The 276697-nt window shown below is 49.3% G+C and overlaps 13 protein-coding genes, 1 long non-coding RNA gene, 4 other non-coding genes and 3 pseudogenes across 42 annotated transcripts; 14 read left to right on the forward strand and 7 right to left on the reverse strand.

Moving 5' to 3' along the window:
* The first annotated feature begins 14202 nt into the window (after positions 1-14202).
* LRRC23 (leucine rich repeat containing 23) lies at positions 14203-23909 on the forward strand. Of its 7 annotated transcripts, none has more exons than XM_055358558.1 (8): positions 14203-14224; positions 15453-15627; positions 15713-15822; positions 16269-16522; positions 17175-17305; positions 18019-18108; positions 19551-19687; positions 22409-22706. In XM_055358558.1, exons 2-8 carry the CDS (start codon positions 15502-15504, stop codon positions 22680-22682), a joined length of 1122 nt encoding a protein of 373 aa, XP_055214533.1. In that variant the 5' UTR covers positions 14203-14224; positions 15453-15501; the 3' UTR covers positions 22683-22706. The 7 variants fall into 7 exon arrangements, with proteins under 7 accessions (XP_055214533.1, XP_063550645.1, XP_055214536.1 ...); XM_063694575.1 differs by lacking the exons at positions 14203-14224; positions 22409-22706 and adding exons at positions 14653-14769; positions 23572-23909; XM_055358555.2 differs by lacking the exon at positions 14203-14224 and adding an exon at positions 14654-14769.
* On the forward strand, positions 23899-33386 carry ENO2 (enolase 2). 3 transcript variants are annotated; one of them, XM_063694574.1, is made up of 12 exons: positions 23899-24340; positions 25117-25598; positions 26098-26193; positions 26352-26410; positions 26719-26788; positions 27262-27395; positions 27622-27844; positions 29253-29450; positions 31274-31475; positions 31749-31857; positions 32037-32095; positions 32424-33386. In XM_063694574.1, the coding sequence occupies exons 2-12, from the start codon at positions 25514-25516 to the stop codon at positions 32491-32493; spliced, it is 1305 nt and encodes a 434-aa protein (XP_063550644.1). In that variant the 5' UTR covers positions 23899-24340; positions 25117-25513; the 3' UTR covers positions 32494-33386. The 3 variants fall into 3 exon arrangements, with proteins under 3 accessions (XP_063550644.1, XP_018893518.2, XP_063550643.1); XM_019037973.4 differs by having other exon boundaries at positions 24005-24340; positions 25502-25598; XM_063694573.1 differs by having other exon boundaries at positions 24195-24340; positions 25499-25598.
* Positions 33387-37672: 4286 nt separating this feature from the next.
* On the forward strand, positions 37673-51989 carry ATN1 (atrophin 1). 3 transcript variants are annotated; one of them, XM_031007256.3, is made up of 10 exons: positions 37673-38082; positions 43527-43715; positions 43863-44000; positions 44153-44266; positions 45231-47215; positions 47499-47721; positions 48150-48846; positions 50551-50694; positions 51045-51225; positions 51418-51989. In XM_031007256.3, the coding sequence occupies exons 2-10, from the start codon at positions 43689-43691 to the stop codon at positions 51449-51451; spliced, it is 3543 nt and encodes a 1180-aa protein (XP_030863116.2). In that variant the 5' UTR covers positions 37673-38082; positions 43527-43688; the 3' UTR covers positions 51452-51989. The 3 variants fall into 3 exon arrangements, with proteins under 3 accessions (XP_030863116.2, XP_030863118.2, XP_030863117.2); XM_031007258.3 differs by having other exon boundaries at positions 37933-38082; positions 45234-47215; XM_031007257.3 differs by having other exon boundaries at positions 37946-38082; positions 43543-43715.
* Positions 51990-53459: 1470 nt separating this feature from the next.
* Positions 53460-55626, forward strand: C10H12orf57 (chromosome 10 C12orf57 homolog). Of its 2 annotated transcripts, none has more exons than XM_019037976.4 (3): positions 53460-53847; positions 54121-54210; positions 55395-55626. In XM_019037976.4, the coding sequence occupies exons 1-3, from the start codon at positions 53796-53798 to the stop codon at positions 55544-55546; spliced, it is 294 nt and encodes a 97-aa protein (XP_018893521.1). In that variant the 5' UTR covers positions 53460-53795; the 3' UTR covers positions 55547-55626. The 2 variants fall into 2 exon arrangements, with proteins under 2 accessions (XP_018893521.1, XP_004052661.1); XM_004052613.5 differs by having other exon boundaries at positions 53464-53847; positions 54121-54297.
* On the forward strand, positions 53483-53548 carry LOC115933384 (uncharacterized; annotated as a pseudogene).
* Positions 55627-55995: 369 nt separating the features above from the next.
* Positions 55996-73235, forward strand: PTPN6 (protein tyrosine phosphatase non-receptor type 6). 3 transcript variants are annotated; one of them, XM_004052606.3, is made up of 16 exons: positions 55996-56363; positions 63540-63662; positions 63914-64108; positions 66731-66920; positions 67076-67192; positions 67297-67410; positions 67585-67681; positions 68065-68144; positions 68342-68491; positions 69577-69708; positions 69842-69996; positions 71851-71918; positions 72012-72163; positions 72262-72353; positions 72725-72864; positions 73045-73235. In XM_004052606.3, exons 1-15 carry the CDS (start codon positions 56350-56352, stop codon positions 72837-72839), a joined length of 1794 nt encoding a protein of 597 aa, XP_004052654.1. In that variant the 5' UTR covers positions 55996-56349; the 3' UTR covers positions 72840-72864; positions 73045-73235. The 3 variants fall into 3 exon arrangements, with proteins under 3 accessions (XP_004052654.1, XP_063550641.1, XP_004052653.1); XM_063694571.1 differs by having other exon boundaries at positions 56012-56363; positions 72725-72855; XM_004052605.5 differs by lacking the exon at positions 55996-56363 and adding an exon at positions 60167-63451.
* A 1868-nt stretch (positions 73236-75103) lies between these two features.
* On the forward strand, positions 75104-76367 carry LOC109029060 (uncharacterized). The gene is made up of 2 exons (XR_002008056.2): positions 75104-75269; positions 76121-76367. It is a non-coding gene; the product is annotated as an uncharacterized lncRNA (long non-coding RNA).
* MIR200C (microRNA mir-200c) lies at positions 75621-75687 on the forward strand. The gene has a single exon (NR_106203.1). It is a non-coding gene; the product is annotated as a microRNA mir-200c (primary transcript).
* MIR141 (microRNA mir-141) lies at positions 76017-76111 on the forward strand. The gene has a single exon (NR_106204.1). It is a non-coding gene; the product is annotated as a microRNA mir-141 (primary transcript).
* Positions 76368-77272: 905 nt separating the features above from the next.
* Positions 77273-82631, reverse strand: PHB2 (prohibitin 2). The gene is made up of 8 exons (XM_055358566.2): positions 82343-82631; positions 82122-82206; positions 81411-81490; positions 80323-80507; positions 79804-79933; positions 79588-79691; positions 79083-79160; positions 77273-78412 (listed from the first exon to the last, which is right to left on the reverse strand). Exons 1-8 carry the CDS (start codon positions 82467-82469, stop codon positions 78332-78334), a joined length of 870 nt encoding a protein of 289 aa, XP_055214541.1. The 5' UTR covers positions 82470-82631; the 3' UTR covers positions 77273-78331.
* Positions 79249-79518, reverse strand: LOC115933386 (small nucleolar RNA U89). The gene has a single exon (XR_004069235.1). It is a non-coding gene; the product is annotated as a small nucleolar RNA U89 (small nucleolar RNA).
* A 48-nt stretch (positions 82632-82679) lies between the features above and the next one.
* EMG1 (EMG1 N1-specific pseudouridine methyltransferase) lies at positions 82680-121453 on the forward strand. 6 transcript variants are annotated; one of them, XR_010129479.1, is made up of 11 exons: positions 82680-83016; positions 86283-86384; positions 86497-86638; positions 87035-87093; positions 87172-87321; positions 94935-95139; positions 99722-99778; positions 100107-100308; positions 107083-109218; positions 111104-111235; positions 115787-116962. XR_010129479.1 is itself a non-coding variant. In XM_004052611.5 (6 exons), the coding sequence occupies exons 1-6, from the start codon at positions 82849-82851 to the stop codon at positions 87750-87752; spliced, it is 735 nt and encodes a 244-aa protein (XP_004052659.2). In that variant the 5' UTR covers positions 82680-82848; the 3' UTR covers positions 87753-91881. The 6 variants fall into 6 exon arrangements, 2 of the variants coding, with proteins under 2 accessions (XP_004052659.2, XP_018893522.2); XR_010129478.1 differs by lacking the exons at positions 107083-109218; positions 111104-111235; positions 115787-116962 and adding exons at positions 117815-117912; positions 120633-121453; XR_010129477.1 differs by having other exon boundaries at positions 107083-111235.
* Positions 88128-130489, reverse strand: LPCAT3 (lysophosphatidylcholine acyltransferase 3). The gene is made up of 13 exons (XM_004052608.5): positions 129800-130489; positions 95365-95472; positions 94608-94714; positions 93742-93835; positions 93529-93566; positions 92938-93116; positions 91412-91520; positions 90544-90630; positions 90282-90448; positions 89541-89688; positions 89310-89468; positions 89077-89205; positions 88128-88834 (listed from the first exon to the last, which is right to left on the reverse strand). The coding sequence occupies exons 1-12, from the start codon at positions 129948-129950 to the stop codon at positions 89089-89091; spliced, it is 1464 nt and encodes a 487-aa protein (XP_004052656.1). The 5' UTR covers positions 129951-130489; the 3' UTR covers positions 88128-88834; positions 89077-89088.
* Positions 130490-140231: 9742 nt separating this feature from the next.
* On the forward strand, positions 140232-140537 carry LOC109029026 (large ribosomal subunit protein eL37-like; annotated as a pseudogene).
* Positions 140538-145301: 4764 nt separating this feature from the next.
* Positions 145302-149826, reverse strand: LOC101146121 (uncharacterized; annotated as a pseudogene).
* Positions 149827-171464: 21638 nt separating this feature from the next.
* Positions 171465-181968, forward strand: C1S (complement C1s). Of its 2 annotated transcripts, none has more exons than XM_004052620.2 (12): positions 171465-171810; positions 172680-172845; positions 173403-173610; positions 173818-173995; positions 175197-175322; positions 176031-176230; positions 176755-176908; positions 177456-177571; positions 177976-178054; positions 178580-178708; positions 179398-179472; positions 180791-181968. In XM_004052620.2, exons 2-12 carry the CDS (start codon positions 172841-172843, stop codon positions 181585-181587), a joined length of 2067 nt encoding a protein of 688 aa, XP_004052668.1. In that variant the 5' UTR covers positions 171465-171810; positions 172680-172840; the 3' UTR covers positions 181588-181968. The 2 variants fall into 2 exon arrangements, with proteins under 2 accessions (XP_004052668.1, XP_004052669.1); XM_004052621.4 differs by having other exon boundaries at positions 171485-171810; positions 172767-172845.
* Positions 181969-191135: 9167 nt separating this feature from the next.
* C1R (complement C1r) lies at positions 191136-202576 on the reverse strand. The gene is made up of 11 exons (XM_019038133.3): positions 202190-202576; positions 201255-201483; positions 199859-200051; positions 199391-199537; positions 199096-199292; positions 198640-198787; positions 198411-198532; positions 196217-196295; positions 195699-195854; positions 192955-193029; positions 191136-192227 (listed from the first exon to the last, which is right to left on the reverse strand). Coding segments are annotated over exons 1-11 (2118 nt in total). The 5' UTR covers positions 202192-202576; the 3' UTR covers positions 191136-191457.
* A 1800-nt stretch (positions 202577-204376) lies between these two features.
* On the reverse strand, positions 204377-219963 carry C1RL (complement C1r subcomponent like). Of its 4 annotated transcripts, none has more exons than XM_055358569.2 (6): positions 219806-219963; positions 218860-219088; positions 212502-212691; positions 209727-209852; positions 209512-209586; positions 204377-206989 (listed from the first exon to the last, which is right to left on the reverse strand). In XM_055358569.2, exons 1-6 carry the CDS (start codon positions 219874-219876, stop codon positions 206217-206219), a joined length of 1464 nt encoding a protein of 487 aa, XP_055214544.1. In that variant the 5' UTR covers positions 219877-219963; the 3' UTR covers positions 204377-206216. The 4 variants fall into 4 exon arrangements, with proteins under 4 accessions (XP_055214544.1, XP_018893682.1, XP_055214545.1 ...); XM_019038137.4 differs by having other exon boundaries at positions 218860-219139; XM_055358571.2 differs by having other exon boundaries at positions 206783-206989; positions 209512-209633; positions 219806-219908.
* Positions 219964-229475: 9512 nt separating this feature from the next.
* On the forward strand, positions 229476-229582 carry LOC115933383 (U6 spliceosomal RNA). Its single transcript, XR_004069233.1, has one exon. It is a non-coding gene; the product is annotated as a U6 spliceosomal RNA (small nuclear RNA).
* Positions 229583-234423: 4841 nt separating this feature from the next.
* Positions 234424-239674, reverse strand: RBP5 (retinol binding protein 5). The gene is made up of 4 exons (XM_055358577.2): positions 239464-239674; positions 239001-239179; positions 235361-235462; positions 234424-234906 (listed from the first exon to the last, which is right to left on the reverse strand). Exons 1-4 carry the CDS (start codon positions 239534-239536, stop codon positions 234853-234855), a joined length of 408 nt encoding a protein of 135 aa, XP_055214552.1. The 5' UTR covers positions 239537-239674; the 3' UTR covers positions 234424-234852.
* A 125-nt stretch (positions 239675-239799) lies between these two features.
* On the forward strand, positions 239800-269613 carry CLSTN3 (calsyntenin 3). 3 transcript variants are annotated; one of them, XM_055358574.1, is made up of 19 exons: positions 239800-239877; positions 240912-241438; positions 243749-243871; positions 244298-244493; positions 246051-246259; positions 246526-246675; positions 246928-247113; positions 247551-247832; positions 248679-248791; positions 251961-252123; positions 252803-252856; positions 253585-253742; positions 253879-254027; positions 259658-259884; positions 260209-260379; positions 261230-261375; positions 261614-261749; positions 268153-268355; positions 268605-269613. In XM_055358574.1, the coding sequence occupies exons 2-19, from the start codon at positions 241375-241377 to the stop codon at positions 268743-268745; spliced, it is 2871 nt and encodes a 956-aa protein (XP_055214549.1). In that variant the 5' UTR covers positions 239800-239877; positions 240912-241374; the 3' UTR covers positions 268746-269613. The 3 variants fall into 3 exon arrangements, with proteins under 3 accessions (XP_055214549.1, XP_055214550.1, XP_055214547.1); XM_055358575.1 differs by lacking the exon at positions 239800-239877 and having other exon boundaries at positions 240742-241438; XM_055358572.1 differs by lacking the exons at positions 239800-239877; positions 240912-241438 and having other exon boundaries at positions 241978-243871.
* Positions 269614-276697: the final 7084 nt, after the last annotated feature.

A 276697-nucleotide genomic window follows, 5' to 3' on the forward strand; every position in this document is an offset into this window, starting at 1 on the left:
CCAGGGCGGAAACTGGGGCCCGAGGCTGAAAGTCCGTGCTTGGCGGCGAGGGCCGCCGCTAAACTGGCTGCTGAGGGCGTCTCTAGCTCGGGTTCCAGAAGAGAGTGGAATGGACTGAGTGCTTGTGAGAAATTTCCTAATTGAGGCTTACCTACTAAAGTTCTTTACGTTTTAAAGGGTTCCATTGCATCAGCCCTCAAAATGTTTCCTTCCCCATCCCTCTTTCTTCTATCATGGTGGTTATGTCTAGGGACTCTCCACTGGGAGACAATCATTTTGTTCTCCCCGAGGAGGGAGGTCAGAAGTGGGAGACACCCAGGTTGTGTTAGAAACTATGGTAGCTGGGGCGATGGCTCATGCCTGTGGTGCCAGCTACTCAGGAGGCTAGGGCAGGAGGATTGCTTGAGCCCTGGAGGTCGAGGCTGCAGTGAGCTATGATCGCGCCTGTGAATACTCTAGGAGGATGGGTGACATAGCAAGACCGTTTCAAAAAGAGGAGAAAGAAACTGCAGCGTAAAGTAGCACACCTGTTACAAAGGTAAATGCTCTTTTGTCTATCCTTGCTATTTTTAAAAATACTCAATTTTTCCTAGTTTTCCTTTTTTTTTTTTTTTTTGAGACAGTCTCATTCGGACGCCCAGGCTGGAGTGCAGTGGCTTGAACTTGGCTCACTGCAACTTCCACCTCCCAGGTTCAAGCGATTCTGTTGCCTCAGCCTCTCGAGTAGCTGGGCTTACAGGCATGCGCCACCACGCCCAGCTCATTTTGTATTTTTGGTAGAGACGGGATTTCACCATGTTGGTCAGGTTGTTCTCGAACTCCTGACCTCAGGTGATCCGCCCGCCTCCGCCTCCCAAAGCGCTGGGATTACATGCGTGAGCCACCGCGCCTGGCCCTAGTTTTCCTTTTGACATCCTTCCGAGCCTCTGTTTCTTGCTAGTTAATCCTAACAGGGTATCTTGGAGGCTTGTCACTTGTTCACGACTTAGCAGTGATTCTCAAAGTGGAGGGAGGTAAGGGGATTTTATCTGTAAGGGCAAATCCAAATTGAGGGGAGGGTGCTCTTGATTACTTTTTTTAAAAAAGCACATTTAGGCCAGGCATAGTGGCTCACTCCTGTAATACCAGCTACCCTGGAGGTTGAGGTGGGAGGATTGCTTGAGCCTGAGAGGTCTAGGCTGCAGTGAGCTGTGATCTCGCTATTACAGTTGAGCCTGGGTGACAGAGGGAGACCCTGTCTCAAAAAGAAAAAAAGTATCTATCGAACATTTACTGTGTGCTAGACACTGTGCCAGGCAGTAGGGTGCAGAGTGAAACTGAAGAACTCAAGATCTTTTGGAGGCCAAGTGCAAATTGCTCATGCCTGTAATCCTAGCACTTTGGGAGGCCAAGGCAGTCGGATCCCTTGAGGACAGGAGATTGAGACCAGCCTGGGCAACATAGGGAGACCCCCACCGCTACAAAAAAACTAGCCAGGCGTGTTGGTGCATGCCTGTAGTCCTAGCTACTTGGGAGGCTCAGGCAGGAGGATCACTTGAGTCTAGGAGGTCAAGGCTGCAGTGAGCCATGATTGTGCCACTGCACTCCAGCCTGAGTAACAGAGTGAGACCCTGTTGCAAAAAAAAAAAAAAAAAGAAAGAAAAAGAAAAAGAAAACAAGAAAAAGTTCTGTTTGGCAGTTCTGCAAGGATGACCCAAAGATTTTGATTTGAGCATCCGAAAGTGATATAGGTAACACTAAAGAAAAGCAGGCTGGGCACAGTGGCTCATGCCTGTAATCCCAGCACTTTGGGAGGCCGAGGTGGGCAGATCACCTGAGGTCAGGAGTTCAAGACCAGCCTGGCCAACATAGTGAAACCCGGTCTCTACTAAAAATACAAAAATTAGCCAGGTGTGGTGGCATGTGCCTGTAGTCCCAGCTACTTGGGAGGCTGACACAGGAGAATTGCTTGAACCCGGGAGGTGGAGGTTGCAGTAAGCCGAGATCAGGCCACTGCACTCCAGCCTGGGTGACCAGAGCGAGACTCCATCTCAGAAAATAAATAAATAAATAAAAAATAAATAAAAGCAGAGGAAAAGATTGAGAGTTTGGTTTTGGACATGTTGAGTTTGAGATGTCTGTGCCTCATGTAAATGGAGAAATGAAGCGGGAGGTTAGATGTATGAGCCTGGGGCTCAGAAAAAAGTTCTCGGTTGGAGATAGAAATTTGGGATTCATGGCTGGGTGTGGTGGCTTACGCCTGTAATCCCAGCACTTTGGGAGGCCAAGGCGGGCAGATCACCTGAGGATAGGAGTTCAAGATCAGCCTGGCCAACATGGCAAAACCCTATCTCTGCCAAAAATACAAAAACAACCCGGGTGTGGTGGCAGGTGCATGTAATCCCAGCTACTCAGGAGGCTGAGGGAGGAGAACTGCTTGAACCTGGAAGGCGGAGGTTGTAGTGAACTGAGATCGTGCCACTGCACTCCAGCCTGGGTGACAAAGAAACTCCGTCTCAAAAAAAAAAAAAAAAAGGCTGGATGCGGTGGCTCACGTTTGTAATTCCAGCACTTTGGGAGGCCAAGGCAGGCGGATCACAAGGTCAGGAGATCAAGACCATCCTGGCTAACACGGTGAAACCCCATCTCTACTAAAAATACAAAAAATTACCCCAGCATGGTGGTGGGCGCCTGTAGTCCCAGCTACTCGGGAGGCTGAGGCAAGAGAATGACATGTTTTTTTGTTGTTGTTTTGTTTTGTTTTTGTTTTTGTTTTTTTTGAGACAGATTCTTGCTCTGTTGCCCAGGCTGGAGTTCAGTGGTGCAATCTCAGCTCATTGGAAACTGTGCCTCCTGGGTTCAAGCTATTCTTCTGCCTCAGCCTCCCTAGTAGCTGGGATTATAGGCACGCGCCACCACACCCCACTAATTTTTGTATTTTTAGTAGAGATGGGGGTTTCTCCATGTTGGCTAGTCTGGTCTCGAACTCCTGACCTCTGGTGATCCACCTGCCTCGGCAGCCCAAAGTGCTGGGATTACAGGCATGAGCCACCGCACCCGACCAGAATCTTGAGAGTATAATTTGAATGTGGCCGCGTGGTGGCTCACACCTGTAATCCCAACACTTTGGGAGGCCGAGGCAGGCAGATCACTTGAAATCAGGAGTTCGAGACCAGTCTGGCCAACCTGGTGAAACCCCATCTCTACTAAAAATACAAAAATTAGCTGGGTATGGTGGCGGTCACCTGTATAATCTCAGCTACTTGGGAGGCTGAGGCACGAGAATCGCTGGAACTGGGAGGCAGAGGTTGCAGTGAGCCAAGATCATGCCACTGCACTCTAGCCTGGGCATCAAAGTGAGACTACATCTCAATAATAATAATTTGAATGTGAAAAATGGGACACACACACATGCACACACAAACAAACATACATCTGGTTTTGCAAACTCTATGGCTAGTAAATATACAAAGAAAGCCTTTTGAGTATCCGTGATTTGCAAGGAGCAGTGTATCAAGATACTTTGCATTGGCCAGGCATGGTGGCTCACGCCTGTAATCCCAGCACTTTGGGAGGCCAAAGCAGGCAGATCACCTGAGGCCAGGGGTTCAAGACCAGCCTGACCAACATGGTGAAACCCTGTCTCTACAAAAAATACAAAAAATTAGCTGGGTGTGGTGGTGAACGCCTGTAATCCCAGCTACTTGGAAGGTTGAGGCAGAAAAATCGCTTGAACCCAGGAGGCAGTGGTTTGCAGTAGGCCGAGATTGCTCCACTGTACTCTAGCCTAGGTGACAGAGCAAGATTCCCTCTCAAAAAAAAAAACACAAAAAACAAAAAACAAAAAAACTTTCTACTGAGTCATAAAAATTCTGAGGAAATGGTATTAAAGGGTATTTCATATGGACATTTATTATCTCACATAAAAATAAATCAGGAGGCTTCTGGAAAGTGGATGGTTCCTTGCTCTTATGAGACAGCAGTAAGAAAGGACTGTCAGTGGTCCCACTTGAGTCTCTGATAGCTATGTGCAGCCATCACATGACACTGGGAAGACTCAGTTACAGGAGAAGTCATCACTGTGGATTGCAGTCCTGGAAGACATGGTAGAGCTGAAGGATCAGCCAACTTTGAGACTCAGCTCTAGCTGCCTGTCTCCAGTGGCCTAATGGACATCTCTATGAGGATGTTTGATAGGGTTTGGCTCTGTGTCCCTACCCAAATTTGATCTCGAATTGTAGTCCCCGTAATCCTCACATCCAGGGAGGGACTGGATGGGAGGTGACTGGATCTTGGGGGCGGTTTCCCCCATGTTGTTGTTGTGATAGTGAGTGAGTTCTCACGAGAGCTGATGGTTTTCTACGTGTTTGACAGTTCCTCCTTCACACTCTCTCTCGCCTGCCACCATGGAAGACATGCCTGCTTCTCCTTTTGCCATGATTGCAAAGTTCCTGAGGCCTCCCCAGCCATACAGAACTGTGACTCAATTAAACCTCTTTTCTTTATAAATTACCCAGTCTTGGGCAGTTCTTTATAGGAGTGTGAAAACAGAGTGATACAGTGTTCCATTACCACTAACTAGTTGGATATATTCATCTTCTCCATGTCCTATGTCCTTTCAGTTGCTGAGTCTTGTTGAGTCTTCCTCTCCATCCCTACCTCCTTACTCCATACACTTATCATCTTCAGCTTCCTAAACTTTCAAGATTCTTCTACCTTCACTGAATCATATGCTAGATATATACCATATATATGCATTTGCTATCTATTTTAAGAATTTAAAGTAACATTTTAGAATGTATTGAGTTTTTCTACTTCTTTCTATCCAATAGTCTATTCTATTATTAGAAACAGTAAGGTGGGCTGGGTGCGGTGGCTCATGCCTGTAGTCCCAGCACTTTAGGAGGCTGAAGCAGACAGACATCTTGAGCCCAGGAACTCAAGACCAGCCTGGGCAACATGGCAAAACCTCGTCTCTACAAAACACACACAGACACACACACACACAAATTACCCAGGCATGGTGGTGTGTGCTTGTAGTCCCAGCTGCTTGGGAGGCTGAGGTAGGAGGATTGGTTGAGCTTGGGTTGTTGAGGCTGCAGTGAGCTGTGATCACACCACTGCACTCCAGCTTGAGTGACAGACCAAGACCCTGTTTCTAAAGGAAAAGAAGGCCTGGGTCGGGCACGGTGGCTCACGGCTGTAATCCCAGCACTTTGGGAGGCTGAGGTGGGCGAATCACCTGAGGTCAGGAGTTCGAGACCAGCCTGGCCAACATGGTGAAACCCTGTTTCTACTAAAAATACAAAAATTAGCTGGGTATGGTGGGAGCACCTGTAATCCCAGCTACTTGGGAGGCTGAGGCAGGAGAATCACTTGAACCCGGGAGGCGGAGGTTGCAGTGAGCCGAGATCGTGCCATTGCACTCCAGCCTGGGGGACAAAAGCAAGACTTCATCTCAAAAAAAAAAAAAAAGGAAGAAGAAGGCCGGGCATGGTGGTTCATGCCTGTAATCCCAGCATTTTGGAAGGCTGAGGCAGGAGGATCTCTTGAGCCCAGGAATTGGGGAGTAGCCCAGGGAACACAGACCCTATCTCTACAAAACAATTTTAAAAATTAATTATCCGGGCATGGTGGCATGCCCGGTAACTAGGTGATTCTAGTTACTTGGGAGGCCAAGGCATTACTTGAGCCCAGGAGTTTGAGGCTGCAATGAGCCATGTTCCCAAACTGCACTCCAGTTTGAGTGACAAAGCAAGACCCCGTCTCAGGCCAGGGGTGGTGGCTAACGCCTGTAATCCCAACATTTTGAGAGGCTGAGGCAGGTGGATTGCTTGAGCCCAGGAGTTTGAGATTAGCCTGGCCAACATGGCAAAACCCCAAATCTACTACTACTAATAATAATAATTATAATAAAAAACTGGCCAAGGTGGTGCGCGCCTGTAATCCCAACTACTCAGGAGGCTGAGGCACGAGAATCGCTTGACGGGAGCAGAGGTTGCAGTGAGCCGAGACTGCACCACTGCACTCCAGCCTGGGTGACAGAGTGAGGCTCTGTCTTAAAACAAAAAACAAAAAAGACCCTGTCTCAAAAAAAAAAAAAAAAGAAAAAAGAAATAATAAGGTGGCAGGATATATGATATATAGAGAAAAATCAATACTAAAATCAATAGTTATGACAGTATGATATTGGAGCAGCAATAGACATAGAGATCAATGGAAGATAATAGAGTCCAGGAATAAAACCCATATATATGATAAAGATGGCATTTCAAGTCAGTAGAGAAGGATGGGATTAATCAATAAATGATGTAGAAAAATATTGGCTCCCCTTTTGGCTCCCCTACCTCACACTATATACCAACCTATTCTAGATGTAATAAAGACCGAAAAATATTTAAATACCATCAAAATAGTCAAGAGAATATTTTCATAAACTTAGGGGTGAAAAAGGCTTTTCTGAACCGGACCCACAGTTCAGAAGCCTTATGCAAGAGACTGGCAGTTTGGACTACACACAAATGTCAAATTTCTGTAAGGTGACAGTCTATAAGCAAAGTGAAATGACAAAGTAGGAAAATATTTTCAACATGTATAAGAGACAAGAAGTTAATGTGTCTGTGTGGTGGTTTAAAAATATGTCCATGAATTCTGTGATACTCTTCCTTTCAAGAGGTGAGCCTTATTCCCCTCCACTTGAGTGTGGGCTGGACTTAGTGACTGGCGTCTAAAGAATAGCATAAAGTGGAAGTGATGGTGTGTGACTTTGGAGACTCAGTTAAAGGCAGAGTGGCTTTCATCTTGGTCTCTTTCTCTCTTGGATCACTTGCTCTGGGGGAAGCCAGCTGCCATGTTATGAGGGCACTCAGGCCCTGTGGAGAAGTCCAGATGGTAAGGAACTGTCTTGCCAACAACCATGTGAGTAAGCCATCTTGGAAGCAAATCCTTCAGCCCCAGCCAAGCCTTCAGATAATGGCAGCTCCAGCCAGCCGTTTGACTGGAACCCACCTGGGCCACTCTTGGATTCCTGAGAAACTGAGATAATACATTTTGCTGTTTTAAGCTGCTACGTTTTGAGATGATTTGTTATACAGCTATAATCAGTTAACAGTTGCACTTGGCTGGCTGGGCATGGTGGCTTATGCCTGTAACCGCAGCACTTTGGGAGGCCAAGGCAGGAGAATCGCTTGAGCCCAGGAGTTCCAGACCAGTCTCTGCAGCATAGTGAGACTCCATCTTTACAAAAAAAAAGTTAAAAATTAGCTGGGCATGGTGGGGTGCACCTGCAGTCCCAGCTACTTAGGAGGCTGAAGTGGGAGGGTGGCACATGCTTGTAATTCCAGCTACTCGGGAGGCTAAGGCACTAGAATCGCTTGAACCCAGGAAGCAGAGGTTGCAGTGAGCTGAGATCTTGCCATTTCACTCCAGCCTGGGTGACAGAGCAAGACTCCATCTCAAAAAAAAAAAGAAAAAAAAATCACCCTGTTAAGTATAAGCTCTGAGAAATGCATAGTCCTATCATAATCAAGACATAGAACAATCGTAGAATCACTCTAACAGTTCCCTCAAGATCAAGATCAAGAAGTCAACACCTTCTTGATCCCAAGGAACTCATTGACCTGTTTTTCTGTCAAAAGGGTCAAATTTAATCACTAAAATGATCTACAGTACTATGGAAAAATTTGTAAGCATAGAAAACACACAAACCAACTCTTTTTAAAAAGTGAGATATTTAAAAAGTTTACCATACCAACAGAATGAAGATAGCTTCACATTTTACTACAGATGTGCAGATATTCATCAAAGTCCACCGTTGTCATATATATGGCTCAACAGTAATATTTAAGAATATACTGGCCAGGGCCGGGAGTGGTGGCTCACGCCTGTAATCCCAGCACTTTGGGAGGCCGAGGCGGGCGGATCATGAGGTCAGGAGATTGAGACCATCCTGGCCAACATGGTGAAATCCCATCTCTACTAAAAATAGAAAAATTAGCAGGGTGTGGTGGTGCGTGCCTGTAATCCCAGCTACTCAGGAGGCGGAGGCAGGAGAATCACTTGAACCAGGGAGTCGGAGGTTGTGGTGAGCCGAGATCACTCCACTGCACTCCAGCCTGGTGACAGAGCGAGACTCTGTCTCAAAAAGAAAAAGAAAAAATACTGGCCAGGCGCGGTGGCTCATGCCTGTAATCCCAGCACTTTGGGAGGCCGAGGCGGGTGGATCACCTGAGGTCAGGAGTGCGAGACCAGCCTGGCCAACATGGTGAAACTCCATCTCTACTAAAAATACAAAAATTAGCCAGGTGTGGTGTCACACACCTGTAATCCCAACTACTCGGGAGGCTGAGGCAGGAGAATCATTTGAACCCAGGAGGTGGAGGTTGCAGTGAGCTGAGATTGTGCCATTGCACTCCAGCCTGGGTGACAAGAGAGAAACTCTGTCTCAAAAAAAAAAAAATAAAATAAAAAATAAAATATATATATATATATATATATATATATATACTGTAAAATAACAATCTTTAGAAGAGTTAGAATAATGTGATTTTTGTTTGTTTTTTTTCGAGACAGGGTCTTGCTCTGTCATCCAGGCTGGAGTGCAGTGACGTAATCTTGGCTCACTGCAATCCCTGTCTCTCAGGTTCAAGAGATTCTTGTACATTAGCCACCTGAGTAGCTGGGATTACAGGTGTGTGCCACCATGCCAGCTAATTTATTTGTATTTATTTATTTATTTATTGAGACAGAGTCTTACTCTGTCACCCAGGCTGGAGTGCGGTGGCGCGATCTCAGCTCACTGCAATCTCTGCCTCCTGGGTTCAAGCGATTCTCCTGCCTCAGCCTCCCCAGTAGCTGGAATTACAGGCATGTGCCACCACCACACCCGGCTTTTTTTTTTTTTTTTTTTTAGGTTGATACGGGGTTTTGCCATGTTGGCCAGGCTGGTCTCGAACTCCTGACCTCGTGATCTGCCCGCCTCAGCCTCCCCAAGTGCTGGGATTACCGTGTGAGTCACTGCGCCTGGCCAATTTTTGTATTTTAGTAGAGAAGGGGCTTCACCATTTTGGCCAGGCTGGTCTCAAACTCCTAAACTCAAATGATCAGCCCGCCTCAGCCTTACAGTGCTGGGATTACAGGCGTGAGCCACTGTACCCAGCCCTCAAAAGCTATTTTTTAACATATTAAGATTGGCAAAGTATGTACCATTTGACCCAGAAATTCTACCTTCTTAGAATGTACGCCGGGCACGGTGGCTCCTGCCTGTCTGTAATCCCAGCACTTTGGGAAGCTGAGGCGGGCAGATGGCTTCAGTCCAGGAGTTCAAGACTAGCCTGGGCAATATAGAGAAATACCCGTGTCTACAAAAATTGCAAAAAATTAGCTAGGCATGGTGACATGCGCCTGTAGTCCCAGCTACCTGGGAGACTGAGTTAGGAGAATCACCTGAGTTTAGGAGGTTGGGGCTGCAGTGAGCCATGATGATTGCGCCACTGCACTCCAGCCTGGGAAAGAAAAAAAAAGTTTCCCACATAGTCATATTACTCAATGCGTCGTCCGTGAATCAAGAGCATCAGCATCACTTGAGAGGTCTACATTTCAATGAGATCCTCAAGCAATTTCTATTCACGTTAACATTTGAGGAATACTGCTACAGAGTACTCATGCAGAAGAGCAAAGATATATCTATGGGGATTTAAACAGCGTTATTTGTAATATGGACAATTTTTTAAAAAAAGTTAATATCCATCAATAGGGAACAGTTAAAAGTCTAGCCAGGCTTGGTGGCACACAGCTGTAGTCCCAGCTACTTGAGATGCTGAGGCAGGTCGATGGCTTGAGCCCAGGAGTTTGAGGCTGTAGTGCACAATGATTGTGGGCTGGAAACAGGACCTCGACTTTGGACCAGATTCAAGACTGGCTGAAACAGGGAAGAGGCACAGAAAGAACTTCTCCGTAACACACGCCCACCAGCACGACAGTTTACCATTGCCATGGCGACACCCAGAAGTTACTGCCTTTTTCCATAACAACCTGGAAGTTACCACCCCTTTTCTGGAAATTTCTGAATAACCCACTCTTTAATTTGCATGTAATTAAAAGTCAATATAAATGTGACTGCAGAAGTTTCCCTGAGTTGCTGCTCTCCACACACTGCCTAGAGGGTGGCCTTGCTCCGTAGGAGCAGTCATGGGGCTGTAAAACTGCATCCTCAATAAAGCTGTATCTTCTACCACATGCTCAGGAAAGAACCATGAGCCTTATTGGGCTAATCGCCAATTTGGGTGTTCACCTGCCCTGCATCAATTGTGCCTGTGAAAAACTACTGCACTCCAGCTGTTACCGGTTGAGGGTAATTGTCCAGGTTCTTGGTGTTTTGCACAAAGAATTCGACAAAACACACAAAGCAAGGCAATGAAAACAGGGACTTTTTTTTTTTTTTTTAATTACCGTGCCCGCGAGACGGAGTCTTGCTGTGTCGCCCAGGCTGGAGTGCAGTGGCACGATCTCGGCTCCTGGGTTCAAGCAATTCTCCTGCCTCAGCCTCCTGAGTAGCTGGGATTACAGGCTTGCGCCACCACGCCCGGCTAATTTTTGTATTCTTAGTGGAGATGGGGTTTCACCATGTTGGCCAGGCTGATCTCCAACTCTTGACCTCTTGATCCACCAAAAGCAGAGATTTATTTTAAAGGAAAGTACAATCCACAGAGTGGGAGCAAGCTCCAGCAAGTGGCTCAAGAGCATTGGTGACAGAATTTTCTGGGGTTTAAATACAATCTAGAGGTTTCCCATTGGTTCACCCTATGCAAATGAAGTAGTGGCCCACTGCCAGTCTAATTGGTTGTGGGAGGGGACCAATCAAAATGAAGAGAGTAGGCCTGCTATCAGTCTGACTGGTTGTGAGAGGGGACCAATCAGACGTACTTTCATTTTTCAAATGCCATACAGAGAAAGGAGGGTTTGAAAAGGGAGTACTCTCTGATATTCAGTCAGCATGATTCGGCCTTAGGTTCCCTGCCTCCGGACCCTATTCTCCTGCCTCTCAGCCTGGACAATGTAGTGAGACTCTGTCTCTAGAAAAACACAAGAAAGTTCCGGGCGCGGTGGCTCACGCCTGTAATCCCAGCACTTTGGGAGGCCGAGGAGGGCACATCACGAGGTCAGGAGATCGAGACGATCCTGGCTAACACAGTGAAACCCCGTCTCTACTAAAAATACAAAAAATTAGCCAGGTGTGGTGGTGAGCGCCTGTAGTCCCAGCTACTCTGGAGGCTGAGGCAGGAGAATGGCGTGAACCCGGGAGGCAGAGCTTGCAGTGAGCCGAGATCACGCCACTTCACTCCAGCCTGGGAAACAGAGCGAGACTCCATCTAAAAAAAAAAAACACCAAAAAAAAAAAAAAAAAAGGAAAAACGCAAGAAAGGAAGGAAAGTGGTAGTATATCCACATAATGGAAGACTAGACAACTATCAGAAAAAGAGGTAGATTTATGCTTAGTGACATGAAAGAAGCCCAAGACATATTAGAATTGAATAATTAGAAGAAAAAAACTCTAAACTAATCTAAAAATCTTTTTTTCTTTTTTTTTGAGACCGAGTCTCACTCTGTTGCCCAGGCTGGAGTGCAGTGGTACGATGTCAGCACACTGCAATCTCCGCCTCCAAGGTTCAAGCGATTCTCCTGCCTCCGCCTCCGGAGTAGCTGGGATTACAAACGCCCGCCACCACGCCGGGCGAATTTTTGTATTTTCAGTAGAGACAGGGTTTCACCATGTTGGCCAGGCTGGTGTTAAACTCCTGACCTCAGGTGATCCGCCCACCTTGGCCTCCCAGAGTGCTGAGATTATAGGCGTGAGCCAAAGCGCCTGGTTTTTTTTTTTTTAGACAGAGTCTCGATCTGTTGCCCAGGCTGGAGTGCAGTAGCGTGATCTCGGTTCACTGCAACCTCTGCCTCCCGGGTTCAAGTGATTCTCATGTCTCAGCCTCCCAAGTAGCTGAAATTACAGGCACAAGCCACAACGCCTGGCTAATTTTTTTTTTTTTTTTTTTTTTTGAGACGGAGTTTCACTCTTGTTGCCCAGGCTGGAGTGCAGTGGCGCGATCTCAGCTCACTGCAACCTAGGCCTCCTGTATTAAAGCGATTCTGCTGTCTCAGCCTCCCGAGTAGCTGGGATTACAGGTGCGAGCCACCACCCCAGCTAATTTTTTGTATGTAGAGACGGAGTTTCACCATATTGGCCAGACTGGTCTCAAACTCCTGACCTCAGGTGATCCACCCGCCTAGGCCTCCCAAAATGCTGGGATTACAGGCGTGAGCCACCACGCCCAGCCTAAATATTACTTTTATAATTGAAAGAGACTCTATCTAGACCAGCCAATGGGGGAAAAATATCAAGGATGTTGTGGAGTATCTAGCTCTCACTACACAGTGTAACTTCAGTCCTTGCCAACTAAACACGAAATAAAACCTTCAACAGCTCCCCACAGCTTTCAGGATAAAGTCCAGATCCTTCAGTGTGATCCAAGTCTGTTTACTGCTTCTACCATATTCCAACCCCCCACTGCACCTACTGTTCCAGCCAGCAGAACCACCTGCTTTCTTTGCACAGGCATTGAGCTCTTTCTTCTCCAAGCATTACCACAGGTGATTCCTGCCTCTGAAATCTCTGCCCCGAATATATGATATCATGTATATGCATATACTATACAATGATCCCTAGCACTTAGTAAAAGCTCTATAAATGTTGGGTATGATTATTATAACATGTCTCATTATATTGAATTACTTGTGTACTTAATCTTGTCACTGAACTGTACACCTCTTGAAAAGATAAGGACTTCTGTGCTTTACTGTCCCGGAGCACAGGGACAGATTAAGTGCTTAACAAAAGCATGGCAGGGCGCAGTGGCTCATGCCTGTAATCCCAGCACTTTGGAAGGCCGAGGCGGGCGGATTGCTTGAGCCCAGGAGTTTGAGACTAGCCTGGGCAACATAGCAAAACCTTGTCTCTACAAAAAATACAAAAAAATTAACTGGGCATGGTGGCACACACCTGTAGTCCCAGGTACCCAGGAGGCTGAGACGAAAGGATTGCTTGAGCCCAGGAGGCGGAAGTTGCAGTGAGCTATGATTGCTCCACCGCACTCCATCCTGGGCGACAGAGGGAAACTCTATTTCAAAACAAAAATAAAAACAAAATAAAAAAGTGTATGTTCAAGGACACCTTCCTAACCCTTACATCACACCTTTTCTTCCCATCTAATGTGTCTTCCTCTTTCTTCTTGGCCAAGGAAACTCATATCCATTTCTTTTGACTACATCAAACCGCATGGATTTTTCCCTTCTCCACACTCCAACAATACAATAACTTTCATTTGTATAGCACATCTCACTCTTCAGAGTGTTCATATTTATTATTTCTTTTTCCTCACAGCAACCCCAGTACCGACGACACAGGCCAGGGGTGGGGAGGAGCAGGAAAATGTTTACTAAGGGTCAACTAAGTGCAAGGCGATTTACCCACATTATCTCTTTTAATCCCTTAACAATCCTTACAGGTGGACGTTTTAATAATCCCCATTTCACGACTGTGGAAATTAGACCTCAGTAAGATTTCATAACCTGCTGAAGGACACACAGGTATTAAGTAGTAGAGATGGGTTTTGAAGCTGGTGTCTCTGACTTTAAAGTCCCTACTGGTTCCATGACACCAAGTAAACAGATTTGCCTATTAACCACATTCCTCCAAGCTGCCCTGGGCAGGAGGTAATATAATGCTTCCTGATTTCTTGCCCACCACATCTTCCACCAGACCACTTTGCCGTTATATAAAGTCTGTGGGCACAATTTAACAATGAATCACATGCCATCTTACCTGGTTACCTCATTGTTTCATTTACATTAGATTCCACAACAAGATTGGTAACATCCCCCTTTCCCCAGGCAGGAATTGTGTCATCTTAACCTCCCTGAGCCTCAGTATCCTCTTCTTTCAAATGTCTATCTTACAGGACTGTTGCAGAGATTAAATATCAGTTGTAAAGATGTTTGACATAATGTCTCGCACAAACTCTCCAGAAATATTTATTGCATCTCAACATCTTTTTCATCTCCTTCAACACGTCAGACAGGCCTGAGTGCCTGGGTTTGGCTATGCCAGTTCCTGTTGATTACTGATATAACAACGTTGGATCAGGAGTATTTTAGTGGGCAGATGTTGAATTTTCTGCCTTCCACCCACTAAAAGGTTTGCATCAAACCAGTCCAGGATAACTCATACTGGATCCCTGTCAGTTGATATAGTTAAGCTAATTCTACAGATAACAAAGAGTCTTGGGTACGTTTAGCTAGCAAATGCAGATCTGCCAAGACTCCAACCCAGTTCTTAAGGTATCTGGGTCTGGACTTCCGCTCCACCAAGCCACCTTCCAAAGGTCTACCTGAAAATAACTAATGAGCGGAAACTATAGGGGGAAGGGGAAAAGACCCCTTATCTTGGTGTTTCTTGCTTTTCCTCGCAGCCCCGCCCTTTTTGCTTCGAAGGACGAGTTTTTCCTGAATTCACGATACTTTTGCATTGAAGATGTCCGGTCCCTTTAAGGTCTTGGGTGACGTAATGACTAGCCCCGCCCCCTCTCTTCTCGCTTCTCAGCCCTGCCCACTTTTTTTTCCTCAGCCAATTAGCGGCCCGACGCCCTTTCCGCGCCTCATCCGGGTTCCCGGGACAGGGAAATTGGCCTGGTAACCAGGCAACTACTGATCAATCCCCTCCCCGGCTGATTTGCGCATCAGGTAGTCGCCGCTCTGCTCTCTCAACGGTGGCGAGCTGCAGTAGCCAAGTGCCCCGCCCCCGTTGCCATAACAGCAGTACACAACCCCTCCTTCCCCTCGCCCGCTTGCTAAACAGTCCTTCCCTCTCGGGACCAAGGGCCTCTCCAGAACTGCTTCTGATTGAGCAGAAACAGGGTCTGAGCCCCTTTGCTAAGGGGAATTGAGTGGGAGGGTTGGAGACTGCGCTTTAGGCTGGTGTACCAGAGGGCCCAAGGAAATTGGCCCAGTGGGGAGGGAAAAGTAGAAGAAATGAATGGAGCAGGGATTAGGGATGGCGCAATGGGAGCTGAGAGGAGAGGAGGAGGAATTGGTAGGGAAGATTGGAGAGCATGGCTTAAGGGGGAGGTGGGAAGAATGGGGGAGAGGGAAGCCCAGGAAATAGGGACACCCGGCTGCTGGAGGAGAGCTGGAGCCACTGTGAAGGACAGGAAAGGCCTGGGGGTGTGGGTGACATCCTGAAGGGAGGGGGATCTCAGTGGAAAGTGTGAAGTGGGAGTTGAGAGTCAAAATGAGATGTTCACAGGGATAAGGAAAAAAGCCTAGAGTTGGTGGGTCAGAAGTCATGGGGGTGATGGGAGTGGCACGTGTCAATGACGATGAAGGAGCTGAAGGCTGGCAGAATCTGATGAGACCTTCTTTTTCAGGAGGAGGACTGAGCTTATCTGACTCCAGAGCTTTCAGGAGGGAAGAAAGATGTCAGATGAAGATGATCTAGAAGACTCTGAGCCAGACCAGGATGATTCTGAGAAAGAAGAGGACGAGAAGGAGACAGAGGAGGGGGAGGACTACAGAAAAGAGGGGGAAGAGTTCCCTGAGGAAGTGGGAGCCTGGACAAGGAGGGGTCCTAGGGCTGAGGGGTGGGGTTGGGCAGGGGAGAGACACCTTACTCCACTTCTACCTGCAGTGGCTGCCCACCCCCCTCACGGAGGACATGATGAAGGAAGGGCTTTCTCTGCTCTGTAAGACAGGCAATGGGCTGGCTCATGCTTATGTCAAGCTGGAGGTTAAAGAGAGGTGCGTTTTGGGGGGACCAGATGAGGACTGTGAGACTGTAGGGCCCCTATCTCCTTTCCCACTGTCATTCCTGGGTGTTCTGGCTGAGAGTTTGACTCTTCTCATGCCTAGTGGAAAGGGAAGGACAGAATTTACTTTCAGGAGCTCTGAGACTTCTCCTATCAAAGCTGACCTGGGGAATTGGAGATTGAGAGTATATGGGGGGATTCCTGCTGGATTCCCTTGTCTTTCAGAGTATGGGTTCTCTGTCCTTCACAGACACAAGTCTCTCTGCCCACTGTTAAGAACCCACCTACCTTCTCTTACTCTTCTCCCCTACCATCTATTGCCCATTCTTCTCCCCATTATAAGCCATCTCCATATTGCCTTCTGCTTTAGCAACTCTGCCAGTCCTCACTGGGTGCTTAACCCTAAACCTGGTTCCTTCTCCCTCTTCCATCTCCTAGGGACCTGACAGACATCTACTTGCTGCGCTCCTACATCCATCTGCGCTATGTGGATATTTCTGAGAACCACCTGACAGACCTGTCTCCACTCAACTACCTCACCCACCTGCTCTGGCTCAAGGCTGATGGCAATCGGCTGCGAAGTGCCCAGCTGAATGAACTGCCCTACCTGCAGATTGCTAGTTTTGCTTATAACCAGATTACTGACACTGAAGGCATCTCTCATCCTCGTCTTGAAACCCTGAATCTCAAAGGTGGGTCTTTAGGATGGGCTACACAAGATTCTTTCCTTCCTAGCCTGAGGCCAACAGAAGTGGGCAGTATGGTCCTTGGCTAGGGCACATGGCAGTCTGCATTCATTCATTCATTCAGATACGCAATATGATTCATTATGACAGTTCTACATGCTAACCATATAGGAGCCAATAAGACAAGGAACGTCCCTATTCTCATAGAGCTTATATTCTAATTGGGAGAGACAAACAAGTAACAACAAACACAGTAAGTACATTCATGTAGCATGTTAAAAGGAGACAAGTGCCTTGGAAAAAATAGATCAGAGTAAGAGGAATGGGGGACACAGGTGGCAATGTCAAATTGATTGGTTAGGACAACCATCACTGAGAAGATGACATTTGAGCAAAGAATTGAAGAAGGAGAGGGAATTAGACATGTCAGCTGCTTCATTCACTCTTCAAAGGCTTAGGTGGATATGTTCATCAGGACCTTGGACTACCTACCACACCACTTGCCTCAGGGCTCCAGAGGTATTAAGTCTGGAGCTGGCCTTCCTCAGTATCTACCCTGCTTTGCGAATGGTAGGATGATTTAGAGGCTCCCCAAATTCAGGCTCTAATGCTGAGCATTTGGAGTGGCCCTTTGAGCTCTTGAAACCCTCCTCCCCAGGGAACAGCATCCACACGGTGACAGGTCTGGACCCCGAGAAGTTGATCAGCCTGCACACAGTGGAGCTTCGGGGGAACCAGCTGGAAAGCACCCTGGGAATCAATCTTCCTAAGCTGAAGAACCTCTACCTGGTAGCTCACTGGGTCAGAGGGTGGTGCAGGGAAGAGGGCACTGTCCTGGGGTTCAGGATGCCTGCTTTCTAGTAGGCTCAGCTACTAACTTCATCATTATGATAATAACTGGTATTATTATCAAGCCCATAGTTGGTTCCAGATGCTGTGGAGATACACAGCCACCTAGCAGGGCTGATAATATATAATGTGTGGATAACACAGAGATAATTTACCTTGATACAGGTAGTAGCAAAATGGACGATAATTGAGGTATAAACATCAGTCTGTGGAAATGTTTTAGGAATACCCTCCTCTCAGACTGGGCTTTTCTTCAGCTCTTACACTACCACCACAACAATCATCAACATACGACTTCCGGGACCAAAAGTGTGGGGGTTTCTCCCCATACACCAAGTAGTAGACACCAGCTGGGTGATCTCTAATTCAATTCACTGTCTACCTGGGGATGGCATCAAATCCCACAGATTGAGGGCTCGGTTCCCAAGAGTGACCCCCACACCGCCCACATACACCAGTTGCAAGTCCAAGCCTCCAGAACTTCTGACACACCAGCTTCAACATGAAGCTGGTTCCCATGACCTCTTCTTTGGATTTAATTAATTTTCTAGAGTGGCTTTTTATTAGTTTATTGCAAGGGCAAAGGATACAGATGAAGAGATGCTTAGGGCGAAGTATGGGGATACGGGTGCAGTGCTCCATGCCCTTCCCAGATGCATCACCCTCCAAAAGCTTTCACGTGTTCAGCTACCCAGAAGCTCTCTGGACCCAGTCCTCTTGGCTTTTCATGGAAGCTTCATGATGTTAGTATTCCTTCCCCCAGGAAACTGGGGAGGCTGTCGCTGGGGAGGGTCTTAAGAACCACAGTCGGGCCGGGCGCAGTGGCTCACGTCTGTAATCCCAGCACTTTGGGAGGCTGAGGCGGGCGAATCACCTGAGGTCCGGAGTTCGAAACCAGACTGGCCAGCATGGCGAAACTCTGTCTCTACTAAAAATACAAAAATTAGCCCAGTGTGCTGACATGCGCCTGTAATCCCAGCTACCAGGGAGGCTGAGGCAGCAGAATCGCTTGAACCCAGAAGGCAGAGTTTGCAGTGAGCTGAGATCATGCCACTGCAATCCAGCCTGGGAGACAGAGCAAGACTCCATCTCAAAAAAAAAAAAAAAAAAAAAAACAACGAAAGAAAAACACGGTGAAACCCCATCTCTACTAAAAATACAAAAAAAAAAAATTAGCTGGGTGTGGTGGCGGGCACCTGTAGTCCCAGCTACTCGGGAGGCTGAGGCAGGAGAATGGCGTGAACCTAGGAGGCGGAGCTTGCAGTGAGCCGAGATTGCGCCACTGCACTCCAGCCTGGGCAACAGAGCTAGACTCCGTCTCAAAAAAAAAAAAAAAAAGAATCACAATCAGAAAGAGGGAGAGGTGGGGAAAGATTAGAGCTTTCTCTTGGAGCAGGTGAAAAGACGGCTGAAGTTCCTGAGACCTGCCCCTGAGGCCCAGCACACCCAACTTTATAACAAAAGACTGCAAGAAGGGCTATTATGGGGGTTATAAGCTAGGGACTGTGGATGAAAACCGATATATATATTATATATATTATATATTCTATATATTTTATATTATATAATATATAATATATACTATATAAATATATATATAATAGTATATATTATGTATATTATATATTATATATAATATATAATATATAATAGTATATAATATATAATATATAAATATTATATAATAGTATATTATATATAATATATATTTTATATAATATATAAATATTATATAATAGTATATTATATATAATATATATTTTATATAATATATATTATATATTATATTATATATATATATATATAATAACTCCACAGGAAGCCACTGAAATATTTAGTCTTTTAGACTCTTAAGCTTCGTTATTCTGGGATGGTGCTGATGCCAATCCTCAGTGGTGGCCTGGGGGCTCCTGGGCCGGGTAGGGGGTGGGTTGAAGCATCTCCTCCATCCCAAGTGGCTTTGATGGGGCGAGTGGTAGAGGGTTACTGCTGACCTTTCTCTGGGATGGCAGCTTCTCCTGAACTTCTTTACTTTTTATACTGATCTCTACTCACCCCCACTCCTTTCTTCCACTCCTCCCTCTCTACCTCTTGGATTTCCTCTTTTGCTTTATCTCATTCTGACTTCTCTTTCTTCCCTATCCCTGCTCCCTCTCAATCAATCCACTGTGCCCTGGGGGTCTAGGCCCAAAACATGCTGAAGAAGGTGGAAGGCTTGGAGGATCTGAGCAATCTCACCACCTTGCATCTTCGAGACAACCAGATTGACACCCTGAGTGGCTTCTCCAGAGAAATGAAATCATTGCAGTACCTCAACCTGAGGTATGCACCCCCTCCAAGCCCCACCTTGCCCCTACCCCTGACCAGGTACAGCTTTTGAGTCTGTGTTCTTCCCTGGCCCAATCCTCCAGTCCTAGCCCACAGCTGGATTCTCAAGGAAAGCCGGGCTTTCCTTCCTTTCTTCTGCACTGAGTTGCAACACTAAGTCCCTTATAGCTTGTGACCCCTGAATTTTTATTCATTCAATCCACAATTATGGAGAATGTGCTATGTGCCAGGCCTTGTGCTGTGTTTTGGGGACATTTAAAGCAATCAGAGGCTGGGCATGGTGGTTCATGCCTCCCAGCACTTTAGGAGGAAGGATCACTTGAGGCCAGGAGTTCAGGACCAGCCTGGGCAACCTAGTGAGACCATGTTTCTACAGAAGTGAAAATAATGGCCCGGCATGGTGGCTCACACCTGTAGTTCTAGCACTTTAGGAAGCCGAAGCAGGCATATCGTTGGAGCCTAGGAGTTCAAGACCAGTCTGGGCAACATGGCAAAATCCCATCTCTACCAAAAATACAAAAATTAGCCAGGCATGGTGACAGGCACCTGTAATCCCAGCTACTCAGGAGACTTAGGCGGGAGGATCGCTGGAGCCTCGAGGTGGAGTTTGCAGTGAGCTGAGATAAAGCCACTGCACTCCAGCCTGGGTGACAGACAGAGCCAGACCCTGCCTCAAAAACAAAACACAAATAAAATATTAAATAAAAATTAAAATATTAAATTAAAAATAAAAATTAACTGAGCCTGGTGGTGCACACCTGTGGTTTCAGCTACTCAGGAGGCTGAGGCTGGAGGATCACTTGAGCCCAGGAGTTCAAGGTTGCAGTGAGCCATGATTGTGCCACTGCACTCCAGCCTGGGTGACAGAGTGAGCTGTCTCTAAAAGAAAGAAAGGAATCAGAGGTGATTCCTGTTCCTAAGGCGCTCACAGTCTGGCTCCAACTCTTTTTTCCTCACCCTATCCTATATAAGTTTCCACTGCCCTTCTCCATTTCCTCGGTCCCAATTCACCTTCCCATTTCCTGCCTTTCTTCTCCTGAGCCCCACCTGTAAGGGATGACCTTTTTACTGATTAAAAAAACACAAGATGTGCTCAGATTTGAGGAGAGAAGGACATTTGTAAGAAAATCTTTTGGTAGAAAGGCACTGAAGATCAGCAACTCTTGTCGGATGGAGGACTTTATGTGTGTTTATTTAAGCAAACATGTAAGGAAACTGCCTCTTTCCTTAGTCAACAAGACCAGATTCTTGAGCTGGCAATGGAAAGAGCATCTCCAAGTAGGGAGAGGTGGTTGCATCTGGAAGCCCCAACTCTCATCCTGACCCCCTGGGCATTCTCTTATTCATGAACTCTGCCACACGGATCTGGTGGGGTGTGTATCTGTGCCATCTTCCTATTAATGATCTAGACAGGCATGATGGACCCTTCCTGAGTGGCTATTAAATGGGGATGTTTTGAAAGTAAGTCGGGTGTGTGTGTGGAGGTGGGTGAGGGTGTCTCAATGATTGGTGGGTGTCTCAATGATTGGCAGGTGTCTCTGGGGCCAGAGATGCTAAGCATCCAACAATGTACGGCAGAGTCCAGTACAAAGTTCCTGTAGCCCTCCTGGTGAGAAACACTGCATGAGGCTCAGCACGACCATGAGATCAGGCTGAAACACTTAAATAGATTTCATAAAAGCTTAAAGCCAGAACGTGAAAATAAATAAAAGGCCAGGCATGGTGGCTCACGCCTATAATCCCAGCACTTTGGGGGGCTAAGGCAAGAGGACTGCTTGAGGCCAGGCGTTCAAGACAAACCTGGGCAACATAGTGAGACCCAGTCTCTACAAAAAATTTAAACATTAGCCAGGTGTGGTGGCACATGCCTGGAGGTACTTAGGAAGCTAAGGTGAGAGGATCACTTGAGCCCAGGAGTTCAAGGCTGCAGTGAGCTATGATCATGCCACTGCACCCCCAACCGGGGTGACATAGTGAGACCCTGTCTCAATAAAAATAAAAATAAAAACAGAGTATCATACAATGAGGCACATTAGGAGATGAAGTTTATTCTTCAGGTTGGGAGGCTCCAACCCATCCATAGCCTTAGGTTCTCTTTGTGGAGAGCACGAACGGAGCATCCACCACCCTAAACTCCAGCTTAGATCCCAGTTCCTTGTCCACTGACCTAGGTCCTACAGGGTGGAGTGCAGTGGCTTGATCTCGGCTCACTGTAATCTCAAACTCCTGGGGTCAAGCAATCCCTCCTCCTCAGCTAAGTAGCAAGGACTACAGGTGTATGCCATCATGCCCAGCTAATTTTTTTATTTTTAGCTTTTGTACAGATGGGGTCTCACTATGTTGCCCAGGCTGGGTCCTACCTTCTACCCTCCGTTTAGGTGTGATCACAGAAAATGTCTGTCCCTGTGAGGAAAATTTGCCCTCTCCTCCCCAGCTACAAGACAGGGTTGTGGCCTAGCTTTGCTGCACCAAAAGAACACATGAACATATTACAGAGTAGAATATGGCACTTAGGGATTCCTTGAAGGGCAGAAGCAGGACCAGAGCGGAGTCACACAGCACCTCTGCAGTAAATCTGGCAAGGCTTGGCAGGCCAGTCCTCACAGTGTTTCTAGGGAAACTGGAACCCCGAGAGTCCCCCAGAGGCCCCATTCCTAGCAACTGGCAACCAAAGCCCATTATTCCTGCATGAACCCCTCCTGACCACACTGGCAGGGGCAACATGGTGGCCAACCTGGGGGAGCTGGCCAAGCTTCGAGACCTGCCCAAGCTGCGAGCGTTGGTGCTGCTCGATAACCCATGCACGGACGAAACCAGCTACCGCCAGGAGGCCCTGGTGCAGATGCCATACCTTGAACGCCTGGACAAGGAATTCTATGAGGAGGAGGAACGGGCTGAGGCTGATGAGATTCGACAGAGGCTGAAGGAAGAAAAGGAGCAGGAGCCTGAGCCCGAGCGTGACCTGGAACCCGAACAGTCATTGATCTAGCAGCAGTTCTAGCCTCTAAAGATAGTAAGGAAGCCTGCGGGGAGGCAGTGGGAGGAGGCCAAGGGCTGGGCAGGTAGGGGAAGAGGCAAGAGGGGAAGCTGCTGCAGAAGGAGGTGGGAGAGGAAAGCATCAGACAAGCAGGACCCTTAAAGAGAGGAGGGTTAGGAGTCAGGGAGAGGAAAAGGGACCCAAGGGGCCTGGGACCAGCTGAGAAAGACTTAGGAGGCCAGAAGAGTAAGTGAAAAGAATTGGGGTGGCAGGCAGAGGAGTTGGTGGGGGGTGGGGCAGCCATACCTGACACAGAGTGAAGTCGGCTAGGAAAGGACAGGTGTGGGTGCATGGTAGGGGCTGCAGGGGAAGGTTGGTGGTGTATGCAGCTGGACCTAGGAGAGAAGCAGGAGAGGAAGATCCAGCACAAAAAATCTGAAGCTAAAAACAGGACACAGAGATGGGGGAAGAAAAGAGGGCAGAGTGAGGCAAAAAGAGACTGAAGAGATGAGGGTGGCCGCCAGGCACTTTAGATAGGGCAGAGGCTTTATTTACCTCTGGTTTTTTTTTGTTTTTTTTGTTTTTTTTTTTTTTGCGAGGTAGTCTTGCTTAGTCTCCAGGCTGGAGTGCAGTGGCACAATCTCAGCTCACTGCAACTTCCACCTCCTGGGTTCAAGCAATTCTCCTGCCTCAGCCTCCCGAGTAGCTGGGACTACAGGCGCATGCAACCGCGCCTGGCTAATTTTTGTATTTTTAGTAGAAACGGGGTTTCACCACGTTAGCCAGGATGGTCTGGATCTCCTGACCTCGTGATCTGCCCGCCTCGGCCTTCCAAAGTGCTGGGATTACAGGGGTGAGCCACAGCGCCTGGTCCCTATTTACTTCTGTCTTCTACCTCCAGGAGGTCAAAGACGCTGGCCTTCAGACCTGATCAGACTCCCAGGGGCGGCCACTACATGTATGACAGAGGACAGAGGATGACTCTTTTTGCCCCAAAGCTGGAAATTCATCACAACCTGAAGCCCAGGATCTGCTCTGTGCCGGTCCTCTGGGCAGTGTGGGGTGCAGAATGGGGTGCCTAGGCCTGAGCGCTGCCTGGAGCCTAGGCCGGGGGCCGCCCTCGGGCAGGCGTGGGTGGGAGCTAAGCCCGCGTGGGCCGCGGGGTGCTGGTGGGAGTGGTTGGAGAGACTTGAGAAGGCGGCTGGGGTGTTCGGATTTCCAATAAAGAAACAGAGTGATGCTCCTGTGTCTGACCGGGTTTGTGAGACATTGAGGCTGTCTTGGGCTTCACTGGCAGTGTGGGCCTTCGTACCCGGGCTACAGGGGTGCGGCTCTGCCTGTTACTTTCGAGTGGGTCGGGCCGTGGGTATAAGCGCTTGTGTGCGCTGGGGCCAGGTCGTGGGTGCCCCCACCCTTCCCCCATCCTCCTCCCTCCCCCACTCCACCCTCGTCGGTCCCCCACCCGCGCTCGTACGTGCGCCTCCGCCGGCAGCTCCTGACTCATCGGGGGCTCCGGGTCACATGCGCCCGCGCGGCCCTATAGGCGCCTCCTCCGCCCGCCGCCCGGGAGCCGCAGCCGCCGCCGCCACTGCCACTCCCGCTCTCTCAGCGCCGCCGTCGCCACCGCCACCGCCACCGCCACTACCACCGGCTGAGTCTGCAGTCCCGAGGTGAAGCCCCCGCCAGGCCCAGAGCCCCTGTGGCCCCCTCCCCTCGCCGCGGCGCCCCTGCCTCCTTTACCCGGTGCCGCTGCGCACCTCTCCGCATCCCTGGCCCGGTGCAGCTGCGCACCTGCTCCGCCGCCCGAGCCCAGGGCGCCTTCCCTCCCTGGCCTTCCCCGCCCGCTGCCTTCGCTTTCTGGCCCTCTGCGCGCCTATCTCTAACTGCGCCTCTCCACCCTTGCCTGCCTCTCTCCCGGTGCTCGCCCTCATCTACGGTTCTATTTGTTTCTAAGTTGGGAGCCTCTCCAGGCGGTGCATTTTTATCCTGGAGCATCCCTTTTGGTTTGCATTTGGGGAAATGTCTTCTCTCACCGTTCCTCACCTCCCCCAGACTTCCCTTGGACTCCCCTCTCTCCTGCTCTTCCCCACGGCGCCCCTCTCCGTTCGCGCTTCCTCCCCTCTGCTGCACGGGGGAGAGATGGAAGAAGTGGGGATCTGTCGAGGCGCAGAGGGGAGGACAGGCCCAGCTCGCCCCCACTCCCCACCGGCTCTTATCCTCCTCACTTCCCGCTGCAACCCCCAGGGACTGCAGGGCCTTTCTCAGGACCCTCTTCCCCGACACCTGTATTGCATGCGCCTTTCGCGGGAAGAGGAGGGACACACGTTTGGGAGAGAGTGGGACCTTGGGGAAGGGGCAGTGTTCAGGCAGCTGGGGTGTTAAGTTGGGGAGGTATGGGGGCTCTGGAAGAGAGGCCCAGGCAGCCCATCCTCTTCTTGGCTCCCAGGAGAAATGCAAGCCTGGCAGCCATTCCGCTCTGAGGAGATCTGGGGGAACCCCACCGGCTGACCAAGCTGCAAAGAGGCGCGGGAACCACTGTCGTGCCCCTCCCCTCCTCACTGCAGTGTTCTCCCATCTCATCATTTGATCGTACCCCGCCCCCCACTGCAGTGACCTCCCCTTCCTCATCGCATTGACCTTCTCCTCTTCCCAGGGGGGAGGGGGAATCCCTTCTACAGCCCTAGACTGCAGCCAGCGCCTCCCTACCCACCCCCCACCCACTGCAGTAACCTCTTTCCCATCCCTCCCAGCCTCCCGCCCCGCCCATTGATCGCAGGCTCCACCCCTCTAAGCCTCTTATCTTTCTCCTTCCTTCCCTTCCACCCGAGGAGATCCCAGCCATCATGTCCATAGAGAAGATCTGGGCCCGGGAGATCCTGGACTCCCGCGGGAACCCCACAGTGGAGGTGGATCTCTATACTGCCAAAGGTAATGGGTGTGGCATGGGCCTTCCTACAGCCCTAGCTTTTCCACGGCCAGGCTGGGTTCCGCCAGGGGTTCGGAGGCCTTTTTTGATACCCAGGGGGATGAGGTGCTGGGCCAGGCTCACAAGCCTGGGTTGTGGAGGTTGGATCCTCCTTGTCCGGGGAGCCAGGGTAGGTGGGTCTGTGTTCGAGTTTAGCGTGTGAGGCATGTCCTGCCTCCATGTGTCTGCCTGTGCACTTGCATGTGTGCAGACGTGTGCTGCAAGCAATTTTCTTTCTGCGGGCTCCCACCTGTGCATGTGGGGCCTCAGATGGGTGGATGAGGAGGCCACTTCTTGTGCATCTGCCTCAGTGTGTGTGTGGGGTGGGGGTGGGGGGATGTTAGGGAGCAGCGTGGGGAGAGAGCTAGATGTGGTAGGCAGGCAGTTTAGAGCCAGAAGGCTGAAGGACTCCCTGGCCCCTGTGTCCTCTTCACTCCCTCTCATTCCATGTTCCTCCTTTAGGTCTTTTCCGGGCTGCAGTGCCCAGTGGAGCCTCTACGGGCATCTATGAGGCCCTGGAGCTGAGGGATGGAGACAAACAGCGTTACTTAGGCAAAGGTGAGGTCCTTTCTCTTTTCCAGACTCTCCCCAACCTCAGCCTTATGCCCCTACCTCACACCAGTCCCCAGTCCTCCTCTAGCATGCCTTCCCCTCCTCCCATTGATCCCTTCTGGCCCCTCCTGGCCTGACCCAGTCCAGCCTCTTCCTTTCCCCAGGTGTCCTGAAGGCAGTGGACCACATCAACTCCACCATCGCGCCAGCCCTCATCAGCTCAGTGAGGCCTGCTCTTTGCTGGGGATAGCAGGGCCAGAGTTCTGGAAGGAATCCCGGAGCAGGGCAGGAGGAAGGGGAGAAAGAAGGCCCACTCTTAGGAATCATGGTTACAAGGGGGAAGGGTGGGGAACAGCTTCCTTACTGCCCCCTGCTCCCATGGGAGTTCAGGTCCCCTAATCCAGGTAGGCCCCTGTCACAGGGACCTGGTTGGACCCTGGCCAAATGTGAGCTTGGGTGTGAATGAGGGGACCCTCTGCCTTAGGGCTTAGTCTCCAGCCTGGCCCTGGGTGATGGAGGCTCTGCCCTCAGGGTCTCTCTGTGGTGGAGCAAGAGAAACTGGACAACCTGATGCTGGAGTTGGATGGGACTGAGAACAAATGTGAGCCGGGGCCGGGAGAAAGTGGGGAAGCATCAGGGTGGGGAGGCGTGGAGCAGATAGAGAGCTGAAGGGCCAGTGCTGTAGTGGCTTCCTCAGGAATGCCTGTCAGGGGCATTCTCCTCTCAAAGCCAGAGCAAGGGGAGATGAGTTTAGCTGCAGAGGGAAGGACTGACATTAGGCAGAAGGAAGACCTTCTTTGCAGCATACAGAGGAGGGGGATGGCCTGAGAGAGTCTGTGGTCTCAGGGATATTTAGAAAGAGGTGTGGCTCTCTGCCGTTTCCAATCTCCTCCTCCCCACCCATTCCTCTCCCTGCTGTTTTCAAGAGAGCATGGATGAGGTGTTGCTGGGGCAGGGGTGGGGAGGGAGGAGGGGGTCTCCTTTACTGGCTCCTTTCGGAGACTACAGATGGAGGCAGGAGCTAGAAAGGAGAAGGGGACATTGTGCTCAGCACCTTCCTCTATAATCTCCTAGCCAAGTTTGGGGCCAATGCCATCCTGGGTGTGTCTCTGGCCGTGTGTAAGGCAGGGGCAGCTGAGCGGGAACTGCCCCTATATCGCCACATTGCTCAGCTGGCCGGGAACTCAGACCTCATCCTGCCTGTGCCGGTGAGCAATGAGCCAGGCCTGCGGCTCTCCCAGGGGCGGGTGGGGGAGGGAGCATGCAACTCATGAGGAATGATGGGAGGAAAGTGAATTGAGGGAGGTAAAGAGGAAGGATGGGGACGTGAGACTTAGTCCGGAAAGCTGGGGGAAGTTTGGGATCTTGGGTTAACACTCCTGGGGCGGGCAGGGAGGGGCTCTTTGACCCTTCTGTCTTTCTGTGGCTCCCCAGGCCTTCAACGTGATCAATGGTGGCTCTCATGCTGGCAACAAGCTGGCCATGCAGGAGTTCATGATCCTCCCAGTGGGAGCTGAGAGCTTTCGGGATGCCATGCGACTGGGTGCAGAGGTCTACCATACACTCAAGGGAGTCATCAAGGACAAATATGGCAAGGATGCCACCAATGTGGGGGATGAAGGTGGCTTTGCCCCCAATATCCTGGAGAACAGTGAAGGTGAGGCCAGGAGCCCCACTCCCAGCTCTAAGTCTTACCCTATTGTGGGACATCAGAAAGGGCGACACAGTTCACCAAGTCCTGAGTAGGCGTGGAGGGTCCTAGGACTCTGCAAACTCCAAAAGGTACCAGTTCTTAGAGTGGATTGCAGAGAGCCTGCCAAATTCACATGCACATGCAGACCTAGGGGGACAGTATTTTTTTTGTTTTGAGACAGAGTCTTGCTCTGTCACCCAGGCTGGAGTGCAGTGGCTCGATCTCAGCTCACTGCAAGCTCCGCCTCCCGGGTTCACGCCATTCTCCTGCCTCAGCCTCTCCCAGTAGCTGGGACTACAGGCACCCGCCACCACGCCCGGCTAATTTTTTGTATTTTTTAGTAGAGACAGGGTTTCACTGTGGTCTCGAACTCCTGACCTTGTGATCCACCTGCCTCGGCCTCCCAAAGTGCTGGGATTATAAGCGTGAGCCACCACGCCCGGCCAGGGGACAGTCTTTTACCTGCCTAGCCAGATGTGTTAGCATCTGTTAAGTTGTCACTGGAAGGCCAGGCACGGTGGCTCACACCTGTAATCCCAGCACTTTGGGAGGCTGAGGAGGGTGGATCACCTGAGGTCAGGAGTTTGAGACCAGCCTGGCCAACAAGGTGAAACCCCGTCTCTACTAAAAATACAAAAATTAGCCAGGCATGGTGGCGTGTACCTGTAATCACAGCTACTAGCCGGGCTGAGGCAGGAGGATCGCTTGTACCCGGGAGGCGGAGGTTGTGGTGAGCCGAGATCATGCCACTGCACTCCAGCCTGGGCAACAGAGTGAGACTCCGTCTCAAAAAAAAAAAAAAAGAAAAAAAAAGTTGTCACTGGAGCCCTTGGGAATACTGGGAGATGGTCTGGATGACCTGTTGGATTCATCCCATCCATTCGAAATCTGTCCTGTCCCCGTCCCAACCTCCTAGGCCTCTAGAATCCCTAATTTTTCTGTGCCTTGGGGGAAACTGTATAGGGAATGGAAAGAATATAGGTAGTGGTTAAGAGTTAAGGTTCTGGGGCCAAATAACCTGGATTTATTTGAACCTTGACTTGTGGAGTTACTGCTGGTGATCTTTCTTACTTCTCTCTGGAAATAATAACAGAATCTAGCTCATGGTAGTGTGAGGCTTAAATGAAATATATATAAAATGCTTAGGTGACATGATGCCAATGAAAGTATAGTATTATTAACAGAATTCCACTCCTCTGTGTTCCTAGAAGATGGCCTCTCCTCCCAGACCTGGGGATAACCCCAACAGCAACCCCGCCACACTTCCCTCAGGAACAGCCCTCCACCTCTGCCCTGAATGTCTTTTCTTTCCCTCCTCCTCCTTGCCCATCCCTCCTGCTTGTACTATAATCTCACTGTATTCTGTCCCCAGCCTTGGAGCTGGTGAAGGAAGCCATCGACAAGGCTGGCTACACGGAAAAGATCGTCATTGGCATGGATGTTGCTGCCTCAGAGTTTTATCGTGATGGCAAATATGACTTGGACTTCAAGTCTCCCACTGATCCTTCCCGATACATCACTGGGGACCAGCTGGGGGCACTCTACCAGGACTTTGTCAGGGACTATCCTGGTGAGAGGAAGTGGTGTGAGGGGGAGGTCTGGGGGCAGGCAGGGACGTGTCCCAGCAACTCTGGACCTTATGGGGTGCTGACTCAGGCACCAGGTGGGGGTGTCCTAAGAAGAACCTGAGAACCAGGGAGAGGGTGCAGGAGCCACCTGCAAAGACTGGGCTTTGTATGTAGTGTAAAAATGCAGGTACCCGTGACCAATCTGTTCTGTCTGTCTCAGATCCTGATTAAAGTCATGGGTTCTGAAAACTACTGGGGTCATGGGGAAGGCTCTGGAAGGAACCAGGGATGATATGAGTGTGACTGGATCTAGCAGAGAACTAGAACATTTCAGTATCTTTGATTGATGAAATTGTGGATGCTGAATGGAGCTGGGACTGATGTGTGAGTAGAAAGAAGGCTGAGGGGGACTGAATTAGCTTCTGCAAGTCTGCCCAGGGCCTTTATTTCAGGATGGAGGCAGTTGGTCGCCATCTTCCTGACACAGAGCAAAAGAAAATCAACATAATTGCAGAATTAAGGATTTGGATTAGCAATGAGGAAGGGCTTGCTGGCAGTGAGAACAGGAAAATGCAAAGCTAGGTTGTGAACCCTTGTTACTGGAAGATTTTTTTTTTTGGGGGGGGTGGGGTTGTTTTTTTTGTTTCGTTTTGTTTTTTGAGACAGAGTTTGACTCTTCTTGCCCAGGCTGGAGTGCAATGGTGCCATCTCGGCTCACCACAACCTCCACCTTCCGGATTCAAGCGATTCTTCTGCCTCAGCCTCCCGAATAGCTAGGATTACAGGCATGTGCCACCATGCCTGGCTAATTTTGTATTTTTAGTAGAGACAGAGGTTTCTCCATGTTGGTCAGGCTGGTCTCCAACTCCTGACCTCAGGTAATCCGTCCACCTTGGCCTCCCAAAGTGCTGGGATTACAGGCGTGAACCACCATGCCTGGCTGGTTTGCTTTTAATTAATTTTTTTTTTTTTTTTTTTTTTTTGTAGAGATAGGGTTTAGCCATGTTGCTCATGGCTGGTCTCAAACTCCTGGGCTCAAGTGATCTGCATGCCTCGGCCTCCCAAAGTGCTGGGATTACAGGCATGAGCCACTGTGCCCAGCCTATGGAAGTGGCGTGAGATCTCTGCTCACTGCACGATTCTCTTAGCCTCCCAAGTAGCTGGGATTATAGGCGTGCACCACCATGCCTGGCTAATTTTTGTATTTTTAGTAGAGATGGGGTTTTACTATGTTGGCCAGGGAACTCCTATCCTCAAGTGATCCATTCACCTCAGTATCCCAAAGTGTTGGGATTACAGGCATGAGCCACTGTGCCTGGCCTCTCCATGTAAGGTTTTATGAAATAAGAATCAGGAGCCAGGCGTGGTGGCTCATGCCTGTAATCCCATTACTTTGGGAAGCCGAGGCAGGAGGACTGCTTGAATCCAGGAGTTCGAGACTGGCCTGGCAATACAGTGAGACCTCATCTCTACAAAAATTTAAAAAATTAGCTGAGTGTGGTGCCACACACCTATAGTCCCTGCTACTCAGGAGGCTGAGGTGGCAGGATCACTTGACTGGGGGGAGGTGGAGGTTGCAGTGAGCTGAGATTGTGCCACTGCACTCCAGCCTGGATGACAGAATGAGGCTCTGTCAAAAAAAAAAACAAAAGTTAAGAATCAGTTAGGGCAGGCTTACACTGGGGGGATTTGTCTTAGCAAGGATGAGCAGGTGTAGTTAACCAAGGGCCTGTCCATTTCAGGGAATAAAGGGGCATGTTCCTGCCTGATGTAGAGACCCAGGGAAGATGAACACCTCCCCCCTCCCACCATGCTTTCTCTGCAGTGGTCTCCATTGAGGACCCATTTGACCAGGATGATTGGGCTGCCTGGTCCAAGTTGACAGCCAATGTACGGATCCAGATTGTGGGTGATGACCTGACAGTGACCAACCCAAAACGTATTGAGCGGGCAGTGGAAGAAAAGGCCTGCAACTGTCTGCTGCTCAAGGTCAACCAGATCGGCTCGGTCACTGAAGCCATCCAAGCGTGAGTGACTTCTGGCCCTCTCCTGTGTGGTCCTCATTTCTATAAGACTCCTTTTGCAAGTGCTCCAGCCTAATTCTACCCAGGGGTGCCAAAGACAGCGGGGAACCTGGAATCATCCTCACAGTTCTCTCACCTCTGCCCCTCCACCCCTGATTCTCTGCTCCCCTCCCAGATAGCTTTCCCCTAGATGTTTCCTGACATAGACCAAGGTTGGGGCTGGGAAGAGAGTGCCCAGTGTGAGAGCTGGAGAATCAGTGCTGTGTGTGGATACAGGTGCAAGCTGGCCCAGGAGAATGGCTGGGGGGTCATGGTGAGTCATCGCTCAGGAGAGACTGAGGACACATTCATTGCTGACCTGGTGGTGGGGCTGTGCACAGGCCAGGTGAGTGAGGCAGCCTGGTGAGTGAAGAGAACTCTCTGTGGGATTGGTATTTCTAGCTCACCCACCTGGTCTCTCCTTCCAGGTGTTTGAGGGTGTCAGGGGAGTTTCAGGAGAGCAGAAGTTTCCTTTCAGGGGTGAGAGGGCAGTCACTGAGCTGCAAATCCTTTGAAATGTTTCAGATCAAGACTGGTGCCCCGTGCCGTTCTGAACGTCTGGCTAAATACAACCAGCTCATGAGGTGAGGGTCCCTGGGGTGGGGGCCCCTGGCCCCGATGGCTGAAGGCCCCATTTGCCTGCCAGACCATCTCTAGCACCCAGGGCTTGGATAACAGTCCATTTCCTGGATAACAGTCCAACAGATAATATTGGTTTTTGCTTCCTGGGTTTATTGATGGCCTGATTGACAGATCCCAGAGATCACATGGGAAAGCCAGGGAATGCTAAGCCTTGGGGCAGGACACAAAAGCAGGTGGTGTGGGGGTGGTTGGAGTCTGGGGGACCCCTAGAGAAAGAAGCAGGATCCTCCTGCATCCCTGACCACTTCCTTTGTGGTTCATCTCTCTCAGAATTGAGGAAGAGCTGGGGGATGAAGCTCGCTTTGCTGGACATAACTTCCGTAATCCCAGTGTGCTGTGATTCCTCTGCTTGCCTGGAGATGTGGAACCTCTGTCTCATCCTCCTGGAACCTTGCTGTCCTGATCTGTGATAGTTCACCCCCTGAGATCCCCTGAGCCCCAGGGTGCCCAGAACTTCCCTGATTGACCTGCTCCGCTGCTCCTTGGCTTACCTGACCTCTTGCTGTCTCTGCTCGCCCTCCTTTCTGTGCCCTACTCATTGGGGTTCTGCACTTTCCACTTCTTCCTTTCTCTTTCTCTCTTCCCTCAGAAACTAGAAATGTGAATGAGGATTATTATAAAAGGGGGTCCGTAGAAGAATGATCAGCGTCTGTGATGGAAGCGTCAGGGTTGGTGTGCTGAGGTGTTAGAGAGGGACCATGTGTCACTTGTGCTTTGCTCTTGTCCCACGTGTCTTCCACTTTGCATATGAGCCGTGAACTGTGCATAGTGCTGGGATGGAGGGGAGTGTTGGGCATGTGATCACACCTGGCTAATAAGGCTTTAGTGTATTTATTTATTTATTTTATTTGTTTTTCATTCATCCCATTAATCATTTCCCCATAACTCAATGGCCTAAGACTGGCCTGACTTGGGGGAACGATGTGTCTGTATTTCATGTGGCTGTAGATCCCAAGATGACTGGGGTGGGAGGTCTTGCTAGAATGGGAAGGGTCATAGAAAGGGCCTTGACATCAGTTCCTTTGTGTGTACTCACTGAAGCCTGCGTTGGTCCAGAGCGGAGGCTGTGTGCCTGGGGGAGTTTTCCTCTATACATCTCTCCCCAACCCTAGGTTCCCTGTTCTTCCTCCAGCTGCACCAGAGCAACCTCTCACTCCCCATGCCACGTTCCACAGTTGCCACCACCTCTGTGGCATTGAAATGAGCACCTCCATTAAAGTCTGAATCAGTGCACTGTTGTGTCTAAGGAGTCTTACTCTAGTCCCTATGAGGGGAGAGAAGATGGAGCACCTGGAAGCTGGTGAAACTGGATAGCAGAGCTGGGGGGGCACAAAAAGAGGAAGACAAACTGAACAAATATGGCCGAGATGATGGCACTGCCTACCCCATTCTGGCTAGGTGGGGTGCATGTGGCCCCTGCTTTCTTAGCAGCAGGCTTGGCTCCCAGACCCAGGTGAATTAAGGGGTTCAAGAGCCCCTAAAAGCATAAAATATTTTGTGTGTGTGTGTGTGTGTGTGTGCGTGCACGCGCATTTTGGGGGAAAGGGGATCTAAGGTGTTTTCATATCCAAAGGGCTTGTGGACTGGAGCAGCTCCTGTACTGGGCCTCTGCCAACAAAACCCTGGCTGGTTCTCGAATGGAACAGGACTTCATGGCCATTACCCACTGCAAGATGGGGAAATGGGAAGGAAGAATGGTTCCGGGGGTAGTATACGGAAGGACCTAAGGAAACAGAGTCTTCCAATAAACTGAAGATTCAGGAACAAAAGTGCTTAACAGACCCCTGGCTGGGTCAGACTAATAATAGTAGGTTTCCAATATGTGGCTAGAGACATACTACTCCTTAGCTATAACTCGTTGACTCTTATGGGGCCTCAGCGTTGAGATGCTCATTCTAGGTACCCCCGAGGGGGACAAATCCCTTCCTAGTGGCTTGGATGCAAGGTTGCGTCCCACAGATAGGGTTTGCACATGGGAGATCTAACCACTAGAGGGAGTCAGAGTTTTGCAGGACGCCATACTGGACGCCAAGTGGGAGGAACTTCAAGGCTGTCCCCTGTGGGCCTCCCGCTCTGCTTCTGCTAAGGTCTGGTCCTGGCTCCCTCTGCCATCCTGCCCAGCTCCAAGGCTAAAATAGGTTCTAGTTCTGTATGGGTAGGGCCCATTTCTTTTCTTGCCCTCCTTCCTGGGTCCCTGACACCTCAGCCATTTTCAGTTCAAAGAGCTTCATGCTCCCTTTCCATTTCTGTGCCTTTTAGTTTCAGTGTGGGCATCTCATCTTTCCCTTTTCTCCTGTCTCCTGGCGACCCTTTATGCCTCCCTTGGGGTTTCCTGTACTTTCCTCTGTGCCTCTCAGTTTTCTCTGGGGTCCCTGATACCCATCTTACCTTAGTAACTCCCAGACTGACCAGGACTATTCTAGTTTGAGCCTAGTTCCTAGCCTCTGTCCTTTCTTTCATCCCTCCTCACCAGGTCGCCTTCTCTGACAGTCTGGCCCCCCAACCCCCAAAGTACCGGGGTTGGATTGGGTTACAGCTAGCTCTGCCTGGGCCTCCCAGGCCCTTCTCTCCACTTTCCCTTTGTGCCGTTGCCTGGAGACCAATGGGTTGTGGGGGGCTGAGCCAGAGAGGGAGCTGGGGTGAGGGATGGCTGGGGCTGTGCGTGTGTGTGTGTGTGTGTGTGTGTGTGTGTGTGTGTGTGTGTGTGTGATGTCCCCTGCAGCTGGACTATAAGCCTGGCCCTCAGGTAGGGGAGGAATGGGAGAGGGTAGACAATGGTTTCTTTTGTGACTCTCACCATCCCCTATCCCCACATATGCCTAAATTTTTCTTTTAGTATCCATTGTAGCCCATTCCTTAGTGATTAAAAAACAAGGGAGAAGAGCTCAGCCTGGAAGGGATTTGGAAAGGGCTTGAGCCAAGGCCCAGTGGGAGACTGAACTGAGTGGTACAGAAAGAGAGGAAATGCCATGGGGAGAGAGGGTGAGAGGGAAAGGGGGAGCCCTGGAACAAAGTCAGGGGTGGGGAGGAGCAGGAGCTACCCTAGAGCAAGAGGAAGGGAGTCGGGGTGCACAGGGAGACAGGGAGCTGGCCTGGTCTCAGGGAGGCCCTGGGAGGAAGGTGTGCATGGAGTGGTAAAGTGAGTGCCAACCAATTCAAGGGACTTCAGAGTGATGATTCATTCCCAGGCCAAGGAAGTGTTCCTGTTCCTGCGCCCAGTTCCCCAGTGCTCTGGAATCTTGTTTAGAGCTTTTGAGTATTCCCAGAACTTCGTTGAATCTGGCCCAAGGAATTGTGAGACAAAATCTACTGAGCTGCTCCAGAGCCAACCTCCTTCCTTCCCTGAAGGCAGGTGGGATCTTGCCAATTCAGGGCCCACCCTTAGCCTCCAGCAAGACTGGCCCCACAAGTGCCCGACCCCCACCCCAAATCTGGAGCTCTACTGAGGGCTCCTAATCCACACTCCAGCTCCAGCTCTTCCGGCTTGCCAGCCTGCCTCCCTCCCATTCTCTGGCCTTCCCAATTTCTGCTGCCAAAAATCACCCTGTGTCCTTTGTCCTGGGAGATGTTGCTGCTTGGTGGAGGGCCAGGAGGGAGCCCAGGAGAAGGAACTGGTGGTGGGCTGGCGGAGGTGCTGGCTTCACAGCCGGGAGCAGACTGACTGCCAGAGGCTACCTGGAGAGCAGGGGAGGGAGAGGGAAGGGTTGGGAGGAGCCTGCAGTCTGTGGTGGGGACTGTCTCCACCTTAGAACAAGTGGGATTGAGGAACAAGGATACCCAGGGATTTGGGTCCACATTAAGCCCAGTCTTCACCCGACTGCTTCCCTGTGACCCAGGGGATCTTTAGTGACGACTTTCAACAGATTTGAGAAGGAAAATGGAGATGCCACTAGATGGAAGGCCTGAGGATGGTGTCTCACTCCTCCAAGCTGTATCCCTTACCTATCTACCCATGGGCTTGCCAGCACCGCTCCCCCCCCCCCCCACCGCCACATCTGTCATTTCCTTTAACTGCCCTTGTTTCCCATCTCCATTTTTTCTTTTTTTTTTTTTGAGACGGCGTCTCGCTCTGTCTCCCAGGCTGGAGTGCAGTGGCGCGATCTCTGCTTGCTGAAACCTTTGCCTCCCAGGTTCAAGGATTCTCCTGCCTCAGCCTCTGAGTAGCTGGGATTACAGGCATGCGCCACCACACCCGGCTAATTTTTGTATTTTTAGTAGAGACGGGGTTTTGCCATGTTGGCCAGGCTGGTCTTGAACTCCTGACAAGTGACCCACCCGACTCAGCCTCCGAAAGTGCTGAGATTACAGGCGTGAGCCCCCGCACCGGCCCCATCTCCATTTTCTTTTCCCATCCATGATCTTTCCTCTTCCATACTGCCGCCAGCCAAAGGCCTTGTTCAGCTTACATTTCCTTCCAATCTTCTTATCCCCCTCTTCCCCATTCTGCCCGCCCAAGTAAACCCTCCTCGGCTCTACTGGGAGCCCCCACCCCCAGGATCCAGCCAGCCCGGTGTCTCCCACCCTTCTTTCCCATCCAGAGCCCTCCTTTCTCACCCAGAACCTATTTTCCCTAGAATTGGCACCTGGGCCCACCTCGTTCATCCCTTCTTAAGGTTCCTCACGCGTTCCCTCCTCTCTCTCCTCACTGACGTTTCCTCTGGACTTCTCTCTCTCCAGCATTCCTTCACCCCCCCACCCCCAATTCTTATATTTCTGACTCTTTTGTCAACACTAATCACCCCCAAAAGCTTTACTTTTTCCAGAAACCCCATCTTTCTATATATGTCATCTTTTCCATTTTTCTCCCTCCTTATGACCCCAAACTTCCATCCCATTCTCTCTGATAATGGCCCCCAAACCCATCTGGCTCCATCTCTGCCACAGATCCCTCACCCCAGGCTTCTCTCACTTCTCACCAGGCACCCACAAAGCCCCCCAGGCAGCTCCATCTTTCCAATCCAATCCCATTATCCCAATCTCTACCCCAGGATCCCCCAAACTCCTCCCACTTCACCTCTGCCACAGACCCGCTCGCCCCCAAACTTCAGCCTCCCCTCATCTGCCCTCACCACCCACAGCCCCTCCTACCTAGCCCTCTCCCGCGCCGGGCCCGCGGGCTCCCCACATTCCGCCACGGCTAGCCCTCCCCGCGCCCCGGCCCCCTCGGCCTCGGCCTCGGCCAACTCGCGCTGCGCCTCCCCCTCTCCGGCTCCCCCTCTCTCCCCCCTCGCGGCTTGCCTCGCGCTCCCTCCCTCGCGTCTCCCTCCTGGCCCCTCTCTCCTCCGTTCCTCCGCGCTCCCTCCTTCTCCCTCTTCCTCCCTTCTCCCATCCCCCTCTCCCAGGCTCCCTCCCTTCGCCGTCCGCTTTCCTGTGCGAGTCGCCGGACGCACCGCCCAGCCCGTCCGCAGCCCCGCGCCGGGTCGGGGCCTCGGGCCGGGCCATTTCGGAGGGACCGCGGCTTCGGGGAGGGGCTAGGAGCGGGGAGAGGGAGCCGACTGCCGGGGAAGGGGCGGGGGCCGCGGGCGAGGCGGCCGAGGGGCCCGGGATCGCGCGGGTGCGGGCTGCGCTAGGCGGGCGCGGGCGGCGGCGGGTCGGAACCGCGCCGAGGGCCCGGCGGCGCGGCGGGGGCGGGCGGCGAGGCCCGGGGCATTCCGGGCGGCCAGGGGGAGGCGGCGAGCCCGGGGAGGTGGGGAGCAGAGCGGGGATCGGGGTTTGCTCCGGGGGCCGGCGGGCGATTGGGGCCAGGCGGGGAAAAGGGGGGATGGGGGCCGCCCTCCGGGGGGGTCGGGGCCGCCGCCGCCGTCGTCGCGGCGGCGACTGAGGCCGAGAAGAGGAGAGGGGGGCGGGGGAGCTGCCGTCGCCGCCCCCCAGAGGCGCCGGAGCCCGGAATCCCGCTCGGAGCCAGCCAGCCGTCCCGAGCTACCAGCAGGTAAGGTCTGCGGCCGCCTGGGCCCCGGGCCTGCGGGGTTCTGTCCCGCCCGGGCTCCGGCCTGCGGCTCCCCACCCCCACCCCTCCCAGTTCCCCCTCCTGCCGCCGCCGCCTCCATTTGTTATTTTCCCAATCCCGTCCCCCCACTGCGGGCTCTGCCTGGCCTGAGGGCCGGGGGCTTAGGGGGTGGGGCCCGCCGAGGAGAGTCGGGGGCCAGGGTTTCGGGAGGATCGGGAAGGTGGGGAAGGAGGGAGGGTCTCCGGAGGAGGCCTGTGGGGCCAGAGGGTATCCGGGACCCGCAGACCCAAAAGAGGAGGAACATCGAGGCCGGGGTTGGCGGAGGAAAACGGGGGACGCTGTGAGTGGGGTTCCGGGCGAAGGCAGAATGGATAGGAGAGATGGCAGCGAGGTGGGGCATGAAGCCTCCAGGAAAAAGCTCCAAAGGCCCAGAACACGGGTTCCGGAGCCTGGGGTTGGGGGCTTTAGGAATAGACGGGAAGTGGGAAACGGGAAAGGGGTGTGGTAGGTGGAAAAGAGGGATTGTGGCTGATGAACCTGGGGGAGACGGAGGCTTGGGCAAAGAGAGGTCCATTTTTGAGAAGAGCCGGAGGTTTTCCAGCGTGGAAGAGGGAAGGCCATGTCTTTGTGACGGTTTTCATTCCCCTACTCCAGGTCACCTCTGACCCTGTTTTCCGTATCCCAGACATAGTTATTTCTTGGAGAGGGCACTGGGGCCCAGTAGTGTGGGTTATCCCAAAACTAGTGAGGAGGAAAACAGGAACACAGAAGGGGGAGTTGGGAAGAAAGGGGTTCTGGGAGGATGGAAATGAGAGAATTGAGCAACCTTACAGGCACTCCAGGCAAGTTGCGACCTCCACCCTCCACCCTCCAATTTCCGGAGCGTCCGCTGCCCCTGGAGCTGTGATCTATATAGGGAGGCCTTAGTTACTGCTTTGAGCTCAAAGATCTCCCTTTGTGCATGGGCTTATTTTGACTAGGGTAGGTACCTTCAAGCTCCCTTCCCTGAGGCGCTATAGGAGGGTAGGAGTTGCTTTGGCAACTGGGGTAGGGGGTAGCTGCCAGATGGACACCTGGGATGGTCTCTTGAGGGGCATCTTTTGCCACTGTGTTGCTATGGTAGTGATCCAGTGGGATGTCAAATTGGTTGGGGGGGCTTCGAATGTTTATTGGACCTCAGCCTGTGGCTGTCCTTAGGACTTTGGGCTGGGTTTTGGAGGTTGTTTCTGGATCTGTTGGTGGTTGGGAGTTTCCCCAGGGTGTGCACCCTTTCATGTTGTAGTCTGTTGGAACAGGTAGATACGTTCCTTGCAGATCATAGGTGTTTTCTCCAAGTCTCTCCACCTGGGCATGATGGGAGGATGAAAACGCTTCTGTTCAGGTTACACCATCTTTTGGCAGTTGGTTCTGACCTCTACCTCCCTTATTATGTTATTTTTTGTAGAGTTGTCTTTTTGCTTCTTTGCACTTTCTTTCATTTTCTAAAACTTGAATTCCTCTTTGAGCCTCCCTTCTTGAGTAACTCTTTTCCTCCTTCCCTCAACTAACCTTTGGCCTTCTTCCCTGACCTTGTAGAAATGGCTGGGCTCCCAGGCCCATCCCAGGTGAGGGTGGCCCAGGACAGAGGGCTGTGAAACAGCTTCATGCAGGGGAAATACTATAGAACAGGAGCCGGGAGACCTGTCTCTAGACCTGGCTGTGCCTCTGTGACCTTGGGCAAGTCACTTCTCTTTGAGCCTGGGCTTCATTGTTAAGATGAAGGGGCTATAGATGAGATGATCTCTGAGGCCTCTCTGAACGTCCCGGATTCTCAGAAGGCTTAGGCCAGTGCATCGTTATCTGCTGGTCTGGGCTGCATTGTTATCTAGGAGTCACTTTGGACTGGTTTGTTAGTCTGGCAGGTCCAGAATGATGTTGGGGGCTGGGCCAATGATCCTGAAATTTAGCCTGCGAGCCCCTCCCAGAGAGCTTGTGACTCCACTGCATTCCTTCTGACATCCCATATTTCTCTCTTAATTTCTTTTCCTGTTCTTACTTAGGGGCTGTTTTTCTAGTTCTCACTTTCCTCCCAACCCAGTCTGGTCTTAATCATTTTCTTTTTAAAGTAAGGTAATGGCAGGGCGCAGTGGCTCACGCCTGTAATCCCAGCACTTTGGGAGGCTGAGGCGGGTGGATCACGAGGTCAGGAGATCGAGACCATCCTGGCTAACACTGTGAAACCCCGTCTCTAGTAAAAACACAAAAAAATTAGCCGGTGTGGTGGCGGGCGCCTGTAGTCTCAGCTACTCAGGAGGCTGAGGCAGGAGAATGGCGTGAACCCAGGAGGTGGAGCTTGCAGTGAGCCGAGATCGCGACACGGCACTCCAGCCTGGGTGACAAAGTGAGACTCCGTCTCAAAAAATAAATAAATAAATAAAATAAAGCAAGGTAATGAAGGTGAATGTGGTTAGTATGTGGCCAGATACAGAGTAGGTGCTCTGTAATATTAGTTACAATGATTGCCTGCTAGGAGTGTAGGCTGGTGCTAAAACATGACCCAGGTCTAGAAACACACACAATCCACCCCTAACTCCTTTCCTCCTCTGCCACTCCTTATCCCCAGGATTACTTGTTCTTTTATGACTGCTTTTCTCCTTCAAAGCTACTCATTGCTAGTTTTTATCAGATTTCAGGTGATTAAAAAAGAAGGGCATACTATGATTGCTGTGTTCCTCAGGTACATTCCTGTGTTTCTCTGACCTTTTGGATCCCCTAACCTAACTGACTTGGTGAACAGGTTCTGTGATGGGGAAGGGAGATGGACACCCTTCTCTAGGAGGGCTGGCAAAAATACGCCAATCACAAATAGTCATCTTTGTTGTGCTTTTTGTTTAAGATTGTTTTCCTCTTTTGCTATGGTGGGTGTTGTTCTTCGGATTTTTTTTTTTTTTGGTTGATAGTATTTTAAAACCAGTCTACACAACAACTAAAAAATGTGGGAAAATAGCTGTAGTTAAAAAAAAAAAAAAAAAAAAAAAAAAAAAAGGCCGGGCATGGTGGCTCACGCCTGTAATCCCAACACTTTAGGAGGCTGAGGCAGGTGGATCATCTGAGGTCAGGAGTTCGAGACCAGCCTGGTCAACATGGTGAAACTCCGTCTGTACTAAAAATACAAAAATTAGCCAGGTGTGGTGGTGTGCGCTTGTAATCTCAGCTACTTGGGAGGCTGAGGCAGGAGAATCGCTTGAACCTGGGAGGCGGAGGTGGCAGTGAGCTGAGATCATGCCATAGCACTCCAGCCTGGGGAACAAGCGCGAAAATCTATCTCAAAAAAAAAAAAAAGAAAAAAAAAAAGAAAACTAGTTGGCCGGGCACAGTGGCTCACGCCTGTAATCCCAGCACTTTGGAAGGCCGAGGCAGGCAGATCACCTGAGGTCAGTAGTTCAAGACCACCCTGACTAACATGGTGAAACCCTGTCTCTACTAAAAATACAAAAACTTAGCCGGGCGTGGTGGTGCATGCCTGTAATCCCAGCTATTCAGGAGGCTGAGGCAGGAGAATCGCTTGAACCTAGGAGGCAGAGGTTGCAGTGAGTGAGATCACGCCACTGCACTCCAGCCTGGGCAACAAGAGTGAAACTCTGTCTCAAAAAAAAAAAAAAAAAAAAAAGACAAGTCTACTGGGCAGAGCATCAGTTGAAAGTTCAGAAGATAGGCTCTGTCCCAGCAATTTTGTGATTCTAAGTAAATTGTGAAGTTTCCTGGAAAGGTTAGACTCACCCCTTACTGCCTGCATCAGTATGGTTCCGTGGAGGTGAGTGAGAATTACTGTGTTTCTTGGGAAAAAATACACTACAGAATATGGACATGCCGTTTACCTAGCAGGCCTCCAACTCAGAGTAGAATAGATGGGTAAGCTTAGTCTGTTCCCACTGGAGCTAGCAGCACTTAATTCAGGAAGAAAGACCTACTGATGTTAGTGGGTTTAAAGGTCAATCACAAGAAAAGCACACACACATCAGTGGAAAGGACGAAAACAGTAAGAAAATACCATTTTTGCTCTCAAAAGATCTTACAATCAGTAATTTGGAGGGACTTGACACTTAGCAAGAAATACAAACAAGTGCAAATGAATACAGCTGGCTATAGGGATTTGGATAAAGATAGATACCTGCTGATAGACAGATACGGATGGCTTGGCTGTGAGAAACTGTGTAACCCAGTCTACACCAAGTAGGAGGATAGGCTTAAAAACTGGTACATCTGTGTTGTTTGCTCACGGATATTTTGAGTCTTTAATCATTCATGTGAAAACCCTCACTTTTCCTCTAGCCTTAGGGAGCTCAAGTACTAGAGAATGGGTCCTTTATGGGGCTCTCAAAAATGAAGTTCTACAATTTGGGGCTACCTAGGTTTAGTCTTGGGATTGGTAGGGCTGTGTTCCTTTGTATTATAGAATGGGACATTCTTCTTCTACCTACTCTGATGTGAGAAAATATTCTTTTCATATCTCTGTGACTGATCTAGGCCTTCTGAGAATTCTCCCCAGCAACTTCTGAGGAGAATACAGCAAAGTATAGAAGAAAGAGCATGGGCTTTGAAGTCACCGACGTGGGTTTGATTCTGGCTCTGTCACTGGTTCCTCACTGTGTGAGGTTGGGCTAGTCACAATCACAATCTTTGAGCCTCAGTTCCCTCACCTATATAATGAGGGTAATAATGCTTACCATTCAGGATTGGTTGTAAATATTAAATGAAATCATGTATGTGAAGGGCCTGATATAAAGAAGGTATTCAATAAATTAATACTTCAATGTCATTTCTTTTTTCTTTTTTTTTTTTGAGACAGAGTCTTACTCTCTCACCCAGGCTGGAGTGCAGTGGCATGATCTCGGCTCACTGCAACCTCTGCCTCCCAGGTTCAAGTGATTTGCTTGCCTCAGCCTCCTGAGTAGCTGGGATTACAGGCACGTGCCACCACGCCTGGCTGGGTTTCACCATGTTGGCTAGGCTGGTCTTGAACTCCTGACCTTGTGATCCGTCCACCTAGGCCTCCCAAAGTGCTGGGATTATAGGCATGAGCCACCATGCCCCGCTCCATTTCTTTATGTTCCTTTGTAAGGCTCCGTGGAATGTGTGTGTTCACAAATATCCTTTAGGGATCATGAAGGGTAAACTGTGTGATCTCCTGGATTGGGGCTTGTAGGTACATCCGAATTTTCTGCCCTCTACAGAGATGAAAGAGATTATACTTTGAGCAGAATCTGCCTCCCTTTTAGATAGCTAAGGTAGCCCACGGGGCATGCCAGCAATGTCTTGTGGTATCTGTACCTCTTGGCCCAAAGGCTTAGGGTTGGGCTGCTTGCTCAGTTCTCTGACAAGCACAGTAGTATTCCTTTGTGACTCTGTTCTCCAAGTTGGAGACTCTGATGGTTTCCTTCTAACAGGTTTCATTGAAAACAGATCCTGCAAAAGTTCCAGGTGCCCACACTGGAAACTTGGAGATCCTGCTTCCCAGACCACAGCTGTGGGGAACTTGGGGTGGAACCGAGAAGTTTCTGTATTCAGCTGCCCAGGCAGAGGAGAATGGGGTCTCCACAGCCTGAAGAATGAAGACACGACAGAATAAAGACTCGGTGAGTTAAAATGAGAGACGTGAAAGATGAGGGGCGGGGCAGGCAAGCTAGGAGGAAGGGTCTAGAGAAGAAGAACAAATAATGTGCACCATAAAGTTAGGTGCAATGTAAAGAACAGTGTTACCTACCTCCTTCCTCCTCCTGTAGATGTCAATGAGGAGTGGACGGAAGAAAGAGGCCCCTGGGCCCCGGGAAGAACTGAGATCGAGGGGCCGGGCCTCCCCTGGAGGGGTCAGCACGTCCAGCAGTGATGGCAAAGCTGAGAAGTCCAGGCAGACAGCCAAGGTATTCTGTCCTCAGGTCCTCCCACAGGATGCCCAAGGCACTCGGGCTGAGGGTGTGTGTGTGTTGTGGGGGGATCTTCCTGTTTGGCAGAGGGTAACGGTGGAGCTCGGGAGGTAGGGAAAAGACAGGAATTTTCTCTTTCTCTCTAACAGAAGGCCCGAGTAGAGGAAGCCTCCACCCCAAAGGTCAACAAGCAGGGTCGGAGTGAGGAGATCTCAGAGAGTGAAAGTGAGGAGACCAATGCACCAAAAAAGACCAAAACTGAGGTGGGAGACCCTTGTTGCCATCCTGACCCATCTTGTAACCATTCTTTTCTCAGACTTCCTTATGCTCACTATTCTTAGCTGGATCTCTCCTGGGACATAAGAGAAAGGCCAGATCATAGTGCTTATGAGAGCAGTTCTGTCTATAATATGCCAGAGAGATTCTTAGAGCTTTGACAGACCACCAGATGACCAGGCAGGGCCAAAGGGGACCAGAAGAGTTGGGGGATTCTAGTCTCTGGGTGAGAAGTCTTAGTCGGAGGAACAAATAAATCGTAAGGAAAATGCAGAAGTGGTCTTTTTTATTGTTTTGTTTGTTTGTTTGTTTTTGAGACAGTTTCGCTCTGTCACCCAGGCTGGAGTACAGTGGCACAATCTCAGCTCATTGCAACCTCCGCCTCCTGGGTTCAAACAATTGTGCCTCAGCCTCCCGAGTGGCTGGGATTATAGGGATGAGCCACCATGCCCGGCTAATTTTTGTATTTTTGATAGAGACAGTGTTTCACCATGTTGGCCAGGCTGGTTTGGAACTCCTGGCATCAAGTGATCCGCCCGCTTCAGCCTCCCAAAGTGCTGGGATTACAGGTGTAAGCCTCTGTGCCCGGCCAGAAGTGGTATAAAAACCAAGGGCTTGGGGGATGGAGGATGGTTAAAGTGGTGGTTATGAGATGGTGGAAGACAGGGAGTTGGAGTCAGCTGTGGGTAGAGACAAGGTGCTTGAGATGGATCCTTGAGGAAGGAATAGGGTTTTACAGGCGGGAAACAAGACTGGCTGCTAGGGAGCAGCCAAGAATGTGAGGAAAGTGAGAAATCCCCAGATGGTAAGAGGTGGGCTTGAGCAAGAGTACTCACCACATCACAGTACAACAGTGTGCTGTGAGGGGAAATGATTTTATGCAAGAGAGGCCCCAAATCTCAGGGAAGCAGGAAAGGAAAAGAGAAAAAATGAGTCTTCCCTTTTCTACAGCAGGAACTCCCTCGGCCACAGTCTCCCTCCGATCTGGATAGCTTGGACGGGCGGAGCCTTAATGACGATGGCAGCAGCGACCCTAGGGATATCGACCAGGACAACCGAAGCACGTCCCCCAGCATCTACAGCCCTGGAAGTGTGGAGAATGACTCCGACTCATCTTCTGGCCTGTCCCAGGGCCCAGCCCACCCCTACCACCCACCTCCACTCTTTCCTCCTTCCCCTCAACCGCCAGACAGCACCCCTCGACAGCCAGAGGCTAGCTTTGAACCCCATCCTTCTGTGACACCCACTGGATATCATGCTCCCATGGAGCCCCCCACATCTCGAATGTTCCAGGCTCCTCCTGGGGCCCCTCCCCCTCACCCACAGCTCTATCCTGGGGGCACTGGTGGAGTTTTGTCTGGACCCCCAATGGGTCCCAAGGGGGGAGGGGCTGCCTCATCAGTGGGGGGCCCTAATGGGGGTAAGCAGCACCCCCCACCCACTACTCCCATTTCAGTATCAAGCTCTGGGGCTAGTGGTGCTCCCCCAACAAAGCCGCCTACCACTCCAGTGGGTGGTGGGAACCTACCTTCTGCTCCACCACCAGCCAACTTCCCCCATGTGACACCGAACCTGCCTCCCCCACCTGCCCTGAGACCCCTCAACAATGCCTCAGCCTCTCCCCCTGGCCTGGGGGCCCAACCACTACCTGGTCATCTGCCCTCTCCCCACGCCATGGGACAGGGTATGGGTGGACTTCCTCCTGGCCCAGAGAAGGGCCCAACTCTGGCTCCTTCACCCCACTCTCTGCCTCCTGCTTCCTCTTCTGCCCCAGCGCCTCCCATGAGGTTTCCTTATTCATCCTCTAGTAGTAGCTCTGCAGCAGCCTCCTCTTCCAGTTCTTCCTCCTCTTCCTCTGCCTCCCCCTACCCAGCTTCCCAGGCATTGCCCAGTTACCCCCACTCTTTCCCTCCCCCAACAAGCCTCTCTGTCTCCAATCAGCCCCCCAAGTATACTCAGCCTTCTCTCCCATCCCAGGCTGTGTGGAGCCAGGGTCCCCCACCACCTCCTCCCTATGGCCGCCTCTTAGCCAACAGTAATGCCCACCCAGGCCCCTTCCCTCCCTCTACTGGGGCCCAGTCCACCGCCCACCCACCAGTCTCAACACATCACCATCACCACCAGCAACAGCAGCAGCAGCAGCAGCAGCATCACGGAAGCTCTGGGCCTCCTCCTCCTGGAGCATTTCCCCACCCACTGGAGGGCGGTAGCTCCCACCACGCACACCCTTACGCCATGTCTCCCTCCCTGGGGTCTCTGAGGCCCTACCCACCAGGGCCAGCACACCTGCCCCCACCTCACAGCCAGGTGTCCTACAGCCAAGCAGGCCCCAATGGCCCTCCAGTCTCTTCCTCTTCCAACTCTTCCTCTTCCACTTCTCAAGGGTCCTACCCATGTTCACACCCCTCCCCTTCCCAGGGCCCTCAAGGGGCGCCCTACCCTTTCCCACCGGTGCCTACGGTCACCACCTCTTCGGCTACCCTTTCCACGGTCATTGCCACCGTGGCTTCCTCGCCAGCAGGCTACAAAACGGCCTCCCCACCTGGGCCCCCACCGTACGGAAAGAGAGCCCCGTCCCCGGGGGCCTACAAGACAGCCACCCCACCCGGATACAAACCCGGGTCGCCTCCCTCCTTCCGAACGGGGACCCCACCGGGCTATCGAGGAACCTCGCCACCTGCAGGCCCAGGGGCCTTCAAGCCGGGCTCGCCCACCGTGGGACCTGGGCCCCTGCCACCTGCGGGGCCCTCAAGCCTGCCATCGCTGCCACCACCACCTGCGGCCCCTGCCTCAGGGCCGCCCCTGAGCGCCACGCAGATCAAACAGGAGCCGGCTGAGGAGTATGAGACCCCCGAGAGCCCGGTGCCCCCAGCCCGCAGCCCCTCGCCCCCTCCCAAGGTGGTAGATGTACCCAGCCATGCCAGTCAGTCTGCCAGGTGAGCGGCCAGGTGGGGCGGAGGTGGGCCTGGAAGGGGGACGACGACAAGGCGGCGACGAGAGAGGGAATAGCAGGGAGGGGCCTTGCGCTGGTGTAGTGTTTTAGAAAAGCACGCCCCTCTCCTCCGTCCAGGCCTAGTGGCCAGTGAGGCCCGCAGCAGCTCACAGCCTGCAGGGGTGGTTTTGAGGCGGGGGCTACAAGCACTCGCCGGGGCCGCGGCGCTGCGGGCTCCATCGGGCAGCTCGCACCGGCTGAGCGCCCGCTGCTTCCACGCCCGGCAGGTTCAACAAACACCTGGATCGCGGCTTCAACTCGTGCGCGCGCAGCGACCTGTACTTCGTGCCACTGGAGGGCTCCAAGCTGGCCAAGAAGCGGGCCGACCTGGTGGAGAAGGTGCGGCGCGAGGCCGAGCAGCGCGCGCGCGAAGAAAAGGAGCGCGAGCGCGAGCGGGAACGCGAGAAAGAGCGCGAGCGCGAGAAGGAGCGCGAGCTTGAACGCAGCGTGGTGAGTGCGTCACTGCCTGCGCCACCGCCTTCTTTCCCTCCTTCCCTCTGCGCTGCGCTGCGCTGCGCTACGCTACGCTGCGGGGCTGGGGCTGGGGCTGGGGCTGGGGCTGGGTGGGCGGGCGAGTCACGTCGCCACCTGTCGGAGGGGAGGTACCACTGCAGCCCAGGAAATGGAGCCCAAAAGGTTTTCAGCGAGAGCCATCTGCATTCCTGGGTTGGGAAAAGGCATGCTCAGATGGGACTACCTGTGGATCCCAAGAAGGGCAAATATTTGGGAGCGGGGGCCGCAGTTAAGTTCTAGGTGAGCAGAGTTTCAATGAGTTGAGGCATTTTGGCATTCGGCTGTCGAAACAAATGGGCAGCTTGAAACCAGCCACCTCTTTTTATAACTGCCGCTTTGACTCCACTTTTCCCTGTATCCCACAGAAGTTGGCTCAGGAGGGCCGTGCTCCGGTGGAATGCCCATCTCTGGGCCCAGTGCCCCATCGCCCTCCATTTGAACCGGGCAGTGCGGTGGCTACAGTGCCCCCCTACCTGGGTCCTGACACTCCAGCCTTGCGCACTCTCAGTGAATATGCCCGGCCTCATGTCATGTCTCCTGGCAATCGCAACCATCCATTCTACGTGCCCCTGGGGGCAGTGGACCCGGGGCTCCTGGGTTACAATGTCCCGGCCCTGTACAGCAGTGATCCAGCTGCCCGGGAGAGGGAACGGGAAGCCCGTGAACGAGACCTCCGTGACCGCCTCAAGCCTGGCTTCGAGGTGAAGCCTAGTGAGCTGGAACCCCTACATGGGGTCCCTGGGCCGGGCTTGGATCCCTTTCCCCGCCATGGGGGCCTGGCTCTGCAGCCTGGCCCACCTGGCCTGCACCCTTTCCCCTTTCATCCGAGCCTGGGGCCCCTGGAGCGAGAACGTCTAGCGCTGGCAGCTGGGCCAGCCCTGCGGCCTGACATGTCCTATGCTGAGCGGCTGGCAGCTGAGAGGCAGCACGCAGAAAGGGTGGCGGCCCTGGGCAATGACCCGCTGGCCCGGCTGCAGATGCTCAATGTGACTCCCCATCACCACCAGCACTCCCACATCCACTCGCACCTGCACCTGCACCAGCAAGATGCTATCCATGCAGGTGAGACCCCTCCTTCCTTGCCCTGGCCCTTTGGGGCCACCTTCCCCCTATCATGACTGGGCTCTTTCGTTCCTATGGCCAAGACTTTCCTCCCCTGGCCTGGCATGAACCTTTCCTGAGATTGCTGCCCTGAACTTTGCCTCCCTGACGTTCTCTCAGCCTTGTCTTCTCATGGCCTTCCCTGGCCACAAAGCCTGTATGCCCCACAGCCCAGTCCTTTCCATAGTCTAGTATCCTACCCATGACAGAGGCCCACACGGGAGCTTTTGAAGGACACACTTTTCTATTCTCACAGCCCCATTCTCCCAAGCCCTTCACAAACCTGTCTTCTTATTTATTTTTTTGAGACATGGTCTTGCTCTGCCACCCAGGCTGGAGTGTAGTGGCGCAATCACAGCTCACTGCAGCCTCGACTTCCCGGTCTCAAGTGATCCTCCTACCTCAGCCTCTGGAGTAGCTGGGATTACAGGCGTGTGTCACCATACCTGGCTAATTTTTGTATTTTTGGTAGAGATGGGGTTTCGCCATGTTGGCCATGGCTGGTCTCAAATTCCTGAGCTCAGAGCGATCCACCCACCTCGGCCTCCCAAAGTCCTGAGATTACAGACGTGAGCCACCGTGCCCAACCCACAAACCTATTTTCTGATTTCTCTGGATTCAACTCATTTTTTGCCATTTTCTCCTTTTCTCCCTCTGTGAGGTCTTTCATGTTTTTCCCCATCTCTAGATCTGTAACTTTCTAGAAAGGGCCCTGTAGCTTTGGGTTTGGGTGTCATAGGCGATAATGAGCTTTACTTACTATCCTTTCACCATTTTTTTGTTTTTGAGACGGAGTCTCGCCCTGTCAGCAAGCTGGAGTGCAGTGGCGCGATCTCGGCTTACTGCAACCTCCGCCTCTGGGGTTCAAGTGATTCTCCTGCCTCAGCAGGCACTGCCTGCCCGAGTAGCTGGGACTGCAGGCGTGTGCCACCAAGTACAGCTAATTTTTGTATTTTTAGTAGACACGGGGTTTCACTATGTTGGCCAGGATAGTCTTGATCTCTTGACCTTGTGATCCACCTGCCTTGGTCTCCCAAAGTGCTGGAATTACAAGCGTGAGCCACCGCACCCGGCTTCCTTTTTTTCTTTTGCCCAGACTGGAGTGCAGTGGCGCGATCTCAGCTCACTGCAGCTTCCACCTCCCAGGTTCAAGCGATTCTCCTGCCTCAGCCTCCCGAGGAGCTGGGACTATAGGTGTGTGCCACCCTGCCTGGGTAATTTTTTTGTATTTTTCGTAGAAACAGTGTTTCACCATCTTGGCCAGGCTGGTCTTGAACTCCTGACTTCAGGTGATCTGCCTGCCTCAGCCTCCCAAAGTGCTGAGATTATAGGCTTGAGCCACTGCGCCCGGCCTCTTCTTGTCTTATTTCCTAAACTTCTATCATCCTCCACCTCCTTCACGCAGTCTACCTCTCTCTGTCCTTCCCCTCAGACCCTTCTGATGACTGTAATCTCCTGTCCTCTGTCATCCATATGTCCCTCCTCCAGTAGGGCTCAGCCTGTCCACCCCTGCCAGGCCTCTGGTTCTTCCACTCTGCTTTTGTTCCACTTTGGAGCTCCTTGTGTTTGTCCGACTCAGTTCCCAGGCTTGGATCCCTTCACCCAAATGCATGGTTTGCCCTAAACCTGCCTTCTGGTGACACCTTCCTCTTCTCTGCCCTCCAGCCTCTGCCTCGGTGCACCCTCTCATTGACCCCCTGGCTTCAGGATCTCACCTTACCCGGATCCCCTACCCAGCTGGAACTCTCCCTAACCCCCTGCTTCCTCACCCTCTGCACGAGAACGAAGTTCTTCGTCACCAGCTCTTTGGTAAGGATGGAAGTTGGGGTAGGCAGCTCCAATGAGAAAAGGGCAGAAAGGAGGTATTTGGGTGGGGGGATGGGCATAGTTGGGCTTGGGGAGGGAGGAGGAGGTGCCTAGAGGAGCTGGGCATGGGAATAAAAGAGCTGAAGCTCTGCCCAAGAGAAGCACGAGTTTTAGTGTCAGCCTAAGAGGTTCGAATCCCAATTCCACTCTACCACTGGCAACTTACAGAACTGGCTGTGTTACCTGACTTTTTAGTTCATTACCTTTGTATGTAAAGGAGCTGGCTATCCCCTGGTCCAGAGCAGGTACTTGTTATCCATTGGTCGTGTGCCCCTTGCCCTTCCTGCTCACAGCTGCCCCTTACCGGGACCTGCCGGCCTCCCTTTCTGCCCCGATGTCAGCAGCTCATCAGCTGCAGGCCATGCACGCACAGTCAGCTGAGCTGCAGCGCTTGGCGCTGGAACAGCAGCAGTGGCTGCATGCCCATCACCCGCTGCACAGTGTGCCGCTGCCTGCCCAGGAGGACTACTACAGGTACCCTAGGGTGCCCCAGCCCAGGGGACATGGGCTCAGCGAGCCTGGGAGGGGCTGTGGGCATGCTACAGCTGGGCACTGTGCTCCTGGGGGAGGGAACCCCTCCTCTCCCAACCCCTTCGGTCAGAGGGGGCAAGGTCAGAGTTGGTCTCAAGTCTCTTACCTCTCTGCTATGCACTGCCCCTTCTCTAGTCACCTGAAGAAGGAAAGCGACAAGCCACTGTAGAACCTGCGATCAAGAGAGCACCATGGCTCCTACATTGGACCTTGGAGCACCCCCACCCTCCCCCCACCGCGCCCTTGGCCTGCCACCCAGAGCCGAGAGGGTGCTGCTCAGTTGCAGGGCCTCCGCAGCTGGACAGAGAGTGGGGGAGGGAGGGACAGACAGAAGGCCAAGGCCCGGTGTGGTGTGCAGAGGTGGGGAGGTGGCGAGGATGGGGACAGAAAGCGCACAGAATCTTGGACCAGGTGCTTCCTTGTCCCCCCTGCTTTTCTCCTCCCCCATGCCCAAACCCTGTGGCCGCCGCCCCTCCCCTGCCCCGTTGGTGTGATTATTTCATCTGTTAGATGTGGCTGTTTTGCGTAGCATCGTGTGCCACCCCTGCCCCTCCCCGATCCCTGTGTGTGCGCCCCCTCTGCAATGTATGCCCCTTTCCCCTTCCCCACATTAATAATTTATATATATAAATATCTATATGACGCTCTTAAAAAAACATCCCAACCAAAACCAACCAAACAAAAACATCCTCACAACTCCCCAGGAACATGGCTGTGACTGTTCTTTGCGGGATATGGGGGTGAGGCTGGGTCTCAGTGCAGCGGTGCTTAGAGAGAACTGCAGCCAGGGCCTGGCAGGGAAGCGGGAAGAGACCAGACCTTCTTAAGGAACGGGGTGTGGGGGCTGGGAAGAATTGGAGAGGGGATCCCTGAAGAGCCCAGAGCCTTGACTCAGCTGGAGGCGGTACCATGGGTGCTGGTGCCCCCTCCTGCCCCAAGGCTGGGCAGGACCACTGCGTGCCAGTGGAGGCCTTGGTCTGGGCTCTGTGGCTCATGCCTGTAAGACGCGGGTGGATTGCTTGAGCCCAGGAGTTGGAAACCAGCTTGGGCAACATAGAGAAACCCCATCTTAAAACAAAATCAGCTGGGGGTTGTGGTGCACTTGTGGTCTCAGCTACTCAGGAGGCTGAGGTGGGAGGATCACTTGGGGGTCGAGGCTGCAGTGAGTCATGATCGCACCACTGCACTCTATCCTGGGTGACAGAGCAAGGCCCTATCTCAAAACAAACAAACAAAAGATACCCCAACAAACCAAACACTAGAGGCCTGGGACAGGCCCACCTCTGACATGGTCAGGTCTAGGAATCTATTCAGACGGGTCTCACTGCTAGGAGCCATCAGAGTCCTCCAGAACAAAGGCTTCAGAGTCCTGAAACCTTTCCGTGGAATAGTTTAAGAAACGGTTATGAGGCCAGGCGCGACGGCTCACGCTGGTAATCCCAGGACTTTGGGAGGCCGAGGCGGGCGGATCACGAGGTCAGGAATTCCAGACCAGCTTGGCCAACATGGCAAAACCCTGTCTCTACTAAAAACAAAACATTAGCTGGGCATAGTGGCGCGCGCCTGTCGTCCCAGCGACTTGGGAGGTTGAGGCAGGAGAATCGCTTGAACCCGGGAGGTGGAGGTTATGGTGAGCCAAGATCCCCCCCAGCTGCACTCCAGCTTGGCGACAGAGCAAGACTCCGTCTCAAAAACAAAAACAAAGCCGGTTATGAAGCGGGGGTGGGGTGGGCTAGTTTTAATAGGTCCAGGCGATCAGTACCTGGCATCCTTAACCACCTACAGTTTGAGAAGGGAGTGGGTGATAAAAGCCTGGAAGGGAAGGGAAATCGGGCCGGGCATTAGGCTCCATCGCTCATCAATAGACAAGGCCTTTAGGAAACTGCGACAACGGCTTTTGCTCTGGGCCTTTACTGCCGAATCCAGGTCTCCGGGCTTAACAACAACGAAGGGGCTGTGACTGGCTGCTTTCTCAACCAATCAGTACCGAACTCATTTGCATGGGCTGAGAACAAATGTTCGCGAACTCTAGAAATAATGACTTAAGTAAGTTCCTTAGAATATTATTTTTCCTACTAAAAACTACAACATGCATCGTTGTTTATACAGTAATAGGAACAGGAAAAAAGGTCACCTAAGCTCACCCTCACCAATTGTGGAGTTCCTGCATATCCCATCTTCTCTCCAAACACATGCGCGGTAGTGTTACAGCTCTTTTAGAATTTGTCTAGCAGGCTTTCCGGTTTTTTTTTACTGGAAAGCCCCTCTTATGTAGTTTGTTTTTAACAGCAGATTATTTTCACTGTGCACAAATAATGTCTGTGGGTAGGTTTGTTGGTCTAAATGCTGTTAAGTCCGCGGTGTGAAAATTTGGGCCACGCCTGGAGGCTTCCGGCTGCGCTGGATGCTGCTTCCTTTCCGCCCCCACTAGCCTTGGGAACGGTTGTAGGACGTGGCTCTTTATTCGTGAGTTTTCCATTTACCTCCGCTGAACCTACAGCTTCAGACGCCCTATGGCGTCCGCCTCGACCCAACCGGCGGCCCTGAGCGCTGAGCAAGCGAAGGGTGAGAATCATCCTAGTCAAGGCATGGGCTGCCGGTCTGGGGAGGATGCGGGCGGAGGATGTGGGGCGACAAACCTGGCTACGTCCGCCGGGAAAATGGGGTAGGGGACGCCGGGTACCGTCCTTCTAACTGGGGCGCTTTCCCCCAAGACTTGGGATCTTATTGGGTTACCTACAGCCTCAATCCACTAATTCCTTGCGCTCTCCGCTGGGCCCGCTGTCCGTTCTCCAACGCCTACCCGGGACGCCTCCCTGGGATGCTTCTGGCGCGCAGTGGTCCTGGCGGAGGTGATCCAGGCGTTCTCCGCCCCGGAGAATGCAGTGCGCATGGACGAGGCTCGGGATAACGCCTGCAATGACATGGGTAAGATGCTGCAATTCGTGCTGCCCGTGGCCACGCAGATCCAGCAGGAGGTTATCAAAGCCTATGGCTTCAGCTGCGACGGGGAAGGTGGGTCAGACGCGGGAAGGCGGGAGTTGGGTCGGGAGAGGGCGCGGGATCTGTGGGCCCATGAGCGGTTGTCCCCTTTCTCGCCACACGGCGGCAGCCACAATCTGACTAACATTCTTGGCACTCAGAGCCCAGGGTCTACCCTGAGCTTGTGCGTCCGAGTTGCATTTTGTACAGTAGAGGTTCCGTATCCCTTACCCGGAATGGTTGGGACCGGAAGTGTTTCGGGTTTTTTCGGATTTCGGAATATTTACATATACATGGATATCTTGGGGGATGGGACCTAAATCTGAACACGAAATTGTTTTGTTTCATATACACACACCTTATGCACATAGCCTGAAGGTAATTTTATATAATAGTCTGAATAATTTTGTGCATGAGACAAAGTTTTGACTGCGTTTTGACTACAGTCTCCCCCACCCCCCACTATGAAGTCAGGTGTGGAATTTTCCATTTTCGGCCTCACACTGGCGCTCATAATTTCAGATTTTGGATTTTCTAATTAAGGATGGCCAACCTGTACTGTTAATCACATTATTATTCCATTTTGTGATGAGGAAGCAAACTCTAATGGTGCAGACTCTCGAGTAGCAGAGCTGGACTTAAATGCTGTTGTGCCACCTTTTAGTGACATGTCTGCATGACAGCAGTGGCTGCAGTCTCTCCAGGGTGTTTCAGCTAATTTTTGTTTGGGGGGTTGGTGGTTAAATTTTTGGTGAGATCCTGGTGTTCCCCAAAGGTGTTGACTGATTCAGCTCTGCTGCCCCATAGCCTTCCTGAGTTCCAGCTACAGACCTGGGGTCTCGTGTTCATTCTTGGGGTTCCAGTGACGAAACTGCTAAAATGGTTCACCTGAGAGCAAGAAGCACAATGCCTTGGGACATTTTCATTCACTGCATCCCATCTAGTTGTGCCCAGTGTAGACCAAATGTCATCATCCAAACCACACGGGACAGAGGCCTGCATGCGTCCTGTTTGGCAAACAGCTGCCCAGCCAGTGGGGGAGCAGTTCATGCTTAAACTACCACCCTCTCCAGGTGTCTTAGGCACGCTGGTCCTTAGGAGAAGGGTTGACCTTCCACTCCCTCTTGCAGGTGTCCTTAAGTTTGCTCGCTTGGTCAAGTCCTACGAAGCCCAGGATCCTGAGATCGCCAGCCTGTCAGGCAAGCTGAAGGCGCTGTTCCTGCCGCCCATGACCCTGCCACCCCATGGGCCTGCTGCTGGTGGCAGCGTGGCCGCCTCCTGAGAGTTGGCCCTCCCTTGTGCCACTGCCAGGGGAGGAAAGGCCTTGATGTTCCAGACAATAATAAATGCGCCTGTGACTTAGCCTTGGTGTCAGTCTCTTGCGGACCTGACAACCCGCATCTCTCCTTCCCTGATTCCCTCTGCCTTTCCAGGCCCCATCCCCCTGAACAGCTCCTTCCTATAGTCCTGGCTGGGCCTAACCCTGCCCCAGGGCCTAACCCTGCCTGAGGCTCCTCCCCTTCCCCCGGGGCAGGTTGAGAGGCTGGATTGGGTCCCTCAGCGCCCTGGGTGGGTGGGCCGGCACAGGGGGTACCTCCTTCTCTGAGGAATTGGGCTGTTAGGGCTTTCCCTTAGGCCCTTTGGTTTCCGCCTACGGAGAGGTTTCCCCCATTGGTTGCTCTTCCTCAGCCAGGGTTACTTCCTGGTCTGTTCCCCTACCCAATGTCCCGCCGCTCTGTCAGCTTGAGCTCCAGGTGGAGCTCCAGGTGGCTCCTCCTCTCCCGAGGGAAGGCGGCCCTGGACCAGCAGGCGGGCCTGCTGTACTCCCGCTTTGGGGCTGCAGGGAAGCTGGCCGCTGTGGGCGGTCTCGGGCCAGCCCCGCCCCACCTGTCCTTTTCCTGGAGACTATTAGTCCGGGGTTTGTCCCTGCAGTGCCATTGGCCTGGCAGGCAGGATCGAGGAGGAAGTGGCTGATTACTGAGCGGTTCTTCCTCACCTGGCTTGGGCCACTGTGCACAGCTGTGCCACTGGCTCAGCCCCGCCCCCTGCGGCCCTCCGCCGTGGCTTCCCCATCCCTACAGAGAGATGCTGTCCCGTGGGTAAGTCCCGGGCACCACCCGGGTCCCAGTCTCCTGTTAGTTTTGGAGGGAGGGAGGGCTTTGTTGATGCTCACTCCGACGTGTGTGAACATGAGTGCGATCTGCCACTGCCCTGCGCCTGTTTCCGGTCCCTATGAACCTTCCCCTTCCCGCAAGGTGTGAGGACCCCCAGGCTCACTCATGCCCCTCTGCCCCCTCTTTAACATTTTCCCCTGGACAAGTGTGTATCTGTTCTCTCCATTGCATTTCTACTTCCAGCCTCTGGGCTCCTGCTTCTGCCTCCTGCTTAGGACCTGTCCCCCTGGGTAGCTCACAACACCGCAAACATAGCAGGCAGAGGCCACCGGCGAAGGCCCTCCCACGTCCAGCCAACTTCTCCGCACTTCCCAACATCTGACTTTGGTCCCATCTTCTTTCTGTTTCCTTTCACTTCCCTTTCCCCTGCATCATTCATTCAACAGGTATGTGTTGAGCATCTATTATGCACCAGGTGCTGTTTAAGATGCTGGTAATACTGGAGGGAACAAGACAGACATGGTCTCTGCTCTCACGGAGCTTACATTCCAGTGGGAGGTTACAGACCGAACAAATAACCCAATAAATTGGATCATTGCAGATTCTCAGAAGTATTACGCGGAAAATAGACAGCCTTGGCTGGGTGTAGTGGTTCACACCTGTGATCCCAGCACCGTGGGAGGCTGAGGCGAGAGGATTGCTTGAGCCCAGGAGTTTGAGACCAGCCTGGCCAATATAGTGAGACCCTGTCTCTACAAAAAATAAGAAATCAGCTGGGTGTGGTGGCATGCGTCCTGTGGTTCCAGCTATGGAGAGGCTAAGGTGAGAGGCTTGCTTGAGCCTGGGAGGTCAAGGCTGCAGTCAGCGATGATTGCACCACTGCACACCAGCCTGGGCGACAGAGTGAGACCTTGTCTCAAATAAAAAAAAAAAAAAGAAAGAAAATGAACCAGCTTCATGTGCTAGCAAGTGACTGGGTGTGCAGGTGACATTACTAGCTGGAGGGATCAGGGAGGCCTTCCCGAGGAGGTGACATTTGAGCTGAGACCCGGATGAGGAGGAAGAGGAGCCGGCCATGTGACGTAGTGATCAACAGTCAAGCATCTCCGGGCAGAGGAGATGGTGAGCACAAAGCCCTAATGTGGGAACAAACAAAAAAAGGACAGTGTGCCCGTGGCAGAGGACCCTAGTGGAGCGGAGGCAGGGCCACAGCAGGTTAGACCTTGTTGGAGCTAGGATGTTGAAAGTGAAAACCTGACCAGATGAGGTGGCGCACGCCTGTGATCCCAGCACTTTGGGAGGCCGAGGGAGGAGGATTGCTTGAGCTCAGGAGTTTAAAACCAGCCTGGGCAACATAGACAGACCCCATCTCTATTAAAAAAAAAATACTGGGTATGATGGTCCAAGCATGTGGTAGTCCTAGCAGTTTGGGAGGCTGAGGTGGGAGGATCACTTGAGCCCAAGAGTTCAAGACCACTCTGGGCAACATAGGGAGAGACCTCATCTCTACTACGACTACTACTACTACTACTAATAAATAGCTGGATGTAGTGGCATGCACCTGTGGTCTCAGTTACTTGGAAGGCTGAGGCAGGAGGATCACCTGAGCCAAGGAGGTCGAGGCTGCAGTGAGTTGGATTGTGACACTGCACTTCAGCCTGGGTGATAAAGCAAGATTCTGTGTCAAAAAAAAAAAAAAGAGAGAGAGGGAAGGAAGGAAGGAAGGGAAGGAAGAAAGAAAAAGAGAAAGAAGGAAAAAAAGGAAAGAGCGAGAAAGAAGAAAGAAAAGGAAGGAAGGAAAGAAAGAGGAAAGAAAGAAAAGAAAGGAAAGAAAAAGAAAAAGTGACACCCAGTCGAAAGAAAAAGAAAAAGTGACAACCGGCTGGGCATGGTGGCTCACGCCTGTAATCCCAGCACTTTGGGAGGCCGAGGCAGGTGGATCACGAGGTCAGGAGTTCGAGACCTGCCTGGCCAACATGGTGAAACCCTGTCTCAACTAAAGATACAAAAAAAAAAAAAATTAGGCTGGCACGGTGGTGCGCACCTGTAAGTCCCAGCTACTAGGGAGGCTGAGGCAGGAGAATTGCTTTAACCCAGGAGGCGGAGGTTGCAGTGAGCCGAGATTGCGTCACTGCACTCCAGCCTGAGTGCAGCGGGAGAGACTCCATCTCAAAAAAAAAAAGAAAAGAAAAAGAAAAAGTGACAACCTGCTTACAGAGTACTGGCGAGTTTGTGGGTGGGTGGCTCCCCAGCCCTGCTGATTCTTGCTTCTCACACTCACGTCTGCCCCTGCCCCAGTGCACATCTTGTCACTGTCGGCCCCACTGATGGGGTTCCTACTGAGTCTTCTGGTCCCTGATCCCGTCTATGGTCATTTTCCTGCCAGGTAGCTTGGCCAGGCCTCCCCTGGTGCAGATTTCATTCTTGGTTTCTCAGCCTGGCCTTGAATGACCCTCTACAGCAGGGTCCCCACCTCTCAGAACAACTTTGCTCCAGCCACACGGCTTGCTCACGGCCAGGCACTGCCCATGTGGACTCTGTGTGTGCCACCTCTTTGCCCTGACCCATGTTGCCTCTGGGGGAGCACTTCTTCCTCCACCTTCCATCATGGGCTGTGGCAGTGCCCATCCCATCTGCCCCCGATGCTGTCTGCTGCAGTATGGTTGTTGGGGGAAAGGGCACCAGGCTCCGGCGTCTGACAGCTGTGTTTTACCCACCTTCCTACTCACTAGCTTGTGACCTTGGCCAATTACTTAACATCTCTGAGTCTTAGTTTCTGTTTCTAAAATTGGGTGAATAACACCTACTAAGTAGGGTTGGCCTGAGGATTAATAGTATAATGTAAAAGCTGGCAGCACTGAAACCCTGCCACTTACCAGCTTTTCACATCAGTATTTGGGAAATATTGTTAAGCTCATTTGTCAGGCGGGGATTCTGAGGCTCAGAGCAGTTCCAGAACTTTCTACAGATTATTTTGCCTTGTTTGCGCTTCCAGACTGCCTATCTTCTTGTATCACCAGTGATCTTGATCTGTATGGTTTTTAATTTTTTTTTTTTTTTGAGACGGAGTTTCACTCTGTTGCCCAGGCTGGAATGCGGTGGCATGATCTCGGCTCACTGCAACCTCCACCTCCTGAGAAGCTGGGATTACAGGCATGTGCCACCACACCCGGCTAATTTTTGTATTTTTAGTAGAGTCGGGGTTTCACCATGTTGGCCAGGCTGGTCTCGAACTCCTGACCTCAAGTGATCTGCCTACCTCGGCCTCCCAAAGTGCTGGGATTACAGACGTGAGCCACCGCGCCCGGCCTGGTTTTTAATTTTTTAAAAATTTATTGGGCCGGGCGTGGTGGCTCACGCCTGTAATCCCAGCACTTTGGGAGGCCAAGGTGGGCGGATCACGAGATCAGGAGATCGAGACCATCCTGGCTAACACGGTGAAACCCCGTCTCTGCGAAAATACAAAAAAAATTAGCCAGCGTGGTGGCGGGCGCCTGTAGTCCCAGCTACTCTGGAGGCTGAGGCAGCAGAAAGGCGTGAACCCGGGAGGCGGAGCTTGCAGTGAGCCGAGATCGCGCCACTGCACTCCAGCCTGGGAGACAGAGCGAGACTCCGTATCAAAAAAAAAAAAAAAAAAAAAAAAGATTTTATTTATATTTATTTGTTTATTTATTTTGAGACGGAGTCTTGCTCTGTCACCCAGGCTGGAGTGCAGCGGTGCAATATCGGCTCACTGCAAGCTCCGCCTCCCGGGTTCACGCCATTCTCTTGCCTCAGCCTCCCAAGTAGCTGGGATTACAGGCTAGTAGAGATGGGGTTCCACTGTGTTGCCCAGCTGATCTCGAACTCCTGACCTCAAGTGATCCTCCCACCTCGGCCTCCCAAAGTGCTGGGATTACAGGTGTAAGTCACTGCGCCCAGCTGTATTTTTATTTTTATTTTTTGAGACAGGGTCTCACTCTGTCACCCAGGCTGGATTACAGTGGCACAACCATGGCTCACTGCAGCCTCGACCACCCCAGGCTCAAGCGATCCTCCCATCTCAGTCTCCCAAGTCCCTGGGGCTACAGGGGTGTGCCACCACACCTGGCTAAATTTTGTATTTTTTGTAGAGACAGGGTTTCTCCAGGTTTCCCAGGCTGGTCTCAAACTCAGTGTCAAGTAATCCACCAGCCTCACCCCCACAAAGTGCTGGGATTACAGGCGTGAGCCACTGCGCCTGGCCTTGATCTCTACTTTTATCTTCCTGCTTCCAAGGAAATATTTTTTTCTTCTGAATTATCAGGCATTTACTCTTGTAATTCTTAGTCTCCCTACGCTTGTTTCCTCCATAAGAAAATGGGGAAAATTATTCCTACATCACAGGGCTGTCTGAGGCCTAAATGAGATCGTGTATGTGAAAGTGATCTGCAAACCCCACACCATGTCAAGGTAAGGGAGGTAGTTTTTAATTTTCCTGCCAAAGGATAGCAGAAACTGTACCTCTTGTCTGAGTTCTGCCTCTTGGCTTGACACCCTTCAGAGGAATTCCTGCCTCTTCCATGGGTCAGGAAGAGGTGCCTAGTTAGTTTCTTCTGGGTGCCGAGTTAATTCCTTCCCACCAAGTGGGTTTAAGCCCTGGAAGGAGTGTCTTGGGGCCAGGGTGCAGTGGGCGTTTGGTGCTGAGCATGGACCTGAAACTTCGTGTGTGGTCAGATTTATGTTCCATGCGTGGGGATGTGCACCGGACCAGGTATGTGTGTAGGTGGACGTGGATGATGAGGTGTGTGTGCTGTGACTGTGTGTGCACCCTTGCCTGCGTATGACAAGCAGGCTGTGTGTGTAGGACCAGGAAGCTGTACTTGTGGCCAGGTATGTGGCTATGGACTGACGAGTTTGTTTGTTGGACACTTGCTCAGTGCCAGGCATCGCACTGGACTCTGAACACTCAGAGATGAGCGAGAGCGCCAGCGGGTGTCCCGCGCTGCAGCCAGCTTTGCATGTGCTCTTCTTGCTCCTTGGCGTTGGGCGTGGGGGTTCCGCGGATTTCCGGGGTTCCGGGGTGGTGTCCAAGCTGAAGGAGTAGTCAAAGCTGGACCATGCAATAAACCCACCAGGCAGATTCCCCAGGGCACCGGTGAGAGAAGAAAACCAGAAACAAATAGAACAAAAAGAAAGAAAGAAAAGTGGAAAAGCCTTTTTTGGGGGAAAACATTGATGTTTGATGTTTCTAAAAATGATAATGTAGTTATCATGGGAAAATTAGACTTGTTGGGCTTAAAACTTTATTTTTTCTTCTTTTACCTGAAGCATAACACGCATAATGTTCATAAATATTAAGCACACAACCTGACTCCATTTTTTTTTTTTTTTGAAATAGAGTCTTACTGTGTTGCCAGGCTGGAGTGCAGTGGTGTGATCTTGGCTCGCTGCAACCTCCGCTTCCGGGGTTCAAGTGATTCTCCTGCCTCAACCTCCCGAGTAGCTGGGATTACAGGCGCCCACCACCACGCCCAGCTAATTTTTTTGTATTTTTAGTAGAGAGGGGGTTTCACCATGTTGGCCAGGATGGTCTCGATCTCCTGACCTCGTGATCCGCCAGCCTTGGCCTCCCAAAGTGCTGGGATTACAGGTGTGAGCCACTGCGCCCGGCTGACTTCACGTTTATACACACCCATGCAAACAGCATCCAGATAGAGACAAAGAGCCTTCCCTGTACCCTAAAAGTTTCCCAGAAATTGTTCCCAGTTAGCATATTTATTTTTATAAAGGTAATGCATGCCCATCATATAACATTCAAAAAGGTATGTAGAGAACCAAGTGTCTACCCCAGCCCTGTCCTCCAGCCACCCAGTTTCCCTCCCTAGGGGAAGCCACCAATATGTGTTTCTGATGTATCCCCTGTTGAGCTGCTTTTCCTTGTTTTGGTTTGGCGGTGTTGATGTTTGTATTTGGAATTACAGGCAGGCAGCATCATACACCTTAGTGTTTAGGGCCTCTAAGATCAACCAGCCCTGAGAAAATCAGCCATGGCGAGGACCTTGTTCCCCAGCCCCCAGGAGATAGGCCCCCTGGCGGGAGTCCTGGGGCAGGGCAGAGGCCTAGGGACAAGAATTAGAAAGGACCCACGTTGACAGGGCTGCTCAGGGTCATGTTGTCCATCCCTCTGCCACAGTGGCATGGACAAACTGCGTATGTCGGTTAGAGGAGGGCACCCTTCTCTCTTGCAAGCATTGGCAAGGTCTTAACTATTAGTCTGCTCCTCCCATGGCAGCCCCTTTGGACAAGGAGGCTCTTAATCTCTGTTCTTTGAAGCCCTGAGGGCTGGTGTATAGAAGTTCAAAGCATTGGCTTTGGAACCGGACTGTCGGGGTTTGAATCCTGGCACTGCAGCTGACTCACTGATGGACTCAGGCAATGCCTTAAACTCCCTGAGCCTCAGGTTCCTTGTCTGTAAAATGATAAAGATAGCCCCTGTTTCACAGGGCTGTGGTGAGAAACCAATCAGACAAGGCATGTGAACGCCATTATAGCACAGCGCCCGGCATCCAGCAGGACTCACTCGATGACAGTTGTCACCGCCATCATTGTTATTAGCGTGGGCCAGGGAGGGCTGCGTAAAAGCAGCTGGTGGAGGAGGGAGAGATGCCGTGTGACCGTCTGGGTTCGCATGCATGAAGTATTATCTGGGCCTGGAGTGTGCAAGGCACACATGTGTCCTTACTGCATGTGTTGTCACATATGTGCAATGCCATGCTCCTGAGCCTTTGATTGCAGATGTGTGGGAAGTGGGCCCCGTCCCCACCCCCAGTGCCACCCTGCTCTGCTTCTCTTCCCTTGCTGTGCTCTAAAACGAGAAGTACAAGTGAGTTCCCCCAAGGGGTCGGCCGCGCCTCTTCCTGTCCCCGCCCTGCCGGCTGCCCCAGGCCAGTGGAGTGGCAGCCCCAGAACTGGGACCACCGGGGGTGGTGAGGCGGCCTGGCACTGGGAGCTGCATCTGAGGCTTAGTCCCTGAGTTCTCTGCCTGCCCAGACTAGCTGCACCTCCTCATTCCCTGCGCCCCCTTCCTCTCCGGAAGCCCCCAGGATGGTGAGGTAAGGGCCTGCCACCCACGGTAGACAGGAGGCAAGGGTGCCTGGTGCCCACGGGACCCCTCCTCACTGCCCTGCCTGGGCCGCCCAGGTGGTTTCACCGAGACCTCAGTGGGCTGGATGCAGAGACCCTGCTCAAGGGCCGAGGTGTCCACGGTAGCTTCCTGGCTCGGCCCAGTCGCAAGAACCAGGGTGACTTCTCGCTCTCCGTCAGGTAGGTGGGCCCCCCGCAACCCCGGGCATTTTGGCCACTCTCTTGTGCCATCCAGGCCCTGAACCACTCATTCCTGGTTCCCCGTGGCAGTGCTGACTCCCCCTCTGTTCCCTTGCCCCCAACCCCCACACTCCCCATCCCTGTCTGTGCCCACCCATGCCCATGTGTGCCCCCACCCAGGACCTCAGCTGATCCCTGCCCTCCTGCCTCTACTCCTGCACCGACTGGCCTCACCGCCTGGTGCCCTGCAGGGTGGGGGATCAGGTGACCCATATTCGGATCCAGAACTCAGGGGATTTCTATGACCTGTATGGAGGGGAGAAGTTCGCGACTCTGACAGAGCTGGTGGAGTACTACACTCAGCAGCAGGGCGTCCTGCAGGACCGCGACGGCACCATCATCCACCTCAAGTACCCGCTGAACTGCTCCGATCCCACTAGTGAGAGGTGAGGGCTCCACACCCCCGCCACTCCCAAGCAGGGATGAGCCGGCTCCCACCCTGAACAACCAGGGAGGCAGGGAGACTGGCAGCCGGCGCTGCCTACCCTCCATCCCCTCCCCTCCCTGCACCGGCTGGGGCTCTCAGTGTCCCTCCTCCATGCTGTCCTGGGGCCTGGTGTCTCAGAGCCTAACCTACCACCCTTTCCACCTAACCCCGAGGAAGCCACAGAAAACTGCCTTGCCCTACTCCAGGGGCCCTGGCCGCTGCAACCCAGGTCCCACTAGAGACAGGGAGGCCACTGTTGGTGGCCAGCATGTCGTGCAGGCCAGCTCTGTTGTTAGAAAGCTCTTCTTCCTCTGGAATCGAGCCTGCCTTCCTCCGTCTGCTCCTCACCCCAGCACATGTTAGGACAGTGAGGAGCTGACACTGGGGTGAAGATGGGGATGAATGCTTGCCAGGACACTTGATGCCTTGTCCCAGCTGCCCCGTGGGGATGGGTCTGTGCTGTGGGGTCAAATAGGTCTCCAAACAGAGATCACTGAGAGCAGGATGGGAAGTGTTCACCTGTGTAAAGTGTCTCACGCTGTCCCGGGCACAGAGTAATACTCCAGGCATTTCCTTCGTGTGGCCTCCCCGACTCCTCCTGTGGTCTCCCAAAGGCATGGGCTGGGGGCTGGGGGCTCTGAAGGCTCCTCATGACACCATGGCTCCTTTCAGCAGCCGCATCTCAATGCCAGATCCCCTTAGAGTAAAGGGCAGCGGAATAACGCTAGGGGGTTTTCACATGCACCCCTGGGCCAAGCCGATTTGCCCTTGCCGTGGATCCCTGCATTCGTGGATCGGTTATTGAAAGGATCGGGAACCTTGCTCCTGCCAGCTTGCAGCCTCTCTGAGATTCGGGCCTCCAAACTGCATCAATATTTTTGGTCAAGGCACTGATTGAAACTTAGAGCTGGATTTGGTCACGGTGCAGCCCTGTGGCCAACCTGGGAGGTCTCCTTTCCTGGATCGGCCTCCTTCAAGGCCTTCCATCTCTCTGTGAGCCTCACATGGCTGGCTCCGTGTCTGCCCCCTGCCCTTCCTCTTCCCCACCGCAACACTCAGGGGGCTTTTGGCACTGAGACCCTCTAAAGCTCATGTCCTCTCTTTCTCCTTCCCTCCAGCCAGGAGAGGAGGACGGGCTGACCAGTGCCTGGAGTTGGAAGAGAGGAGCAGGGCCCCAGGAGGCCCCTGCAGAGGAGGCTGAGGCCTGGGTTCAAGGAGAAGAGAGAAGAGAGGGAAGGAAGGGAGGGCAGTGCCGGGGTGGGAGGTTAAGACCAGGGAAGCCACACTGGAGGCCCTTTTGGGTGACCAATCCCAGGAGCCAGTGTCACCCCTGAGCCTGGGAGTGTGTGAGAGGCTCTTTCTCCCAGGTTCTGCTGTGTCCCCTGCCTTGTCTGTGCGCCTCCTCCTCTGCGAGAATTTGCATCTGTCCCTCGGTGGCTCTGCGCTTCCTGTGGTCAGCCTGACATTTGCATGGAGACTTCCTCATACTGGGGCCTGAGGGAAGGGGCTCAGCCCCCTCCCCGCTACCTGGGGTCCTAGCCTGTCCCCAAGCGGTGGGCTGAAGTAGCCCAGTGGGGTTAGGAGGCTCTGGGGGTCTCTCGGCTGGAGTCACCTCTGGGCAGGGGTGAGATGGGTTGGGACAGACTGGTCCTCCCCTCCTTCCCCCCATCCCTGCGGTTGGAAAATTTGCCCGCCCTCCCCTCGTCCCTGGGCTGAGGAAACCTCACAACCTCACTTCTCACTCTCTCCCCAGAAGGAGTTTTGTGTTTTTTCCATCACGTGGTTTCCTGTGGGGCTGGGCATTGTGGGGCTACAGTTTCCTCCTGGGAAAGGGGTGTGCTTCGGGGAAAGGGCTTAGTTCTGCTTTCTGCCCTGACAGCCCCTTTGAATCCGTTTGAACCCTGGGCTCCCCTTCAGTGACATCATCCAGGGCACCCCAGAACCCCCTACACCACTCTTTCCCCAGTGGGGTTGTCTTCCCCGCCTCCCTGGCGGAGCGCACCCCATCCGCCTTCCTTGTGACTTGAGTCTGTGTGTCCATCTCCCACCACTCCCTGTGGTGTGGCCTCGGTCTGCGTTTCTCTTTGCCTCTGGTCTCTGCTGGGGCACAGCCCCATCCTTCACGGAGATTCATCCTTAGCTTCTCTCCTCTAAATATTTTGAATATTGCCAGCCTTTCTGCCTTTCAGAGGTGGGCTCTGGGTTCGAAGCCTGGTTAGAACTCTGGAGGCTAGGATGGCTTGAACCTGGGAGGTCGAGGCTGCAGAGAGCTGTAACCGCGCCACTGCACTCCAGCCTGGGCAACAGAGCTCTGGAAGCTTGCCCTGGAGTCAGTCAAGGGCCCTAGGCCAGTGAGTAACAGCTCAGCGTCAGTTTCCTCGTCTATAAAATGGGGGTAATAGCATACCTAGCTCTCAGCATGTTTGTGGGAGACCTAAATGAGGTGGTGGATTTGGAAGCATCTAGCGCAGTGCCTGGCACACAGTAGGTGCTCGATTTCCGGCCCCTCTCTGTGAATGTCTCTGCTCAGCGCCTTCCCCTGTGGCCTGGGTCTTACCTTCCCTGACGCTGCCTTCTCTAGGTGGTACCATGGCCACATGTCTGGCGGGCAGGCAGAGACGCTGCTGCAGGCCAAGGGCGAGCCCTGGACGTTTCTTGTGCGTGAGAGCCTCAGCCAGCCTGGAGACTTTGTGCTGTCTGTGCTCAGTGACCAGCCCAAGGCTGGCCCAGGCTCTCCGCTCAGGGTCACCCACATCAAGGTCATGTGCGAGGTAAGGCAGCCAGGCGGCGGGGGAGCCTCTGCTGAGGCTCCTGTCTGTGACCACAGTGTGGGTGGCAGGGAGGGTCTGCCTGGGCTTGAATTCAAGGCTGGGGCCCAGGGAGGGAGACTCAAGTCCTGTGAATGGCCTTATTTGGCTTCCCCCAGGGTGGACGCTACACAGTCGGTGGTTTGGAGACCTTCGACAGCCTCACGGACCTGGTGGAGCACTTCAAGAAGACGGGGATTGAGGAGGCCTCAGGCGCCTTTGTCTACCTGCGGCAGGTCAGGGGTGGGCCCAGCTGCCTCCCCTCTTCCCCTGAGCTGTCCCCCAGATGTGAGCTTCTGGGATCTCTGAGTTGCTGACTTCTCGCTCTTCCCCACTCCAGCCGTACTATGCCACGAGGGTGAATGCGGCTGACATTGAGAACCGAGTGTTGGAACTGAACAAGAAGCAGGAGTCCGAGGATACAGCCAAGGCTGGCTTCTGGGAGGAGTTTGAGGTGCATGGTGGGGACTGGCAGGGCTGGGGCAGCTGAGGTGGTGGCAGCGGCCTGGGGCCCCAGGCGGACACCTTCCCCTCCTTGCCCACCTCTGCTCCTGACCCACCCCACGTGAGCTCCCCTGATGGATGCCCTCTTTGGGAGCTGATGCTCATTTCCCCACCCACATCTCAGAGTTTGCAGAAGCAGGAGGTGAAGAACTTGCACCAGCGTCTGGAAGGGCAGCGGCCAGAGAACAAGGGCAAGAACCGCTACAAGAACATTCTCCCCTGTGAGCACCCAGGCTGCCCCATTCACCCAGGATACCGCCCCTGCCCCAGCTGCCTCCCCTCATCTCACAGGTCTCCACCCTCCACGCCAGGAGGGGCCATCTCCCCACACCCCCCACAGAGCCCCCCCTTCTCCAAAAGGCCTCTACTCCTCCTAGAAGTGCCTCCCCACCACCAGCAGGCAGGTTGCCCCCGATCCCAACCTCCTTGTGAACTCCCTCACTCCCTCCATACAGATGATCCCCTACCCCTGCTGCCCACAGTCCCCCGCAAGCCTCATGGCTTCTGAGACCAGAATGGCCTGTTAGCTCAGGAGGGTCTGACCCAGGTGTGGTGAGTCCCTGGCTGACCCAGACCATCTCGTCTCCTCTCCACCCACTCCCAGTTGACCACAGCCGAGTGATCCTGCAGGGACGGGACAGTAACATCCCCGGGTCCGACTACATCAATGCCAACTACATCAAGGTCAGCAGTGTGGGCCACGTGGGAGGAGAGGCTGGGCCCTGGGAATTCTCTGTCTGGTGGGGGGACCCTAGATCCAGAGACAGCTGGGCAAAGCCAAAGCTGGCTTCTTGCATGGGTGAGGGTGGCAGTGGTTCAGGGCCTGTGCTGGGCCAAGGGGCTCACTGTCTTGGGGTGCGTCTCTCCACGCTTGCGTCCAGAACCAGCTGCTAGGCCCTGATGAGAACGCTAAGACCTACATCGCCAGCCAGGGCTGTCTGGAGGCCACGGTCAATGACTTCTGGCAGATGGCGTGGCAGGAGAACAGCCGTGTCATCGTCATGACCACCCGAGAGGTGGAGAAAGGCCGGGTAGGGCGCCCCCCCTTCCCCGCATCCGCCCCTGTGCTTGTGGTCATGCCATGAAGTCAAAGAGCCGTCAGATGCCAGGGCAGAAAGGGATCTCAGGGGTGAGGGTCCGGCCCTTGTTGGGAAACTGAGGGCTAGTGACAAAGTCTCAACTACACAACGTGACCCCCAGATCCCTGCATGCATCCCTGGGCTCTTCTGAGCTCCAGACCCAGGTTCCAGGCTGTCCTCCTTCCTCCTACCCCTGCCCCACCTGTCTGCATCCAGGCCCCTCCTGTCCTCCCTGCCCCATAGATCTCTCTGGAGTCTGCCCCTTACCCTGCAGGCTCCCCCTACACAGCACCCTCTGTGCTTCCATTGAAGTGATCCCATCCGTGACACAAACTGGGTCAAGTTCCTTCCTTTCTGAAATCTCTTCCATGGCTCCTGGTCACCTTTGGGATAAAGTCGCACTCTAAGGCCTGGCATTCAAGGCCTGGTGGCTTCCCTCTGACCCGCACGCTTCTCTTGAAGGCTCACCGCCCCCAGCAGCCCCGGCTCTTTCAGGTTCCCAGCCTTTCTTTGCACAAGCTCATTTTCTGCTAGGAAATGACTCTCTCCACCCTATCTCTGCCTGGCAGATGCCTCGTTTTTGAAGACACAGCCGAAGCGCTGCCTCCTCTGTGAATCCAGGTCTTGTTTCCTCCAGGACCTAGAGGGAGAATTACCTCTTTCCCAGCCACGCTCCTCAGCGCGGTGTCTCTCCCGGTCATCTGTCTCTGTGAGCTCCTCGAGGCACAGGGGCACAGACTGGGTGTTATTTGTGTCTGTGAAGCTGTGTGGTTTGCACAGCTTCAGGGACAATGCCTGCCCTGGCAACGTTTGTTGAATGACAAACGGATGTACCGGTGAAGTGGCTGGCCAGGCCTCACCACCTGTTGGTGGTTGATCTGAGACGAGAGCCCAGGTCTCCTGCCTCTCTGCCAGCCCATCCGTCCATCCAACAAATGTTTGGGCCGGTGCCAGGCACTCAGAACATAGAGCAGGACCTGGGATGGGCCACAGTGCCCTGCTCTGTGCCTCATCCCCACCTGACCCTCCCTTTCCAGAACAAATGCGTCCCATACTGGCCCGAGGTGGGCATGCAGCGCGTTTATGGACCCTACTCTGTGACCAACTGCGGGGAGCATGACACAACCGAATACAAACTCCGTACCTTACAGGTCTCCCCGCTGGACAATGTGAGCGGCCCCCACGCCCTGCCCCATTCCGGGAGTCCCTCCCTGGACTTGTTCTCCTCTCTGGTCGGGTAGGGTGAGACGGATGGGGTGTTCCGAGAGAGGAGGGGGCACTGACCCTATGTCCTCGGCTTAGGGAGACCTGATTCGGGAGATCTGGCATTACCAGTACCTGAGCTGGCCCGACCATGGGGTCCCCAGTGAGCCTGGGGGTGTCCTCAGCTTCCTGGACCAGATCAACCAGCGGCAGGAAAGTCTGCCTCACGCAGGGCCCATCATCGTGCACTGCAGGTGAGGATGATAATCCTGATGGTAGTAGTGACAGCTGAGAAGTAAATACTGCTAAGTGCCATGAGCTGTTATAAGCAATATAAACGTTAGCTCGCACGTTGAGTGCCTTCCGCTCACCCCCGGCTTCTCCTGGGTCCCCTCATGGCTCCAGACCCCTGGGTGGATCGTGGCTGGAACCAGCCCCACTTTGGCCCTCTGCCTGTGGGTATCTTCCTCAGAGCCCTCCCCAGATGTACCATCTCGCCCAACCCTGCCAAATACAGAGGAGGATCCCGGGACCCAGTTGCTGGCCAGGCCCAAGCTAGTCAGGGCAAGGCCGGGCAGGCACCCACAGTAGGCCTGTGTCCCGGCTGCTCCGCTTTCTCTCGAGGTCCCATTCTGTTGGTTTCTTCTCCCAGGAACATCTATGAGGCATGTGCTCCCCATTCCTCCTCTTTTTCCTTCGGTAGCCGCAGGGCTTCAGCTTCTTCCTGACTCCGCCCTCTCTCCCAGCTTCCCCAGGCAGTGCCCCATCCTGGCCCCCAGGGCTGTGTGGGGATGGGTGATGCTTCTTTGGGGCTGCACATAACTCCTCTGTCTATCTACCCGCATGTTTGTGATCAGGAGACCCCTGGTAAGGTGCAGAGGTGGGGGCTGCAAGGAGGAGCAGGGGTCCCACAGGTGAGCCGACTGAGCTGGCCTGGCCTGGGTGGATGAGAGGCAGTGGGTGCAGGGCCCCTCTGCTTACCAGCTGTGTGGTCTTGGACAAATTACTTAACTTTTCTAACCCTCAGCTTCCTCATCTGTAAAATCAGGATCTCAGGGTTGTCGTGAGAACTCAATGAGACCCTATCGTTGTGGCTGGAATTCCGTCAGCCCTCAAAAACTGGGCGCTGTTACTAGTTTAGTAACTCACATCAGGCAGAGAATAGGGGAATGGCAACCTGCCTTGCCCCGGTCCCTTCCCACTCCCTCCGTGGACCCCAGGCCTGCGACGGCCTCTGGCTTCCTCCTCTTCCCCCAGCAGCTGTTTGTCCTGGGACAGGGCAAGTCGGCTGAATCTAGAGGTGCCCCCGACGGGCTGTCTCGGGGACGCGGCTCTGTCCTCTGCTCTCTCAGGGAGAGGCCCATCCCCGAGAGCTACCCTCCTGCTCACCCGCCACACACACATTCACACACTTCTTGAAAGCCCCATGGCCTTTATTTAGACGTTACAGGAAGGAAGTGGGTGTGGGGGGTTATTTTTGACAATCTGGGTTTGAAATTAGACAGCGCGACTCAGGGCATCAGCTTGCTGGGCTCAGCTGAGGGTGGGCCTGGGGTCTCCCTGAGGTCTGTTTGCCCAGGGGTGGGAAAGGAGAGAAACTTCCTACTGCACTGCTCCTCTGAGTCCCCTGACCCTGTGCCCCCGCAGCCTGCTGTCTCAGGGCTGTCCTTTCCCTGATGTCAGGGTTTGAAGAAAAAGGGAAGTGAAGCCATGCTGAGAGATGCTCCATAACTCCTTCAGGGAGAGGCGGGGAGGGCTCAGGGTACCTGGGAGCCGGCAGGACAGCGGTGGGATTTGGGGGTCCCAGGTCTTCCGGGGTGGGGGCAGCCACTCACTAGGAGTGAGGAGTCGGCGCGAGGAGTGGAGGAGGGAAGGATGGTGGCAGCTGGGGAGCCAGCGTCAGCACCGCAGAGCCCGAGGTGGAGCGTGTCCATGAAGAGCTGGGCAAACCTCCATCATCACTTGCCCGGTGACCCTGGACACATTCCCTCCCATCACTGGAGGCTCAGGCTGCTCCTGTGGTGCCTGGGGCTGGAGCTGAGCGCTGGGTACCCCCCTTCCCGGGGAGGGCTTGACTGGCCTCTGATGGTACCCCTGTCTTTCCCCAGCGCCGGCATTGGCCGCACAGGTACCATCATTGTCATCGACATGCTCATGGAGAACATCTCCACCAAGGGTGAGGGGCACCTGGGGGTTTGGGGGTGGGGGGTGAGCAGCCCCTCGGTGTCCACCTATGCCTGGACCTGAGGTTTGACTGCCCCCCACCCAGGCCTGGACTGTGACATTGACATCCAGAAGACCATCCAGATGGTGCGGGCACAGCGCTCGGGCATGGTGCAGACGGAGGCGCAGTACAAGTTCATCTACGTGGCCATCGCCCAGTTCATTGAAACCACTAAGAAGAAGCTGGAGGTCCTGCAGGTGCGTGTGGAGCAGGGCCCGGGGGAGGCTGCCGTGCAGGATGGGTGCCACCTGGCCCTGCTGGGACCACCACCTTCCCACTGTCCCTCTGCCCACAGTCGCAGAAGGGCCAGGAGTCGGAGTACGGGAACATCACCTACCCCCCAGCCATGAAGAATGCCCATGCCAAGGCCTCCCGCACCTCGTCCAAGTGAGTGGCCCTGACTGCCACCGCCCGGCATCCACCCCTTTGTCCTGCCCAGCCCGATCCTCACTTTCTGGAGAGGACAAGTGTTGCAGCTGGGGGGACCTGGCTTCAAGTTCAGGCTTGGTTCTCACCCCTTCTGTTCATAAGCATTTCCTGAGTGCCCACCACGTGTGGGCCTCTGCTAGGTACCAGCAGTGCACTCGTGTATGAGATGTAGCCTCTGTCCTCTAGGAGCTTGGAGTCTAGTGCAGGGACCGTGGCTGGGTCACCTGTGAGATGGGGTGGCCAGAGGGGACTGCCAGTGCCGGGTCCCCCTGTGCTGTCTCCTGACCTGCACCAACTGCCTGTACTTGCCCCCCTGCACCCGGCTGCAGACACAAGGAGGATGTGTATGAGAACCTGCACACTAAGAACAAGAGGGAGGAGAAAGTGAAGAAGCAGCGGTCAGCAGACAAGGAGAAGAGCAAGGGTTCCCTCAAGAGGAAGTGAGCGGTGCTGTCCTCAGGTGGCCATGGTACAGCTCTTCTGCCTGGGTGTCCTCCCTGCCCTTCCCCGTGTCCTTGGCTCCACTGCCTTCCCTGGGTGGATGGGGTGGCCGCAGCCTCATTCTGTGCTTCCCAGCTGCCCCAGACCCTCTTGCTCCACCTCCAGGTTCCAGCTACCCTCTCACTCCCTCACTCCCTTCTCTTGGCAGCCTCAGCCCTGACCCTGTGGAAGCATTCCGCGATGGACAGACTCACAACCTGAACCTAGGAGCGCCCCATTCTTTTGTAATTTAAATGGCTGCATCCCCCCCACCACTCCCTGACCCTGTATATAGCCCAGCCAGGCCCCAGGCAGGGCCAACCCTTCTCCTCTTGTAAATAAAGCCCTGGGATCACTGTGTGTCGCCTCTGAGCCCTTTGCTTGCCCAGTGAGTGGGCGGCCAGAGGGCAGGGCAGGATGGGTAACCGTGCGTGCCTCCGTGCGTGCCTCGCGTGAAAGCTCCGCCTTCTGTCAGACGGACGTGGGTCGGGACTCCGCCTCGCACGTGGGAAGGTGACCGTGGGTGAAGCTCCCCAGTCTCCTTCTTTAAAATGGAGGGCGATCATAACAGGGTGGTTGTGAAAAGCACCGAGATGATGGCTGACGATAAGACGGGCACAGTGACTCATCACACGCTTGCCATGTGCCCAGGCACTAAAAGACTACACACGTTAGTTCAGTCTAGGCACTTCTGTCATTCTCATTTTACAGTGGCGGAAACTGAGGGACAGAAAAACTAAGTAACTTGGTCACTTGCCCAAGGTCACAGGGCTATGGAACAGTGCGGCTGGGATTCGAACCCAGGCCGTCTGACCCCAGAGCCCACACTCCTTACCCTGGAGTTGCAGCTGGGGCCACCCTCATGGGGGCCCTGATCACACTCCCCTGATGCTGAGTTCCAGATCTGAACTAAGAAGAGTAGTTAACAGCCGGAAGCGCAGACCTGAGGCCAGCCCGGCTGCGTCCCCTCTGGCGGGAACAGGGGCAGGCTCCTCAGAGCACCCGGGTGCGCCCAGCTCCTCCCCTCATCCAGGCCGCTGCTGCCCTTATCCTCTTGGGCAGAGTTTGAAGAGCTGGCTGACGTGAAGAGTGCTTTGTTTTTTGTCCCCTCTTCCTTCCCCCCTTGTCAGGAGTGGGGTTTCTTCTTTATTTGAAACACTGGTGTCCTGGGGAGTAAAGCCGGTGGGAGTCATCCCTCAGGAAGTGCTGGCGCCCACTCCTGGAAAGGCTGAGACAGCACAGGTCCCGAAGCCCAGAGGCTGGGCGTGCATTACTCAGCAAATCCTTTCAGAGCCCCCGGCGTCACAGGCATTCACAGTCCCCCGACCTCCTGGAACTTAGGAGGCTGGTCAGGGAGACAGATTCACAAACCGATCACAAGCATCAAATAATTGCAGGCGGGTATTAAGAAGGAAGCAAACAAAGCCTGGGAGAGAGAACAGCGAGGGATTGAGCAACCCAATAGCTCCCTGGGGCTGTGGCCCTCCAGGGCATGGGTGGGGCAATCACCTGTCGGGCCCAGGTCCCCTCTCCCAGCAACGCCCCTTCTATACAAGCCGCAGCTGCACAAAGGCAAGTCCCACCTCCTCTAACCGCCCTTGGGCTACCTGCCCTTGGGGTGGGACTTGGACTCCACTGAGGGCTGTACTGTGAGGTGGGTCCGGGAGCAGCTCGGTCCGGAGAGTGGAGCGCGATCATTCCCTCTGCAGGCCTCAATCGAGGGGCAGGGCTGATGCTCCGGGCCAGCTGGGGTCTCTGGGTAGCGGTGGGTAACTTCACACTAGGGGCACCTTGCTGGGACCCGCCTGCCCTTCACAGGCCTGGCGGGGCCTTCTCCCTCCCCTTTCCCTCAGGGGATCCCAGCACAGGCTGGGCACTGCGTGGCGGCACAGCCCAACTCCTGCCCAGCTGACCCCTCGCTGACCTCAGGGATCTCTCTGGCCTGCCAGCTCCGCTGTGGGCAGGGTCTGAGGCCACAGAGGAATGGGCTAGTCCTGGGGGCAGCATCTGCTGTGGGGAGGGGACCCAAGGACAGTCCCCGCTTTTTGTTCCTCTGGAGACAGGGGTGAGACTAGGCAGGGTGGAGAAAAGAGGCCCCTGGGAGAGGGTGGGAGGCCTAGAGGAGTGGCCAAGCCTTAGAGGAGGTGCCCGTGGCTGGCGCTGGGAGGGAAGGGGTTAAGGCAGTGGGGGGGCAGCCTATGGCAGGAGGACACACCTGTGCGCAGGGTGGCAGGCGGGGCCCAGGTAAGGAGCCTGCGCTGGCTGCCCGGCAGGCGGAGAAGGAAGGAGGAAGAGCGGAGGCCAGGGCGGGCTCTAGGCCGTGAAATCTGGGGCCTTAAAGCCCCTTCGTCTCCCCAGCACCCACTCTCTGGGGGCAGGTGGGCCCGGTGACAGGTAAAGGCCACCAGGGGAGAGGTCCTGGGCTGAGCTTGGGACTGCAGAGGGGGGATGAGGGTGGGTAAATCGGTGTGTGTTGCGGGTCGGGAAAGGCTGCGGGGGTAGGGGAAGGTGGCTCAGAGGCGGCGGGCCGACGGTCGAGGGGCTTCGGAGGGCCCTGCTTGGACTGCAACCTGGGCCTAGTGATCAGCGACCCAGGGTGTGGCTGGTGGCGGGCAGCAGGGCTCACCAGGAAGTGTCCCCAGGGACTCGGGTGGTGGGGGGATGGGAGCCAGGGATCTGCAGCTTTTCCGCAGGGATCCTGGGCCTGAAGCTGCCTGACCCAAGGTGGGTGGGCTGGGCGGGGGCCCTCGTCTTACCCAGCAGTGTTTGGGTGCGGTTGGGAGTCTCTAATACTGCCGGGTAATGATGGAGGCCCCTGTCCCTGTGTCAGCAACATCCATCGCCTCAGGTCCCCAGCCCTTAGCTGGCTGCAGCCCCCTCCCCACTTCCCACGCACCCCGGAAGCCCCTCGTCTTGAGCTAAGAGCGTTGCACAAGGGGTGGTTCTTGTTGGCTGGCTGCCACTGAGGGACACAATGGGCCCCAGCCCCTCCTCCCACCCAGTGCGATTTGTCACCTGGTGGATCCAGAACCCACAGTCGACCTTGAGCTTGGGGTTGGCTCGCCCCCTCTCCAGAGACCTCACCCGGCCTGTGGCCAGGGTCCCTGTAGCAACTGGTGAGCGCGCACCGTAGTTCTCTGTCGGCCGGCCCTGGGTCCATCTTCCAGTACAGTGTTGGATGGTCTAATTGTGAAGCTCCTAACACTGTCTGGTAAAGATGGCCCCCGGGTGGGTTCTCTCGGCAGTAACCTTCAGGGAGCCCTGAAGACCATGGAGGACTACTGACCAACAACCTCTGACCTTCACCCCTCTGGATGGGGGACGAATCACTAGGCAAAGGGGAACAATGGGAAGGAGACAAAATGGCTGCCTTTACAGCTGCAGCAAGATGTGGAAACACTGGTTCCCTAGGCACCTCCATTGTCTTCCTGCCTTGGGAACATGAAATAAATAAAGTGTGAAGGGGAACATGAGGAAGACTGATCCAAGTCACTTGACCTGTCTTTTGTTTAATTGTTTATCTCATCTTAGCCTCCCAGCAACTCAGGATTGGGGCTGCGACGTCTGCTTCGTCTTTCATGATACTCAACCCCAAGCAGAGCAAAATATCTTAAAAATCGAAGCAGATTAACCCAGTCCCTCTGTTCAGATCCACCTGCTGCCCTATCTGCATTTGGCAGTTCCTGTACATACTTTGCACCTATGTTTTGTCTGAGTTCCACATCTTCCTTGCCTCCCCGCAGGGATGGGAAATGGGCAGTAGTGGGAGATTCAGGTATAAACGGTGGCTCTGTTTCTCTGGTGCCTGAGATTCGGGAAGGCCTGTCTTGGGAAGATAAGTGTCAGCTTATCTGTGGACTGAACAGACAGGCACCTGTTCTGTTGGCCCCGGAACTGCAGGGATGAAAAGCCCACCTCCCCAGGGGAGGCCTGTTAGCTAGCAGCTCCTCACGCCTGGTGACTGAGAAATGGAGTCTGGGGGGCCTACAGCAGGCCACGCGATCCACTGGGCTTCTGGGCACAGAAGTGCCTCAACAGGCACAGGCAGGCTCCCCACAGCCACAAGGAACCCTGCTACCAAGGAAGCAGCTCCTGTTGGGGTCATCAGATTTTTAATCTGGCTCAGCAAAGCCATGGCTGTCCAGCCTTAAAAAAATGGGTGATGTGGGAGAAATGGAGGGTGGGGTGAAGAGCACAGCTGGGCCTCGAGAACTCAGGGCCAGCCTTCCCAGCTCGGGTCCTGTTTCGGAGCCCAGGTCTTGCTTCCCCTTAGCCGCCCCAGCCAGATTCTTTTGCGCCCCCTGCTGGCACACACAAAGACAGACCCAGGAGCGCATGTGTGAACGTGCGCATGCTTGCTGCCAGTTACCCAGTTCATGAACACGTGAAGCCTTGACTTCAGGTTAAGTAATAAAAATTTATTGAGAATTCCTGGGTTGGTGTTTATCTCCTCCCAGCCTTGAGGGAGGGAACAACACTGTAGGAAATCACTGAGAAATCACGCACTGTCCCCAACAGCCCCAGTTAACACAGGGAGGAGGAAAGTAATTCCCCAGAAAAGGGGCTAATCTTCAGTCTTCCTTAATCCAAAAGGGGTTCAGGGAACCGGTGTGGGGGACCATCGCATGATACTGGGGCGGGGCAGGGCTGTGCTGGACCCCTGGCTGGCTCCTCAAAAACTGGAGAAGCAGATCCACTTCCTCTGGGGGTGGAGTTCTTGGTGACTAGGCTCATTTCTTACCCTTGATGAGGCTGTCACTGTAGAAAAAAAAAGATAGATAATGACATTATTAGGGGACATAAATGTGAGAGGCAGGACACTCTAGGCCATTCCCTCTACGACCCTCCTACCCTGATTGAGGGTTTGTCTTCGGGGAGGTGGGAAAGGGGGTAGGGTAGGAGGCGGGTACTGGGAGAAGGTGGCCTGCAGGACCCCACAGAAGCAGCAACAGCTTACCTTCCCCTGTGGTGCCAGATCGCCAGATGAACAAGAAACGAAGAGAAATGCACATGTTAATTGACAGCTTCAGGCCCCACTCAGCTTTGAACCCTCCTTTGCTCCCAAGAGAAAAGACAAACAGGGTTGACAGCCAGGAATCTCAGGCTCATGAAAGGAGGCATGTTCTCATGGCCACTGCTATTTCTCATCTCCTTTCCTAACATCCCTCCATTCACCAGAGGAGTTTGAGGGCTCTTGAGTAAGAAAACTGAGTATCATCTTTCATCACTTTTTGGTTAGATGAAAACTTTATAAAGTGCTTTTTATGTGAATAATCCTATTTGATCTCATAAAATCAATCCTATGAGATGCAAGATAGAAACTGTCAACCACCCCCTTTTCTAATTTTGGTTCAATGTCTCTGAGCCATATGAATAGCTGTAGCAGGCTCCAGAGCCCAAGCAACCAGACTCAGGTCCCATGTTCTTGGTGATACCCCACAGTGTGGCCATATCTCTCACCTGGTGAAACTTTCATCCTGTAGGTTCAGCACAAGGTTGTCAGCCGTGAGATAGATACGATTCTGTGATGTGGCGATCTACAGGGCAGGAAATAAGACAGATGCTTGCATTAAGCAAAGACCTCAATTCCGACCCCTGCAATTCAGCAGCTACTTAACATGGAACACATGCAGATTAGGGCAGGGGTGCAGCAATGAGTAACACATGGTTTCTGCTCGCATTTAGGGATCCAGAGCGCTGAGCAGCAGCTATGATTAGAACAAAAGGTCAGGGAACCCAGAGGAATCATTCTTGATAGGAGGAGTATTGGAGAAGCCAATTATTTATTTATTTACTTTTGAGACGGAGTCTTGCTCTGTTGCTCAGGCTGGAGTGCAGTGGCATGATCTCAGCTCACTGCAACTTCCGCCTCCTGGGTTCAAGTGATTCTCCTGCCTCAGCCTCCTGCATAGCTGGGAATATAGCTAAATGCCACCACAGCAGGCTCATTATCTTTTGTATTTTTAGTAGAGATGGGGTTTCACCATGTTGGCCAGGCTGGTCTCGAACTCCTGACTTCAGGTGATCCACCCACCTTGGCCTCCCAAAGTGCGGGGATTACATGCGTGAGCCACCGCGCCGGCCAGAGAAGCCAATCTGAGTAGAAACCCGAACAAGCAAGGTTCGAATTCCCTCACCTCAATGTGCCTTAACTGAAAGCACTTTCTCAAGGCAGCCCCATCAGAGACGCTGGGCTGACACACTCACCGTCTTGGAGATATTCTGGGCTGCTCGAATCTTGCGAAGTTTGATGTAGCCAGGGTTCTTGCTCAGTGCTTCTCCAAGGTGAGGAGGGTTAAGGTTCACGCAAGGGCAGGTCTCAATCCCTGGCCCCGTCCTTACCACAATCCCTTGCTCCAGTCCTCCTCTGGGCTGTCAGATCCAAGGTTGCGCTCAGGTGGCTTGTGCCCAGCCCTACCTTGGACCCCACCTGTGGGCCTCCCTGCAGGCTGCTGCCAGGAACTAGGGGCAGCACCAGAAATGAAGGCAAGGCCACCAATGCTATTGATCTGGCCTTACAGTGGGGAGTCATGGCTCAGGTACTACCACTAAGATTTCAGATCTCATCTGTAGTCCCCACCCCCAACAAGGAGCCAAGGGCCAGAGAGCACGGAGTCGCATTCGCCTTAGTCTCATCAGCCTGCCCATGAAGGAGGATGGGGAACTCAGGTGCCCTAGGGGCTGGGCTGAGATCTCTCCAGCAGAAGGATATCATCTTGGCAGCCTCGGCCTCACCCTCGGCCTGCACAATCTTCTGCCGCTGTTCCTGCTTTGCTTTTTCTACCAAGAATTGGGCCCGCTGGGCCTCCTGCTGGGCTGTGGTGGGAGAGAGTCAGGGAGACCCTGTCCTGGGTCAGGAGCCCCACCCATGGAGTCTTTCCTCCTCCTGCATCTCAGAAGCCCTCACCCCATGGCTCTTGCGACTCACCCACTTGTTTGGCTTCTACAGCAGCTGTGTACTCTCGGCTAAAGCTCAGCTCTGTGATGGCCACATCATCCAGGATGAGGCTGAAGTCCTTGGCCCTCTCTGTCAGTTCCCGGCGGATCAACAGGGATACCTGAGGGCAGGGGTGAAGAGGGGAAGGGAGGGGTGGTTTGAGGGGACTGGGGAACTGAAAGGAAGGTTGCGACCCCTAACCCTTCACTCTCAATACAACATGCACTGCCTTAGCTTCCTGTCAGGCAAACCTGTAACATAAGCCTCTCTGCTCAAAGAGGTGCAGGAAAAGCCAAGACTTGGCCATTTTCCTCTGTGCCTCCTAACACCGAGTGCTATCGAGTTCTAATGCTGGCTCTCCTTATTTCACAGTGGCAATTAGCACAGCTTTTAGGTGGAAATGGCACTAGGGTGACAATGCTTTTCTAATAAGCTGCCTTTCCTAATTCCCAATACTCTGGGCCTAGGAAGGAAAGGCTGACACCATGCAGATGGTGGTGGGAGTCAGACCTGGGCCCGCTGGGTGATCAGCTGTGAGGCATTGAACTTGGCCACCACACTCTTGAGCACCTCGTTGACAATGGACGGCAACACTCGTTCCTCGTAGTCCAGCCCTAGGCGCTGGTACATGCTAGGAAGCTCCTGAGCATTGGGTCGAGACAACACTCGCAGGGAGATATTCACCATCTGTAGGTCTGAGATTGAGGTCAGCAGTGGCTGGTCAAGGCCAAACACCCTTTCCCAAGCATTTTCTCCTCCATGTTCCTCCCTGTATGCCCTGTGCAATGGTGTACAGCCTGGCACTACCCTGGGGGGAGGAGAGTTAATCAGGCTGACAAGGAAGACAAGACGCAGCACAGGTGAAATGCACCCTCACCCACTGTGAAGCCTTGAACTGCAAACCCCGTCACCAGCAGAGCTGACTACTCTTTCCCCCTCTGTACTCTGTGCAACCTCTAACGTGGGCGCTTTCGTGCTGTACCGTAATCATGTCTCCTGTAAGGACTTGGGGGACAAGAATTGTGTTTAATGAATCTTTTATTCCCAGGGCCCAGTCTAGTAAGTGAATAAGCGACCTGCACTAGGTATAGCACAAAGAAGTACATTACAGGTTACAGGTGAGCTACCTGACCCAGGGTGTATATGTGTGCGTGGGTGGGGAGGAGGAAGAGGTCTGGGGAACTCAAAGGCACGGCTTTTATGTATGGTCTGGAAGGAGAGAACAGGTGAACTAGTCAAGCGTAGGGACAAACTTCTCCAGAACAGAGTGTACTAGTGGCTGTAACTGTAGATATAGTAAGTCAAGCAGTTAGAAAAAAAAGGCTTTAAAACAAAGCTTTGATCTAGGCAGTGAATAAGACAAGGGACAAACAATACTCTTATTGAATACACCTCAGGGAGGAGACAGTAAAAAGCACGCAAACACAGTGTGTTCAGAATGTGCTGCTTTGACCCCAGGAGGCAGGTATTTTTGTTACAGCTCTTGCAGATGTGGAAAAGAGGCCTAAAGGCCTGACACTACCATATTCCCCTGGGGTTTCTTGCCAGCTCCCTTGATCATCCCACCTGCCATGTGATTACCAAGTGCTCAGACCTACCTTTGGAGCCTGTAGGGGAGGAGATTTTTCGAGGTCTGGCCCGAATGTCATAGATAATGGGGTACTGGAACCAAGGGATCCTGGAGAGGACAGGGAAGGGATAGGTATTAAGAGGCCGCAGTTTCGGCCGGGCGCGGTGGCTCACGCCTGCAATCCCAGCACTTTGGGAGGCCGAGGCGGGCGGATCATTTGAGGTCAGGAGTTCGAGACCAGCTTGATCTACATAGTGAAACCCCGTCTCTACTAAAATACAAAAATTAGCCGGGCGTGGTGGCGGGCGCCTGTAATCCCAGCTACTCGTGAGGCTGAGGCAGGAGAATCGCTTGAAATCAGGAGGCGGAGGTTGCAGTGAGCCGAGATCGCGCCACTGCACTCCAGCCTGGGCGACAGAGCAAGACTCCCTCTCCAAAAAAAAAAAAAAAAAAAAAGAAAAGACCGCAGTTTCACTAGCCTTGCCCGGTTTCCCCTCACCACGCGTTTTTTGGCCTGCTCCTCTCCACGACCACAGACAAGGAGAGATTCTCTTGCCCCTTTGGAAAACAACAGTTTGTATGCTGCTGGAGGTTCGCGCAGCACCCACTATCCTAGAGGCAGGGATGAGGAGGGTGGGAAAAGAGCAGCGTTGAATCCTGTTGCACGTCCGACTATAGCCACTGCTGGGTCGGCGTCAAGGGTGAAAGGTCAGGGTCAGCAGGCTCTGCCCGCCATTACCTGAAGTGAAGGCCCTCGGCCAGGATAGTGTCCTGCTGCACTCCACCGATCCGATTGAAGAAGATGGCTCTGTGCCCGCCTTCCACTGTGGGGAGATGGGTGGTGATCAGGCCACGCCGCTGCTCAGAGGAAATGCTAGGCTCGTGGAGGGGCGCGGGGACAGGGCAAGGGGTTTGGGGGAGGGACTGGAAGCGTCCGGCGAGCGGGCGGAGGTTGCTCACCGGTGAACACAGATTCGCGCACACCGTAGGCCACGGCGCCGGCCCCCAGCAACAGCTTCAGGGCCGTGCCCATGCCCCGGGGCCCGGCGGGCAGCCGTCCCGCCAAGTCCTTCAAGTTCTGGGCCATGTCTGATCTTGAGGCCGGCGGCACCGGAGGTCAGAAGGGGGTGCCGGCCCGCCTCTACCCCGCTCCGGCTTAGGTACTGCACCCTTCACACGAGGGTTCGGGCCCGTAAGGCTGGAGAAAGAAAGGGCACCGGAAGTGCGCTCCCTTGAAACCCTCCCCCTTAGCCCACTACGGACCCGAACTTCGCGCACAGGAATCGCGCATAGGGAAGTCCCGCCCCTTTGTGGAAGGCTGCCCTCCCAGGGAGGGCAGCGCAAGACAGCAAGTCATCTCCATTTCCTAGCCCACTTTCAAAATGGCAGCCGGAAGGAAATTTGTGATTAGAAGCCGCGCTGTTCTTATTTAAGAGCGTTAGCGCAACTTCCGGTATTGTTGCAAGATGGCCGCGCCCAGTGATGGATTCAAGCCTCGTGAACGAAGCGGTGGGGAGCAGGCACAGGACTGGGATGCTCTGCCACCCAAGCGGCCCCGACTAGGGGCAGGAAACAAGATCGGAGGCCGTAGGCTTATTGTGGTGCTGGAAGGGGCCAGTCTGGAGACAGTCAAGGTAGTTTGGGACAGGAAGTGGAGAAGTAGTAAATTGATAGGTTGGGACTCCGTGGAATGAGGGTAAGGGGCCTAGAGTGGATGTAGAAAGCAGAGAGGGGTGAAAGATGCTTTTGAAGGAAGGTGGCTTGGTTGGCTTTGCGTTGATTTGACATCCTGGGATGGTAGTACTCATTTTTCTTTTTCTTTTCTTTTTTTTTTTTTTTTTTTTGAGACGGAGTCTCGCTCTGTCGCCCAGGCTGGAGTGCAGTTGCGCGACCTCGGCTCACTGCAACCTCTGCCTCCCGGCTTCAAACAGTTCTCCTGACTCAGCCTCTGGAGTAGCTGGGACTACAGGCACGTGCCACCACGCCCGGCTAATTTTTTTGTATTTTTAGTTCAGATGGGGTTTCACCATGTTGGCCACGCTGGTCTCGAACTCCTGACCTCAAGTGATCCGCCCGCCTCGGCCTTCCAAAGTGTTGGGATTAGAGGCGTGAGCCACTGTGCCCGGCCGGTAGTACTCATTTTCTTTTGCTCTTTTTGAATGATATTCTAGCCCTCACCTCCTTGCTTCCAATTGGTTTACCAGGATTCTGTGGTATAGTAGTCTAAGCAGAGGAAAGTTTCGTTCCTTGCGTCATTCCACATCCCAAGACAAGTTACTGGGCAGATGAGAAAGGTAGTTATGTAGCCTAGTCTGCCCACACTTTTTGTAAGGGCTTCGTGTTTCAATTCATTAGTGTCCATAGTCACCTCTCTCTAATATCCACCTATGATACACTGTCCAGACCTGGTTATTATTTAAAACTTTTACATCTGCCTTTTTATCTATCATTCATCTCTTTCCCCACATGTAATAGAACCAGCAGTTCTCTATCTTAAAGCCTTGGGCAGTGTTCTTCCTCCTCCTTTCTCTTACCCGTTAGAACTAATTGAATGGCCCAGAAGAAATCGCATTGGTTTAGAAGTCAGGTCAGGATTTTAATCTTCGTTCTAAATACATTTTTTTTTTTTTTTTTTTTGAGATAGAGTCTCAGTCTCTACCAGGCTGGAGTGCAGTGGCACGATCTTGGCTCACTGCAGCCTCCGCCTCCCGGGTTCAATCGATTCTCCTGCCTCAGCCTCCAGAGTAGCTGGGATTACAGGCCTGCGCCTGTAATCTATTAAAAGAATAGAAAACATGATTATATCCTACTAATGGGTTGAAACTGTATTATTCATTCAAGAAGGTTTTTTTCTTCTATAACTAAGGGTGTCTCATGGACTTAGTTCTTGGTCATTTGTTCTTTCTTTGTGCTCTCTGTGACATTACTTCAACTATTCAATTTCAAAATCTACATCCCTTTTTTCGCAGACTTTTTGGAGCCATATATCTCAAGAATGTTGCTAGACATATACATTCCAGTGATACATAAAAACTTAGCCTTCCAAAACTTGTATTTGTATATAACAGTTTGTTTTTAGACTTTTTACTGACCACCCTAATGCTCCTTGGGACTCCAAATTGCAACTTGGAATTATTTCTTTTAGCTGCTACAGATGTAGTCCACTTCTTTAACATCAAACTTCTGATGTCTTTTCCAGTGTACAGAGAGTTGTTAGGATAGTGTCTGTCAGTCATTCCCATCCTGCCCTGCTTACTCCAGAATTATTTTTGGCTTTGTGCTTGATACATTAGGATTCTGTAGTTTACAAAGCAGCTTCATATATAATCACTGCCCTTCAGTGTCTCAGCTCCCAATTTTCCTCAAAATTTCCTTTCTTCGTTTCCACTTTTTCTTTTTTGTTTCTTTTTTGAGATAGGGTCTTGCTCTGTTGCCTGGGCAACAGAGTGCAATGGTGTGATGGTTCACTGCAGCCTCTACTTCCCTGGCTCAAGCAGTCCTCCCACCTCATCCTCCTGAGTAACTGGGACTGCCAGCAAATGGCACTGCGCCTGGCTAATTTTTTTTTTTGTGTGTGTGAGACAAGGTCCCACCGTGTTGCCCAGGCCAGTCTCAAATTCCTGGGCTCAAGTGATCCTTCCGCCTTGGCCTCCTAAAGTGTTGGGATCACAGGCATAAGCCACCACACCTGGCTACTTGGTCTTGATTCCATCTGTACCTTTGCTCATGCCAGTCTTTTTTCTTTTTTTTCAGACAGGGTCTTGCTCTGTCACCCAGGCTGGAGTGCAGTGGTACAGTCTTGGCTCACTGCAATCTCTGTCTCCCGGGCTCAAGCCATCCTCCCACCTTAGCCTCCCAAGTAGCTAGGACTACAGGCATGTGCCACCATGCCCAGCTAATTTTTGTATTTTCAGTAGAGATGGGGTTTCGCCATGTTGCCCAGGCTGGTCTTGAACTCCTGACCTTAAGTGATTTGCCTGCCTTGGCCTCCCAGAGTGCTGGGATTACAGCCGTGAGCCACTGCATCTGCCCCCATGCCCGTCTTAAAACTGGGAATAACCCCTCTTCATTTTACTTCTGAGAGTTTTCTTTGATTAAACTGCCTCCTGCATCATTAGTTTTCACATTTTTTTTTGAGATGGAGTCTCGCTCTGTTGCCCGGGCTGGAGTGCAGTGGCGCTGCAAGCTCCGCCTCCTGGGTTCATGCCATTCTCCTGCCTCTGCCTCCCAAGTAGCTGGGACTACAGGCGCCTGCCACCATGCCCGGCTAATTTTTTATATTTTTAGTAGAGATGGGGTTTCACCGTGTTAGCCATGATGGTCTCAATCTCCTGACCTTGTGATCTGCCCGCCTCGGCCTCCCAAAGTGCTGGGATTACAGGCGTGAGCCACCGCGCCCGGCCTTCACATTTCTTGTTCAGATTTGCAGCTCTTCACTTAGTGCATGTTTCGTGTACGCAAACTGAGGGTGGTGACTCGATATTTTGCACAGTACCTACTTACTGCTCCTGTAATAAACACAGCATTCAGCCTTGCTAACTACTAACTCCTGCCTAGTTCCAGGATGTCTCATTGGCCTTGCCTAACAGCCACAGGTTTTTAAATTAAATCCAGTATATTAGTAGATAATGTGAAGTCACAGGTTGTGCCCTTCCTCCTGTTTCCCTCTAAGACCATTTACTGGGGAGTGCAAATAAGGCTGCACAGTAATCCCCCGAAGGGCTTGCTGGGCTCCACCTCCAGTGTTTCTGGTTTAGTAGGTCTAGGGTGGGCCTGAGAATTTGCCTAACAAGTTTCCAGGTGCAGCTGCTGCTGGTAGTTTGGGGACCACACTTGAAGAACCACGGGGCTAGGTAACAGAAGCTTATGCTGTTCTTTCGTCATGTTCCCTGTTCTTCAGGTAGGGAAGACATATGAGCTACTCAACTGTGACAAGCACAAGTCTGTATTGTTGAAGAATGGACGGGACCCTGGGGAAGTGCGGCCAGACATCACCCACCAGGTAACTCCAGGGACAGTGCTCACAACCCTTTTGAGCCTCTGTATGGAAGGGTTGGCAGCTGAGTGCTACCTCTCTTCAGCCTTAACCATGCCTTGGTTTCTGCTTTGCTCAGAGTTTGCTGATGCTGATGGATAGTCCCCTGAACCGAGCTGGCTTGCTACAGGTTTATATCCATACACAGAAGAATGTTCTGATTGAAGTGAATCCCCAGACCCGAATTCCCAGAACCTTTGACCGCTTTTGTGGCCTCATGGGTAAGAAGCCTTAGAACAAAGTTAGAATGAACTTGTCAGTAGGGAAGAAGGGAGGAAGAGGAAAAGGGAGAACTAAATGTAGGATTTTTAAGCGAGGAAATGGGAGAACAACATGATTAATACCAGGACAAGGACTGTTATTATTTTTCTGTGTTTGTGGAAACTCCACTCCTGTTCTTGCAGTAGCTTCCTGGCTGAGTGAAAGAGGGAGTCTGAACCCATCACTGTACAGCTAGCCATATGCTTGGCAACTGTTTGTTCCTAACATTTCAGGAGTCCAGTCTAGATATAAAGCACACAGGGAACTCATCTTATCCATGGGGTTTTCCTTGTTAGATGACTGGACAGAAGGACTGTGGTCTCCATCTAGCTCTGAACTCTTTTTCCCCCTTCTAGTTCAACTTTTACACAAGCTCAGTGTTCGAGCAGCTGATGGCCCCCAGAAGCTTTTGAAGGTGAGGTATTGAAACCTGTTAGTTGAAGGCTGGTTCTGGGAATGTTTCTGGGGCTGACTTTTCTCTTTTTTACTTTAGGTAATTAAGAATCCAGTATCAGATCACTTTCCAGTTGGATGTATGAAAGTTGGCACTTCTTTTTCCATCCCGGTTGTCAGTGATGTGCGTGAGCTGGTGCCCAGCAGTGATCCTATTGTTTTTGTGGTAGGGGCCTTTGCCCATGGCAAGGTAAGGTCTGGGCTCAACCCTGAAATTCTTGGTAGAGCTGAACTTAGTATAGAATTCCCACAGCAGTAGGCATTTTAACAATGCTTACAATGAGCTAGAAGACACATGACAGTTCCACACCCTGCCCCAGGGCACATCCTTTGAGGACTGCTGCCATAATTGGAAGTGACAGTTAGGACCTTCTTCATCCTTTGTAGGGATTTGATATTCAACAGCACAGCTGAAATACTAGCTCAGCCATAGTTTTCCTGCCCTAAAGAAGGGTTGAAACAGCTACTGAGTGACAGAGTTGGCTGACAAAACTGTTCTTTTCTTAGGTCAGTGTGGAGTATACAGAGAAGATGGTGTCCATCAGTAACTACCCCCTTTCTGCTGCCCTCACCTGTGCAAAACTTACCACAGCCTTTGAGGAAGTATGGGGGGTCATTTGACAGTAGTAGAAACTGTTCTGAAACCAGAAACTGTTGATGTCACATCCTTTGACCCTGGTCTGAGCTGACTGCTGGAAGATGATCTTTCTGCACTGAGACTGTGGAGTTTGGGGAAGCCAAGGCTGTACATTTGCTATTTGTTTATCCTATGAATACTGTTCTTGCAAACCTGGTTGTTTTGGGGTTCCTAAAGTATCCAATGATGTAAAACTGTTTGTTCCCCGGGACTTCAGGGACAGATATGAGGTTACAGAGTTTGCAGTTTGGTTCCATGCTTTGAAGGCAGGCTTTAGCTCCCAGATTCCCATGTGCTAAAGGAGAGAACCCTGATGATGGAGAAGAACTGTGAAAGAGAGCAGTCAGGAATGCTAGTGGTGAAAAACTGAACAAACAGAAGTGATTTTATCTAATACAGTTCCAAGGTAGAAAAAGTGGAGCAGGCAGGGCCTTGCACCCCTCTCCACCCCCCCATGGGGGGGGTGGTGGTAGCGGCACATACACAATCATAGTAAATTGGCAGAAGAAAAACACAATAGATTCCTGGCTAGATGGGGAGAGATAAGGCAATGTGCATGGGGGAATCAGAGGGGAGATGTGAGCCCCTCTGCTCCTCCCACAAGAGTTTCCCCTTTGGGCCGGGCACAGTGGCTCACGCCTGTAATCCCAGCACTTTGGGAGGCGGAGGCGGGTGGATCACTTGCGGTCAGGAGTTCGAGACCAGCCTGGCCAACGTGGTGAAATCCCGTTTCTACTGAAAATACAAAAATTAGCTGGGCATGGTGGCGTGCCTGTATTCCCAGCTACTTGGGAGACTGAGGCAGGAAAATCACTTGAACCCGGGAGGTGGAGGTTGCGGTGAGCTGAGATCGCGCCACTGCATTCCAGCGTGGGTGACAAAGCAAGACTCCTTCTCCAAAAAAAAGTTTCCCCTTTGGCCCCAAATGAAGACTTGGCTGGCAGCAGAGGCACAGCTGGAAGCATCGATCTTCCACCTCCCTGGCTTTTCCATTCTCTGCTCTGGGGCAAAGGAGTGCTGTGAAAAGGGAGACAAGTAGTTTCTGCACCAGTCCTGCGTAGGCCACCTGCAAGACAAGACGAGTTTGGAAGGCTGGTTAGTTACTCCTGTAATTCCTGGTCTGTAGCCCTTCCAGATGTTTCCTAGCATGCCTCAATAAGTCACAGTAGTCATTGCCCATACTGTGTTCCTTAGTAGCCAGGCTAATCCTTGGAATTCACCCCAGATTTCTAATACTATTGTTTTTTTCCAGTCTGTTGCTCTATTCTGTAACCTGGTGGTAGTTTTAGTTTAGCTGTATTAACTTACCAGGGAAATGGATTATTCCATCTTCTTTAACTTCTCTTTCCTTGGCACCATTGCTTTGTGAATATAAGGCAATATGAATAGTAGGCTCAAGAAGAAGATGTGGCCAAGGAAACAGATGGATTTATACACCTGTGGAGAGAGAGGCCACTAAGGTAGACAGGCCTGGAGTGTCCTTTGCAACCTTTGAGGTTGCAGTAAGTCCCTCCCAGTCTCACAAGCAGGCCTTCACTTGCCTTAAGCCATTTGTCCCACGTGAAGAGGCAGAAGGCAGTCATGGAGTAACCCATGAAGAGCCAGTGGATGGTCTGTTGCACCAAATAGTAGAAGGGCTGGAGGACAGTAATGGCGGCCAGCTTGCTCAGGGTGGGGCTCTCTTGAATGAGCCTGGCAGCCTGGGGAGGGAGGAGGAGCTCATCAGCATCTTGTCCCTTATATTCCCCTTCACCCCCACCCTGGAGGCCTACCTGTCTTTCCACAATAACAATGAGGAATTCCATCTGGAAGCAGACCAGGTATCCTGAGTGCAGGCCGTGCCAGAGGGCCAGGAATAGCAACGAGAGACCCTGAGAGAGTTCTTTACTTCCAAGGAACTTGAGTCGTTTGAAGATGTAGCTGGAGAAAAGGGTGGGTGGGGCGACCCTCAAACTGACTGGTCCTTGCATCCCGCCACCTGCCTCTGGGTCCTCACCCTGAGGATTGGAGTGGAGTGCTGGTGGGCTTCCACGTGTAGCCCCCAGAGGGTACAGGAGGCAGTGCTGACTGATTACTTTTAGAGATGGAAAGCAGACCCAAGGCGGAGCTGGAGACCGTGTGCGCACGAGCCACTTGGTTCAGCAGCAGTGACTGAGGCTGATGCTGAGATCAGTGGTGAACCAGACACTCTACTCAAGCTGCCCACACTCTAGTGGTGGGGACAAACAAGTAAAGCTGTTGATAAACAGGGCAGTGGAGGACATAAGTCCATTGGCAGAGCTGGAGTAACACCCAGGTCTTAACGCACTTTTATATCTTGCCTTTTTTTCAAATATGACAGTAATGGTTTTTTGGGGGGGGGTATAGGTGGGGGTCAAAGTCAGTGTGAGCGACAGGGGGTTCTGCCCAGGTGGGAAAGACGCATAGGGATGACATGGTACACCCCTGCCCTCCAATCTGGGAAGACAGTGGAAGGAAGGAACCAGGGTCCAGGCTCCCCACCAGCAGCTCACCGGGCCACCCAGGCGTTGGTGTTGATGTTGAATGAGGCAATGGTGCCAGTGAAGCGGGGGTTTGTTTCAAAGAGCCACACCTTCATGTTGGCACAGGCATCCCACTTTGCCTTGCCCTTTTCTTCAAAGCCATTGAAGCCCAGGCCCGTCAAAATGCATACTCCTTCCTGAGAGGGAATAGCTCAGTTAGGGCTCTTGCCACTCCCCACACCGGCCCCCATGGCTTGTCTAAATAGGACCCTGTTTCAACTTTTCTACTTACTGTGACCAGCCAACAGGTGACATATTTGTACAGCACAAACTTGCCCCAGATCAGCATGTACATGCAGCGGAACCAGAAGGGGTGGTTCTTGAGGGAAGAAAGCACAGTGCATTAGGGATATCGCACGACTAGGCAGTTTCTCTCAGCACTCTTCCTTTTCACACTTGTGGCTGGCTACTTCATACCTGCCTGAGTCCTGCTGCCAGATGCCCTCAATAGTCTGGCCCGATTGCCTTCACAATAGGCAGAGAGGAATAAGCAGAGGGCCTGGAGAATATTCATTCACCTTTTCCTTGGAGAGCCTCAAGGGCAGCACTGTATTTAACTTCTCTACTGTTTGCCTTCGTTGGCAAAGTGTTTGGAATGAGCATTTGGAATGTTAAGTACAGAGGGGCCCATATTGGATTTTAATTTAAGGAGAGAAACCTGCCCAGAATTACTGAACTGTTTTCAAGCCTTTCAGATGGGCAGGAGCAAAAGCCAGCACTTCCCCCCTTCCCTTGGTTTCTGAATTCCCTAGAAGTGCCCAAATGTATCAGTCAAGAGAAGAAAATAGGATGGAAAATCAGAAGCTGCTGTGCTCTGAGGGGTCACGTGGATGTGATAAGGCAAGCTAGGAGCGGCTCCTAGAGAAGGCAAGGGGTGCTAAATGTGCACCTAGCACAGCCCTGTGCCCGCGAAGGTCGTTCAGTGCTGGCTGATGAACATGTCCCAGCACGGCTGGCATTGACAACTCACAGATCTAGAGGAAAAGCAACACGCACTTGTAGATGATATTTCCTACTTCTCTGCTATCTATAGGGATCCTTGCCTGTCCATTTTCTAGCTCTGGTGCAGTCATGCTGCTGCTGCTTTAGTAGACACTCACGTCATAGTCTTCAGTGAGGAGATAGTCTTCTGTGATGTGGGGGCTGAGCAGTGTGTAGCCCACTAGGTAGAAAAGGCCCAGACTCAGGCGCTTGAGAGCAGGAATGATGCTGGAAAGGAACGAGTGAAGTTCCTGGTCACAGAGAGCAGAGACCATTCCCTTCACCCTCTGACCTTCAGTTACGGAGAGGAGTGTTTAGGGGTGTGGTTGTCTACCTGGAATGGGATGAGAAGCTCTGCTGCCCAGAGTGTTTCCTGTTTCAGGGAAAGATTTCTATGGCTGGCTATGAGGAATGGGGACTGCAAACCTCTAAGAGTTGTAGGCAAGTCAGGGCAGCAGACAGTGGACCAGTCTTGTGTTTACCCCTCAGGGATGCTACTGATCTCAAGGTCTTGCCAGGTCTCACAATCTCCATTGGGACTGAAAACCCAGTGGAGGTAAGATAATAAAAATAACCACTTTGAATCTGCTCCTTCATTTCTTGGTTGAATTGATGCTGAAACACAGGATGGACAAGTTCTCAGTGAAGGAATTCTTCTGGCAATTAAACTTTTTTTTTTTTTTTACCATTTTAATTTTTATTTTCTAGAGTCAGGGCCTTGCTCTGCCACTCCGGCTAGAGTACAGAGGCATAGTCATTGCTCGCTGTGGCCTTGAACTCCTGGGCTCAAGCGATCCCCTTGCCTTGGCCACCTGAGTAGCTGGGACTATAGGCATGTACCACCTTGCCTGGATAATTTTTTTTTGTAGAGATGGGGTCTCACTATGTTGCCCAGGCTGGTCTTGAACTCCTGGCCTCCAGTGATCCTCCTGCCTTGGCCTCCCAGAGCGTTGGCATTACAGGCATGAGCCACTGTGCCCTCCTGCATTTCCTACTGATAAATATTTTTGAGACAGGATTTTGCTATGTCGCCCAGAATGGAGTGCAGTGGTGTGGTCAAAGCTCACTGCAGCCTTGACCCACCTCCCCTGGGCTCAAGCAATTCTCCCACTTCAGCCTCCTATGTAGCTTGGACTACAGATGCATGCCACTATGCCTGATAATTTTTGTATTTTTTTGTAGCGACAGAGTCTCTCTATGTTGCCAGGCTGGTCTAGAACTCATGGACTCAAGTGATCCTCCCACCTCGGCCTCCCAAAGTGCTGGGATTATAGAGGTGAAACCACTGTGCCCAGCCTCTATCTACCTACCTACCTATCAACCTACCTACCTACCTATCAATCATAAATATATTTTATATATACATGATAATAGGCTTTAAAGGCAGAAATGTGACTGGTTCAGGCAAAATCCTGTGGCATAAATGTGGATTTTTATGTTTGTACTAGTGTTAGAATGGATAACTGGAAGAACCCTAAACTAAAAAGGGCCCACTCCTGGCACAGAGTGCCTGTTACAACAGTCCAGGGCCTGCATGACTCAGGTCTCTATGCCAGGGTCATGCTGGAGAATGCAGCTTTCAGAAGAGTCACTTCAGAGTGAGTGAAATACCTACACGAACATCTGGACCAAGAGGGGCAATTACCTGTTTGGTATCTTTCCTGGTATGTCAGTCAGCTCTCCCTGCACCAGCTTCATGTAGTGATTCATTGAGAACTGGGGCCCTACCAAGAAGGCCCCATAGAAGTAGGAGAAACCAGCAACTTCCAGCAGGGAAGGAACACCACGTATGGCATATTTCTGTTGCTCAGAGGACAAGGAATTCTATGCCAAGAAGAGAATGCATGGTTCAGGATAGCCTTGAATCTCCCCACAAGAGCCACTTTGAGTGTTCCCCACCTGTGTGCCCCACTGACTGGGGTTCTTCAAATAGCCTTCTCTTTGGGGGATGACAAATAGTTGCTTCTTGTGGAAATGCGTATGTGTGTGCATAGCTGGCTGTTGCTGCTTTAGCAAATGCCTTGCTGGCATTGGTCTCTGGACTTTGTGCAAGAGCTGGATCCTGGGCAAATTAGATTTGTTGATCCTTGCTCAGTGCTATCTGAAAGGGAGATTGCACAGGCTGGGGAATGAGGGAGAGGCTCTGCTCTGGAATTTGGATTCAGTCTTTTGTTAACAACTTTTTTCTTCCCTTTCATTAAGTCTTGAACCTCTCTGCGGATGAATGGGTACTTACCTGATCTTTCCCTCCGTCAAAGTAGTCAACAGCCAAACCTGAGCAGAGAGAGAATGGGTGGGTAGGGTGGTGGGAGAGGACACTGAGGATGTGGCCTGTAGACTGAGTGCAGCCAGAGGTGTATGGCGGGGGGGGGGGGGTTGCCGAGGAAGTTTTTAGTGAGATGGGGGAGGGACCTACATGTAAGGAAGGCAGGCAGTGACCATCACTCACCAATCAGCTTCAAAGTCAGAACACAATGTGGCATTGTCCACTTGATATCGTAGTTGCCGGTGGCAGTGTAATAATATCCAGCCAGAAGGTAGGCCTAGGAGAGGCAGAAGTATTTATTCTAGCATCACTACTATTTCTTCTCCCTGCTCTGAAATTCAATGTTCTCTTTTCTTTTTCCTTTCTCCTCATCCCATCATTAAAAGCCTTAATAAATTCCTACAAATGGAGGTGCTAAAAACCTGTAATGGGAAGAGTGTTGCTCAAGGCTTCTTGGCAAAATGAGGGCTAAACTGAGATGAGAATTTAGATGCTGGGACCACAGGTGCATGCCACCCCACCCAGCTAATTTTTAATTTTTTTTGTTTCACCATGTTGCCCAGGCTGGAGGGCTAATTTTTGTATTTTTTTTGTAGAGATGGGGTTTCACCATGTTGCCCGGGTTAGTCTCAAACTCCTGGGCTCAAGCAATCTGACTGCCTTGGCCTCCCAAGGTGCTGGGATTACAGGTGTGAGCCACTTTGCCTGGCCTAGGCTTAGGTTCTTTAACTCATTCTAAGTTGCTTTTCTGTCTTGCCTTGAAGTGACTCTGCTCCTGGATAGTGGGTTAAACCAAAGAGCCTAATGGCACAGTATGCAAAGGGTTAGCTGGTGGCCCTTCCTTGAGGCAGGCAAAGAGTTACCATTACAATCTGTGGATGGAACACTTGGGGCCTGTGATAAGCCACCTACCTGAAGTCATACTGCTAAGTGCTGGGAGAGGGGTTAGAAATTAGGTCTGCTAATTTCTATACCACAGTCCCCTGCCTACCCCTGTCCCCTGAACCGCTGTCAGCTGTAGCCTGAGCTGCTAAGGGAAAGACGTTTACCATCTGGAAGCAAAAGGTAGTGAGGACGGCAGTGATGGTGCGGCCCATTAGTCGAAGGATGAGGAACTGAAGCACAATACATAGCAGGGAGTGGTAGAGCTGGTTTCCTGGATGCAAGAAGAGAGAATTTAGCCTGGTTTTTACACTCCCACCCGTCCTGAGACTTCCAATCACAACGTAATATATAAAGAAAAAATGTTGGCATCAGGATCTTTTTTTTCAGAATAACCTCATGTTTTGGAGGAGAGGATGGAAATTATTTATTAAAATAAAAAAGATTATTAGGGTGTTATTTTATTTCTTTTCTTTTTTTGTTTGTTTTTTTAGAGATGCGACTTGCTCTGTTGTCCAGACTTGAGTGCAGTAGCTCAATCATAGCTCACTGCAGCCTTGAATTCCGGGCTACCACGCCCAGCTTGTTACTGTATTTTTGAATGTCTGAAGTGAAGAATGAATCTAAGTGGGGACTGCTTGGCTCGGTCATTCAGTTACATCCACAGCAGAGAGAAACTGAGGATTCTTTGTTGATGAGGTATGGCAAGGGTAACCACCCTCAAAATGTTTTTATCTGACAGAAGAATGTACATAAATGAAAAAAAGGAAAAGTTAAGCTGTGTTCCTCTTCATACAACCCTCTTTGCAAGTGGGAGCATTATAACTTCCCTACCTATTAGATTCTCTCAAGGAAATTTTGTTCAAGTCTGTTCCTTCCAGGTTCCCACTAATTGTGGTGTCACTGCTAATTTAGTTTACTCACCAAAGTTAAAATAAGCAATTGAGAGGCCTGTAAAGGTATGGAAGAGGTGGATGAGGTAGGTCTCCTTGTAGAAAAGGTAATGCCGATAAAACAAAGCAAAGGGGTAACCTAGATGGGGGAAAAGATAAGAAGAGTGTTATTTGTGCCTGGTGCCATCCCAGTTTGGTTTGAAAGTTTATCTGGCATGAAACGCAGCCCAGAGGGAGAGAGAAAAAAAACAACAACATACATTATATGGATGGCAACAGAGAAGGCAATAACGGTATTCCCAAGAACCAAAAGTTTTTTGTAAATACAAATTTTGAACTAAAGATATTAATATTTGATTGAGGCAATATAAAGCTGGGTCCTAAGACTAGGTTTCATTTATAGCTTATGAACTATTGCCAGACATTTTCTCTTACTTGAATTTTAAAAAATGATACAAGGAAGCTAGGCATGGTGGCTCCCATGTATAATCCCAGCACTCTGGGAGGCTGAGGCAAGGGGATTGCTTGAGCCGAGGAGTTCGACACCAGCCTGAGCAACATAGCGAAACCCCGTCTCTATTAAAAAACAAGATACAAAGATTTGAGCGTACCCATCTATGCTCCAGAAACACTCATTTACACTTTGTGATCTATCTTGCTAGCACCGTATTATCAGATTATGAGGAAAAATATAAATATCAGGCTAAATACTGGAATTGCTGACTGCATATATAGCAGTTACAAGATATGTGGAGATACTCCTCACAGTCTGTAATCTGGGCATCAACCAAGTTATAAAATCCATTTAAGTATACTAAAAAAATGTCTTCTAAAGCCATGATTCAGAGTATAGTCCAAAGGCCATGAATGAACCACAGAGCATCTCCTGATGGGTCATGAACTGATTATACATGGCCAAGGGTTGCTTACTGAATTAAAAATGGTCAATAAAATTTGGTATTCCTAAACTAAAATTAGCACATTCCATGGCTTTCTGCAGACTCACCTTCAGTGTTCTATCTAGAGGTCTGGGGGCCATGCCTGGCAACATCCCCACTGCACTAGTGCGTATGTGGAGGATGGGGATCTCTCAACTGCTTTTTGGAAAGACATTCTGCCTATTCTTTCATTGATTATTCTCTTGAGTTGGTCATGGTTTATACTTTCTGCAATTCTTGCTTTTATTTTTATTTATTTTGAGACAGGGTCTCTTGCTCTGTCACCCAGGCTGGAGTGCAGTGGCACGATCATCGCTCACTGCAGCCTTGACCTCCTGGGCTCAAGTGATCCTCCAACTTCAGCCTCTTGAGTAGCTGGGACCACAGGTGCTTGCCACCATGCCTGGCTATTTTGTAATTTTTGTGGACATGAGGTCTCACTATGTTGCCCAGGCTGGCCTTGACCTCCTGGGCTCAAGGAATCTTCCTGCCTTGGCCTCCCAAAGTGTTGGGATTACAGGCGTGAGCCACTGTGCCTGAGGAATTGCTGCGATTCTTGCTTTTAAATTATGTAAGTGCAGTTTTTATCATGGGCAATACAGTTTACTGTGAGTTTGCTTAACTCTAAAACGCTTAGAATAGTATCATACAGAAATAAATTGCTCAATTATTTGTTAAATAAGTAAATGCACACAATCATGTTATATGTTGGTTTCTGTCCTTCTAGTCATTTTTCCCCCATACATTAAAAAAAAAAAAAAAAAGGCTGGGCACGGTGGCTCATGCCTGTAATCCCAGCACTATGGGAGGCTGAGACGGGTGGATCACGAGGACAGGAGATCGAGACCATCCTGGCTAACACGGTGAAACCCCGTCTCTACTAAAAATACAAAAAAAAAAAAAAAAAAAAAAATTAGCCGGGTGTGATGGCGGGCGCCTATAGTCCCAGCTACTAGGGAGGCTGAGGCAGGAGAATGGCATGAACACGGGAGGCGGAGCTTGCAGTGAGCTGAGATGGCACCACTGCACTCCAGCCTGGGCGACAGAGCGAGATTCCGTCTCAAAAAAACAAAATAAAACAAAACAAAAAACTGTACTGGCTGGTGCAGTGGCTCACGCCTGTAAACCAAGGCACTTTGGGAGGCTGAGGTGGGTGGATTACTTGAGATCAGGAGTTTGAGACCATACTGGCCAACATGGTGAAACCCCATCTCTACCAAAAATATAAAAAATTAGCTGGGTGTGGTGGCGGGTGCCTGTAATCCCAGCTACTCGGGAGGCTGAGGCAGGAGAATCACTTGAACCTGGGAGGCAGAGTTTGCAGTGAGCTGAGATCGTGCCACTGCACTCCAGCTTGGGCAACAGAGCGAGACTCTGTCTCAAAACAAACAAACAAACAAACACCATTTGATCTTCCTGGTGCCAGGATCAACTGGTGTTTTTTTTTTTTTTGAGATGGAGTTTAGCTGTTTTTAACCAGGCTGGAGAGTGCAATGGCACGATCTTGGCAGCTCACTGCAACCTCCGGCCCCTAGGTTCAAACGATTCTCCTGCTTCAGCCTCCCGAGTAGCTGGGATTACAGGTGCCCGCCACGATGCCCAGTGAATTTTTGTATTTTTAGTAGAGACGGTATTTCACCATGTTGGCCAGGCTGGTCTCGAACTCCTGACCTCAGGTGATCCACCTGCCTTGGCCTCCCAAAGTGCTAGGATTACAGGCGTGAGCCACCACGCCCAGCCAAATGCTGTTTTTTTTTTTTAATTGCTGTTCCCATAATGGGCTAGGCTCTTAAATTTATAGCTTCATGCAAGTACAGTTGACCCTTGATCAACACAATTTTGAACAGCAAGGTTCCCCTTAGACTTCCCTCTGCCTCTGCCACTGCTGAGATGGCAACCCTTTCTCTTTCTCCTCCTCCTTGCCTGCTCAACCTGAAGATCATGAGGAGGAAGACCTTTATGCTGATCCACTTCCACTGAATGAAGAGTAAACATATTTTCTCTTGCTTATGATTCTCTTAATAACATTTTCTTTTCTATAGTTTACTTTATGGTAAGAAATACATATATAATACAAATGACATACAAAATATATGTTAATCAACTTGTTTATGCTATTGGTAAGTCTTCTATTAGTAGTTAAGTTTTTGGAGTCAAAAGTTATATGTGGCCGGGTGTGGTGGCTCATGCCTGTAATCTCAGCACTTTGGGAGGCTGAAGCAGGTGGATCACGAGGTCAGGAAATCGAGACCATCCTGGCTAACATGGTGAAATTTCGTCTCTACTAAAATACAAAAAATTAGCTGGGCGTGGTGGCACACACCTGTAGTCCCAGCTACTCAGGAGGCTGAGGCAGGGGAATCGCTTGAACCTGGGAGGTAGAGGTTGCGGTGAGCAGAGATTGCAGTGAGCAGAGAGAGCCACTGCACTGCAGCCTGGTGACAGAGCGAGACTCTGTCTCAAAAAAAAAAAAAAAAAAAAAAAAAAAAGTTATACGTGTCGGCCGGGTGTGGCAGCTCACACCTGTAATCCCCTACTTTGGGAGGCTTAGGCGGGTGGGTCGCCTGAGGTCAGGAGTTTGAGACGAGCCTGGCCAACATGGTGAAACCCCATCTCTACTAAAAATACAAAAATTAGTTAGGCGTGGTGCAGGCACCTGTAATCCCAGCTACTTGGGAAGCTGAGGCAGGAGAATTGCTTGAACCCAGGAGGTGGAGGTGGCAGTGAGCTGCGATCACGCCATTGCACTCCAGCTTGGGCAACGAGCAAGATTCTGTCTCAAAAAAAAAAAAAAAAAAAGTTTTATGAGGATTTTTGACTGTACAAGGGGTGGGATCCCATAGGACCTGCGCTGTTCAAGGCTCAACTCTAATGAATTCTACAGATATCTTATGGATTACCGGCTCATGTATTCATTCACCAAGTGTTTAGTAAATGCCTGCTATGTGCCAGGTATTCTGTTTATGAAGCACGTAATTGGGGAGGAGGTGGCATGTGATGGTTCGTTTTCTAGCTGGCTGAGATGATGGGATATAGGATCACTAGCTCCAGGGAGGTGGAGACATCTATGGCCCTTTCAGGTAGATCAATGAGCAAGGAAATAGGATCAAGTCTCATATATTTCACATGGGCAGAAATTTGGCAGAGACAGAACACCAGGTTAGCAGCAAATATTGCTAAGAAGTAGAGCCAGGAACTAGAAAGTATACAGACTAAAAGTCAATGCCTTCAATCTTTTGCTTTATTTTTACTTTTGTTTTAGTAACGGGGTATAAATAAAAAAATATAAAACAGTAGATAATTATCTAGAGCACTCATAAATAAGTTCTAGATAGCTAAGTTTCTCTCTTTAAGCATGAAAACCCTTAACCATTTGGAATGCTCGAAATTAAAAAACACCACACATATTACTCTGCCTCTTTAAGTTGAATCTAATTTAACATTTTCTAGGTGTCTGGATCGTATCTATTCCAGAGTAAAGTCATGATGGCTTTATGACGTTCTGAGGTATGTGAAATTGTCTGCCTGACTCTAACAAGGCCTACACTGTCCTGAGTTCTGAGTTCTTGTGTCCACTTCTTATAGCCTGTCTGTCCCTTTCCTTGCTACTCTGGGATCAACAGTCACCTCTTGAACTTTTGGGGTGCTTGGCAATAGTTCCTCTCCCTACTCCTAATTTACGGCAGGCCTTAGAAACCATAACCTTATTTTAAAGGTGTAAAAAAAAAAGATTTAAGACAAAAGCAAGGGGCTTGGGTGCTTTCCTTATGGACTTAGGCCTGGTAACATCTGTTCTGGCCACTTAGAGGCCTTGTGTGCTATTTCTTGTTTTCAGGTGCGTTTTGCAGGAGGGGACGTTGTTGAGTTCCAAACAAGTGAGGTATTGCACACTAGCAAACACATGAGAAGAAGGCGGAGGAATTGGGAGAAAAATAAAAAGAATGCAGCAGGCCAGGTTAGCAGGAACGTTAAGACGGTGACAGAGAACAGCAAAGCCTGGAAGCAAGCCGCCGTGGAGAAGGAAGAACTGTGCTGGGGTGAGTTGCTGTGACAACCCAGGCTGATTTTGAGTATGTAAACACCAAACCTTGTTCTTGGCTGCCGCTCAGCTCAGCGGGCTTTGGAGCCTGGCTGCCCAGCCACCACTTCAGGGATGTGCTGTTTTTAGGGAGGGTGTGACCTTACAAGATGTTTCTGAGCCTTAATGCTTTTTTGTGGGAGCCAATGCTTAATATGGTGGCCAGAGTTACCTGAAGAATCTATAAAAAATGACCGAAGCCCCTTCTGCTCACCCTCCCACTCATCAGAGTCGGCTTCCGTGGGTCTGAGTGGGAAGGACTTCCACTTTTAACAGCATGAGACACGGTTCTGACAGCCCCACTAACATCCGAATGCAGGCCGCAGTGCTCGGTCCTGAGGATAAAATTCTTAGCTTGGAGATTGGGGTTGATGCCTTACCTTTATTAGCACCAGATGGGTTTGTAACAACCCAGAGGTTTGTAAGAACTTGTTGGCCGGGCGCGGTGGCTCACGCCTGTAAACCCAGCACTTTAGGAGGCCGAGGCGGGCGGATCACCTGAGGTAAGGAGTTCGAGACTAGCCTCAACATGGAGAAACCCTGTCTCTACTAAAAAAAATACAAAATTAGCTGGGCGTGGTAGTGCATGCCTGTAATCCCAGCTACTCGGGAGGCTGAGGCAGAATTGCTTGAACCTGGGAGGTGGATGTTGTGGTGAGCCGAGATCACGCCATTGCACTCCAGCCTGGCAACAAGAGCGAAACTCCATCTCAAAAAAAAAAAAAAAAAGAACTCGTTTGGCAGCACTGTAACTCTTCCTTCTTTTTGATTGTTTGTTTAAAGCAGGGACTTCAGAAACTTATTAGCAGGCGAAGGATGATGACCTTTAGTACACTCCAAACCTGAGGATCTTCTACTAGAATGGGACCTTTATAATCCCTAATGCTAGGGACATTCAAAATGCTGTGGTTTTTTTTTTTTTTTTTTTTTGAGACAGAGCCTCTGTCGCCCAGGCTGGAGTGCAGTGGTGCGATCTCGGCTCACTGCAAGCTCCGCCTCCCGGGTTCACGCCATTGTCCTGCGTCAGCCTCTCCGAGTAGCTGGGACTACAGGCGCCCGCCATCACGCCCAGCTAATTTTTTGTATTTTTAGTAGAGACAGGGTTTCACCGTGGTCTCGATCTCCTGACCTCGTGATCCGCCCGCCTCGGCCTCCCAAAGTGCTGGGATTACAAGCGTGAGCCACCGTGCCCGGCCAATGCTGTGGTCTTTCAAGCAGCTGCTGGGATACATTTAATTTGTACAAGCCCTCTTCAGGGGTTGTAGTCAAGCACAGGGAGTGGATAGAACTGTATTATTCAGTCTCTGGACTTCACTCAGTTCCAAGTGCTGTTTGTGTCAGGGACCAGATCTATCACAACGTGCATTGTTAGCGGGAACGTTTTCTTATTTCCTGTACAATAGTTGTGAGATTACTTATTAATCCTAAAGTTGTGAGGTTTCATCTGAAGAAACAGAAATGGACTGTTTCCATTAATTTGGCTGGGAGTGGTGGCTCACGCCTGTAATCCCAGTGCTTTGGGAGGCTGAGACGGGAGAATCACTTGAACCCAGGAGTTTGAGACCAGCCTGGGCAACATAGCAAGACTCTGTCTCTACAAAAAATAAAAAAAATAGTTGGGTGGGGTGGGTGGTGTGTGCCTGTAGTCCCAGCTACTTGAGAGGCTGAGGCAGGAGGATCACCTGAGTCTGGGGAGACAGAAGCTACAATGAGCTACGATGATGCCACTGCACTCCAGCCTGGGCAACAAAGTTGTTTTTTTTGAGACCCTTTCTCAAAAATAAATAAATAAATAAATAAAAATAAAAAAAATATAAGCCGGGCGCGGTGGCTCATGCCTGTAATCCCAGCACTTTGGGAGGCTGAGGCGGGCGGATCACGAGGTCAGGAGATCGAGACCATCCTGGCTAACATGGTGAAACCCTGTCTCTACTAAAAATACAAAAAATTAGCCGGGTGTGGTGGCGGGCACCTGTAGCCCCAGCTACTCGGGAGGCTGAGGCAGGAGAATGGCGTGAACCTGGGAGGCAGAGCTTGCAGTGAGCCGAGATCGTGCCACTGCACTCCAGCCTGGGCGACACAGTGAGACTCTGCCTCAAAAAGAAAATTAAAATAAAATAAATAAATAAATAAATAAATTGAGCACCCCAAACAACTTTTGTTAATGTGGGAACTATATATCAATGTCTACTGTGTTAGAAAATAAGACTAAAAACTGGGTGTGGTGGCTCACTCCTGTAATCCCAATGCTTTGGGAGGCCGAGGTTGGTGGATCACTTGAGGTCAGGAGTTTGAGACCATCCTGGCCAACATGGTGAAACCCTACTAAAAATACAAAAACCAGCCAGATATGGTGGCAGGCGCCTGTGATCCCAGCTACTTGGGAGGCTGAGGCAGGAGAAATCGCTTGAACCCAGGAGGTGGGGGTTGTTGTGAGCTGAGATCACGCCACTGTGCTCCAGACTAGGCAACAGAGCGAGACTCCAAATCAAAAAAGAAAGAAAATAAAACTAAAAAAAAAGTAAAAGATATGATTAATTCAGTAAAAATATTAACAGTAAAACTGCTACACATTATATTAATATAAATAACATACTTTAAATGTAAACCACTATATTTCCCAAAACAAAGAAATAAAGCCATCTAATGAGAAGAATGCCACTGTTTTACATTTTCATAAATTTATGGCCTCTGTCTGACTTAATAGAAGATGACTGGATTCTCAAATCTGCTTCTGCATTTAATCTGTAATATGTTAGTTTGGTTAAAATATACAAAGAAAATCTGGCTTTACACAGACAGAGAAAGTATCTGCATTTTCAGATAATTTTGGATATTCTTTAGCACTACATCAAAACTTGACAAGTAGTAGTTTCTTAACAGTTAGGAACTTTTGTTATAATAAAACCCATTGGCTTCTCTTGCACTTTGAATGAATATTTTACCATGCATGACTTTGTAACATCACACATGGGTCACTGCAAAATACTGGTTCCCTGTTGTTAGGCAGATCTTCTAAATACTGACATATTTCATTAGAATATCATATTCCTTAAATTTCACCATTGATTTCAGCAGAAAAGTCTGTATATATTGGCAAGTGGTCAAGCTCATGGGAGTGGATACAAGTTTTCCAAAATTCTAATTTTTACTTGAAAGTGTAAATTTTATCACTGGCTACAAATATTGTCATTTGTTTACCTTGAAGTGACAGGCTCACTTCATACAGTTTCAAGAGACTGTCTGCCAGATGCCTAAGTCTAAAACCATAGTTTGTCTATCATTCTTTCAAGTAAAAATGGTGGTTGGTGAAAAAAGAAGCTGCTAAATCAATATGCAACTTGAATAATCGCCCAAATGCTTTTCCTTGTGACAACCACTGTACTCTACCAGTGTGCAGCAGAGGCAGTTTATGCATATTTCCCATTTCTTCAAACAAGTTTAAAAAGATGTACTCAGGATCAGGCATGGTGGCCCACACCTCCCAGCACTCTGGGAGGCCAAGACGGGTAGATCACTTTAGGTCAGGAGTTCCAGACCAGCCTGGCCAACATGGCGAAACCCCGTCTCTATTAAAAATACAAAAATTAGCTGGGTGTGGTGGTGCACACCAGTTTAAAAAAAAAGATTTATTCGAGGACTGACATTTGATACAATTAACAATATTTAGCCTGGGCGACAGAGTGAAACCCCATCTCTAAAAACAAAACAAAACAAAACAAAAACAAAAATTAGCCAGGTGTGGTGGTGCACACCTGTAGCCTCAGCTACTCAGGAGGCTGACGTAGCATCACCTGAGCCCAGAAGTTGAGGCGGCAGTGAGCTGTGATGCCCCCACCCCACTCTAGCCTGGGTAAGACCCTGCCTCAAAAAAAAAAACAAAAAAAATTTACCACCTCATCAATGATTCTTAAGTGAAACTGGCTCTGTTTTGATTGTGAGTGCATGGCAGTAAAGAATGCAGTGACCACTGGTACAGTTTGGTGTCACTGTCCTGATTTGTGCTAAGGCGCCAGCAGTTTTACCACCATTTTGCAACATCAGTGCAAGTGTCAACACAGTGAAAAGACAAATACATCTTAGTAGTATCATGAAAATAATTTTTACCCCAAAGAGATTCCTTAAAGAAGTCTCAGGAACTTTTAGGAGTAGTCTATGGACTGCATGCTGATATGGAATGATTTGTTTTAATCTTTCATCTTCTAATACCCAAATCCAGTAGTCTTTCCTTTCTCCCTGGTTTCCTTGACTGCCCTGCTGTGTTTTCAATCTTTTTGAAACTTCTCTTTCACTGGTTTCATTGGTTTTGAATACAGTTATCTCTTGGTGTCCATGAAGGATTGGTTCTAGTACTCGCAGCAGACACCACAGATGCTCAAGTCCCTTATATAATATGGTGTAGTATTGCATGTAACCTATGCACATCTTCACATACACTTTAAATCATCTCTGGATTATTCATAATACCTAATATAATGTAAATGCTATGCAAACAGCTGCTATATAGCATATTGTTTTTTATTTATATTTTTATTATTGTATTATTATTTAGCTTAGAATCCATGAATGTGGAACCCACAAATATGGAGGGCTGACTATACACAGTTTCCTGGATTTTTTTCTACTGAGATATAATTTACCATAAAATTCACCCTTCAAAGTGTAAAATGTAATGTTTTTTAGTATATTCAAAAGGTTGTCGCCGGGGGTGGTGGCTCATGCCTGTAATCCCAGCACTTTGGGAGCCGGAGGAGGGCAGATCACGAGGTCAGGAGATCAAGACCATCCTGGCCAACATGGTGAAACCCTGTCTCTACTAAAATACAAAAAATTAGCCGGGCGTGGTGGTGCCTGCCTGTAGTCCCAGCTACTCAGGAGGCTGAGGCAGAATTGCTTGAACCCAGGAGGCAGAGATTGCAGTGAGCTGAGATCGCGCCACTGCACTCCAGCCTGGCAACAGAGTGAGACTCCATCTCAAAAAGAAAAAAAAAAAAAAAAAGGTTGTGCAGCCATCCCCACTATCTATCTAATTTCAGAATATCTTCATCACCTCAAGTAGAAACCCCATACATGTTGGCAGTCATTTCCCATTCTCTCTTAACTCCCAGAGCCTGGCAACCATTCATCTACTTTATGTCTCTATAGATAGGCGTTTCATATAAATGGAGTCAGGCAATATGTAGACCTTTGTGTCTGGCTTATTTCACTTAGCATGTTTTCAAGGTTCATCCATGTTGTAGCATGTATCAGTACTTCATTCCTGTTTATGGCTGAATAATATCCCATTGTATGGATACTCTGCATTTTTTTTTTAACATTTAAAAATTTTTTATAGACAAGGTCTCACTATGTTGCTCAGGCTGGTCTTGAATTCCTGAGCTCAAATGACCTGTCCACCTCAGCTTCCCAAAGTGCTAGGATTGCAGGCATGAGCCACTACGCCCAGCCTGGATACTCTGCATATAATCTACCCATTCATCAGCTGACAAACAACTGGGTTGTTTCCACTTTAGGAACATTATGAAGAATGCTGCTACAAACATTCATGCATTTTGTAGAGACAGGGTCTCACTATGTTGCCTAGGCCGGTCTTGAACTCCCGGCCTCAAATGATCCTCCTGCTTTGGCCTCCCAGAGTGCTGCAATTACAGGTATGAGCCCGTGTACAAGTTTTTGTGTGAACATATGTTTTTATGTTTTCAATTCTCTTGGGTATACACCTAGGAATGGATCTCCTGGATCTTTTTTTTTTTTTTCCCCTTTGGGACAGAGTCTCTCTGTGTTGTCCAGGCTGAAGTGCAGTGGCATGATCTTGGCTCACGGCAACCTCCGCTTCCCAGGTTCAAGTGATTCTCCTGTCTCAGCCTCCCGAGTAGCTGGGATTACAGGTGTGCACCACCATGCCCAGCTAATTTTTGTATTTTCAGTAGAGATGGGGTTTCTCCATGTTGGCCAGGCTAGTCTCGAACTCCTGACCTCAAGTGATCCACCTGCCTTGGCGTCCCTAAGTGCTGGGATTACAGGCGTGAGCCACCGGTCTGTTGCCCATGCTGGAGTGCAGTGGCATGCTCACAGCTCACTGCAGCCTCAACTTTCTAGGTTCAAGTGATCCTCCCACCTGAGCCTCCCTAGCAGCTGGGACTACAGGTGTGCACAGGTCCGGCTAATTTCTTGTAGAGTTGGATTTTCACCATGTTGCTCAGGCTGGTCTCGAACTCCTGAGCTCAAACAATCTGCCCGCCTCGGCCTCCCAAAGTGTTGGGATTACAGGCATCAGCCACTGTGCTTGGCCAATGTTCACTCTTACCTTCTGTGCTTACTTCTGGCATGGGTTGGCTGACTACAATTTGAATAGACCCATCTTTCCGTCTCTTTCACCGAAGGCATTTTTTCTGGCTCCTAGATGTTGCTGACCCCCAGGATCCAGTCTTGGCCCTCCACTATTCTTGCTACACTGTTTCTTTGGAAACTCACCTACTCTCAAGTAACTTAATATAATCTTTATGCCAAAGACAGATCCACATCTTTAGTTCTAACTTCTTTTTCAGTTCCACATTTCCTACTTCCTTGCTGGACAGTTTTAATTTGATATTTCATTACCATCTCAAACTCTGTATAACTAAGGCATAAATTTCTCCCTAAATCAGCCTTCTCTGGGCTTTTTTTTTTTTTAAATTAACAATGTTACCATTCTCCAGGTCACACAACATTCAAAAGTGTGTTTTCCTGCCAGGACGCGGTGGCTCCACGTCTGTAATCCCAGCACTTTGGGAGGCCAAGGCAGGCGGATCACCAGGTCAAGAGTTCAAGACCAGCCTGACCAACATGGTGAAACCCCATCTCTACTAAAAATACAAAAATTAGCCGGGCGTGGTGGTGCATGCCTGTAATCCCAGCTACTCAGGAGGCTGAGGCAGGAGAATCGCTTGAACCCAGGAGGCGGAGGTTGCAGTGAGCTGAGATCGTCTCACTGTACTCCAGCCTGGGCAACAGAGCCAGACTCCGTCTCAAAAAAAAAAAAGTGTTTTCCTTCTTCATATTGGTTCTCTGTTATCTAGTCATGAAATCCTGTTGATTCCTCCTTTCCAGTCTCTCTCACCATCACTGTCACCATGACCATCACCACTCCCTTTTTCCTCTGCTGATTTGCAGTTAAAACCCTTATGAATCTCACCCTTAAATCCTTGCAATGGCCTCCTACCTGATCTCTGCCTGCACCACGTCTTCCCAGCAGTCCTATACCAGGGTAATCTTCCTTCAGCTCCTGCTCAGAAACCATCAATAGGTCCTAGCTGACTACTCAACAGAGTCAGCAATCCTGTCTGTTCTACCTTCAAAATAAATCCAAAATCTGACCACTTCTCTCCGCCTCTACTGCTTCCCCTGGTCTGAGTTGCCACTATCTCTGGATTATTATTATTAATATATCATTATTATATTCAATGTATTATTATATAGTTGCCTCCTGACTGATCTCACCCTGCCTTTGCCTCCCTTCAGTCTAGCCTTAATGAAGCATCTAGAGGGTTCTATTCAACTTAAGTCAGCAGGTCACTCCTCTGCTCAAAGCCCTCTCAAGGCCTCCATTCTCACTCAGATCAAAAGGCTGATTGCCAGCACCCGCAGGTTCTGTCCCTCTGCCCGGGCCCCACTGTCCTCTGACTCATCTGTCAATCTGGCCTCTAGCCGTCTGCTCCAGCCCCAAAGCTTTCCCTTCCTGGAATGTTAAGCAGGTCCAGCCTTGGTGCCTTCACATGGTAAGTTCCTTGCCTGGAAGGCTCTTTGCACAGATAAGCTCAAATCCTTCCTACACCTCAGGTCCTTTGTAAAATGTCACCATAAGTATCAGTGAGGACTTCCCTATCTTATCTAGAAGTGTATACAACACTACCCCTCCCCACCCTGTAACCCTCCCCCATCACACACTTCTTGTTCTTCTTTCCTGCTTTTTCTATTTTTCTTCTCAGTACTTATTACCTTTTGACATACCACATATCTTACTTTTCAGTCTTTCAAAGCAGGGATTATCATCTACTTTAGTCCCTACCGTACCCCAGTGCCTAGTACAGTTCCTGGTACACAAAATTTCTCAAAAAGTATTAGCTGAATGGCCGAACAATGAGTGAACAAGTGCTCTGTACTCTAGGCAGTCAATACAATATTTATTAAGCACTCACTATGTGGTTAGCATTGCATTAGGCATTGGGGGAATATGGTAGAATTTTAAGAGGTGCTTTCTATTCTTAAGGAGCAAAATCAAACAATGATGTTCTATGCTAAGGGCTAACTGTATGGAATAGCCAATGTTGTAGAGGTTAAAGAGAAATCAATCTCAACCACAGTAGTCGGGAGAAGTAGTTCTTGAACAGAGAAGAGATGACGGCATTCCAAGGGAGGATAATGTAGTAAAGACACAGCGGTAGGAAGGAGCATGGGGCATTCACTCCAAGAGACTGGGCTAATTTCAAGGGAGGAAAAATATTGTAACAAAATGGATGGGAAATTGAAAAACTAGGCAGAGTCTGAAATTGATAAATGGGAAAAAAAATCAATTGACTAGGTGTAGGAGAAGGAAAAGGACAAATTAAAGATGTTTATGCCACTGATATAATGGTCTTCAGGTCTTCAAACCTTTTTGCTGGCATAGCTCCTAGAAGAATTTTGAAAAACTATATATCCTCCTTTCACATTTTAAAGTTGCCATCTAAACCTTATGTTTTTATTTCTTTATTTTTTATTTTCTTGAGACAATACTTCACTCTGTTGCCCAGGCTGGAGTGCAGCGGCACAATCACAGCTCACTGCAGTTTCAACTTCCTGGGTTCAAGTGATCCTCCTGCCTGAGCCTCCCAAGTAGCTAGGACTATAGGTATGTGCCACCATGCCCCCAAAACGACAGCAAATTATGTGTGTGTGTGTGTGTGTGTGTGTGTGTGTGTGTGTGTGTGTTTCAAGACACAGTCTCACTCTGTTGCCCAGGCTGGAGTGCAGTGGTGCAATCTTGGCTTACTGCAACCTCTGCCTCCCAGGTTCAAGCGATTCTCCTGCCTCAGCCTCCCAAGTAGATGGGATTACAACTGTGTGTCACCATACATGGCTGATTTTCTTTTCTTTTTTTTTTTTGAGATGGAGTTTCGCTCTTGTTGCCCAGGCTGAAGTCAATGGCGTGATCTCGGCTCACCGTAACCTCTGCCTCCTGGGTTCAAGTGATTCTCCTGCCTCAGCCTCCCGAGTAGCTGGGATTACAGGCATGCGCCACCACGCGGGGCTAATTTTGTATTTTTAGTAGAGACAGGATTTCACCATGTTGGTCAGGCTGGTCTCGAACTCCTGACCTCAGGTGATCCTCCTGCCTTAGCTTCCCAAAGTGCTGGGATTACAGGGGAGAGCCACTGCACCTGGCCGCATGGCTGATTTTTGTATTTTTAGTAGAGTAGGGTTTCACCATGTTGGCCAGGCTGGTCTTAAACTCCTGACCTCAAGTGATCCACCTGCCTCAGCCTCCTAAAGTGCTGGGCATAAGCCACCATCCCTAGTCAGTGTGTGTGTTTTGAGGCAAGGTCTTGCTCTGTGGCAAAGGCTGGAGTGCAATGGCACAGTCATGGCTCACTGCAGCCTTGATCTCCTGGGCTCAAGTGATCTTCCCACCTCAGACCCTTGAGTAGCTGAGACCACAGGAATGTACTACCACATTCAGATAATTTTTAAATTTTTTGTAGAGATGGCATCTTGCTATATTGCCCAGGCTGGTCTTGAACTCCTGGGCTCAAGCAATCCTCCTGCCTCAGCCTCGCAAAATATTGGGATTACAGGTGTGAGCTACTATGTTTGGCCGTGTGTGTGCTTTCTAATGCCTATTGAAGGTGTGTTTTAAGTGCTTATGGCAGATGTCTGCCATGCAATCTAAATGGCAAACCAATCAGCTGGATCAGTCTTACTTACAACACACCTGGCCTGTCCCTCAACTTTTCTATTCTTTCACCAAAATGGAAGTTCCTTATGTTAGAGAACTTACAGAGAAAAGGAAGACAAAGAAAAATAGGAAGGAGAGTTAAGCTCTGCCTGACACTGTCTACTTAAGTGATGGGTAACTGATTAGGCTCAGTGCTTAGAACTTCATATAATGAGATACAAAATCTCATTACTGACCCACTCTGCCAGCTAGAAGAGCACTTGTAGATCATGGACATTTAGGTGGGGATATAGCCACCTTTGATCCTTTCTGTTCACTAGATTAAGCCTTGTTGCTAGTACAGGCAGGAGCCAACATACCTTCCACACTCCAGCAATCCTGTACACCTTGGGCTGAGTCATATGCTGAACAGTTATTCATGAATACAGATTCTTACTTAGAACTGAAGAATTACCTGCTTCAAACCCTTCATTAAGTAGATAAGAGACTAAGGTCCAAAGGGGATAACTGGCATGCCCAAGGTTAACAGAGCAGAGCTCAAATTAGAATCCACATCACCTGATTTCCATTCTACTATTCTTGCCACATGCCTTGGCACTTGGCAGTGACCTGGGAGTGAATCACTAATAACCAGCTGTGTGCTCTTTTAAAGCTACAGCTCTATTATTCTTTGATGTCCAGATAACAATCTATGCTCCAGCACCTGTTTATAGACATAAGCACACCCATTTTTATGTTTGCTTATCCTCCTATTGAAAAATATTTTAAAAGTTCATTTTAATGCTAAATTTAGGTGTACTTTCTTTGTTAATCTAATTCTTGAGCACTCTGCCCCCTTCAGCAGTTCATTTCTGAAAGTTACCTCCACCTGAATAGCTCAAGCATTGTGACAGCTGTGATACAGGACTCATGGAAACTGGGACAAGTGATCAAAAATGTCTGAGGGAGGAACAATAGAGGGGACATTTTAAAGGTAAGCTATTGGATAGTTGTTACCTGTGAGAAAGAAAGAAAAAGGGTTAGGTTAAGAAATGTTAGTTTTTTACTCTCTCAACCCAGCCAAACAACCTAAACTTGAACTGTCCCAAAGGCCTACCAAAATTCTTTAATTTCTTCACTTAAGCTGAGTGCTCTTAATAAGCAAGACTTCTGAGGTGTAGTGCTAGTGATTAACGTTATACACACCCGTTGGCTGACTGGTGAAACCTGCTGCAATAACTAAAAATTATTCTATAAAAATGTATAGACAGAGAGAATGTTAAAGCTAAAAGAGGCCGTTGACTCATTTCTTTGTTTTAGTAGAACAGGTGCAACAGATTGAGGCACTTTAAGACATCTAAATGGCTTTACTAGCAAAGATAAAAATCACACTTGCCTGTACTCAGGGAATTTTATCACATTCTAATTCTTTGTAAATCAGTGAATGCCCTGGTGCAACTTCTAGCCAGATTATCTGGGCTTTGGAATCAGAATTATCTAGTTTAAAATTTAGCTCTGCAGCTTGGGCAAATTACTTACATTCTTTTTTTTTTTTTTTTTTTGAGACAGAGTCTCGCTCTGTTCCTCAGGTTGGAGTGCAGTAGTGCAGTCTTGGCTCACTGAAACCTCTGCCTCTCAGGTTCAAGCAATTCTCCTGCCTCAGCCTTCCAAGTAGCTGGGACTACAGGCGTGTGCCACCATGCCTGGCTAATTTTTGTATTTTTAGTAGAGATGGGGTTTCACCATGTTGGTCAGGCTGGTCTTGAACTCCTGACCTCTGGTGATCCGCCCGCCTCAGACTCCCAAAGTGCTGGGATTATAGGCGTGAGCCACCGCGCCTGGCCTACTCACATTCGTTAAACCTCAATTTCTTCATCTTTGAAATCGGGAAAATACCAGCCATCTTGCAGGGCATCTTAAAAGTGAAAATATTTGGCCGGGCGCGGTGGCTCATGCCTGTAATCCCAGCTCTTTGGGAGGCCGAGATAGGCAGATCACGAGGTCAGGAGATCGAGACCATCCTGGCTAACACGGTGACGCCCCGTCTCTACTAAAAATACAAAAAAAAAAAGCCGGGGCATGGTGGCGGATGCCTGTAGTCCCAGCTACTCGGGAGGCTGAGGCAGGAGAATGGCGTGAACCCGGGAGACAGAGCTTGCAGTGAGCCGAGATCACGCCACTGCACTCCAGCCTGGGCGACAGAGTGAGACTCAGTCTCAAAAAAAAAAAAAAAAAAGCGAAAATATTTGCAAAAGTAGCATACATGTACTTCCTTCAGGCCACTTAAAATACTTATGCATGTCTAAATATTTTATATAAGCATACCTACACCTAACTTCTTAAAAATTGAGTATTCTTTTTTTGAGACGGCTGTCGCCCAGGCTAGAGTGCAGTGGCGCGATCTCGCCTCACTGCAAGCTCCGCCTCCCGGGTTCACGCCATTCTCCTGCCTCAGCCTCCTGGGTAGCTGGGACTACAGGTGCCCGCCACCACGCCTGGCTAATTTTTTTGTATTTTTAGTGGAGACGGGGTTTCACCGTGTTAGCCAGGATAGTCTCGATCTCCTGACCTCGTGATCTGCCCGCCTCAGCCTCCCAAAGTGCTGGGATTATAGGTGTGAGTCACTGCGCCCGGCCGAAAATTGAGTATTCTTTTAATGGATTTTAAGATATAAAATCTCAGGCTCAGAAATTTGAGCCACCTAGGGGTGAGAAATTTTGGCCTTTGCCCGCTTCGAACTGACTTAACTAAATTAAATCTATAGAAAGTAAAAAATAAAGGTCTGTGAATGTACCCAGTACTTTCAGGAAGCAGCATATTTGCCATGAAGCTAAAAAAGCTTCAGTTTCACTCCCCTTCCAAGGCTCTGGGGGGTGGGGTGGGGGCGGGAGCTAGCAACGTGCTCACATGGTCATATATTTTTGTAAAACTTATAGAAGATATTTTTGTATTCTTTTTCTTAAAGAAGATATCCAAGATTGTATAAGCTTCAGATCCCAGAAATCCTAGATTTAAAAAAAATAATCAACCACCACCCCAACAAAATTAGGCATATGCCTGAAAATTCTGCTGCTACTGCCAGAATTCTGCGGGTAGGGGCTTCATCCAAGGTGTTCCTAATAATAGGCAGAGTCCCCAGATTAGTTCCGGTGAGGCTTTTGGGAGGGGTTATTTGGCGTGGTGTTGGTGTTGGTGTTGGTAGGATCCTGGCTGTGAGGCTGAGGCAGGCCTGAGGAGGGCTGGGGCTGACAGGTAGGCAGAGTTGGCTGGGATGTGAGGTGCAAGGGGTGGTACTTCGGAAACAAACTTTGAAGAGGAGAAGTGGCAGCAAGGCTGTGAGTCTGGACTTTGTGATACACTGTCACCCCTAGTTTAGTGTGCCTGGTTAGGGAGAATCAAGCAGCATGGAACCCCTCTTCCTTTTTCACTAACATTTTTCTGTATAGTGATTGAAACCCAGTGTTAAGAGACTGCATGACATTGGAAAAGAAGGGGAGGAGAAAAAGAGTCCGTATGAGGCAAGAACAGAACGCAGCCAGAATTAGGGCAGGCAGGGAAAGGAAGGGAGTGAGATGTGGGAGTGGGGGGGAGTTGAGGTAACCTGCATTTTATCTGCTAGAGCTACGTATTTTAGATGCAGGGGCAACTGTTTCGGTCCAGGAGTGGAAAGGACTGCAGAAGCAATCTAGCACAGCTGTTTCTCACTTGGGAAAACTGAAGCCCTCAGAGGCAGAGGGAGGAATGGGGAGTGGCCAGGCCAGGACAGGACTCAGCCCCCAGTTGCTCTTCTCAGGCGTCCGATTCCTTCTGATCTTTCTCTCCTGCCCTCTTTGTTACTGCTTCCTCCTGTTCTTACCCTTATATACACTTGAAGTTTTATCTCCATTTTTTATGCTTATGGGATTGTACACTTTCTGGTTCTCTCTCAAGTCCAACCAGTATGTGGTAACCTGTCTCTTCCCACTTCATTTGTGGCACTGGTTTGCAGTGGACAAAAGGTCCGTGGCTCCTCTTCTAACCTAATCTGGACTGGGTTGCCCAAAGGTTGCCCTGCCACACTGCCAAGTGACTAATTAGCTGTTTTCTCTCCAATCCCTCCAAACACTTATCATGAGTAATTTCTCTTGTCTTTAGAGTTGCCAAATCTAATCTCTGTAAATACAAATGTGGTGAGACTTCTTCTCAGGAGTTTCAGCAAATGAAACAATAAACTCTTTTTTACCCTGCTAAGATTCTAAAGATAACCATGAGAATACTCCTAATTATCCTTATAAATTTGAATAAGTGTGGTTGTTGGGTCCTCTCACCCTTTTTATATCCCTTCAAAAGAAAATACAAGTTTGAATTCTATAAAAATATTTTTCTGGCCGGGCGCAGTGGCTAACGCCTGTAATCCCAGCACTTTGGGAGGCTGAGGTGGGTGGATCACAAGGTCAGGAGTTCAAGACCAGCCTGGCCAACATGGTGAAACCCCATCTCTACTAAAAATACAAAAGTTAGCTGGGCGTGGTGGCGGGCGCCTGTAATCCCAGCTACTCAGGAGGCTGAGGCAGGAGAATCACTTGAAACCGGAAGGCAGAGGTTGCAGTGAGCTGAGATGGCACCACTGCACTCCAGCCTGGGCAAAAGAGTGAAACTCCATCTCAAAAAAAGAAAAAAAAAATTTCTAATATTTATGGAATGCACTCTCTTATATACCAACATACATTTGTAGCATTTTTTTTCCTTCAGAGTATGAAGAAATCAGTAAAAATGGGCAAAGCACAAATGACAAATAATGGATTTTGTTAAGTCCTATGTGTCACTTTAAGAACTTGAAACTGGCTCAAATAAAAACCATTTTATTTGGTTATTAAAATGAGACTTAAAAACTTAAAACAAGATTTTAAGTGATCTTAAAATATCTTATCCTACAGAAGATTTTAGAGGCAATGTAGTACAAAAAGCTCTTCCTTTTCTCTGAAGAATTTATTGAGTGCTTTGGGAGTAGGGTGAGTTTTTTTTTTTTTTTTAACATATGTTTGATTCAATTAAGCAAAAATATTGTTTCATGTCTCACTGAACTGAATACATTCTACTATCCATTGGTTTTCAATGTTCACTTATTTATTTTATTTTAGTAGAGACTGGGTCTCACTGTGTTGTCCAGGTTGGGTTTTCAAATTTTATGTCTAACAGTGTGCTAAATACAACTGAGTTTCATAAGCCATTTTTCCCACTTCTGTACATGGCACTGGTCTCAACCTGTATCATGCATGAGAATTACCCAGGATGCTTATTAAAAATGCAGATTCCCAATTCCTGAAGGGAGGTCATGCCTTGGCATCTTACTTAGAGAATCAGTGCTATACAGAAAGTATGAGAGACTGGTTCATACCAAAGAATGTTGTGAAACTCTACACTATATTTGTGAAGATATAGAAAACCCGTTTTATGGCTAGAAATCATCATTTTACTACTACTAAGCTTCATTATTAGTAGATGGAGTTTTTTTAAAGGGTCATTTTTCACAAAGAAAAATTTGTTTTGTCTTTTAACACTTTAGGACTGTTACTTCATAGTTTATCCGGGGCAGAGAACAACAGCGGGCTACTCTCAAACCTGCTCTGGAGTTTCAGACTAGCAGCTGACATTTTTGGGGACCTTTCTTTAAGCTTGACATTGTAAACACTTTGTATGTATTAACCCACTTAATCCTCAAAACAACCTTGATGAGTAGGTATCCTTATCTTACGGAAGAGGAAGCTGAAGCACAGACAGGGTTAGTGACTTACCTAAGGTCACAGTGCTGGAAGGTAGCCGAGCTGGGATTTGAACCCAGACAGCATGTGGGTTCAGAGTGTTTTCATTTTTAACTACTCTGCTATATTACCCTCTCTAGTTTTCAGTATTCATATTAGCACCTCAGCCTTCCCCAGATGACTACAAATCCCATACATATGTGTATACACACATACCCAGGGTCATTCATGAAATCTGAAACTTCGGGTGTTCAATTTGACTTTATAGAACCTTCTACCTCTCCTGGCTGATAGTATCTCTTTCTCATTTCACAAATTAAACTTCCCATAACACTACCTTAAACATGCCACCCCTGCTCAAAATACTCTGGTGGCTTCCTACGATCTATAAGATGAAAGCTAACTTCCTTAGCTTGCCATTCAAGGCCCTTCACAGTCTTTCCAGTCTTACTGTTTATTCTATCCCTACTTGAGCACAAAGCATTTTTTTCTTTGATCATGCATAGTCCTTCTTTCTTCATTTTTTTAAGTGTACAATTCAGTGGATTTTAGTATATTCAGTGTTATGCAACCATCTCCACTATCTAATGCCAGAACATTTTCATCTCCGCTATCTAATGCCAGAACATTAGAAACCCCGTACCGCATAGCGGCCATTCCCAATTCACCCTTCCTCTTATCCCCTAGCAACCACCAATCTATTTTCTGTCTTTACGAATTAGCTTATTCTGGGTATTTCATATAAATGGAATCATACAGTATGTGGCCATTTGTGTCTGGCTTGTTTCATGTCACAATTTTTCAAGGTTCATCTGTGTCGCAGCATGTGATCAGGATTTCATTGTTTTCTTATGGCTGAATAACATTCCATTGTGTGGATATAACATTTTGTGTATTCATTCAATTTGTCCCAATTGGTGGACAACTGGGTTGTTTCCACTTTTGGCTATTATAATAAAGCTATGAACATTTGTGTACAAGTTTTTGTGTGAATGTATGCTTTCAGTTCCCTTGGGTATAACCCTAGGAATGGAATTGCTGGGTCATATGGTAACTGTGAACTTTTTGAGGAACTGACAAACTATTTTCCACAAGTGGCTGCACCATTTTACATTCCCACCAGCAATGCTTGAGGGTTCCAATTTCTCCGTATCTTCACCAACACCTGTTTGTGTGTTTTTGATTATTGCCATCCTAGTAGGTGTGAAATGATATATCATTGTGGTTTTGATTTGCATTTCCCTAATGACTAAAGATATTAAACAGCTTTTCACGAGCTTATTGGCCATGTATATGTCTCTTTTAGAGAACTGTCTATTCATATCCATTTTGTAAACTGGGTTATCTTTTTATTGTTGAATTCTAAGAGTTCTTTAGACATCTGAATACTAGACTTATGATTTACAAATATTTTCTCCTATTCTATGGGATAGCTTTTTACTTTCTTGATAGTATCCTTTGGTGCACAAAAGCTTTTAATTTTGATGAAGTCCAATTTATCACTGATCATACCAGCTGGAAATCTACTTTTTTTCTACGTCAGCATCTCAATATTACTTGATGATTTGGGGAGAATTTTTGAAAATATAAAAATAATATACATAAAATTTTGATATAAAACAAGAGGGCCAAGACTTGAAGAAATCTGGAGCTTCTGTTGAGACGATGACCTGGGGTCCCAATGATTACTGTTAGGATCTTAATGTACTTAGTGGAAAGGTTGAGAGGCGCTGGCCTATGGCAGGCACTCCTACAGTAAGACTGAACCTAAACTGACATTGGTCAGTTTACTTGGGAAGTTGACCATATGTTTTTTGTTTGTTTTCTCCCAGGCTATAGTACAGTGGCGTGATCTTGGCTCCCTGCAACCTCTGTCTTCCAGGTTCAAGCAGTTCTACTGCCTCAGCCTCCTGAGTAGCTGGGATTACAGGTGTGTGCTACCACGCCCAGTTAGTTTTTGTATTTTTAGTAGAGATGGGGTTTCACCATGTTGCCCAGGGTGGTCTCCAACTCCTGACCTCAAATGATCCGCCCACCTTGGCCTCCCAAAGTGCTGGGATTACAGGCGTGAGCCATGGTGCCTGGCCGATGGTATACATTTTAAAAATAAATGTATGCTATCTAGGAGTTCCCATGTTTTGCTATTATTTCCTATTCTTTCAGAGCACCAATAGTCAATGAAGAATTAAAAGTGAAGTCAGATTATCCTTTAGCTAAAGAATGGGGATTTCTAGTAGTATGGTTCAATATTTTTGGTCAGGGCCCCATATGTTTATACTCCAACTTTAATCAATCTTTTCCACTTCTGACTGAGGGATATGCTGTAGGAACTTTATGGGTACTATTTCAGGTGGCCTCTGCTGGCTTATAAACAGTAGTTGATATTTAGGGACAGTAATCCAGAGTAGTGTCCAAGTCCATCTGAGTTTAGAATTGCTACCACAGCAGAAATTGGAAACCTCGAGAGTTATAAGCCATTTACCACATCTACATGGATGCCACTTCTCCTTAAAGCATATACAAATATATAGAGATCGGAACTTTAACCTTCTGGGATCTAATATCTTCCTAAGATTTGCATACAGAATGTACACATGGATCTTCTATTATAGCAAATTCTTTTTTTTTTGAGACGGAGTTTTTGCTCTTGTTGCCCAGGTGGAGTGCAATGGCGCGATCTCGGCTCACTGCAACCTCTGCCTCCCGGGTTCAAGTGATTCTCCTGCCTCAGCCTCCCAAGTTGCTGGGATTACAGGCGCCCGCCACCATGCCCGGCTAATTTTTTGGATTTTTTTTTTTTAGTAGAGACAGGGTTTTGCCATGTTGGCCAGGCTGGTCTCAAACTCCTGACCTCAGGTGATCCACCCACCTTGGCTTTCCAAAGTGCTGGGATTACAGGTGTAAGCCACCGCGCCTGGCCAGCAAATTCTTAATTGACTGTAAAATTACTATCTCACTATGTATTATTTTCGGAAGCAGATATGACCGTGTACAGTTTTCTTATAAAAGTGCCATAGCAACATGAATACTCAGTACTGACAAGCATCTTTAATTGACAAAAGCTTTTTTTTTTTTTTTTTTGAGATGGAGTCTCGCTCTGTCCCCCAGTCTGGAGGGCAATGGTACGATCTCAGCTCACTGCAACCTCCCCCTCCCAGGTTCAAGCGATTCTCCTGCCTCAGCCTCCCGAGTAGCTGGGATTACAGGTGTGCACCACCGTGCCCAGCTAATTTTTGTATTTTTAGTAGAGACAGGGTTTCACCATGTTGGTCAGGCCAGTCTCAAATTCCTGACCTCAGGTGATCCACCCACCTCAGTCTCCCAAAGTGCTGGGATTACAGGCATGAGCCACTGTGCCCGGCCATGACAAAAGCTTTTTATTTTTAATTTAATCTTAGCCTATGGTTAAAGTGAAGCATTTAAATAGCCTACTTGATGACTTCATGTGAGCCAAGAACAAAACCTGGGTCTGATAATCTTCTACCTACTCTCTGACAAACTGTCCCTACAATTACAATGCAATGACCTTTCTATGAGCAGCCTCTATTACTAACAGTTATTATACACTTGGTTCTTATACAGAATACTTCATTCAAGATGTCCAGAGCTTCATCTAGCTCACTATCTTCAAAGCTTCTGCTTGCAAAGGGAGGAACTTACACAATCAGTCCATTTTAAGCCAAAAGGAAATTCTTACCCAGAAATTAATTACTTATCCTTTTTTTAGTGTGTTACTCTCCACACCCCCTTCCTGTTTTGAAAGCAGGGAGAAATAATGATGTATACAGTATCTTTTGAACTATACAAATTACAGATAAGCTTTAAAGGTCTCTAGGAAGCTACTACTGTTTCACCATAAGAACTCCAAGTGGGCCCTAAATCTCCTGGTCCTTGACTTCAGCCACTGCTAGGAAAATGTCAATACACACACTCCTATCTTAAAAACTCTGTGCTTGAGAAGAAGGATGGTTTGCTTTGATATTAGACTAGCTTTCCCTGGCAGCTGCAACTAGGGCACCTAATTTTTGTTAAAGCTACAAGTCACAATTTATTACTTATATTAAGAAATGTAAGGAGATCAATCAGGAGAATGCTATATTGCTTAAGGTGGTTGACGCAACACAAAAAAGATGGAGCCATTAGTCCAATAACCTTATTAAAAAAACTCCTCCTCTGGGTGTGGTGGCTCACGCCTGTAATCCCAGCTACTCCGGAGGCTGAGGCAGGAGAATTGCTGGAACCTCGGAGGTGGAGGTTGCAGTGAGCTGAGATTGTACCTCTGCACTCCAGCCTGGGCAACAAAGTGAGACTCCATCTCAAAAAAAAAAAAAAAAAAAACTCTTCTGTATCTAACCTTCTTATCAAAAATGTGAAACAGATGATGTGATGATCATGATAATGAACATAATAACAATGTGAACATAATAACAACAACATCTCTTTATTCTTCAGATAACATCCAGAGCAGGAACTCTGGAGTCAGGCAGAACTGAGTGTGACTTTAAGCAAGTTACTCAATTTTTGTAGGCCCAACTTTCCTATCTGTCAGGCCTACAAATGGGAAAAACTAAACCATAAGGAATCTAAGAGTTTTGTTTATTCCAAAGAGTACAGGATACAATGACCTTTCTTTTTTTTTCTGTCACCCAGGCTGGAGTGCCATGGTGCAATCTCGGCTCACTACAACCTCTGCCTCCTGGGTTCCAGCGATTATCCTGTCTCAGCTTCCCAAGTAGCTGGGACTACAGGCATGTGCCACCATGCCCAGCTAATTTTTATCTTTTTAACAGAAATGGGTTTCACCATGTTGGCCAGGCTAGTCTCGAACTCCTGACCTCAGGTGATCTGCCTGCCTCGGCCTCCCAAAGTGCTGGGATTACAGGCATGAGCCACCGCGCCTGGCCAATGACATTCCAAAAAGGTACTATCAGGACATCAAGTACTACAAAATAGGCACCGGAAGAAATATGCTAAATTAGTAATCCTCAAACTCTAGAGTAATAAGTATAACCTGGCTTGCTAAAACAGATTACTGGGCACTATCCTCAGAGTTTCTCAATCAGTAGTTTTGGAGTAGACCAAAGAATCTGCATTTCTAACAGGCTCCCATAAGATACAGATGCTGTTGGTCACAAGACCATACTTTGTGTCTCCTTGGAAAGGGAGAAAATAAATATTTATTGACAGGGAAGGGAAGAACAATTATTTAAGATGATCTTGGGTCAAGCATGGTTAAGTGTTTACATAGTTTATCTTATTTAGTCCTTACAACATCCCAATGAGCAACAGTTCTCAAACTTTTCCAGGCCAAAGGAGAATGAACACATCACAAAAGAGTATGCCTAAGCAGTCTTCTAGAAATAGAAAATTTCTTTGATGACTGTATTACTTTAAAAATTCATATAAATTTTGTATTCTGTTTCAAAATACTGCTGCTAGTTATGAATGAAATATAAATCTAAAAATATTTATCAGATAAATTGCTTAACTCTTCATTGCAATTCTTTAGTAAAATTGGCCTGTGGGAATATAAAGAAATGGGTGTTGAAGTCTGGTAACGAGCTTATGGTGAAACAGCTAGTACATATTTATTTGATCCAGCCTTCGAACCTAGGCCAGAAGATCTCTAAAGACAATGCACATGTTACTACCTTACTCTGTCATTGACCTCCACCTACATAAAAGGCCTATCATGTTTTTCTCTACTGCTCTTTTACGATCTTCTATTGTTCTAGCTAAAGAGGACTACTTGCTGTTCCTCAGATTTTTCTCAAAATTTTTTTTTCTTTTTCCTTAGATTCAGGGACAGACAGGATCTTACTCTTCTTGATCTCCAGATTACTCTTTGCAGCTGGAAAGCTCCTCCGCTTTCATCTCTACTTTATAGAATCTTACCATCCCCTTTAAGGCCCAGCTAAAATGTCACTTTCTTTCAGAAGACCAAATACCATTATTGATTGATTGATTGACTGACTGAGACAAGGCCTCACTCCTGTTGCCCAGGCTGGTGCAGTGGTGCGATCATGGCTTACTGCAGCCTTGACTTCTGGGGCTCTGGTGCATCCTCTCACTTCAGTCTCCTGAGTAGCTGGGACTACAGACACATGCTACCATGCCCAGCTAATGCAAATATCATTTTTAAAAGGCGACTGAACTGGACGCCTCATATGAGCTCCCATGGCTGCCCAGACATGCTTTCATGTCAGTGATTATATAATTTTTTTTGTAAATTAGCTTATGCAAATAATCTTGTGGACCCTAACTTATACATGCTTCTGCAAAGAAACATGTTTAACGATAAAGTTATACTGGAATTCAAAACATGATGTTTTATGGAATGTAAGACATTGGGGTATAGATAAAAAGTGGTTGGAAAAAATATACAGATTTATTTTTAGAGATGAGGTCTCCTTCTGTCATCTAGGTTGGAATGCAGTGGCATCATCATAGTTCACTGCAGTCTCAAATTCCTGGGCTCAAATGATCCTCCCACCTTGGTCTCCTGAATAGCTGGGACTACAGGTGCATGCCATCATGCCTGGCCAATTAAAAAAAAAAAATTATTTATTTATTTTTGAGACAGAATCTTGCTCTGTTGCCCATGCTGGAGTGTAGAGGTTTGATCTTGGCTCAATGCAGCCTCAATGTCCTGAGTTGAGCGGAGGACCCCGGGCTCCAGTGATCCTTCCACCTCAGCCTCCCAAGCAGCGGGGACTACAGACATATGCCACCCAGCCCAGTTAATTTTGTTCACTTTTTGTAGAGATGAGGTATCACTATGTTGCCCAGGCTGGTCTTGAACTCCTGGACTCAAGTGATCCTCTTGCCTTGGCCTCCCAAAGTGCTGGGGTTACAGGCGTAAGCCACCGTGCCTGACCTGGAAAATTGTATTTAAAAGAAATTCTTGGCCAGGGGCAATGGCTTATGCCTGTAATCTCAGCACTTTGGGAGGCTGAGGCGGGTGGATTGCTTAAGCTCAGGAGTTTGAGACCACCCTGGGCAACACGGTAAAACCCTGTTTCTACAAAAAAATACAAAAAAAATTAGCCAGGCATGGTGGCTCACGCCTGTAGTTCCAGCTACTCAGGAGGCTGAGGCTAGAGAATTGCTTGATCTGGGAAGCAGACGTTGCAGTGAGCTGAGATTGCACCACTGCACTCCAGCCTGAACGACAGAGTAACACCATGTCTCAAAAAAAAAAAAAAAAAAAAAATGAAAGAAAGAAAAAGAAATTCCCAAACGGGAAGGTTTAGATTATGATGAAATTTGTGGCTATGAACTAGAATAAAGTCTAAACATGTAGAAGTAATATACCTAGACTTTTAAAATTGGAAGGGTCCTTGAAAGTCATTTAGGACAGTCTCCCTATTTTATAGCAGTAGAATTTTTGGACCCTGCTTTGTATTATGGTCAGAAGTCTCTTTGTTTCATTAATGCTGCTTAATTTTCATCTAGCTTACCTTTGGTCTCTTTATATAGTGATTCCAGTGCTACCTGAAGAAAGCTTTCTGCACTGAATAATGGATTTTTTTCTGAAGGGCCAGACCTGACTTTGGTCCAAAGGGAACTAAACTGCAGGACCTCCTTTGATTTTAAAGGTCGCTAACTTTAGTGATGCTAATTCTGAACCTCTGAGGGATGAATTGTTACCCCCCAGCTGCAATTTTTGATCAGTCTAACAGCCAAGCCACCATCATGGCCAAGACTAGGGAACACTCACAGTAAGCAGGGTGGCCATCTGCTCCATTTGGCCAGCTCTAGCTTTGGACACTGAGAGGTGGCTCATATGCTGATTGCATCTTGGTTTAACCACTGAGAGTGAAAAGAGAAAAGGACACCAAGGGCATTTATCTTTTCCACCCCCACATGCTCCTCCCAATCTCAGCGGTAAAGAGCAGGAACTCTGGAGTCAGGCAGAACTGAGTGTGACTTTAAGAAAGCTACTCAATCTTTGTAGGGCTGACTTTCCTATCTGTACCAGGAGATCTTAACAGCACTATAATTACCTCACGGGTAACTGGCAGGTTTAGGTGGGGAACTGCCTGTTGACCATTTAGGACAATGTCTGGTACACAGAAAATCCTTAATAAATGCCAGCTATTACTATTATCAAGGGGTAGCAACATTAACATACCCAATCAATGTGAATAAGATCCTCTTCTCTGTATAACCTTTTCCATGGCATTTCATTCCCTCCCTGAGTCAGTTATGATACCAATACTGTCTCCTAAAACTCTGTCTTTAGCCCAGCTTCTTTCCTGAGCTCAAGCCCAGGCTTCACAACTCCCAAGATACCTGGAAGTGCCCTTGGAATCTAAAGTAAACCCCAAACCAGATCATTTCCTGGCACTTAAGAGTATCTGATCCTCCACTTGATCTCTGGCATTGGTCAAAGATACCCTTATCTTTCCAGCTACTCAGGCAGGAGGATGGAGTCTTTTTAAAATTATGACTTTATCCTCCAGCTAATAAGTTGCCAAGTCATTCATTCATACATTCACCTATTCAAGTATTTATCGAGCCTTTTCTACAAGCCAAGTAATGTGTTAAACTCTGGGTACACTGTGGTAAACAAAACTTCCATGGTTTCTGTCCTCATCTACAAATATATAATTACAAAGTGTAATATATACTTGGAAGGAAATTCCAGTCAGTATGAGAAAGTGTAACAGGGGACATAATTTAACATGAGAGTCAGGAAAGAACTCAGAGGAAGATGAAAAGGAGTTTGTCAGGTGACTGAAGGGCACTCCAGGCAGCAGGTAAGCGTGTGCAAAGGCTCTGAGGTAGGGAAGCCTTCATGCCTTTCCTGAGGAACTGAACAAAGGCCACGTGGCTAAAAGGTTGTCAGCTTGCTTGGGACGAGGCTGGGGCAGCAGGCAGGTATGGAAGTCCCTGAAGGGTTCTGAGCAGGAGAGGCACAGGATCGGATCACTCTGGCTGCTTTTGGAGAGTGGACTGAGGGGGCAAGAACAGAATTAGAGACTAGTCAGGAGGGTACTCGGGTGGTGCTGGTGACAGATGGCTGGTGGCTGTGGTGATGGAGAATAGTAGATGGATCTGAGACACAATCTAGAAGTTGTATTGATAGGATTGGGTGACTGGGATGTGGGGAGTGAGTGAAGAAAGGCAACAAAGCTGATTCTTGGGTTTCAGGCATGAGCAGCTGTGTAGATGACAGTGTCTACAGAATCTACCTTTCAAAAGGTTCCGGTATTCCTAGAACATCTCACAGGAGATGCCCACTTTCTCCTCTCAGTGCAGCCACCCTGCCTCCAAGTCATTATAACTTCCTCTCTAGATCACTTCTTTCTCCTTAGTTTCCCTACTACTTGTCTATGCTGACTTCAAATCACCCCAGGCTGTATTATCTTTTTAAATACAGCTCCAGCCATATTATTCCCCACTCAAAAATCTCCAATGTTCCCTATCACCTACGTGAGTACAAACTCTTTACCTTGGCTTTAAAGGCTCTTTAACCTACAGTTCCAGCCTGATTTTCCATCACTTCTCTAAAGTCCTGTTTTAGTCACACTAGACTACTGACTGTTCCTTGGCTGTGTTGCCACATTCACACCTCAGTGCCTCTGCTCATGCTATTCCTTAAGTCTTACCATCTCATCATGCTGAAACCTTACTCATCTTTAAATGAAATGTCCCATCTTTAAATCTCACAAAGCTCTGTACCTCTCTTATGGTGCTTAAAATTTACTGGGGTTATTAGTATACTTATCTCAGGCCCATTTCCTGTACCCTAACAGACCATAATACCTTTGAGTGCAGGGCTCCTGACTCATACTACACCCACTGCTCCTGCCCTTGCAGGGTTAAGAATACTGCTTTACCTGTAGTAGGTGCATGTTACTGAATTTATATGAGCACTTCATGGTATTAGTTACATTAAGGAGTGATGAGATCCTAGTTGTTGAAGGGGAGATGTTTTCTGGTAGTATTTGCCAGCACCAGGGCTCATGGCAAAATTCCTCTTCAGCATCCTTCCATCAAACTCCTTGCAAGCATACACCACACAAACATAAACACACTCCTTTTACAGTCTTCTGACTGCTCAAAATACTCCAGTGTAGCAGTCCACATAAGCTTACTTTTTCTTTGAAGTATTGAATATTAAAAATTGCAGCCTCGGCTGGGCGCGGTGGCTCATGCCTGTAATTTCACGCCTGTAATTCCAGCACTTTGGGAGGCCGAGGCAGGTGGATCACGACGTCAGGAGATTGAGACCATCCTAGCCAACATGGTGAAACCCCATCTCTACTAAAAACACAAAAATTAGCCAGGTATGGTGGCGTGCACCATAGTCCTAGCTACTCAGGAGGCTGAGGAGGAGAACTGCTTGAACCTGGGAGGCGGAGGTTGCAATGAGCTGACATCGAGCCACTGCACTCCAGTGTGGGTGACAGAGCGAGACTCCGTCTCAAAAAAAAAAAAAAAAAAAAAAAAAAATTGCAGCCTGTAACTCAAGATTTTTCAAACTGTTGTAACTCATTAACAAGTCATGAAATCAACTTAGTGAGTTATTATTAAGGGCAAGTATTCTTTCCTGAAACTTTTTCAAATATGTGTATACACATACATGTCTGTGTATTCTGGGTCACAATGTAAAACATATTTCTTACGATGGATCTTAGTCAAAAAGGTTTAAAAACCAGTACTTTAATGCTCTGCATTCCACCCCAAGATCAGCACACAGAACTGAAGTAAAAAAAGTAAGATGTTAAGAAAATAGTAATTAGACTATCTGATTAAAACGTACACTTGAAAAATGTGAATGATATACCTAACTCTTCCCTTGGGGTATTTGCATTTAGGGAGGGGTTTTTAACCTGAATTAATCTAATCAGTGGAAAGTGAACCAGAAATCATTTTGGACTACAGGCTTTCTTGGTACCTCCAGCAAGGATTTCCTCCAGTATCCCAGTTCCCTGAGAGAGCTGGGTTCAAGAACCAGGAACTCCACTGCTGAAAGGCTACTGGTTTCTAGGTTACAATACACAGAAATGGTAATAACCTTTGTAAGGGAAACATATTTACAACCAAAATGCACTCCTACCACACACACATCAAGCTTAATCAATTTATATATATATGTATGTATTTAAACTGTGCCTACTAGGAATATAATCCTACCCGTCCACATGATGAGCTATACCTGATAGGAGGCAAGTTGAAGCCTCAAGTTGATCTAAAAATGAGAAATACTATGAATTACTGAAGGCAACAGGGTATGTGAGATAGGAAGGCAGGGTGTGGGAAATGGTAGAATGAGCAAGGGGGCTCGGGAGTGTGGTAGATGCATTACACCAAGTGTTTATTACTTTGATGATTGGTGGTAATGAAAGAAGATGAGAAGAGGAGTGGGATATGGAGAAAACAATTTCCTAGTCATCTGTATGCCCCGTGACGGTACACAGCAATAGCCCAGCAGGAGTGCACAGGCAATATGTGATTATGTCAACAAACAAAAGTTGAATTCTTTATGTCAACAAACAAAAGTTGAATTCCAAGTCCTAATTCCAGCCCTAACTCCATTTAACAGATTGCCCCTTATAACTGGTTGCTACTCGTGTTACATTCTGAATTTATTGTTGAGAAACCAACAGTTTCCTAACTGATGAATGTAATACAATTTTTTTTTTTTTTTGAGACAGGGTCTTGCTCTATCCTTCAGGCTGGAGTGCAGTGGCGCCACGGCTCACTGTAGCCCCAAACTCCCAGGCCCAAGTGATCCTCCCACCTCAATCTCGGGAGTAGCTGGGACCACAGGCATGGCATGAGCCACCACGACCAGCTCATTTTTTTATTAATTTTTTTTTGTTTTTGGAGACAGAGTCTTGCTCTGTCGCCCAGGCTGGAGTGCAGTAGAGCTAACTTGGCTCACTACAACCTTCACCTCCAGGGTTCAAGTGATTCTCCTGCCTCAGCCTCCCAAGTAGCTGGGATTACAGGTGCCCACCACCATGCCCAGCTAATTTTTATATTTTTAGGAGAGATGGGGTTTCACCATGTTGGCCAGGCTGGTCTCAAACTCCTGACCTCAAGCGATCTTCCCGCCTTGGCCTCCCAAAATGCCAGGATTACAGGCATGAGCCCCTGCGCCTGGCCTAATTTTTTGTAGAGACAAATAAAATGTTGCCCAGGCTGGCCCCAAGCAATCCTCCCACCTTGGCCTCCCAAAGTGTTACGATTATAAGCATAAGCCGCTGCGTCCTGTCAAATGTAAACACTAATTGCTAATTACAATGTCAAAAATAACTGGGTCAGAAACAAGGATGAAAGAGTAGGAAGTTCAAAGCTGGTGTAGTGCAAATAAGCCTAGACTAGGGTGCTGATAAATTTGGATGATGTCTGGGTGACACTGAGCAAACTGCACAACCCCAGTTCCATTCCATCTTTAAAATCTTACGATTCCACAGAGGAAGAAAAAGGTGATCTTTATTTGGAAGAAAGGAAGATCTTGGTTTGATATGTAATAGGAAAGTAACAATGCTATTAGGCAAGGTTGTTTAAATATGAATTAATGCCTATCCCATTATCTAGATTGGGTTAACACCCTCTGGTGATATTATATGTCAGTGTTTCTACTGAATACTGGATAAACGCCAAACTTCTCTCTGGCATTTAAGGCTTTCCACACCTGCCCAGCTTTATCTCAAACTTCTCATGGTTCAGACCTCTAACCCTCTGCTCTAGCCCCAGTCCTGTTTCCTTATCACCACTTATAGCTTTTGCTTAATCCTTCCCACCCACCCGCTCCTAAAGTTCTATAACCTTCATAAAACGTTCCAACTGCTTAAATTGTATGTGTATATATGTACAGGTACTTCCCAATCTTGGCCTTTCTACAGGACTTTATGGCAATCCTATGTGGTAGGCACTGTTGTCCTCATTTCATAGATAAGGAAATTAGGCCCAGAGGGTTTTGCGGCCTGCGTAGGGTCCTTCAGTTTGTGAGCAGCAACAAGGCTGGGTCTGATTTGTTTGCCTTCAAAACCCATACTTTTTTCCATTGTACTATGCTACCTCCATGTATTAAACCATGGAGTGAGGATGCGGTAAAAAAGCCTATAAACCAGTTGTAATACAGCTTGTTGTGGCATAAATTCAGATACTCCACATCCTTTGAACCACACGTGTAATAAACGCTTGGAATAGTATGGATCGATTTTAAGGAGGTTGTTAGTCCTGTTTCCCAAGTCCAGCATTAAAATGATATGCCAGGGTAAATGACAGGTAGGTGGCTTGGAAAATAAAAAAAGCAACATGGTATAAAAAGAAAATAGTAGGACCGGGACAGAAAAGAGACGAAAGTAAAATATAAGCTGGCAATACACAAAACAGACACTCAGAATATGAAATACGGAATATGGGGCTGAAAAGGCCGAAAGGGCTAAAGTTAGGGGCTCTATGCCTACCGATGAGATGCGCGCGTGTGCGGGGTGGTTATTAATGACAGAGCAGGACACATGGCCAGACAGTGGAACTCAACAGAGCGACAAATAAAGACAGGTCGTGGGAGCAAGGGTAGAGCCTGGCACAAGAGGGCGGGGGCCCGACTGAGAGGCCAGAGGGCATGGCAGGGGTTGAAGAGAAAGATGAAGAGGTTCAGAGGGCACAGCGCCCCAGACTCGAGACAGGACTTCTGTCTTCCCTCAGTAGCTGTTGGTGTGCTTCAGGATTCACACCCGCAACCGGCACAGCCCTCCCGGGTGGCTCCGGGAAGAGAGGGAGGTCCTGTCCCCATTCCTCCCCTACTCCCCGGGGACTCCGCGAGGGGCGGAGGGAGGCAGGAGGGTCCTTACCCAGGAAGATGGAGATGATCAGCCGCAGCGCCTGTTCTGACGCGCCCAGGGACGTCGCCAACTTGTTAAGGCTCAGCTCCTGGAAACCCGACTGCAGAACCCCCGCCAGCGCCACCACAGTCCCCTCGTCCCCCTCCGCTGAGGACGCCATCTTAACTCCGGGCGCCCCACAGGGACCCCCCAGCTCCGCGCGCCCCGAATGCGGGCAAAACGCTATCGCTTCACCCCCAATTCCGGCTCGGGGCCCGCCCACGGCGTGCGCATTGGCTGGAGGCCCGCCCCGCGGCGCCAGCTCACCCCGTTATTGGCCGACCTGCGCAGAGGGCGGGGCCTAGCGCGGCAAGGTAGGAAGAGGGCGGGTCTGAAGGTTTGTAAGGCAAAGGTGACTCCTGCCGAGAATGCACACGGGGAGGCTCAGGGCTGGGCGGGGCTTGGCGTTGGGACCCAGAGCTGCCATTGGAAAGGTCTGAGCCCGTGGCCCGGCGACAGTTCAACTCCGTTCGAAATGCTCCCGGGAGGAGCCCTCCGGGGCGAGCGCCCGGCCGGCCCGTTCGCTGCCTTCCCATTGGCTGAGGCGGGAGCAGGCGAGAGTCTGGGCGCGGGGGGGCGCCGCCCGCGCGCGAGGTTACTCCCGGTCGCCGGCGCTGGGGTTACTGGGGCATGTAACGGGGAGGCGGGAACGCCCGCGCCACCTTTCGCGCGCCCCCTAACGGCGCCTCCCGGCCCGTTCTTAAATTCTTAGGTTGTTAGACTCGTCGCCTTCACTCCCGGAGGTTCAGCGGAAAGCCCAGTGCCCCAGGAACAGACATTGTCTGCTCCTTTTATTTCATGGATCCCTTTTCCATGCAATTTCCTGTAGTAAAACATGACCTTCCCCCTAGAGGCGATGAAATTAAGATATGCCTATTTAACACTTATTATTTTAATTAAAAATTCAAATAATTTTGCACTGAGTAATACATGTTTATGATAAAAGTTCTAACAGTATAGAAATGTAAAACAGAAGAGTCCTGTTTCCCCTCCCTGCTTTTCATTCTCACTTCCTACAGGTAATCCTGTTAAGATTACGCCAAAAAAAAAAAAAAAAAAAAATCTGTCGAGCACTTACCATATGCCAGGGACTGTGCTGGGCTTGGGAATAGAATCAGGAGCCCAGAGCCACGGAGTGGGAGGATGCACAAATAATAGCATCAATTAACGTGTTATTGCAAGTGAAGGTAAGTGCTCTGAAGGAAAGGGTCAAGGTTCCGTGAGAGTATGTAACAAAGGAATGCTAAGAGTTTCTTGCAATAACTCTTAGTTACAATAATTTGTGGCGCATTCTTGTAAAATTACAGCTTATACTTCTATAGCACTTGCACTTTATAAAGCACTTTTATCTGTATTATTTCACTTGCTTTGGCTGTGCAATAGAATATTTATTATGATGATGTCCTCTTACAGACACAGAGGCTTGGAGAAATTAAGAAACTGGGTAAGTTCCTTTACAAGTAAGCGGCAGGCAGAATTTACACCTAGGTCTGTCAAATTCCCTACCCCTACTCCCTTTTTGGGCAAGATTTTAAGAAACAAAATATTTCATTCACACGGAAAAGTAGAGGATAATATAACTTCTCCAGGTTAAGAAACAAACATCACCTATACATTTGAAAAGGGATATACCTATCCCTTCCTGAGGGCATTTCCCTCCTTCCTTTCTCAGAGGTCACCACTTTGCTGACTTTGGTATTTATCAATCCCATGCCTATTTTAATACTTTACATACAGCATATATCCAGAAAGGAAAATTAGTATAGTTTTGCATGCCTTATATTGGCCGGGCACAGTGGTTCCTGCCTGTAATCCTAGTACTTAGGGAGGTTGAGGTGGGAAGATTGCTTGAGCCCCGGAGTTGGAGACCAGCCTGGGCAACATAGACCCTGTCTCTACAAAAAAAAAAAAAAAAAATTAAAATTTAGATGGGCATGGTGGAACATGCCTGTAGTCCCAGCTACTCAGGAAGCTAAGGTGGGAGGATCACTTGAGCCTGGGAGGTTGAGGCTGTAGTGAGCCATGATCATGACACTGCGCTCCAACCTGAGAGACAGAGCGAGACTCTGTCTTGCAAAAAAAAACAAAAATTGTATATATAGGCCTGTAATCCCAGCAATTTGGGAGGCTGAGACGGGTGGATCACCTGAGGTCATGAGTTAGAGACCAGCCTGGCCAACATGGTGGAACCCTGTCTCTACTAAAAATACAAAAAAGTTAGCCAGGCGTGGTGGCCGGCTCCTGTAATCCCAGCTACTTGGGAGGCTGAGGCACGAGAATCACTTGAACCCGGGAGGTGGAGTTTCATGTGCGTCCGTGTGAAGAGACCACCAAACAGGCTCTGTGTGAGCAACAAGGCTGTTTATTTCACCTGGGTGCAGGCGGGCTGAGTCCGAAAAGAGAGTCAGCAAAGGGTGGTGGATTATCATTAGTTCTTATAGGTTTTGGTATAGGCGGTGAAGTTAAGAGCAATGTTTTGCGGGCAGGGGTGGATCTCACAAAGTACATTCTCAAGGGTGGGGAGAATTACAAAGAACCTTCTTAAGGGTGGGGGGATTACAAAGTACCTTCTTAAGGGTGGGGGAGATTACAAAGTACATTGATCAGTTAGGGTGGGGCAGGAACAAATCACAATGGTGGAATGTCATCAGTTAAGGCTATTTTTACTTCTTTTGTGGATCTTCAGTTACTTCAGGCCATCTGGATGTATACGTGCAAGTCACAGGGGATGCGATGGCTTGGCTTGGGCTCAGAGGCCTGACATGGAGGTTGCAGCGAGCTGAGACCATGCCATTGCACTCCAGCCTGGGCAACAAGAACAAAACTCCGTCTCAGAAAAAAAAAAAAAAAGCTGGGCATGGTGGCTTACCCCTGTAATCCCAGTATTTTGAGAGGCTGAGGTGGGCGGATCACCTGAGGTCAGGAGTTCGAAACCAGCCTGGCCAACGTGGTGGCAGGTCTCGATCTCCTGACCTCGTGAAACCCCATCTCTACTAAATACCACAAAAGAGGTAATCACCAAACAAAAACAAAAACAAAACTAGCCGGGCATGATGGCAGGCGCCTGTAGTCCCAGCTACTTGGGAGGCTGAGGCAGGAGAATTGTTTGAACCCGGGAGGCGGTGGTTGCAGTGAGCCGAGATCGCACCATTGCACTCCAGCCTGGGCGACAGAGTGAGACTCCGTCTCAAAAAACAAAACAACAAAACAGCTGGGCATGGCTGTGTGAACCCCACATATCTGAGATGGTCTCAGTTAATTTAGAAAATTTATTTTGCTAAGGTTGAGGATGCGCACCCGTGACACAGCCTCAGGAAGTCCTGACGACATGTGCCCAATGTGGTCAGGGCACAGCTTGGTTTTATACATCTTAGGGAGACATGAGAACCAATATATATAAGAAGTACATTGGTTATGTCCAGAAATGTGGGGATAGCTCAAAGCAGGGAGAGGGCTTCCAGGTCACAGATAGGTAAGAGACAAATGGTTGCATTCTTTTGAGTTTATGGTAAGCCTTACCAAAAGAGGCAATCAGATATGCATCTATCTCCATGAGCAGAGGAATGACTTTGAATAGAATGGGAGGCAGGTTTGCCCTGAGCAGTTCCCAACTTGACTTTTCTCATTAGCTTAGTAATTTTGGGGCCCTAAGATTTTCCTTTCACATTTACCCCCTTTTCTTTTCTTTCTTTCTTTTTTTGAGACAGAGTCTCACTCTGTCACCCAGGCTGGAGTGCAGTGGTGCAATCTCAGCTCACTGCATCCTCCGCGTCCTGGATTCAAGCAATTCTCCTGCCTCAGCCTCCCAAGTAGCTGGGATTACAGGCACCTGCCACCATGCCTGGCTAATTTTTGCATTTTCAGTAGAGATGGGATTTCACCATGTTGGCCAGGCTGGTCTTAAACTGACCTCAGGTGATCCACCTGCCTCAGCCTCCTGAAGTTCTGGGATTATGGGCATGAGCCACCATGCCTGGCCAGGATCTGCAATGTTTTATGTATGTATGTATGTATGTATTTATTTATTTTTTGAGACGGAGTCTTGCTCTGTCGCCCAGGCTGGAGTGCAGTGGCGCGATCTCCGCTCACTGCAAGCTCTGCCTCCCGGGTTCACGCCATTCTCCTGCCTCAGCCTCCTGAGTAGCTGGGACTACAGGCGCCCGCCACCATGCCTGGCTAATTTTTTGTACTTTTAGTAGAGATGGGGTTTCACCGCGTTAGCCAGGATGGTCTCGATCTCCTGACCTCGTGATCCACCCTCCTCGGCCTCCCAAAGTGCTGGGATTACAGGCGTGAGCCACCGGCCAGGCCTCAGCAATGTTTTAAACAAAAAGTCAAAAAGATTAGTTCAGTCCATGCAGTTAATTCCTGTTCTGCTTGATATTCATGAACATTTTAGCTCCCCATTAGTCCCAAAAGTTTTTCCTCTATTCCAATGTAACAATCTCCAAAGTTATAAAAAACCTGCATTCAAGAGCACCTGTTAGAGTTTTATAGCCGATTATAAAACCACCTTCTAAAGAGGATCAAAACATTACAGTTGTCCCTAGATGACAAAAAGTTTTAGGGCAGCCATAGTCAAAGACACATTGACAAGGAAATTTGTTACTTCTGTGGTACACAATAATTTTAACATAATGATTTTGATTATTACTGATAATGTACACCAAGTCATATCAGAATTACAGGAGTTTCCCATAATTTTGGAACACATACCAATATCATATTTATACAAATACAGTCCAAAGAAAACCAAACACCATTTTATATTTGACAATGCTTCTTGTATCATTTTTGTAACAAATAAACCAAATTATGTCATTTTTAGAATTTAGGGAAACTAATATCTTAAAGGAATAATTAGGTCAGAAAAAGACATAATTTATCATTTGATTTTGGAAAGTTTGTCAAATATCAAAGCTTTACGACACTTGATATCACAAAATAGGAACACAGGTCATTGTAAAATAAGTCATTCATTTAACCAAAGTGATAACTGAAGGATTTAAAAAAAAAAAAGGTAAAAACCATCATTCTTTGAGAGGGGAGACAATTTTCCAAATGATAAGCCTTAATAAAAACAGCATGAAGCCAATTAAATTTGGTTTTCAAAATTTTATAAACCATCTATAAAATTTTAATCTTGACCATAAAATATAACTTCCGTAAGCCTTTTACAACCTTTATAACCTTTATTGAGGAGTCAGTTAATGCTTCAAGAAAACCTTGTTAATCTGACACAGGGGCCCATATGCTAGTCTTGCATCAGTGTGTCTTTGACATTCATGATTAATTTATAGAGAAACTGAACTTGTTTTATCTTTCAAAAGCAGCCCTTACAATCTCATGTGCCCACCTCTTCTGCAATAGCCTCTGGGCCTGAGGAGTTGAATAGCTTTAATTTCTGGACTTGGTGTCTATTTTTTTTTTTTTTGAGATGGAGTTTTCCTCTTGTTACCCAGGATGGAGTGCAATGGCACATCTCGGCTCACTGCAACCTCTGCCTCACAGGGTCAAGTGATTTTCCTGCTTCAGCCTCCTGAGTAGCTGGAATTACAGGCATGTGCCACCATGCCTAGCTAATTTTCTATTTTTAGTAGAGACAGGGTTCCTCCATGTTGGTCAGGCTGGTCTCGAACTCCTGACCTCAGGTGATCCACTCGCCTCGGCCTCCCAAAATGCTGGGATTACAGGTGTGAGCCACCATGCCTGGCTGCTTTTTTTCTTGATATTTGTTAGCAAAAATTACTGGAAGCAGTTTGAGTTCAGCCAGCAAAGCCAGAAATATACCTTCACTGTCCTACCTTAGAGGTATATCAACTCTCCAGCTCATTTTTTTTTTTTTTTGAGACAGGGTCTTGCTCTGTCACTCAGGCCGGAGTACAATCATGGTTCTCCATGACTGGAGTGATACAATCATGGTTCTCCATGACTGGAGTGATACAATCATGGTTCTCCATGACTGGAGTGATACAATCATGGTTCTCCATGATTGGAGTGATACAATCATGGTTCACTGTAGTCTTGACCTCCTGAGCTCAAGTGATCCTCCCACCTCAGCCTCTTGAGTAACTGGGACTATAGACATACACTACCATGCACCACCACACCTGGCTAATTTTTATTTTTGTAGAGATGGGGTCTCATTATATTGCCCAGTCTGGTCTTGAACTCCTGGGCTCAAGTGATCCTCCTGGCTCAGACTCCCAAAGTGCTAGGAGTATAGGCATAAGCCACCATGCCTGTCCAACTCCCCAGCTCTATGTCATAATTTAGTTTTCTGGGATCTTGATTACCTTTCCCTTCCACAAGATATCACATTGATTGCCAATTGCAATCACCATTACACTGATGACATTATGCTGATCAGACCCAGTGAACAAGAAGTGGCAACTATTCTAGACCAAGAAGTGGCAACTATTCTAGACCAAGAAGTGGCAACTATTCTAGACTTTTTTTTTTTTTTTTTGAGATGGTGTCTCGCTTTGTCGCCCAGGCTGGAATGCAGTGGTGCGATCTTGGCTCACTGCAACCTCCGCTCCCGGGTTCAAGCGATTCTTCTGCCTCAGCCTCCTGAGTAACTGGGACTACAGGCGCCCGCCACCACGCCCAGCTAATTTTTGTATTTTTAATAGAGATGGGGTTTCACCATATTGGCCAGCCTGATCTTGAACTCCTGACCTTGTGGTCTGCCCACCTTGGCCTCCCAAAGTGTTGGGATTACAGGCGTGAGCCACCGTGCCCAGCCTCTTCTAGACTTATTCATAAGAAATTTGTGTATCAGCGAGTGGGAAATAAATCTGACAAAAAATTAAGGATCTCTACTTCAGTGAAATTGTAGGGGTCCAATGGTGCGGGTCATGTTGAGAGATCCCTTCTATAGTGAAGGATAAGTTGTTGCATCTGGCCCCTCCTACAACCAAAAGAGGCACAACACCTAGTGATCTTTGGATCTTGGAGGTAACATATTCCTCATTTGGGTGTGTCACTCCAGCCCATTTACTGAGTGACCCAAAAAGCTGCTAGCTTTTAGGGGGGCCCAGAACAAGAGAAGGCTTTGCAACAGGTCCAGGCTGCTGTGCAAGCTGCTGTATCACTTGGGCCATGTGATCTAGCAGACCCAGTGATGCTTGAAGTGTCAGTGGAGAAAGGGATATTGTTTGGAGCCTTTGGCAGGCCCGTATAGGTGAATCTCAATGCAAATTGTTAGGATTTGGAGCAAAGCCCTGCCAGCCTTGGTGGATAATTACTCTGCTTTTTTTTTTTTTTTTTTTTTTTTTTTGAGGCAGAGTCTCACTGTGTCCTCCAGGCTAGAGTGCAGTGGTGTGATCATAGTTCACTGCAGCCTCGACCTCCCAAGGTATAGGTGATCCTCCTGCCTCAGCCCCCCATTGAGGAGCTGGGACTACAGGCATGCACTATCATGCTCAGTTAATTTTTTTTTTTTTTTTTTTTTTTTTAGTAGAGATGGGGTTTTGCCATGTTCTCCAGGCTGGTCTTGAACTCCTGGGCTCAAATAATCCACCTGCCTCATCCATCCAAAGTGCTGGGATTGCAGGCATGAGCCACTGCACCCAGGCTACTCTGCTTTTAAGACACGACTCTTACTGAATTTATTTATTTATTTTATTTTATTTTTATTTTGAGACGGAGTCTCGCTCTGTCACCCAGGCTGGAGTGCAGTGGTGCGATCTCGGCTCACTGCAAGCTCTGCTTCTTGGGTTCATGCCATTCTCCTGCCTCAGCCTCCCAAGTAGCTGGGACTACAGGTGCCCACGACCACGCCCAGCTAATTTTTTTTTTTTTTGTATTTTCAGTAGAGACGAGGTTTCACCGTGTTAGCCAGGATGGTCTCGATCTCCTGACCTTGTGATCCACCCACCTCGGCCTCCCAAAGTGCTGGGATTACAGGCGTGAGCCACCGCACCCGGCCTTTTACTGAATTTAAACTGCAGGAAAAAAAAAAAAAGAAAAGAAACAGCTCTCAGCCTGATACTGAGTCTCCATAGAGACTGAACACTTACCCATGGGCCGCCAAGTTACTATGCAAACTGAGCTGCCCATCATGAGCTAGTGTTGCCTGACCCACCAAACCATAAAGTTGGGCATACACAGCAGAACTCCATCATCAAATGGAAGTGGTATATACTTCAGTTGGGCTGAGCAGGCTATGAAGGCACAAGTAAGTTACATGAAGAAGTGGCAGGCCGGACGCGGTGGCTCACGCCTGTAATCCCAGCATTTTGGGAGGCCGAGGTGGGTGGATCACCTGAGGTTGGGAGTTAAAGACCAGCCTGACCAACATGGAGAAACCCCGTCTCTACTAAAAATACAAAATTAGCCGGGCGTGGTGGCGCATGCCTGTAATCCCAGCTACTTGAGAGACTGAGGCAGGAGAATCGCTTGAACCCGGGAGGCAAAGGTTTTGGTGAGCCGAGATCGCACCATTGCACTCCAGCCTGGGGAACAAGAGTGAAACTCTGTCTCAAAAAAAAAAAAAAGAAGTGGCCCAAATGTCCACTGTCCCGCCTCCTGTTGTCATGGGATCCTTGGGGTGTCACTTTGCCCACTGGAAACCTCTGTGGCTGGCGGTGCCTTCTGCCCGAGTACTGCTCATGCCCACTGGGCTTGTTCTGCCCACTTGGCCTGACAGGTTGTGGTCAGCTCACACTACTGGCCCGGATCCCACACCTGCCAAGGGTGAGCCAGGTGCAGAGTGGCAAGGGGTATGTGAGCGAGTGAGTGTGGGGTCTAGCCACTGCACACAGTCAGGCATGCAGGTTGCTGCGGCAGGGCAGGTGGCAACTTTAGATGCTGGCTCCATGCAAGGCTGCAGCTGGACCAGCTATATGACACGTGTCTGGACAAGGGGAACATGGTGGTGCCCAGAAGCTTGGAGACGCCAGGAACCATAGAGCCCCAAAGAGGGTGTCACAGCCCTGGCTCATGGAGCCCCTAGGTCTGGGCTCCCTGGAGGGCCCCACAGCTCTTCTCTCCTTCTTGTCACCCACAATGTGGCAAGCAGGGGACCATGTTTCAGGCCTATTTGTGTTACAGCCCTTTCAGTCCCACCATTCAGCAGGTCCTGAGTTCTTGTCCCGCATCCAGGAAAAATGAGGTATGCAGACAACTGGAGGGTGAGCAAGGTGGAGAGGAGCTTCATTGAGTGATAGAACAGCTCTCAGGAGACCTGTAGTGGGTAGCTCCTTTCCACAGGTGGGTGGGTCATCCTGATGAGTGTCCAGCTCTCCGTGGAAAGGAGACCCATGGTGGGTAGCTCCTTTCTGCAGGTAGGTTGGCCCAACGGCTGTCCAGCTCTCAGCAGAAAGGAGACCTGTAGTGGGTAGCCCCTTTCTGCAACTGGTAGTCCCAACACCTATTCACATCTGGCTGAGTCCAGGTTTTATGGGCTCAGAAGGGAGGAAATATGTGCTGATTTGTCCATGGGTGGCTATGGGTGGGCCTGGAAAAAGCAACATAAGTTCTCACTCCAGGTCATGGACTCCACCCAGTACTGGCAGCCTGGCTTCAGGACATCCGTGGCCTGAAGGTGGGGTTTCATCAGAGACCCACCCCTTTTCACCCAGGAGGCTGTCTGCCTCCTGCCACCATTAACGTGCCACCCAGGCTATTTGTACCAAGGGGTGCCTGGAGGCCTGTACTGAGCTTCCCTTGGCGCCCCCACCTTGGTCTCCCTCCTGTGCTCACTGGTGCCCAAAGTCTGGAGAGAACTGAGGCAGGAGGGGGCTGGCATGTTTGTGGTGCCCTGAGCATGTGCACACCCGCGGGGTTGTGACAACACCAGGCTCAGCTTCAACTTTGCTCCAAAATTGGAGCGTGTGCTGGGAGAGGGGAGAGGCCAGGGAGCATGAGCAGACACTTCTGAGCCTGCAGGAGCAGGGTGGCTTCCTGGCCCACTGAGAGGACAGGGATGCCCTGGTCCAGAGCCATGGCTGGGTGGCTGTAGCTGCACCCAGGAGTCCAGGGCTCCTGCCCTGCCAACTCAGTAGGGGGCGGGGCTCCTGCATGTTTCTAGCCCCCACTGGCTTCACAGTGTGCGCAGCCCTGGACTCACCTTTCCCACTGCAGCTAGCATTCCCACAGTGGCTGCTCCAGACGGGCCAATGCCACCATCACTGCTACACTACATTTGTCTCCTAGATTGCCCCTGTGACTTAATGGGGAGTTGCCTGTGATCAGTTGACAGAAGGGAAGACTTAGGCCTGGTTCTGCATGAACATATGCACCACCCAAGAGTGCTGCAGCACTACAACCCCTTTCTGTGACATCCCTGAAGGACAGTGATGAAGGAAAGCACTCTCAGTGGACATAACTTACATATTTAAATTTTTTATTAAGAGACAAGGTCTCCAGTCTCTTTGGTCTAGCCTGCAGAAGTGAGATGATGAAGGGAATGTCGTTTTTCTGAAAGCATTGCAATAAGACACACATGTTGTGCCACTGCTGCGGCTCTAAGGCCTAGCACCTTCAGAAGTCTACTTGTGACAAATGTGACTACCCTGCCAAGTGCAAGAGAAAGTGTAACTGGAGTGCAAAGGCTAAAAGACAAAATACCACCAGGACTGATTGAATGAAGCACCTAGAAATTGTATACCACGGATTCAAGCATGGATTCTGTGGAGGAACACCATCTAAACCCAAGAGAGCAGCTATTGCAGCAACTAGTTTATCTGAAGAATTTCAATGATTTTTCACTATTATTGTCACTATTATTATTTGTCAATAAATGCCATGGTTTAACAAAATCTAAAAAAGAAACAAAAAGAGATGGGATCTCACTTTGTTACATTACCAACAGGTTCATATGCCTCCTGCACAGTAATAGACCAATTACACTGAGACAGCAGGGATGCAGAAGAGAAAACATTTAATTATCATGGGCAGCCAGATGCGGAGCTGGGAGGAGATTCTCAAATTCATGTCCTCTAGGAGTTCTGAGCTGGGGTTTTTAAGGGGATTGTGGAGGATGAGAGGCTGGAGAATTGGGATCGTTGATTGGGCAGCACAAGAGAGAGAAAATAATCAGGACGTGGAAACTGCATTCTTTGGTGAGTCAGCTCCTCATGGGGTCCTTCAGACCAGCTGGTGTTGGTGGGGTCCTTTAGACCAGCTGGTGTCAGTGGGTCCCTTCAGATCAGCTGGCATTATGGGGTTCTTCAGATTAGTTGAGTCAGTGGGGTCCTTCAGATCAGCTGGTATCAATTGGGTCTTTCGGACCAGCTGAGTCAGACCAGCTGGGGTCCTTCACATCAGCTGGTGTCAGTGGGGTCCTTTAGATCAGCTGCTGTCAGTTGGGTCCTTCAGACCAGCTCAGTTACTGGGGTCTATTAGACCAGTCAAGTCAGTGGGGTTCTTCAGATCAGCTGGTGTCTGTGGGGTCCTTCAGATCAGCTGGAGTCAGTGGAGTCCTTCAGATCAGCTGGAGTCAGAGGAGTCCTTCAGATTAGTTGAGTCAGTGGGATCTTTCAGACTAGCTGAGTCAGTGGGATCGTTCCAATCAACTGGTGTCAGTGGGGTTCTTCAGATCAGCTGAAGTCAGTGGAGTCCTTCAGATCAGCTGGTATCAATTGGGTCCTTCAGATCAGCTAAGTCAGTGGGGTTCTTCAGATCAGCTGAGTCAGTGGGTCCCTTCAGACTAGCTTAGTCGGTGGGATCTTTCAGATCAGTTGGTGTCCCAGTGGGGTCCTTCAGATCAGCTGGTGTCAGTGGGATCCTTCAGATCAGCTAGTATCAGTAGGGTCCTTCAGATCCACTGGAGTCAGTGGGTCCTTTAGACCAGCTGAATGAATGGCATTCTTCAGACCAGTTGAGTTAGTGGGGCCTTTCAGACCAAGTTAGTCAGTGGAATCTTTCAGATCAGCTGGTGTCCATGGGGTTCTCAGCTGAGTAGTTTCCTCAGAATGCAGGACCTGAAGGACCATCTCAAAGGGAATTTTTTTTTTATTTTTTTAATTTTTTTTATTTTAGAGACAAGGTCTCACTATATTGTTCAGGCTGGTCTCAAAGTCCAGGGCTCAAGCAGTCCTTCCACCTCAGCCTCCCAAAGTGCTAGGATGACAGGCACAAACCGCCTCACCTAGCTCAAAGGGAAATCTTAATGTTTCATAATATTTAGGTGTTATCTATAGGATAGTTTAGGGGAATAATTTAAGGTCTACATGATTTTAGGACAATAGGCACCAAACAACCATGAAGAAGCAGGTCAGGGAGCAGGCTGACCTATTGATCAATGCTGAGTGTGCTGCAAGCTGGGTTAATTTTCATTTATCCCCTATCTTCTTCCTTGGTTACTTTTATAAAATTTATAGGGTCAGTGTCAGCTATGTTCCTAGGGTGGTCTTGAGCTCCTGGGCTCAAGCAATCCTCTGCCTCACCGTTCTGAGTTGCTGGGATTACAGGCTTGCACCATGCACGTGGCCCAGTGGGCAGAAGTTTAAGCAGTTTAAGTCCGTTCACTTTTCTTGAAAAGATAGACGCCAGATGTGCAAGTATATTCTGATTCATGTTCTGTGGTCAATGGTTTGGATGGATGATCAGGGACTTGGAAGGAACATGATTGGATAATTGGTGACAAGGAAATTTGGGGAAGAGGTATGTGGATAGACCTCTTGAATGGGAAAATAATGAAGATATTTGTGTCCCATGTGAATGCTTACTAGAGGGTAATCTCAGAAGTTATCTATTAAAATAATAAATTGATTGGATAACCCATTCTGTAGATACCAGTTAGCCTCATTCTCTAGGAACCCCTGCCATTGCCCAGTGGGCTTATGAATAAAGTGGCCATGGTGGCCAGGATGGACATTATGCATGGGCTTAGTAACATGGACTTCCACTCACCAAGGCTGACCTGGCTACAGCCACTGCTGAATGCCCTATCTGCCAGCAGCAGAGACCAACACAGAGTCCCTAATATGGCCTCATTTCCCAGCATGATCAGCCAGCTACCTGATGGCAGATTGATTACATTAGACTATTTTCATCTTGGAAGAAGCAGTATTTTGTTCTCATTGGAACAGAAATTTACTCTGGATAACAATTTTCCATCCTTACATACACAGCTTCTGCCAAAATTACCATTTGTGGACTTATAGAATGCTTTATCCATTGTCATGATATTCCACTCAGCATTGCTTCTGATTTAGGAACTCACTTCTCAGCAAAAGAAGTGTAGCAGTGAGCCCATCCTCATGGAATTCACTGGTCTTACCATGTTTCATGAACCAATGGGCTTGATAAGATGATAGGATTATTTGAAGATGCAGTTACAGCACCAGCTAGATGGCAATATATTGCAGGGCTGCAGCAATATGTTCTCCAGGGGGCTAAATGTGCTCTGAATCAGCATCCATCATATGGTGCTGTTTCTCCCATAGCCAAGATTCACTGGTCCAGGAATCAAGGGGTGGAAAAGGGAGCAGCACCACTCACTATTATCTCTAGTGACCCACTAGCAGAATTTTTGCTTCCTGTTTCTGAAACCTTATGCTATGCTGGTCTACTGGTCTTAGTTCCAATGGGAATAATTCTCCCACCAAGAGACAGCAATGATTCAATTGAACTGGATCTTAAGACTGCCACCCAGTCACTTCACCCTCCTTATACCTCTGAATCAACAGGCAAAGAAGGGAATTACTGGGCTCGTTGGTGATTGATCCTGTCTACCAAGGGGAAATTGGACTGCTACTTCACAATGAAGGTAAGGAGGAATATGCCTGGAATACAGGAGACCCCTGAGAGCATCTCTTAGTATTGTCATGCCTGTGATTAATGTCAATGGAAAACTACAACAGCCCAATCCAGGCAGGACTACTAACGGCCCAGTCCCTGCAGGAATGAAGGTTTGGTTCACTCTACTAGATAAAGAACCACAACCAGCTGAGTGAGGTGCTTGCTGAAGGCAAAGGACATACAGAATAGGTAGTGGAAAAAGGCAGTTATAAATATCAGCTATGACCACATGATCACTTACAGAAATGAAGACTGTAATTATCATAAGTACTTCTCTTTTTTTTAAATTTATTTTTTATTTTTAAATTAATTGTTATTAATAGAAATGGTGTATCACCATTTTGCCCAGGCTGGTCTCGGATGTACTCTCCTTGTTTTGTAATGAATATATATAAAATATCCTTGTTTTCTTTCCTCTCTTACTTCCTGTCTTGTAACATAAAATGTATTGACTCTATATCACAGTATTTAACTATTTTAAATTTTACATCATAGCGTTTAAGTTATGAGATATCGAGGAGAAGAACAAACATTATTTAAGGACTTTGCCTTCTCTTCTGGGGAAGAGGTAGTGCCTTTTCAGTTGTATGTAGAATGATTGTATCATGTTGGGTGGAATTATGACCTTGTCATTGTTTTTATTTGGAGAATAAGAATGGTTTCAGAAGATACATTTGGGTGTCAAGTTGACAAGGGGTGGACTTGTGACAGTTAATTTTATGTGCCAACTTGACTGGGCCATGGAATGCCAAAATATTTGGTTAAACATTATTCTGGATATACCTGTGAAGGTGTTTTTGGATGAGATTAACATTTGAATTGGTAAACTAAGTAATGCTGATTGTCCTCCCCAGGGTGAGTGGGGCTCATCCAATCCATGGAAGGGCTGACTAGAGTAAAAGGCCAAGTAAGGGAAAATTTACACTCTCTGTCTTTGAGCTAAGACATTATTCTTCTGGTTTTGGACCCATAGAGTCAGAATAAAACTTACACCATTGGATCTCCTGGTTCTAAGGCTTTCAGACTCAGACTAGAGTCCGACATATACGAGAGGGTCTTAAAAAGTGTATGAAAAATGCATATTATGAAAAAAACTATGCATGGATTAAAAAAATTTTGGCCCCAAAATAAATTCTTACTAACTTTATTATAACATGTCTGAACAGGATCTAGTTTGAGGCACTAGGAAGGGTAAGAAATCAGTTTGAAAAGAGCCCCTTGCTCTGTGGCTGGGTAGTGCTGGAGGTTAGCTTCCTCTAGGCCACTGAGCTCTCAGGTCACTGCAGAAGGCCTTATCTGCAGAGACTTCCCGTGCCAAGCAGGCCTGCCCCGTCAGAGAGAATGGCAGAAAGCTCGTGTGTGTCCTGGGGAGATGGTCAGAGGGAGTCACCTTCCAGCTGAACCCCAATAAGTACTTGTAGCTCACGGTGTAAACGCCCTCCAGAGGTTGCAGCTGTATACCCAAAGGTCCCGGCCAGCCCCTGTGCGCCCCTATGTTGACTGGGTTTGGGGAGAACACAGATGGGGGCGTAGGAGGTGTGTAGCCCTGACTCAGCTTCCTGGTTGCATCCTAGTCTAGTGTTGATGTTTGAAGTCACGTGGACGTGGCCTCCCCTTCGAGGCTGGTGAGGGCATTTGAGGGCAGTTGTGTGCTCCTGGCCTGGGGCTGTGCTTTTGTGGCCGTGTGTGTGTGTGTTGGCGGGGGAGGGAGGGAGGTACCCTAGTTGTGCACGGTACTCTGCAGCCCAGCGCCCTGCCGAGGCTTCTGCTGAGAGGTGACAGCGTGCTGGCAGTCCTCAGGGCCCTCGCTTGCTCTTGGCACCTCCTCTGCCTGGGCTCCCACTTTGGCGGCATTTGAGGAGCCCTTCAGCCCACCACTGCACTGTGGGAGCTCCTTTCTGGGCTGGCCAAAGCTGGAGCCCACTCCCTCAGCTTGCAGGGAGGTGTGGAGTGAGAGGCCCGAGCGGGAACCTGGACTGCGTGCGGCGCTTGCGGGCCAGCTGGAGTTCTGGGTGGGCGTGGGCTTGGCGGGCCCTGCACTTGGAGCAGCCGGCCAGCCCTGCCGGCCCCGCGCAATGACTTAGCACCCGGGCCAGTGGCTGCGGAGGGTGTACTGGGTCCCCCAGCAGTGCCAGCCCACCGGCGCTGCACTCGATTTCTCACCGAGCCTTAGCTGCCTTCCCGCGGGGCAGGGCTCGGGACCTGCAGCCCGCCATGCCTGAGCCTCCCACCCCCTCCATGGGCTCCTGTGCTGCCCGAGCCTCCCCGACGAGCACCACCCCCCGCTCCACGGCGCCCAGTCCCATCGACCACCCAAGGGCTGAGGAGTGCAAGCGCACTGCGCGGGACTGGCAAGCAGCTTCACCTGCAGCCCCGGTGCGGGATCTACTAGGTGAAGCCAGCTGGGATCCTGAGTCTGGTGGGGACGTGGAGAGCCTTTATGTCTAGCTCAGGGATTGTAAATACACCAATCAGCACCCTGTGTTTAGCTCAAGGTTTGTGAGTGCACCAATCGACACTCTGTATCTAGCTGCTCTGGTGGGGCCTTGGAGAACATTTATGTCTAGCTCAGGGATTGTAAATACACCAGTTGGCACTCTGTATCTAGCTCAAGGTTTGTAAACACACCAATCAGCACCCTGTGTTTAGCTCAAGGTTTGTGAATGCACCAATCGACACTCTCTATCTAGCTGCTCTGGTGGGGCCTTGGAGAACCTGTGTGTTGAAACTCTGCATCTAACTAATCTGATGGGGACGTGGAGAACCTTCGTATCTAGCTCAGGGATTGTAAACGCACCAATCAGCGCCCTGACAAAACAGGCCACTGGGCTCTACCAATCAGCAGGATGTGGGTGGGGCCAAGTAAGAGAATAAAAGCAGGCTGCCCGAGCCAGTATTGACAACATGCTCCGCTTCTCTTCTAAGCTGTGAAAGCGTTGTTTTTTCGCTTTTTGCAATAAATTTTTGTTACCGCTCGCTGTTTGGGTCCACGCTGCTTTTATGAGCTGTAGCACTCGCCACGAAGACCTGTAGCTTCAGTCCTGAGCCCAGCGAGACTACGGCAGACGCGCTGCCTTAAGAGCTGTAACACTCACGGCGAAGGTCTGCAGCTTCACTCTTGAGTTAGGGAGATCATGAACCCACCAGAAGGAAAAAACTCCGAACACATCTGAACATCAGAAGGGACAGACTCCGGACGTACCAGTTTAAGAGTTGTAACACTCACCGCGACGGTCCGTGGCTTCATTCTTGAAGTTAGTGAGACCAAGAACTCACCAATTCCGGATACACTGCGAGGCAGCAGCGTGTCTTACAGAGACAGAACCGCCATTCCCCTGCCATGTTCAGGCGGGTCGGCAGCCTTTCTTGGTTATTCTGAGTGGCCGTCGGGAAGGGCAGCCGCACCCCACCCAGGGAGCCAGAGTTGCTGGTCAGGAGCTGGAGCGAGGGCCGGCGGGCCTGGGTGTGTTTGTATTTGGGCTTTCTCTGGGGGTGGGGAGTGGTGGGTAAAGGTTGGCGTTTCCCTTGGAGATGCACCTTCTCTAGTGATGGGTGTGTTTGTATTTGGGCTTTCTCTGGGGGTGGGGAGTGGTGGGTAAAGGTTGGCGTTTCCCTTGGAGATGCACCTTCTCTAGTGATGGTGTTTGCAGGGTGAGTCTGATCCTGTGTGCCACCATGATCAAGGACAAGGAGTATTTTACAATTAACTTCTTAGTTCTTGTGAGTGTGGCTTATGACCTCCTTTGTGGTCTGTTGACTATAAAGTGCACCCTGACGTTAGAAATGATAAAATGGGAGAGTGTGCCTTAGCATCAGAGTCACCATCTGACGCTCTAGGACTGGGCAGAGCCCAGGTCCTCTTCTCTGGAGCACTCGGCCACCACCTTGCCGTGCAGGGGGCTCCCTCCCTCCCTTCCCTGCACACACTCGGTTACTTCTTTTCTAACTTCCATCCGCACAGCTTCCTGCCTCAACCTTTTCTGCCTTCTGCAGGAGCAGATGTTCGCAGAAGGAACACGGGAGGTGCCCAGAGTCGGTCTCCAGCATGAGGCTGAGCCTTCTGGCCTCGGTTTGACCCTGGGTGGCACTGTTAGCTGGAGACCACGAGAGCTGCCTTGGACGTGTGGGGCCAGCGTGCAGCGGCCCCTCACTCATGGAGCATTGTTGCAGCCGGGCAAGTCTGCCATTGTTCATCCTCTTAGTCTTGCTCCCAGCTGCGACTTGGCCTTATATGTTCTAGATGTAAGGCTTTTGTATGTGTGTGGTTTGTAAATATTTTGTTCCAGTCCATAGCTTATCTCTTACATCCTCTTAAGGGGGGTTTTGCAGAGAAAAGGTTTTCTTTTTTTTTTTTTCCAAATTTGGTGAAGTCTGATTTATCAATTTTTCTTTTTAAGGATCTGATTTTGGTGTCATGGTTAAGAATTCCTCAATGACTCCCAGGTCCCAAAGATTTTCTCCTACCTTTTCTTTGCTCTTTCTTTCCTTTTTCTTTCTTTCTTTTTTTTTTTTAGAGGGAGTCTCGCTCTTGTTGCCCAGGCTGGAGTGCAATGGCGTGATCTTGACTCCCTGCAATCTGTGCCTCCCTGGTTCAAGCAATTCTCTTGCCTCAGCCTCCGGAGTAGCTGAGATTACAGGTGTGCACCACCACACCTGGCCCAGGCTGCAGTGCAGTGGCAGGATCTCGGCTCACTGCAAGCTCTGCCTCCCAGATTCACGCCGTTCTCCTGCCTCAGCCTCCCGAGTAGCTGAGACTACAGGCGCCCGCCACCACGCCTGGCTAAATTTTTTGTATTTTTAGTAGAGATGGGGTTTCACCGTGTTAGCCAGGATGGTCTCGATCCCCTGATCTTGTGATCTGCCTGCCTCGGCCTCCCAAAGTGCTGGGATTACAGGCGTGAGCCACCGCACCTGGCTTCTCTGTTTAGTTTTCTATAACTTTTTTTTTTTTTTTTTATAGAGACAGTGTCTCATGTTCCTCAGGTTGGTCTTGAACTCCTGGTCTCAAGCCATCCTCCTGCCTCAGCCTCCCAAAGTGCTGGGATTACAGGCGTGACCCACTGCACCTGGCCAGCATTCTTTTTTTTTTTTTTTAAACTGTTGAACACTGTAATTATTAGGTAAAATTAATAGTACTTTACAATTGTATATATCACTTTACAGTTTACAAAGTTATTAAGCAGACATTTGTTTTGATGCCCCAAAATAAAATTTAACTTCTTTGGTCCTCCCTTCTCCCCTCCATCAAGGAAAGACTAAGGAACATTTAATCAGAAAAGGCAATATAAGTGTATGAATCTGTACAGAACTGCAAAGAATAAAGGGGAGGAGGGTAGGACCCTGAAGAGGGCCGCAGGGACTTCAGGAAGGAGAAAACCAGAGTGTTAAACGTGAGGAAAGCCCAGGGGTGACAGGGAGTTAGCCACCATAAGGGGCAGGTTGTATTCACTACATAAAAGGAGGGGCACACGGCATATGTTTCACATTCTAAAATAATACGGCAGTATCATAACTGAAGAGCTGAAGTTGAATTTTGTGGTTTCTCAGAACACAAGTAGATGACCACCAACCATGGTTTCTGAATAAACTGAGTTCAAAGTGCATCTGGTTGCAGCAGGGGGCTTCCTTGGACTCTGATACTAGAAATTTAACAAAGGTAATTCGAGGAGCTCCGGTTTCACATAGTGGTGGCATCCTAGGGGGCATCTATCGCATCAGTTAAGTTTAATATCTCACAATCATGGAAAAGGAGTTTCTGAGCAGGTAATACTTGGGCCATCTCTTGGAGATTCCTGCTGTAAGGACTGCAAGTTTCTCCAGAGAAAGCACTTGCCTGGGTATGACTCGGCCGGGCAAAAATTCACATTATGAAGCTGGTGGAAGGGGGAGAAGTATGCCTGGTGGGACCACATTCCCATAATTCTCTAACCTCACATCTCTGTAGAGTTCCCTCTGAACAAGGTCCAGGTATCTCCATTCCTCTTGAGTAAGGTGCACAGCCACATCCTCAGATGTCACAGACTGCTGATACCTGGCTGTCAGGAGCGCAGCTGCCTGATCTCCCGGGCTTTCCTCATGGGGAAGGGCAGGCACCTGGGGAACAGGTGGAACCCTAGTGAGTCCCTGTTCCATGTCGGTGTCCTGCACAAAGTGAGGCTTTGGAGTCAGACTCTCAGACTGGGTCCCAAAAACTGAAATCGGACACTTGGTGAGCCTGCTGCTTCCTGGGCTGGTATTTTCTCCATCCCTGTTCTGGAGGACGATGACCGTCGCAGCTCGCATCAGGACATGGCCACTGGGTCCTGATGGCGAGGCCCGCCCTCGGTCTGTGGGGTGAACTGGGGCTGAAGAGAAATAGGCCTTTGCACCCAAGCCTCTGCACACTCTTGGGGAAGGAAACCACTGTCCCATATTCTTTACATTATCCTTGTTATTTAGGATCTCCAGGATTGGCTTCAGTGTTAATGATTCTTTGTCATTATTTTCCTGTAAGAGTGCCCTTTTATCTAAAGATTTCAGTTCATTTATTTGACAAATCTTCAACCATATATATAAAAATATATAAATATATATATATACTTTTTGTTTGTGACAGAGTCTCATTCCATCACCCAGGCTGGAGTGCGGTGGCGTGATGTCAGCTCACTGCAACCTCCGCCTCCCAAGTTCAAGTGATTCTCCTGTCTCAGCCTCTGGAGTAGCTGGGATTACAGGTGTGTGCCACCACACCTGGCTAATTTTTGTATTTTTAGTAGAGATGGGGTTTCACCATGTTGGCCAGGCTGATCTTGAACTCCTGACCTCAGGTGATCTGCCTGCTTTGGCCTCTCAAAGAGCTGGGATTACAGGCGTGAGCCACCATGCCCATACTCAGCCATATCTTTGAATACTTTCCCATTCCAGTTGTTACATTCTTTTCTCAAAACACCAATCATGTTGTATCTCCTTGATCCATTTTCATCAGCGTCTCTGCAATTTTATCCCTTTGCACTTTTCCATTTTGTTTTGGGTGATTTTTTTCAAGACTGGCCTCCATGTACTACCTATGTTTTCATAGTATGTATTTGACTTCTTGCTGTTTCTATAATGAACTTTTCATTTTTGTGGTGGCTTTCCTGTTATTTCCAATTTCTCAGTTCTACCACATCACTTTTTTCTCTCTTTTTAAAAATATGCATCTGTTATTCTCCCTTGTATCTTTTTTTGAAAAAGCCCTTGCTTTCTTTAACTTTTGTGAGTATAGAAAAAATATGTCTGACATCTTTCTTCTGCTTGCTGGAATAACTTTCTAAAAATAGACTTTATTTTTATAGGACAGTTTTAGATTTACAGAAAAATTGAGCGTGTAGTACAGAGAATTCCCATACAGCTCCTACACGGTTTCCCCATTATTAATGTCTACATTAGGGTGGAACATTTGTTACAATCATGGAAGTGATGTCGATACATTACTATTAACTTAACGTCCATAATTTATTCAGATTCCCTTAGTTTTTACCTAATGTCGTTTTCCTGTTCCAGGGCCTCCTCCAGAATACCACATTACGTTTAGTTTTCATGTCTCCTAGGCTGCTCTTGGCTGTTACACTTTCTCAGACCTTCCTTGATTTTGATGACCTCGAAGTTTTGAGGAGTACTGGGAAAGAGTATTATAGGATGCCCCCTACTGGAATTTGTCAAATGTTTTTCTCATGATTATACAGGGATTCTGGCTTTTGGGGAGGAAGATCTCAGAGGTAAGTGCCATTCTCGTCTCATTGTATTACCATTATTTATTTATTTTTTAATTTTTATTTTTTGAAATGGAGTCTCACCCTGTCGCCCAGGCTGGAGTGCAATGGTGCGATCTTGGCTCACTGCAACCCCTGTCTCCTGGGTTCAAACGATTCTCCTGCCTCAGGCTCCTGAGTAGCTGGGATTACAGGTGTCTGCCACTACACCCAGCTAATTTTTTTTGTATTGTTTTTAGTAGAGACAGGGTTTCACCAGGTTGGCCAGGCTGGTCTCCAACTCCTGACCTCGTGATCCGCCCTCCTAGGCCTCCCAAAGTGTTGGGATTACAGGTGTGAGCCACCGCAGCTGGCCATATTAGCATGATTTATGACTGTTGATGCTGACTTTGATCACCTGCCCAAGGTTGTGTTTATCAGATTTCCCCACTGTAAATTTGCTCCCTGTCCCTTCCATACTGAAGTCTTAGGAAGGAAGTCACTATAAGCAGCCCATGCTTAAGGAGTGGGGAGTTCTGCTCCCCGTCCTTTACGATGGGACAGCTACATAATTTATTTGGAATTCTACAGAGAATGCTGGGGTAACTTTTTCTGAAGTGTTTTTTGATCATCTGTCTTTTGTTTGCTATTATTTTTCCCTTTTCATTGGGGAGTGGTTTTTGTTCATATGTATTAATTCAATTTGTTTGCTTATTTTGCAACTTAGCTCTCAAATAATTTGAGGGAAGGGATAGGGGATTTTTTTTTTAGAGGGAATTGGCAGTCCTGACTCCATCATGTTGTATCTAACCAAGAACCAAGTTGACATTTCCTCTGCTCGATTACTTCTCTCTCCCTCTTTTTTGCATCCCTCTTCCTCCACGCCACTTTTGGAAAAGCACCTCAGCTCCCTGTGGCTGTCAGGGCTTACAGGTAGATTTCATTCAGATATTTCATGTTTAATTACTTGTATTTAACTGACTCAACAGCGATAAAATTGGTTGTGTGGGCCCACCCTCCTCCCTTTGCCTCCCTCCGCCTCCCTCCAGGCAATTTTCTCCACTCTGGAATGGGGAAAATAAAGGAGGCATCCACACTGGCCTGTCATCAGCCCTGCCTCCCTGCTGCTGCGCACACTGGGGTCTTGTTGAGGGGTGTTCTCTGCTTCTTCCATAACCCTCCCAAGCCCCTAGTTTTCAAGGATTCTTAATTCCTTTAAGAATTTTAAGGGATCTGCTCCAGGTGACCTTCCCTGTTTTGGTTCCAATTTTCATTACACTTAGCAGATATTTCTTATGGTCAATTATCTGGGCTGTAGCCATTTTCTATTTTCATTGCAGATAAGATCTTCTTTTCTACTACTCATTTTACTGTTAATTTTGGTATATTCAGGAAAGGAATGAGTAAACATGCCTTTACTGTACCATCTTTTATGGGAACTGCTCATCCTTAATCTCTGTCTTCTTCAGCTTTGCTGGTGTGACTTGCTCTTGATTTTTCTCCTACTGCTGTGCTGTTTCTCAGGCTCCTTTTCCGGCTCCTGCACCTGCCTGTAAATTCTGCTATTCCCCAGGACTCTCTGACTGGCCCCTCTCCCCACCCACCCCACCCCTATTCTATAATGAGCTCCTACTCTACTTTGGGGCCTACAGAGGCCAGGCAGATAATGTGATTAAGTGAAGGGAAATATCATTTATTTTTTCTTCTCACTATTGACCTTGGCAGAGTCATTTATTTTTTCATAAGGTGTCTTCCATAGAAGCTTTTTTCATAACAATCTTGTAGGAATATTCTTTATTTCCATAAAGATATAGGTTCTCTCCAACTTTTTTTTTTTTTTTCTGAGACGGAGTCTCGCTTTGTCACCCAGGCTGGAGTGCAGTGGCATGATCTTGGCTCACTGCAACCTCTGCCTCCCGGGTTCAAGCAATTCTCTTGCCTCAGCCTCCTGAGTAGCTGGGACTACAGGCGCCCGCCACCACGCCCGGCTAATTTTTTGTATTTTTAGTAGAGACGGGGTTTCACAGTGTTAGCCAGGATGGTCTCCATCTCTTGACCTCATGATCCGCCCACCTCGGCCTCTCAAAGTGCTGGGATTACAGGTGTGAGCCACCACGCCCGGCAGGTTCTCTCCAACTTTTAATCTTGTTTTCGGTTTTTCACTTTTGACAGATGCAGGCTATAACATAATTCTCTTTACTCTTTTGCTACCAAAAGCACAGTGATAAATGATAACTGTTGACCTCAGACTCAGGGACAACAGGGAGTGGTGGAGAGTATGGAAAACCTTATAGAGTATGTTCCATGTAGAACTGCACGCTAGATATTCTGTTTTATTCAAAAGAAAATGGAAATATGGAGGGGTATGTGTGTGTATAACTTTCTATTTTTAATGTTTTGGCAACTAATTATACTGTGTAGCAATTGTTAAGACATGGAATCAACCTAGGTGCCCATCAGCAGTGAATTGGATAAAGAAAATGTGGTACATATGTACCATGGAATAGTATGCAGTCATAAAAAAGAATGAAATCGTGTCCTTTGCAGCAATGTGGATCAGCTGGAGGCCATTATCCTAAGTGATTAACACAGAAACTGAAAACCAAATATATTGCATGTTCTCACTTATAGGTGGGAGCTAAGCATTGGATAAATATGGACATGAAGATGGCAACAATAGACATTGGGGATGTGTTAGGCCATTCTTTTTTTTTTTTTTTGAGACGGAGTCTCACTCTGTCACCCAGGCTGGAGTGCAGTGGCACGATCTTGGCTCACTGTAACATTCGCCTCCTGGGTTCAAGCGATTCTACTGCCTCAGCCTCCTGAGTAGCTGGGATTACAGGTGCCTGCCACCATGCCTGGCTAATTTTTGTATTTTTAATAGAGATGGGATTTCACTATGTTGGCCAGGCTGGTCTCAAACCCCTGACCTTAGGTGATCCACCTGCCTCGGCCTCCCAAAGTGCTGGGATTACAAGCATGAACCACCGCGCCCTGCTATGTTAGGGTATTCTTGCGTTGCTCTAAAGTAATACCTGAGACTGGATAATTTATAAAGAAAAGAGGTTTAATTGGCTTATGGCTCTACAGGCTGTACAGGCATGGTGCTGGTATTTGCCCAGCTTCTGGGGAGGCCTTAGGGAGCTTTTACTCATGGCAGAAGGTGAAGGAGGAGCAGGCATGTCACATGACCAGAGCAGAAGCAAGAGAGTTAGAGTGGGAAGTGGCACACACTTTTGAAACACCAGATCTTGAGAGAACTCAGTCATCACCAAAGGGATGGTGCTAAGACATTCATGAGGGATTCGCTGTCATGATCCAAACACCTCCCACCAGGCCCCACTTCCAATATTGGAGATTACAATTCAACATGAGATTTGGTGGGGACATATATTCAAACTACATCAGGGGTCTACTAGAGAGGGGAGGGAGGCAGACAAGGGTTGAAAAACCACCTTTTGGGTACTATGGTCATTACCTCGGTGATGGGATCAATTGTCCCCAAACCTCAGCATCATTCAGTATACCTATGTAACAAACCTGCACGTTTACCCCCTGAATCTAAAATAAAAATTGAAATTATTAAAAAAAAGAATTGTAAGTCACTTCAAAAAAATGCTGTGTAGGCCAATACGACATAAGGTGAACCAAATAGATTTGCTGGTCAGGTTTGGCCATAGGCCACAAATTTAGAGCCTCTGGTTTGACGTGTTTTATCTCAGTGGCCTTCCTTTCTGACGGCTTCACTTGTGTGGTGGGAGGCTGAGGGTGGCCACTTGGGATTCATATATTTCTGCTCTCCCTTGTGAAGGGGTGAGGCGGAATTATGAGTAATTTATTTGCATGAGGCACCTCTTGGGAAATAACTCACCCAAAGAGAAGAAGGCACTTGGCAGGATACGCTCAACTCAGTAACAAAAATCTCAGGGTCAGAGTTGACGTGTGGCTCTCCTGTACTGCACTGTAACTCTGGGAGGGCCAGGACTGTGTCCATTTTGTTTACACCGTATAGGGTAAGCATAGAGCCTGGCCCAACTGTAGATACTCAATGAGTATTGGCTGACTGATTGAATTCATATTACTGCCCTGTGCATGTCCCCTAATTTGACGTTCACCTCAACCCTGATGAATTCATGTCTGGATCCCACAGGCCATATGTAAAAAATGCAGGAATCGTGTCACTGAAAACTCAGAAAGGCACTGGGAATGCTTTCACACTGCCTTGGTGCTCCCTAAAAAGAGTAAGCAAAAAATAAAAGGAAGTGTTTTCCTCCTCTCCATTCCTTTCCTCACTCTACATTGCTGTGCAGTTTTAGTCCTTGTGGGCCTCTGTGTAATGATGGGGGCCTCCCACCAGGAGATGACACTGCTGGGGTGTTCTGGTCCTCACTGTATAGTGTGGAAGGTGCTGAGTGCTAACAGACAGACGTGTTTATGAACACGGGGCTGGAGAGCCTAAGTGGGTGGAAGAAGAGAGCCAGAGAAACGTTAATAGGACCCCAGGTGCACCCACAGGATGGAAAAATATGCATTATACTTGGAGTTTGTGGAAGAGGCCACTAGCTGCTCACCAAATCCCAATTTTCTCATGTTTCTGGGTACACATCCTGTGGTTAGGTGTGGCCTGTGGTTGGGTTCCAGCCAAGAGAATATGAGTAGAAGTTATGTGTGCCACATGTAGGCCTGGCCCATACAAACCTCCTACTGTGTGGCTGTCCATGTTCTTTTCTCTCCTTGACACTGAGAGGAATGTGCTGAGGATGGCAGGGCCTTTGCTGTCCTCCTGGGTCTGTGAGGGGTGAGCCCCACTGACCATTTGGAACCATTTTGGACACTTTGTGTGGGAGAACAATACACTTCCATGGCAGGCACAATGGCTCATGCCTGTAATCCCAGCACTTGGGGAAGCGGGAGCAGGGACATCGCTGGAGCCCAGGAGTTGGACACCAGCCTGGGCAACATAGCGAGACCCTATCTGTATTAAGGAAAAACAAACACACACACTTCCATTATATTTGAGCCAAAATAGTTTTTAGGTGTATTTGTTATTGAAGTGAGCCTGCCTGACTAGTCCAGGGAGTCAGCACCTGCTACTAGGTACATCTGCAACATGGGCGTTCAGGAATGGAAGTGGAGGCTCAGAGGCCACTGAAGATTTTGAGAATACTAGTCAGCTATGACAAGGCACAAGGTGAAGAGATGCCCTGAGCCAGCGTGGGGTGCTTGGAAGGATTTTTAAAAGGGAAGGAAATATGAATGCAGCTTGTAGAGCTTTCTAGGAATAGCAGCAGGAAATGCAGCTTCCTGTAAAGTGATCTTTAAGCCCTCTAATTTGGACACAGAATTCAAAAAATACTGAAGCTCTTCCTAGAGAAAGAGTTGCAAAGTGTGTGACAAGGAAGCAGTCCAATCTATTTCTGAATAATGAAACTGCCCTACAATTTAGTGCTTAAAACAACAACGTTCATTTTGAAGAATTATCTCTCATGGTTCTGGGTGCTCACAAGGCTCAGAGAGGTGGTTCTCAGAGCGTCTTCTGTAGCTGCAGTCAGAAGGGGCTGGAGTCATCTTGAAAAGGTCTTCACTCAGATGTTTGGTACTGAATTCATGCTAATTGACAGCTGCAACCTCAGTGGGGGCTCAACCAGAACCCCAGGACATGGTCTGGGCTTCCCCACAGCATGGCATCTGGGTTCCAAGGGTGAGTGTCCCAAGAGGACTGGACAGATGCAGGATTGCCCCCACCTTCCCTCCCCTCCCCTTCCTTTCCTTTCCTTCCTTTCTTTCTTTTTCAGAGTCTCGTTCTGTCACCCAGGCTGGAGTGCAGTGGTGTGATCTCGGCTCACTGCAAGCTCCACCTCCTGGGTTCACGCCATTCTCCTGCCTCAGCCTCCGGAGTAGCTGGGACTACAGGCGACCACCACCACACCCGGCTAATTTTTTATATTTTTAGTAGAGACAGGGTTTCACCGTGTTAGCCAGGATGGTTTCTATCTCCTGACCTCGTGATCTGCCCGCCTCAGCCTCCCAAAGTGCTGGGATTTCAGGCACCCACCACCATGCGAGCTAATTTTTTGTATTTTTAGTGGAGACAGCGTTTCGCCATGTTGGCCAGGCTGGTCTTGAACTCCTGCCCTCAGGTGATCCACCTGCCTCAGCCTCCCAAAGTGCTGGGATTACAGGCGTGAACCACCGCACCTGGCCAGGATTACCTTTTCTTTTTTCCCTCCCCTCTCCTCCCCTCTCCTCTCCTCACCTATTAAGCTAGGAAGTCTAAGGATTGCCTTTTCTAATCTAACTTTGAAAGTCAAACAGACTCCACTGTGTTCTCTATTGGTTGTAGCGATCACAAATTCCCGAGCCACATTCAAGGGAAGAGGTGGCATAGACCCCACCTCTCAATGGGAGGAGGGTCAAATAATTTTGGGACATGTTTATTTTTTATTTTATTTTATTTTTTTTGAGACAGAGTCTTGCTCTGTCGCCCAGGCTGGAGTGCAGTGGCGTGATCTCGGCTCACTGCAAGCTCTGCCTCCCGGGTTCACGCCATTCTCCTGCCTCAACCTCCCGAGTAGCTGGGACTACAGGCACCAGCCACCACGCCTGGCTAATTTTTTGTATTTTTCTTTTAGTAGTGACGGGGTTTCACCATGTTAGCCAGGATGGTCTCGATCTCCTGACCTCGTGATCCGCCTGCCTTGGCCTCCCAAAGTGCTGGGATTACAGGCGTGAGCCACCGCGCCCGGCTGGGACATGTTTATTTTTTAAAAAGCTTTTAGTTTAGGTTGAAGGGTACATGTGCAGGTTTGTTATGTAGGTAAACTTATGTCACAGGGGGTTTGTTGTACAGATTATTTCATCACCAACGTACTAAGCCTAGTACCCAATAGTTATTTTTTCTACTGCTATCCCTCCTCCCACCTCCACCCTCAGGTAGGCCCCAGTGTCTGTTGTTCCCCTCTTGGAGTCCATGTGTTCTCTTCATTTAGCTCCCACTTATATGTGGTATTTGGTTTTCTGTTCCTGTGTTAGTTTGCTAAGGATAATGGTCTCTAACTCTATCCATGTTCCTGCAAAGGACATGATCTCATTCTTTTTTATGGCTACATCAATTTAGGTTGATTCCATGTCTTTGCTATTGTGAATAGTGCTGCAGTGAACATATGTGTGCATGTCTCTTTATGGTAGAACTATTTATATTCCTCTGGGCATATACCCAGTAATGAGATTGCTGGGTTGAATGGTAGTTCTCTTTTATTTGAGACAGTTTCCCTTTGTTGCCCAGGCTGGAGTGCAGTGGTGCGATCTCGGCTCACTGCAACCTCTGCCTCCCAGGTTCTAAGAGATTCTCCTGCCTCAGCCTCCGGAGTAGCTGGGATTACTGGCGCACATCCCCACGCCTGGCTAATTTTCTATTTTTGGTAGAGATGGGGTTTTGCCATGTTGGCCAGGCTGGTCTCCAACTCCTGACTTCAGGTGATCCACCCGCCTTGGCCCCCTAAAGTGCTGGGATTACAGGCGTGAGCCACTGTGCCCGGCTGGTAGTTCTTGTTTTAGCTCTTTGAAGAAATGCCACACTGCTTTCCACAATAGTTGAACTAATTTACACTCCCACCAACAGTGTATAAGCCTTCTCTTTTTTCTGCGAACTTGCCAGCATCTGTTATTTTTTTGACTTTTTTTTTTGAGACAGAGTGCCACTCTTTCACCCAGGCTGAAGTGCAGTGGCACGACCTCTGCCCACTGCAACCTCCGTGTCCTGGGTTCAAGCGACTCTCTTGCCTCAGCCTCCCAAGTAGCTGGGATTACAGGCCTTGCCATCACACCTGGCTTTTTTTTTTTTTTTTTTTTTTTTTTTTAAGTAGAGATGGGGTTTCACCATGTGGGCCAGGCTGGTCTTAAACTCCTGACCTCAAGTGATCCATCTGTGTTGACTTCCCAAAGTGCTAGGATTACAGATGTGAGCCACTGTGCCTGGCCTACTTTTTAATAATAGCCATTCTGACTGGTGTGAGATGGTATCTCATTGTGGTTTTGATTTGCATTTTCTCTAAAGATCAGTGATATTGAGCTTTTTTAAAAGTTCTTTGGCTGTCTTCTTTTGAAAAGTTTCTGTTCATGTCCCTTTGCCCACTTTTTAATGGAGTTGTGTTTATTGCTTGTAAATTTAAGTTCCTTATAGATGTTGGATATTAGAACTTTGTCAGATGCATGGTTTGCAAAATTTTTCTCCCATTCTTTAGATTATGTGTTTACTCTATTGATATTGTCTTTTGCTGTATAGAAGCTCTTAAGTTTAATTAGATGCCATTTGTCAATTGTTGCTTTTGTTGTGATTGCCTTTGGCATCTTTGTCATGAAATTTTTCCCAGTTCATGTGTCCAGAATGGTATTGCCTAGGTTGTCTTCCAGGGTTTGTACAGTTTTGGGTTTTACATTTAAGTCTTTAATCCATCTTGAGTTGATTTTCGTAAATGGTGTGAGGAAGGGGTCCAGTTTTAATCTTCTTCATATGGCTAGCTAGTTATCCCAGTACCATTTATTGAATAGGGAGTTATTTTGCCATTCTTGATTTTGTCAGCTTTGTCCAAGATCAGATGGTTGTAGGTTTGCATCCTTATTTCTGGGCTCTCCTTATATTCTGTTCCATTGGTCTATGTGACCGTTTTTGTAGCAGTACCATGCTGCTTTGGTTACTGTAGCCCTGTAGTATAGTTTGAAGTTGGGTAACATGGTGCCTCCAGCTTTGTTCTTTTTGCTTAGGATTGCCTTGGCTATTTGGGCTTGTTTTTGGGTCCATATGAATTTTAAAATAGTTTTTTCTAATTCTGTGAAGAATGTCGTTGGTAGTTTGGCAGGAATAGCATTGAATCTGTAAATTGGTTTGGGCAGTATTGGCCATTTTAATGATATTGATTCTTTCTATCCACAAGAATGGAATGATTTTCAATTTGTCTGTGTCATCTCTGATTTTTTAGAGCAGTATTTTATAATACTCATTGAAGAGATCTTTCACCTTCCTGGTTAGCTGTATATATTCCTAGGTATTATGTTCTTTTTGTGGCAATTATGAATGGGATTGCATTCCTGATTTGGTTCTCAACTAGGTTGTTGTTTTTGTATAGGAATGCTGGTGATTTTTATATGTTGATTGTGTATCCTGAAACTTTGCTGAAGTTATTTATAAGTTTAAGGGGTTTTGGGCCAAGACTATGGGGTTTTCTAGATATAGAATCATATCATCTGCAAACAGGGATAGTTTGACTTCCTCTCTTCCTATTTGGTTGGCCTTATTTCTTTGTCTTCCCTGATTGCTCTGGCCAGTACTTCCAATACTATGTTGAATAGAAATGGTGAGAGAGGGCATCCTTGTCTTGTGCTGGTTTTTAAGGGGAATGCTTCCAACTTTTGCCCATTCAGTATGCTGTTGATTGTAGGTTTGTCATAGGTGACTAATTATTTTGAGGTATGTTCCTTCAATACCTAGTTTATTGAGAGATTTTTTTTTTTAACATGAAGTGATGTTGAATTTTATCAAAAGCCTTTTCTACATCTTTTGAGATAATCGTGTGGTTTTTGTCTTTAGTTCTGTTTATGTGATGAATCACATTTATTGATTTGTGTATGTTGAACCGACCTTGCATCCCAGGGATAAAGCCCACTTAATCATGGTGGATAAGCTTTTTGATGTGCTGCTGGATTCAGTTTGCAAGTATTTTGTTGAGGATTTTGCATTGATAGTCATCAAGGATATTGGCCTGAAGTTTTCTTTTTTTTCTTGTGTCTCTGTCAGGTTTTGGTATCAGGATGATGCTGATTGCATAGAATGAGTTGGGGAGGAGTCCCTCCTCCTCAGTTTTTTGGGTTAGTTTCAGTAGGAATGGTACTACCTTGTCTTCATACATCTGGTATAATTTGGCAATAAATCCATCTGGACCTGAGCTTTTTTGTAGTTGGTAGGCTATTTATTACTGATTCAATTTTGGAGCTCATTATTGGCCTGTTCAGGCAGTTTGTTCCTGGTTTAGTCTTGGGAGGGTGTATGTGTCCAGGAATTTATTAATCTCTTCTAGGTTTTCTAGTTTGTGTGTATAGAGATATTGGTAGTAGTTTTTTGCTGGTTGTTTGTATTTCTGGGGTGTCAATGGTAACATCCCCTTTGTTATTTCTAATTGTGTTTATTTGAATCTTCTCTCTTTTCTTCTTTATTAGTAGCCTATCTATCTTATTTACTTAAAAAAAAAACCCTCCTGGATGCGTTGATCTTTGAATGGTTTTTTGTATGTCAATCTCCTTCAGTTAAGCTCTGATTTTGGTTATTTCTTGTCCTCTGCTAGCTTTGGGGTTGGTTTGCTCTTGCTTTTCTAGTTCTTTTAGTTGTGATGCTAGGTTGTTAATTTGAGATCTTTCTAACATTTTGTTGTGGGCATTTAGTGTTGTAAGTTTCCCTCTTAACACTGCCTTACCTGTGTCCCAGAGATTCTGGTAGGTATTATCTTTGTTCTCATTTGTTTTAAAGAACTTCTTAATATCTCCCTTAATTTTATTATTTATTTACCCAAAAGTCATTCAGGAGCAGGTTGTTTGATTCCATGGTTTTGAGTGATTTTTTTAAAGTCTTGGTTTCTATTTTTATTGCATTGTGGTCTGACAGTGTGTTTGTTATGATTTCAGTTTTTTGCCATTTGCTGAGAATTGTTTTGTGTCTGATTGTGTGGTCAGTTTTAGAGTATGTGCTATGTGGCAATGAGAAGAATGCATAGTCTGTTGTTTTCGGGTGGAGAGTTCTGTAGATCTCTATCATATCCATTTGGTCCAATGCTGAGTTCAGGTCCTGAATATCTTTGTTAATTTCTTGTCTTGATGATCTGTCTAATACTGTCAGTGGAGTGTTGAAGCCTCCAACTATTATTCTGTGGGAGTCTAAGTCTCTTTGTAGGTCTCTAAGAACTCGCTTTATGAATTTGAGTGCTCCTGTGTTGGGTGCATTTATATTTAGGATAGTTATATCTTCTGGTTGAATTTAACACTTTACCATTATGTAATGCCCCGGTCTTTTTTGATCGTTGATGGTTTAAAGTATATTTTGTCTGAAATTAGAATTACAATCCCTGATTTTTTTCTGATTTCCATTTGCTTGATAGATTTTTCTGCATCCCTTTATTTCAAGCCTATAGGTGTCATTGTGTGTGAGATGGATCTCTTGAAGACAGCATAAGGTCTTGCTTTTTTATCCAGCTTGTCACTTTGTGCCTTTTAAATGGGGGTATTTAGCCCATTTACATTTAAGGTTATTATTGATATGTGTGGATTTGATCCTGTGTTGTTAGCTGGTTATTATGCTGGTTTATTTGTGTGGTTGCTTTATGGTGTCACTAGTCTGTATACTTAAGTGTCTTTTTGTTTTGTTTTTTTTTCTTCCTTTTTTTTATTTTATTTTTTTATTTTTTATTGATCATTCTTGGGTGTTTCTCGCAGACGGGGATTTGGCAGGGTCACAGGACAATAGTGGAGGGAAGGTCAGCAGATAAACAAGTGAACAAAGTTCTCTGGTTTTCCTAGGCAGAGGACCCTGCTGCCTTCCGCAGTGTTTGTGTCCCTGGGTACTTGAGATTAGGGAGTGGTGATGACTCTTAACGAGCATGCTGCCTTCAAGCATCTGTTTAACAAAGCACATCTTGCACCGCCCTTAATCCATTCAACCCTGAGTGGATACAGCACATGTTTCAGAGAGCACAGGGTTGGGGGTAAGGTCACAGATCAACAGGATCCCAAGGCAGAAGAATTTTTCTTAGTACAGAACAAAATGAAAAGTCTCCCCTGTCTACCTCTTTCTACACAGACACGGCAACCATCCAATTTCTCAATCTTTTCCCCACCTTTCCCCCCTTTCTATTCCACAAAACCGCCATTGTCATCATGGTCCGTTCTCAATGAGCTGTTGGGTACACCTCCCAGACGGGGTGGTGGCCGGGCAGAGGGGCTCCCCACTTCCCAGTAGGGGCGGCCGGGCAGAGGCGCCCCCTCACCTCCCGGACGGGGGGGCTAGCCGGGCGGGGGGCTGACCCCCCCCCACCTCCCTCCCGGACGGGGCGGCTGGCTGGGCGGGGGGGCTGACCCCCTCACCTCCCTCCCGGACGGGGCGGCTGGCCGGGCGGGGGGCTGACCCCCCCCACCTCCCTCCCGGACGGAGCGGCTGGCCGGGCAGAGGGGCTCCTCACTTCCCAGTAGGGGCGGCCAGGCAGAGGCGCCCCTCACCTCCCGGATGGGGCGGCTGGCCAGGTGGGGGGCTAACCCCCCCACCTCCCTCCGGGACGGGGTGGCTGGCCGGGCAGGGGGCTGACCCCCCCCACCTCCCTCCCGGAGGGGGCGGCTGGCCGGGCGGGGGGCTGACCCCCCCACCTCCCTCCCGGACGAGGTGGCTGCCGGGCGGAGACGCCCCTCACTTCCCAGACGGGGTGGCTGCTGGGCGGAGGGGCTCCTCACTTCTCAGACGGGGCGGTTGCCAGGCAGAGGGTCTCCTCACTTCTCAGACGGGGCGGCTGGGCAGAGACGCTCCTCACATCCCGGACGGGGCGGCAGGGCAGAGGTGCTCCCCACATCTCAGACGATGGGCGGCCGGGCAGAGACGCTCCTCACTTCCCAGATGTGATGGCGGCTGGGAAGAGGCGCTCCTCACTTCCTAGATGGGATGGCGGCCGGGCAGAGACGCTCCTCACTTTCCAGACTGGGCAGCCAGGCAGAGGGGCTCCTCACATCCCAGACGATGGGCGGCCAGGCGGAGACGCTCCTCACTTCCCAGACGGGGTGGCGGCCGGGCAGAGGCTGCAATCTCCGCACTTTGGGAGGCCAAGGCAGGCGGCTGGGAGGTGGAGGTTGTAGCAAGCCGAGATCACGCCACTGCACTCCAGCCTGGGCACCACTGAGCACTGAGTGAACGAGACTCCGTCTGCAATCCCAGCACCTCGGGAGGCCAAGGCTGGCAGATCACTCGCGGTTAGGAGCTGGAGACCAGCCCGGCCGACACAGCGAAACCCCGTCTCCACCAAAAAAATACGAAAACCAGTCAGGCGTGGCGGCGCGCCCCTGCAATCGCAGGCACTCGGCAGGCTGAAGCAGGAGAATCAGGCAGGGAGGTTGCAGTGAGCTGAGATGGCAGCAGTACCGTCCAGCTTCGGCTCGGCATCAGAGGGAGACCGTGGAAGGAGAGGGAGAGGGAGAGGGAGAGGGAGAGGGAGAGGGAGAGGGATTAAGTGTCTTTTTGTATTGGCTGGTAATGGCCTTTCCTTTGCATATTTAGTGCTCCCTTCAGGACCTCTTGTAAGGCAGGTCTGATGGTAACAAACTCTCAGCATTTGCTGATCTGAAAAGGATCTTATTTATCCTTTGCTTAGGAAGCTTAGTTTGGCTGGATATGAAATTCTTGGTTGAAGATTTTTTTTCTTTAAGAATGTTGAGGCCGGGCGCAGTGGCTCGTGCCTGTAATCCCAGCACTTTGGGAGGCTGAGGCGGGCAGATCACGAGGTCAGGAGATCAAGACCATCCTGGCTAACATGGTGAAACCCCGTCTCTACTAAAAATACAAAAAATTAGCCAGGCGTAGTGGTGGGCGCCTGTAGTCCCAGCTACTGGGGAGGCTGAGGCAGGAGAATGGCGTGAACCCGGGAGGCGGAGCTTGCAGTGAGCCGAGATCGCGCCACTGCACTCTAACCTGGGCGACAGAGCCAGACTCCGTCTCAAAAAAAAAAAAAAAAAAAAAAAAAGAATGTTGAATATAGGCCTCCAATCTCTTCTGGCTTGTAGGGTTTTTGCTGAAATCTATTAGCTTGATGGGGCTCCCTCTGTAGGTGACCTGCCCTTTCTCTCTAGCTGCCTTTAACATTCTTTCATTTTGACCTTGGAAAATCTGATGATTATATGTCTTGGGGATGATCTTCTTGTGTAGAATATTGCAGGGGTTCTCTGTATTTCCTGAATTTGACTGTTGACCTCTCTAGGGAGGTCGAGGAAATTTTCATGGACAATATCCTGAAATATGTTTTCCAAGTTGTTCACTTTCTCCCCATCCCTTTCGGGGATGCCAGTGATTTGTAGATTTGGCCTCTTTACATAATCCCATATTTCTCAGGAGTTTTGCCATTCGTTTTCCTTCTTTTCTCTTTATTTTTGTCTGGCTATCTTATTTCAGAGTGCCAATTTTTAAGTTCTGCAATTCTTTCCTCAGCTTGGTCTCTTCTGCTGTTAATACTTGTTATTGCATTGTGAAATTCTTTTATTTTTTATTTTATTTTATTTTTGAGACAAAATCTCACTCTGTTGCCCAGACTGGAGTACAGTGGCATGATCTTGGCTCACTGCAGCCTCTACCTCCCAGGTTCAAATGATTGGCATGTCTCAGCCACTTGAGTAGCTGGGATTACAGGCGTATGCCACCATGTCCAGCTAATTTTTGCAGTTTTAGTAGAAAAAGGGTTTCACTATTTGGCCCGGCTGGTCTTGAACTCCTGGCCTCAAGTGGTCCACCTGCATCAGCCTCCCAAAGTGCTGGGATTACAGGCATGAGCCACTGTGCCTGGCTGCACTGTAAAATTCTTGTAGTGTGTTTTTCAGCTCTATCAGATCAGTTAGGTTCTCTTTTTTACTGGTTATTTCATCTGTCAGGTTCTGCATCATTTTATTGTGATTCTTAGTTTCCTTGGATTGGGTTTTGCCATTCTCCTGAATCTCAATGATCTTCATTCCTATCCATATTCCGAATTCTATTTCTGTCATTTCAGCCAACTCAGCCTCATTAAGAACCCTTGTTAGAGAACTAGTGAGGTTGTTTGGTGGACATAGGACAGTCTGGCCATTTGAGTTGTTGGAGTTCTTGCATTGGTTCTTTCTTTTTCTCTGTGTGTGGGTGCTCCTTTAACTGTTGGGCTGCCTCTGATTGAAGGGGCCAGGTAAGGGCATGGTGGTTGTGCTGGAGTCCCAGGCCAGACAGCCCTTCCCAGTGAGCAGAAGGTACATGCATTGGGATTCATCAAGAAAACAACTCGACCCACAGAGAACAGAGAAAACAAGACAGGATGACCACCCACCCGGGAGTGACACCTAGTAACAACCTCAGTTCAAAAATCTGCTGAGGGTGCTGCTTTCAGCTGAAATGAACATGAGGGTGTGGGGAAAGCCCTCCTTAGGAAGAAGGCTTTTTAGGTCTTAGTGAGTCCAAAAAAGAGGAGTGGCAGAAGTCATAAAAGAGGCACACGATGGAAATGTCTATCCTTTTTAATATCATGGAGGCTGCTAGAGTTCTAACTAGGGAGAGCTCACCAACTAACAAGGCACTGAAGAGCCCACAGCTTGGGGCTCATGGGGACAAGGTCAGGAGATGGTGGGAGGGGATGCAAATTTAAAAGTTCCACCTACGAGGATCCCGATATGGCAAGTACAAAATGCCCAATTAACCTTTTTCTACATGTTTTCTTCCAATGGTGTTTAAGTTCACAGGACATAGACTTTTTTTTTTGACAGGGTCTCATTCTATTGCCCAGGCTGGAGTGCAGTGGTGTGATCACAGCTCATTGCAGCCTTGACCTCCAGGGCTCAAGTGATCCTCCCACCTCAGCCTCCTGAGTAGCTGGGACTACAGACATGCTCTAGCATGCCTGGCATTCTTTTTTTTGTGTGTGTGGAGATAGGGTCTCACCATGTTGCCCAGGCTGATCTCAAACTCCTGAACTCAAGCAACCCTCCTGCTTTGGCCTCCCAAAGTATTGGTATTACAGGTGTGAGCCACCACACCCTGGCCCACAGGGACATGGATTCTGAACAACTGGCATAAATCGACTGGCCTCAAGGTAAGGTTTTAAACTAAGCTTAAGCTTTTCTGTTGCCCTCAGATACCACTGAATTTCTTCTTCAGATTTTGGTGACATTAAGTGGTGGTTTCTGGAAATATAATTTTAATTTTGCCTGGGATGATTGTCTTGGGGTCTGGGGATAGCTCATTTTCTAAATTTTGTGGTTGTGGGGCTGGTGTTGCAATATTCTTGTGTCTCATTAACTTTCCGGAATTTTAAAAACAGACTCATGGAAGGTTTGCCTCAGAACTCAGTCTTTGAAGCCTTGGAGGAACTAACCTGTTCCAGCCCAGGCTGCAGCTTTGGAAGGGACCACAACTCTGCCCAGGGATTGGAAACCCACTAGCTGGGATTAAACAGAACACAAATTGGAACTGATGGTTTTGTGACTTTAACATAGACACTTCGGGCTTCAATTACTTTTGACTTTAATGTCATAGTTTCAGTTTGCAATGGGATTTGAACTTTAATTTTGGAGTTTGATTAATGGGAGGGTTATTTGTTGTTCAAATTTGAAAATGGGAGGGTTATTTGTTGTTCAAAACCTTTATTGTTGGCAATCCGTTGTTGGAGCTTCTTAATACCATCATTTAATCTCATTGTGGATCTCCGACAGCTACTTAGATAACATGGCTGGATGAAATTTTATTTTATTTATTTTTGAGACAGGGTCTCACTCTGTTGCCCAGGCTGGAGTGCAGTGGTGTGATCATAGCTCATTGCAGCCTCAAAATCCTGGGCTCAAGTTATCCTCCTCCCTTGGCCTCCTGAGTAGCTGGGACTACAAGTGCATGCCACTATGCCTGACTAATTTTTTAACTTTTTGTAGAGATGAAATCTTGCTATGTTCCCCAGGCTGGTCTTGAACTCCTGGCGTCAAGTGATCCTCTCTTTTTGGTCTACCAAAGTGCTGGGATTACAGCACTTTGGCATGAGCCGCTATGCCTGACCAGTGAAATTTGAGGTGGGAAACGGAGCACCCAGGCTGAAGTGCAATGCTGTGGTCATAGCTCACTGCAGCCTTGAACTCCTGGGCTCAAGCAATCCTCCTGCCTCTCAGCCTCCTGAGTAGCTGGGACCACAGGCTGGCTAATTTTTAAACTTTTTTGTAGAGATGAGGTCTCCCTATGTTGCCTAGGCTGGTCTTGAACTCCCAGCCTCAAGCAATCCTCCCACCTCAGCCTTCTGAGTTGCTGGGATTACAGGTGTGAGCCACTGCTCCTGGCAATGTATTTCAATTTCGTGGCAAAATTGCAGAAATGAACATAAAACACAGGTGAGGATAGGAGAGTCTAACTTTTCTGGCAAGATCAGGCAGTGTTGAGTTCCAAGGAAAAGGAGAAGGAACCCTGGACACATTGATAAGGCGTCCTCTTTTCCTTGGTATTAACTGAAGCATGCTCTTGATGGGGAGGAAGCTGCTGCTACTGCTGCCGTGTTTGGTGTTTGGAGAAGTTAATATGGTTTGTTATTTGTTAAAAGCTTACTGAGTACCAGGTATATGCTGAATGCTTAGCATACGTTATTTTGTTTAATCTTGGCCAAATGGGCCCTGACAGTGATAGCTGTGTCTGAAGTAGGTGCTATTATTCCCATCTTACACCTGATGAAGATGGAGCTCAGAGAGGCAAAGCAACTTTTTCAAGGTCACACGGCTAAAATGAAAGGTAATGAATGGTTTGAATTCACTTTGGCACATTCAATCAACCAATCCTCAGATACTCACTGAGCGTGTTGTATCAGCCATTATTTTTAGTTGCAAGCAGTAGAAACCAACTCTGGCTGAGTGTAGCAGAAGATGAATTTATTAAAGGGACCCTGGATTGCTCACGGAAATTCCAGGGGAGCTACAGAGCCATTGTGGAAGCTTCCTAGCAGGGACAATGGTCAGAACCTGGCTGCCGCTGCTGCCACTTCTTTGGCCATGGCCTGGATGCTTCAGCTTGCAATGCTTACCCACTGGGGCTGGATGCTGGGTGCTGCTGAAAACTCTCCCTCCTCTGTGATCTTGCTGTGGCCACCACTGTCCCTACAGGCTCTAGGGTCCCTGCTTCCTGGCATTACTGGCTCTGGATTCAAAGCCTGGGCCTCTGATGAATGGAATGTGTGTGCATGTGAAACTGCCTTTGCAAAGATGATGACAGTGAGGGAAGTCTAGCATGGGTGACTCCATCTTGCCTCTACCCTCACAGGCTGGCTGTCCTCACTCATTGCTGGGCATAGGCCAAGCTAACCATGGGAGGAATTTAGTTTACAGTTTAACTCTGAAGCAAAGATGATACTAGTCCCTCCCTAAAATGAACCCCCTCCTAGCTCAGGGACCTGCCTTTGTAAAACTAATGAAAGGCCACAAGATTAGGATTATGGGAGGGGCTTGAATTTTGCTAAGATGTGGGTGTAGCTAACCGATGACCAGCCATTGACCCCTAGCTTGCCTTTCTATAATCCTTTGCTGCTCAGGAGTCATGCGGCCAGAGGTCACAAGATCTGTGACTTCCCCAATTGCTCCTATAGATAACATCACTATTGTAAAACCAAATATTGGTCTTCTGAGATATTTTTCAGGCTTTTGCATTCTGAAATGATTCATGACTCAACTGGTCCTGTGACCCCCACCCAGAGGTGGACTTAGTGCACAAGGTCTGTTTTCTACACTCCTATGATTTTATCCCCAACGAATCAGTAGCACCCATTCTCTGCTCTTACCGCCCACCAAATTCTCCTTAAGAACCCTAGCCTCTGAGTTCTTGTGGGGACTGATTTGAGAAATAAACTCCCATCCTTTCACTTGGCTAGCTCTGTGTCGTTAAACTCTTTCTCTACTGCAATACCATGGTCTTAGTGAATTGGTTTTGTCTACGCAGCAGGCAGGAAGAACGCTTCGGGTGATTACAAATTAGCCTGCTCCAGAGCTGCCGGGGGTGGGGGTGACACACTTCTTGTGCCTGTGTCTTCTTTCTTGGGAGGTCGGCTCTGTTCCCAAGACTGATATCATGGGGAACTCCTCTAATGTGGCAAAGCAGTTTGAATGCTGGGCAGCCAGGGGAGCCACAGATGGTTGCATACACATCTGTGGTCTGCATGACACTGCTAGACATGGTGGACAATACCAAGACGGATCAGACCCAGCACCTGCCTTCCAAGACCTTACGGGCTCATGATTCTCTTCCTTTTAACATGCACATTTATTAGGTACCATAGTGTGCAAAGCTTGTTCACTCGAATTATTTCATTAGGTCCATCTGATAGTCATGTAGGGTAGGCAGAACTGATAGGATTTCTGTTTTATATTTGAAGAAACTAGGTCTGTCAATAGTGAGCCAGGTTTAAAAAAAAAAAAAAGAAAAGAAACTAGGAAGTTAGGTGATGAGCCTAAGACTTCACCACTGGTGAGGAGCAGAGCTGGGACATGAGCCTATCTTCTGACTCCAGGCCCAGTGCTGAGCCAACTAAAGGGGCATAAAGGGGAGCTGAGATCAGGGAAGGCTCTGTGGAGTGGCACTGCCCCTCAGTCCCTTGTCTGCAATTCTAAAATCCAAAAGACTCTGAAAACAAAGTCTCTGTCTTTTTTTTGTAATGGGATCTCATTCTGTTGCCCAGGCTGGAGTGCAGTGGTGCCCTCTGCAGCCTCGACCTCCCTGGCACAAGTGATCCTCTTGCCTCAGCCTCCTGAGTAGCTGGGACTACAGGCGTGTGTCACAATACCTGGCTATTGTTTTTTGTTTGTTTGTTTTCAAGTTTGGGACTAAAACTCAATTTGGCAGCAAAACCTGACCCGAACTTAAGTAATTTGTAATCTTTAGTTATCCATTTACCGTAAGATCAATGTGTTTAGCTGCAGGAATCTTAATGTTTGTTAATAGGGGGTTATCCTGGTCCATAAAGGGAGGGAGAGGAGGAGGTGTTACCTAATATTGGGTCCATGGACTACATAGCCTAAAAAAATCTATAAAATTTCAAAACACACCTGGCTTCAAGGGTTATGGATAAGGGACTCTGGGTTGGATCTGAAAGGGGGCTTGGTTGTGGGGTAGAATTTCGATGTTTGGAAGGGATGTGGAGGGATGTTATGAAGAGGAAGCCTCACGCCATACCACTATGGGTCTTGGTGTTAAGTCATTATCAACTATTACATTTGCTTTAAAGCAGAGAAGACTTACATTTCTGATAACTACTTTCCCTTAATTCATGATTCACACACATTTGGAGGGCTGGACTTTCTGGGTTTGGTTATTTCCCCTGGTACCAATCCCCGCCTTTTCCCAGAAATCACTTGACTTCCCCGAAAACTCAGAAACACACCCTTTGGCTGAAAAATAGCATTAAGCAATCGGCGAAATTCCCCATTCCTCCTTTCCCCCCTGGAGCCCTGGATAGAGGGCTCTCTGGCCTGGGAGGAGGACGCTGTCCTTGTTTCAAAAGCAGAGGGAGCTCCAAGATCAAGGCTGAGTTTCCCTAAGTCATGGTCTCCCAGCCCCCTCTGTTTAGATCAGGGAATTTCAGACATAGGGAATCTTATGAACAGAACCAGGACAGGGAGGCTGGCCGGAGGTTCCTGCAGAGGGAGCGTCAAGGCCCTGTGCTGCTGTCCCTGGGGGCCAGAGGGGTTGCCCAGCATGCCCACTGGCAGGAGAGAGGGAACTGACCCACTTGCTCCTACCAGCTTCTGAAGGTAAAATCCTTACAAACGAGGAGCAGAGCTTTGATGGAGGAAAAAGGAAAGGCAGAAAACTTCACGTAGGAGGGCTTGGGGCAATGATAGAGGGCTGACAAAGGCAGCATAAAAAAAGGCAGAATATAGACAACCTATTTCTCTTAGGCTCACCCCATCCACCCCTACTTCACCCCCTTACCTACCACTGTTTTCAGGGTTAAAGCAATTTTAGCAACACTTTACTAGGAACTGTGGGGAGATAGCTTGTATTTTCAGTAAGTTGGCGGTGGGGGGCAGGGACAAACCCCAAACAAACTCTGGAAAACGAATGTAGGAAGTTTTTATGTTCCTTGTCATTTGGCTGTCCCTTTTCTCCTTCCTCGCACAACCCTGTCTCAGTGGGGCAGCACTTCCTTCTCAGACCGCTTGTCCCAGGGTCCCTGCCTTCCCCTAGTGAAAGAAGCTCCTGCCTCCATCGGTGGGCGTTGGGAGCATCAGCGGAGATGCACGCAATGATAAACAGACAGGGCTGCTTGAGGAGATAAGATGATCACGGTTAAAGAAGAGGGGCTGTCCTACATGGATGATCATGATGCGCCAAGACTTGAAAACCTGAGTGGAAATGGGAGCATCGTTCTTGAGGGCAGGAGAGAGACTGATACCGTGGGGGTGGTGCTGGTGGAGGACAATAGAGGAAGAAGAAAACTGGGAGAAAGTACTCGATTCCTTTGGAGAAAAATTAGGAGAAAGTCCAGAGAAGCAATGAGGGAAGGATACAATTTAGCTATAGTCTAGAAAGTTAGTCGAAGTTAACTAGGGAGGGTGTGAGGGGCACGGTGCCATGTGGGGATGTTGGTGATATGGCCCTGTGTGTTATACCTTTGAAGGTGACACTGAGCCCCAGGTGACGCCGCACCACCAAAGAAGGTGCTTGTGTTTGTCAGACAAATACAGCCAGGCCTGCCACCCCTTAGGCTCCAAAGTCCGGAGGTGCAGAAAGCCAGGACCAAGAGACAGGCAGCTCACCAGGGTGGACAAATCGCCAGAGATGTGGTAAGTGATCAAGGGTCCCTGAGATGACACAGACTCCATTCCCTTCATCTTCTCAAGAAAAGCGCTCATGGGCCAGGCATGATGGCTCACGCCTGTAATCCCAGCACTTTGGGAGGCTGAGGCAGGAGGATTGCTTGAGCCCAGGACTTTGAGACCAGCCTGGGCAACATAAGGAGACCCTGTCTCTATTAAAAAAAAAAAAAAATTAGCCCAGCGTCGTGCGTGTCACCTGTGGTCCCTGCTACTCAAAAGGCTGAGGTGGTAGAATCACTTGAGCGTGGGAGGTCGAGGCTGCAGTGACCTGAGATCACACCACTGCACTCCAGCCTGGGTGACAGAGTGAGAACCTGTCTCAAAAAAAAAAAAGAGGGCTCTTGTCTGAAGCCTGGGTTTTGGTTTGACCTGGGCCTTTTCTTTATTCCGACCTAAGATTCTCCCCCATGGCTGATTGACTGCCTCTCTTCTTCCCCCTTTCTTCTGCCTCTGGCAAATAGCGCGTTCTGTCCTAGGCTACTGGTGCCTGGGTCACCCGCCAATCTATGCCTCTTTTTTTTCAGGTGCATTGTCCTGTTTTCCCTTTTGGCATGGGTTTATGCTGAGCCTACCATGTATGGGGAGATCCTGTCCCCTAACTATCCTCAGGCATATCCCAGTGAGGTAGAGAAATCTTGGGACATAGAAGTTCCTGAAGGGTATGGGATTCACCTCTACTTCACCCATCTGGACATTGAGCTGTCAGAGAACTGTGCGTATGACTCAGTGCAGGTATGTTATAAGCACAAAAAGAATAGAGATGGAAGACTAGGGCTAAGGTAGCGGAATGAGGATGTGGGAGGGAGTGCCGCCTGTACTCACAGTGAACTGGAGTCAAGTCCTAGTGGCATAAATGTTCTATTCTCTCTGTCCCTTCTCTTACCTCCATACCAAAATATTACCCTTTCCTAGATTTTTTTTTTGTGACTCTTCTCTTAGATAATCTCAGGAGACAGTGAAGAAGGGAGGCTCTGTGGACAGAGGAGCAGTAACAATCCCCACTCTCCAATTGTGGAAGAGTTCCAAGTCCCATACAACAAACTCCAGGTGATCTTTAAGTCAGACTTTTCCAATGAAGAGCGTTTTACGGGGTTTGCTGCATACTATGTTGCCACAGGTAAGGCTCACCCTTCTGCATATGCCTTATTGACCCAGCTGAAAGATTAGAAATGAGAAATCCACTGAGCAACACATTGAATGAGGATTCTGTTCGTAATTCTTATAAAAAGTGTTGACTTGGCCTGGGTCGCTCCATAAATCACTTTTGTGAAATTCAAATGCATGATCATTTCTTAGTGGTGATGATGATCATGGTAATAACACATAGTACATAATAAACAGCAATTTGTTGAGAGCCACTATAAACTGAGTATGTATTGGGGATTGGGGATTTTTCCTATTTTAACACAATTGTCACTTTAATCCTTCAAGGTAGGTATTGTTTGCTCCATATAAAGATGAAGAAAATAAGGACTAGGAAAGTTAATAACTTGCCAAGAATCACACAAGGAATGTGTAGTATTTAAACCCATTCAAAATATGGCATTCAAACCTTCAAATTCTGGGTACTTCTGTATCTCTCTCCAGGTTAAAATGAAGCTAGGACATCTCATAAAGCCAAACTATTGTTTAGATTTGACAGAAGGACCAACATCATATAAAGCAATGAATGTACTGATTCCTCCCTGCAGAAGGCATCGTCATGATGTTTACCTTGCAGAGTGTCATCCCTAGAGCTGAAATGCTCTGTACATGAGAAAAGTCAAGGATCTCTGACATTAAGAGCTGCCTAGGCCGGGCATGGTAGCTCACACCTGTAATCCCAGCACTTTGGGAGGCTGAGGCGGGTGGATTACCGGAGCCCAGGAGTTAAAGACCAGCCTGGCCAACATGGTGAAACCCTGTCTCTACTAAAAATACGAAAAATTAACCAGGCATAGTGGTGGTGCGTGCTTGTGTTCCCAGCTCCTCGGGAGGTGGAGGCATGAGACTTGCTTGAACTTGCTTGAAAATGTGGAGGTTGCAGTGAGCCAAGATCCCACTACTGCACTCCAGCCTCGGTGACAGAGTGAGGCTATGTCACATACACACACACACACACACGAGCTTCCTTATAGCTGTGTAGTGGTAGGGCTCAACTCTGGAATCATATGTCAGGAGAGTAATATGGAATAATAGTAGCCTGAAATGTGATCCCTTGATGGATCTTTAAGCAATAGGCCTTTCCTATTTTTTCTTACCCTTATGGTTTTGGGTTTAACCTCATTCTCCCTTCTTGGTGTTTGTTCTTGACCTCAGCCTCTTTCTACTCTTTGTAGACATAAATGAATGCACAGATTTTGTAGATGTCCCTTGTAGCCACTTCTGCAACAATTTCATTGGTGGTTACTTCTGCTCCTGCCCCCCGGAATATTTCCTCCATGATGACATGAAGAATTGTGGAGGTGAGCTTGGTGTTAAGAGGGTTGCATGTTCCCTGGGATTTGGAATGGCTGAGGCCTCAGAAAGGGCTTTGTCCACCCTTCCAACTTCGATTAGGCCAAGCCTTCGTTTGGCACTTCTTTTTTATTTTAGAATTTATTTATTTATTTATTATTTTTAATAATTTCAATAGTTTTGGGGGTACTGGTGTTTTTGGTTACATGGATGAGTTCTTTAGTGGTCAATTCTGAGATTTTAGTGCACTTGTTACTTGAGCGGTGTACACTATACCCAATGTGTAGTTTTCTCGCCCCTGTTTCAACCTCCTCCCACATTGAGTCCCCAGAGTCCATTATATCACTCTGTATTGGCATCTATTCTTAGTTACTCATAAGCTGAGATGAAGCCACAAGAAGGGAGGAAGATAAGACTATAGGGTAAAGTTAGTTAATTGGAGAAGAGAGATAGATGCCTGTAAAGGGTCTACTGGGGGCTGTTCATAACCAGAAAGGCTCCATCCTAAGCAAAGTGATGGAAACCTAATAGGGATTGGGTATTCCTACTGATATGTATTGCACGTGTAATTGCTGTATCCCTCCGGTTAGGGCAGGGATCTCAGGTTAGTTTGAATGCAGGACTGTCAGTTTCTGAGAGAAGGAATCATAGAATAGTGCAGGAACTCCTTTGCTTGACCCTGTATTTGATTCTCCCTTTCTCTTTTTCTCTGTTAGTTAATTGCAGTGGGGATGTATTCACTGCACTGATTGGGGAGATTGCAAGTCCCAATTATCCCAAACCATATCCAGAGAACTCAAGGTGTGAATACCAGATCCGGTTGGAGAAAGGGTTCCAAGTGGTGGTGACCTTGCGGAGAGAAGATTTTGATGTGGAAGCAGCTGACTCAGAGGGAAACTGCCTTGACAGTTTAGTTGTGCGTGATGGTTGATTAATACCCCACCCTTAACTTACACAGAGAGATCTCTCCCTGAAGACAAAGAAATATTTTTTTGATACAGCGTCTTGCTCTGTTGCTCAAGCTGGAGTGCAGTGGTGCAATCACAGCTCACTGTAGCCTTGATCTCTTGGGCTCAAGCAAGCGTCCCACCTCAGCCTCCTGAGTAGCTGGGCCCACAGGCGTGCATCATCAAACCCAGCTAATATTTTTATTGTTATTATTTTTTTTTTACAGAGATGGGGTTTTGCTATGTTGCTCAGGATAGCCTGAAACTCCTGGCCTCAAGCAACGCTCCCACCTCGGCCTCCCAAAGTGCTGGGATTATAGGCGTGAGCCACTGCACTCAGCCTGAAGATAAAATTATCTTTTCTCCTGACCCTTATTTTCCTCCTCCTTATTTTATGTGACATTTAATGCCTCTTTTATTTGTATCTCCCACTTCCCAATTTTACCTCTTCCCTTTAGTTCTTTCCCTCTTCTGATTTCATCATTTTGTTCAGTTTGTTGCAGGAGATCGGCAATTTGGTCCTTACTGTGGTCATGGATTCCCTGGGCCTCTAAATATTGAAACAAAGAGTAATGCTCTTGATATCATCTTCCAAACTGATCTAACAGGGCAAAAAAAGGGCTGGAAACTTCGCTACCATGGAGATCGTGAGTAACCTAGAAGTGCCTCTTCGGTTGGTGATACCAAAGTCCCCAAACAATGTGGGATCAAAGCAGGTAGATGATCCAGGCACACTGGAAGCACCTGTGATCTCAGCTACCGAGGGAGGCTGAGGCAGGAGGATCCCTTGAGCCCAGGAAGTAGGAGTTTGAGTCCACTCTGGGCAACAGAGCAAAACCTTGTCTCTAAAACAAAACAAAAACAAAGCAAAAATAATTTTAAAAACAGATAGATTGTTGTTCTGATAGAATCCTGAGATACTTCACTTCTTCAGGAAAATCTAAACCAGTCAATGATTGCTAGAAATGCCTCAACCTCTAGTAATCCTTTAACTAGACCTGAGACTGCAGACAGCTTGCGGGTGGTTAGTTGGTAATGCCATATGATTTTAGACATCTGCTGTATTGGAATGTTAAGCATCAGGATTGAGGACAACTGGACGATTTTAGAAAGTGTGAGAATGATGTAAATAGAATGAGAGTCTTCAACTATTTAGTAATTTTTTTCTCCTGTCCCAACTTCTGTTCTTTCAAGCAATGCCCTGCCCTAAGGAAGACACTCCCAATTCTGTTTGGGAGCCTGCGAAGGCAAAATATGTCTTTAGAGATGTGGTGCAGATAACCTGTCTGGATGGGTTTGAAGTTGTGGAGGTAAAGTACCATCTTGGCTTCTCCCCAGTCCCTGGCCCCAGATCAGGATGGGCGGACTGAATTGTCCAGTTGTTTACCCAATGTATGTGTGTGATCAAGGTATAACACCTTTCCCATAAACACAACAGCTTAAGATCTGTGGTTCTCCCTTGTGAGTCATGGAGCTCCCTGGCCAGCTTGGCATTCTCTCTGCCTTCAGTCTTCTTGGGGAAGGGGAGTTGACACGTTGGGGCAAAGCTTTCTGTCAGCCTCATCTCCTGGGTGCTTTGGGTCTGCTAAGATGTTCCCAGGCTTCTTGTGGTGAGGACTCCTCATTGATCCAAGGCCAGAGATCAATTCCAGTTTTGATTTTGGTTTCCCATATCTCTCTTCAGAAATAAGTGGTGATGTTTATTATTCTCCAGGGACGTGTTGGTGCAACATCTTTCTATTCGACTTGTCAAAGCAATGGAAAGTGGAGTAATTCCAAACTGAAATGTCAACGTATGTGTCTCTTCAAAGTGGAAGTCTTTCTTTTTCTCTCAGAGAGAATGGAAAGATCAGCACATCAAAATTCAAATGCATGGTTTCCTCTTAGGCATGTGAGGGAGTGGGTTGGGTTTTTGAAGGGAAGCCAGTCATGGAAGCTTTTCTAGTCCCAGCCCCGCATCTGGTCACAGGCCAACTAGATCGGCATGTTTCTTTCCAAGAAAGGGGCTATGGGATAGGTTGAGTTAGTAGCCCCACGTGGGTGCATTTGTGGCTTCCACTGGGCCTTCACCAACCACTGAGAACCAGGCTCTTCACTACGGCTTTCACGGGGCCATCTGAATTGGCATCTCAGCGGGTGAGGGAGCTGAGAGATGCCAGTTGGGGAGGATGGCCACAGAGAGGCTGGTGTGGGGAGGTTCACCCCAGGTGTGCCTGTGGATATGGGGTGGGGAAGCAGTGAGGATGAACCTGGCCCCGTGACTCTTCCTTGGAGGAAGTGGCTGTCCTGACCATCACTCTCCTTCCTTCGTCTGGTAGCTGTGGACTGTGGCATTCCTGAATCCATTGAGAATGGTAAAGTTGAAGACCCAGAGAGCACTTTGTTTGGTTCTGTCATCCGCTACACTTGTGAGGAGCCGTATTACTACATGGAAAATGGAGGAGGTGGTAGGTTTCTTCTACTGGAGAAGAGAGAGAGAGAGTGAGAAGGTGTTGGAGGGTGGATAGCATAATCTATCTGTGCCAGAGAGAGTTTGGAGACAAATGAAGGCGATAGGACAGACATTGTTCATCCCCTTGGCTTCGTCCAAAGATACAGTTTTCATCTGGAGCAGGGCACGTTCAGGGGGAGCATCAGTCACAGGGAATCATAGAGGTCACCAACTGAGTTTCACAGCTGCAGCAGGAATTCCCCTACAACATCCATTTCATGGGATTACCCACCTTTTGACCAGTTATTTCATGTAAAACCCACAGGAGCAGTGCCTTCAGCTTTAAGCCACCAAACTACACTGACTGGCTTTCTTGATGTAGAGGCTTTGGTCATGCTAGGTGAAGGGCTGAATGAGACCCTAATACGTTCTCTGCATTGCTTTGTATTTATTTCCCCACTTTCCCGATGCCTTCTTTCCTTCTGCTTTGGAGATGTTCCCTTTGTCTCCCCGGCAGGCTAGAGGCCTGAGGGATTGTTTGGAGGAAGATATTTTTTTTTCTGGCTGATTTAATCTGATTTACTACTTGAATCCTAGACGAGCTGAGGCTCTGAAGGAACGGGGCAGGGTGTTGGGGTGGGGGGGGGGAATGGAAGAAGGAAGATGTGGTGGTGAGTGTGGCCTGTGTTCTCTGTGCTATTCCAGGGGAGTATCACTGTGCTGGTAACGGGAGCTGGGTGAATGAGGTGCTGGGCCCAGAGCTGCCGAAATGTGTTCCAGGTAAGGAGGCCGAGGCTTGGGGAGAGATGATAGCCACGGGTGACTGGGAGTCACCTTCTGAAAGCAACTGTAATCCTCTTGGGAAAGGACTGAACAGTGACCTGCCAGAGTCCAGCTCAGTGAGGTGGCAGTATCACTGTGCCGTGGGCTGCCAGGGCCGTGGGGAACCTCCTCAGCCACACTGAAGCCAGGCCAACTGGAAGGAAATAGAAACGTCAGCCAGCGACAGTTGGTGTCTGGTAATGTAGCTGCAGTGAGAAGATACAGAACTGCTAAAAACAGGGCCTGAAAGCTGAGAGTGAGTAATCAACACTCAGAAACAAGTCTAGCTAAATAGCCTAGTTATTATATTAAAAGTTTATAGGGCAGCAAGATATAGAGGAATTCAAAGAATGAGGAAGATAAGAGTTGGGTAGCAGAAGGCTGGGGCAAATCCAATAGGATAATAACCATCCTGGGTGGTACTGAAAGCTGAAGACTGAGCTGATTTGTTGCATTTATTATCTCATTCGTGTCCATATAACAGCCCTGTGAGCTAGGTGTCACTGGTCCTATCTGACCAATGTCAAATGTGAATGGGTGGGGTGCAAGTTCACAGAGTTAGCAAGTGGTAAAGGCACGCTTTGAGCCCAGGTCTGTCTAAGTTCACAGCCTACTGTGCTCAACTTGGAGTCCCTCCAGGCTGTCTAGTAAGGGATTTAGGTAAGCGGCTTCACTTGAATTCAGTTATTAGTATAACTGAATGGTCATGGCACCAGTCACTGGGAGTGAGAGGTCAAGGCCAAAGAAGGGACCCCTCTCTACTTCCTAGGCTGACCTGTGGTTTACTAGGAGGGACTCAGGTGCAACTAGGACTCCAGTAAAGAAGGTGATTGAAGTTTGATCTGGGCATCTGAAGAAGGCAGAAATCTTTCCTCCTCTACCATCTGTGTGAGAAAAGCGTTTCCAGCACTGGCTCTTGGTTGGCCACTGGCCTCATGTGCCGAGTTGGGAGGTGCAAAGGGGACCCCTGCCTCCAGAGGGGCTGTGGGTCACACTGTGGATAGTGTGAGGCATTAGTGCATCTGGACTCAGTGATTCACACACTGCCTCCGTTTAACTGAGCTCTCCCATGAGCCAGCTTATGACATCGGCAAAGCGGGATGTTTAGGTAAGGCCAGAGTGGGTCAGGTATTGAGATTGTTGACCAAATAGGGTTGAGTATTTTGTACTAGAGAATCCTGCAACCTAGCAGGTAAATTATGTGAGTGGTTGGAGGATTTGCAGGAAGCCAGCATCATTTCTTCCTCCTTCCCTGTGTTGTTTTATTCCTTCCTAGTCTGTGGAGTCCCCAGAGAACCCTTTGAAGAAAAACAGAGGATAATTGGAGGATCCGATGCAGATATTAAAAACTTCCCCTGGCAAGTCTTCTTTGACAACCCATGGGCTGGTGGAGCGCTCATTGATGAGTACTGGGTGCTGACGGCTGCTCATGTTGTGGAGGGAAACAGGGAGCCAACAATGTATGTTGGGTCCACCTCAGTGCAGACCTCACGGCTGGCAAAATCCAAGATGCTCACTCCTGAGCATGTGTTTATTCATCCGGGATGGAAGCTGCTGGAAGTCCCAGAAGGACGAACAAATTTTGATAATGACATTGCACTGGTGCGGCTGAAAGACCCAGTGAAAATGGGACCCACCGTCTCTCCCATCTGCCTACCAGGCACCTCTTCCGACTACAACCTCATGGATGGGGACCTGGGACTGATCTCAGGCTGGGGCCGAACAGAGAAGAGAGATCGTGCTGTTCGCCTCAAGGCGGCAAGGTTACCTGTAGCTCCTTTAAGAAAATGCAAAGAAGTGAAAATGGAGAAACCCACAGCAGATGCAGAGGCCTATGTTTTCACTCCTAACATGATCTGTGCTGGAGGAGAGAAGGGCATGGATAGCTGTAAAGGGGACAGTGGTGGGGCCTTTGCTGTACAGGATCCCAATGACAAGACCAAATTCTACGCAGCTGGCCTGGTGTCCTGGGGGCCCCAGTGTGGGACCTATGGGCTCTACACACGGGTAAAGAACTACGTTGACTGGATAATGAAGACTATGCAGGAAAATAGCAACCCCCGTGAGGACTAATCCAGATACATCCCACCAGCCTCTCCAAGGGTGGTGACCAATGCATTACCTTCTGTTCCTTATGATATTCTCATTATTTCATCATGACTGAAAGAAGACACGAGCGAATGATTTAAATAGAACTTGATTGTTGAGACGCCTTGCTAGAGGTAGAGTTTGATCATAGAATTGTGCTGGTCATACATTTGTGGTCTGACTCCTTGGTGTCCTTTCCCCGGAGTACCTATTGTAGATAACACTATGGGTGGGGCACTCCTATCTTGCACTATTCCACAGGGATACCTTAATTCTTTGTTTCCTCTTTACCTGTTCAAAATTCCATTTACTTGATCATTCTCAGTATCCACTGTCTATGTACAATAAAGGATGTTTATAAGCAAATTTTGGTCGACTTACCTCATTCCACACCAAACCCTCAGAATTATAGAAGGGGAATGGGATGAGAAGGCTGTTATGTCACTGAAATTGGGCATCCAGCAACTAATATTTAATTTAATTGTCATGAAAACAGGGAATTCAGCTTTTCTTCTCTCTTCCAAATGAGATTTACTGAATATTGTGGGTTAGTATGAAGATCGCCAGTGTAAGGCATCACATTCTGCTTTTGAAACTCATTAATATTTACCTGGCCAAAAAAAAAGGAAGAAAAGAAAAATAGGAAAAAAAAAAGCTCATTAAATGTCATGTGGTGCATGGCTCACACCTGTGATCCCAACACTTTGGGAGGCTGGGGTGGGAGGATCGCTTGAGCCCAGGGATTCAAGACCAGTGTGAGCAACATAGGGAGACCCTGTCTCTACAAAAATAAAAAATAAAAATTAGCTAGGCATGGTGTGCGTGCCTTAGTCCCAGCTACTCAGGAGGCTGAGTTGGGAGGATCGCTTGAGCCCAGGAGGTCAAGGCTGCAGTGATCATGCCACTGTACTCCAGCCTGGGCAACCAGAGTGAGACATTGTCTGGAACAAAGCAAAATAAAAAAACCCCACCTCATTCAGAAATCCATGTACAATAGTTTGAGTTGGCTGTTTAAGATCTTCTTTAAGTATAAATTGTTTCAATATGTCAACGGAAAGTTAATTTTCCTCTAATACTCATTGTATCATGCAATATTACAACAACAAAAAAGAAAAACTAAAGCAATTGAGCATGCTCTTGTCTGCTTTCCTGGTGGTTTTAATCAATCTGTGACAATGTTTTCATTAGACTGAACTCTGTACCAAGATGACATAGCAGAAAATCTCGGTAAGGATGGACCCCAAAACTCTCCCTTCTATTTTCTAGGGGAAGGAAAAGAAAAGATTCCTCTTCCAAAAGAATGATTAGTGATGAGAAATGACTACAGAATAGAGACTTAGCATTTTAAAAACTGAGGACAGGAGAACTATCTCAGGACAGTGGTTGCCCTAACAGGGCGTCTCAGGAAAGCGGAGGTCTGAGAGGAAGAGCTGAGGGGGAATCTGACCTGTTTGATGTGGCGCGTGGCTTTCAGGAGGGCAGTTGTTACTAGAAGCCAAAAAAGGCTTGTTTGGGCCCATCAGGAATGGACTTTGATATTCCATAGACCAAGAGGGCTAAATTCAACAGTTGACCTTAGACCGCAGGGTAAACATGATGAGGTAACCGGAGGAACTCTAATCGAAGGGCCTGAAGAATTGAAGGGAATTACAACAGGGAGCCTCTGGGAGGATTATATGGTCAACCAAGCAGCATAAAGTCACTGTGTCACTCCTGAACTGTATGCCTCATAGCCACCTCCTCACCCTTCCTGTCATTGCAGGAGCAATGGAGTTGACAGTGTGCCCTGGGTGAGAGTGTTTCCGTGAGAGGAGGATTCTTCTAGAGATAAAAAGGCATTGGAGGAATATGAAGATTTAGAAACATGGTCTGTGAAAGGGATATTGCTCTCCTTGTTTTATACTTGGGGCAATAGCAAAAAATTAACCTGGAATCTGACAAGTAACAGAGAAAGGAAGTTCATCCCTCTCGGGGAATCACCAGTCTATTTGGGTTCTGCCCTTGCTGATGGGCTGAGGTATTGGTGAAGAATTTCCCTCTTTGCTGCCGCCTTGTACGGCATGACGGGAACGGGCTTTGCATCGCTGACTGTGCTGCAAGGTCATTTCTCTGGGTGAATGGCAGGGAGAAGACCTAAATGAATCATGATCAGAGACTTCAGAGCTAGGAAGAGCTTGTCATCAGGTCCTAGAGGGGCTAGAAAGTCATTCATTGTGTTTAAAGGGTATCCATCGTAGTACCTTGCAAGTTACTTGGGAACATATGTCCGCTTCATCTGAAACTCAGGAAAAGAGTTAGCTTTTTAAAGAAGGTGAATTGTCACTTTTCTTTGGTCAGAAGAAAATGGACTGGTGGGTCAGCAACTCACGCCAGGGAGGAAAGACAATGTCTGGTGGTCAAGAGGACTTGAACCTACTTGAAACTGGACCAGCCCAGAAGGGGCTAGAAGGGATCCTGGGACTCTAAAGTTTCCTTTACAGTGACTGCTAGAATCAGAAACATATTCGGTGGAAATGTGACTTTTTTCCTGCATATTGGTTATTATTTTAAAAATTGAAAATATGAGGTCAGGTGTGGTGACTCACACCTGTAATCCCAGCACTTTGGGAGGCCAGGGAGGATGGATCACATGAGGTCAGGAGTTTGAGAGCAGCCTGACCAACACGGTGAAACCTTGTCTCTACTAAAAATACAAAAATTAGCCAGGTGTGGTGGCAGGTGCCTGTAATCCCAGCTACTCGGGAGGCTGAAGCAAGAGAATCGCTTGAACCTGGTATTGCAGTGAGCCGAGATGGCACCACTGCATTCCAGCCTGGGCAGCAGAGTGAGATTCCGTCTCACACACACACACGTACACAACACAGCTTTATTTAATCTTGATCAAATCCACAAACTCTGCCATGGTTTTTAAAATAATGATTTAACAAAACCCTTTTTCTTTGGACATATTCACAAGAAGTTGCAAAGTTAGTACAGAGAGGCGCTATTTCCCCTAATGGCTACATCTTACGTAACTACAGTACAATATCTAAACCAGGAAACTTATGTTGGTACAATGTGCAAGGGCAGTTTTGTGTTATTTTACTACATTGGAGAGTCATGTAAGCACCTCTGCAGTCAAGATATGAAACAATTCCATCACTAGAAAGATTTCCCTCTTGCTACATTTTGTAGTCACACCCTTTTCTTTGTATTTTCTCTTACAATCATAAAAAGACACATTGGAAAGATCCAGCTTCTCTCATTTGTCCTAAGAGGAAATTGATTTTGGGTATGTCCACCCTTGAACCAGAGAAAAGCAGAGACTGGACATATTGAGGGAGATGAAGTTGTGGTAACAGGAACCACAATGGGGGAACCCCCCCAGAGCAAAACCTACAGGGAAAGTCTCTGATGGACCTAGTTTCCTGAATGGAAGCATCTGTTTTAAAAAAATCTCTCTTCCTCTACAAGGGACTACAAAGGACACAGAAGACCTGCAGCTGCCAGGAAGGAGCTCATTCTGATTGTAACCATTGTATTCTGCCTCATCTCCAAATGGGCTGTTTGCATTGTGTATCTATCTCCCTTTAGGTTTAATGTGGAAACAAATCATTTCTTTTGTCTTCATTGCTTAAGGACTGAGTGTGAAATATTTTTGGCATAATATACTCAGGTTTTTCTGGGCATCTGCCTATTCATGGATAAAATGAAAATGTTTCTTGATCTCTCTTAGACAGAAAGCAAGAAGAACTTAAGGTTTTTAACAGAAAAAAGAGGATGGCTAGAATAAAAATTCACAGAAATAGGGCCGGGCGCGGTGTCTCATGCCTATAATCCCAGCACTTTGGGAGGCCGAGGCGGGCGGATCACGAGGTCAGGAGATTGAGACCATCTTGGCTAACACGGTGAAACCCCGTCTCTACTAAAAATACAAAATTAGCCGGGCGTTGTGGCGGGCACCTGTAGTCCCAGCTATTCAGCAAGCTGAGGCAGAAGAATCGTTTGAACCCGGGAGGCAGAGGTTGCAGTGAGCCTAGATCACGCCACCGCACTCCAGCCTGCGTGACAGAGCGAGCCTCCGTCTCACAAAAAAAAAAAAAAAAAAAAAAAAAAAATCACAGAAATAAAAATTCACAGAATAAAAATGCACGGAAGCAGGGATGAAAGCAAAAAAAGCACCTGAGCACCTAGTTGGGGGAGAAGTCAGGACAGCAGAGAAGAATCCTGGGGCCACTGCAGGTGAGTGTGTCAGACCTGAGTAGGACTGAAGAAGACCTAAAAGGGAGAATTTGGCCTTCTCATAGGGCCAAGCAGAGGCCGGTTGTGTGGGGCAGGGCTGACCCCAAAAGGCTTGACAGAGACCCCCGAGGAGAGGTTTTGGAAAACACTGAACACCTAGGTTGGACCCAGATGAACTTTACCTGCTCTGTCACATAATTGTGATATAATTTATGTAGAATTTTTTTCCAGCAATTTACGAAGTTGTCTCCAGTTTGCCTTAAGTGGCCCTAAGCCTTTCAGGTCTCTTTTCCCGGTCCTTGGTGGCTTGCCTCCGTTTTGGTGTCCTGTGTTGTCCTCACTGTCATCATCTATCCTCTGAAAATATGATTTTTTTTCCTGCATGCCTGTTATTTTCCTTCCTTCCTTCCCTCCCTTCCCTTCCTCCCTCCCTCCTTCTGTTCCTTCCTCTCTCTCTCTCTCTCTTTCTTTCTTTCAGACAGGGTCGCACTCTGTTGCCCACGTTGGAGTACAGTGGCATAATGACAGCTTACTGTAGCCCCAAACTCCTGGGTTCAAGGAGTCCTCCCACCTCAGCCTGCTGAGATACTGAGCCTACAGTCACACACTACCACACCTGGCTAATTTTTAATTTTTTTGTAGAGACAGGGTCTCGCTATGTTGCCCAGGCTGGTCTTGAACTCTTGGCCTCAAGCAATCTTCTCTCCATGGTCTCCCAAAGTGATGGGATTGTAGGGATGAGCCACCACATCTGGCTCTTCTTTGGTTTCAATATGCTCACTTGATGTAATAAAACCCTGCCTCCTCTGTGCCTGAACTGGTACGGCTGCTAGTGGCTGGGGTAAAACACACAAGCTCACACAACTGTCTCAAAAAAGGTGAGACTGTCTCACAAAAGAACAACTGTCTCCCTTTTAATTGTTGGCCATGAATCTCAAATGAACCCTTCATGCTCCCAGGCAATCAAAATTCCCTAATCCATTCTCAATCCCACTGTCCCAGATGACCATTTCATTTCTTCTCTCTTCTCACACCCCTGAAATTCTCCATCCTCATTCTCAGCTGATGACCTTATTTTCTACCTCACCAAGACACATGAAACCTAGAAGAGAGCTTCTACCACCACCACATCTACTGGAATACTGGCATCTGTTCCCTTACACTCAGCTGGCGTGTGTGTTAACTTATCCATTGGTGACTTATCCATGCTTCCAACTCGATTCCATCTCCACCCCCCCATCACCATTTCCCTCCCTATTGTGTAATTCCTATCTCTATGTAAACATGTTGTAATTCCTCTAAACTTAAGACAGACTTCTCTTGACCACAGTTCCTCCAACAGCTTTCCCTATTTATTTGCTTCTGTTTGCAGCAAATTCCTTAAAATAATTGATTATACCCTGTTTCCAGTTCCTATTCTCCCTCTCTCTCTCCAACTTGGCTCTGGCTTTTCCCCCTATCATTCCACCATACTGTGCTTTTCTGGGTCACCAATGACTCTGACATTGCTCCATCCAAGGATGGATGCTCAGTCTTTATCTCCACCTCGATGCACCTTCTTTCCTTGGCTTCTGAGCACTGAACTCCCCAGGTTTTCCTCCTACCTCGGTGGTCATGGTCCTGGTCAGCCTGGGCCCTACAACAGAGGCGAGAGCCTCCTGCATTCTCTTCCCAATGCCCTGTGGGGCATGACGGTTTCCAGGCTGGCTGGTGGCATCAGGCACTGTTCCCAGGTCTGGTGATTGCCGGGTGGCGTTCCCTCTGCTGATGTTATTGGGATTCTCCCCATCCCCAGGTAATTTTCTCACATGTGAGTGCTGAGCAGTACTCAGTTAAATACTTGTGGGATCCTCTGCAGACTTCTGGCCATCTCTCTGTGTACCTTTCTCCTCCCTGATCCTCAGTTCTGCGACCTCCAGGGGCCTTGGTTTCCTGGATCTGGGGCTGTGTCTCCTCAAGTCAGGGAGCTGACTGAGTCCTACCTGGATTTCTCCTTCTAGCAGCTCAGCTTGGAAACTCTCTCAAGGCAGTAAAATGGGCCCAGTCTCTCAGGCATCATTGTCTTTTTTTGTCCAGTGTCCAGTGTCTCAAAAACCGTTGTTTCATATATTTTAGTCTTCTTTGTTGTTGCTTGGTTCAGGAGGTGGGTAAATCGCCTTCTTCTTGGCCCTAAACTAGTAGCCATCTGAAAATCAACATGTTCCAGACAGAACCTATCAGACCTGCTCGTCTCGCACTCATCCCCATCAAGCTGACACCATTTTCTCACCCCTCCCCTTCCAGTGTCTACTCTGTCAGGAAACCCTTTGGTTCTTCTTTAAGTTTTATCCATAATCTGACCACTTCTCACCACTTCCACTGCACCCCTGCTCTGAGCTACCATTACTTCTTGCCTGGATTACTGTAATTGCCACCGAATTGGTCCTTTTTATGCCCTTTTTCGGCTGTAGTACATCTTCAATTCAGCAGCCAGCATGAGCCTTTCAATGTGTGCACATGGAGCACTCTGCCCAGAACATGGTGTTGCTGCCTGCGCGTTCTCTGATGGATCAGGCAGCTGCTCACTTCAGGGCCCTTGGCTTCTTCCTGGAATGTTCTTTCCCTAGGTCTCTGAATGTCTAACTTCCTCCAATCTTTGATACATGTCAACTTTTTCAATGAGGCTACTCCTTTACAATTTTTGAATTGTTATTTTCTATATATTTTTTTAATACAGAGTCTTGCTCTGTTGCCCAGGCTGGAGTGCAGTGGTGCGAACATTGCTCACTGCAGCCTCGAATTCCTGGGCTCAAGTGTTCCTCCTGTTTCAGCCTCCTGAGTAGCTGGGACCACAGGCACACATCATCATGTCCAGCTAATTTTTAATTTTTTATAATGATGGAATCTCACTATGTTGCCCGGGTTAGTCTTCTTTCACGGTTTTTTTTTTTTTTTTTTTTTTTACATCTGATGTCACCAGTTGGTTCTGACCAGGTTGGTCTTGAACTCCTGGGCTCAGATGATTCTCCAGCCTCGACCTCCTAAAGTGCTAGGATTACAGGCATGAGCCACTGCTTCCAGCCTAAATTTTTTTTTTTTTTATTTAAAGAGCACCATGTATTTTTTGAATAGGTAAAACACCTACATGGTTAAAAATTTGAAAGATCAAAACAGCATACAGTGATAACTTTTCCTTCCACTCCTATGTCCCCCCAGAGACCACCAATATTTCTTGTATATCTTTCTAGTGATCTTTTATACACATGTAAGTGATATATGCCTACTCCTGTTATGTATACAAATAGTAGCATTTTATTATTTTATTTGATTTTATTTCATTTATTTTTGAGACAGAGCCTTGCTGTGTCACTCAGGCTGGAGTACAGTGGTGTGATCATAGTTCATTGCAGCTTCGACCTCCCAGGCTCAAGCCATCCTCCCACCTCAGTCTCCCAAGTAGCTGGACTACAGGCATGTGCCACCACACCCGGCTACAAATGGAAACGGTAGCGTTTTATACATCATATTTTATACATTCTGCATTTTACTTGTTTTCACTTACCATGCTGTCTGTAGTAAGGATTGAATGGTTACATTGCATTTCATCATTTGGATATTCCATAATTTACCTGAAACTTTGGTGCCAGATACCTTTCAGAATGCAGGATTCCAATATTTTGTTATTATAAACAATGCTGCAATGACTAACCTACATGTGCTGTTTATTTCATATGTGAGAAAATGTGGGCTGAATTCCTAGAAGTTGAATTGGTGAGTGAAAAGGCATATGTATTTGTAATTTTGGTTACCTGTTACGAAATTGCTCTCTGTAGGGATACATTCCAAAAAGCAATGTGTAAGAGTGACTTTTTCTTTACATTTTCAACAACATGGTATATTATTTTTGCCAATCTTACAGGTAAAAAGATGGCATTTTATTTAAATATTTTCCTTATTATGAGTGAAATTAAGCCCCAAGGCCTCAAAGCAATTTATAATTTCTTTTCTGTGAACCATCTATTCACAGATCATTGGTTTTGCCTGTACTTTCCTATTCCAGTGCACTTTGAGAATAAGACACATATAAGTTTGGGGTGGGGGAGTGGGAATTAGAAGGTCAGAGGAGTCATCTGAGTTTCCTGGGAACTCCTCCGATTATTAAAATAAGGAGAGGGCTGGGCACGGTGGCTCATGCCTGTAATCCCAGCGCTTTGGGAGACCGAGGTGGGTGGATCACTTGAAGTCAGGAGTTCGAGACCAGCCTTGCCAACATGGTGAAATGCCATCTCTACCAAAGGTACAAAAATTAGCTGGGCATAGTGGTGGGCGCCTGTAATCCCAGCTACTTGGGAGGCTGAGGCAGGAGAATCTCTTGAACCTGGGAGGTGGAGGCTGCAGTAAGCTGAGATTGTGCCACTGCATCCAGCCTGGGTGATAGAATGAGACTCTGTCTCAAAAAAAAAAAAAAAAAAAAAAAAAAAAAAGTTTAAAAAAAGTTAAAAAAAACCAACTCATCACTCGGGAATGTTTTAACTCTGCTGGTCTTCTGAAGTTCAGGCCTGTGTGTGCTGGGTCATGTAAAGTTGTTTAAACAAGTCTGGAACAGTCAATTGTGCAATAACACCATGATACTGTTCTATTACAAATACTTATAATGCTTAATCCAAGTTCTGTGTCCTTTTCTGATTTTTAGAGATCTTAAAGAATACAAGTGATTTAACAATATTGTTAGTGATTCAACTTTGAAACAAAAATTTCATAGCACTCCTCTCCTAAGGAATATTTAGAGATTGGAAGATGAGCTGTTAAAAAAGCTGTTATAGGCTGGGTGCAGTGGCTCTTGCCTGTAATCCCAGCACTTTGGAGGCCGAGGCAGGCGGATCACTTGAGGTCAGGAGTTTGAGACTAGCCTGGCCACCATGGCAAAACTCCGTCTTTACTGAAAATACAAAAAATTTAACTGGGCAGTGGTGACAGATGCCTGTAATTCCAGCTACTCAGGTGGCTGAGGCACAAGAATCACTTGAACCCTGAGGCAGAGGTTGCAGATAGCCAAGACTGCACTACTACACTCCAGTGTGAGTGACAGAGTGAGAGTCTGTCTTGAAAAAAAAAAAAAAGCTGTTATATTTACAACTATGCATGTGGGAAAATCAGCATTTTCTTTATACTGTACAATCAAAACAAAACACAGATATTTATTGTTATCCATAACCCTAATTGTAAATGTGTGCATAAACTTAACTGTTCTTGTTGCCTTCCTGAGTAAATATTTTAAATATGACCTTCCTTACAAAATATTTTTATATAAATTAAATACAACTTTTGACTCATTTTGCACACTGGCATTTCTCATAAAACTTTATTTGGAAAAAGTTATATTCAATGACCCAATGGTATCAAAGTGGAAGAGGAAAGTGACAACTAGAGATTGATAACTATATCCTCTGCAATCCTCAGAAGAAAGAAAGGGGCCCTTTGGGTTGTTTCAGGTAAAGTACATCAATGGGACTACAGGAAAGAGAATTTCACACATGGTCTTTCTGCATCAGTAATTTTAATAGAGACTCTTAGTGGTTATCAACAACTGGTCAGTTGTTTTTTGTTTTTTTTTTCCACACCGCTCTCTGGATTCGAACCTAGTGAATTCTGGGCTCAGTCCTCCTCCTCCATCTCTTTCTTGATCCAGTCCACGTAGTTGAGCACTTTGGTGTAGAAGCCATAGCCCCTGCTGCACCCGATGCCCCAGGACACGATGCCCGTGGCCACCCAGCGATCAGTGTTCGGGTCCCTTACTGCAAAAACGCCCCCACTATCCCCCTGGCAGGCATCCTGCTTTAGAGATGGGTGTCCAGCACAGAACATGTTTTGAGAGAACACATCCATCCTATTCTTTCCCCGGAGCCAGTTCTCACAGGCCTGTGGATTAGCTACGGGCAGACGGACAAACCTGAGGTCATGAGCAATCTTCTCCTCCATGACCCCGAAGCCACTGACATAGCCCATCAAGCCCAGGTCGTAGAAGGTCTCGTTGTCAGGAAGGCAGATGGGGAGGAGGTTGGGACCCAGGGTGACACTATTTTCCAGCTCCAGCAGGGCGATGTCCCCCTCAAAATTGTAGGACTCATCCTGACGGTAGTCCGGGTGGACGCTGACCCTGCGGATGGGGTAATTTCCTAGCTTCATGAGCTCTTCCACATTTGTGTGGCCCAGGAACACATCCAAAGAAGCGTTGCTTTGCGCTTTGTGTTCCTTGGGATACAGGGTGTGGGCAGCTGTGAGGATCCAGCGGTCGCCCAGCAGGGCCCCGCCCCCACGCCCGTGGATGTTGGTGAACACCTGCCAGGGGAAGTTGCCCATTTTGGCTTTTTGCCCTCCGATGATGCGCTGCCTCTGTTCCACGGGGTTCGCGGGCTTCCCACACACTGAGGGAGAGACAGGGAAGACAAGGGCAAGTCAGTTCCAGGTCCCACATCTCTTCCTTCTGCAGCCAGCCAGTTCCCTGTTTGCCCTCTCTTTTTGGCTTCTGTCTCTTTTCTCTTTCTCCTCCCATCCCCACACCTCCGTCATTGGCCTATTGACAGGCTCTTCTGGTTCTTGTTTTTTTTTTTTTTAATTATTATTTTTATTTTTTGAGACTCCTTGCTCTGTTGCCTAGGCTGGCATGCAGTGGCGCGATTTCAGCTCACTGCAACCTCCGCCTCCTGGGTTCAAGCAATTCTTGTGCCTCAGCCACTCAAGTAGCTGGGACTACAGGCATGTGCCACCATGCTTGGCTAATTTTTCTCTTTTTAGCAGAGGCTGGGTTTCGCCGTGTTGGCCAGGCTGGTCTCGAACTCCTGACCTCAGGTGATCCGCTTGCCTTGACCTCCCAAAGTGCTGGGATTACAGGTGTGAGCCACCACGTCTTGCCCCTTGTTCTTGTTTATTTCTTCCTAGGGGGTCTCCCATTGTTTTTATTCCCTGATTTCCCATCTGCTTAGTGAAAATGGCAGCATTTCGGGACTGAATTCAGCACTCTGTCCCTCTCTCCCTTTCTCCTGGGATGTTCCCCTCTTCTCTCCTCTCTCTCCTTTTTCTGGGCCACACTGCTTCTGAGGCCCTGCAGGCTGCTAAAGACCCTGATGATGGCCCCAGAGGGTTTCCACTCACCTGGCAAGCACCGAGGAATCTTCTCTCCCTTCTGTTCATTCTTCCAAATGCCCTGTGCTGTGCAGGTGTACACCCCTGAGGGCAGAGGAGGCAAGAATCAAGTTGGGGGGTGATGGGTAAGAAAACTAGGTTGCAGAGGCCAGCAAGTACTGAGTGTGCTTGATGGGGAGAGGGGCAGGGAGGAGCCAACATGGCAAGGGCCAAAGGTCAAAGGCTCAACTCTAGAAGGAAAGAATGTCAAGTGTTCAGAGGCTCTAGACCTATATTTTGTTTTAATGCCAAGTAAAAAAATCAGAATGCTTAACTATTTTTTTTTTTTTTGGGACGGAGTCTCACTCTGTTGCCCAGGCTGGAGTGCAGTGGCGTGATCTCGGCTTACTGCAAGCTCCGCCTCCCAGGTTCATGCCATTCTCCTGCCTCAGCCTCCCAAGTAGCTGGGACTACAGGTGCCCGCCACCACGCCCGGCTAATTTTTTGTGTTTTTAGTAGAGATGGGGTTTCACTATGTTAGCCAGGATGGTCTCGATCTCCTGACCTCGTGATCCACCCGCCTCGGTCTCCCAAAGTGCTGGGATTACAGGTGTGAGCCACCGCGCCCGGCCAGAATGCTTAACTATTAATATATGTTTGCTGTGATCCCTGCTTGTGAAAGTAGACATAAAAACCAGAAGGAATATATCAAAATCTTATCAGTGATTGCATCTTGGTCGTGGAATCATAGACGATAATTGTAGCTACGTCTTCTGATTGCTGAAAATGTGCCATGCTTGTTGCTAAGCACTTTATCTGCACGATCTCATTTAAACACTATAGTGACACTTGCAGGTGTGTGTTATTATCCTCATTTTGTGGATGAGGAAACTGAGTTTAAATAATTTGCACAGGGTCACATAACTTCTAAGTGCCAGAACCAAGGTGCAAGAGGTTTTCTGACTCCAAAGCCCAGCTCTTAATGAATACCATTTATAATCCAGATTTTTTCCCTTTTTTTCTGTGTTTCAAACCTATAATGCATGTGATTTCTAATATTTAAAAAAAGTTAGAAAAATACCCACTAATGAGTGAGAGTCGTTTAGTAAAACTAAGTGCAAAAATCACAACCAGGTTGAGGGGGAGAATGGAGAGGGGAGTTTCACTGAGTTAGCTGTAGTAGTCATGATGGTGGTGAAGACTGTGGTGTTGGTGTTGGTGGTGATGGTGTTGTTAATGGTGGTAGTGGTGATAGTAGTATTTGCTGTGATGGTGTTGGTAGTGATGATGGTGTTGGTAATGGTGATGGTGGTGAAGACTGTGGTGTTGGTGTTGGTGGTGATGGTGTTGTTAATGGTGGTAGTGGTGATGGTAGTATTTGCTGTGATGGTGTTGGTACTGATGATGGTGTTGGTAATGGTGATGGTGGTAATGGTGTTGGTGGTGATGGTGGTGTTGGTGTTGGTAATGATGGTGGTGACAGTGGTGTTGGTAATGGTGTTAGTAATAGTGGTGGTGATAATGGTAGTGATGATGGTGGTGTTTGTAATGGTGATAGTGATGATGGTGGTGGTGATAATGGTGTTGGTAATGGTGATGGAGGTGATGGTGGTGTTGGTGTTGGCAATGGTGGTGGTGGTGATAGTGGTGTTGGTAATGGTGGTGGTGATCATGGTAGTGGCGACAGTGGTGTTGGTAATGGTGATAGTGGTGATGGTGTTACTGTTGGTGATGATGATGATAGTGGTCATAGTGGGGATGATGGTGTTGGTGGTGGTGATGGTGGTGTTGGTGTTGGTAATGGTGGTGGTGGTGACAGTGGTGTTGGTAATGGTGTTAGTAATGGTGGTGATAATTGTAGTGGTGATGATGGTGTTGGTAATGGTGGTAATGATGATGGTGTTGGTAATGGTGATGGTGGTGTTGGTGTTGGTAATGGTGGTGGTGGTGACAGTGGTGTTGTTAATGGTGTTAGTAATGGTGGTGGTGATAATGGTAGTGGTGATGGTGTTGGTAATGGTGTTAGTGATCATGGTAGTGGTGACAGTGGTGTTGGTAACGGTATAGTGATGATGGAAGTGGTGTTAGTGTGGTGGTGATGATGATGTTGGTAATGGTGATGGTGCTGACGATGGTATTGGTGGTGATGGTGGTGTTGGTAATGGTGGTGGTGATCATGGTAGTGTTGACAGTGGTGTTGGTAATGATAGTGGTGATGGTGGTGATGGTGGTGTTAGTGTGGTGGTGATGATGATGTTAGTAATGGTGATGGTGGTGATGATGGTGTTGGTGGTGATGGTGGTGTTGGTGTCAGTAATGGTGGTGGTGATAGTGGTGTTGGTAATGCTGGTGGTGATGATGGTAGTGGTGATGGTGGTGTTGGTAATGGTAACAGTGTTGATTGTGGTGATGGCGGTGATGGTGGTGATTGTGCTGGCACTGATGCTATTGGTAGTGTTGCTGGTGTTGTTACTGGTAGTGGTGGTGATGGCAGTGATGGTAGCAGTGGGGGTGTGGTGGAGGCAATGGTGGTAGTGGGGATGATGTGGTGACAGTGAGCTGTTTATGCGATTTGAATCTTTTCTTTGCATCAGCTCAGATGCCTCCTTCTTCAAACCTACTAGGTTCCTGTTAGCACTATAATTTAGGCCCCTGAAGCCAGTGCCCTGGCAGATACCTTAATATGCATTCCCTAGGGATTCTACTGGGAGAAATCTCGGAGGATACCCCAAGGGGATGGAAGGGAGGAAATTTCCATTTGCATTGGTCCCTACCTTGCTCAGACTCCCTGCTGCCGGCTCTGGTCTGCATCTTGTAATATGGCTCATGGCAGTAGTACTGGATACGGGCCTTGTAGGTGTTCACTCCCATTGTGGTGGTGTAACGGAAGTCACCATTAGGCAGGTTTCGGGGCTGCCCACAGTCCTTGACTTGGAGAGAACACAGGGCAGGGTGAGAGCTGAGAATGACTGTGCTGGAACTTCAGTGAGGGGAGTGTGAGTTGTCTACCTGCAGAGCAGGCTCAGAAGCTTAGAAAAGATAGTCAGTGGGGAGGGCCCTTGCAATGGACAGGAGTTGGGTGGTATGAAATTCAATTCTGGGTAGAGCCCATCCATCCCACTGAGATGAGGGCTCACTGATTCCTGAGATGGCCCATAGGCATCAAAGAACAAGTCAGGGTGGGGGTCTCTTGGAAAGAGGCTTAGTCTGGACCCCTCTTTCTTTCTTGGCCCGGGTCCTCAAGGCAGGAGGTGGGAGGTCCCCAGGGTCATATCCCTGAATTGTGACTTACTCTTGCATCTGGGCATGGCACGATGCCACGTGCCATCATCCTGGCAGACAGCTGTGAAGGAATGCAGCACCTGGTTCCCCTGTTGAGCAGAGGATAGAGGTGCCATCAGTGCCAAGAGGCAATGGAGGTCCCCTTCCTGCCCTTTCCACACAGGAGTGGGAGGCAATACCAAGACATCTCTTGGCTCCCCCATGGATGTGGCTCCTTCTTCCTTCTCCCCAGCCCATTACAGACAGGAGCATTGAGACACACCACAGCAAGTCAGAGCAGAGCTAACTGATAGACCTGATCATCCTCTCTCTAGACTGTGGCCTGTTCCCACTGAGGTCCAATTGAATCCCACAATTTGTAATTTGAAAAAATCACAAGCCACGTTTGAGTGTTTTCTGTATCAAAACAAAAGCCTGTGCTCCAGGGCAGAACCGTGTTTCTCTTGCTGGTGTCCCCTGCCTCCAGGCCTGCATCACTTTATCTCTCCTGGGTTGCAGTTTTCCTAAGGACAGAGGCCTTCCCTAAAATACTAGAGCCACCTCGCAGCTTTGAAAGGTGCTGGAGACGTTGATGTATGTGAAGTGCTGTTGCTGTTGAGCAGGGACAAGACTAGGAAATGGCAGTCTTTGAAATGAAGTTACTGGACAAATGAATAAGTTTTACTAAGACCAAAATTCGGCCAGGCGCAGTGGCTCACGCCGGTAACCCCAGCACTTTGGCGGGCTGAGGTGGGCGGATCACTTGAGGCCAGGAGTTCGAGACCAGCCTGGGCAACATGGAGAAACCCTGTCTCTACTAAAAATACAAAAATTAGCTGGGCATGGTGGCGCACGCCTGTAATTCCAGCAACTCGGGTGGCTGAGGCACTTGTATAGCTTGAATCCAGGAGAAACACTTGAACTTGGGAGGCGGAGTTTACAGTGAGCTGAGACCATGCCACTGCCTGGGTGACAGAGCAAGACTCTCTCTCAAAAACAAAACAAGACAAAACAAAAAGACCAAAAATCATTCCATAGAGTTAGCCCTGGAAAAGGTTGTAAGAGAATGTGTATGAGAACTAGAACGTCTGAGTAAAATGTAGGTAATGTGAGAAACGGTGTGACTTGCTTTAAATTCTACGATGTGAATAACAAATGCAAAAGTAAGGGCAGTGGGTGGTGCAGGCAAGGGAGGGTTGTAATAGGAGCAAAGAGGTTGGTAGTCTCCATTCTTCTGGACCCAGGACACCCACCCAATCCTCCTGTTGGAGCTGGAAGCACCTTGGAGTAAAGAACAATGCATCAGGTGAACAGGACTTGATGCAACATTCAAATGTGAGCTCCACAAAGGCTGTGTGACTATGTGGTTTCTTTTTACTGAACCTCCCACATCTAGGACAGTGCCTGACAGTAGACACTTAAAGTGTGCATTAAATGAATTAACTGTGACTTAAGGACATATCATAGGTCTCTTCTTTGATTCTGATTAAGTGTTCCATGTGGACCTGTTGAACAACGATGGGATGTCCAGTCTTGGGTCTCTGTCCAGAGACAGAGATTTTTAGTTTACCAGCTTTTGTGAGATTGATCAATGGATAAAACCATATTCCCTCCTGAATCTGCAGAGCCGAGGACAGGACGGTGGGCCCAGGGGGAGACCACCAACATGTGTAAAAGAGCCCCGGAGCAGGAGGCAGGAGATCGGGGTCCTAGTCCCTGCCGTACACAATCGCTACGTGATGTTGACGAGTCACTGCATCTCCACCCTGCCTTTTCAGTTCCTTCAGCTCTCTTGAGTTATTGGACTAGGGCAATAGTTCTTAAACTTGGCTGCGCATTAGAATCACCTGGGTGGCTTTAAATAGTCTTGATGCTCAGGCTCTACTCTAGATCAATGGAATCAGAGTCTCTGTTGGGGGCCCTCAACTTCAGTATTTATTTGCTTATTTTTATTTTTCAGAGACAGAGTCTTGCTATATTGCTCAGGCTGGAGTGCAGTGGCTATTCACAGGGGCCTTGAATGAATGGGCTCAAGCAATCTTCCAGGATTTTAAACTCTCTGTTTTAAGTGTGCAGCAAGTTTGAGAGCTGGTGGACCAGGAGACTCTTCCAGCTGAAACGTCTATGACTCCAGCTGGGGTGAGACTAAATCCTCTGTGAACCCACCACCTGAATTCCTCCTGGGGTGCTGGGCCGGCTCTCTCCCCTCAGCCCTGGGCTCTTACCTCTATGAGCTGGTAGCCTTGCTTGCAGGTAGCAATGAAGTAGTCACGGAACTGGTACTGAGGCTGCAGGTTCTGGATGATGGTGAACTCGTCTAGGGTCTTGGGCTGGGGGCACTTGATGACTGTTGGGGAGACCAGGGGGCATATTTATTTCAGAGCCACTTGTCCTTCCTTTTTCCCCCCTTTTCCCCATTGCTGGCCATCGAGGGAGGCCTGCAGGGAGCCTTACTCTCGGTGGTGTAGCGCAGCTTCCAGCCCCGGCTGTCACCCGACTCATCTGTGAAGAACAGCAGATCCACAGCATTGCTGCTGGTGTCAAGGTCGGGGGGCCTTTGCTTCCCACAGAACTCGCCAATGTTCTTCCCGTTGGCATAGATCTAGTAGGGGAGGAGGGTTTTTTTTTTTTTCAGCTTGGACGTTTTTACACAGGGCCAACTGGGTAGTAGCCTGGTGGCCAGGGTGGTGGTGGTGGTGATGAAATCCTGTCTTATGTGTGTTTTCAGGGGAAGGTGAAAAGGGATCCCCGTGACCCAATTCTAGTTGTGTGGGAACTTACCCAGCCCATGGGTGATGTTGGCCGTTCCTGCCCCAGCTGGCCAGGGGATCCAGGAGGAAGTTGGGATAAGAGGAGCCAAGTGCAGACAGAAGGGGAGGAAGGGGTCTTTCAGGGGTAGGACGGCTGTACCTGTAGCTGGTCATAGGGGCAGTGTACTTGCTGGTGGTCATCAATATCAAAAGGCTCCAGGAACTTGAGGTGCAGGGTGAGGCCCCGCTCCACCCGGATGCTGTAGTTGCAGCGCAGGTCAGGGGGGTAGGACCGAGGGTACTCCAGGCTGGAGATGTAGCCTGATGCCTCCGTGTACAGCTCGCTGCTGCACTCAGCTGTGAGAGCAGAGCCACAGGGCATCACGGGGGCACTCCGGCTGGCCCAGCAAGCCCTGGCTCAACCCCTTCCCCTCTGCTACACCACTCTGGCTCACCCTGGCAGGAATGCCTGTCTTTCTGAAGCTCATAGCCTGGACGGCAGGAACAGAAGTAGCCTCCAACGTAGTTGTGACACAGGTGCTGGCACTGGGGCTGGGGATCCTCCTCCCCTGATTTGCTCCGGGAAGCACATTCATCAAGGTCTGGAAGGCATTCAGGAAGGAGGGTTAAGCTTCTGCTGGGAGACCTGAGTAGTGGCTCTGATCTTAGGGAGGTCACTCACCAGAGGCCTAAAGACAAAGGCATCTTTAGGCCACCTGGACCTCCAGGCCTCTCCAATGCTCTCTGGGGACTGCTCCATGGGGACAGAGCCCAGGTTGACAGGCCTCGTTAGGAAAAGCTCTCTCGAGGGGAGGAACAAGGAAAGCCAGGCTTTCGGCTTCTTTGCATTCACGATTCCCTTTCTTGGCCCCCATTCAATATGGCTGAGGTCAGAGAAAAGGGATCCCTGGGGGGCTACTCACCCACAGCTTGGTAGTAGGCCAGGAAGCCCTTGTAGAACATGATGGTCCCATTCTCCTCATTGGAGAAGTCTGTGTGGAAGGTCAGCAGCATCTTGTTCCCTTGGGACATAAATTCCTTCTTTCCCGGGGGGTTGCCCAGTGGAGAACCCAGTTGCCCACAGAACCTCCCCAGGCTTTTCTTATCAGCAGAGATCTGGTGGAAGAAGGACAGGGGGTAGGAAGAAGATCTGTTGCGGAGTGGCGCACGTGGTGGCTCAGTGATGGTCCTCCTTGTCTCGCCCAGAGTGAATCATGCACCACAATGGCTCTGGCTGGTCACTACCTGCTGGGCTCAGCTGCTGCAAACTTCCCCATGTGACTTTCAGCTGTTCCCTGAGTCTCCCACTGACTCACTCTTTGCGTGTTGTCCTGGACTGGGTACCTCACCCCTTCCCTATTTTCTGCTCCTCTGGCAGGTTTCAGGTCCTTCTCCATCCCCACCACCTCCTATGGCCTGTTCCCCTGGGGTCCTGGTTGTCTGTACCCAGCCTTTACCTGCCCCTCATTCCCAGAGCTCAGACAGCTCCGCTTTATTTTCTGTCTTCAGATTCCACCTCAGCCTAATCAAACCATTCACACCTCAAGTGCCTCCTGATGCCCTCGGCGGAACATGAGCCCTGAAGCCCACCCATCTCAGCGTCAGCAGGCATTGCCTCGTCCCTCTTCCTTCCTCCTCACAGCCTCCTCAACCTCTCCTTGACTCTGCCAGCAAACGCCCTCCCCCAACACTGCACACTCGCCAAGTCTTCTGAGCCGGTAAGACGTGCCATTGTCATGTAATTCACGCATAATCTCCAGGGGTCTCCTGGGAATGGTAGTTGTTGGACCTTCGCAGGCTCTGCTTGAGCCCTGAATCTCATTTTTACTGGATAGAGAAAGACAGGCCTGGGAAGGTACCCTTGGTTGCCACAGAGGTGAGGGTTCTGAGCACACTGTCCTTGCTGAAGGCTATTCCTGTGCTGCCAGAGCCCACATTTCTCCTCCTCATGTCCCTGTGTTCCTGTTGAAGCAGGCAGCCATGTCAATCATTTCCTTGGAGACAGGGAAGCTGAGGCACAGTGGTTTCCCAAAGACTCTCAGCTAGACAGCAGATGGGGAAGGTTTTCCTGACTCAGTGGATGTTGAATTTCCTGAGTGGGTCCTGTCCCCTTCCTTCTCTGTGCTTCTCCCCTCAGTGCTCACCGAGGGCCTCTACACCAGTGAGCGCCCATCCAGGGCATCCCCGGGCTCTCAGAGAGGCCGTTGGCCATCAGCTCTTGTGGGGCTGGGCTGTGTCTGGGGGTGTGCATGCCATACAGATCCCAGATCCCAGAGGGCCCAGTTTTGTCTCCCCTCTGCCTGCCCATCCTGCCCCTACCTTGACATAATCATAGAAGCAGCCTTCAGAAGGCTCCAGGTCAAACTGCTGGAAGACGAGCTTCACCCTGTATCCCGTGGGGACTGTGATCACAGTGGTTGTTTCAAAGTTGTTGGGGTAAGGCTTGGGGAACAGAGGGGAAGTCACCTCCCCAAATAACTTCTGAGGGATGGGAATGGAGCCTCCTGCCCTGCAGAACAGGGCCGGCACCAGGAGGTACAAGAGCCACCTGCCAAAACAAAAGAGAGTATCTGGAGCTGGAGGGGTTCAGCACTCTTGCCATGTGGGCAGTGGCTGTGGCAGGGGATGAGACGGCCATACCACTGGGCCTTCTCCTCTCTGTCCACCCTGAACCTCACAGACATGTTCTCAGCAGGGGTGCGTGGGTGAGGAGGATGGCCTGTGCAGCTGCTGCGTCGGGTCACTCTCCAGGGCAGTGTCCAGTCCAGAGGCCACCACACTCCCCTCACACTCCCTTTCCAGCCTCCTCCCCTGCCCGGACGCATCCCTCCCCTCCCCTTCCAGGAATAGGACTGGCTTGGGACCAGTTAATGGAGGGTGAGGGTTTCCACCCGTGGGTCTCTGAAAGGGCTCCCACAGGTTCAGCAAAAGCATCTGGGAGAAACCATCTGTGGAGTGGGGGACACAGGCACAGAGTGTCCCGTCCTGGGCAAGGGGTCCCCTTCTCTCGCTGCTCCCTGCCGAGAGCCCAGAGGGAAGACAGGACCATGGCATGAGCATCTATGTATGAAGTCTCCTCTGATCCCTAGGAGGAGGGATGGGGCGTGTGTTGTGTGTGTCCACGCGTGTGCACAGTGGAACTGATGAGGTGTGTGAAGAGAGAAGGGTGTTCCTGTCTCCCTGAATTGCCTCCCATGCCCTGGCTTCTCCCCTGGCTTCTCCCTCCCACCTGGGTGCCCATCACCCTTACTCACATTTCTCAAGGCCCGTGTTGAATCCTGGGCTCTCCTGACAGCGTCTTCGTGCACTGTGTGCAGAGGGAGCCCGCGTCACGCACAGCAGGGAGGGGAGGGTTTTCTGTGGAGTGGAGGGGGGACCATTCCCGGAGGAATGTTGGAGGGAATGAACTATTTGCATAAACAAAAGATCTGAGTTTCCACTTTAATTTAGTTTTGGTTTTGAAATCCCTGTTTGTGGTGCCACCTGCTGGTCGGTGAGGGAAAGGGCTAAGGAGACGGGAGTCCGGCTTTTTATGGCCCGGGGAGCCTTGGGTTGGAGGCCCAGATGTCTCAGTCTCTAAATCTGATCAGCTTCTCCCTTCTTCCAAGACTTTCCTGGGGGCTGCTGCTGTGTTTACAAGGTTCCTACCAAAGCAGTGGGAGACCACAGGTTGTGGTGAATTCTCTTTTCTGGGCTGTCCTATCCCATTGACCCTGTTCTTCCTGCCCTCATTCAGCCCACAGCCCTGGTCCAAGAATGGCCTGGGTTTCAATGCCCAGGACGTAATGATAGGAACACTGGGGCAGAGGAGGGTGTGTGGGAGCGGGCAGAGGAGAGAGGAGCTTGGTTGCCTTGGGGCCCTGGCCTGCTTTAGCCATGAATGACACTTGGACATAGAATAGGGTTGGCCATGTCAGGGCAACCCTAAATCAGCCCTGGGTTTGAGACCCTCTGGGGCAGCTGCGGAGGGGGTAAAATGTCCCCATCTCCTTAGCGTCTGCTCAACACAACTGCCAGGGCTGAAGCTAAGGATGCGGATGTGGAGCAAGAGGGACTCGGTTTTTCTGAGATGAAGCCAGGCCCCTGGGAGGGAGGAGGGACCCTAGTCTCTCCTGTCCATCAGGCCATAGTGTCCTGCTTTAAAAATTTTGCTCTTGGCCACATGTGGTGGCTCATGCCTGTGATGCCAGCACTTTGTGAGGCCAGGGTGGGAAGATCTCTTGAGCCCAGGAGTTCGAAACCAGCATGGGCAACATAGTGAGATCTCGTCTCTAAAAGTTAAAATAAATTAAAAAACAATTTCATTGTTTTTGGAAGGCTTTCTTCATCAACTCTCCATGGCACCAAATATCTGATGGCACTTCATCCCATGGAGGGGCTTGGGCTGCAGAGCAGGCCTCTGCGTTCTTAAGCCTTTGTAGGCTGTTCTGCTTGTTTCCCTTATTAGATGAATCCCTCCAACCTCCACCCTTCTGGCCCCACCCCCATTCATCCATTTATGGGCTACCTGTTTAATGTGCAAGACACTTTCCCAGGCAATAGATCGCAAGAATTCACAGAGCTGATGCAGTTCCCCATCAGGCAGTGACCACGTCATCAGTAGTTAGACAGCAGGCACACAGAAGGTGCAAGATCCACCAACGCTTGGAGGGTTTCTCCAGCAGGCCTGTGTGTCAGAGCTGAGGACTGAACCTAACGGAGGGCTGGTCTGTGATGGGATCAGCATACGATCCACAGCCTTGTTAGATCAGGAAAGACAAAAGATAGGGGAGAAGGAAAAGCACCAGATCAGAGGACGAGAAGGAAGGGGAATCTCGTCTAACAAACTGCACATTAATATCCTAGCAGCAGTGTGTGTGTGTGTGTGTGTGTGTGTGTGTGTGTGTGTGTGTGCACGCGCATGCGCCGTATGTTCATAATGGAGGCAGAGGGAACAGGTAAGGAGGTAAGTCTTAGCTGAAGCTCTTCCGTCCATCCTAGGGATTCTCAGTTCTGCGCTGGCATTGTGCAACACGCTTGGAGAGCGGCAAACCTGGACGTCATTAGCTCAGTCCCAGCCCTGTCTCCACTCTGCCCAACCATTCAAAATAACCTTTACTCACACATTTTTGTTATGTCCTTGACTTTGTTATGTCCTTGACTTATACCAAGAAGGAAAAAAATGCCATATGAAATGCTGCTGCATTTGTTTTAAAACAATTATTGAGGATATAGTCGGTTACAGTGTTTGTTCCTTTAAGGATTTGATTCTTGGGAAAAAGATTTCTCTCTTAAAGTAGTGGTAGGTTTTCCTCTGTGGATATGTCTCTATTGCTAGCTAATCTATCTCCATCATCTCTATCTCTAACCTCCCTCCCTCTCTCATTGTCTATATCTCTATCTCTAGACCTAGAGACAGCGATGGAGATGTAGAGACATAGATCTAGACATACACATATAAATATAGGTATATATATATATATTTTTTGCCTTGGCAGGGAGAAACTCATATCATTTTTTCAATCATAAAAATAAGCAAAATAAAATAAAAACATTTCATGCTCATTAAACAAATTTTAGCCAATAGAGAATAGTGGAAAACCAAACAGCCAAAATCTTATCAATAAAACCACCTCTGTTTAGTATTTTGAGAGAATTATTATTATATTTTTGGAGATGGGGTTTCACTATGTTGCTTAGGCTGGACTTGAACTCCTGGGCTCAAGCGATCCTCTTGCATCAGCCTCCTGACTGGCTGGGAGTATAAGTGTGCATCATTGCACCTGCCTTTTGGGAATATTTTTAATAATGTTTTGTACTGTATGTGGGTGTAAAAAACAGAAGTAATCACATGTATGTACAACTTTGAATCCTGCCATTGTTTTAGAGATAAATTTAACCTTTGACCATATAGCAACTTGACTCTTGATGCTAACAAATTACCTCTCTTCTCTCTTTTATGGTGTTTATTTTCTATTTCCATTGAACAGTTGTATTTTATTTGTGTCTTTCACTGTAAATCACCTCCAGTCTTTTTTTTTGGGGGGGGATGAAGTCTTGGTCTGTCCCCAGGCTGGAGTGCAGTGGCGTGATCTCAGCTTACTGCAACCTCCGCCTCCCAGGTTCAAGTGATTCTCCTGCTTCAGCCTCCCGAGTAGCTGGGACTACAGGCACGTGTCACCACGCCCGGCTAATTTTTGTATTTTTAGTAGAGATGGGGTTTCACCATGTTGGCCAGGATGGGCTGGATCTCCTGACCTCGTGATCCACCCATCTCGGACTCCTAAAGTGTTGGGACTACAGGCGTGAGCCACTGCGCCCGGCCCATCACCTCCAGGTTTTACTAAAAATTAAAGAGTTGGTCCTCTCAGGTGGAGCAGTTCCCTTGATGATAGGGGCACAGGTGGGGTGTCTGCAAGAACTTCAGTCCAGTGCTGGGCTCACCTGGCTTCTGCAGGAGATGGGGCCATTAGGAAAGTGTGAGCCAGAGGATACCATTTTCGCAGAAGCAGGAATTCCCAGGGAGGGAAAACGGTAAGGATGTGGGGGCTGGGCGGGAAAGCGGGTGACACAGCAGGTTACAGGAGGGTTGAGAAGTATTGCAGCACACTGGGAAGAGCACAGTCTCTGCAGTCACACACCAGCTGTGGGACTTGGGCAAGTCCCTTTATCCCCTGAGCTTCAGTTTCCTCATTTGTCACACATAGATAATAACACATCCTTTGCAAATATGATATGAGGATTAAGTGAAATAACAGGTGAAGCACCTGGCATATAGAGGACATAAAATAAAAAAGGAGCTGTTTCTATAATTGCATCTTGGAGCTGCAGAATAGCTTGAATATTTGAAGGTCAACTAAAGGGTCTTAGGAATGTTTCAGAAATGCAATGCAATGAAAACCCCTTCCTCCATACTCTAATAGCGGGTGAGAAGATGACTCTTCCACAGGTGAGTATTAAAGCTGTGTCAACAGATGAAGTAGGGGAAGGCGGTTCTAAGGACATTCAAGGCGAAAGTTGCTGAGATGTACAGGCTTCCAGGGGCCTAGTGCGTGCGCACAGGGAGGTAGAGGGTGAGGAGGAGCGGTCTGTGGGACCCTACTTCCAGTCTGGGATGGGGCAGGCTTGCCGGGTGGGGGTTTCTCTTGCAGTGGCTTGGTGCAACAGTGATGTGAATAGGATTTCCCTGCCTCCCCCAACCCCCCACCCCCAACCCCTACCCCAGCGTTCAGTCCTCACTCCAGGCCCTCTGTTGCCTGGGGCCTCCACTGTGCTGGTCAGTCACTGTTCAAGCCCCCAGGGTCAATTCTTGCCATTCATCACTCCCTTGATCCAGTCCACATAGCTGAGCACCTTGGTGTAGAAGTCATACCCTTCGCCACACCCTATGCCCCAGGACACAATGCCCGTGGCCACCCAGTGATGGGCATGATTGTCCCATACCACATAGACGCTGCCACTGTCCCCCTGGCAGACACTGTGCCTTTGCGTCTCATCCCCAACACAGAACATATTGTCAGAAAACACCTCGGGTCTCTGTCTCTTTTGGAGCCAGGCGTTGCAGGCCTCCCTGGGAGCTACAGGCAGCCTCGAGTACTTCAACTCAGTAGTTAGCCAGCCCATCTCCATGCCAAACCCACTGACGTAGCCCAACAAGCCGCTGCGGTAGAGGGTCTCATTGTCGGGCAGACAGACCGGGAGGACGTTGGGGCCCAGGGGGATGCTGTGCTGCAGCTCCAGGAGGGCGATGTCCCCGCTAAAGTTCTGGGACTCATTCTGACGGTAGTCGGGGTGCACAACGACACGGTGGACAGGGTGGTTCCCCAGTTTCAGCATCTCATCTATGGCTGTGTGGCCCAAGAACACATTCACACTCTGGTTCTTCCTGAGAGAAACACTGTCCTTGGGGTAGATGGTGTGGGCAGCAGTGAGGATCCATCTGTCCCCCAGCAGGGCCCCGCCCCCACGGCCGTGGATACTGGTGAAGGCTTGCCAGGGGAAGTTGCCCAGCTTAGCTCTGGAAGAACCGCGGGTCGTCTGATTCTGGGCAATGGGGGTGACTGGCCGTCCGCAGACTGGGAGAGAGGAGGGGTAGGGGTGACAGTCAGCAGCTGCATCTAGACACACTGATTAAAGACCTGCTTCTCTGAAGTGCTGTGGTAGGGGACGCGTGAAGAGGCTCTGGGATCAGGACTTTTTTTTTTTTTTTTGATACCGAGTTTCGCTCTTGTTGCCCAGACTGGAGCGTACTTGCGCGATCTCGGCTCACTGCAACCTCCGCCTCCTGCGCTCAAGCAATTCTGCCTCAGCCTCCCGAGTAGCTGGGATTACAGGCACTGACCACTACGCCCGGCTAATTTTTGTGTATTTTTTAGTAGAGACGGGGTTTCATCATGTGGGCCAGGCTGGTCTGAAACTCCTGACCTCAGTGTTCCACCCGCCTCTGCCTCCCAAAGTGCTGGGATTACAGGCGTGAGGCACCGCGCCTGGCCAGGATCAGGACTCTTATACTGATGCAGACCCACGGTGTAGCTCATGTGGGCAGACAAGGGCAGGTAATCAATGCCAAGTGTACGGGGCACCCATCCTGCATGGGACTCAGGACAGTGGACTGAGGGTGGGCAGCACAGATGAGCACATGTTTGGGGCTGGTTCTGCAGGGCTCTCCTTCCTGCCTCCTCAGAGGGATTAAAGCCATTCGTTTGGACCATCCTGGGCCCCCATACTACAGGCAGAGTCTGTTTCAGTGCCTCCTGCCTCAGTTTTGTGTCACTTCCTCATTGGTAACATCTCCCACTACCACCTGCCCTCCAACCCATCCCCAAAGCACCGCGAGCCTTCAGGCTACCCTTAGAGTTTTCCGTGGATCAGATTGGGTTAAGAAGGCAATGCTTTCGGCCGGGCGCAGTGGCTCACGCCTGTAATCCCAGCACTTTGGGAGGCCGAGACGGGCGGATCACGAGGTCAGGAGATCGAGACCATCCTGGCTAACCCGGTGAAACCCCGTCTCTACTAAAAAATACAAAAAAAAAAAAATTAGCCGGCCGTGGTGGCGGGCGCCTGTAGTCCCAGCTACTCGGGAGGCTGAGGCAGGAGAATGGAGTGAATCCGGGAGGCGGAGCTTGCAGTGAGCCGAGATCGCGCCACTGCAGTCCAGCCTGGGCGACAGAGCGAGACTCTGTCTCAAAACAAACAAACAAACAAACAAACAAAAAAAACAAAAGAAGGCAGTGCTTTCATTCGAAAGTGTGGATCTCGAAAATGGTGGGCTCGAACCCTCATGTATTGCCGGTGAGATGTAACTTGGTGCTGCTGCTGTTGAAGACAGTTTGGTGGTTCCTCAAAAAGTTAAACAGAATTATTATACAATCCAGCAAGTCTACTGCTAGGTATATACCCAAGAGATTTAGAAACGTATGTTGATATAAAAACTTGTACACAAATGCTCATAGCAGCATCATTCATAATAGGCAAGAAATAGAGACAACCCAACTGTCCATCAGTTGAATGAATAAACAAAATGGTGTATCCATAGAAAGGAGTATTATTTAGCCATAAAAATGAAATACTGATGGATGCTATAACAGGAATGAACCTTGAAAACATTACGCTAACTGAAAGAAGCCAGACAGAAATGGCCACACATTATGTGATTCCACTGATATAAAATCCATAAAGGCAAATCCATAGAGACAGAAGAAGATTAGTGGTTGTCAGGGGAGAGTTGGAGGTACTGGGCTTTTTTGGGGAAGGTAATGGAAATGTTCTGGAATTAGTGGTAATGGTTTCACAACATTGTGAATACACTAAACATTACTGGATTGTACTGTTTAAAGTGGTTAAGGCTGGGTGCAGTGGCCCAAGCCTGTAATCCCAGCACTTTGGGAGGCTGAGGCGGGTCGATCATCTGAGGTCAGGAGTTCAAGACCAGCCTGACCAACGTGGTGAAACCCTGTCTCTACTAAAAATACAAAAAAAAAAAAAAAAAAAATGAGCTGGGCATAGTGGCAGGTGCCTGTAATCCCAGCTACTCAGGAGGCTGAGGCAGGAGAATCGCTTGAACCCAGGAGATGGAGGTTGCAGTGAGCCAAGATTGTGCCATTGCACTTCAGTCTGGGCGACAAGAGAGAAACTCCATCTCAAAAAAAAAATAAATAAATAAAAAGTGAGCCACTGCGCCCAGCCGTGAATTTTATCTCAATAATTTTTTTTTAAAATGGTTGACTGTCTGGCACTGTGTGGCATCTAGGTAGGGAGATATTTTAGGAATACAGAGCCTGTCGGTATATCCTTAAAATGTATGGCACAAAAAGAGGGTTTTCTGTTACTTCAGCTTGTTGGTCTCTCTTCCTCCTTTTCTAGTCCATCTCATGAACGTCCTTCATGCTTTTCCTCAGATATATCTTGACCCCTGAAGAATGAGGAACAAGCTCCCTGCCTGTTCTTTTCTGGGCCTTCTTGATTGCCCTGTTCTTCCTCACCTTCTGCTTCTTATTTTCCTTTCTATTCTAAGGCTTTCCTTTAACCCCTGTGTCCTGTAGGTCCCAGTTGCAGCTGAGGCTTGTTGGGGGAATGGTGCTAGCAGGTGGCTACTCACCAGGCATACACTGAAGAACCTCCTCCCCATCCTGTCTGTCTTTCCAGGTCCCTGGGGTTGCGCAGGTGAGTGCCCCTGTGGCGTAAATGAGGAGAGGCAAAGAAATAGGCTCAGAGGTGAAGCTGTTGGTTAATGAAGCAGGTGCTCAGAGGGTGTCAGGCATTTGGGTGGGAATGAGGAGGATGGAAGCCACCCCTCGGCAGGTGGGGACTCACCTGCTGCCACGGCCTGATAATAGGGCTCCTGGCAGTGGTTCTGGACCTTGGCGGGGTTGTCTCCAGGTGCGTTGATGGCCTCAGAGCCCCTGCTGGCCTCGCTGATGGGCTGACTATAGTTCACAGCTATAGGAAAACAGCACCTAGCACAGACTTGCCAGCTGGCAACCCACGGGCTGATTCTGGCCCATGGCTATACTTGGTTTGACTTGCACAGTGTTTTATTTTTTATTTTTAGTTTTTTTAAAACATTTGAGTTAGTTTTCACTGATCAGATTGACAACACTCAGAGTTTGAAGATAACTGTGACAAGCAGGGTAGGGGGAACAGGCACTTCCATATATGTTTGGTAGGTATGTAAATTAGCAAAACCGTTTTGGAGAAAATTTTAGCAATATCAAAATTTAAAATGCAAATATTTTTTAACCTACTCCATTTCTAAAAATTTAGTCTAAAGATATTCTCACACATGTGCTCAAAGATGTAAATGCAAGGATATGCACAGTAGCACCACGTGTGGCAGCAAAGTATCTCTCAGGAGGGCTGATCAAATACATTATGACACATCAATCGAGGAGATTTTATGTGGTCATTAAAAATAATGAGATTGCCAGGTGCAGTGGCTCACGCCTGTAATCCTAGCACTTTGGGAGCCTGAGGCAGGCAGATCACCTGAGGTCAGGAGTTTGAGACCAGCCTGGCCAACAAGGTGAAACCATTACTAAAAATGCAAAAATTAGCTGGGTGTGGTGGCATACCTATAATCCCAGCTACTCAGGAGGCTGAGGCAGGAGAATCGCTTGAACCCAGGAGGCAGAGGTTGCAATGAGAAGAGACTGTGCCACTGCACTCCAGCCTGGGCAATAGAGCGAGACTCTGTCTCAAAAAAATAAATAAATAAAATAAAAAATAAAAAATAAATGAGTTAATGCTGTCCATGTGGAATGGGATGATCTTTAAGATATATTATTCAGTAGAAAAATGCCACGTTTAGAACACTTGCAATATAGACACACACAATTTATCCTCTTCCTAGGAAGAATATCTAGGAAATGGAGAACACAGTTGTTTCTGCGGAGGGCAGCCAGGAGTTAAGAGCCAGAGATCAGAGGAAGACTTACTTTTTAGCATACTTAAAAAAATGATATTTTATCATGTGCACCCTTCCTTCCTTTCCTTCCTTCCTTCCCTCCCTCCCTCCCTCCTTCCTTCCCTCCCTCCCTCCTTCTTTCCCTCCCTCCCTCCTTCCTTTCCTTCCTTCCCTCCCTCCCTCCTTCCTTTCCTCCCTCCTTCCTTCTTTCCTTCCTTCCCTCCCTCCCTCCTTCCTTCTTTCCTTCCTTCCCTCCCTCCCTCCTTCCTTCTTTCCTTCCTTTCCTCCCTCCCTCCTTCCTTCTTTCCTTCCTTCCCTCCCTCCCTCCTTCCTTCCCTCCCTCCTTCCTTCTTTCCTTCCTTCCCTCCCTCCCTCCCTCCCTCCTTCCCTCCCTCCCTCCTTCTTTCCCTCCCTCCCTCCTTCCTTTCCTTCCTCCCTCCCTCCTTCCTTCTTTCCTTCCTTCCCTCCCTCCCTCCTTCTTTCCTTCCTTCCCTCCCTCCCTCCTTCTTTCCTTCCTTCCCTCCCTCCTTCCTTCTTTCCTTCCTTCCCTCCCTCCCTCCTTCCTTCTTTCCTTCCTTCCCTCCCTCCCTCCTTCCTTCCCTCCCTCCTTCCTTCTTTCCTTCCTTCCCTCCCTCCCTCCTTCTTTCCCTCCCTCCCTCCTTCCTTTCCTTCCTCCCTCCCTCCTTCCTTCTTTCCTTCCTTTCCTCCCTCCCTCCTTCTTTCCCTCCCTCCCTCCTTCCTTCCCTCCCTCCCTCCTTCCCTCCCTCCCTCCCTCCTTCTTTCCCTCCCTCCCTCCTTCCTTTCCTTCCTTCCCTCCCTCCCTCCTTCTTTCCTTCCTTCCCTCCCTCCTTCCTTCTTTCCTTCCTTCCCTCCCTCCCTCCTTCCTTCTTTCCTTCCTTCCCTCCCTCCTTCCTTCTTTTCTTCCTTCCCTCCCTCCCTCCTTCCTTCCTTCCCTTCTTACTTTCCCTCTCTCCCTCCCTCCCTTCTTTCTTTCCCTCTTTCTCCTTTCTCGCTTTCTTCCCTCCCTTCCCCTCTCCCTTTTCCTCCTTCCTTCCTTCCTCTCTTCCTCTCTTTCTCTCTTCTAGTCTCTCCGTGTCTCCCAGGCTGGAGTGCGGTGGCATGATTGTGGCTGACTGCAGCCTCAAACTCCCTGGCTCAAGCAATCCTCCCCCTCAGTCCCTGAGTAGCTGGTACTACAGGTGTGCACCACCATGCCTGGCTAATTTTTAATTTTTTTTGTGGAAACGGGGTCTCACTATGTTGCCCAGGCTGGTCTCCAACTACTGGCCTCAAGCAATCTTCCAGCCTTGGCCTTCCAAAGTGCTGGGATTACAGGCATGAACCACTGCCTCCAGCCAGTATTTATCTTTCAAAAACAAATCTGAGTCATCATTTGAAAATTTATAATTTTACTTAAAAATCTGGATTTTTGGCATCTCTTTAAAAATGAGATGATCTGCAAACACTGGGCCTGTAAATCTGCGTGGAAACAACCGCTGGGGGCTGAGCAACGGCTGTCTCTTAATAGGGTTGCTTGCCAGCAGGGGCAGGGCTGGGGTCCAGCCCAGATGTCCCTGAGTCCCCAGCCTCAGCTGTCACTCAAGCTTCCACTTAAGGCTTAAAGATACCAGGGTCATGGCTGGGAACAGAGGCTCCCTCCCTGCACCCCCAGGAGGGACACTCACCCACGCTTTGGTAGAGGGCCAGGAAGCCCTTGTGGAGGTGGGCAGTCTTGTTCTCCGAGGAAGGCTGTGTGCGGAAGGTCAGCCGCAAACTCCTCCCTGAGGATACAAACTCCCTCTGACCAGGGGGCCTGCCCAGAGGGGAGCCTTGCTGACCACAGAACTGGCTTGGATCCGACCCGCCGGCTGAGATCTGAAAGCGGGAGGAGGAGTGAGGCTGCAGATAGGTGTGGGGTGAATCCGCGCTGCTGGCGTCACAGGGGCACATCCTCGGTGTGACTCCTGCCCTATCTAGACGGGCCGTGCCCCTCTGGGGCTCAGAAGGCACCTCATAGAGGCTTCCTCAACTAGCTTCTGGTTCCATTATTGATGCCTGAGTTTCTTCCAGACATAACCACATACTACAATGTTTCTTTAGCCTACCATAATTATTTCATACAACCCACTATATTTTCCTTCTTTTAAGAAGTTCCTTGGGAACCCCAGGGTTCCCATAAGAGTCACTGGATTATACATTCTAAGAAGGCAAGGACTACTTGTGTCTTTTTCTCCACTGAGTTCCTGGTGCTCAGCGTGGTACCTACAGCACCACAGCGTTGACTCAATGAACATGGGCATAAGCCCCTCCCATCCAGCTTCTCCTCCATCCCCAAAGCCCATCCCATCACCTTCCACTTCTCTGAGTAACTTTCTTTGGCCAACATCTGTGAGGCAGTAATACTCTCTGCAGAGACTGAGCCTCTGGGGTCCCTGCCTTTTCCTGCTTTCCTTCTTTTGGGGTGCCCCTCCTCTTATCCCATGCACTTTGTAAACGAAGCTCTCACAATGTATGAAAACCTAAGGACACAGGTGTCCACAGTCCAGCTGCACTGGATGGTGTTGCTTCATCTGGCAGGTTTTCTCTGTTTCAATGCCCTTTCGACTATCTTGCCTCTGCTCAAATCCCTTCCTGTGGGTTCCTTAACTCAAGGAAGGGGCCATGCTTCCTGCTTCATCTCTGTTCCAGGCACACAGCTCACTGCTTAGCTCATTTTATTTCTGGTTTTCATACTGATCCATATATCCTAGGTTTTTGCTAGCTCTCCATTCCCTCATTCTCCACAAGTCCCAAATTCATTCAAGACTTCATCCAGACCATGTCATTATGATCAGAGTAACTGGGTAAAATTTGCGATGAAGAAAATTTCTCAATCGCCCCAAATACCTGGCTCAGACAAATCCCAATACTGGTCTTTTGCTTAGAATATCAACAAATGTAACTCCTGGCATTTAAGAGGCCTGCTTTTTGGGGAAGAAGCAATTTGATATAGGAAGTGGTGCTCAACTGCTCTACTTGGTTGTAAAACCCTCCAGCTTTCTTTTTGCCCTTTTCCCTGAATTATTAGCGAAATACAATTGCTTAGGATTCTAACTAGGAAAGTAGAGTGGACACAGGACTGAGTCCTAAGACCCTTAAATTCTAGACTTTGCTACTAATTCCATGTGTGACATGGGGAGTTTCTGAAGCACCCAAGATCTCAGTTTCCTCTCCTATATAATGGTCTGTGTGGCCTCTTCCAGCATGTTCTATGGCATCTTCCAGAGTCCACACTAAGAGCAGTGGTGAGGATGGATACTCAATACCTGCTCCTTCAAAATTCATTATGTTGTGTGTCCTGCACACACATAAGCTTGCATTTTATTCACTCTCTCACTTATTCCTTTAACACATTTACTGATTGTGTACTATGTGTAAGATACTGTGCTAGGTGCTGGGGACACAGATATGACAAAGGCACAGTTCTGCTCCCGAGGAGCAGTGGCTAAGGACGCTGACAAGTAAAAAAATAAACTAGATTATAGTGTGCTGAATTCTGCATTTGAGGGGTGTGTGTGTGTGTGACTTACTCTGGGAGGAATCCTTTTTCTGAACTTGAAGTTTCTCAATGACAAGAAAAAAGGCCAGGATTAAAAATCTCCATGATTTAAGAGGAACGGGACTCATGGTAGGTGCTCAACAGACATAGGCTGAATTGAACAAAGTATCATCCTGACTGGTTAAGTCTGAAGCAATAAATGCATGCATGTATTTCCTCTCCCACCTCAAACCCCAGTCGTATGACAGCAAAGGGACAAAATGGTACACATAACCAAGGACAAAAAAGGGAGAGAGGATGACAGCAGATGACAGGTGTCAACACACTTTGGAAGATGGAGTGGAGATGCAAGTGATAACTTGAGTTTGCAATGATGGGAGCCAACATAAAACAAGCAGGTTCTCATCACAGAACCAGGGGAAGTCTTAAGAATTGGGGGAATCAAGATAGGGATGAGGGAAGGGCTGGCACGGGGATGGCAGACCAGAAGCCTGTGAGGGAGACTGCAGAATCCTAGAATCTCTGTGCACCCAGGCAACTCCCTCTGGCCCACCCTGGCAGAAGGCATGAGCTTAACAAGAAACCCTGGACTTGAGGCCCTGCGGCACACTTGATAGAGGGGGCGAAGGCCAGTGCAGCAGGTCCATGAATAACATCGTCGTTTCATTATGACGTTGATGAGAAAAAATATTGCCCCGTGTCTGGGGCCACTGTCTGGGTGAAGTCTGCACATTCTTCCCATGTCTTCAGTGGTTTTCTCCAGGTCCTCTGGTTTCCTCCCACATCCCAAGCTGTGCCTGTTAGGCGACCTGGCGTGTCTCCACGGTCCCAGTGTGAGTGCGTATGAGTGTGTGAGTGCGTCCTGAAACAGGATGGTGTCCTGTCCAGCACTGGTTCCTGCCTTGCATCCTGAACTGCTGCCAACAGGCTGTGGCCACCCGTGACCCCAAACTGGAATAATTGGGTAAATAATCTTACTCGTTTTTATTAACCTTTCTTACATGTAGGCATAGTTCACATGTATTTCAATATTTAATGTTAGAAGTGTTTGGGGTCTTTATTTAGAGGTTTGGTGACGTTTCTGTGATCAGTAATTGCTGTAGAAACTTCACTCTTGTCTATATCAATTAGCTCTATGGCCAAATTGGTTTCATTCTATGTTATTTCTCTTAAAGTCATACTTTCCAAGAACCTATGGATGATTTTAAGTGAGGACTCACTGTACCAAAAACAGAAGGATTAAGTGAAAGTCTACCTGCCAAACAGTGAGCTGCATCTCCCTCCACCAGGCCCTTTTCTCAGCTTGTTGACCAGAATGCTGTGGTCCCTGAGCTGGAATCTGCAGGAGTCCTCTCAGGGGAAACTGGCTGCCCCCAAATAAAATGCTTTTACATCCTGACAGTTGGGAGGCCCCCAGTGGCACATCTAGATCACCTTGTTGATAACCCTATTTTCAAACCTATCATTTGACAAATTTTAGCTATCCACACAGAACTTCCAATCAGTATTTTAGTGCTCCACTCTTTTTTTTTTTTCCTTGAGACAGAGACTCACTCTGCACCCCACAGGCTGTAGTGCAGTGGCCTGATCTCAGCTTACTACAACCTCCACCTCCCAGGTTCAAGCGATTCTTATGCCTCAGCCTGCCAAGTAGCTGGGATTACAGGCATACACCACCATGCCTGCCTAATTTTTGTATTTTTAGTAGAGACGGGGTTTCACCATGTTGGCCAGGCTGGTCTCAAACTCCTGGCCTCAGGTGATCTGCCTGCCTCGGCCTCCCAAAGTGCTGGGATTACAGATGTGAGCCACCGTGCCCGGCCTTAAATATGAATGGACAGCCAAGTATTATCAGATATTGTAGGAAAGTCTCTAACACAAAAAGCAGAGACCACAACAGACAAACGGTAAAAAAGAACTTGGATGAAATAGACCCACTATAAAGAACAGAAGAAACATCTAAAAGTAATCCCAAAGGAGGGAAAGGAGTTGATATTGCATCAACGAAACAAGAACAATACTCTATAAAAAGGCACATTTAGAAAATTAGAATGAATCCTTAGAAATGAAACAACATGTCAGTGGAAAGAAACCATTAACTAAAAGGTTGGGATTTAAAGATGAGAAAATTTCCCAGAAAGTAGAACAAAAGAGATGGTAAATAGAACAAAACAGATAACAAAGCTAGAGAATCAATCTAGAACATACAACAGCTGAATTATAGGAGAAAGAGAAAATAAGGAAATGAGATATCTGGAAATTATTTAAAAAATAGCACAAGAACATTCCTAGAATTGAAGGACTAGATTAAAAGAGGCTCTAGATTAAAAGAAATCTGCACAATGAGTAAAAAACCACGTGTATCAAGAGACATCATAATGAAAGTCCAGAATACTGGTAATAAGGAAAATATTCCAAAAGTTCTAGAGAGAGAAAACAAAGGATTAGGAATGATAAGGGCATCAAACTTCTTAACAAAGTCTAGACCTAGAAAACAATATCATCAAAATTCTGGAAGAAAAAGGTTTCCAATCTAGAATGCTATACCCAGATCAACTATCCATCCACTGTGAGAGTAGAACTGAGACATTTAGAGATATATAAGATCTTCTAAAATTCACTCTAAAATACCCTTTCTAAGGAAGCCACTGGTGAAGGTGCTCCTCCAAAATGGGAGAGTAAACCAAAAAAGAGAAAGGTATGGGATTCAGGTTCAGCACAGGTAAAGGAAATCCCCAGAAAGAGGGAGAAGAGAACTCCCAGAATGTGTGATGGCCTAGAGAGCAAAGAACTCAGGCTGTGAAAATAAATCAAGAGATCTTCAGGAGGGATGTCACCAATTAAAAGGAGGACCGACAGACTGAAATTCATGCTTGAGTATTTCAGAAGAAGATTTACACTCCTGGTTAAGAGTCTGGTGAGATTAGTTACAGAGACAACTAAGCAAACTAAAAAGCAAAACAAAAACAAACACCCCCCACCAAAAAAACAAAACAAAACAAAACAAAAAAACTCCATGTAACTATTGACTCCTAGGAAACCCAAAAGTTGGAGAAGAAAAGAAATATAATTATTTTATGCTATGTGCTCAGATGTGAATATTTTATAGTCATAATAATATAAATAATGAATAAAGATTTAACTAAAAATGATAATATAGGTAAACTGGCAGAATGAGGAGGGGAAATGTGGGTGGTGAAGACTGAAGACGATAAAGCTAGTCCTTATCTTCTATACTGTAGTTGAGCATTAATAGAAAATATGTAAAAATGAAAGACAAATAAGCATGTTATTTATACATATGAAGTTAAAGACCAGATGAAACAGCTACATGAATTGGCAAATGATTGCTCCTGAGGAGCAGCACTCAGGGGTGGGGAGGAACAGCTTGGAGACTGCTGTTATTCATAAACCTTTTTAAAAATTTTTTTTTTTTTTGGAGACAGGGTCTCACTCTGTCACCCAGGCTGGAGTACGGTGTCATGATCAGAGCTCACTGCAGCCTCTACCCTCCAGGCTCAGGTGATCCTCTCACTTCAGCGTCCCTTGTAGCTGGGACCACAGGTGCGTGCCACCACACTTGGCTAATTTTTAAATTTTTTTGTAGAGATGAGGTCTTGCTATGTTGCCCAGGCTGGTCTCAAATTCCTGGGTTCAAGTGATTCTTTCGCCTCAGCCTCCCAAAGTGCTGGGACTACAGACATGAGCTACTGCGCCCAGCCTTAGAAAACTTTAATTAAAAAACAAAAAGTCTTACAACTATTATGTATCCATAATAATTAAAAATTTTAAAATTAAAAAATAAAGTTGAAAAATTTATGTGTCATTTTGATATAAATAAAATTTAAATCAAAAGATAATGTGCTCTTTTTATTTTTATTTATTATTTACTTATTTTTGAGATGGGGTCTTGCTGTGTTGCTTAGGCTGGCCTTGAACCCTGGGCTCCAGCCCTCTGGTCCTCCAGCCTCAGTCTCCTGAGTATACTGCTGGGACTGCAGGCTTGCATCACTCCATCAAGTACTGTTTTTAAAATGTCCTTATTCTGAATAAGGCTTTGGCGTTAGAAGTTTTGTGATAGCTCTTCCAAGGTAAGTGTGAACGGTGACTTAATCTTTTGTTATTATTTGTGTCCAGCTTCCTCACCTGATAGAGCAGGCACTCAACAAATACATGATGACATATTTTTAACAACCAATATGTGCGTCCCTGCCCCTGGCTCCATAGATTTGCAAGATTTGTGTGTCCATTCATAAGTCTTCCAAACGCAGGGCCTGCTTGCTGCCCTCTTTGCTCTGTGGGGCCCAGATGGCAGCCCCGGAGGCGCTGGTGGGAGGCTGTGTCCTGGGGTCCACCCCTGCTCCCCGGCAAGCCAAGCCCGACTGCCCCTACATGGAAAATTCATCCCTCCTCCAGATGGGGGATTCAGGGCACCGCCACTTCCCATAACCCCGGGAGTCTCCCTGGCCACAGTCCTGGCGGGACCCCCCCCATCCCCAGCTCACTGTGACAGAGTCCCCTGCACAGTCCTGGGACGGCTCCAGATCGAAGTCCTGGAAGACGAGCCTCACAGCAAAGCCCTCTGGAGCCTTGATGTCCGTGCTGCTCTCTTGGCCTTTGCCATATGGCTCTGGGTACCCGGGGGATGTCAGCTGCTGGGGTAGCTCTTGGGCCAACAGGACGAAGCCCCGGGTTGGGCAAGCCTGGAGGACTCCCCAGAGGAGCAGCCACCACCTGTGAGTTGCGGGGAGGGCAAGGTGCGGCCGCGCAGCTGTGGCCGGAAGCCTGTGGGTGTGGGAGGAGCGGGGGAGCCGCGCTAGGACTCAGAGGCCTCGCGAGGCAGGGCCAGAAGCTGTGGCCTCACCCTTGAGGCCCGGGCACTTCCCGTCTCCTCCCTTGCTCCCCTTCCTCACCCCAATCCCTACAGCCTCCCGCGCAGCCTGAGCTCTAGGATTGTGGGTTTTCCATCCTCCGAAGACATCACCTTTGCTCATCTCCCAGGAGAGTCTCATCCAAAGGACGGGGGTGCTTTCTGCTTCAGCAGATCCCACCCCACCCTGGGATCCGAGGGAGCAATGGTGGGGCGAGTGAGGGTCTGCCGTAAATATCCCCCGACCACCCTCTGGGAAGGTGCTAGAGGCCACAGGAAAATTTCAGTTTCCCCATGGAATATCTGCTGTGCTGCTGCTGCTGCTGCTGCTGCTGCTGCTGGTGGTGTGTGTATGTGGCGGAGGTGTGTGTGTGTGTGTGTGTGTGTGTGTGTGTGGTGTGTGTATGTGGGGGGTGTGTGTGTGTGCGTGTGTGTGTGTGTGTGTGTGTGGTGTGTGTGTATGTGGGGGAGGTGTGTGTGTGTGGGGGGGGTAGGGTGGGGGGAGGGAGGGTTTGCGGCCACACACCCTTTCTCTTCCCCTCCCGTCCTCTTCCCTCCTCCTCTGCCGGGGCCACACTCACATTGCGCCTGGACAGCCTGTGGAGTGAGGGCTTCTCCAGAGATATTTCCCCCACACTCTGGGTGCAGGCATCTGGAACTGGACATCTGGGACCTGCGAGAGAACTGGCCCAGGATAGGGAACAAAAGGTGAAGGCCGGTGGGGGAGGAGGAAGTTCCTGGAAATGTTAAGCAACTCCACAGTTCCCCTTCTCCAATTCTCCGGGCTGAGCGCCACCTGCCGTCTGACTCAGGAACAGCGGACCCACCGCAGCTTAGGGGAAAAACGTCCAAAAACCTCGCTGGCCCTCAGAGGTCAGGGTGGCAGGGCACTGACTCGACCCTTTTGTACTATTTAACATTAACTTTTGCCATGTGTGTAGGATGGCTCCTTGTGAGTTTTGCCTTCAATCAGCCATGTCTCTTCCTCCCCGACCTTTCCGTTCACGACATACCCGGGGAGCCTCCCTCTTGTAGAATTGAAGTTTGTGATCCTTGAACTTGAGCTTTCTCTTCCTTTCCCTCCTCACCAAGCAGGGGTGGGGGACATGCGCTTAGGTGGTCTTTTGAATCCTATTCACAACCTCTGGAGGCTGCTTGTCCAGCATGGTCAGGGCTGGGGTCGAGCCCAGGTGTCCCTCAGTCCCTGGTCCCAGTCATCACTCAAGCCGTCACTCAAGCTTCTTTAGGCAGATACTAGAGCCCCTGCCTGCTCTCACCGCTCCCCGAGGAAGGACACTCACCCACAGCTTGGTAGGAGGCCAGAAGGCTCTTGTGGAAATGGGTGGTCCTGTCCTCAGAGAAGGCAGGTGTGTGGAAGGCCTTACGTTGTATGCACACACAAATGCATGTGCGCGCGCACACACACCTCTCAGAGAAGAATCTATTGCTTCCTCCATTTTGCATATAGTAATATGGAGGCAAGTTACAGACCCAAACAGGGTATGCTCTGCATCTTTGGTTTTTCTAGGCTAGAGAGATTTAGGAGAGCCACAGTCTATGGCTACAAGGAGATGATAAGAGAGTGATGGCCAGGACAGATGCAATTTCTCAAGTACAGTCTTGAGATCAAGCCTACCTGTCTGCCACACCCCAACCCCAAACACAACTGGGGATGATCTCCCATACCCATCTTCGAGGAGTGGGCCTCTCTGACTAGGACTTCTTTCCTCCCCTGAGACCACTGAAACCTGCTCTCTCACAGAACTCTTAGGGTCACCTGGAGCACCTTGGGAGCCAGAGATGCAGCCAAAGAGTGAACAATGGTACCAATCCCAAGACCCATGTGTTAGGAAGAAACCAGCCAAGACTCAGATCAGGATTGGGGAGTCCACCCCTCGTTTCCCTTCAGAGCATTATTTCCTTGTTTGCTAAGAGGGGCAGGAACTGGAAAACCCAGGCTAGCCCATCTGAGAAGACTTTCCTGGAGATGAGCTGGAGGAGGGAGGAGTAAGGCCTTGGAAGGAAACTCCAGGACAGGTAGGGTGACCGACTGTTCTGATTTGCATGGGACCGACGGGTTTCCCAGGACATGAGGCTTTCAGTTTTAAAATGAGAGAAGTTCTGGGCAAGCCAGGACTGGTGGTCACCCTAAATGGATAGGGGTTAAAGTGCTGGAGTGAGGCTGGGTGAGAAAGAGGACAGGGAGCCAAGAGGGTGGGGAGGCAGTGATGCACCGGCAGCCCCAGGTGACTGGGCAGTCCAGGGTCTGGATGTGGTCCCTGTTTGGAGTAATCCAGCACTCTGAATATGAGGGCCCACCTTGGTCTCACCTAGGTGGTGTGTGAGGCTGCAGCATGAGTTAGGGTCAAGGGCAAGGGGAGGAATGGCTGGTGATGTGAGACTGGAGAAGGAGCTGATGGCTCTGTGCATAGCTGGTCACTGCAGGCCCCTGTGGGCTAGGGCTGAGCTGTGCCCCGCTGTGTTTTCAGCACTACCTCCCCTACACTGGGACCTCGTCTCTAACTGGCAGAGTGGCCAATGAAAAAAAGGGCATGCCTTGGCACATCATGGTCAAACTGCTAAAAGCCAAAGACAAAGAGAAAATCTTTTCTTTTTTTTAATCCCATCCTAAAGACTAGACAGAACAATATTTTCAATGTCACTCTTTTCTCATCAAAACCAATATAGACCAGAAGACAGTGGAATATCTCTAAAATGCTGAAGGAAAAAAAAAGTCAACTCAGAATTGTTTTTCTAGTGAAAGTATTCTTCCAGAATGAAGATGAAATAAAGCTATTTTCAGATAAAAGAAAATAGATTCTTGTCACCAGCAGATCTCCACTATGAGAAGCGCTAAAGAAAGTTCTTCAGGACGGGCACGATAGCTCACGCCTATAATCCCAGCATTTTGGGAGGCCAAGGTGGGAGGATTGCTTGAGCTCGGAAGATGGAGGCTGCAGTGAGCCATGACAGTGCCACTACACTGCAGCTTGGGTGACAGAATGAGACCCTGTCTCAAATTGGAAGAACAGAGCTGCAGACAGGAATAAGAAGAACGGTAAATTTGAAGGTAAATATAAAATACGATTTTCTTTTTAATGTCTTTAAAATATGTAAAACTGTTCCAGGCAAAAATTATAACATTGTATTGTGAGGTTTATAACATATGTAGCTGTAACATATATGAAGACTGTAGTATAAAGCAGGGGTCCCCAACCCCTGAGCCGTGGACCAGTATTGGAGGTGAGTGGTGGTGAGCAAGCAAAGCTTCATTTGTATTTGTAGCTGCTTCCCATCACTCACATTACCATCTGAACTTTGTCTTCTGTCAGCAGCAGCAGCATTAGATTCTCATAGGGGCACGAACCCTATTGTGAACTATGCATGTAGGGATCTAGGCTGTGTGCTTCTTATGAGAATCTAATGCCTGGTGACCTGTCACTGTCTCCTATCACCCCTAGATGGGACCGTCTAGTTGCAAGAAAACAAGCTCAGGGCTCCCACTGATTCTACATTACGGTGAGTTGTATAATTATTAATATTTCATTATATATTACAATAACAATAATAATAGAAAGAAAACATGCAATAAATGTAATGTGCTTGAACTATCCTGAAACCATCTCCCTCTGGCCCCATCCCTGGTTTGTGGAAAAACCGTTTTCCATGAAGCCAGTCCCTTGTGCCAAAAAGGGTGGGGACTGCTGGTATAGAGGACAAGGGGGTGGGCTCATGGTTACAAGTTTCCTTCATTTCACATGAAGTGGTACAATAGGAACTGAGAAAACTGGAGTTTAGGATGCAGACTAATTCCCAGAGCAGCGGGTCTCCACCCTGTGGTGTGGGAAGACCCACAGGCCCTAAGATCCTTTCACGGGGTCTGTGAGGTAACAAAATGACTTTCATAAAAATACTCAGATGTTCTTTGCTTTTTTCCCTCTCATTCTCTCATGGTACATGGTGGATTTACAGAGGCTACGTGATGTGCAATGATTCATCCGTGGCAGCGAGCGGGATGCGTGCTTGTGTATCTTTGTGATTTAAAATGTTCTCAATTTTGATTTCTAGTACAGTGACTATTAATAGATATACCCTACATAAGCCAAAGCTCTCTGGAGTTCTCAATAATTTTTTAAGGGTATGAAGTTTAAGAACAGTTGCCCTAGGGTGACCACTAGTAGAAAAAAGCAAAGAAGTATAGCTGAAAGGCCGATGTAGAAATGAAAATGGATGTCTGAATTTGGGGGGACTTTTTTCTAATAGGGTAACCTATTAGAAATCATCCTGGTCTGTCTAGGAATGAGGGTTTCCTAGGACATGAGGTTTTCAACACTAAAACCAGTTAAGTTCCCCGACACGCCAGGACAGTTGGTTACCTTATTTCTAACACTTCAATCATTTACTTCAGTTCCCTTTCCCTTACCCAAGTGTCCCTAAAGAGCATAGGCCACCTCTGCTCTATGTTAAGGCCCCCAAGTGCAGGTAAGGGAGCTGGGATTCCTGGCATGCTAAGTAAAGGTAGCAAGCTACCAAATTGTAAGGATACCATGTTTACAAATATAGAAAGCACCCGTGAGAAAAATCTAAAATAACTGCTTACTATTAGAGTATGGGGTTGCGGATGATTTAAACCATGTTGCTCTGTTTAGTAAAACTTCTGTAATATTATTTAATAACTTTGATAGTTACAAAATAAATGTATCTGAAATTATAATTGTGACCAGATGGTCCTTTCTGAGCCAGACAGGATTAGAGAATGAGGGGATGGATCCTTTAATCGGCATCTTTAATCCACATGATTAATGAAGAAGTTTTTGTCCTTGCATATAAACTTACGCCAGGCATGGGTCTTTCCAATCTTAGCTGGGCAAACAAGGTTGGGGTGCTCCAGTGACTTTATTTTTGGTTTTATTTTTGAAAATCGTGTTGGTGCTGCCCCCTTCTGTCCTGAAAGGGGAAGGGCAGGACAACAGAAAGTGCCTTGGGGCTTCCTGGCCAGGGAGTTTCTCTGCAGCCTTCATGAGCCCCCAGCATTTAGAGAGGAGCTTGCCCTCTCTTGGAATCTAAACAGCCACAGGAGAGCCCAGGCAGAGGAGTCTGGGGCAGCACGAGCCATTCCTGTCCACAGCTTCCCTGTCTTATCTCTAGATACCTTGCCCTGGGCTGGGACACGTGGGGGCTTTTGTGCCCAGTGCCAGGTGAGGAGGGAGATACAGGAGCGAGGTGAAGAGCAGCAGGGGTGATGAGGCGGCTGAGTCAGCCAGACTGGGACCCTGTGCTTCTGTCTGGCATGGCCAGTGGAGATGTGGACAGCCCAGGGCAGAGGGGTGACCCTGATGGGTCACACTCCTCCACCCCCAAGTTATCTCAGGCTTTCATGTCAGGGCCTTGACTTCCATGCCTTATGGACACCTGGTCAGTGGCTAGCTCAACCCCAACGGAGTGTCAGCCACTAGGTTTAGCCCTTAAGCCCATCCTCCCTACTCTGCCTGTATCTAAAATCTCAATCAACCGTGCCCCTTCCCAGGTTAAAACTTTTCAATGACTGCGCCTCCTGATCCATGAGATGAAGCCCCAGCCACTTGTTTGTCTCAACAGGTTCTTCCTTCATAATCGGGCTCTGCATGACTTTCTGGCTTCGCTCTCCACCGCTGCCGCCTCGCATGTGTGTTCCAGGCGCGGTCATGATGCTATGGCTTCGCAAACACGCCTCGCATTTGCATGTGTGACTCCCCGACCAATGCCGTGTTCTTCAGTCATCATCATAGCATGCTGCTTAAAGGAGTGGGCTTGTGTGCCACACTCACCAGGTTTAAACCCAGGCTCTACCATTTAACAGTTTGGTGACCAAGGCCAGCTTACATAATTTCTCTGTGCCTCTTAACATCCTCATCTGAAGAACAAGGATGAGGACAACGGTACCCACACCAGAGGGTTGGTGTGAGGGTTAAATGAGTTAATAACCAGAATTGCTTAGGGCAGTGCCTGTCATTTGGCAAACAATAAATATCATTACTTGCTTAGGAAGCAGAATATAATAGGAAAATGGTTAGATCAGTGGTACTCAACAAGGAGCAGTTTTGCTCCCCAGGGGATATTTGATGATATCTAGAGATTTCTTTTTTCCATTACTGGCATTTAGTGGATAGAGGCCAGTGATGCTGCTAAGCATCCTAGTGCACAAGGCAGCAGGTCCCACAACAAAACGTTACCTGGTCCTGAATGTCAATAGGGGCGAGGTTGAGAAACTGAGGGTTGGGTGGTCAGGCTCCAATCTGTTTGGGTTCAAATCCCATCTCTCTCTTTTATTTGATGTCTAACCTTTGGCAAATTACTTAAAATTCTCTGTTCCTTAGTTTTCTTATCTGTAGAATGGGGACAATAACCTGTGCTTGGGTTCCTGAGAGGAGTCAGTGCTCGCCATGTAGTACTCATGCCCTGGATGCCGGCCATTTTTACTCACCTCTCTCCCCGTGTCCTCTCCTCTGGGAAGCCCTCTTTGACTCAGAGAAAATGACTTTCCCTGTGCTCATGGACTCTTGATGCATGATAACCTCCTGCCCGTGTGTCTGTCTTTCCCACAGGGCTGTGGGCTCCTTGAGGGAGGAATTTTGTCCTGCAGGCTGTGGCAGCCCTGGGACTCAGCACATCTAGGTGTCCACCTGTGTCTGTGGGCGAGTTCTTGGGATGGGGCAGAGTGGGGAGTATGCACCAGGTTTTGCAGTTTTCAAGGTGTGCAGGGAGGGAGAGAAGCAGGTGGTAGACAGGTGCGTCTGGGAGATGGGGTTGGGTCGAGTTTGAGGGTCTGAACATGGCCCTGCCCCATTTACTATTCTCTAGTGAGAAGCCTGATCATTGCCATGTGACCGCCTCCTCACTGTTGGTACCCGGTTGTAGAGAGCAGCTCTGTGAGTGGAAGGAGAAGGATCCTGCCCTGGAGAGGGCCTGGCTGGTCCTCACCTGGGGCCTATCATTTGGTAACAGGGCTTCTGGAAGTGGTAGCAGATCTGGGCCTGGTGGGCATTCTGCTTCTCCTGGGTGGCAGCAGAAGTCCCTAGGTGGCAGGCTGGGGACTGCCCAAAGGCTCTGACTCAGGAAGAGCACAGTGGAACAGAAAGCCCTTGTACCACCTTCGCTGCTGTATTCGTCCATTCTCACACTGCTATACAGAACTACCTGAGACTGGGGAATTCATGAAGAGAAGAAGTTTAATTGACTCACGGTTCTGCGGGCCTAACAGGAAGCATGACTGGGAGGCCTCAGGAAGCTTATAATCATGGCAGAAGGCGAAGGGGAAGCAAGGACCTTCTTCACATGGCAGCAGGAGAAAGAGAAGAAGGGAGAAGTGCTACACACTTTTAAACAACCAGATCTCATGAGAATTCCATCGGGAGACAGCACTAGGGGGATGGCACTAAACCATTAAAACTGCCCCCATGATCCAGTCACCTCTCACCAGGCCCCTCCTCCAACACGTGGGGATTACAATTCCACATGAGATTTGGTTGGGGACATAGAGCCAAATCCTATCAGCTGGTATCCTCCTTTTTCCAGGCTTTAGATATGGCAAAACCTGATGGCTTCTGCGCAAAGCCTCCTCTCATCTGCATCTCTCCATCTCACTCACCCTCTTTTCAGCAAAGAACCCTCTGGCTCTAGTTTCACTGTGGTGGTCCTGGGAGAGGTAGAGAAGACCCAGAGGCTCCTTACCCTGGGAGGTCAAACTGACCATCCAGGTTTGGCTCTTCCCTGCTGGTGTGTCTAGAACACCATCTTCCCCTTATCACTGTGGACTTCAGGGCTCTGCTGCTCTGTCCTCCACAGAACTTCTCAATCAGCTTCCTACCAGCTAAGATCTGGTGCCGTCTGATATATCCTCCCTGCGGCTGGTCACTCATGCTGTCTAATGGCGTGAGGTGCATTGAGTTGTATTCTGATGTCTTTGTCCTTTTGAAGCCACAGAGTAAGGTCACACAACTTTGAAAGGAGCAGGGTACCATCTGAAGATGCTGGACATTCCTTTTAACAATTACCTAGGGGAGAGGCAGTCCTCAGACAGGACTCAGGTGGGTGGGCCTCAAAGAGGAAGGGAAAGGGGGCAGCTGCCTGCCTCTGAACTCTAGACTCTGAACTGCTCTCTAGACTCGTGGAAGGGTCTAGCTTAGAGCTAGGATGGGAGGGCTGTGAGCACTGAGGATGGAGTCATGCCTTTTTGTGACTGGACACATTTTTACTGCCCGAAGTCATCTACTGCCCCCACCTCCCAACCCCATTCTTCTGCCCACTTAGTGAATATTGAGGTTATGGTCAGGATGGGGTCATTTGCAATGAAATTCAAGGTTGAGACTATGTTGCAGTTATCTGTCTGCTTGTAAAAAATCACCCCCACATTTTGTTTAAAACAGCAAGTATGTACTATTTCACACAGTTTCTGTGGGTCAGGAATCCAGAAGCGGCTGAGATGGGTAGTTTAGGATCAGGGTCTCTCACAAGGCTTTGGTCCAGGTGCAGGCTGCAGTCCTCCAGAGGCGGGAGTGGGGCTGGAGGTCTGCTTCCAGATGGTCACTCACATGGATGTGGGCAGGCGGCCTCAGTTCCCTGCCACATGGCCCTCCTCATAGGATGCTTGAGTGTCCTCGCGGCATAGCAGCTGGCTTTCCCCAGAGTGACCCAAGGTGGAAAGAACAAGGCAGAGGTGACAGTGTCTTTTATAAGCTAGCCTTGGAAGTGACGTAGCATCATTTCTGCCTTATTCCATTGGTCACACAGACAACCCGATGTGGAAGGAGACATCACAAGGACAGGAATACTGGGAAGCAGGTATTGTTGGTGGCTGTCTCGGACGCTGGTTCTCATAGAAGTAGATGTATTATTTTAGTACAATAAGTGCAGACGATCAGCAAGCAGGATGTTATTTTTGCTGGGTATGGTTGTATTTCAGGTGCATTTACCCCAATCCAGAGTACCTTTTGGGGCTCTGACCCTCTCCTCCTCCACCTTGAGATCTGTAGAGGCCTCTCGTTCATCCCACCAAGAGCAGGACTGGACAGATGAAAGCATGGCTTACAGGAGGCCAACACAATAGGAGGTAGGGCTTTGGGAAGACAGCCTAGGTTTCAAAAGAACCAAGAAGCTGTTGAAAAGGAGAGCAGATGGGCAGGGAAGACAAGTCCCAGATAGAATGCCCTTTGCAACCTAGGGGGAGCTGACCACAGTGTGCATCCTGACACTCGAAGACAAGGTCTCCATCAGCAGATTGCCCAACAGAACAGTTCAGAGCCCAGAGATCCCAGTTCCAGATCTCAGATCTCCCACACCCTGTGGGCTCTGTGTGGACTTTCATCCTGAAACAAAGTCCTTTTAGTAAAGGACTCTTTAAATTCACTCCATCTGTGCTTTGCTTGCCAATAGCAGGGTGCTTCTGTTACATACTGGACTATCCCTTCCTTCAATATGTTCATGGCTGAGGCTGCATTTGTGCCTCAGATAATCAAGGTGCGTATAACTCTCTGTTCTGTTTCCCTTTTGTTTCCTCCAAGACTTTAATAAGCCCTCATTCAAGAGGCCCACCTTGTCCCACCTGTGCTTCTCAGAAAAGAAGGAGTGGTGGGGAGACAGGCTGGGGTGGGGGCTTTGCCACCTGGCTGCCCCTTCCCCTGTGGGTTCTTGCTCCAATGAGGACCCAGCAGGATAAGCTTTAGTTGCATTAAGGGTGACAATAGTTTCCTTACAGCTGGGTCAAGGATATGAGTGAGCCTCTTTCAAAAACAGCCGGGAAGGGAGAGGAATCCAATAGGAGGAGCAGGTGGGAAAGACAAGACAGAAGGTGGATCGGGACCAGGCCTGGGAGGGAGCACAGGCACACAGAAGTGAAAGAATTCGCCTGAGGTTACACGACTCCTCGAGCGGTGCCTTTAGCTCTGCATTGTGCCACCTGCCTGGGTCAAGGAAGATGCCACAGCTGTTGTTCTGTGTACAGAGAGGGAAAGGAAGATGCTGGCTTTCAGCAGTTCTATAGAACAGAGGATGGCGAGGCCACACGACAATAGGCACACGCACCGTACATTGAAGAAGTGCATGCAACACAGAATCGTGTGGGATATGCATACTTGCGTGGAAGAAAAACTGTTCCATTCACATTGAGGTAGACCCTCCATCTATGACTCATCTGTAGGGCAGGGGTGTGGGCACATACTGAGGCATGAATGGAGGGGAAGCTGGAGCTCTGCTGGTGTAGAAAGGCGATGGGATATGCTCGCTTCAGCAGCACATATACTCAAATTGGAAGGATACAGAAAAGATTAGCATGGCCCCTGTGCAAGGATGATATGCAAATTCATGAAGTGTTTTTAAAAATCGTTTTAGAAGAAGAAGAAGAAGAGGAGGAGGAGGAGGAGGAGGAAGAAGAAAGATGGTGAGATATCCTGCAGGAGACCAGCCAGGAGGGTGGAGGCCTCTCAAGAAGAGGGAAGCATGAGGAAGCTCCAGGGCAGGGTGAGGGCGCTGGTTCCTGTATTCAGCTGTCATAGGGAGGAGGGGAGCAGCTGGGAGGGTTAAGGGAGAGTGGCAGCACCTGCAGCTGGTGACTGGGGGAGTCCAGGTCTGGGATGTGGCCTCTGCTGCTGGTGCCCGGCACCTTGAATGAGATAGCTTCAGTATGTACTGTGGGGGATGGGGGGGTCCCGGGGGATGGGGGGGTCCCAAGGGCTGGGGGGTCGGGGTGGATGGAGCTGATGACTGTGCAGCCATCACTGCAGTAGCACTGGGCTGGGCAGCTGTCCCTGCGTCATCCCTTTTCTCCTGCATTGAAGCCTTCTCTCCATGGGTGGGAAGGCTAGAGTGGCTGTTGCAGCAGGGGCTCTGGAGGGCAATGCTGTCCCGGGGAGCCCAGGCACCCTTCTCTGGGGATGGGGGGTGGGGTGCAATGAGAGACTCTGGATATGGATCCCTTGGGGAGGCAACTCCCCTTCATCCTTGTCACCCCCAGATGGTTTACCTGCCTGGACAGCAAGATGATGGCTACACTAGCCCCCATTCTCTGGTATGTGTCACTTACACTTCGGTGTAAATATGTCACTGTGTAACCTCAAGGGTAGTGGCACTTGATGCCTTGTCCTTAACTGAAGAACACAAGGCTTTGCTTCTAGTTAAGAGAATTTCAATCATCAGGTGAAGAGGCAGGGAATAGTGCAAGTAATGATAGCCAGCATCTGTCAGGGCGCACTCCACTCCAGGTCCTCTGCTGAGTGTGCATGCAATCTTCACAAAATTCCCAGCAGGAAGGAAATACTCTTGGTGTTGCCTTGTGGGCTGGCCAATGTGGCTCATCTGCTGAAGGCTGGCGATTTGTATATACTCCTGCAGCTAATAGGGGGCATTTCATGCCTGGCCACTATGCAGCACTGCTTCCCAATTTTGGGTGGCATTTTAGGTTCCTCTAGAGCCTCTGAGGCAAGTGATTTGTCCATGAACCCAATGGCCTGGCTATGCTGGTGACCTTCTGCTTGGGCACTGCCCACGGGGAACAGAACAGAGGCTCTGAGAACTGCCTCCTCTCCCTGGTGGCCAGAGTAAAGTGAGGGCAGAGGGAAGGGAGCTTGGGAAAGGGTGGAGTAGGGGGAGGCAGGAGGCTCACCGCCAGCTAGATGGTGGGTCAAGAAGCCCTTGAGAAAGACGGAGGTCCTTCTTGTTTTTGCTGGAAAGGTGAGTGTGGAAGGTCAGCTATGTTTTATACCTCCGGTACCTAAGTGGCCTCTAGTAGGGGTGCATATTCAGCATGGAGCACAGGTTCCCACAGAGCAATGCCATCCTGTTGGCTGAGGTCTGGGGAGAGGGGGCAGGCCTGGAGAGTGCCGATTCTGGCCCCTGGGCAGGCAGGATTCTCTGGGTACTCCTTGCACCCTGGCCTCAGAGGCCTTGGCTACCACTGTTGTTTCTTTCTTTCTGTCCTCCATGCAAACTCAGGTCAGTTATATCACAGTCCTTCACAAGGCGCCTGGATTTGCCCACCAGATCTCCTCACCTCTTGCCCTTCACCTCCTGCTGTACCTACAAGGTCTCCCTGATTCTCATCTGCCCATAATCATGGACACAGCCCCAGGATGTGCAGGGTGAGTCCCCAGGGACCCTGACAGCATGGGTACTCTTATGACTGAGGGCGTTACACCAGGGAGAGGGAGCCGGGGAGACTTCCCAGAGAGCTGGTTGGGGGTTATGAAGGTGGCCTCATGGCTGATGCGGTGGCTCACACCTGTAATCCCAGCACTTTGGGAGGCTGAAGCGGGCAGATTGCTTGAGGTCAGGAGTTCGAGATCAGCCCGGCCAACATGGTGAAACCCAGTCTTTACTAAAAATACAAAAAAATTACGTGGGCCTGGTGGCACGTGCCTGTAGTCCCGGCTACTCAGGAGGCTGAGGCACGAGAATCACTTGAACCTGGGAGGCGGAGGCTGCAGTGAGCCGAGATTGCACCACTGCACTCCAGCCTGGGCGGCAGAGCAAGATTCTGTCTCAAAAAAAAAAAAAAAGAAAAGAAAAAGAAAAAAGAAAAAGGAAAAGAAAAAGTGGTCCCAGGCCAGGTGGGAGCAGCAGGCTCTAGGGGAGGAAGTGCATCCTGTGGAAGAGCAGGGAGCCGCTGGAGGGGTGGGGAGGGAAGGGGCAGCTCCCACCCTCATCTCCATCATCCGCACGCTGGGGATACCAGGCCTCTTACTTGGGGTACTTAAGGCTAGACCAGATGGGGTTCCTGCATCTTAGGGAGTGACATTAGGGTGGGGGAAAGGTACCAAAATGGCCATGCCTCTGCTGTCTCTTGGGATCTTGAGATCTGTGGTGGCCTCTAGGAGTTCTCTGCTGCCAATAAGTGGTCCAACCATGTTACAGGATTGGACCCGGGATGGCCTTTGTGCTTTAGAGCTGAGGCACTTCCTGCTTCTACCTGAGCTCCTTTCCAACATACAGGCCTGGGCGCGTAGGCGTCAGGGTCATGTGGGAGGTGGTGGCCGAGGGGAGAGGTGGGCAGCGGGGAGGGGTACACGGCTAGACCTTGTTGCTCTGCCTCCTCTTGGGACCCCCCAGTGGGATGGAGCCCAAGTCCTTGGGCAGCACATGGTCCTCTGCTTCACAGGACACACACCTGTACCCATCCTCCCCATCCACTTTTGCTCAGTTTATTTTGGGGACAGGGCTCTGAATTGACCTTTGGTCTTTGCAGACTCTCAGGGACCATCTGGAGTTCCAGCTGGAATCTGGGCCTGGTGGAGTGGGAGTGGGGCAGGGGCCTGCATTGGGCTGACTTAGAGAGCACAGTTATTCCATCCATATGGAAATAAACATTTTGGATTCCTGATCATATCCCTGGAGTTTAAGACTCTGGCCAACCAAGTCAACTCCACAACTTTGTGTGTCCCTGGGAGGGTCTGGTGTGGGACCCACCTGTCTGTGGCCCTCGTCCCCTCCCCTGCCCTTTCTCCACTCACATCTTAGTCCCTCTGGTGATTATCTCTTCCCTCTGAGGACAGATGGAACTTGATTTGAATGAGGGGTAACGGTCTTGTGAGGACCAGGACATGGATTGGGTGTGTGTTTATATGTGTGTGTGTATGTGTGTGTGTGTGTGTGTGTGGTGGGAATGGAATATCGGAGAAGGTGTTGGAGGAGGGAGGATTGAATTTGGAGAATCCCTGGCTTCTGCTGTCCACAGGGGAAACAGCAGCTCCAGCTTCCCACAGCAGTCCCCTCCCCTCTGCAGGTCGAGCTCCCACCCTCTTGGAGATGCCTCTGAAGCTGCATAGTCCTCCCCTGACGCTTGTGCTCCCTTAGGGGATCTCCAGGCCTTTGGGTGGGGTCTGGCCCCTGGAGAAGTGTGGTCGAGTGGAGGATGGGGACCTGCAGTGGCCATGTTCTGGACACCCACATCACGGGGAGTTTTGAGGGATTGAGCCCACTTTAGCTTGGGTCTTAAAACCACCATGGTAAGAAGTGTCAACCTTTGGGGGAAAAATAAAAATATATAAAAATATTTAGAAAAACCCACCATGGGGGCCTACAAGTTCCTGAGTCAAGGCCTCTGCCGAGACTCCACTGACCAGCATGGTCACTGAAGGGCATGGAGGACCGTCCTGTGGGAAGAGGCTTGGACATGCACTGTGAACTCAAGAGCAAAGACACTGTGTTGATCTGGAGATGTGGGCAATGGGCGAGTACACACGGAGCATCCTCCTGTGCCTTGGAATGGGACAAGGTGGATTCCAGCAGCCCTCAGAGCTTCTGCTGGGTGGCTTTGCAAAGAAGGGGCTTTCCCACTCTATTGTGGACATCTGCAGAGATTGGGCAGGGAATAAGATTTTCCATTCAACCCTGAGTTCCTTTTTTTTTTCTATTCCAAATTCATTCCAGAGCGTGTGGTAGGATCAGTATCGCAAGCCCCTAGTTCTTGGCCAGAGCCCTAGTGACTGTCTTGTGTGCGTGGGGGGCCCAGCTGTTGCAGGAAGATGGGGCAAGAGTCTTCATCTGATGAGGGCCAGGGACTTTCCAACTCCCTCAACCCTTCCCCCAGGCTCTTTTCCCACCCTCACATTGAGCCCTCTTCTCTCTGATACTTGGCCCCCCCTAGGACTTTTATTCTGAAAGAGCCAAGGCCCCTGGAGGTGGAGAGGAGGCCAGAGGCTGGAGCTGGCCTTGACCCTGAGCCAGCTCCACCCTTCTGGGCTGTTTTCCAAGGCAGCAACTCTGGGACCCTTGCTGTCCTCAGCTCTCCTCTTTATCTCTGGTCTCCAGCCTTGCTGGCCTTTGAGCAGAGGGTCCCTATAGCCAGGACTGCTGGGCTTCTCCCTCCTATGCCTTCACACCCCTGTATTCCTGTCTTTTATTCCTTGACCTCACATCCTCCGTCTACTTCCTTTTTCAGCTTTTTCTGGCTTTCTTGCTGCTTGCCCTTCCCAAAGCAGACACGGAGGACAGGTCACCATTTAGAAGCTCCCCGCCTCCCCAAGCATTGGACAAAGGTCTTACCCCATTCCATCCCTCTTTCCCAACACATAGGATGGAAATATCAAATAGCCAGATGCCTTCAGATGTCAGAACCGTGGAGTCCGTTGAACCCTGTGTGTGTGGGGCTGTGTCTTGGGCCTGATTTTGTTGAGCACATGAGACTTTCTCAAGAATAAGGACGAAGAAATGGACAAAAAGACTCTGCTGGTAGCCCCTGTTTAAACTCTTGAACCCCAGTCACAGTTTTCCAGAAGTCCATCAGGATAGAATTTTCACTAATCGCCAAATGCCCAAAGCTTAGTTCTTTCTTAGAAGGAAAAGAAGAGGTCAAATGGACAGGAGAGAGCGGAGATTGGTTGTTCTCAGGGGCTCCTTCCCTTTGCCTGCTTCTTTCATCTGGGAGGCCAGACCTTGACCTGGAAGTGAGGTCACTATTGGGCAGTGGAGTGTGAGAAAGGACTTTGGCCTGGGGGCTGCAAGTTACAGATTAACACAGGGAGGGGTGAGGAGGGACCCAGAGGGAGGAAAGGTGGCCAGAGGAAGGGACAGCTGACCTGGCACAATCTGGGCTTGAAGGGGGCACAACAAGAGGGTCTGTGGGCTGGCGCTGTCTGGAGGGATCTCGGCTCCTCTCCGGCTATCTGACCTTCCTGAAGACCTGCTCGCACACTGCATCCCTTGCAGTCAGTTCCTGGGGAGAGAGGGGAAGTGAGGGGGAGAGAGAAAGAGGGCTTTTGCCAGCCAGAGCCCCTTTCTCAAGGTCCTTGACCTCCATTTACTCCTTCCGGATACAGCAGCTTGAGTGTTTGATGTATGGGCAATTGTATCATTATTCCACATCCTCAACTTTCCACCCCTCAGGAAGGAAGGTGGCTGGGTCAGGGGATGTGAGTGGCTGAAGCCTCCATCTCGCCATTGATGATTTATGGGCATTCATCTGACTCGTAGCCAGGGCCCACCTTGGCCACTTTGTTTCTTCCTCTCCCCACTCCTCCCAATGCTTTTGCTTTCCCTCCCTGGTCAATTCCTTGGATAGGGATTGGGGCTGGGCTGGGGGAAGAGTGGTGGACCTATCTGGTTTGGACAAGGGGATGCCTTATAGCTGGAGGCCCTTCTCCCAGACACCCAGCCCCCACCCCATTTACCAGATACAGCATCTCTCCCTCCAGCCAGTGTCTCCAGCCCCGGTTGGGGACCTCCCCTTTCTGCACACACACCAGCTGCTCCTCCTCCCAGGTTACTATGGTCTATAGGGGAAAGAGGGAGTAAAGAAAGATTGGGAGGCAGGACACTCAAAATGCTTCCCATCTCACTCTGAATGGGCTCCCCGTTTTACTCCACAGCAGATACTGTCTGCTGCAGCCCCTCCACTGAGCGAGGGAGCTGCTCTGATTCAGTAGGACTCCCTTTCCACCCCACTCTTTGTTTTTTGTTTTTTTTTTTTGAGACAAGGTCTTGCTCTGTCACCCAGGCTGGAGTGCAGTGGCAGGATCTCGGCTCACTGCAACCTCTGCCTCCTGGGTTCAAGTGAATCTCATGCCTCAGCTACCAGAGTAGCTGGGATTAGAGGCGTGCACCAACATACCCGGGTAATTTTTGTATTTTTAGTAGAGACAGGGTTTCTCCATGTTGGCCAGGCTGGACTTAAACTCCTGAGCTCAAGTGATCCACCCGCCACCGCTTCCTAAAGTGCTGTGACTATAGGCATGAATCATCACACTCAGCTTCCCACTCCTAAAGGTCACCGAGGGGGGCCCAAAGTTGTCTACAGTGACCTTTAGGGGAGAGCAGGGGTGGTAGCAGGATAAGTAGAGGTGAAATTGGGGAGGGCATTTATGAAGAATGGAGACTTTTTCCTCTGGATACTTCTGGCTGACCTAGAGGGACTTTTGAGAAAAAAGAGAGATTGGTTGGGAATCCTACCAGGTAATCTCATTTCTCTTCTTTCTCGGTTTCAAGAACAGCTGAAGTATCCTTAGAAATAAAGGGTCAACCCCTCTGGGCCTGAGCATTCCAATCAACCTTTATTGAGTTCTCCCTTAGGATAGGCCCCAAACAAGGAGCTCAGAGTCTTGAAGAGATAGAGGATCAGTAAATAGGTAACTGTGACACCAGGCAAGAGTGAGGGATGGCAGTGGGGTGGGCAGAGTGAAATCTTTAAGGAAGTTGGGAGTTAATTAGATTGGAGAGAATGGGAAATTTCTAGCAAGGAAAGAAACAGCTAGAAATAGCAGTAAAAGAGAAAGGCAATTAGTTCTGAAGGGCTCTAACCTAGAGTATATGTGGTGGAGGCAATTGAAGAGTTGATTCACAGAGACCCTTGTATGCTGAGTTAAGTGTAATAGATGATGTAATGTAATGGATCATCACTGAAAGGGTGTAAGTCAGAGAGTGACATGATCACATTTATGTTTTAAGTAGACCCTGTGGCTACAGCATGCAGATTAGAGGAGGGTTAAGCCTGAGAACCAGCTGGGTGCAGTGGCTTAGGCCCGTAATCCCAGCATTTGGGAGGCTGAGGTGGGAGAATCACTTGAAGTCAAGAGTTTGAGACCAGCCTGGGCAACACAGTGAGACCCCACCTCTACCAAAAAAAAAAAAAAAAAAAAACAACACAAAAACACAAAAAAACAATTTCAGGCACCAGGAAATGAAGGCCTGAATTAGGGTGGTGATAGAGAAAGGTTAGGAGGGAACACAGGAGAGCCATTTAGAAGAGTGATGCTCAACAGAAATAAAATGGGTCAGGAGCCATATTAGAAAAGTAAAGAGAAATAGGGGAAATTAATTTAAATAATATATTTTAGTTAACCAAAAATATTCAAAATATTATTATTTCAGCATGCGGCCAATATAAACATTTCCGAAATGCTTCTTTTTATTTGGCATTGTCTGAAAGTCCACTTACAGCATCTAGATTTGGACTAGTTATATTTCAAGTATTCAACGGCCATCTGAAGTTAGCAGCTGCTATACTGGGTAATTCAGAAAAGCTACAAAGATTTCTTGGCCAATTAGATGTGGTGGTCGTGGTGGTGGTGGTGGTGGTGGTGGTGGTGGTGGTGGTGGTGGTGGTGTGTGTGTGTGTGTGTGTGTGTGTGTGTGTGTGCGCTGGGAGCCTAGAGGTAAGGAAACAAGAGATATTGACCATGACTCCCAGGTCTCTGGCCTGGCTGGTTATTGCCATTAGTGGAGAGAGTAGATATAAAAGTGGGGTAGGTTTGGATAGGAAGACAGTGAATTTGAATTTGACCTTAGCATTCAAATGGAAATTGGTTCCAGGACCCCCACCCCACTAAATCTGCTGAATAAAATGGCTTAGTATCTGTAGAGAAACTACGTACATCCCCCTGTATACTTTATTGTTATTATTTTGATACAGAGTCTTGCTCTGTCACCCAGACTAGAATGCAATGGCGTGATCTCGGCTCACTGCAACCTCTGGCTCCCGGGTTCAAGTAATTCTCCTGCCTCAGCCTCCCAAGTAGCTGGGATTACAGGCGTGCGCCACCATGCCCAGCTAATTTTTGTACTTTTGTATTTTTTTTTTTTTTTTTTTGAGATAGAATTTTGCTCTTGTTGCCCAGGCTGGAGTGCAGTGGTGCGATCTTGGCTCACTGCAACCTCTGCCTCCCAGGTTCAAGTGATTCTTCTGCCTCAGCCTCCTGAGTAGCTGGGATTACAGGCATGCGCCACCATGCCTGCCTAATTTTTTGTATTTTTAGTAGAGATGGGGTTTCTCCATGTTGGTCAGGCTGGTCTCGAACTCTTGACCTCAGGTGATCCGCCTGCCTTGGCCTCCCAAAGTACTGGGATTACAGGTGTGAGCCACTGCGCCCAGCCTAATTTATGTATTTTTAGTAGAGATGAGGTTTCACCATGTTGGCCAGGCTGGTCTTGAACTCCTGGCCTCAAGTGATCTGCCTGCCTCAGCCTCCCAAAGTCTTGGGATTATGGGTGTTAGCCACCACAACCAGCCTTTTCCCATATGCTTTAAATCATCTCTAGATTACTTATAATACCTAATGCAATGTACATGCTCTGTAAATAGTTGCTATACTGTATTGTTTTTTATTTGTATCATTTTGTATTGTTATTTTTTATTTTTATTTTTCCCAAATATTTTCCATTTGCAGTTTGCTGAAGCTGTGGATGCAGAACCCATGAATATGGAGGGCCAACTGTATTTTGTAGGCAGTTGAAAACATTGCCCTGGAGCTCAGGAGATGGCTCTGGCTGGAGAATTCATGCCAAGGGTAGCCTATAGATGGAAGCAGAAGGCATGGGTGTAGATGATTTAGCCTATGGATAGTGGGCAGACAAAAGGGAGAAGATATTAAGAACAAAACTCTGCGGAGAAAACTCCGGTTTAAAGGATTAATAGGAGGACTAGGATCTGCAAAGGAGGCTAAGAAGGAATATGTAAGAAGTAGAAAGAAATGCAGCAGAGTGAAGTTATTGATGCTAAAGTAAAAGGGACTCTAGGTGACCAACAGTGTCACAGGCTGGAGGGTGGGCAAATGTTTGCTCTTCAGTCTGGGTTGGCCTGTTCTTTGCCCTTTGGGCTGGTGATAAGAGGGGGCAGGGAAGAAGTGGGAGAGAGACGGGGAGCACCAGGACCTGTTAGTTCTGGAGACTGGTATCCTGGGGACTGCATTCCCTGCTGTGGTGGCCATTCCCCTCCCCGCTGCTCTGGCTGGGGAAGGTCACTTTGTTTTGCCCCATGCTGTTAGGAGTCTCCTGTGATGCCTCCTTCCGGCCAACGCCCAGCCAGGGGAAATGTACCTGGCATTTTCGTCCGTCCACGCTCCTGAGGTCCTCCTCAAACTCCACTCCCACATCGAACTGCACAGTGTAGTTTCGGAAGGTGCTGAGCGTCCTCACCGTCATGTGGTTGCCCTGGTGTTCGATCTCCTTGTCCGGCTTCAGCAGCAGCGCGATCTTCCGCACAGCCAAGCTGATGTCTGTGGGGGCTGCCTGTTAGTAGGGGTGCTGCTAGCCAGCCAGGAGCTCCTCTGCCTGCAGCAGCCCCTCAGGGCTGTGAGTTTCCCTTCTTTGGGTCTGGGACTGTGGATTCACCCCCTCCTACCAATGCCTGGTTAAAAATGGATCCCAGGTCTGGTGCCAGCCGCCTGAGCCTTTCCACAGTGTCCAACCCCGGGCATTCCCTCTTCTCCATGGGACCAAGAAGCAGGAAGGAAGAGGGGAGAAAGGGAGTGACAGGGGTCTGGGAGGGCGAGGCCATTACTTAGGGCTTGCAGGTAGTCCTCCATGTTCTTCTGCGAGACAAAGCGGTAGTAGCCAGTGAGGTTGGGAGGCATTGTGTGGATGAAGGTTTCAGGAGAATGCAGGAGACAGGGTGAGGAAGGAGGGGGTGTTGTCTGGCAGGTGAGGCTGAGAGATTCCAGCCAGCCCCCCACACACAGAGACAGGATGTGTAATGGCCGGGTTACCAGGGCTTTTTATAAGGCTGGGGCCCTGTTGCAATAAGAGTCCCTACCAGACTTCCTCCCTCCCCGCATGGTGAGTTTGGGGGTGGTGTCTCCAGCCTGAAGGAGGGGCAGGGATTTGGCAAAGTTGCGCCTGACCTTGGCTTTTCCTGAGGAAGGAACCTGGAGCAGGATCTGGGGCTGTCAGTCATCCAAAACTCAGCCATCCAAAGGTCAGTGTTGGCCTCCACCTCATTTCTGGCAGGCTTGGGAACCGTCCCAGGGCCTGAGGGGCAGTCTTTCCTGGGAGACACCTGAGGCTGGTCTGGCTGTGTGAGGTGGAGATGAGTTCCAACAATATCCTGAGATCTTGGGACTGAGTGATGTTGGAAGATGTGAGGGGAGGGGGTGAGGATGGCCAGCTGCCACCATGAAGAGCACCCTGTAGGCCTGGCTCCCAGAGCTCCCTCAGGTAATGTGCTCAATTGGGACCCCAAAGTGGCATCCCAGACTCTTGGTCCTAAAGAGCCATTAGGAGGGAGGTGGAGCCCGAGGGGTGCTGAGTTCAAAGTCCGGAACAGACAGCCAGAGAGGAGTTTGTTGGCTATTCTGGAGAATTTTATTCTTTTTGGCTTGGGACCCAGGAGGTTTTCTCTCCCTCTGAGTCATCGATGAGACCGTAACCCCCAGTCCCCAGCCCTAGGACAGCCCATGCTTTCCAGATGTATTTCTGTGAAGGTGGGGTGGAGGCGCCTAAATAATATTGTGCCCCGCCCCCAGCTGCCCAATTCTCTCTCGAACCTGCCATCGTCCCGGGCTTCAGAATCCACTGGGCTTGGTTTATCATGGTTTAAGGTGAAATTCGGGGCGAAGGAGGCAGGGCAGGTAGGCAGGAGGAGGCGGCCGGTCCCGACAGGTGCGTGCGCGAGGGGTGCACGACGTCCTGACCCTCCTTGGGTCCCAGAGCCTCGATACCGCCCTGCGGACCGCCCTGTGGCTTCCTCGCAGCCCTGGGCTACAAATGCCAGGATTTCTCAGGCTCAGACTGAGGGTTTTACTTCACCCTTCCCAGAGGGCACGCAGCACGGATCTGTGGATGGAAGGGGCTGTGGAAACAGGTTATGCAGAGTTGGGGGGCGGGGTGACGCGGTGCCACCCCTCCTGGCCGCCCTCAGGTCCCGCTGACGTCTCTCTTCCCCACCCCCTGGCTTCTGGCTTCTTTCTCCCCACGTCCCTCTTCTTTCCCACCCCCTCCGTGGCTCTCCAGCTTCCTCCCCAGCCCCCGCAGTTCCTCGGCTCCCCCAAATTGCAGCCAGGGGAAGGAGCCCTGAAGCTCTCCAGCCCCGACGCCCCAGTCTCATTGGCTCCCTCCCCCGCTGCAGCACCTGGTCCCCCCCCAGTCACCTGATTGGCCGGCGGCCCCATCAATCGTTGCCCGGCTGTGCTGACGTCATCCTGCAGTAGCGGGGTTGGGGTGGGAGTGAGAGAGTGAGGACGCTGGGCTGGGGGAAACGGGAAGCCGCTGCAAGTCCACCGCCTCAGCTACCCAGATTGGGATCTGCCCAGGCCCGCTTTATGGACTAGTGTGGGCGGCAGGCTCCTTTCCGTCCCTGCCCTGCTGTACCCCGCTCCTTGGAGACCCCCTGTATCCCTCCCGCAAGGTGGAATCCGCAGGCTGGAGGCTCCCAGGGGAGGCAAACGCCTGGCCCTGCCCTGCCCCACGCCGCACCATGACCCTCCTGCTGCTGCCCCTTCTGCTGGCCTCTCTGCTCGCGCCCTGCTCCTGTAACAAAGGTGAGTGAGGTGGGGGTGGGGGTACCGAAAGAGGGGCGTCGGGCAGCGCCGTGCAGGGTAGGGGTGGGAAGGAGGTGTCGAGGCTTCCTGGCACCTGACAGGTGTCTGGCCCTCTTCTGATCACCCGCCTTCCCATCCGTTCTCAGACCTGCTCCGTCTCCTCTCTTTCTCTTGCCCCAGCTACATCTTCCTTTCTGGTCCATCTCTACCCATGCGTTTCTCTTGCTGGTCATCTTGCTCCCATTTGGTCTCCATTCCCGTCCTGGGGTCTCTATTCTCCCCTTCCCCTAATTTCTACACGCTGGTGGCTACCTCGGGTCTGGGAAGGACTGCCCCCGAGCGGGTGATAGGCCTCTCCCCGCGGCTCTTCCTTTCACTGGCGCATGCTAAGGGTGTGTGGCAGATCCATTTGCTTCGCCTCCATCCCATCCTGGGGAGAAAGTATTTGCTGCAGTTCAGCAATTCGGAGCACGTATGTTTTTGCGTGTGCCTCTGCATTCAGACCCTTATGCCTGCATCAGCTGCGCTGTGGGTTACCAGAGCTGCCCTCTCTGGCAGACAGCGGATACATTCAGCTGGGCGGGGCTGTCGGACAGACGGAGAGGGAGGACGGGAGGGAGGGCTTGCGGGCAGAGGGCTCAGGTAGGTGGAAACGGGTGGAGACTGGCAGGAAAGGGCAGAAGTGGGTGTGTGGGGGGCGCTAAATGAGTATGAGAGGGAAAGCTGAGAAGGAGAAGACCGGAGATGAGGCGTGGGAGGGGGTAAGGAGGGGATGGAAAAGGGTAAAGGTGGAGGCAGAAAAAAGAGGAAGGAATGAGGAAAATCAGGAAAAGAGTGAGTCGAGGAGGAGCCCGGGAGCCTAGGAGTGAAAGGGAGCAAACGCAGAGACCGCAGGGGGCCAGGAGGAGAGGAGACAGAGGCTCAGAGACCTGGGAAGACAAGCAGGGTGGGAGGGGGAGCTGTGCAGAGGGCTCCCAGCCCTGCCCTTCCATCGCTCTCTCTTCCTCGCCTGCATCTCTGACCTCAGCCTCGCCTCCTAGCCTCCTGCCACTTCCTGTACCGCCTCCTGTGCACCATCTTGTGGCTTTCTCCTCAGCATTCAGGAAGGGGTTATGGTGGTCATCAGTAAGAAAGCCTTCCCATGCCAAAGGCTTGCTGGTGTGTGGTTGGAGGAGAGAATGGAAATCAGGGTTTCTTGCTCACCGTGAGATACTGGGGATGAGGTTCCTTTTGGCGACTCAGTTTCCCTCTGCCTCATGATTGTGCTTTGGGAGCCTGGGTGTTGGCATGATGATGGGATTAGAGCAAGCGTGGAGGCTGGGGTGGGGGGTGATGTGGAAGAGGAGGAAATATGCTTCCCCACAGCCCCTCACCAGGCTGAATCTGGTAGAAGGTGGGGAGATTTGGAGTCTGATGAGTCCCACATCCATTCTGAATTGGCTGGTGGTTGAAAGGAAGAGGGATGGGGTAGATAAGAACTGGGATTGAGTTCTGTATAAAAAGTGGGTTTCAGGGAATGTGGTTTGATGGTCTTGTGGAGGACATAGAAATGTGTCGGTTTCAAATGTGTTCTCTTGGGTGTGGGGGTGGGAAGCAGGGACGGGATTTGTCATGTTTCTAGGCCAGCCCGATAATCCCTTAGGATGACGGCTCTGCTGGGTCCAGTTGCTCAGCATTGATTCCTCTGCTCCATTCCTGCCCCTCTCTGCCCCCTCCCTCTGTCCTATATATCTTCACTTCTCTCCTTTCTCCCCATCCTGTGTTCTGGGAGAATGGCCTCAAGTTGGGGCTTGGCTGGGAGAAGTGCAGAGTGAAGGGATCAGGACTGAAATGAGTTGGGAGGAGGATAAGCAATCAGGATCTCAGGAAACTTCTAGATCTTTTTCTAGTTTCAATTCTGCCCTTAATCTATCCCTTCCCTTTCCCAGGGCCTTCTCACAGCCCACCACTGCTCCCTGAAGTTCCCTGTCTCCATTCTCTAGCACGTGAAATTGCTAAAGAACATTCTCCACTTCCTGACCATTGTTCCCACGGAGATAGTGATCCCCTCCTCTTCACCCCCAGGGCAGGTTGTTTCCATGGGAACTGTCTACCCTGCTATAGGAGAAGGCTATGACCTCCCGCAGACCCTCTGACTCCCTTAGTAGCTGATTTCTTGTCCTCAACCACCCGTCTCCTGTAAGGTGCTCCTATAGGGGGTGGAAAGGGTGATGGTGCTGGGGTGTGAGTTGTCTGGGTCAACAAGGGTTGTTGTGGGAGTAGAGGCCCTGCTCACAGGTGCTTCCTCTCCTCTCCCTGGGGTGGGGCCAGCCAACAAGCACAAGCCATGGATTGAGGCAGAGTACCAGGGCATCGTCATGGAGAATGACAACACGGTCCTACTGAATCCACCACTCTTTGCCTTGGACAAGGATGCCCCGCTGCGCTATGCAGGTAATTGGGATTGGGGGATGGCAAGGCAGGGTAGGACAGAGAAAAGTGGGTGGGAGGGCCAAGAGCAAGGGAGGGAGGGAAGGTCCTGGGAGTGATGAGAAAGTAAGGGAAGATAAAAGTGGGCTCAAGGAGGGGAATGGTCTCCACTAAAGAATGGAGATTGAGTCAAGGATGCCAGAAAAGGACACGGCCAGGCAAGGGTTAAACACATCATGATTTTGTCAGATCTCAGGTCTGGAGGCTCTGGGAGGTTGCTGCTCAGGGAAGCTGGGCTTGGAGTTGTGTGTTTGATCATTAATGCTTTTATGCCTACAGGAGAAGGGACAGGGCTTTGGGAGGAGAGGTGGAGCTGGACCCCAGGTGGGGAGGCTGAGGGTGGGGAAGGAGACACAGCAGCCTCACTCCTCCCCTTCTCCCCTTTGCCAGGTGAGATCTGCGGCTTCCGGCTCCATGGGTCTGGGGTGCCCTTTGAGGCTGTGATCCTTGACAAGGCGACAGGAGAGGGGCTGATCCGGGCCAAGGAGCCTGTGGACTGCGAGGCCCAGAAGGAACACACCTTCACCATCCAGGCCTATGACTGTGGCGAGGGCCCCGACGGGGCCAACACCAAGAAGTCCCACAAGTGAGGAAGTCCTTGTCTCCTGCCCCATGTGTTGCAGGGTCCTCGTCCCTGCTCCCAAGCCCACCATCCTCTGTCCGTGCGGTCATCGAATATCCACCCCCACCCGCTGCTGTTCCTAGGACTTAGGGAACCCCATCCCCTGCTGTTCCTAGGATTTAGGGACTTTCAGGCAAGGTGACAGAAACGTATAGTAGAGTTCAGTGGATCTAATCTTGGCTTTGCCTCTCATGACCTTGGGCAGCCTAGCCTTTCTGGACTTGCTTTTCCTTATCTGTAAAATGGAGATTGTGATGACACCTACTTCATAAGGCTGCTGTGAAGATTCAAGGAGATGGTTTGTGTTGAAAGCATGCACCACAGTGCCTGATACACGGTGAAGGGCCCAGTACATGGGCATAATGATGAGGAGGAGAGCAAGAAGGAAGAGGATGAACACACTCAGCATGCATCCAGATTCCTTTCAACTGCCCCCTCCAGTCTATTTGCAGTGTATACCACACACACGATCCCTATCATACACATATAGCTCTAGGTGAGGGTGGGCAGGCGATGGTTGTAGCAAGAAAGAGGCTCGGGTCTGGGACACCTACGCCTGTTGCCAGCTAACTTCTTATTTGAGAATAAGAGAAAGATCTTCAGTCAGGATTCCTGAGCCACTAAGAGGCACTAGAGATAAAATGCTCTTTGTGACTCAGTTTCCCATTTGAAGATAGGACCCTTGCCTCTGGGGCCTGGGAGCCTGGGTCTTGGCCCGGGGCAGGGCTCAGCATGAAGGGCCTCGACCCAGCTCTGCTTGCCCCGGTGCATGACTAGGAAGGGGCCACATGTGCGGAAGGCAGCACTGCCCACACGTACTGTGCAGACATGTCAGATGACTTGTGACCTTTGTACAAATGCCATTTCCCTTCTTATGGCTGGTTTTAATTTGGCTTTTACTCTGCATCTTCCTTGGTTATCCCCCCGGATCTGACTGTTGTGAAGGAAGGCCCTGCTGGATTTTATGCCTTACCCCTCCTCTTGGCACCCTGACCCATAGCATTTGGCGCAGAAGTCATCAAAATCAGCTCCTGAGCACCCCTGGGGCTTGTTCCTCATCCCCTACATCAGTCCTCCTTTCTTTGGGCCCTCCCTCTGGTGTTGTCCTCTCCCTGGCATGACTTTGATGCAGCTTGGTGCCCTGTGGGGTGGGGAGGAGTGTGCTGACTGCCTCAGTCTCAGGGATAGATGGGCAGGCTCCCTCCTGCTCCGGCTCTCCGTCGGGATTCCTGCTTGCTCCTTTCTGGCATACGGGTGTACCATGTCGAGGCTGTACCTTGGTGTACAGTATGAGGCTGTATCTCGTTGTGCCCATATTGAGGCTGTTTGTTGGTGTACAGTATGAGGCTGTATCTCAGTGTACGGTATCGAACCTGTCCCTCCGTGTGCCGTATCAAGGCTGTATCTTGATGTACCGTATCAAGGCTGTACCTCGGTGTGCTGTATCAAGGCTGTATCTCAATGTATAATGTTGAGGCTGGCTGACGTGTCTTCATCCCTCCTTCTCTCTGGTATATGCAGGGCCACTGTGCATGTGCGGGTCAACGATGTGAACGAGTTTGCCCCAGTGTTTGTGGAACGGCTGTACCGTGCGGCTGTGACAGAGGGGAAGCTGTACGATCGCATCCTGCGGGTGGAAGCCATTGACGGTGACTGCTCCCCCCAGTACAGCCAGATCTGCTACTATGAGATACTCACACCCAACACCCCTTTCCTCATTGACAATGACGGTGAGTCCACCCCTGGCTTCCCTGGCCACCCAGTTCCCCTTGAGCACCCACCTCCCTCAGGACAACCCAGGGTTGCACTTCCACTTTTGCCCCTCAGACCCTCACCTCACCCTTCTTCCCAAATGGAGCCTTCTCCTCCCAGATGCCTTTTTCCCAGTGTCCTGCTGCCTAACCTGCTTGCTGCCCGATGAACTCGGACATCCTCCCCTCACTGCCCTGGGCTTTCTCCAACGCTCTAATGCTCTGTCCTCCTGACCCCACCCCAGGGAACATTGAGAACACAGAGAAGCTGCAGTACAGTGGTGAGAGGCTCTATAAGTTTACAGTGACAGCTTATGACTGTGGGAAGAAGCGGGCAGCGGATGATGCTGAGGTGGAGATTCAGGTGAAGCCCACCTGTAAACCCAGCTGGCAAGGTGAGAGCTCAGCGCTGTGCCCCATCTTGTGAATCATCTTTTTTCTTGGTCTCTCTTTCTGTCCCTTCTGACAATCATGGGGGCCAGGCTAGGGCTTGGATTATATTGGGGCAGGCTTGCAGCTATCTACTCTAGCCGGGCCATCCTGCCAGGAGCCCCAAACTGTCCATGGACATGGCAAGAGGAGCATGGAGAGGGGAGGCTGCTTTACCCTTCTCTCTCCCCATCACCCTCTCTGTCTCACCCATGCAGGCTGGAACAAAAGGATCGAATATGCACCAGGTGCTGGGAGCTTGGCTTTGTTCCCTGGTATCCGCCTGGAGACCTGTGATGAACCACTCTGGAACATTCAGGCCACCATAGAGCTGCAGACCAGCCATGTGGCCAAGGGCTGTGACCGTGACAACTACTCAGAGCGGGCGCTGCGGAAACTCTGTGGTAGGTGTGCCCCCAACACTGCCTCAGGCCTATCCCTTCCCATCCAACCTCTGTCCAAACTTTTCCAAGACTCTGCTTTACATCACCTCTGGCCATCCACAGGTGTTTATCCATAGAGGTTGTGACACGATTAGCTTTTGTGGCCCAAAAGGCAGGTACATATGTCTTTGGCAAAGATGCATAGTCATCACACCAGACAGTCACCGGATGCATGGTGGAGCAATGGTAGGGAGAGATGAAGAGTTGGAGAATGGGTTAACTGGAGAGATACTCTTAGAAGTGAGTTCATCCCTCTCTTGTCTTTGAAAGGCCGTAAAAGGTGGCGAGACATGCTGTAGGAAATCTTTTCCCATCAGTCCCTCTTTCCCTGCCTCCTGCCCATTTCACCATCTGCTGCTTCTTGGCTCTGACACTTGTGCCTCCTGGGGCTCCCACAGGTGCTGCCACTGGGGAGGTGGATCTGTTGCCCATGCCTGGCCCCAATGCCAACTGGACAGCAGGACTCTCGGTGCACTACAGCCAGGACAGCAGCCTGATCTACTGGTTCAATGGCACCCAGGCTGTGCAGGTGCCCCTGGGTGGCCCCAGTGGGCTGGGCTCTGGGCCCCAGGACAGCCTCAGTGACCACTTCACCCTGTCCTTCTGGATGAAGCATGGCGTAACTCCCAACAAGGGCAAGAAGGAAGAGGAAACCATCGTATGTAACACTGTCCAGAATGGTGAGCCTCCCCTCCAGGCACTAGCCAGAGGGGGAAACTGGCTTCTTGTCCTGCCTCTGTCACTGCCCAGTGTGTGACTGTGAACAGGTCGCTTCCCCTCTCTTCATTTGTGAGGTGCAAGTGCCAGGTGTGATATGCCTTGATTCTGTGCTTTATCCCCAACATGACATGTTGGATCGTACTGCTGTCAGAGTGCAATGGGATTCCTTGCTGCTACTCTTGTTTTCAGTTGCCCAGTCAACTTCCCTGTGTCCCACCATGTGGTAGGCTGTCCCCACCCCCCATCTCCACTTCTATTAAAGCCCCTCCATTGCAATGGGAAAGCCTGGGTAATGGTGTGCCCCATTCTTTCATCATCCCATCCTGGGACTGGTTGGCCCCATCTCCGAGCCCTGTTCTTCCCTCAACTGCAGGGCCTACTTCACTGGAGAGGGCTTAGTCTTGACCTGCTCTTTCATTTCTAGCCAATTCTCCAACCTCATTTCTCTTGACCTTGACAACTCTTTTGAAAAGGGTTGTCACCCATGATGTATGTATTAACCAAAGGACTGATGAACTGATGAAGAGCTGGTGATGGAGTGGGCCAGCTGACGTTCCCTCCTCAGCCAGCCAGCCAGGGTGCCTAAGAAGCCCAAGTTATCACTTGGACTGGAGTGTGTGTGTGTGTGTGTGTGTGTGTGTGTGTGTGTGTGAGAGAGAGAGAGAGAGAGAGAGGAAAGAAAAATGCTAGAGAATGAGGGAATGAGAGAGGATTAAGAGAATCCAACGTCCTCTCCTTCCTGCTGCTTTGAACTTGTTCTGGCCTCAGCCTCTGCACTTGACCCCATCCCCTTCCTGTGCCCTCAGAGGACGGCTTCTCTCACTACTCGCTGACTGTCCACGGCTGTAGGATTGCCTTCCTCTACTGGCCCCTGCTTGAGAGTGCCCGCCCAGTCAAGTTCCTCTGGAAGCTGGAGCAGGTGAGGCAAGAGCCAGGCTCCTGGGAGGGCTGAATAGATGTGACTCACTTTTAGGAAAGGACCTTCTCTGGGCAGGGTCAGCATTTTCTGGGTTCCCCCTTGCCCTCTCTTTGCTTCTCCACTTTCAGCCCCTGACCATTCTACTCCCAGGTCCTCTTGTTCCCTTTTCCCAAAGCTTGTCCCCTGCAGAAGCACTTCTGGATTTAAAAAAAAAAAGAAAAAGAGGGAACAAATGACTACTAACACCAAAGTCGACCAACCATCTATTTCCTCCTTGTTTTATTCTCTCTCTCTCTTATTTAGGACTTTAACAGTATACATCCCTGACTCTCAGGCAGTTAGCCTGTTGTAATCAAGACAATAAGTCATTCTGAGGTACACAGATTGGGTTTGAGTCCTGCCAAGGGAATTTGCTGGCTATGAAATCTTGGTTAATATGTGTAAACCTCAGGATTAAAACAACCCTGTTATATAGGGATAAAAAGAATTCTATATCCCAGAGTCGTTAGGATTAAATGATGTAATAGACCGTTGTAGACTGAAAAGCACTCCCTCTGTATATGTTAATTCTCACTATTATCGGCCCTGATTATGGAGGGATAAATAAAAATGGATAAAATATTTAAAATCCTCTCCTGAGCCAACAGTTGCAGCCTCTTCATTATTTATTCTCCAGGCTGACCACAAGGACCAGTGAGGACTAATTTGAGTTTTCATCTCCTTCTGTTTCTCTTGCAAGTCCTGGTGGAGTGGCTGAGTAAGCAAATGGCAAAAAAAAAAAAAAAAAAAAAAAAAAGCAGTAGAAGAGAGAAAGAGAAGTGCCCAGATAATTTATAAACTAGATAATTGAGGGCTGTCTACAAAAGTTTTGCTGTCTGTGGCACTCTTTTAAAGAGACAGTCTGCCATTTGCTTTTTTCTGATTCCCCCCTCACACACATTGCAAATATTGGTAATGTTACCCTTGCTATCTTTCTTCAATTCACCCTCATGTAATCAACCAGTATCTATTAAATACAACTAAGTCTCTGTCATTCAGCTAGGTTCTGGGAGTACAATGAATGAAACAAAATCTTTGCCATCATTCAACTTACATTTCAGTTGGGGAGATAAAGTTTTAAAAAGTAAATAGACATGTAAAATGATAAATTGTGAGAAATGCTCTGAAAGAAGCAGGCAAGGGACTGGGGCAGAGCATGGCGGGAGGCAAGGAAAGGAGAACTTGCCTTAGATTGGGTGCTCCTGGGGGACCTGACTGAGGGGAAATTTAAGCCTAGTGCTAAAGGATGAGAAATAGCTGGGTGTGGGAAGAGAGTGGGAAGGTTCCAGGAAGAGGGAAGAGCATATGCAAAGGCCCTGAGGCAAGAAAGAACTCAGCATGTTCCAAGCATGGAAAGAGGGCCAGTGTGGTTGGAGTACAGTGAACAAGACTGGAGATAAGTTGCAGAGATGGGCAGTGATCAGGTTGTACAGTGGACTTTTTCAGCAGGGTTAGTCTAGATTTTTGTCATATGAGAGACGGGAAGTGTTTTTTGAAGGATTTTAAAGCAAAGGCATGACCTGATCAGATTTACATTATTATTATTATTATTTTTTGAGATGGAGTCTCACTCTGTCACTAGGCTGGAGTGCAGTGGTGCGATCTTGGCTCACTGCAACCTCGGCCTCCCGGGTTCAAGAGATTCTCCTGCCTCAGCTTCCCTAGTAGTTGGGACTACAGGCGTGTGCCACCACGCCCAGCTAATTTTTGTATTTTTAGTAGAGATGGGGTTTCACCATGTTGGCCAGGATGGTCTTGATCTCTTGACGTGATCTGCCCACCTTGGCCTCCTAAAGAGCTAGGATTACAGGCATGAGCCACCGCGCCTGGCCAGATTTACATTTTAACAAGATCCCCTTGGCAACTGTGGGATGGTTGTATTGAAGATATCTAATGGTGACAGTAAACAGGGCTGTTGCAACAGTCTTCATGAAAGGGGTTGGAGACATGACTGATGTGTGGCAATGGAGACGGAGAGACCTGCACAGAAACCTGCAGCTTGTAGCTCTGTTTGGACCTGGGATCGACAGCACCTGCTAATGGACTGGATGTGGAGGCTGAGGGAAAGGGAAGATCAAAGTTGTCTCCTACGTCAGCCACTTGAGCAGCTAGATGGATGATGGAGCATTTATACTGCCTGGGGAGAAACTGAGGGAGTTGGGAAAGGGCATGGACTTGCACCTTACATGTGTTAAATGTGAGATACTTGTGGGCATCCAAGTGGAGAATCTGGCATTCAGAGGAGAGTTATGGGCTGGAGATGTGGATTTTGGAGTTACCAGTGTATAACTATGGTACCCAAACCCATGGCAACAGATGACGTGACTTCTAGGAAAAGAGTGTAGAGAGGAAAGAGAAGAGGGCCTAGGTCTGAGCCTTGAGGGACCCCAACATTTGGAACTGGATGAGGCAGAGTACTCTCTGCCCCTTTTTCCTCTGACCATCCCCCATTCCGTCTTGGCTGGCCCTAGGAGAGACTGCAAAGGGAAACAATATTTATTTTAGTGCTTAATGTTGGGTTAGAAGCTATCCTAGAGATAACCTGTGATCCCAGCTACTTGGGAGGCTGAGAGGATCACTGGAGGCCAGGAGTTCAAGACCAGCCTAGGCAACATAGTGAGAGCTCATCTCTAAAAAATAAAAAAATTAGCTGGACATGGTGGCACATACCTGTAGTCCCAGCTACTCCAGAGGCTGAAGTGGGAGGATTGCTTGAGCCGAGGAGTTTGAGGCTTCAGTGGGCTATGATTGCACCACTGCACTCCAGCCTGGGGGACAGAAGGAAATCCCATCTCTAGAGTTTCCAGTGCCTTACACACATACGTAATACATAAGTTCAGGGGGCAGGGAATTTATTCATGACAGTGTGTTGCTCCTCTTAGGAATATTTATAGCTTTAATGATTTACCTGAAGAGTGGAATCTTTGCTACTAGGTTGGTTGCCTGATAGATTTTGGACAAGGATGTTATTCCTTGAGCTGGATAGGCAGCAAAGCACTAGTAAGCCCTGTTGGTAGAACTGGGAATAAAGGGACTGTCACCTGTCTCCCAGGAGATGGGGCAGTGCCTAGGGTTAGCTCTCTGAAGAGGAATTACCTGAGAGGTTCTTGCCCCTGCCCTACTCTCCCAGGTCTGTGATGATGAGTGGCACCACTACGCTCTGAACCTTGAGTTCCCCACAGTCACACTCTACACCGACGGCATCTCCTTCGACCCTGCCCTCATCCATGACAATGGCCTCATCCACCCACCCCGAAGGGAGCCTGCTCTCATGATTGGGGCCTGCTGGACTGGTAAGCTTCTCAGTGAAGACTCCAGTGGTTTAGGATTTGGGAAGGGAGGTAGGCTGGTGAGGAGCAAGGGCAGTCTGACCCAGCAGCTGAGGCCACCTCCTGCATCTCTCTGCAGCTGTGCAGGGTGACTCTGAAGATCTCCATGGGAAGGGACCACAGCCTCCCTCCCATATCTCCCACTAATCCAATGGGTCGTCACCTCTGACTTGGAGGAATTAACTTCTCAGGCATCCCCAGACTCTCTCTCTGTAACTCCAGCCAGTTTCCACTTCTTTCCATCAAAGTGATGATGACTTCCATAGCCCATTCCCCTGCTCAAGGAGAGTAACCCCTTAGAGTGTCCTCGGTCTTCCAACTTTTAAGCCATTGAAAAAATTTTTCTCCTCTTGGGAGTGTGTGTGTGCACATGTGCCTGTCTGTCTTACCAGAGCCCATGTGTTTCCTTGGCAGCATATCGTATTTGGGGGTTTGTCTATAATAGAGGCTGGAGAGGTTGGAACATGACAAAAGAAGGGTTGTGGCTGAGCTGAGAGGTTGCAGGTTATACATGGGCAGGGTCAGAGTCCCATGTGGGCATGAGAGCACTCATGGGGATGAGAGGAAGACATCTCATTCCTCTCTGTCAATCTCTCCACATCCCTGAGCTCACCACCGTTTTTTTTTTTTTTTTTATCCCCAGAGGAGAAGAACAAAGAGAAGGAAAAGGGAGACAACAGTACAGACACCACCCAAGGTACTCCGTGTGTAAGAACTGGAGACCAGGGAGTTCTCATCTTCACTTTCTGTTCTGAGATCCCTTTTCCACCCCAAATCCTATCCAGCCTGTGACAGCCTCCTAGGCCACCAGGGGGCAGAGCCTCCAAGAAATACAGCAGGGCAGGGGCTCCTGGAGTGGTAAGGCTAGAGGCAGCTTGGCTGGGTTCTGGGTATCCTGTCCTGCCCACAGAATGAAGAATGGGGCTCTCTTGGTGGCTTTCCACATGGTAGAAGGGAGGTGGCAGGAGTCAGGAATCAGACACGCAGGAGGGGAAGGTCTGGGCATCTGTGAAGCTCGCTCACATCCATCCTGGTCTCCCTGCATGTCACTGGAAAGACATTCTCTCCTGCCGCCTCCCCCTCCCTCCTTGTTTTGACTCTTTCCTCCCGTTGGTCCTGTTTCCTTCTCTTCCTCCCTCTCATCTTTGTTGCTTCTACTTTTCACCCTTCTTCTTCTCCCCTGGCTTTATTCTGTCTTCTTTTGTCTCATTTTCTCCCTTCTCCAGCCTCCCCCCTTACCTTCACTTCTCCCTCACCTCTCATCTCTCTTTTTTCCTTTTTTTTTTTTTTTTGGTTTCCACATTTCTCCTTTTTTTCTTTCTCAACTCTTCTGCTCTTTCTCTCCTTTCCCTTTCTCTCAGCCTTCGTCCTTTTCCATCCTCCTCTCTTCTCATCTCCCGTCCTGCTCCTGTGTTCCTACCCTAGGAGACCCTTTATTGATCCACCACTACTTCCATGGCTACCTGGCTGGTTTCAGCGTGCGCTCAGGTCGCCTGGAGAGCCGCGAGGTCATCGAGTGCCTCTATGCATGTCGGGAGGGGCTGGACTATAGGGATTTCGAGAGCCTGGGCAAAGGCATGAAGGTATTGCCCCATCCTCTAGCCCTGTTCTTCCCAGCATGCCCCCTGCCCCACCCCCTTGCCCTACCCCTCTACCTCTGCTCCCTTCCTCTCCCACCTCCTGGCCCTGCTCTCAGCTGTATCTGTGTCTGGGGCCCAGGTCCACGTGAACCCCTCACAGTCCCTGCTCACCCTGGAGGGGGATGATGTGGAGACCTTCAACCATGCCCTGCAGCATGTGGCTTACATGAACACTCTGCGCTTTGCCACGCCCGGCGTCAGGCCCCTGCGCCTCACCACTGCTGTCAAGTGAGTGTTGGGTGGGGCAGGGCAGATCACCGAGCAGAGCCAGACAGTGTCACAGCTCCTTGGCCTAAGGCGTCACCTAGAGCTAGGCATACCTCTTTTGTTTTATGGATGAGGAGATTGGGCCCTCAAATGGAGACAATTGACCACTGAAGGTCACATAGCAATATTAGTAGAAGAGTCTGGACTATACTCAAATTTCTCAACAATCAATTTGTTACTCTTTCTACCAAGTCACACGTCTAGGGTTTCCGGGCTTTGATCTTCTCTATGCCTCTGTGCTGATACGTAAAGTGGGACACAGGATTGGGAGTGGGGAGACCTGACATTAATTCTGACTCAATGCGAATTGCTTGGATAACCTCGGGCAAATGGTGAGTCCTGGCTGCTTCACTTGTTTTAATCTTGCTTCAACAAGCTCTTGCAAGGTCACGTACAATGGCCTAAGTCTAGGGGTTGGCAGTCCTAGGCCAAATCTGGCCTGCCACCTGTTTTGTAGTTTTATTGGAACACAGCAGTGCCCATTCATTGCATATGTCTATGGCTACTTTCACTGTGATGGCAGAACTGTGGGTAGTTGGGACAAAGATCATATGGCCCCCTCAAACAGAACTATCTAATCCTTCATAGAAAAAGTTTGCTGGCTGGGCACGGTGGCTCACGCCTGTAATCCCAGCACTTTGGGAGGCCAAGGCAGATGGATCACGAGGAGTTCAAGACCAGCCTGGCCAACATGGTGAAACCCTGTCTCTACTAAAAATACAAAAATTAGCTGGGCATGGTGGCACGTGCCTGTAATCCCAGTTACTTGGGAGGCTGAGACAGGAGAATTGCTTGAACTGGGACCCAGGAGGCTGAGGTTTCAGTGAGCCGAGATTGCACCACTGCACTCCAGTCTGGGCTACAAAGCGAGACTCCATCTCAAAAAAAAAAAAAAAAAAAAAAGTTTGCTGACCTCTGAATTCTAAGTGAATGACTTTTGGAGTCTTTAAAAGAAAAATTGTAGATTATTTCAAGGTTTGAGTATATATTACATGTTTAAAAATACAGATCAATTGAGAGGCAATGAAAGTATGATAGTTAAGAGCATAGGGTCTATTGCTAGCTTTTTGGCACTGGGCAAATGCTATAAAGTGGTGATAGCAATACAGTCTAACTCGTGGAATTGTTATGATAACTACATGATATAATCTGGATCAAATGCCTAGCAGAGAGCTGATGCCGCTTAAATGCTGGCTATTATTACATAAAGGCATTTTCACCCCCTATTATGGTTTATGGGCGGTTTTTAGGAGATACTGCCATCTGGTGGGTGAATTACATGATTTAAGAGTTAGGATTTCTGCGTTCCAGTCTTGTTACCCCTCTCCCCGATTCTGCCTCAGTTTCTCTGTGAGCTATATGAAGATAAACATCTCAAATTTGCCCCTATCCTGGGAGGGGTGGGTTTAGAGGGGAGAGGGCTCTGAGCCCTAGAGGGTGACTGGGCGTGATTATCAGGCCTCACAGTTAGAGCTGTGGAAGGCCCCGGGCCGTGGCTTTTGGGAATTTGCTGGTTCAGGGTGTGGAGCTGAAGGTCACAGGCAGTTGAGTTAATGTGGGTGCAGCTGATTGCTGAGTATGCACCCCACCATGTCCCAGTCAGAGCTCCAGTTGTTAAAGGGCTGTCAACCAGGTATGAAAGGCTTAATCCCTCAGAAGCCAAGGCATTGCCTCGTCCCCTCCAGTGCTGAGGAGCCATGGCAGAAGGGAGGGCTCTGGTTTTTGGCCTAGGGTGGAGCTCTGCAAGGGGAGTTCCTGCAGGGGGAGGAGTTGACATTCTCTTTACTGACTGCCTCATCTGAATTCCTGCTATCTTTTTCATGCCCAGGATAGAGGTTTATCCAAGGGCTTGGAACCTGCCTTTGAGGAAAGGGGCCTTGATGTTTTCTCTATGAGGTTAAGAAACAGAGTTTTCATTTCTCCATTTCTAAGGTTACTACATGGTTGGTGCTATCCTAATACTTCCCTGAGGTCACGGGAGAAAATATAGAGGGTTGTGTGTGTGTGTGTGTGTGTGTGTGTGTGCACGCGTGTTTGTGTGTATGTAACAGACACAGACAGGTACCTAGCAATACCTCCCTTTCCCTGATGCATTTCCTTGCCCCTGTCCCTGTGGCTTTCATAGCTTCCAGTTTTCAGTTCTTGGACCTCTGTCTATTTAAAGCCAGATTTATGCAACTATTTGGTCAATGCCTAAATGCAAGTTTTCCTGAAGTTTTTTTTTTTTTTAGTATTCTTCTTGGAAAGCCCATTTACTTGTGGCATTGACCCCTGAACAGATAGATACCACATCTATTTCTCTAGTTTTGTCCTCTTTCCACAGCTCTTGACTTTCCATCTGCTTCCTGTAACCTCTATCTAGAAGTTCTCCTAGCACCTCAACCGAAAGAGCTAATGCTGAAATAATCAACTGCAATCCCAAACCAGCCTCTCCCCCTGAACTCTCTCTGTAATGGTGCCTCTGTCCTTGCAGTCATCCAGAGCTTGAAACCTCTGAGTCATCTTTGATTCTTCCCTGTCTTTATTCTCCACTGCCCATCAGTTGCCAGCTCACCTGGACCCTGCCTCTGTGCTGCGTGTCTGAAATCTGTCTCCTCTTTCTTTTGCTGCTGTTACTGTTCTAGCCCAGGTCTTATTACCTCTTATCTGGCCCATTGCCTCCTAACTAGCTGACCTATCTCTAGTCTTTGAATTTTATTTATCCTCTACTCTGAGGCTAGGTGAGTGATCTTAAGTTGAGTTTTCATCATCCCACTTCCCTGATGAAAAAGACGTCGGTGGCTTCCTCTTGCCCACTGCATAAAAATGTCAAATGGGCTGGGTGCAGTGGCTCACACCTGTAATCCCAGCACTTTGGGAGGCCAAGGTGGGAGGATCACTTAAGGCCAGAAGTTCGAGACCAGCCTGCACAACCAACAGACCGCAAGTCTGTAGTCCCAGCTACTCAGGAGGCTGAGGTGGGAGAATCACTTGAGCCCAGGAGTTCGAGGCTGCAGTGAGTCATGATTGCACCACTGCATTCCAGCCTGGGCAACAAAGCGAGACCCTGTCTCTAAAAAATTAGAGAGAAAAAAAAAAAAACCAGATCTTATCATGGCATTTAAAGCTGCCAGCCATCTGGCTTCTGGTGGTTCCTGCCTCATGTTCCTCTACTCCCCTTAGTAAGCTTCTCGCCATCCACTCTGGGTCAGTACTACCCTCCTTCAAAGGCTAGCTCAGTTGCTACTTTCTCTGATCATTCCTACCTTCCTTTTCCAAGCACCCTGCTCTTATCCTAGGCAGAACTAACCTCTCCCTCCTCTGAACTCTTCTGGTTGTTTGTTCCACTCATATGGTGATGACCATATTTGCCTTTGTTTTAACTTTTGTGTGCCACGTCTAATCTCTCTACCAGACCAACGGTGCCTTTGGGTCAGGCCTCCTATTCCCCTTGGGATTCCCAGACCAGCAGCACAGCGCAGCATTGCTCATTGCAGGGAGGATGTCTTTTGGAGCCTGTGCCTTCAGGGTCATCTGGGATTGTTTCCCAAGGGGCTTTGCCCTAGGCCTATCTGGATGGCAGACTGTAATAGGCCCTGCTCCGTGTGGTACAGGAACTCAGCACATCCCGGGCATTGGCAACTTCAGGGGCTCTGAGCTCATCATGCCTACTGAGATGATGCCTTCTCCCTTTTTGCTCCAGCATTCAAGCTGGGCATGCTCAGTAACACTAATAATTACAGTCCTCTCTGCAAAATCATTTCCGCTAGCACCAGCATGGGGATCAGAGTCCGTGCTCCTGGATCACTAACTCCACTGTGAAGTCTGCTTGTTCAAGTGGGGAAACTTCTTTACAGATACATTTCCCTGGTGCAAACCCAGGCCCCAAATGGTGCCTGTGGTTTAGTGGAAAGATCAGTGGACTTGGGCGGTGTGTGGTGGCGCACACCTGTGGTCCCAGCTACTCAGGAGGCTGAGGCACGAGATTGCTTGAACCCGGGAGGCAGAGGTTGCAGTGAGCTGAGATGGCACTACTGCACTGCAGCCCGGGCAACAGAGAGAGACTCTGCCAAAAAAAAAAAAAAAAAAAATCAGTGGACCTGGAAGGAGAAGAATGATTTAAGCCTAGACTCTGGTTTAAGCCTTGATTGTTTCTTTTTCTTTTTCTTTCTTTTCTTTTCTTTTTTTCTTTTTTTTTTTTTGAGATAGGGTCTCACTCTGTTGCCCAGGCTGGAGTGCAGTGGCATGATCTCATCAGCTCACTGCAACCTCTGCCTCCTGGGCTCAAGTGTTCCTTCCACCTCAGCCTCCTGAGTAGCTGGGATTACAAGCGTCTGCCACCACACCTGGATAATTTTTGTATTTTTTGTAGAGACGGGGTTTCACTATGTTGCCCAGGCTGATCTTGAACTCCTAAGCTCAAGGGATCCTCCTGCCTCAGCCTCCCAAAGTGCCAGGATTTACAGGCATGAGCCATCATGCCCAGCCTGAGCTTTAGGCATTTTACAGCATAGAAATGAGGTTATAATATAATGAAATAATACGGGCCAGGTGCGGTGGCTCACGCCTGTAATCCCAGCACTTTGGGAGGCCGAGACGGACAGATCACCTGAAGTCAGGAGTTCAAGACCAGCCTGGCCAATATGAAGAAATCTCGTCTCTACTAAAAATACAAAAATTAGCCGGGTGTAGTGGCATGCGCCCTATAATCCCAGCTACTTGGGAGGCTGAGACAGAGGAATCGCTTGAACCCAGGAGGCAGAGGTTGCAGTGAGCCAAGATCGCACCATTGCACCCTAGCCTGGGCAACAAGAGTGAAACTCCATCAAAAAGAAAGAAAGAAAGAAAGAAAGAAATGTGGGAAAAATGCTTCATAAACTGGCAAGGGCTATTGATTGTGAGGTGTTGTTATTACGGGTAAAGGTGGGGCTAAATGTGATCCTGGGAGCATCACTTCTGAGCAGCTGTGCTGTTGGTTGGTCTGGCTCAACAGAGTCCTCTAGGGATAGCTTGTCCTGATGCCTGGATCCTCAAGCTTCATGAGACGGTGGATCTAGGTCCAAGGTGGTCAGATGATCTCACCTACCAAAGTGTGTTTCCCCGATATTGAAGGGAATGAAAGACACACCAAAGAGGAGGACATCCTTTGATAGATGTCCACATTCTACTTTTATTGTTGAATAATTTTGGGCGCATATGTGCCGGATAGTATACTGAGCCCATGTACTTTTAAACTGCTGGATAAAGAACTGTGTGTGTATATATACATGTTTGTCAGTTCAGTTTGCTTTGTTTTTCATTAAAATAGCATCTATAGGTACTCCATAATCCTGGGGTAGGGCATTGATGGTGTGATCACACCCACAGGTTGGGATTACCTGACCTTCTGTCCTCGACATTTTCCTTGGTGACATCCTACCAGGAAAGGATATGTCCCCCTTCAACTGCTGTGGGGGTTGGGATGCAGAGGCATGACCCCCTTTCTTCCCCTGCCCCTCCCTGACATGAGATGCTCTATGATAGAGGTAGCTGGGGCGGGAGTGAAACAGAATGTAGGTTTTCGGGGAGGAAGTGTTGGGGTCACATGCTGCTTCTCCTGCTTTCTCACATAGGTGCTTCAGCGAAGAGTCCTGCGTCTCCATCCCTGAAGTGGAGGGCTACGTGGTGGTCCTTCAGCCTGACGCCCCCCAGATCCTGCTGAGTGGCACTGCTCATTTTGCCCGCCCAGCTGTGGACTTTGAGGGAACCGAGGGCGTCCCTTTGTTCCCTGATCTTCAAATCACCTGCTCCATTTCTCACCAGGTGGAGGCCAAAAAGGATGAGAGTTGGCAGGGCACAGGTAAGGACGACTTCGGGGAGTAACGCCATCCAGATAACCAGCCAGTGTCTGGAGTCAGAGTGCGGGAGAACTCCTGGGGCTGGAAGCAGAAAGCGACTCCATCCTGTGTTTGTTTGACTGAACAACTTACCTTTAAGAAGGAGAGCAAGTGGAAAACACATGGGTGGAAATGAATTGTTGCATAATGATATTCTTGAAAATGATGCTGACTTCCCTTTCTCTGGCCCTGGAAAGGGAGGGAGAGTGGTGATGAGGGCATGGTTGGGTCTCAGAACCTCTGTGGGCCCTTTGGCTCTGACCCAGACCCTACTCTCCCCAACCCAGTGACAGACACACGCATGTCGGATGAGATTGTGCACAACCTGGATGGCTGTGAAATTTCTCTGGTGGGGGATGACCTGGACCCCGAGCGGGAAAGCCTGCTCCTGGACACAACCTCTCTGCAGCAGCGGGGGCTGGAGCTCACCAACACATCTGCCTACCTCACCATTGCTGGTCAGTGGGGCCTGAGGGCCTGTCCTCTGTGTGTGTGTGCCCCTCCCAAAAAGTAAGGGCCTGGGAAGCCCAGAGGGTCCTCTTTCCAGGTCCAGGGATGTGGACAAGTGCCGTTTTGCATTTTCCTAGCCTGGAAGATCCTCTGGCTTTGATTGTCCCTAGGGGAGGTGTGCTGGGTTTAGGCTCCGAATGCTTCTGTCTTCCTGCTCCTCTCCATAGCCTGGCTCACCTCCACTTCTGGTCCCACTCCTGTTTCCATTCAGGCTTCTCACCTTTCTCTCCTCCTTCGGCTCATCTCTGCCCAGCTTTCTAACCCTCTAGCTGTCTGTTTGTTACCAGTCATCTCTGTTGTTCAGCTCACTCATCTCACGTGCACACCAGAGCTTTACAAGAAGTACTCATCTCTTAGTGAGTAGTGGGAGTGATGATTTGGTAGTTTCCAAAGGAAGCCAGGAGGGAGAATGGAGAAGATGAAGATAATCAGTTCCCTTCTATTTCCACTCCTTTCCAGGGCTCACTGAGGACTTCTGTGTTTTCCTGTTTCTCATATTCCCTCCTGCTTGCCATCTCCCTTTCTGTCTTTCAGGATGTCTTTATCTCCTTCTTTCCATTCCTCCTCAGAACCTACAGAGCAGGAAATGGAGCCTTGATCTCTCCATCCTAGTTAGTCAGAGTGGGCAGGGATGGAGGGGAGCATCTCTCCCTTCGACCTCAGGTCGCACTTCTGCGGAGATGGGGCTGACCTGCTCTACAGCTTGTGTGGCGTCAGCTGGTGGGAGTCCAGGAGAGAGGGTCCTGCCCAGGTCCTGCCTCCACTGGCCCCTGCCCTGAGGTGCTTCCTCATCTCCAGGGGTGGAGAGCATCACTGTGTATGAAGAGATCCTGAGGCAGGCTCGTTATCGGCTGCGACACGGAGCTGCCCTCTACACCAGGAAGTTCCGGCTTTCCTGCTCGGAAATGAATGGCCGTTACTCCAGCAATGAATTCATCGTGGAGGTACCCAGAGAGTCTCCTTCCTTCCACAGTTACCCACCCCCAGAAAGGAGCTGAGGTGGCATGGACTCAAAATGTTAGTTGGTGGGCATGGACATGGCAGCGTGGAGGGCTGCTGGACCTTGCAGTGGGTGGAGGAGAAGGAGATGGGGGCAGTAGTTAGGAGATGAAGCTGGGGTCTAGAGAAGTGGGGAGGACCTGGGAGAAGTGCATGTGCCCATGGAGCCCTCCCTCTGCCCAGGTCAATGTCCTGCACAGCATGAACCGGGTTGCCCACCCCAGCCACGTGCTCAGCTCCCAGCAGTTCCTGCACCGTGGTCACCAGCCCCCGCCTGAGATGGCTGGACACAGCCTGGCCAGCTCCCACAGAAACTCCAGTACGTAAGCCTGGTGGGGCTGGGCAGGGAGGGGCAGGTGGCAGGTGAGTGGGTTGGGACAGGTATCCTCCCCCTCCACCTCTGGGAGAGGACGAGGCGGGTGGAGCAATCGGTTCTGTTCCCTGTGGTACCTGCCTTAGTTGACAGCTATGGACCAATCCCTCTCTCCCTTTGGATCATTCACTTTCCCTTGTGAAGAACATGAGCCTTGTGTCATTGTAGGGATGCTTATGCCTGCAGTCATAAAGTCAGTGTGGATTTAGGCGTGTTTGTTATACCTGATGATGCCTCCTTCCCCAGCCCCAAGCAATATCAAATTAGCCCTGGACCTAGGATCCTCTGTGGTGAAGCTATCAAGTATTTACTAAGCACCTACTATGTACTAGCACTGTCCTAAGATGATCTAAATGATTTATAGGATAGATACAGTCCCTATCCCCAAGGAGAGAATTGGTACTATTACATGTAAAATTATGTGCTATGTACGCGGTCACAAGAATATTTCTAAAAAATATATGCAAATATGCAAAGTGTTACATTCAGATGGAGTGCTGCCCTTCAAAGCTGCCCTTCAAAGCAACCTGGCCGTGGTCCCAAAGGTTCCCGGTCATGGTCCTTTACTAATGATGCAATTTTATTTTCAACTTTTGAGTTGCGTAATTGTAGAAAAACCAGAAAATATCAAATATTTCTTTTAAAGAAGAAAAATCAGGCCAGGCACAGTGGCTCACGCCTGTAATCCCAACACACTAGGCTGAGTCGGGAGGCTCACTTGAGCCCAGGAGTTTGAGACCAGCCTGGGCAACACAGTGAGACTCTGTCTTTACAAAAAATAAAAAAAATTAGCTGGGCATGGTGGCAGGTGCCTGTAGTCCCAGCTACTTGGGAGGCTGAGGTAGGAGGATCTCTTGGGCCTGTGAGGCCAAGGCTGCAGTGAGCCATGATCACACCACTGCACTCCAGTCTGGGAGACAGAGTAAGGCTCTGTCTCAATGAAAAAAAAAAGAAAGAAGAAGACGAGGAAAAATCAGCCATAATTCCGTCAGAGAGGAAACCACTGATAATATGAGTATTCTGTTCCAGTCTTTTTTCTATGCTTAATTTTTCCTTTTTAGAAAGTTAGGATTAACCTATTTTGTAACCTGATATTTACACTTCATATTATAAAACAAGTATTTTCCCACATTATTAAAAATTGCAAATGATGCTGATGTTGTTGAAAGTGATTTTTGGAACCCCTTCTTAGAATTGCTTTCAGAGCCAATTTATGAGGTGCATTTATTTTTGTTATTTTTTGGACATAACTTGCTTTTGACCCTGTTCAGTGTTACTCAACTTCATCACCCACTTTTGCCAAAGTTGGCTCTGGATATAATTTTCAGTTTTTAAACATTAAACCCACTCTCAAAGGCCATAGATCGGTGACCTTTGAAACAAGTCAAAAGGTTGTGTCACAGGCTTTTGAGAATTGAAGGCAATTCTCAAAGGAGTCCACTAGTGCTTTCTGGGAAGAAATTCGTGGTCTCTGAACACTGTGTGAAAGTACAGAACTTATTTCAATATATGTGATGGGTAATAATAATTATAACAAACACAGGGTGCTCTCATCATGTGCCAGGCACCGTGCTTGGGGGATTACGCTTATTAACTCATTTAGCCATCATAAACAACCAATGAAATGGGTACCAGAATTATCCCCTTTACAGGCAAGGACACAGAGGCACAGAGAGTTCAAGTGCCTTACCCAAGTTCACACAGCTAGAAAGTAAGTGGAGCCAGGATTTAAATCCAGGAGGCATGATTCCAGTCTGTGCACTAACCATGGCCCTCACCCCTCTCCCCAGATGTTTGATGCTTTAAAAAAGGTTAGTCTTATTACTTTAGAGTTGCATATAATTAGGGGGAGCCCCTGAGGGGCTTCCCAGGGTTTTCTGACTGAGGCCAGCTCCTCTGATGCCCCCAGGGATTCAGTCTGGCTTCCTCTCCTTGTGTCTACACTGTCTCTTATGTTTCTTTTTTTTTTTTCTGGGACTGGCTCCCTTCTTCCTTGCTGTCCCTGAAAACAACCGCAGAGGCTTTTGGGAGGGGGAGACAGGGTCTTGTTCTGTCGCCTAGGCTGGAGAGCAGTGGTAATCCTAGCTCACTGGAGCCTCGAACTCCTGAGCTCGAGCAATCCTCCTGCCTTAGCCCCCTGAGGAGCAGATGCATGCCACTATGCCTGGCTATTTTTAAGACTTTTTATAGAGACAAGGTCTCACTTTGTTGCTCAGGCTGGTCTTGAACTCCTAGGCTCAAGCGGTCATCCTGGCTCAGCTTCCCGAAGTGCTGGGATTACAGGTGTGAGCTGCCGCACTCGGACTTGCAGAGGCCTTTTTCAGTGTTCTACTGTGATTCACTATAGCAAGTAGGTGGAAGTGAGGATTAGCAGGGAATATAAAGCATAACCAAGCTGCAAAGATTAGAGAAGTTTCACATAGTATTTAGTCAATAGAGACATGTTAGCAAGCTAAACCTATTTATTTCAAATAAACTCTTGAGGCCAGCTATATATTTTTTTCCTTCTTGTGATTCCACAGCACTTTCTCCAGCTCTTTCATTGGGGATCATTCCACTCAATCTTTTCTGGTTGGATACTAGGTCCTGCTACTCTGATTAGGCTCAAGGTAGATAGGGGTGCTGCCTGGCCTGGTGAGATTCTCGATCCTTACTTTCTTTGGTATAAGGCCCCAGGTGAGAGACTTCTTATTCTAGGAGCCCAGCACCTTCTCCCCTGAGTGTCCAGCTGCCCTGCATGGGCTGGCCTGGCGGGCAGCGTTTCTCACCCCTCAGCCCCTGGAGCAGTGTCTGTTCACGGCACCCTTTCACCTCCCCTCGGTGAAGCCCAGTCTCCCCATCCTTTGTTCTGAGCTCATGTCCAGGCTGATCAAGCTTCCCTCAGATTTCAGTTGAGAGCAGCAGTTTTCCTTTGCTTCTTCTCTTATTTTGACCTGAATAGGACACAGAGTTCGTAGCTTCCCTGAGGGCACTGGTGATTGACATGCCTGAGCTGACAGGCCATTCACCGCATAAAAACCCTTCCATATGCCTTTTCTGACTCCACAAGGTGCTCCCTCCCTTTCACCTACAAATCTCGAGTGGTGTTGCAGAACTGTGGTTTCACAATATCAAACCATTCTAAACATGCAGAAGCAGTGAGAGGTACGATCTCCTCCAGTGGCCCAGAGGCCCATTGCTCTAAATTTCCTAAGTGCACTAGAGAAAGAGAGATCAATGTGAACTGGAACCAGTGTAAACTGGAACAGTCAGGGGAGATTTTGTGGCACATGTAGAGTTTGCATTTGGACCTGAACTGTAAAAGGGATTTTTGGATAGGTGTGAGAGAGAATGGGAATTTGAGAACCGGGGGTAGATAGGTGGTTAAGAGTGTTTATGGTTAGAGAGAATAAGGTTGGTTGAGAAGAGCGAGCCGGATGATGAGGGTATTATGTATCTACTCATATCAAATTTTGATGCCTGCCAGAATCACCGGGGGGAGCTTTAAAAACTCTCGGCACCTAAATTACACCCTAGAATGTCTAGGGGGTGGGAGCCACGTGTCAGTGGTTTTTAAAAATCCCATGTAATCTTTAAAAGTTTGGGAATAATTTTCCTCTTTTGTTTCCTACAAGTATCTGAAGCTTTGCAGAAAGAGTTACAAAGCAATAGGACAAAAAGAAAATGAATGAGGAAGTAAGGAGGAACAGGTAATGATGAAATAAGGATCCAATGAAGCCAGGGAATAAAGTCAGCTCATAACATGCATACTATGAGATGCTAGGCAGTTGCTACCACGGGCCAGAATTTTGACCCTGAGCTTCTTCGAAGCTAAAGCAAAAGGAAACCTGAGCAGTTCTCAGAGCCGTGATAGGAGCCAAACGCTATTTCATGAAAAGCCCTGGGAGTGCGGGGGCAGAAAGAAATCTCTCCCGAGGCTCTTTGCAAAGAGAGCACCGTGTGGGGCCGTGGACAGAGCTTTCCACTGTCCTCGCAATCCCATGGACCATTTGCTAAGTCACCCCTTAATGTTGGCTCTGGAGGTCATTCAAGGCCAGAATTAACTGCTCAGATCTCATGTAGCAAGAAAAGCTGACCGTACTTCTTAAATTCTTGATTTTTATCTGTAGCTGATTTAAAAATCCTCCCATCTCCCTGGGCTCCTGACTCATCTTAAACTAATTAACCAGACTTGTTTGCTTGTAGATAGAGTGTCTGCATTTTGTCTTTCCTGTGGTCATTTCTTATTGTCCTGGCAATCAACTTGTCATTTCCTTCATTAGGCCAGGAGCTCGGAGGGACACTGCATTGATTAGGGCGCAAACCAGCTTTAGCTCGTCATCGTTGTGTGCTTAGAGCAAGTTCACCTGCTTTGGCCTCCACTCTGAGGGTGGGGTCACCACTCCTTCTGGAGCCTGGGCTTAGCCACTGGGCCCATCTGCCAGTGAAGGCACTGCCCCTGGGTCTGGTCTGTTGACATGAAGACCTGAGAGGCACTATTTCCTGCAGATGGGCAGGAGAGACAGCTCTGTCCCCTCCTCCCTTATCCCCCGTTCCCAGGAAGTTGAGAAATACTGATCCAGCCAGTCCTGTCTTCACCTTGGAACCAGTGTCGAGGGAGTGTGCCCCAGCAGAGTCCGTTCTAATTGGCTAGTGGCCTCAAGTGGGCTGTGGGTCAGGATGGGGACCAACTTGGCAGACAGCCATCAGGGCGGCCTCAGGGAGGTGTGTGGCCTGCCCAGGCGGGGCATTCTCCACACACCTAGTTGGCCCTGGAGTGCGTGGCAGCTGAGTGTGCTGGCTGCTGGGGAGAGGGGCGCTGCAGCAGGGTGTGGGTGTGAGTGTGGGGAGCTCCCAGGCCATGCGCTTCCCTATGCTCTGCTCTGTCTATTGACACATGAGTCTCAGGCTGTAGGTAATTTGTGGACGGGGCTAGAATGTGATGTGTGTATGTTTCTAGGGGCTTGCTTGTGTGACTGCTGGTCTCTGTGTGTGTTTGGGGCACACATACATGGAATAGTCCCTCAGCAACGGGACTGCCCAGGGAGGAGCCGCTGTGCATGCATGGTGGGCAGGGGTGTGCACCCATGTGGGGAGTAGTGACCCAGCTGCCCGTAAGGGCCCTGGGCCTGGAGGTGCGTGTGTGGGGTCTCTACCTCCACCTGCTGTCCCTGGGGCTGCGGGCTTTCCTGCTTTTCTTCCTTGTGCTTCTTCGAGAGCTGTGTGTGTGTGTGCAGGAGGCAGGCAGGGCTGTGCTCATGGCGGCTCGCTCTGTGGCCCTCACAGCCCACGTCTGTAGTGTCTATGTCTTCCTTCAGGGGGTTGCCTGGTCTGCCCAGCTGGTGGGGAGTTGGGTGATGCTGCACATATGGCTCTACCGTGCCTTGCTGGAGACCCCCAGACGCGTTCCTTTACTCCCGCAGTGTGAGCAGGCGGCCAGGTGGCTGGTGTGGGCCAGCATGCAGGCTGGCAAAGGCCTGGCTCGGGTGTGGGGTGTGGCAACCTTTGTGCAGCTGTGTGCCCACACGGTCTTCCTGAGCATGTACCTGTGCATGCACATCTGCTTTGCCGCCGTCAGCTCTAAGGTCCGTGTGAGAGTGAACGCACCGTTCTGTGTCTCAGTGCCCTTGAAGGTCCATGCCCCTCTGAGCCTGGGCATCAAAGTGGGGCTGCAGGGCCAGAAGCATGGGAGAGCCACGGGGGAGGCAGGTATGCCTCAGGGGGAGATGTTGGGGAAGCAGGAACCCCAGACGTCCAGGAGCCCCAAGCCCACCAGGAGAAGGGAGGTGTCACGGAGTGAGCTCAGTCCAGGTGGGTAAGGGAAGGGGCTGCTCTGTGCCCCTTGGACTTGTCCCCAGCCTCAGGTGCTAGTGCCCTCTTCCTGCAGCCAGCCCAGGCTTGGAGCCTGCATCTCCTCCTGCTCAGCCAAGCCCGTGTGGTGGCCCCTCCTCTCCCTCACTGGGCACTGGCACCTCTTTTCTAGGCTGAGTGGTCTCTGGGGAAGGCACAGGTGGAATGACAGGGGCAGATTCCAGTCCTTGCCCTCTGTCCTCTGCGAATAGGGCTGTTCATGACAGTGTTGGGCAGGGAGTCTTTTTCCTCCTCTGCCCTTGCCTCTCTGTACACCTGCCTCCCTCTGTGTTTGTTCCTTTGCCTTGCAGCAGCTCCCTTCCTCGCCTTTCGTCTCCTGCCCTTCCTGGTGGGCTGTTTCTCTTCTGGCTTCTCCAGGTGTTCCTCTCTTCTCGGCCACTGTGCGTTCTGCCCTGGGAGTCCTTCGGCCCGGGCTGCCTCTTTTCCTACCCAGCCCCCTGTCCGAGTGCCCCCAGGTGTGCCTGGTCACGCTCTGCTCACCCCCGTGCTCTCTCTGCAGTGATACCCAGCGCCGCAACCCTCATCATTGTGGTGTGCGTGGGCTTCCTGGTGCTCATGGTCGTCCTGGGCCTGGTGCGCATCCATTCCCTTCACCGCCGCGTCTCAGGGGCTGGCGGGCCTCCAGGGGCCTCCAGTGACCCCAAGGACCCAGACCTCTTCTGGGATGACTCAGCTCTCACCATCATTGTGAACCCCATGGAGGTGAGAGGCCTGGGGAAGCGGGGTTCTGTAGGGTCAAGACTGTGGAGCACACATGGTGAGGACTCCTGAGGAGGGGCAGGCCTGGGTGGAGGCTGTTCGCAGAGCTGCAGTGAGCAGCAGGGAGAAAGGTTCAGGCAGGGAAGGGGGTACACAGGAGTTAAGGGGACCGAGGGAAGTGTGGCCCCTGAAAGAGAGGCTGGGATGTGTGCAGGCCATTGATCCCTTCTCCTCTCTGTTCCTGCCCTCCAGTCCTACCAGAATCGGCAGTCCTGTGTGACGGGGGCTGTTGGGGGCCAGCAGGAGGATGAGGATAGCAGTGACTCAGAGGTGGCCGATTCCCCCAGCAGCGACGAGAGACGCATCATCGAGACCCCCCCACACCGCTACTAAGGCCTACACCTCTCCCCACGCAGAGGGAGAATTCTGCCCTGGTGAAACAGACACTCCAGACATGGGAGAAGGACTTTCTGGGAACACAGAGACCAAGAGGGAGAGAGGCTTCAGAACCAGTCCTCCTTTCATTTCAAAACCCCAGCGGGCCCTCTGGAGTCCGCCCTGCCCCTCCCCCGGCCCCCCATCCCTCACCTCTGGGCTGTCATGCTCCTGGTGTGCCCCTTGCACTGGGGCTGGCTGGGTTGGAAAGTGGGCTGGACTTCAGCTGCCTTTCTACCCCCAATGGCAGCTGCCCCCTTAGCACTCACTGTGTTGGGGAGAGGGTGATGATTGCAATGGCTGGGGCTGGGGCTGGGGGTGGGATTGAAGGAAACCCTCTCCTCTCCCCTTCCCTTCTCTCTCCTGTCCATGGGAAGATTTCCCCCCTCTGCAGGGCTCCCTCAGCTGGACCATCGTCCCTGCTTCTCTTATGATCGCCCCACCTCATTTCCATTTCATTCTGGGGACCCCGTTTCTCCCTCCTTTCCAACTTCCTTCCTTTCTTGTCCTGTTTCCCTTCCTGCCCTTGCAGTCCTGAGGTCCTGCAGCCCTGGCCCCTCCTCCGTGACCTGGTGTGGCCAGGCTGCGGGGACGGGAGGGGACGTGGGGGCCCCGGGTGTATATATATAATGTATATTTTTTCAATGTTGTCGTGAGTGCAGCCCATGTTCCTGCGTGCAGCTCACGGCCTTGTGTGTGTGTGTGTGTGTGTGTGTGTGTGTGTGAGGCATCGTCATGTCCTGGGGCAGGGGCGGGGGGATGGGTGTGGTGAGGGAGGGGACATATCCTAGGGTTTTCAAATAAAACAATCAGAGGAAAAAAAAAAGCTCTGTGAGGCGCCTCCTGCCTGCCTGGTCCTGTGTGGGTGTGGTGCAGGCTCTGGGGCCTCAGGGGCTGTTTGGGTCTCTGCACAGAGCTGAAGTGAGGTGGGCAGGGCTGGTGATCTTGGGGGCCTGACCAGGTAAGTCCCCAGGATGCCAGATCACCTGGAAAGTAAGCTGGGGGCAGATGGTTCCCACGCCTCCCTTCCTTCAGCACCCCCTGGAAAAGTACAGAAGATTCAGGGAATGCTATGGACACCTGGGCAGATGTCCAGTGCCTTGAAGGGGTGCTGCCAACCCTGCCCCACAACTTGGAACATTTTGCCTGTGCACATGGGCTCCCTGCTGGGCGTCCCCAGGGAGAAGGCAGGCAACCCTGCTATTTGTACCAAAGGGATCTGGAGACTGTTCCCAGGCTGACCCTTTCCTGCTAGCCAAGGCTCAGACCCAGGGGATGTCTGCCTGCCTTGCCCATGTCCTTGTGGCTGCCTCACATGGCTGCTTGGTGGCCTCCGCCCTCTCCACGCTGGCCCAGCCCCTGGCCTGACAGCAGGCAGAGTCTGGCCCTTCCGCAGCCTTTTGGGCCACTAGTTCTCTGACCCAGGTCTTACTTAAGCCCCAGGTGATAAAGGATGATAACCCCAAGGGGTTATTTCAGAAGAGTGAACTGCTGGTGGGAGCATCCCTCCGGTGCTGTCCTGGCCCAGGAAATACCAGGGATCCAAGTCTTAGTTCCTTCCTGCAGCATGACAGAGTAGGGCATCCTTAGGCTCTTCCTGGTTCTCTGCGGCTGCCTGTAGCATAGTTGGGGTGGAGGTGGGTGCTCTGCCTGACGCCCGTTCTGACATCCACCAGGTGCCTTGTCCTTGCCCATGGCCGCAAACTCCCAGTTGTATGTTGATGCCTCCATATTTTTATCTCCCACCTGAATCTCTCTCCTAACTCACATTTGCAACTACCTATTGGCATATCCACCTGCCCTTCCTGTGCCTCAGACTCCACCTTTCCCCGACTTCTCTGTGACCTATCCCTATCACCTTTCACCCATTCGCCTATGCCAGAAATCTGGGAGTCAGTCTAGATTCCTCCCTCTCCCTCAACCCCATGGCCAAATGGTGATGAAACCCTGTCATTCTTACCCTTTAAAAATCTCTCCAATAGGTCTTTTGCTTTCTATTCCCCTTACTGCTGCCACCGCCTTGACCTGTACCCTCTGTGTTTTTGCCTGGTCTGTGGCAAGAGCCTCCCACCTGCCTCGCACCTGCCTCCCACCTGTCCTCCCACCTCTCCTCCCACCTGTCCTCCCACCTGCCTCCCACCTGTCCTCCCACCTGCCTCCCACCTGCCTCCCACCTGCCTCGCACCTGCCTTCCACCTGTCCTCGTCTCCTATGCCTTGCTCTACTCCACCCCGTCCTCAACTCTGGATCTCAGTGGCCTTTCTCAAGTGCAACTCTGGTTGGACCACTCTCCAGTAGAGCAACTTTCCTACCTCCTTGTCAGGCCTGGGTCAAGTCCTGACGCCTTAGCCCCTTAACCAGGTGGGGCAGGTCCTGCTTTCCTCCTTCTCTGGCCTCTTTGCGGCCACCACCCCTGCACCCCTGCGGTGGGGTCACAGAAATCACATATGCTTCCCACACACACCCTGCTTTCTCGCCTCTGTGTCTGCATGTATTGTTCCCTCTGCCTGGCATGTCCCTTACCCATTGTGTGCCTGGCAGTCTTCTACTATCACTGAAGACCCGGTTCAAGAGTTGCCTCTACCAGGAGTTCTGCTGTGCTCTGGGAGCCCTTATTCATGCCTCGATGATGGTATTGACTACAAAGCTGAGGGACATATCTGTCTCTCCACAGATTCTCTGTATCCCCAGAAACTTGCATAGGGCCTGGCACACAGTAGGGGCTCAGTCAGTGGTGACTGAGGTGATGTGTATGGCTCTCAGACTCAGGGAAGACTCACTGGTAGGAAGAGAGAGGAGAGCTCCGTTGGTGGCCCATGGCATGGGAGGTCCAAGGCTGAGCATGGCCAAGCAGACGCCCTGTAGTGGCCTCTCCTGTAGTCTAGGTCTGCCTAGATGCCAAGCTGATGTTCTGGGGTCTGAGGCAATACTGCATAGGAGACCGCCTTGCCTGTCTACCTAGAGTCTTCCAGAGGCTCAAAAGGTCACAGACTTCAGACATCTGAGAGCTTTGGCTCTCAAAGGGGCTTGAGAGTTTTTATTAATAGTTTGTGGTCCTGAATTTCAGTGGGTGAAGTTCAGCCCCCTCCTCCTTCTTGTCATCGTCTTAGTCCTCACCTACCCTGTCTCGGAGATGCAGTTTCCCATGAAGAGGAGCAGAAGCCAAGCGGGTTCTACTATTTTTGTGTGTCCTTGACACTTGAGGCTCGGGGGTCCTTATTCACTTCTAGCTCAAGTCTCAGGGATAGGGGCTGTGGGTAAGAAGGCAAGCTTGCCATGAACTCTGCTTCCCTCTTGATGCACACACCCCTGCAGACTGCCACAAAGTAGCATATGTCCTTCTTTTAGTGTCTGCCCAGCCTCGGCCTGACTCTTGGCCTTCCTGGATCAGCTGCCTCTGGGGCTGGACATGGGTTTTTCTCTTAAATGCAACCACTCTACCTGAGATTCCTGGAAACTCTCCAGAATCAGAAGCCCTCACCTCGGATTATTTCTTCTGGTGTAACCTTTCCTGGCCCTCCTCTTCACCCTCAGTGTTTGATGCCCAAGTCTTGGCCCATGGTTAGCACATCTCCCCATGTGACTACTGGGCCCATCGAGATGTTACCTGGGGTGGGGGTATACATGGGCGCCAGAGGCCTGGGGAAGACCATGAATTCCTTGTGCCACCACATGCCCTGAACTTCTGCTGTCACTCGCTGACTTCCCTCCCTCTCTCAATCTCTGCCTGTCTCTGACACACACACTCGCACACACACTGAACAGGGATCAGGCTTGAGGCAGGAGGCCAGCTCCAGTGACGTAGGGAAAGGGCAGTAGGCAGGATTCTGCATGGGTTTTTATTTTATTGCTCAAGATCTCCTGGAAAGATGTTTCCTAACCTCCCTCAAAGAAGCTGGCAAAGCCTGGGGCTATCAGGCCCGGGGCAGGGTTTCCAATTCACCTATTCCCAATTTCATTTGAAACAGCAAACGCATTTGCCTTGGCATCACTCAAACCGTTCTTTCTGCAATGGAAGGCTGTTTTCCTCTCAAGTCTACTCTCCGCAATGACAATTAATTAGCTTCTCTAAAGGTGCATGATGAAAAGCATGCCCTCGGGGAAAAGCGATGCTCTAGAGGCAACTGGGTTAACCACCAGTTCAAGAACAAAGTGTGTCCTTCTTTCTGTTACCAAACCAGAGTCCTGGAAACTTGCTTTTGTGCCGTCAGAGCAGCTGGACACAAATGCACTGGCGGTGGGCAGAGGTGTGGCTCTACCCACTTTCAAAGTCTGCACTCTACCCTGCAGCCTTTGGGCTGATGCACCTTCACCCTGGGGGCTTCACTGGGGTGGGCCTAGAAGGTCACATGTGCTCCCAGCCTTCTAGGTGCTGTGGGAGATCTCACGTTCCCTTCAGATTTTAGGTCCATGTCAGGGGCTCCCCATAGTAGCTCCCCTATATCCCCAGACCTGTCCCAACTAGGAGCTCTTCTTTCACCAGTCCAGAAGAGCTGGTGAAACTTTCAGACTCTGAGGTGTTTCCCTGAGGTGTCCATAAGTGTGAAAGGGAGATGAGTGTGTCCATTAGGTTCCTCGGTGCAGTTTCCTAAACTCCCCAGCAACCTGCGGAGGCTCTCAGTGTGCTCCCTCTGGCGGCCTCCTGGGAGAACGGAAGAACGGGAGGAAGGGAGACAGGTGTGGAGAGAGATGGGTGAGCCCGCGCAGGTGGGCGCGTTTGACAGGCAGAGAGGAGGAGCTGACGCGCCAACCTCCACGGTGCTGGCGTCACTGCCTCTCCTGCGGCACCACGCTGCGGAGCACTTAAAATACCCACGTCCTACAGGAAGAGGACAGATGAGGCTCTAAATTTAGCGACAGTGGGTAGGTGGAGGGGGAATGAAGACTCCGGGATGTGGTGGAGCTGGCTTTGTCAGAAAAGGAGTAGGAATCCTGTATTTCCTGGGTGGGGATTCTAATTCATAAGGATAAGGGAGCTTCTGTCCCAATATCCGATCTCAGCGACCTGACTCCAGTTTCAGAAGTTCTCACCCCAGCTCTGTGGCACCTCTCCCACCTCCCCCATCAGACGTGGTCTCTTCCCTTCCACACTTAAAGATTGGGATTGTGCTACCCTTTCTCCTTGGGTCGCAGTGTGGCTGGCTCTGGGGAAGAGGGTGTTTGTTACCAGGGGGCAAAAGCAGCATTTAAGAAAACTTCTGATTTTTAGTTAGGTCACTGGAAGGAGAGTAGTTTTCCTTCCATGGCACTACAGAGAGGAAAGGTAAGTCCAAAGGCAAGAAGCAGTAAACGGGGCAAACACAATTTCCAGACAACAACTGCGCAAAGCCCCAGGGTACCAGGCCCAAGGAGGATGCAGGCTGCTCGTGCCACTTGCTCCCTGAAAGTCTAGCCCCCTCCCAGACCATTGGACGACTTCCCCTCTTCCTCGGGGACGTATTCTTGCTATGCCATCTTTTTGCTTTGGGGAAATCCCAAAGCACAGAGGCCTCCTTTTGCTGGGTGCAGTGGTCGTGGGGAGGGGTTTAAGAACGTGGACTTTGCTGTCAGTGCTGCCTGTGTTCAAATCCCAGGAACTTAGTGTTGAGTCTTGGTCTTCAGCTTCTCTAAGGGTTGGTTCATCACGTAAATGGGGAAATTACTTACTCAAGGGGTTGAATGAGGCTTAAATAAGATAACCTTTTCTGAGTAACTCAGAGTTGACATACTGTAAAGTGCATGCTACTTGTTAGCTATCGTTGTCATTAATTACTGGGAGGTAAACAAAACCATCCTTAGTTCCAGTGATGCTGAGGTCTTTAAAAGCGTAGGGTTTTAGGGATGGCAGAATTCCTCAAGCTTCTCCCATCTGAAGCCCAGGCAGCATGTGGTTGTGATTTTGAACACATGCTTTGGAGCCAGACACACCTGGGTTTTTTCACGTTGGCAGCTCACAGAAGCTTATTGTGGCTAATGCCCATAGGAGTGTGACTATCATTGCCAGACTGTTTTAAACAGGCACAGTGTTATTATTTAAACAGGCACAGTGTTGTTACTATTATTATTATTTGAGATGGAGTTTCACATTTGTTGCCCAGGCTGGAGTGCAATGGTGCATTCTCAGCTCACCGCAACCTCCGCTTCCTGGGTTCAAGCGATTCCCCTGCCTTAGTCTCTGGAGTAGCTGGGATTACAGGCATGTGCCACCATGCCCGGCTAAGTTTTGTATTTTTTTTTTTTTTGAGACGGAGGCTCGCTCTGTCACCCAGGCTGGAGTGCAGTGGCGCCATCTCGGCTCACTGCAAGCTCCGCCTCCTGGGTTCATGCCATTCTCCTGGCTCAGGCTCCTGAGTAGCTGGGACTACAGGCGCCTACCACCATGCCCGGCTAATTTTTTGTATTTTTAGTAGAGATGGGGTTTCTCCATGTTAGTCAGGCTGGTCTCGAATTCCCGACCTCAGGTGATCCGCCCATCTCGGCCTCCCAAAGTGCTGGGATTACAGGCATGAGCCACCGCGCCTGGCCTGTTATTTATTATTTATTAATAGATGGGGACTTTAGCAGACAGGAACTGAGCTGCTAGGGTCTTAGTAAGCAAGATCTCACAGAGTTTTGGATTCCAACTTCTGTGGCCAATCTTGAGCTGCATGAGCAAAGGTGATCAAGTGCTGCATGGAAGGCAAAGATAGAGGAGGATAGCTCACCATATAGAAAGTCTTTTGGATTCATCTCAGAATGGGCAGAATCTCAAAAGATTCTCAAAAATAAAAGCTTTCTAGGTAAGCATTGGTGGATGGAATGATTTTTTGTTTTGTTGTGTTTTTCAGCCAGGTTTTCAGTCTGAGCTTCAAATCTAAAAAGAAGCTAAGTTGCTCTCCCAAGCATGTGTGTGTGAGCTTTGTGCAGACCTAAGTGGGCCATGCCTGGTCTTATTGTCATTGGGAGCTGTACCATGAGATGAGACAGTAAAATGTGGAGGTGTCTTGAGCTCAGATCATGAGGCTTGTCCACAAGCTCTGAGGAGTTACTTCCAACCATCTCAAGGTAGGTATTGAATTGTAATCTTTATAATCCTTTGGTTACCTATACAATCCTTGGCCATGAAGTTGAATTTTGGAGACCTAGACTGTGGCTTTACTCACTAAGTATATTATATTTTTTCCAATGTAGATATCAAAAGGAGGAAGAATCCCTTATTATATACCATTTTCTTGTTAGGATGTAGAGATAACTGAACTTACTGCAAACTCAAAGGCTCAAGAAGGCAATTACAATGCCTATGTTTAAAACATTCTAAGAATCAGATTTGCTCAAGGAATCAAGGAAGAACTAGTTAAAGACAACAGCAGCAGCAACAACAAAACAACATAGAATTTTGTCTTTCTTCTGGAACAGGTGCAGTGGAAATAAATAAAAACAAAAGAAAAAAAGGCTGATTAAGATGGGGGAAGAGGGAAATTTCATTGGGAGAAAGGCTTATGGTCTTTGAAGACAAGCTAGACAATGTTAAAGAAGTATGAGGACTTAGAGGCCAGGCCAGATGGGTATGTAAGTGAAAAGGTGTATGTGGGTCTGATGACCCTCAATTAGAGGATTAGACAAGGCCATTGACAGGGCTATAGAGTCTGGTGAGACAAGAAAAATGCAAAACAAAATGCAAAACTTATTAAGTGAGGAAAACTTGCTAAGGATGCAGGTATGGGTGCAGTACTGTTCCATCTACCTAAGATGGGAGAAGGCACAATGCAGAAGATGCCCTGCCGATGTGAGCTGTGAAACAGTCCAGCCAAAAGCCTGGCCTGTGGTCAGCAGAGGTAAATCTACCAGGAGAATGCTCATGAGGTCACTGGTGAGAATTACCTTGGCAGCAAGTAGCTCTCTTGTCCTGCTCTTCAATCTGACAAGTCACTGCTTTATAGCACTCTTAGTCA

This window comes from Gorilla gorilla, chromosome 10 (assembly GCF_029281585.2).
Source record: "Gorilla gorilla gorilla isolate KB3781 chromosome 10, NHGRI_mGorGor1-v2.1_pri, whole genome shotgun sequence".
Taxonomy (NCBI): Eukaryota; Metazoa; Chordata; class Mammalia; order Primates; family Hominidae; genus Gorilla; species Gorilla gorilla.

Coding starts and splice junctions, on each gene's coding strand:
- LRRC23 (XM_055358558.1), top strand. CDS start 15,502: ATGTCAGATGAAGATGATCTAGAAGACTCTGAGCCAGACCAGGATGAT. Junction 15,823..16,268: donor AAGCTGGAGGTTAAAGAGAG/GTGCGTTTTGGG, acceptor TCCATCTCCTAG/GGACCTGACAGACATCTACT. Junction 17,306..18,018: donor AGCTGAAGAACCTCTACCTG/GTAGCTCACTGG, acceptor TGCCCTTCCCAG/ATGCATCACCCTCCAAAAGC.
- ENO2 (XM_063694574.1), top strand. CDS start 25,514: ATGTCCATAGAGAAGATCTGGGCCCGGGAGATCCTGGACTCCCGCGGG. Junction 26,194..26,351: donor ACAGCGTTACTTAGGCAAAG/GTGAGGTCCTTT, acceptor TCCTTTCCCCAG/GTGTCCTGAAGGCAGTGGAC. Junction 27,845..29,252: donor TATCCTGGAGAACAGTGAAG/GTGAGGCCAGGA, acceptor TTCTGTCCCCAG/CCTTGGAGCTGGTGAAGGAA.
- ATN1 (XM_031007256.3), top strand. CDS start 43,689: ATGAAGACACGACAGAATAAAGACTCG. Junction 47,216..47,498: donor CATGCCAGTCAGTCTGCCAG/GTGAGCGGCCAG, acceptor CACGCCCGGCAG/GTTCAACAAACACCTGGATC. Junction 51,226..51,417: donor GCCCAGGAGGACTACTACAG/GTACCCTAGGGT, acceptor CCCCTTCTCTAG/TCACCTGAAGAAGGAAAGCG.
- C10H12orf57 (XM_004052613.5), top strand. CDS start 53,796: ATGGCGTCCGCCTCGACCCAACCGGCGGCCCTGAGCGCTGAGCAAGCG. Junction 53,848..54,120: donor GAGCGCTGAGCAAGCGAAGG/GTGAGAATCATC, acceptor TCTGGCGCGCAG/TGGTCCTGGCGGAGGTGATC. Junction 54,298..55,394: donor CTTCAGCTGCGACGGGGAAG/GTGGGTCAGACG, acceptor TCCCTCTTGCAG/GTGTCCTTAAGTTTGCTCGC.
- PTPN6 (XM_004052606.3), top strand. Junction 63,663..63,913: donor GACTTCTCGCTCTCCGTCAG/GTAGGTGGGCCC, acceptor GGTGCCCTGCAG/GGTGGGGGATCAGGTGACCC. Junction 67,411..67,584: donor GCTTCTGGGAGGAGTTTGAG/GTGCATGGTGGG, acceptor CCCACATCTCAG/AGTTTGCAGAAGCAGGAGGT.
- PHB2 (XM_055358566.2), bottom strand. CDS start 82,469: ATGGCCCAGAACTTGAAGGACTTGGCGGGACGGCTGCCCGCCGGGCCC. Junction 79,934..80,322: donor TGATCACCCAGCGGGCCCAG/GTCTGACTCCCA, acceptor CCCTGCCCTCAG/GTATCCCTGTTGATCCGCCG. Junction 79,161..79,587: donor AGGCCGAGGCTGCCAAGATG/ATATCCTTCTGC, acceptor AACCCTCCTCAC/CTTGGAGAAGCACTGAGCAA.
- EMG1 (XM_004052611.5), top strand. CDS start 82,849: ATGGCCGCGCCCAGTGATGGATTCAAGCCTCGTGAACGAAGCGGTGGG. Junction 83,017..86,282: donor CCAGTCTGGAGACAGTCAAG/GTAGTTTGGGAC, acceptor CCTGTTCTTCAG/GTAGGGAAGACATATGAGCT. Junction 86,639..87,034: donor CCGCTTTTGTGGCCTCATGG/GTAAGAAGCCTT, acceptor TCCCCCTTCTAG/TTCAACTTTTACACAAGCTC.
- LPCAT3 (XM_004052608.5), bottom strand. CDS start 129,950: ATGGCGTCCTCAGCGGAGGGGGACGAGGGGACTGTGGTGGCGCTGGCG. Junction 93,117..93,528: donor TTGACGGAGGGAAAGATCAG/GTAAGTACCCAT, acceptor TTCTTGGCATAG/AATTCCTTGTCCTCTGAGCA. Junction 90,631..91,411: donor TCCTCACTGAAGACTATGAC/GTGAGTGTCTAC, acceptor TCTTCCCTCAAG/AACCACCCCTTCTGGTTCCG.
- C1S (XM_004052620.2), top strand. Junction 176,909..177,455: donor ACTTCGCTACCATGGAGATC/GTGAGTAACCTA, acceptor TGTTCTTTCAAG/CAATGCCCTGCCCTAAGGAA. Junction 179,473..180,790: donor GCTGCCGAAATGTGTTCCAG/GTAAGGAGGCCG, acceptor ATTCCTTCCTAG/TCTGTGGAGTCCCCAGAGAA.
- C1R (XM_019038133.3), bottom strand. Junction 198,533..198,639: donor GCTGCGCTACACCACCGAGA/GTAAGGCTCCCT, acceptor TCTCCCCAACAG/TCATCAAGTGCCCCCAGCCC. Junction 196,296..198,410: donor AAGGCTACCAGCTCATAGAG/GTAAGAGCCCAG, acceptor TCTGCTCAACAG/GGGAACCAGGTGCTGCATTC.
- C1RL (XM_019038137.4), bottom strand. CDS start 219,876: ATGCCTGCACCCAGAGTGTGGGGGAAATATCTCTGGAGAAGCCCTCAC. Junction 219,140..219,805: donor ACAGGCTGTCCAGGCGCAAT/GTGAGTGTGGCC, acceptor CCACACCCACAG/GCTTCCGGCCACAGCTGCGC. Junction 209,853..212,501: donor GGCCCTCTACCAAAGCGTGG/GTGAGTGTCCCT, acceptor GTTTTCCTATAG/CTGTGAACTATAGTCAGCCC.
- RBP5 (XM_055358577.2), bottom strand. CDS start 239,536: ATGCCTCCCAACCTCACTGGCTACTACCGCTTTGTCTCGCAGAAGAAC. Junction 239,180..239,463: donor GGACTACCTGCAAGCCCTAA/GTAATGGCCTCG, acceptor CAGCCCCCACAG/ACATCAGCTTGGCTGTGCGG. Junction 234,907..235,360: donor AGGGAGAGATGCTGTATCTG/GTAAATGGGGTG, acceptor CTCTCTCCCCAG/GAACTGACTGCAAGGGATGC.
- CLSTN3 (XM_055358572.1), top strand. CDS start 243,649: ATGGTGCTGGGGTGTGAGTTGTCTGGGTCAACAAGGGTTGTTGTGGGA. Junction 246,260..246,525: donor TTTCCTCATTGACAATGACG/GTGAGTCCACCC, acceptor ACCCCACCCCAG/GGAACATTGAGAACACAGAG. Junction 253,743..253,878: donor GCCTGGGCAAAGGCATGAAG/GTATTGCCCCAT, acceptor TCTGGGGCCCAG/GTCCACGTGAACCCCTCACA.